The following is a 287,606-nucleotide window of genomic DNA, read 5'->3' as shown; positions in this document are numbered from 1 at the left end:
TGTTCATTGTAGCATTGTTCATAATAGCCCAAAATTGAAAACAACCCAATGCTCATCAACTAAGGACCAGATAAGCGACATGAGATATAGCCATATAAGGGGCTATTATATTATTCAGCAGTGGAAAGGAATAAAGTACTGATACATCCTAGAACATGGATAAACTTTGAAAACATAGTAAATGATAGAAGCTAGTCAAGAAAGACCATATATTGTATGAGTCTATATATGTGAAATGTCCACAATAGGCAATTATAGAGACAGAAAGTAGATTAATGGTTGCCTAAGCTGAGAGGGGGAATGGGAGAATTGAGGAGTGATGGCTACAGGGTATGAGGTTCCTTTCTGGGGTGATGAAAATGTTCTAAAGTGACTGTGGTGATGGTTGCACAACTCTAAATATACTAAAAAGCAGTGAATTTCAGACTTTAAATGAGTAATTTTTATGGCATGTAAATTATCTCAGTAAAGCTATTTAGAAAACGGTTTACCCACCTCTCTAGGAAGATATGTATCATCTGTCCCAGTTTAAGTTCAAGGTGCCCCCTTTACAAAGTTTTCACTAATTTATAACGGTTTACCAATTTGATTATTCCTGTGCTCCTGCTTCTACACTTGTTAATTTATTTTGCTACTTCTTGTTGTTGTGTTTGCCTCCTGCACTCATTAGTCATCGTATGCTTGTCAATAGAGATTGTCTAATATCTATTACCAATGTTAAACTCATCTTAATGTTAGAAAAAAGTAGATATCCTCTGGAAACCCAAATGCTCATTGATTATTTAGTGAGTACTATTTTTAAGGAACCTATTAAGATGGTCAATATTCCTTTTATCCGCTATTATTCAGATGTATGATGGCTGTAAAGTTATGCTTTATATGCTTTAGAAGACAATTTACATGTTTTGGAAAAAGATATACATAAATTTCTTAAAGTTTTACTAAAATATAGTGATGAATTTATTGGTTTAAATATTAACAAAAATATTTGTTAAGTATATACTATTTATAACTATGCTAAGCTCTAGTAAGAGACACTAAAAATATAAAAGTATATACCTATTTTTAATCTTACAGTATAGATGGGAGAGTGATTTCAGAGACGAATGTGAAAAGTTCAGGATTAAACATAATTAAAAGCACTAATTTGAATTCTGGGTCTGTCTGGAAGATTGAAATGGGCCAGAGTTACTCAGAAAATCTTTCTGGAAGAATGAGACTTTCAAGTAGGCTTGTTAAAAACAAATTATTCTTGTTTTTTAGGTACAAAATTCAAAACATGAACAACGATATGTATTACCAATGTTCAAAGCTGATTTGGCTAGAACTGGAATACAGTTGCCTACAGCATATTCTAGAGGAATTAGAAAAGTCAAAGTAATGGATAACAGAAAAGAGCCTCCATTCTTCAATGAAGATAATGTGGGACCATTTTACTACAAACTTCCTTTCTATGATACCATGGAGCTCTTCATTGAAACATTAACTGGAACATGTTTTGAGCTGAGAGTTTCTCCCTTTGAAGCTGTTATTTCTGTGAAAGCAAAAATTCAAAGATTGGAAGGTACTAGTCTTTCTTTATTTTTAGGATATGAGGATTAAATTTGTTGACCAAGATTGTATAATAATTTTTAAAGTTTTTTAATGGAGAAAATTCAAACATACATGGCACTAGAAAGAATAGGATAATGAATCCCCACGTACCCTTCATTCCACTTCAACAATTTATCAGCTGTAAACTGTCTTGTTCCCATTTCTGTGTTCTCCTTGCCTCATTCCCCTTCCACTAGGTTCTTTTGAAGCAAATTCCTGTCATGATGCTAACGTTGTGAAATAATATTTTACAATAGTTTTGAGCAGGTTATGATAATGTGCAAATTCTGCCTTAATTGTCTTACAGTTACTTGTAATGGGAAATAGTAATTGTATTCCCCCCCTTTTTTTTAATTGGGACTTGAGGTTTTAGTATGTGTTCCCTTTTAGTGAGCTTGATTACCTTTTTACATTGCTTTGCAAATCCTTTTTTTTTTTTTTAATGTGGAGATTTTCTGAGAAGAGTTTTTGGTTTACATTTGCATATATTCAAAGTTCCTTTAGTATAGCAGGGATACTGAATAACACATAATGTCTCTTTTATGGTTTGTGTCTCTTAAAATTAGTCTTTCTCTTTGTCCTTTGCAGATTTCTGAAATAAATGGTATTTGCCATTTATAGTTGTTAAAATCCAGTTTTGACTAGAAAATTAAACTGTTCCATGTAACACTAAATGGATCTTTGCTTAGGAAGCCAGCTGGAACTTGCTTGTAATATAAAGGTGATAACTAGGATTGCCCTCCAGCCAGTTTAAGTTCAGAATTATTAGAAGGATGAGAAGGGTTGGAATTTTTTATCCTTGTGAGGCCAAAGATCCTGGTGTCTGAGCCCTCCAGCCAGTTTAAGTTCAGAATTATTAGAAGGATGAGAAGGGTTGGAATTTTTTGTCCTTGTGAGGCCAAAGATCCTGGTGTCTGAGCTCGTGAACATTTGCTATTTCTCTAGCCCTGGGCAGTGTTGAAGTTAGTGGCTGGCTGAGTCCAGTGACCACATCAGCACATCCAGTCGTGGCACATCCAGTAATGATTTTGTCCCCCAAATCATTTGGTGAGATCTGGAGGCAGAATAGTTTATTTTGACTTTGTTCTGTGTTTTTGTCTATATGCTGGTGTGATGATACTTTTTTTGGAGCAGTAAGATGAAAGTCTCTTGTCTGCATATTTTCCCTTTTTCATGCACTTTAAATAATCTATATGCAGCAAAAGCACTTTAGAGAGCATCCTGTTTCAATGTTTTAATGTCAGAAGAGTAAACTTGGGTTTAGAGAAGATTAAGAACTCTTCCAAGGGAGATACATAGTTACTGTCAGAGTCAGAACCAGAGCCAGGTTTTCCTTGTCCTCTATAGGAGGAGATATTGTTGGGATAAAAGCAATGGCTTTGTGGTTATTGGACAGTTGAATCCCATTTTAAACATTTATACAAACACAGTTTTGCAGTTTTATTGGGAAATTAAATAAGGTAATATGTAAAATGCCTACTGTCTTAAGTCTGCTAGACTTTTCTTTTCTTTGTAAATAACCCAAGCTGTGATATTCTGTTAATAGCAACACAAAACGGACCAAGACAAGGGTATTGAAATCTCTAACTATAGTTGTAGATTTGTCTTTTTTTCCTGGCATTTTATTGGTTTCTGTGTCAGGTATTTTGGTGCTGTTATATAGGATGTACATGTATGTATGAGGTAAATGGTATTGTTTAGTTTCAGTTCCCAATTGTTAGTTGCAAGTACATAGAAATAATATTTTTTGTTTATTGACCTTATATCCCATAATCTTGCTAACCTCACTTATTGTAGTAGTTTTATTTTTGTTATATTGATTTTTCTACATAGGCAATCATGTTGTCTATAAATAAAGGCAGTTTAACTTCTTTCTTTCTGATCTGAATGCCTTTTATTTCTGTTTCTTACCTGATTACACTGACTGGGACATCCAGTACAATGTTGAATAGAAATTGTGAGAGGAGACATCTTTGTATTTTAACTAATGTTAGGGGGAAGTATTCAGTCTTTTACCATTAAATATGATGTTAACTGGAGGCTTTATCAGATTGAGGAAGTTCCCTTCTATTCCTAGTTTGCTGATTATTTTTACAAAATAGTTACTGGACTTTGTGAAATGATTTCTCTGCTTCTATTGAAATGTGGGTTTTCTTTTTTTAGTTAATATGGTGAATTAAATTGATTGATTTTTTTTTTTACTGTTAAACATCCGTGGGATTAACCTTACTTGTTTGTGTTGTATTGTCTTTTTAATATATTGTTGAAGTCTGTTTGCTAAAACTTTGTGTAGAAATTTTGTATCTGTGTTCATGAAAGATAATGGCCTCTAGTTTTTTCTTGTAATGTCTTCATCTGGTTTTGGTATCAGGGTAATACTGTCCTTATGGAATAAGTTGAGACTGTTACTTCCTCTGCAATATTTTGAAAGAGAATAGAACCATTATTATATCCTGACTTGTGAAGTCATCTCTTTAGTAGATACAGAGCGATTCAGATTTCTTTTTCATCTTGAGTGAACTTGGGAATTTTGTGTCTTTCTAGGATTTGTTCATCTGTTGTCTAATTTCATTGGCATACGGTTCATGATATTCCCTTATTATCCTTTCAATATCTGTAGAATCTGTAGTGATGTCACTTCCCTCATTCCTGATATCAGTAATTTACATCTTTTAAAAATCATTTTTTATGAATTTTAATAAACTTCTTAAAGAACCAGATTTTGCTCATTGATTTTCTCCCTTGTTTTTCTGTTTTCTATTTAATCAGTTTCTGATTTTTATTAATTATGTTCTGCTTACTTTGAGTTTAATTTGTTCTTTTTCTAATTGCTTAAGGGAAAAGCCAAAGACATTAATATAAAACATTTCTGCTTTTATAATTGATATTTAGTGCTTTAAGTTTCCTCCAGAGTACTCCCTTATCAGCATCCCACACATATTGATATGTTGTGTTTTTACTTTTATTCAGCTCAAATTATTTTCTAATTTTCCTTTTGATTTATTTTTTGATCCGTGGGTTATTTGGAAATGTGTTGCTTAGTTTCTAAGAATTTGGGGAGTATCTGGAGAGATTTCTGTTACTAGTTTATAATTTAATACAATTGCATGGTTTGAATCTTTTTACATTTACAGAAATTTGTTTTATGGCTCAGAATGGTCTCTTTTGGTAAATGTTACCTGTGCATTTGAGAAGAATGTGCATTCTGTTATTGATGGGAGAAGTATTCTGTAAGTGTCAAGCAGGTCAAGTTCTTTGATAGGGTTATTCTGTTCTGTGTCTTTACTGATTATCTAATTGTTCTATCAGTTATTGAGAGAGAAGTTGCTGTGGTTTGAATATGTCCCCCAAAGTTGCTGTATTGGAAACCTAGTCCCCATTGCAATGCGTTGAGAGGCAGGACCTTTAAGAGGTGATTAGCTGTTAGAGCTCTGCTCTCATGAATGGATTGATGCTGTTATTGCAGGAGTGGGTTCCTGGTAAAAGGATGAGTTTGGCCCCTTTTCCTACTCTTGGTCTCATTCTCACCATTCCACCTCCCACCATGAGATGACCTGGTAAGAAGGCCCTCACCAAATGCTACTGAGGTACTCCTGGACTTCCTAGCCACCAGCACTATGAGAAGTAAATTTCTTTTCTTTATAAATTACCCACTCTGTGGTATTCTGTTATAGCAGCACAAACCAGAGTAGCACAAGGGTATTGAAATCTCTAACTATAGTTGTGGATTGATCTTTTCTTTCTTATTTATCAGTTTCTTTGTCATGTATTTTGAAGCACTGTTTTTAGGTACAAGCACTTTTAGGATTTTAAGTTCTCTTGATTTAATTGACCATGTCTTCATTATGAAATGGCTTTCTTTATATTTGCTAATAGTTTTTGCTCTGAAATCTGCTTTGTCTGTTACTAATATAACCACTCCAGATTTTTTGACTAGTAGTTAGCATGAAATATTTTTTTCATCCTTTTCCCTTTAATCATTTTTTTTTTAAATTTAAGGTGCTTTTTTGTTTTGTTTTATAGGCAGCATGTAATTGGGTCTTGCTTTTTAAAATCGAATCCAACATTCTCTGCCTTTTAATTGCAATTTTTAGACCATTTTGTTCAAGGGGGTTTGTTTGGATCATAATCCTGAAAAACACAATCCTGAACACCGTAGCCCTAAATGTTGAAATCCCAAAAGATCAAAATCCCTCAAGTCTGAATCCATAACATCTAAAATCCCTGAAGTCTAAAATCCCTCATGTCTAAAATCCTGAAAATCACAGCCACAGGATAGCTACATCATGTTTGGTGGAACTATTACTTTGTTATTCATTTGGAAATTAAGTGTGGTTTAAGGAGATGTGTATGGGTGCCAGGTTGACAAGGGGTAGACTCATGGACTTAGGTGTCAGCTTGATTGGATTAAGGAATGCCTGGAAACCTGATAAGCATTATTTTGTGTGTGTCTCTGAGGGTATAACCAGAGGAGATACTGTGTGAGTCTGAGTGGACTAGGTGAAGGAGACCTGCCCTCATCGCTGGTGGGCACCACCCAGTCATCCGGGGACCCTGAGAGAACAAATACAGAAGGTGAATTGGTCTCTCTCTGAGATCTGGAACAGACTTTTTTCTGCTGCCTTGGGCATCAGAACTGAAGACTTGCTGGCCTTTGGGACTCCAGTACTTACACCAGCGGACCCTCAGATCCTGCGGCGTTCAGCTGTGGACTGAGAGTTACCCCATCAGCTTCCCTAGTTCTCAACATAAAAACGTTGCAACTTCCTCAGTAAATGAAGACATGTCCTTTTTGTACATCTACATTTATGAAAGATAAGATTTCTCAAGACCGCGGCTTTTTGGGTGACTGCATAGGCAGTGGTGATCCATTGTGGTTTTTGATCGATCTCATCAAAAGATTTAGGTTGTTTGTCATGGTATTTCGGATGACCACAGTTATAAAGCTGGGGGAACACAATTACCAATCATAGTGATATATGTGTATACATTTCCCTTTCGACCTATTTCTTTATGATTATGACTTGTCTGCTTATAATTGTTATACCTGTGCAACAGTCTTGAGTATACTTGCATGGTTATGCTTGCAAAAATACATATGTGTAGACAATGTTTTGTGTACATCACCATTATAGAATTCCAGAACATTTTTATCACCCCAGAAAGTAACCTTATAACTCCCAATTTTCCACTCTTCCCCATTCCCTGGCATCTACTAATTAGCTTTCTGTCTCTATTGATTTGTTTATTCTGGACATTTTATATAAATAGAATCATATAATATGTGACCATTTATATCTGGCTTCTTTCACTTAGCGTTATGTTTTCAAGGTACATCATGTTGTAGCATGTACTTTATTCTTTTTCATGGCTGAATAATACTTTATTGTATGTATAGACCACATTTTATTTAACGATTTATCATTTGGAAATTTGGCTTGTTTCTGCTTTTTGGCTACCATGAATAATGCTGTGATGAACATTTGGGTAAAAGTTTTTGTATGAACGTATGTTTTCATTATGCTTGGATATAAACCTAAGGATGGAGCTGGGTGCTGTGGCTGATGCCTGTAATCCCAGCAACTTGGGAGCTAAGGTGGGAGGATTGCTTGAGGCCGGGAGTTCAAGACTAGCCTGAGTAACATAGCAAGATACCATGTCTACAAAAAATCAAAAGAAAATTAGACTTCTGGGTAAATCTAAATAAATGTTTATTTAATAAAACAATGTCTAATATAGGAAGGTTTAAAAAAATCAAGAGCTGGGCATGGTAGCAGTGTGAGCCTGTAATCCCAGCTAATCTAGAGACTGAGGCAGGAGGATCACTTGAGCCCAGGAGTTTGAGGCTGCAGTGAGGTACTGCACTCTAGCCTCCAGCCTAGATGACAGACCAAGAAGATTCTGTCTCTAAAAAAAACCAAAAACAAACCTAATAATAAAATTGCTGGGTCATGTGGTAACTCTATTTATTTAACAGTTTGAGAGAGACCAAATTTTTTTCACAGTGGCTGCACAATCTTACATTGTCAACAGCAGTGTATGACAGTTCCAGTTTGTCCATGTCTCTACCAAGGCCTTTTTTTTTTTTTTTTTGGTATGGCTAGCCTACTGAGTGTTCAATCGAATCTCACTGTGGTTTGATTTCTGCTTCTCTAATGACTGAAAATGTCGAACATCTTTTTGTATGCTTATTGATCATTGTCTTTGGAAATGTCTATTCCCATCTTTTACCTATTTTTATATTGGGTTATGTGTCCTTTAATTGTAGAATTATAATAGTTCTTTATATATTTGGGATAGTACCTATGAAAAGACAAGCCACAGAATGGGAAAAAATACTTGCTTCTGTGAGTTGTCTTGTCATTTTCTTGATAGTAGTGTTCTTTGATTCTCAAAAATTTTTAATTTTTGTGAAGTCCAGCATGTTTTCTCCTTTTGCTGCTTATGCTTTTGCTGCCATATCTAAGACGCCATTGTGTAAACTGGTTACAAAGATTTACACTTTTGTTTTTTTCTAAGAGTTTTATAGTTTTACCTCCTACATTTAGGTCTTTTATTTTTTTTAGTTGAGGTAAAATTCACATTCCATGAAATTCACCATTTTAAGGCATATGATTCAATAGCATTTAGTAAATTCACAACATTTTGCAACCTTCACTCTATCTAGTTCCAAGATATTTTTGCCACCCCAAAGGGAAACACTTGTCAAAAAATCAGTTGATCACATACGTATGAGTTTGTTTCTGGCCTCTCAATTCTCTTCCATTTTACCTATGTATTAAGACTTGAAATTGAGAAGTGTGTGTCTTCCAACTGTGTTCTTTTTCAATGTTGTTTTAGCTATTTGGGATCCCTTGCATTTCCATGTGAATTGTAGGATCAGCTTGTTCATTTCTGCAAAAGATGCAGTGGGAATTTTGATAGGGATTGTATTTAGTCTGTAGATCAATTTGGAGAGTAATGCAGTCTTGAAATAAGTCTTCCAATCCTTGAACGCAGGATATCTTTCTATTTATTTATGACTTCTTTAATTTCAACAATTTTTTTGTAGTTTTCAGTGTACAGTTGACCCTTGAAACAACATGGGGATTTGGGGAACTGAGCCCCTGTGCAGTCAAAAATCTTTGTGTAACTTTTGAATCTCCCAAAACTTAATAGCCTACTGTTGACTGGAAGCCTTCCTGATAATGTAAATAGTCTATTAACACATATTTTTTGTGTTCTATGTATTGTATACTATATTCTTGCAATAATGCAAGCTAGAGAAAAGAAAACGTTATTAAGAAAATCATAAGGATAATATTTGGTGCAAAAGTAATTGAGGTTTCATACTGTGAATTTTAAATCATTATAACTAGGCTCAAACACGTCTTTATTAATCAAAATAGAAACCATACAGTCAACACATTTTTGCCAATGACAAATAAGTTTGTTTATTCCTGTAGCATAAAAATCCGTGCTTCAGGATTCGAGGAACTCTTGGAAAGCATTTTCTGCATCCTGCTGGTTGTGGAAGCATTTTTCCTGCAAAAAGTTGTCAAGATGCTTGAAGAAGTGGTAGTCGCTTGGCAAGAGGTCAGGTGAATCTTCCAGATCGGGCAAAACTTTGTAGCCCAATTCGTTCAACTTTTGAAGCATTGGTTGTGGGACGTGCAGTTGGGTGCTGTCGTGGAGAAGAATTGGGCCCTTTCTGTTGACCAATGCTGGCTGCAGGTGTTGCAGTTTTTAGTGCATCTCATCGATTTGCTGAGCACACTGCTCAGATATTAATGGTTTTACTGGGATTCAGAAAGCTGTAGTGGAGCAGACCACCAGCAGACCACAAATGGTGACCATGACCTTTTTTTGGTGCAAGTTTGGCTTTGGGAAGTGCTTTGGAGCTGCTTCTTGGTCCAACCACTGAGCTGATCATTGCCAGTTATATACAATCCACTTTTTGTCGAATGTCTGTCGCACAATCTGATCAAGAAATGCTTCCTTGTTGTGGACAAGAAGAGAAGACAACACTTTAAAACAATGAATTTTTTGATTTTCAGTCAGCTCATGAGGCATCCACTGATTGAGCTTTTTCACCTTTCCAGTTTGCTTCAAGTGCCGAAAAACCGTAGAATGGTTGTTGAGTTCTTTAGCAACTTCTCATGTAGTTGTAAGAGGATCAACTTCAATGATGGCTTTCTATTGGTCACTGTCAACTTCTGATGGCCGGCCACTGCACTCCTCCTCATCAAGGCTCTCATCTCCTTTGAAAAACTTCTCGAACCACCACTGCACTGTATGTTAGCAGTTCCTAGCCAAATGCGTTGCTGATGTTGCGATTGTCTCTGCTGCTTTAGGACCCATTTTGAACTCGAATAAGAAAAGCATTTGAATTTGCTTTGTATCTAACATCATTTCCATATTCTAAAATAAATATAAAGTAAACAGCAAGTAATAAATCATTAGCAAAAAAATAAAGTGAGAAATGTGCATTAAAATGATGTATAACATAACCACATTTATTTAAGAATGAATTCCCATATCAAATGGCAAATTTCAACAATGCTGAAACTGCAATTACTTTTGCACCAACGTAATGCATTTACAGTAGTGTACTATATTTATTGATATAAGTTTACATTGTTCACTAGATGAATGGTCTGCAATGGCAGGCAACCACAACTTCAGAACTCAATCTGTGGGACGTATCAAGCAATTCCTCTTTTTCTTTTAATGTCATGACTTTTCTGTGCTTCTTGGGGCAATTCCAGTATCAGTAGTGGCACTTCATGTGGGTTCCATGGTGTTATTCAACGTTTATGTTATTTCACTAAGCACAATGAAAACTACCCAAGAACTATGAGAGATCACTTTTTACTGTGATACGCAGTTTAATGTAGAGAGGAACGGCTTACCTGTCAATGATTAGCATCAAGTGGTGTTTTAAGTGGATATTTGCTATACTTGAGCTCACTGCAATAGCAATAGGAGGTGGCTACAAAACTATTATAGTAGTCCAGTATGTACTACAGTTAATTTGATGCAGTTATGATTTAATACTTCATCTTTACATTTGTTTACATTATTCTTGACTGCAAATTTTGTATAGTCTATATTTTGTGTAGGCTGTAAGTTTTGATAAATTTTAACTTTTTGTAATAGATTTGTGTATATTTTATGGTAGTAAATAAAATAGACTAGTATTTACATATATTTTATGTATTCATGACATGCTTAACTTTTTCTTATTTTTTTTGATATCTCTAGGCTATGGGTTCATATGTAAGATTTTTCAAATTGTCACTAATCTTCAACAAATTTCTCACTATATTTATTGAAAAAAATCTGTGCATAAGTGGACCCATGCAATTCAAACCCATATTGTTCAAGGGTCAACTGTACAAGACTTGCACTTGTTTTGTTAAATTTATTCCCAAGTATTTTATTATTTTTAGTGCTATTGTAAATGAATTTGTTTCCTTAGTTTTATTTTCATATTGTTCATTATTGTGTAGAGGTACAACTAATTTTTATATTGATAATTGTATCCTGCAACTTTATTGAACTTGTTTGTTCTAGTAGATTTTTCCATGTGTATGTTTTCTTTAGTGTTTTCCGTATAATTTAGATCATGTCATCTGTGAATATAGATAATTTTACCTGTTCCTTTTGAGTGTTAACGCTTTTTATTTCTGTTTCATGCCCAATTGTCCTGACTAGAACCTTCAGTAAACTGTTGAATAGAAGTGGTGAAAGTGGGCATCCTTGTCTTGTTTCTGATCTTAGGAGGAAAGCTTTCAGTCCTTTACCATTAAATATGTTGCTGTTTATTGGTTGTTCTTAAATTCTCTGTATTAGGTTGAGGAGAATTCCCTTCTATTCCTCATTTTGTTGGAGTTTGTCAGATGCTATTTCTTAATCTATTGAGATGATCATGTGGATTTTGTTCCTTATTCTATTAATGGTGTATTATGTTGGCTGACTTTTGTATGCTGAGCCAATCTTGCATTCTTGGGATAATTCCCACTGAGTCATAGTGGGAATCTTTTTGATATGCTGTTTAATTGTTTGCTGGTATTTTGTTGAGAATTTTTGCCACCGTATTCATAAGGGATATTGGTCTGTAGTTTTCCTTTAATATCTTTGTCTGCCTTTAGAATTCCAGGAATACTGGCCTGATAGAATGAGATGGGAAGTGTTCCATCCTTTTTTATTTTTTGGAAGAGTTTCTGAAGGGTAATGTTAATTCTTAAAACATTTGATAGAATTTAGCAATGAAGTAATCTGGTCCTAAGCTTTTTTCCTTAGAAGTTTTTGATTACTGTCTCAATCTCTTTACTTTTTATAGGTTTATTCAGATATTCTATTTCTTCTTATATCAATTTTAATAGTTTATGTATTTCTAGGCATTTGTCCATTTCATCTAAGTTGGTATACAATTGTTCATATTCCTTCGTAATCCTTTTTATTTCTATAAGATCAATAATATTATCTCTACTTTCATTCCCGACTTTTAAATTCGAGTCCTCTCTCTTTTTCTTGGTTAGTTAGCTAAAGTTTTGTCAATTTTGTTGCTTTTTTCAAAGAACCAACTTTTGATTTCATTAGTTTTCTCTGTTGTTTTTCTGTTCTCTGTGTTGCTTATCCCAACTTTATTACTTCTTTCCTTCTTTGTGGGGAGTTAGCTACGCTCCCTGCAAAGAGGTTTTTTCTTTCCGGTTGGGTCTCTCAGGCAGGGGTCGTCAAAGGATGAAAAAATAGTAGAAAACAGAAATAAAAGAATAATGATAATATACACAGAGCCAAAGATATAGTTTATAAAGTAAAGGTTTATGAAAATAGACAAAGGAGGAGTCCGGATGGATATATTTCTCCCGTGAAAATATATCAAAGACTGAAACTCCACACAGGTATTTTATAGGGTAGATACAGGCTCCCGTTGCCATTTACATACTCATTTACATACTAACAGGCAGTTTGGTTTAGGGTCAAAGTCTTCTAAAAGGCTACTACAGATCCTTTAACTAACTCTATCTAGGGGAACAATGAGTTACAAAATCTTCTTAGGGCAAACTTCTAAGTTTTATGATAAGGCTATTTAGCAAAAAACAGAGACATCTTGGTTCCCGTGATTGTGTTCTTGGAGACAGAGACGATCTTAGAAGTCAACACGAGCTGTGCCTTGTGTTAATTACTTTAACTGCCTGGTTCCCTCTGGGCCGGGCTTGGGCATTAGCATATCTATCTGATCAGCTCTCATCTCCAGCGGTCTTTGTTGGTCAGCTCTGGCAACCTATGCCCCTATGTGAAGCCTGTCTTGTCTTTCAAAACAGGTGAGAACCTTAGGCCCAGTTTACAGCTGTCTCTTTGAAGTGCAGCTGTTACTGACCAATGAGACGCCCTCCTGAGGTGAGGCAGCTTTTGAACAAACACATTTATTTTTTCTTTAAGGCAAAACCTTATTTGACTTCTGAAATCAACTCTTGTCTCCAGAAGTACAGGGGGCATTTCTATAACTCAGTATTCTTAGGCTCAACACTTCTTGCTTTGGGTTTAGTTTGGTTTTCTTTTTAAGTTTCATAAGATGGGAGATAAATTATTGATTTGAGATCTTTCTTTTTTAATGTAGACATTTACAGCTATAAATGTCCTTCTGAGTACTACCTCAGCACTCTTCCATAGTTTTGGTACGTTGTGTTTTCATGTTAAATCATCTTTAAGTCTTTTCTAATTTTTCTTGTGATTTCTTCTCTGACCCATTGCATTTTTGGGAATCTGTTGTTTAATTTCCATGTTTCTGAATTTTCCAAACTTTTTTGTTACTGATTTTCAATTTCATTCCATTGTGGTTGAAGGACATACTTGGTATCATTTCAGTCATCTTAAATTTAATGAGACTTGTTTTGTGGCCTGATACATGATTTATTCTGGAGAATGGTCCATGTACTTGAGAAGAATATGTATTCTATTTATGTTGGTTGGAGGGCTATGTAGACATTTACTAGATCTAGTTGGTTTTTACTGATGTTCAGGTCTTCTGTTTTCCTGCTGATGTTCCATCGAGTTGTTCTATTTGTTAGATATTGTGAGATACTGGACTCTCTAACTATTCTTGTTGAAATATTTATTTCTTCAGATCTATCTCCTTATTAATTTTGGGGCTCTGTTAGGTGTGTTTATAATTGTCATATCTTGATAAATTGACACTTTTATCATTATATAATGTCCTCTGTCTCTTGTAACATTTATTGTCTTTGAGTCTATTTTTCTGATACTAGTATAGCCACTCTAGCTCTCTTTTGGTTACTGTTTGCATGACATATTTTTTTGTTCTTTTAGTTTCATCTTGTTTTTTTTCTATTCTGGTAATCTCTGAATTTTAATTAGAGAATTTAATCCACTTACATCTAACATAATGAGTGGTAGACTGGACTTCTGTTATTTTGCTATTTGTTTTTCTACATATGGATTTTTTTTTTTTTTTTTTTTTGGAGACAGGGTCTCACTCTGTTGCCCAGACTGGAGTGCAGTGGCTCAGTCATAGCTCAGTGCAACCTTGAACTCCCTGACTCAAGTGATCTTCCCACCTCAGCCTCCCTAGTAGCTGGAACTAAGGCATGTGCTACCGCACTCAGCTAATTTATAAAAGAATTAAAAAAAATTATTTTCTTAGTGTTTTCCCTGGGAGTTACAATTAACATCTTAATTTATAACAATCCAATTCAGATTACTACTAACTTAATTTTAATAGAATAAAAAACTTTGCTGCTAAGTAGATCCATCTTCCTCTTTTTGCTGTTGTTACAGATTAAAGTCATGTGCTGCATAATGATGTTTCAGTCAGTGATGGACCACATATACAATGGTAGTCCATAAGATTATAATGGACTCATGACTATACCCCTAGCAATCTGAGAGGTGGGAGGATCACTTGAGGTCAGGAGTTTGAGACCAGCCTGAGAAAGAGTGAGACCCCCATCTCTACCAAAAATAGAAAAAAATTAGGTAGGCGTGGTGGCATGCACCTGTAGTCCCAACTACTAGGGAGGCTGAAGCAGGAGGATTATTTGAGCCCAGGAGTTTGAGGTTGCAGTGAGCTACGATAATGCCACTGCACTCTACCTAGGGCGACAAAGTGAGACTCTGTCTTCAAAAAAAAAAAAGATTATAATGGAGCTGAAAGTTCCTATCACTTAGTAATGTCATAGCTGTTGTAATGTTGCAGCACTGTTGCTTTATTATATTATTAATTTGGTGTAGCCTAAGTGGTGTTTATAAAGTCTATAGTAGTGTACACACAGTAATGTCCTAGGCTTTCACAAGCAGTACTCACCACTAACTCATCGACTCACTCTGAGCAACTTCCAGTCTTGTGTTTCACGTGTACCTTTTTGCTCTTCCTTAACAAACCCAGCTTATTCATGCATGAGGTTTCTTCTTCTCCAGATATCTTTTCCCTCATTTTATTATCACGTGTAATTTCCTGAAGCCTTCCTTTGACTACTGTTATCAAAAATACACTCCTCATCCCTACCTATCCTAATCACTATTTATCATCACATTGATTAACCTGGCTTTATATTATAGATAAATGTATGGATGAATGGATGGGGTCATTATTATTGGCATTGTTTTTATCTATCTTTAATAACATCTAAGCTTCATTAGGAGGATCTTGTTTCTTCTCCCTCCCCTGCTTTATTGAGGTATGATTGACAAATAAAAATTGTATATATTTAAGGTAAACAGTGTGAAGATTTGGTATATGTATACATTGTGAAGTGATTACCATAATCAAGCTAATTCACATATTCATCATCTCACATGTGGTGAGAACACTTAAGATCTGCTTTCTTAGCAAATTTCAAGTATACAGTACAGTATTAACTATAGTTATGCTATATATTAGATTACCAGAACTTATTCATCTTGAAACTGAAGGTTTGTACTCTTTGACCAACATTTCCACATTTCGCCCATATTCTAGTCCCTGGTAACCACCATTCTACTTTCTGTTTCTATGAGTTTGAATTTTTAAAATTCCACATATAAGTGATATCAGACAGTATTTTCTGTGTCTGCCTTGTTTCACTTAGTATAATGTCCTGCAGGATCATCCATGTTGTCACAAATGGCAGGATTTTCCTTCTTTTTTAAGGCTGAATTAATATTCCATGATTGTGTGTGTGTGTATCATGTTTTCTTTATCCATTCATTTGTCAATGGGCATTTCGGTTGTTTGCAATGAACAGGATCTTTTTTCTTATTTACCAGTATATTTCTAGCTTAGATAATAATGCCTGATATAGAGTGGACTTTCAAATATTTGATCTGGTAGCTTCACTGGTGAATCCTACTAAACATTTAAAGAAGAATTAAAACCAATCCTTCTCGAACCTTTCTAAGAAATTGAAGAGAATTGGACACTTCCTAATTCATTCTATGAAGCCATATTTACCCTGATACCAGAGCCAAAGACACTATAAGAAACCTACAAATATTCCTTACATATATTGAGGCAGAAGTTCTCAACAAACTATTAGCAAACAAAATTCAGCAGCATCTTAAAAGGACTATACACCATGACCAAATGGTGTTTATTTCTGAAATGTGAGAATGTTTCAGAATATGAACATCAATAAATGTAACACAACACATTAACAGAATGAAGGAAAAACCCCACACAATCATCTCAATTGATGCAGAAAGCGCATGTGGCAAAATTCAACATGATAAAAACACCCAACAAATAAGGAATAGAAGGAAACTACCTCAACGTAATAAAAGCCATATATGAAAAACCTACTGCAGACATCATATACAATGATGAAAGACTGAAAACTTTTCCTCTAAGATCAGGAACAAGACAAGGATGCACGTTTTCACCACTTCTATTCAACATAGTACTGAAGGTCTACCCAAAGCAGTTAGGCAAGAAAAAGAAAGAAAAGGCATCCAAATTGGAAAAGGAGAAATAAAATTCTCTCTCTTCCACAGATGATGTGATTTTATATGGAGAAAATCCTAAAGATTGCACAAGAAACCTGTTTAGAACTAATAAAAGAATTTAACAAAGTAAGAAGATACAAAGTCTATGCACAAAAATCTGTTGCATTTCTATCAGTTTCATTCTGAGGAATTTGAAAAGTATAGTTTTATTTACAATAGCACCAAAAAAGAATAGAATACTGAGGAATTAACCAAGGAGGTGAAAAACTTGTACAATGAAAACTATAAAACATTATTGAAAGAAATTAAAGAAGACATTAAAGAAATGGAAACATATCACATGTTCATGGATTGGCAGACTTAATATTGTTAAGATGTCAATACCATCCAAAGCAATCTGGAGATTCAGTGTAGTCCCCATCAAAATCCCAATGACATTTTTTTGCAGAAATAGAAAGACTCGTGCTAAAACTCATGTGAAATCTCAAGGGACCCTGAATAGCCAAATCTGCAAAAAGAACAAAATCACAGGACTCAAACTTCCTGATTTCAAAATTTACTATAACACTACAGTAATTAAAACAGTGTAGTACTGGCATAAAGACAGACATATATAGGCCAATGAAATAGAATAGAAAGCCTAGAAATAGTCGTTACCTATATGGCCAGATAGTTTTCGACAAGGATGCCAAGACCATTCAATGGGAAAGGGGAGTCTTTTCAACAAATGGTGCAGGGAGAACTGGATATACACATGCAAAAGAATGAAATTGGACCCTTACCTGACAATCATATGCAAAAATTAACTCAAAATGGGTCAAAGACCTAAATGTAAGGCCTAAAACTATGAAACTCTTAGAAATATAACATAGGGAGAGATTCTTCATGACATTGGATTTGACAATGTTTAGTTTTCTAAGAAACTGTCTTCCGTAGTGGCTACAACATTTTGCATTCCCACTAGCAGTAAATGAGAGTTCCTATTGTTCTGCATCCTTGCTGGCATTTTATGTTGTCAGTGTTCTGGATTTTAGCCATTCTAGTAGGCATGTAGTGGTATGTCATTGAGGAGTTTTTTGGTTTGTTTTTAGAGTTAGGGTTTTACTCTGTCATCCAAGTTGGAATGCAGTGGCTTGATCATAACTCACTGTAGCCTCGAATTCCTGGGCTCAAGTGATCCTACTGGCTCAGCCTCCTGGGTAGCTGGGACAATGGGCACATACCACTACACCTGGCTAATTTTTTATTTTTTGTAGAGATGGAGTCTTGCTATGTTGCCCAGTCTGGTCTCCAACTCCTGGCCTCAAGTGATCCTTCTGCCTCAGCCTCCCAAAATGCTGGGATTACAGGCATGAGCTACCGTGCCTGGCCAACATGGTATGTCATTGTTTTAATTTTCAATTCTATAATGAGCATCTTTTTATATGGTTATTTGCCATCTGTCTGTCTTCTCTGGTGAGGTATTTATTCAGGTCTTTTTTCCATTTTTTAATCTGATTGATTGTTTTCTTATCGTTCAGTTTTAAGAGTTCTTTGTATATTTTGGATAATAGTCCTTTTTTAGATATGCTTTTTGCAAGTGTTTTCTCCTAGTCTGAGGTTTGTGTTCACATTCTCTTGACAGTGTCTTCAAGAGAGCACAGGTTTTTCATTTTAATCAAGTCCAGCTTATCAATCAAATCTTTGATTCATGGGTCACGCCTTAGGTGTTGTATTTAAAAAGTCATTTCCATACCCAAGGTCATCTTGATTTTCTGCTATATTATCTTCTAGGAATTTTACAGTTTTGCATTTTGCATTTAGGTCTATGATTCATTTTGAGTGAAGGGTATAAGGTCTTTGTCTAGGTTCATTCTTTTGCGTGTGGATGTCCAATGATAGCACCATTTGTTGAAAAGACTTTCCTTCATTATGTTGTTTTTGTTTCTTTCAAAGATTAGTTGACTCTGTTTATGCAGATCTGTTTCTGGGTTCTGTTCTGTTTCCTCGGTCTACTTGTTCTTTCACCAATACCACAATGTCTTGATTACTGTAGCTTTATAGTAAGTCTTGAAATTGGGCAGTTTGAATCCTCCAACTTGTTCTTCTTCAATATTATGTTGGCTGTTCTGGATCTTTTCCCTCCATCTTTGAGATATAATTGACATAAATTGTGTATATTTACAGTATGCAACATGAATTTTGATATATATTGTGAAGTACCACAATCAAGCTAATTAACATATTCATTACCTCACATAGTTACCATTTTTGTGTATGTGTGGTGAGAACATTTAAGATGTACTGTAAGCAAATTTCAAGTAAACAATACAGTATTATTAACTATAGTCACCATACTGTATATTCAATCTCCAGAACTTATTCATCCTGCATAACTGAAACAATTTTACCCGTTGTCCAACACCTCCTCATATCTTAGTCTTGAGTTTCCATGTAAGCTTTAGAATCAGCTTATTGGTATCCACAAAATAACTTGCTGGCAATTTAATTTGGATTGTGTTGAATTTATAGATCAAGTTGGGAAGAACTGACATCTTGACAGTATTGACTCTTCCTAGCCATGAATATGGAATATCACTCCACTTATTTCATTCTTCTTTGATACCTCTAGTTAGAGTTTTATATTAATATTATAGTTTTCCTCATATAGTTCTTGTATAGTACATAGTGTGTTAGATTTATACCTACTTGTTTTATTTTTGGGGGTGCCATTGTGAATGACATTGTATTTTTAATTTTAAATTCTACTTGTTCATTGCTGGTATATAAGAAAGCAATTGGCTTTTGTACATTAATCTTATTTCCTACAACCTTGCTATAATCACTCATAGTTTCAGGAATTTTTTTTTGTCTGTTCTTTCTGATTTTATAGACAATCATGTTATCTGCTAACAAAGACAGTTTTATTTCTTCTTTCCCAATCGATATACTTTTTTATTTTTTGTCTTACTACATTAGCTAGTACTTCCAGTACAATGTTGAGAAGAAGTTGTGAGAGGGAACATCCTTGCTTGTTTCTATCTTCCTGGGAAGATTTCTAGTTTCTCACCATTAAGCGTGATGTTAACTGTCTTGTACTAGTATGCCCATAGTAAAAAAAAAAAAAAAAAAAAAAAGTATGATGTTAACTGTAGGTTTTTAGATGTTCTTTATCAAGTTTAGGGATTTCTGCTCTATTTCTAGTCTAAGCTTCTATCATGAATGGATGCTGGATTTTGTTAAACACTTTTTCTGTATCTATGATGCGATTTTTATTCTTTAGGCTATTGATGTGATGAATTCCATTAATTGATTTTTGAATGTTGAACCAGCCTTGCATACCTGGGATAAATCCCACTTAGTTGTGGTCTATAATTATTTTTATACATTGTTGGATTTGATTTGCCAACTTTTGTCAAGGATTTTTACATTTATGTTCATGAGAGATATGGGTCTGCAGTCTTTTCTTGCAATATCTTTGTCTGGTTTTGGTCTTAGGGTAATGCTGGCCTCATAGAATGAGTTAGTAGTATCCCTCTGCTTCTATCTACAGAAAGAGATTGTAAACAACTGGTACAATTTCTTCCTTAAATATTTGGTAAAATTCACCAGTGAACCTATCTGGGCCTTGTGCTTTCTGTTTTCTAGGCAATTATTGATTCAATTTTTGAATAGATATAGACCTATTTAAATGGTATATTCTTATGTAAGTTTTGGCAGATTGTGTCTTTTAAAGAATTGGTCCATTTCATCTAGCTTGTCAATTTGTGGGTATAGAGGTGTTCATAATATTTATTCCTTTATTATCCTTTTAATATTCATGGGATCTGTAGTAGTATCTCCTCTTTTATTTCTGATATTAATAATTTGTATCTTCTCTCTTTCTTAGCCTGGCCAGAAGCTTATTGATTTTATTGATCTTTTCAAAAAACCAGCTTTTGGTTTTGTTGATTTTTCTCTAGTGACTTCATGTTTTCAATTTCTTTGATTTCTGCTCCAGTTTTTCTTCCTTTTTGCATATGAGGCGTTTTTTCTTTTTTTTTTTTTCTTTGCTTATGAGGCTTAGGTTATGGATTTTAGCTCTTTCCTCTTATCTAATATGTGCATTGAGTGCTCTAAAATTCCCTTCTAGCACTGCTTTTGCTGCATCTCACAAATTTTGGTAAGTTGTACGGTCATATGCAACATACCAACATTTTGCTCAACAACAGACAGCATATACAATGGTGGTCCCATGAGATAATAGAGCAGAAAAATTCCTATCGCCTAGTGACATCGTAGTCATAGTAACATCATAGTGCAATGCATTACGTGTTTGCTGATGTAATGTTTTGTCTTGCTGAACCTGGGGCTGGAGTTGCCCCAAAAGCTGTGCCATGGGAGTTCCAACAAGAGAGTGCCCCAAACCCGCCTGAGATGGGGCATCTTTCCCAAGAAAGAAGCACTAAATGCCAGGGTGATTAGTCCAAAGCATTTATTAGGGGAACTTACTTACAAAGGGCTGTAGCAATCCTTGAGGCAGACAGGGAGAGAAAGGGGGTATTCTACCAGGTGTGTCCACGATGAGAGGGTCAGGGTATGGAGTTTTTATGAGGGCTTAAGGGATTTGACTTGGAGCTGCAGCCAGTTTCTTTCAATGTTTTGGGCAGCAACCTGGATACTTTTATCAGTGTCTGGGAATGTTCAAGGCTCCAGTTTGGGTTCAAGCCTGCTGGGAAAAACCTGCAGCTGACTGGGTCACAGAGTGTTCAGGGCACTCTGTGATTTTTGGTCAGAACACAGAAAGTCAGGGGAACTGGGGGATCCTGCATGTAAACAAACCTATATAATACTTGATAATAAATGACATCGTTACTGGTTTATATATTTACTATAGTATACTTTTTATTGTTAGAGTGTACTCCTTCTACTTATAAAAAACAAATTAACTGTAAAATAGTGCCTCAGCAGGTCCCTCAGGAAGTATCCCAGAAGAAGGCATTATTATCATTGGATATTACAGCTTCATGCATGTTATTGCCCCTGAAGACCTGTCAGTGTGACAAGATATGGAGATGGAAGACACTGATTTTTTTTTCAGTTTTTTTATTGATACCTAATAATTGTACATATTTATGAGGTACACGTGTTATTTTGATACATGCATACGATGTGTAATGATCAAATAAGGGTAACTAGGATAGTCATCACTTCAAACATTTATCACTTGTGCTATTGAACTTATTCCTTCTGTCTAACTGTACTTTTGTGCCCACTAACCAGCTTCTCTTCATGCCCCCTCCCTCTATCGTTGCCAGCCTCTGGTAACTGTCATTCTACTCTCTACCTCCATGAGATCTGGTTGTTTAGCTCCCACATATGCATGAGAATGTGTGATATTTGTCTTTCTGCACCTGCCTTATTTCACTTAACATAATGACTTCCAATTCCATTTGTGTTGCTGCAAATGACAGAGGTTTTCTTTTTTATGGCTAAATAACACTCCATCCTATACCCACATTTTATTTATCCATTCGTCCATTGATGTACACTTAAGTTGATTCCATATAGTGCAGATACCACTTCATTATACTGATTGCCTTTCTTTTATATGTGTACCCAACAGTGGGATTGCTGGATCACATGGCAGTTCTATTTTTAGTTTTCAAGAAACCTCCATACCATTTTCCAAAATGGCTATACTAATTTATATTCCCACCAATAGTGTACTAGCATCCTTGCCAGTGTCTGTTATTTTTTTGTTTTATAATTGCCATTTTAACTTGTATGAGATAATATTTCATTGTGGTTTTGATTTGAATTTCCCTTATGATTAGTGATATTGAGCATTTTTTCATGTATCTGTCAGATCATTTGCCCATTTTAAAATAAGATTATTTAGTTTTTTGTTACAGAGTTGTTTGAGTTCCTTATGTATTCTGGTTAAATACCTTATCAAATCACTAATTTACAGATATTTTCTCCAATTCTATAGGTTGTCTTTTTCCTCTGTTGATTGTTTCCTTTTCTATACAGAAGCTTTTGGTTTAATGTAATTCCATTTGTCAACTTTTCTATTGTTGCCTGTGCTTCTGAGGTCTTATCCAAAAAATCTTTGCCCAGACCGGTGTCATGAAGCATTTCCTCAGTTTTTTTCTAATAGTTTCATAGTTTCAAGTCTTACTTACATTTAAGACTTTAATCCAGGTTTATTTGATTTTTGCATATGGTGAAAGATGAGGGTCTAGTTTCTTTTTTCTGCTTATGGCAATCCGATTTTCCCAGCACCATTTATTGAAGAGACTGTCCTTTCTCCAGTGTATGTTCTTGATGCCTTTGGGAAGATGGTGAAATGATTCTGATCCCCTGTATAGGCCTAGACTAATGTTTGTGTCTTAGTTTTTAACAAAAAAGTTTAAAAAGTAAAATAAATAAATAAATTAATTAAAAATAGACAAAAGCTTATAGAATAAGGATATTAAGAAAGAAAATACTTTCGTACAGTTATACAATGGGTTTGTGGTTTTAAGCTAAGTGTTATTACAAAGTTTAAAAAATTAAAAATTTATAAACTATAAAGTAAAGTTACAGTAAGCTAAGGTTAATTTATTGAAGAAAGAAAAATTTTTTAACAAATTTATTGGAGTGTAAGTATACTGTACCGTGTTTATGTAAAGTCTATAGTAGTATACAGTAATGTCCTAGGCCTTGACATTCACTTGCCACTCATTCAATGACTTACCCAGAGCAACTTCCAGTCCTGCAGACTCTGTTCATACAAGGTGTACCACTTGTTGTCTTATGGCTTACTTTTACTGTACCTTTTCCATGTTTAGGTATGTTTGGATACATACATACTTAACATAATGTTACAGTTACCTACAGTATTCAGTACAGTAACATGCTGTAGCCTGGGAGAAATAGGTTATACCTTGCAGTAGGCTATACCATCTAGGTTTAAGTACACTCCGTGATATTCATACAATGACAAAATCATCTAAAACAATGCATTTCTCAGACTATATCCCCATTGTTAAGTGATGTGTGACTGTATTTTCATTTTCTTCAAAATATTTAAAAAAAGTTTCTTTTGAGATTTCCTCTTTGACTCATGTTTTATTTAGAAGTGTGTTGTTTAATGCCCAAGCATTTTGGGGTTTTCTACCTGTCTTTCTGTTAATGGTTTAAAGTTTAATTCTGTTGTGGTCTGAGAGCAGATATTGTATGCTTTGTATTTTTTTAAATTATTTAAATCTATTAAATTTATTTATGGCCCAGAATATGGTCTATCTTGGTGAATAGTCCATGTAAGCTTGAGGAGAATGTGTATTATGCTGTTGTTGGATGAAGTAGTGTATAGATGTCCATTATATTTAGTTGATTGATGGTGCTTTTGAGTTCAACTGTGTCCTTATTTTCTGCCTGCTAGATCTTTCCATTTCTAATAGAGGGATGTTGAAATCTCCAGCTATAATAGTGGATTCACCTATTTCTCCTTGCAGTATTATCAGTTTCTGCTTCACATATTTTGATGTTCTGCTGTTAGACACATACATATTAAGGATTGTTATGTCTTTTTGAAGAATTGACCCCTTTTAACCCTTTGTTATTATGTAATGCCCTTCTTGATCCCTGATAAGTTTCTTTGCTCTGAAGTCTGCTCTGTCTGCAAGTAATATAGCTATTCCTGCTTTCTTTTGGTTAGTGTTAGCCTGTTTTATCTTTCTCTATCCTTTTACTTTTAAGCTGTATGTGTCTTCATATTTAAAGTGGGTTTCTTATAGATAGCATAAGTTGAAACTTGTTTTTTGATCCACTCTGACAAGCCCTATCCCAGCATTCTATAGTTTTATGATTAGGTCTCAGTCCTTTAAAGGGTCTGTGTGCCTGGGCTGTGAACTTCACTAGTGCCCCTCAACCCCAAACGCTCACCTCTTGGGTGGCACAAGATGGCTAGAGTGGGCTGGAGTTGGGTATTTCCCCTTCCCCGGGTCAGTTAGGGTCTGATAAAACTCTGGCAGCTATGCTCTGGTTAACTAGTTTCTCCTGAAGGCAGACCTTATTAAGAACAGAATGTTCTGGTGTATTTAAAAATGATTACTTTTCCCCTCCCCCTGCCAGAAACACTAGGGTTTTTCTTCTCTGATATTCACTGTGAGAACCTGACTGAGATCCTGGTGGTAAAACTCACAAAAGTGTAGGTGTCCTTCTCTAACTTGGTCCTCCTGAGGTTTTTAATCTCATGCTTGTCCACAGTGAGCCTCCGGCAATTTGTTAATTATAGTTTTTAGGTTTTCTACTCTGTTACTTGTTCCCCAAAGAGGTTTCTGTTCTGGTAAATTGTGATTTTCTGTATTCACCTGTCTGTCTCTCCAGTTTGGGAGGCATGGTTGACCTCTATGACCTGATTTCTCTGACAGATCCAAGAAGAATTGTTGATTTTTCAGTTTTGTTCAGCTTGTTAGTTGTTGTTACAATGGAGCAGTGACTTCCAAGCTTCTTACATGCCTGGCTAGAAACTGGAGGTCTTACATTTTAACAGGGTTTATCTGCCTTCTATGTTGTGAATAGTCTGTGGAGATAAGAGGGGAGGCAGAAGAAGAATATTTTCCAAAAATCTAGTTGAGAAATGTGCTGTCTTGGACTAGGAAATGGTAGTTGGAGAGACAAGTATTTGTATTGTGGATGTTTGAGTGGCATAGAGCCAATGAGATTTGCTGACATATTAAATGCCAGGGTGAGAAAGTGAGGTGTCAGGGGTGACTCCATGGTATTTGACTTGAGCAAGTTGGAAGGATAGAGTTACCATTCATTCATTGAGATGAGTAAGACTGGAGCAGAAGCAGGTTTCAGGGAGCTTGGTTTTGGGCGTGTTGATTTTGAGATGATTGTTAGATTTCCAAGGACATATGTTGAACAATAGGCAGGGTATGCTTGTCTAGGGTTCAGGAAGAGATGCAGGCTAGAGAGGGCAGTTTGGGAGTCTTCAACATTTAGCTGGTATTCAAAGTCATGAGGTAGGATGAGATAGCCAAAGGAGTAAGTATACATTGAAAAAGAGAAGAGAGACAAGGGTACACCAAAATTAAGAGGTCAAGGCATTGAGGCAGACTAACAAAGGAGCCTGAGAGGGAGCAGCAGTGACATTAGAACAAAACCAAGGGAATATGGTATCTTGTAATTGTCTCCAGGAGGAGGGAGTGATCAGCTGTTTTGACAGGCCAAGTAGAAAGAGAGCTGAGAATTGACCATTGGATTTAGCAAAGAGAGTTAATTGCTGACTTTAACCAACCATTTTGATGGAGTGGTAAGGGTGAAAGCCTGATTAACAGTGGGTTCCAGGGAGGCCAAAGGAGAGGAATTGGAGACCATGGGTATATGCACCCCTGGGGAAGTTTCACAGTAAAAAGAAAGATAGAAATGAAGGTAGTGGATGGAAGGAGACCTGAATTCAAGAGTCTTTTGTTTTCTTTAATGGGAGAAGTAACAGTACATTTTGTATGCTGAAAGGAAAAAATATAAACAAGCAAACAAACTTTGTCATACTGGTTCTATTTTTCTTTTTCCTTTCCTTTCCTTTTCTTTTCTTTCTTTCTTTTTTTTTTTGAGACAGGGTCCCTCTCGGTCACCCAGGCTGCAGTGCAGTGACGTGATCATAGCTCACTGCAACCTTGAACTCTTGGGCTCAAGAGAACCTCCCACTTCAGCGTGCTGAGTAGCTAGGACTACAGGCACATGCTAACACACCCAGCTAATTTTTAAAAAAAAAATTTTGTAGGCATGAGGTCTTGCTATCTTGCTAGGCTGGTTTCCAGCTCCTGGCCTCAAAGGATTCTCCTGCCTTAGCCTCCCGAGTAGCTGGGACTACAGGTGTGTGCCACCACATCCGGCTAATTTTTCTATTTTTTTGTAGAGACAGCATCTCACTGTGGTCAGGCTGGTTTCAAACTCATGGCTTCAAGTGATCCTCCCACCTTGGCCTCCCAAAGTGCTGGGATTACAGAAGTGAGCCTCTGCACCCAGTCTACATTTAGATTTTCAATCTAATTGGAGTTTGTTCTTATGTATGGCATTTAGGTATGGATCTAATTTTATCTTTTACCAAATGACTTTTCCAAATGACCCAGTTGTCTAAGCATCATTTACTTTACAAATCCTATTTTGGCTCAGTAATTTGGGATCCCACCCCTATCATCTGTACTTGTGTTTATTTCTGGGCTTTCTGTATGTCAGTCGGTACCACACTTTTAATTATGGGGACTTGATAATATGTTTTCAAGTCTGGTAGGGCCAGTAGTCATCGATTTTCTGTTTTGGTGTTTTTTTGTTTTTTTTAATGGCTATTTTTACATGTTTTTTTTTTCCATTTAACTTCAGTTATCACTATGTCTCTTTTTAAAAAGTTGTTATTTTTAGTATGATTGTTTTAAACTTATAAATTAACTTAGTCTGGACTGACATCCTTATAATGTTGAGTCATTCTATCCAAAAATGCATGTCTACTTTTTTTTTTTTTTTTTTTTTTGAGACAGAATGTCGCTTTGTTGCCCTGGCTAGAATGAGTGCCGTGGTGTCAGCCTAGCTCACAGCAACCTCAAACTCCTGGGCTTAAGCGATCCTACTGCCTCAGCCTCCCGAGTAGCTGGGACTACAGGCATGCGCCACCATGCCCGGCTAATTTTTTCTATATAGATTTTTAGTTGGTCATATAATTTCTTTCTATTTTTAGTAGAGACGGGGTCTCGCTCTTGCTCAGGCTGGTCTTGAACTCCTGACCTCAAGCGATCCACCCGCCTCAGCCTCCCATAGTGCTAGGATTACAGGCGTGAGCCACCGCGCCCGGCCTACTTTTTTAAGTGTACTTTTATGTAGAGGAATGTAAAATTTTTCTTTGTAGAGATTTACACATTTCTTAAGTTTATTTGTAAGTATTAAATCTTCTTTATTGCTATTGTAAAAGGGGTTTTCTCTACCGTGGTGCCCTTTAATTTTATTGCTTATTTGGAGGCTGTTGATATTTTTGTGTTAATTCTATATCCTTCTATTTTATTGAATTTTTTTCTTTCTTTTTTGAAGATGGGGTCTTGCTCTTGCTCTGTCATCCAGACTGGAGTGCAGTGGTGTGATCATAGCTCACTGCAACCTTGAACTCCTGGGCTCAAGTGATCCTCCTGCCTCAGCCTCCTGAATATCTGGGACTATAGGCACGTGCCACTATACTCACCTGAGTTTTTAAAGTTTTTGTAGAGATAGGGTCTCGTGTTGTCCAGGCTGGTCTTAAACTGCTGGCCTCAAGTGATCTTCCCACATCAGCCTCCCAAAGTACTAGAATTATAGACATGATGAGCCACCATGCCCAGCCTGAGTTTTTTTTTTTGTTTTTTAGATAGTTTTATCATAGATTCTCTAGGGTTTTTATGATATATTATCTGTCATATCATCTGCAATAGAAATAGTTTTACTACTTCTTCACTGTCTTTGGCCTCTGATTGATTTCTGTTTTCTAATTGCATTGACTAATACTTCTAGTGTTCAATAGTGACAGAGATAGTGGGCATCCTTGCCTTGTTCCTGATCTTAGTAGAAATGCTTCTAGTGTTTCACGTTTCCGTGTTACCTGCCAACCTTTTATTTTTTAGTCTGCTAAATGATGGCTAAGTCCATTAAAAGCAATTATAGTAGTTGTGTCAAAGCACACGACTCTTTCTTCAATCCAGCTGTAAAGTTTCTATTACAAAAGAATTCTCTACATTGTCAATTGAATATACACATGGTGCTAATTGCCCAAAGTGCTTTAGATAAAGCACTTGATATGTTGATGAAATCCTGTAAGCTTAGTTGAAAAGATAACCTTGATACATTTAAAATTTTTTTAAAATAAGAAAATATATTTAAAGTGAAATAACTTCTAGCTTAAAAATCTTTTCTGGCCGGGTGCGGTGGCTCACGCCTATAATCCTAGCACTCTGGGAGGCCAAGGCGGGAGGATGGCTAGAGGTCAGGAGTTCGAGACCAGCCTGAGCAAGAGCGAGACCCCCGTCTCTACTAAAAAAATAGAAAGAAATTATCTGGATAGCTAAAAATATATATGGAAAAATATATGGTGGCACATGCCTGTAGTCCCAGCTACTTGGGAGGCTGAGGCAGTAGGATCCCTTGAGCCCAGGAGTTTGAGGTTGCTGTGAGCTAGGCAGATGCCATGGCACTCTAGCCTGGGCAACAAAGTGAGACTCTATCTCAAAAAAAAAAAAAAAAACAACAGAATAAAAAAAAAAAAAAAAAACAGAAAAAAAAATCTTTCCTTACTGGCATTCTCTTTCAGCTAAAAGCAAAAGAGGTGAACTGTTCAATTTGGGAGATATGTGTATATCTACCCCTTGAACCCTTGTGGGCTATAGTCCATGATATGTTTTAGAATATTTAGTGAATGTTTAATAGACATTCAGGTCTACTAACAGGCAACACCACTGAAACGTATCACTCAGACAGCTACTTTTGCTTTATGGAGACCGATATCCTAGAGAGTGATTAGGGTAAAGGTTGAGTGCAGTCTGGACTTAGCTGCTGGGGCTTCACATCATGCAGTCTCTCTGTGCTTTGGTTTTATCACCTGTGAAATGCAGATACTGGTGATGTCTACTTTGCAAGATTGTTGTTGCAATTAAATTGTGATAACATAGGTCAAATGAATATAACAGTGCCTGGTTTGTAATAATAAAAGCTAACACATGTAGCACTTACTGTTATTATTCTAATTCACTTACTTTATAGTATCATAAGCAAAAGTATTAATAATTTGAGAGGGCAGTATGTGAAATATTTGAAAAATATTTTCATCAATATCAGTATCCATTAATTGTTCCATTGACTAGATAATGCTCATTCTCTGGCTCATATAGTCCAAATTTTCTTGGGGCATTTAAATGTGCAGTTTGTTTAAAAAAATTAATTATACTAGAGTATGAAATCTGCCTTAATATTCTTTTTTTATTTCAACATGTTTAGGGGGTACAAAATTTTTTTGTTACATGGATCACTTTTGTAATGCTTGAGTCATGGCTATAAGTGTGCCCATCACCTGAACAGTGTTCATTGTACCCATTAGGTAGGTTTTTGCCCCTCTTCTTCCTTCCTCCCCCCACTTGATTTCCAGTGGGTTTTACTTCCCGCTGTCCACATGTGCTCCTGGTTAGTTCTTAATATTCTTTTAACATCACAGAAATGTAAAGAAACTTGTCTTGTAGACTATAATTTTTAGTGTTAAAAATTGTCCATAATATAATTTTTGTTTTGTTTTATTTTTTTGTGTTTATTTTGAGACAGGGTCTCACTGTGTTGCCTGGGCTAGAGTGCAGTGGTGTCATCATAGCTCACTGCAGCCTCAAACTCCTGGGCCCAGGCTGTCCTCCTGCCTCAGCTTCCCTAGTAACTAGAACTACAGGTGCGAGCCACCACATCCAGCTAATTTTTTTATTGTTTGTAGAGACATGGTCTTGCTATGTCTCATACTTCTGGCCTCAAGCAATCCTCCCACCTCAGCCTCCCAAAGTGCTAGGATTATAGGCATGCATGATAGGATTATAGGCCACCACACCTGGCCGATTATACACTTGTAACACTTGTAACACTGAATATAATTGAACACAGACTGTACTTTGTAGCATTTAGAACTGTCTTCTAGGCCTTAAATCTTGAACTCTTCAAGGCTGATATCTTGTCTTATGCTTTGTTTTAGGCCAGTGGTAGCCATGCCTTTATCTATGAGTCTATAAATTTTAACTAAGCACCTAGTATTCGATTTAGAAATGTGCTTAATTTATTTGTACACTTAGTTCTTTAATGAAGTAGCTTTGTATCATACTCTTTTGGAGATGTTGTTGAATTCTTTAACAATTTTTTTTATAACCTTCCCCTAAGGTATTCCCATCTGTCAGCAGCACTTAATTTGGAATAACATGGAACTTGAAGATGATTATTGCTTGAATGATTACAAGTGAGTGTAATTGCATATAAGCTGTTTTATAGGCACTTAGTGTTATGAGTTCATATGCCAATATTTTTCTTCTAAATCGTTGGATCATTTCTCTTGTTCTGACTAGTTCTGATTCTTAGACTTCATTATAAATCCTGAACTTCAGATGTATTAGCTTGGTATCCCATACTGTCTGATCTTTGTCCTCTAATACTTTTGTTTTACCTTTTTATTTTTTATGCCAAGCTGTTTATCCTCTGCCTTTTAAAAATCTTCTTATTATCTTTTTGCCTTTTTTGTCCTTTCTTTGGATATTGACCCATTCCCACCTGGCCATGTTCCTTTTCTTTCTGTTTTCACAAGGGTTTTGCATAAGAGAGAATTGCACTCCACCGAATCTTTCATTTCTCTTTAAGTCCTCCCTTTTGTTACTAAGCCATGCTCTGGGCACCAGTGATGCAAGCATACTTTCTGAGTTTTTGTCTTTTTTCCCATTCTTTCACATAATTCATCACTCTTTTCTTAAGAAAAGAGGAAAAGAGTGAGGGGCAATTTGGAAAACTGGAAGAGCACTGGGAATCAGGAGAGCTTATAGTTTTGCCATTTTTCTCTGTTCTATTTTATTAAATAGACCTGCCATTTTCTAACACTTTTGGTCTTGGGCAAGCCTCTTTTCTTCTCTGGGCCTCCTTTTCCTTATATGTGAAATGAAAAGGCAGCCACATGATCACAGGGGGCTTTTCCGGTACTTTTATTCTGGGATTTCACATCATATTTAAGGCTTACCAGAACGTTTTCACTTTTTTGTTATTTATACAAGTAAATACATTAACATTTTATATTTATTCACCTTGCTGTATCTTTTTGTGTTTAGAGAGTGGGCGTTATGCCTAATGAACCAGGACATAATTATGTGTAGATTTAATACTGAATGTATTTTTATGATTATGGTTTATTTTTGTGTTAACTATCCACAGCATTTCAGAAGGTTGTACCTTGAAGCTGGTATTGGCTATGCGTGGTGGACCTATAAATACTAGACGAGGTAGGCATGTGTCCATTAAAGCAATTTGACAATGACATTCTTTAAGTCAGCATTTTTATAGCCTCAGGTTTTATTCAGGTTCCCCTTCTGCTATTAGGCTTTAGAAGAATCACATTTGATTCTCTAGGCATTGTTCTTCAAAGAAAATACATAGAGGTTAGAACTCTAAAATATATTCCAGAAAATCTGATGATTCCTGATTCAATCTAAGGAAACTTAAAAATAAACCTCACCAGCATAGGGAAGGGAAATGGAATGACATAGTATAAATATTATATTGTTATCATTGTGTTAAGGTTCATACCAGTGTTGTTGCTTTGTTTATTTACAAAAGTTATTTATATAATTTTTATTTTATTTTTTTGTGGTTTTTTTGAGACAGGGTCTCACTGTGTTGCCTGGGCTAGAGTGCAGTGGTGTCATCCATAGCTCACTGCAACTTCAAACTCCTGGGCCCAGGTTGTCCTCCTGCCTCAGCTTCCCGAGTAGCTGGGACTACAGGCGCAAGCCACCACACTCAGCTAATTTTTTTTTTTTTTTTGAGACAGAGTCTTTGCTCTGCCCGGGCTAGAGTACCGTGGCATCAGCCTAGCTCACAGCAACCTCAAAGTCCTGGGCTCACCAATCCTACTGCATCAGCCTCCCGAGTAGCTGGGACTACAGGCATGTGCCACCATGCCCGGCTAATGTTTTCTGTATATATTTTTAGTTGTCCATATAATTTATTTCTATTTTTAGTAGAGATGGGGGTCTCACTCTTGCTCAGGCTGGTCTCGAATGCCCGAGCTCAAACGATCCTCCCGCCTCGGCCTCCCAGAGTGCTAGGATTACAGGCGTGAGCCACCGTGCCTGGCCAATTTTTTTTTATTGTTTGTAGAGACATGGTCTTGCTACATTGCTTAGACTGGTCCCGAACTCGAACTTTACTGAGTTTTCAATACCTGGAATGATAATTATTATGGAAAATTCCAGTGTTACCTGTTTACCTGGTTTGTGATGCATCCGGGTTTCATAATATTACCGTGGCCCTGTTGAATCCTGTCTCAGAATGTGAGTGGTCTCTGAAGTCCATTCCTTCATTCAATAAATACATATTGAACATCTGCCAAATGACTGGTGCAATGTTCCAAGTGTCATAAACATGGGAGAGAAAGCCTGCTTTGTGACACTGCCTACAATAAATTCGTAAAGAATTGATGTAATTTCAATTGGTTGTTAAGTGCTATGCAGGAAATAGGGTAACCGTGATCACATCTATGGAAGTAGAATAGTAGGAAGGGTCCTCAGAGAAGATGACATGAGTGGAGACTTGACTGACAAGAAAAGCTGGGAGTGTTCACACTGGTCCCTGATTCACGTATGTCACATGAATCCCTACCAAGTGGAGGTGGCTACCCAGAATAGTCCTGCACTGTGGACCTCATGGGGGAAGGCCTTCATATTTGTTTGATCCTTCCCGAACCAGAAAACCGAAGGTTAAGTATTGATTCCACTGCCAGCTTACTTCCACGTGTCAAATTATGTCCCTGTGCTTCATAATTTTGGTTAGAAAATAGGGTTATTACCATTTTTTTCCTTAGCTACCTCAAGAGGTGTCAGTGACATATGTTACTCTGGCTGTTGAACTGTTTTACATAGTTAGAGAAAACATAAGTAATGATGTTAGAACTGATTAGCACTTCTGATGTCCAGGACTTTCTATTAATGGGATTTATGAAATTGTCCTCTGTGACATACGATAGTGTTTATAGTAATGACTCTGAGGGTAGTGCAAGAACCCTAAGTGTTTACTGAGCCATTATGTTAAGATAGAACTATGCAGTGTTAATGCCATGTGAATTCTACTGTATTATAGTGTTGAAAGTTGGTTATTTGTGTGTAATATAATGCTATTTTTAAATCACTGTGTTTAATCAGAACACCTACTTTTCTTATTACAACTAAAATTGTTTTATATGTTTATGAGGAGTGTAAGTGCTACAGATTCTGAATTAAGTATTGTATATATGTATTTTTTTTACTTTTCTTTTTTTAAAGGAAAATGAAAGGTATCACTACTCTCTGGTAGTTGAAGCTTTGTAATAAATAAAGCTTTGTAATAATATTATCCTACAGTTTTCTGTGCCTTGTTTGTGAACTGAAAAATCAGCAGCTAGAGCTCGTCTGTTTTTTAATATTTTAAAATAAGTTTTAAATAATTTTGCCTTTATTGAATCAACATTTTTAAAACCGAAAGCTTGATATTTCCCACCTTGTGTCATTGAAATATTTGTGAAAAAGAAAAACTGAACCCAGATTTAGGACTTCTCCATATTGTATTTGAGAAATTGTTTTTTTTTTTTTTTTTTTTTTTTTACCTATTTAGTCTTATTTCAAAATCTTGGTTTAAAAAGCACCTTTACCATGGGAGTTCCAGGAATATTTAGCTTTTAAATTTGCTTTTGAAATAACCATTTTCAAAGCAGCATAGAAAAAAATACTTGATTTTCTTTTTTTTATTATTTTTTTATTTTTTTATATTTTGAGACAGAGTCTCACTCTGTGTTACCCAGGGTAGAGTGCCGTGGCATCAGCCTAGCTCAAAGCAACCTCAAACTCCTGGGCTCAAGCAATCCTACTGCCTTAGACTCCCGAGTAACTGGGACTACAAGCATGTGCCACCGTGCCCGACTATTTTTTTCTATATATTTTTAGTTGTCCAGATAATTTCTTTCTATTTTTTTAGTAGAGACGGGGGTCTCACTCTTGCTCAGGCTGGTCTCGAACTCCTGAGCTCAAATGATCCACCTGCCTCAGCCTCCCAGAGTGCTGGGATTACAGGTTTGAGCCATCGCGCCCAGCCTTCTTGATTTTCTAAAGCTAAATTGTATCCTACACTTTATATGCATCATTTTATAGCTGATAAAATCTAAAGGATTTTTCTGTTATGAAAAAAAGTGTTTGGATACAAAAATATAGTTAGATAGAATGAACAATATTTGATAGCACAAGAAAGTGACTATAATAAAAAATAAGTTAGGGTATAATTTAAAATAACTTACAGAATGCAGTTGGAATGTTTCTGACACAAAAAAATGATAGATGCCTGAGGTGATAGATACCCCAATTACCCCGATTTGATTAATTCACATTGCATGCCTGTATCAAGACATCACATGTACGCTAACCCTATTGTGTACCCATAATAATTAAAAATAGAAAAAATTTTTAAAAAGAAATGTACACACACACACACACACACACACACGTGCACGGGCAATCCCAGTGATTCCTTGAGTAAGGCACCCTGTGCTAGTATAGGATAGGCTTTCATGTGGCTGTAGTAATGGCAGTGGCAACACCTAAAAAACTGGTATCATAATTTTTATTTCTTATTAATGTGGTGTGGAAAGTGGACCATTAACTTAAGAAGGGCAAGAGCTTGTTTGAAAAGTGTCTTTTAAGATTTATATATTTTTTTGCCTATGAAAGTCAATCAAGGCTGGGCACGGTGGCTCACACTTGTAATCCTAGTACTCTGGGAGGCCGAGGCAGGAGGATTGCTTGAGGTCAGGAGTTCGAGACCAGCCTGAGCAAGAATGAGACCTCGTTTCTATTAAAAATAGAAAAATTAGCCAGGCATGGTGGTGTGCACCTGTAGTCCCAGGTACTCGGGAGGCTGAGGCAGGAGGATTGCTTGAGCCCAGGAATTTGAGGTTGCTGTGAGCTAGGCTGATGCCACGGCACTCTAGCCCAGGTGACAGAGTGAGACTCTGTCTCAAAAAAAAAAAAAAAAAAAAAATCAAAATGTCCAAATAATTTTCATTAGATAATCTCAATCTTATTATATTTCTAAGACTTTTATGGTTTAGTAGTAGTGGTATTGAATTTAGTACATTATGTTTGATGTTTTTACTTCATCGCTTTCAGAGTTTAATATTTTCCTTTTGCTGCAACTTCCTTTTAAAAGGTACTACAACACTGTGATTCTGTTAATAAATAAATGATAATTATACAGCTTGGGAAACTGTGGCCTCTTTTAGGAGAGAACAAAAGTTTCTGCAGCATGACATAAGAATGTCTTTGGGAGACATTCTTGGAACTTTTTTTTTTTTCCTGGAACTGTTACTTAGAACCCCAAGTCTGAGGTTCAGGGGCTTCTGGAACATTCTCCCCATGAGCCAGCTGTCTTTTGAGGCCCGTTCCCACCGTAGGGTGGCTGTTGTACATGAAAGCAGATTGTAATGATGGCTGCAGTATCATTCAAACCCGAGGACATCTCTGGGCCACAGTTTAGAGTGGCCCCAGTCAGCCTGTGTACTTCGTTGTGTTCTTACTGGACACATGGATACATACCAGGACAGTTGGGGTACTGGGAGGATGCTTTTAAGAAACAACATACCATTTCACACAGTTTTAGTATACTAAGCAGCCACTTGTGTTCTAGTTATTGTGTACTTTTAGTTACTAAACTTCACATCAAGGAATAGCTCTAAGAAGAATCAGCCTTTATATAAAATCAGAAAGAAAAAGAAAGGTTCACTTCTAATTTCTTACATATGTCTTCCAGCTGTGTATGTGTATATGTGTGTTTATTTTTTAATCTAAAGTAAGGGGAATTTATGTTGCTTCTAATTATTGATTGTTAGAACCAATATTTGAAAATATAGGAAACAAAAGGTATACAATGAAAATAATCATAGATAATAATGTCATAGAATCAGCAAATACACAGACTCTAGTGAGCCAGAAAAAACACCCTCATATTTTGGTTAAACCCTGTCTTTGAACATAGCAGCACAATAATACATTTCATTTCTTTCATATTGATACAACACAGGGAATGCTGTATTAACTATAAAAAGGTCAGAAACGTATTTGAAGGATATCATGTATACCTTATATGCACAGGGTGGTTGTTCAGATTCATCCTGTCACTGTATCAAGGTGCATAAAACTTGATATAAATTGAAAGCTTGTTTATCAATTTTTCTATTTGTAGTTCCTATGGAAGATCCACTTAGGGAGATGGCTGAGTACCTGGATTCCAGTCGAGATGAGGTCTGGGAGAAGACCTCCTGCAACAAACAAATAACATTTTTGGTATATCGAGAAGGAGATCAATTGAATTTCTTTTGTGTAATAGATAGGGGAGATGGCACTTTAACACCATTATCTGAATCTTTAAGGTAAATTGGTTTTCATTTACATGTCTCACTTAGAAAAAGAGAACATCACATGATATGCTCCATAAACTTTCCTGTTTACCTCATGGTGTCAAAATAATCTTAATATGTTAACAGGACTGACTAAATTTCATGCATCTCTTTCCTACCCCACTCTCCCATCTGAAATTGTTCTTCATATGATTTATATGATGGGTAATTTCTAAAACAAGTTTCTTTACAGAATAGGATTTTTCCATTAAAAAAAAGATTTGTTTCCATTACTTCATGAAACTCTAAGATGCCCATGAGATTGTAGAGTCTTGTTATAATAATGTGTTATTAATACAACCTTGGCATAATAGAAAGGGATAAGCCTAAAGTTGCTATCTTTTTTCTAAATTTAACTTACTCCTTAAAAGTTGATAAATTTCTTTATTTCTGGGGTCTTGTTTTCCTACTCTATGAAAGGGAGAGAAATTGTAATATTACTTCTAAAATCAGAAGGAAAAACCCTACAGATGTTTAGCTAGGCAATAGAAAAATTAGAGAATTGGACATGGTGCCCTCTAAGTTTCCGTGCATGCTGACTTACTATGATTCTTTATCTCCTTTCACTGGAAGTCATTACACATTTACTGAACTTTTAGAGCTGGTCACTAAGTAAGGCACTGGTGTGTTACTGGGATATAATGTTGGTAATTGTAAAAAGATGTCAGAATCTCTGGGAAAACAGATGAGAGGGGTTCATTTTGCCCAAAAGGTAGTGAGTTAGCCTCTGAAAAGAAAACCTTAAAAGAGGAGTGGGGTAAGAGTTTGCCAAGCAGACAAAGAAAGGAAAGATATTACAGATAACTGAAGTTAGACTTGCAAAATGAAAAGGTAGTGGTAAAACCGTTCAAAGAAAAAACAACTTGCATTTGGAGAACAGTTTCTGTGGGTCAGGAGTCTAGCCACAGTCTAGCTGGGTGCTGTGCACAGGGTCCCACAAGGCTGCGGTTCAGGGTGTCAGCAAGGATGTGCTCTGATCTGGAGAGGAGGCTAATCCACTTTCCAGGTCATTCATGTTGTTGGCATCATTGATTTCCTTTCGGTTATATAACTGAGGGCCCCATTTTTTTGTCGGCTGTTGGCTGGAGGCTTCCCTCAGCTCCCTTTTGATTAGTTCAGTCAACTGCTTTGAGGCCTAAATTACGTCTGCAAAGTCCCTTTACCTTTGCCATATTCAGTTGGCTAGAAGCAAGGCAGACGTCACGCCCACACCCAAGGGTGGAAGACTACATGGTATATGAATACCAAGGGTCGAGAATCATGGAGATTCCCTTAGGATTCTGCCCACTGCAGAGTGTTCTGTGGAAGAAAGACTAGACTCAATATTTGTGGCCACAGACAGCAGACTGTGACAAATGGGTGCTGACTATTGGCTCCAACATGTCAGGGTCTGGTTAGTACTACAAACGGGGCATGAACATACAGGCTGGAAGTAGAGAAGACATAGCAATGAGGACTACAGCCTTGGACCGTTAATAGGATTTCTTCACACCAGTTTCTCCATGTGCTGGTCACTGTTGTTAGTACATCTCTTTTAGCTGTCTTTTGCTAAAGGAGGACATCTAAGCTTAGGACCTTAGTATGTGAGCTGCTTTACAACTGTGATCATGGGTTTTCCACGCCTTTCATCATGCCATGCTTTCAACCTATCTTTTCCACTTTCTGTGAAATATCATTGCTTCCATTTTCTTCTCAGTCAACTTCTATTGTGTTTGTGACTTAGCCCAAATCTCATCATGGAGTTCAATTAAAATTGTCTTGTTCCTCTCAAGATACTTTTTGGATTATTTTTCTCTTCCTTTCTATTTACCTACCACAGTTGGACAAAGAAAGGGATGGGATGAATGAGAAAAGGGAGTAGAAAACCATCTGGTCATACTGTAAAGGACGTTTATCTTACCTATTCTAGAAGAGGCTTTCTTACTCTACGGCAGGGGGCAGCAAATTTTTTCTGTGCAAATAGTAACTATTTTGGGATTTTCATGCTAAGAGACAGCATCAAGGATATTATGTAGGTACTTATATAACAAGAGAGAAAATATATTTCCATAAAACTTTTACTGACAAAGTTCAAAATACAGCAGTTGGGTACTTTTTTCCTTTTCATAATACAAGTCTACTTATGAGAAGAATGGAATTCTTTTTTTTTGGTGGGAGTCATATTTTACCTAATTGACGTTGAAGTTAGTATTGCCTATCAGATTTGCAGATTCAGTCACAAAAGTTTACCTGTTAATGTTGATCTCTAATGAGATTTGATATTTTTTATCTTTGAAACTTTTTCACACAGGTAAGTGCTGCCAGATCAGTGATATTAGTCTGTGAGCATATGATTTCAGTGACGCATGCTCATCATATTGAAAGGCCTTTATAGAATTCTGTTAGGTATTCTCTTGCTGTTTGTTTGCCTTAGAAGCTCCTCAATTACGTATTTAAATGGATTTTGAAATACAGAGATTTTCTTTGAATTTGCCCTGAGGTATAAAAACTCTGCTAGACCTTGAGCTTCAAAAATATATCTGCTGCAAATTTTTGTGGTAATGGAGATCTTGCTTTGTTTCAGCTTTTGAAAGCACGGGAAGTATTGCAGCCTGCCATTATGTATGATTCAGACACTAGTTGTCAAAATGACATTGCAGTGTAAGTTTCACATATAAGCATTGTTTTGTCTTGTGATACTAGGTTGAATTTGTTATGAATGTTAGGAAACATTAATAAGTCCACAGCAAAAACTAACTTCCATAGGCATTCAGTGTTTGATAATAGTGGTTGAGGACAGCTCTTCTCATTCGAAGTTCTTGAGCTAAAAAATCATAAAACTTTATTACCTCTAAGGCATTAAACTGATGATGGATAAGTCCAGGAGACAATTGAAATTTACCGCTGACACTTCTGGCTCAATAATGCATGACAGGTTCAGATATTGACTGCAGAATACCTGTGGATGAATAATGCAGCGAGTAACCGTGGGCTTTTTAAGCGCCTCACATGTTCACTTGCTTTATCAATTTTTCCAGTTAAGTTTTTTTTCTGTTCCACACATATTATCACCCCACCAATTATAGCAGTTTTCACTTTAGTTTTTACTGAATTAGTGTTTTAGCAACTTCTTTGAAAATATTAATATTCTCACCTGTAATAGTTTCATGCAGACTGTTTGTAGGGGCTAACTCTTCAGTCATTTCAAACTTGATGTTGATGCCCTGAATAAACAGTGACAACTGAGCAGTATCAGTAACATATGTCAACACATACATGTGCTAACGCCTTGACTACAGCCTTTGGGTTCATCAGAAACAAAGGAACCCACTGCTACATTTGACTGGCTTGAAAAAAACCGAAACAGAAACCAAGGAAAACGACTCAGTCACTTGCCTTATTTTCTAATTGACTGTTGATATTGCTTCTGATGTTGTCAACTCTTTGAGAAATTGTTCTTACTGGAAAAGTAGTCTTTAAACAAGTTAATTTTCTGTGGACATACTTGTTCAACTGCTTTGATCAAACATGGTTGAATTAATTTGCTATTGAAAAACAGCTTTTCTTGCTTGGCTAGCAAATAAGCCACTCAGAAACTTCTATGCATGTTGCCTCATTTTCATTTTTTATTTTTGTGAAGAAATTCTGTAACATGAGATATTCCATTGTAAGTCTTCCAGTTTTTCTGATTATTGCATTCCTGCAAGTTGGGAATATTGTGATGAGTGCTTGTGTTGTTTTCCTTTAGCACAGCTATGGTGTCATTGCACAATAAACATAATGCTTTACCATCTAATTGATGACAAATAATCTACTGTACCTTAAAATTGCAACATTTAAAGTCTACTTTTCTTGTTTTGACATGTTGGTTATATGCTGGCCCTTAAAAAAAATGACGGTATAGCAACACATGTGGCACTGAAAATGCTGTTGAATTAACTGTGTCACTATGATTTGTAGTTTGCCACACCGCAGTACAGAGTGGTGAGAGAGCCATGTACAATTTCTGTCATAGCTACTCAACTCTGCCATTGTAGACAAAAGCAGTCACATGTAATGTGTGATCAAGGGAATGTGGCTGTGTTCCAGTAAAACTTTATTTATGGACACAAATTTCATTTTCATATAACTTTCATGTGTTATGAAATACTATTATTTTGATTTTGTTCCAGCTATTTAAGAGTGTGAAAACCATTCTTAGCTCATGGGCCACGCAAAAACAGGTGGCAGGACAGATTTGACCCATGGCCATAGTTTGCTGACTCCATCTTTAAGAAGAAACAGGGAGAACTGGATATTCATGTGATTCATTTAGATACAAAATCAACATCAGTCTTTCTTTAGAATCAAATGTTGTCTTCTTCTTTCTGTTTTTTTACTTTTTATAGGTTCTTTTTCTGAGGAATTTAGTCTCAAATCTTTTTGGTGGATCATACCACCTTACTGTTTTTATTAAATAGAAAGCAGTATTGTAAGACTTAATGGTAAATTGTCTGTGAAAGTCAAATGAGGTCTTGGCTTTGGGGTGAACACATTTAATGTTGAAATAAATATTACATTCACCTAACTCTTACACTTTAAGCATATTATTAAATTAAAAGATTTAAAGTTATATATATATATATATATATATAGCACTCAAGAAAATATTTAGAAATTCAAGAAAATATTAGAATATTTAAATATAAAGAAAGATGTCTTTGGATTAAGTTTATAATTACAATATTATCCTAGTCTAGTTAGATTTTTTTCATCTAAAATAATTTTGTGATTGGCTTCTAACTGATCTCATGAATCTCTGCTTTGAGAGAGAAAACACAATAATGTGGTTCTTTGAAAAATATTAGGTAAATTTAAAAGTGCTTTTATACTCTAAAATGCATCCAATGAAATATTTTCATGATTGTTCTTTTTTTGATACATTATTTTTTTTTATTTCAGCATATTATGGGGGTACAAAAGTGTAGGTTACATATATTGCCGTTATCCCCCCTTCCCCCCCGAATCAGAGCTTCAAGCATGTCCATCTCCTAGACAGTGTACATGGTACTCATTATGTATGTACACACCTATCCCCGCCCCCAACATCTACCCGACACCTGATCAATGTTACTCCTAAATGTGCTCTTAGGTGATGATCAGTGAAACCAATTTGATGGTGAGTACATGTGGTGCTTGTTTTTCCATTCTTGGGATACTTCACTTAGTAAAATGGGTTCCAGCTCTATCCAGGAAAATACAAGAGGTGCTATATCACCATTGTTTCTTATAGCTGAGTAGTACTCCATGGTATACATATACCACATTTTATTAATCCACTCATGTATTGATGGGCACTTGGGTTGTTTCCACATGTTTGCAATTGTGAATTGTACTGCTATAAACATTCAAGTGCAGATGTCATGATTTTTTTTTTACATATATATTCCATGGGAGAATAGATCTTTTCATGACTATAAGGTTGAGCAGAAACTTCTTTCAGTATTCATTAAAGGTATGTAAGTTAAAATGCCACAGGGCAACAGAGAAGTATTTAAAGTTAAAATATTGCAAGGTAACCAAGAATAGAGTATGCTTGAGTCATTCCTTCTAACTCCACAGGGTCAAATTATAAAAATCTTCATGCAACTTTCCTTTTCAGATACTGTCTGTTAATAGTTGACCTGAAGACAAAAGCCTTTGAACACTATAAGTTCTGTCACTCATTTGGGTGCACAAGCATGATGCAGTAAAGCCTGTTATTTGGTGCCTGGGGAAGCAACAGGAAGTAGTAGGAAAAATCAGCTTTGGAACCAGAAAAATGGGGGATTTGAATCTTAGGTCCATCATCTGCTGGCTTTCTGGTCTTGAGCCAAATCACTCAACCTCTCTCAACTGCAGGTTCTTCATTTATAAAATGAGATATAATATCTAACTTATGTAGTTTCATGAGGATTAGGAATAATGGGTGGGAAGTACCTGGCAGAGTTGGCATTCAGTAAATGGGAGACAATGTTGTTACTTTACTGTTGTACTTGTGTCAGATATCATATTTTATAGGCATGGGCAGTAGATAGCAATTACAGTCATGAGTCAGGCACTACAGACTGAACTGGTTGTGGAGACCAGTTCCTGCATTCTTCCTTCTGATACACATGCCATTTAGAACTGGGGCTGTCTATGCTCTGTTCTGCTCTTGTTTGGTGGTAGTATATACTACAGAAGTGTTATGGAATATGCCCTACTAAGGCTGTCCTAAATTGTTTCCATTTCTTACAACCACATAGAATAGGAAATTTATTAACCCTCATACTTGTATAGCATAGATAACATAATTTAGTTTTCCTGAAAGTAAATCAGACACAGTGGCTAATATGTATTCTTATTCTGCTCTAGTTAAAGCTTTAGGCCGGACGTGGTGGCTCACGCCTGTAATCCCAGCACTTTGGGAGGCCGAGGAGGGGGATCGCTTGAGGCCAAGAGTTACAGACAACCCTGGGTAACATGGCGGGACCCCGTCTCTACAAAAAATAAAGTTTTAATAATTTTCCACATATGCTGAGCTTGTGTTGTTTTCAAATCCTTACCATTCTAATTTTCCCATTATTGAAAAGATAAATGGAATTTCAGTATGTTTGTGTTCAGCTTATCAAACAATTGGATATGTGCTAAGCACTTTGCCCTGTGCAAACACTAGGAAGATGAATAAAGTCTAATACCTGCTTTCAGCTTGCTTACCTATGAGGGAGTAAGAGGGACAAACAGACATGTAAGTGTAAATATGAGGATAATGTGATGTGTTGTATTATATGATCAAAGAGAAGGGACTCCAAATATTAATTATTTTAAAATATGAATAAGTGTCATGATGGTTGATCAGTAACTGAAGCGTTTAACATAATTTGTCTCATGACTTGACTGGGTGTATTTTTTCCATGTTAAAATCTATACTATTCTAGGTGGTTACATTTTCAAACACACTTAGAAAAATTTTGTTATCCTGATTTTTTAAAATCTATTTTTGTTCTTTAAGAACAGAAAATGCTCTGATGACACCTGTTTATAAATTACTTTGTTTAGTGAGAATCCCCTCAGGATGAATAAAAAGCTGTACTTCTGTGCCAATTTTTTAAAATTTTGATTCATGAAAATCTGATCAGCCTGTTGTTGAGGTAGCACAATCCATCAGCATTGGCTGATAAAATGAAATCAGAACATTCTTGTGGAAATGGATTTTGCCTCTTTGGGAATTTATAGCAGGTGCCAAAAGATCTTTATTTAAGACATACTAAATTGAGAGAAGTTCAGCTATACTAGATTTTTAGTAATACTAGATCATGCTATTAATTCCCATTTAATTTTTTTCTCCTAAGAAGTGCATTTCTTGAAATATATTTTCCTTGCATTTACATTGACAAAAGAGATTTAGTGTTTTATCATTAACAACATCTATTGGTTGCTGTTGCACAAAGAGTATTTTTAGTTACTGAGCAAGTGTCAAGCAGATTTCAACTAGTTACTGTTTTCTTTGCAGTGGTGGTTCTGTGTATAATTTATGTACGGATGAGGATGAAGAAATTGAGCCTTCTCCTTCTGGACAACAGATAATTGAAAATTCAATAACTATGAATAAGATGAAGCTACTGAAGGCTAAGATGGGGAGCATGAATCTCAGCAAAAAGGTGAAGCTGTCGGCACTCGGCCAGGCTTTTCTCTAGCGTACCCTGCAGGGCTCATGGTCTGTTGATAATTGTGAAAAAAATTATTTATAAATATTACTCATTTCAATATTTTGGCCTCAGTTATTTACTGAAGTATTAAAAGTGATAAATTGGTTTTTATAGGCCAGCAACACATCTGAAGGGATTATACTGCTCTTAAAATAATTCATGATTTTTAAAATTTCATAGCCCTGGAGCTAAGAAGGATCGTAAAAGATAGACTAATCTTAATCTTGCAATAATTACTTTTTAAATGATACATTAATATTTACTTATTATGGGTAAAAATGCCTACCTACTGTTTTTCGCTTTAGGAGATGGTCAGTTTTCCAAAGTAATTGAACCAATCAGCAGTGAGTGGGAGTTGTTGTTTTCCCACATTTTTACCAGTATTTGGCACAGTCCCCTTTTTTTTTTTTTTATTTTTGCCATTCTGGTTGATATGTAGTGGCATCACCCTGTGGTTTTAATTTGCATTTCTATGATGACCAGGGAAGTTTAGCACCTTTCATATGTTTATCGGGCATTTGAATATCCTTTTTGTAAAATACCTGTTCAAATCTTTTGCCTATTTTTCTACTGGGTTGTATGATTTTTGTTATGGATTTTTTTGGGGGATTCTCTATATATTCTGGATGTAAGTCCTTTGTCTCAGGTATCTATATTAGCACTCTGTTGGTTTCCCTTTTACTCCTATTCATGGCTCCCCCTTTTTCATATATAATAAAATTCACAAATCTTTAATGTACCATTTGATGAATTTTTACATTGATGTATACTCATACAGACACAACACAAATTAAAATAGGACCTGTCTTTCACTACAGAAAGCTCCCTCATAATCTTTCCCAGTCAATACTTGCCTTTTCCTGCTCCCATAAATAACTACTATTCTTACATCTATTACCATAAATAAGTTTTACCTCTTCTTGAAATTTACATAAATGGAATCATAAAGAATGTACTCTTACTTTGGTCTGGATTCTTTTACTCAGTATATTTTTTTGATCCATCTATGTTTTAGCAAGTGTCAGTTATTCTTTCTTATTGCTGTATACTATTCCACTGTATGCTTTACTTTAATTTGTTTCTTCTTTTGATAGACCTTCGGGTTGTTTCTAGCTTTTGGCTTTTATCCGTAAAGGTGCTTTGAACATTCTTATACATTCTTTGATGGACATATGAACTCTTTTCTTGAGGGCATATGCCTAGCAATGGACTTGCAGAGTCATAGGGAAGATACATTTTTAACGTTAGTGGTTATGCCAAAAAATTTTGCAAAGCTTTTGAACCAATTTACACTCGCATCAGAAACTAAGAGTTCTAATTTATGCCACAGCCTTGCCAATACTTGATATTGTCAGTCCTTTTCATTTTAACCATTCTGGTGGCTGTGTAGTAGTTTTCCTTTCTGTCGCTCTAGTGAAGAGTAATGTTAACTTTTCAAATGCTTCTTGGCAATTAAGATATTGTCTTTTGTAAAGTGCCTGCTCAAGTTTTTTGCTCATTTATAATTGGATTATCTGCCTTTTGCTTATTGATTTGTAGGTATTTTTATATACTATAGATACAAGTTCTTTGTCAGATGTACAATTTATAGATAATTCTTTTTTTTTTTTTTTTTTTGAGACAGAGTCTCGCTCTGTTGCCGGGGCTAGAGTGAGTGCCATGGCGTCAGCCTAGCTCGCAGCAACCTCAGACTCCTGTGCTCAAGCCATCCTTCTGCCTCAGCCTTCCGAGTAGCTGGGACTGCAGGCATGTGCCACCATTCCCGGCTAATTTCTCTATATATATATTTTTAGCTGTCCAGATAATTTCTTTCTATTTTTAGTAGAGACGGGGGCCTCTCTCTTGCTCAGGCTGGTCTCAAACTCCTGACCTCGAGCGATCCTCCTGCCTCAGCCTCCCAGAGTGTTAGGATTACAGGCATGAGCCACGGAACCCAGCCTGATTTACAGATATTTCTAATGCTCTGTGGCTTGCTCTTTCATTTTTTTATTCTTTTGGTGAATGTTTTTAACATTAATGTATTCTAATTTGTCAGATTTGCTTTGATGATTATTTTTATGACATTTTAATGAAAGGTTTTCTTAGCACAGGTCTAAAAACCTTACATATAGTTATTCCTTTCTCATTTATATCTATAGTCCATCTGAATTTCTTTTTATGTAACGTAAAGTTAAAGAGCTTTTTCTTTTTCATGTGGAGAACAATTGACCTAGCTATATTAAGAAAAAAATCCTTTTCCTGCAATCCTAAATGTTTATGCATATATACCTAATAATAGAACTTCAAAATGCACAAAGCAAAAACTACAAAGAAAAATATACAAATACTTTTATTCGAAGATTTCAACATCGCCACTCTAAAAAATTGATAAAAACAAAATCAGAAGGGATATTAGAAGACTTGAATAACACTATTAACTTACTTAACTCAGTTGACGTTTACAGAATGTTCCACCCAACAACAGCAGAATACACATTTCTTTTTAAGTGCATTCAGAACATTTACCAAGAGAAACCATATCGTGTGCCATAAAACAAGTTCCAAAAAATTTTAAAAGAATCAAATAATACAAAAAATGCTTTCTGATTACAATGGAACAAAATTGGAAATCAGTAACGAAAGTTGTATGGAAAAATCTAATGATATTCAAAAATAACACACTTCTAAGTGACAGGTCAAGAAGAAAGCCAAAGAGAAATTAAAAAGTAATTTACACTGAATAAAAATATACAGATAATGTGATGAATTGATTTTTTTAAAAATATGAAATTATTCTTGCATTCTTGAACCACTCTAGTTTGTGATATGTTTTTCTTTTTCTTTAGATTTATTTTGCTAATACTTTATTTAGTATTTTTGTTCATGGGAAAAGTTGGCCTATAAATTTATTTTCTTTTCCAACATGTAGTAAAGTTGAAAAAAAAATTTACAGTAAACACTCATTTATCCATCACTTAGATTCTACTATTAATTTTTTTTTTTTTTTTTTTTTGAGACAGGGTCTCATTCTGTCACCCGGGCTGGAATGCAGTGGCGCCAATCATAGCTCACTGTAACCTCCAACTCCTGGACTCCAGCGATCTTCCCAGCACACACTACCACGCCCGGCTAGCTTTTTTTTATTTTTCACTGTTACCCTGGTTCATTTTTTTAAATTTTTACTTTTAACTGTGGTAAAATACATATAAAATTTACCATCTTAACTGTCTTTAAGTGTACACACAGTTCAGTAGTGTTAAGTATATTCATATCATTTTGCAGCCAATCTCCAGAACCTTTTTATCTTGCAAAATTGAAGCTATATTCATTAAAATACTCCCCTTATTTACCCCTCTTTGCAGCCTCTGGGAACCACCATCCTACTTTCTGTTTCAATGAATTTGACAACTCTAGATACTTCATATTAGTGGAGTCATACAGCATTTGTTTTTTGTGACTAATTTGTTTCACTTAGCATAATTTCTTCAGAGTTCATCCATATCATAGCACGTGTCAGAATTTTCTTCCTTTTAAGGCTGAATAATGTTCCATTGTGTGTATGTCCATATTTTGTTTATCCCTTCATTCCCCCCGTGGACACTTGGGTCGCTTCTATCTTTTGGCTATTGTGAATAATGATGCTATGAACATGAGTATACGGATATCTCTTTGAGACCCTGCTTTCAGTTATTTTGGATATATTACAGAAGTGAAATTTGTAGATCATATGGTAATTCCATTTTTAATTTTTTGAGAAACCACCATAATGCTTTCTGCAGTGGCTGTACCATGTTACATTTAGTACGGATTTTTCTTAGAAAATGTAAAAAGTACTGTTGAAATTTTGATAGGGATCACATTAAATCTATAGATCTCTTTGGGTAGTATTAGTCATTTTTTTTTTTTTTTTTACTTAGAAGTGGTCTTCTTAGTTTCCAAATGTAGCAGTTTTGTATACCTTTTTGTGATTGATTTGTAGTTTAATTTCGCTGTGGTCAGAGACCTTACTCTAAATGATTTCAGTCCTTTGAAAGTAGTTGAGATTTCGTTTGTGACTGAGCACTTTGGTACATGCCACTTCTGCGCTTGAAAAGACTGTGTTTTCTGTCATTGTATAGAGTGTTCTCTATCGGTTAGATCAAGTTTGTTAATTGTGATGTATCCCAATTTGTTGTTGGTTTTTGTTTGTATGGTTTGGTTTTAGTCTGTTTACTATCAATTATTGAAAGAGGTGTGTTAAAATCTCTCTCTTTGGTTGTGGATTTGTTGTTTCTTCTTTTAATTCTTTACTTTTGCATTATATTACATGTTTTGAAGCTCTGTCATTGGATCAAATACAAATTTAGAATTGTGATACCTTCCTTGTGGTTTAACTCTTTTATTATAAAATATTTTTCTTTATCTATAATAATGTGCTTAAGATCTACTTTGTCTATTATTAGTATAGCTACACTGGCTTTTTTTGGTTTATGTTTGTATTAGACACCCTTTCCATTTTATTACTTTCACTTTCTGTTCTTACATTTAAGCAGGACGTAGTTGGGTTTGTGTTTTATCTAACCGGCCTTTTAGTCCACTTACATTTAATGTAATTACTGATATATTCAGATTTTTATATTACTATTTGTTTTCTATTTTACCAACCATTTTATGTTTCATGTTCTCTCCTTTTTGCCCTTGTTTTAATGGAGGATTAGTCTTTTTTTGTTATTTCATTTTTTGTCCTTCATATTTTTTGTTAGTTATACATTCTTATGCTGATTTCTTTGCATGGCTATTGTACAGATTACAGTGTACGTCCTTGACTATGGTAGTCTAATAAAATTGATTTCTACCACTTTCTTGTTAATGCTAGAATCTTAGAACAATAAGTCTATACCTCCAAACAACTTTTGTCTCATTGTTGTCATGCATTTTAATTCTCCATATATTTTGAACTTCTCAAATTGTTTTATATTGCCAATATTCAGTTATTATTTTATGTTTACCAACATTGACCTTTTCACTTGCTCTCTATTCTTTCTTGCAATTATGTGCTTCCTTCAAGGATTATTTTCCATCTGTCTGAATTATTTCTTTTATTACTTCTTTTCATTTAGGGTTCCTGGCAACAAATTCTCTCAGCATTTATCTGAAACTTATTTATTTATTAATATTTTACCTTTCTAATTTTGAAAAATATTCAACTCTTCAGAAATGTTTTAAGACTAGTGCAGTGCATGCCCGTGTACACTTTATCTACATTCACCAATTAATATTTTTTCACATTTGCTTTCTCTCCATATTTTTTTTTGACCTGATCCATTTGGTAGTTGGTTGCAGATATCATGACACTTCTCCTAAATACTTCATTCAGCATGTATCTCTTAAGAATAAAGGCTGTCGGCCGGGCGCGGTGGCTCACGCCTGTAATCCTAGCACTCTGGGAGGCCGAGGTGGGCGGATCGTTTGAGCTTAGGAGTTCGAGACCAGCCTGAGCAAGAGTGAGACCCCATCTCTACTAAAAATAGAAAGAAATTATATGGACAGCTAAAAATATATATAGAAAAAATTAGCCGGGCATGGTGGCACATGCCTGTAGTCCCAGCTACTCGGGAGGCTGAGACAGGAGGATCGCTTGAGCTCAGGAGTTTGAGGTTGCTGTGAGCTAGGCTGACGCCACGGCACTCACTCTAGCCGGGGCAACAGAGTGAGACTCTGTCTCAAAAAAAAAAAATAAAAAAAAATAAAGGCTGTCTTCAACATGACCACGATGCAGTTACCACACTCACATAATTTATCATCAGTGTACTTTATGTCATCACATTTCCCAGGTCTCAATAATGTGCTTGATAGCATTATGTTCTGTTTCCAATTTGGGGTCCAGTCAAGAATCATGCCTTGCATTTAGTTTTAGTGTTTTCTTAGTCTGCTTTTATATAGACCTGTTTTGTAGCCAGATTTGGGCATTCATTCAAACAGATAGTTTTGAAGAGAATAAACCAGTTATTTTGTAAAATATCCCTCAATTTGGAGATTTTTCTGATAGTTTCATCACGATTATATGCAGGTTAAACATTTTTGGCAGGAATATTACACAGAGGATGTATTCTTCTCTGTGCAAAACATCAACAGGAACATAGTGGCAATTTTTAGTATTTTCATTATTGTTTTTAGAAAATTTGCAATTTTAGTTCGTATTTCTCCTTTAGTCCGAGAGTTGTTTAATAGATTTTGAAAAATTCCTGGTGGTAGAGGTTTTGGGATTTTTAATTATTTTTAAATTTATAGTTTGATTGCATGGAAATCAGAAAATGTTCATATTTCTACTTTATAGACTTTTATCCTTTGAGATCTAATATCACTTTTCATTAATGTTCCATGAGTATTTCAGAAAGTAGTTTATTTTCTATCATCAAGGTAAAAGTTTGATAGACATTTACAAGGTTGACCTTATTGATTGGTAGTTTAGGTCTTTTGTTTCCTTATTTTTTTGCCAACTTGTTCTCTCTTAGTATGAGAACAGTGCTAGATGAAAGTCTATTAGATTTCTGTGTATTTCTCTTTTTATCTCCAATAGCTTTTGCTTTAAGAAGGTGTTTGCTTTGTGATTTGGTACATAACTCTTAATAACTGTTATATTTTTATTGTGCTGTTAATTCTAAAAGTTATGAAGTGTTTCATCTCTGTTACATTCACTGACTTTTCCCTTGACTTTTCCCTTTTTCCTTATCTGTTACCAGGCCCGTACCCCTGATACCTTACTGTTTTCATTTGCTTGGTATACCTTTTCCCATACATTTATTTATTAACTTTTGAGTTATTTTGTTTCAAATATGTCCTATATACAGTGTAGAGTTGGTTTTGCTTTGTGAACCAATTTGAAATTTAAAAAAATAGCTAACTTAATCACATTTACATTTATTGATATGACTTTCATATTTGGTCTCAAATGTCTCCTTATTTTGTAGTATTTGCAGGTTCTTTCTTTATGGTCTATTTTCTTAAGTGTACGTGTGGGTATGTGACTGCATATTTTTTGTTATTTCAGCAGGCTTTTACTTTTTGTTCTATTAATTATATTAATACTGTTTATCATGTCCTTGATCTGCCCTTTCTCTACTTAACTTACTTTTTTTATTTGCCAGCTTTAAATATCTTTTTATTCCTACATTGTTTTTATTTTTTCAAGAGACAGGGTCTCTCTCTGTCACTCAGGCTAGTGTGCAGTTGTGCAGTCATAGCTCACTATAACCTCAAAGTCCTGGGCTCAAGCTATCCTACCACCTCAGCCTCCTGGTTAGCTAGGACTTACAGGTGTGTGCCACAATGCCTGGCTAATTTTTTAAATTTTTTGTAGAGATAAGGGTCTCGCTATGTTGTCCAGGCTGTTCTTGAACTCCTGGCCTCAAGCCATCCTCCCACTTTGGCTTCCCAAAGTTCTGAGATTACAGCCATGAGCCACCATACCTGTCCCGTACTTATTAATTGACAGTCAACAAACTTATTTTACTTTTTCTTTTTTCTCTTCCTTTCTTCTCTCATTTTAAAATTTGCATTATTTGTACCTTTTTTGAAAATATAACATTTACAAATCATTTTTCCATCTTTGTTCTCATTCTTGTTTTAGTTTTAATGAAGTATATCTCATTCTTACTATCATTCTTTTTGCTGAAGTTTCCCCATACTTATTGGATAGATGAAGCTTATCTCTGGTAAACTTCTCAGGAAAGGCTTGTAAGTACAGTAATTCTTGAATTTTTGCATATTCAAAACTTTTTTTAGCCTTAACTCTTAAATGACAGCTTTGGCAGGATATAAAATGCTTGGTTCACACCTTTTCCCTTGAGTTTCTTTAAAATGTTGCTGTGCTGTTGTCTTGCTTTGTATATTGTCACTGAGAAATCTAACTGCCGATCTGACTTTCTTTTTCTTTGCAAGTGACATGATCTTTTTGTCTGGAGAAAATGAGGATTTTTTTTTTTTTTAAGTGTAATGTTTTACTAGGCTATGTCTTGGATTTAACCATTCTGGGTCAATTTTCACTATATACTTGAGCCCTTTTTATCATGAAGATTCAAGTCTTTTATTTCAGTATGATTTCTTATAGTTTATATATTAATTTTTTTTCTCTTTTTTTTATTTCAGCTTATTATGGGGGTACAAAAGTTCAGGTTATATATATTGCCCATGTCCCACCCATCCCCCCGAGTCAGAGCTTCAAGCGTGTCCATTCACCAGACAGTGCGCATCACACTCATCATGTAGTTATACCCCCATCCTCTCCCCGCATCCCCCCCCGCCCCCCGAGTCAGAACATTCAAGTGTGTCCATTCCCCAGACAGTGCGCATCGCACTCATCATGTAGGTATACACCCATCCCCTCCTCCCACCCTGTACCTCAGTCCGATACCCAATTGGTGTTATTCCCAAATGTGCACTTAGGTGATGATCAGGGAAACCAATTTGCTGGTGAGTATATGTGGTGCTTATTTTTCCATTCTTGGGATACTTCACTTAATAGAATGGGTTCCAGGTCTCTCCAGGAGAACAAAAGGGATTCTATATCACCGTTATTTCTTATAGCTGAGTAATACTCCATGGTATACATATACCACATTTTACTAATCCACTCATGTATCGATGGGCATTTGGGTTGTTTCCACATCTTTGCTATTGTGAATTGTGCTGCTATAAACATTTGGGTACAGGTGTCTTTTTTATAGAATGACTTTTGTTCTTTTGGGTATATGCCCAATAATGGGATTGCTGGATTGAATGGTAGGTCTACTTGAATCTGTTTAAGGTATCTCCATAATGCTTTCCACAGGGGTTGCACTAGTTTGCAGTCCCACCAGCAGTATATGAGTGTTCCTGTCTCTCCGCATCCATACCAACATGTATTGTTTTGGGACTTTTTGATAAAGGCCATTCTCACTGGAGTTAAGTGATATCTCATTGTGGTTTTGATTTGCATTTCCCTGATGATTAGAGATGTTGAGCATTTTTTCATATGTTTGTTAGCCATTCTTATATCTTCTTTTGAAAAATTTCTATTCATGTCTTTTGCCCACTTTTTGATAGGGTTGTTTGATTTTTTCTTACTGATTTTCCTGAGTTCTAAATAGATTCTTGTTATCAGTCCTTTATCTGATGTGTAGTATGTGAAAATTTTTTCCCATTCTGTAGGTTGTCTGTTTATTCTCATGACTATTTCTTTGGCTGTGCAGAAGCTTTTTAATTTAATCAGGTCTCATTCATTTATTTTTGTTGTTGCTGTGATTGCCTTAGGGGTCTTCTTCATAAATTCTTTCCCTAGGCCAATGTCTGTAAGGGTCTTTCCTACGTTTTCTTCTAGAATTCTAATAGTTTCACACCTAAGGTTTAAATCTGTTATCCACCGTGATTTGATTTTTGTGAGAGGTGAAAGCTGTGGGTCTTGTTTCAGTCTTCTACATGTGGCTATCCAATTTTCCCAGCACCATTTATTGAATAAGGATTCTTGTCCCCAGAGTATGTTTTTGTCTGCTTTGTCAAAGATTAGATGGCTATATGAGGATGGTTTTATATTTGGATTTTCTGTTCTGTTCCACTGGTCTGTGTCCCTGCACTTGTGCCAATACCAAGCAGTTTTAATAATCACAGCCTTGTAGTATAGTTTGAAGTCTGGCAAATTAATACCTCCCATTTTGTTTTTATTGCTTAAAATTGCTTTTGCTACACGGAGTCTTCTCTGGTTCCATACAAAGTGTAAAATTATTTTTTCTTTATCTGTTGAAAAATGATGTTGGTAATTTAATAGGGATTGCATTGAATCTGTAGATCACTTTGGGTAGTATAGACATTTTAACAATGTTGATTCTTCTGATCCACGAGCATGGTATGGTTTTCCACCTATTTACATGCTCTGCAATTTCTTTTCTCAGTGTTTCGTAGTTCTCCCTATAGAGGTCCTTTACCTCTTTAGTTAAATATATTCCTAGGTATTTTATTTTCTTTGTTGCTATTTTGAAGGGTATTGAGTCCTTAATTTGGTTCTCCATTTGAATGTTATTGGCATATATGAATGCCTCTGATTTGTGTGCATTGATTTTGTATCCTGAGACTTTACTGAATACATTGATCAATTCCAGGAGTCTCTCGGTTGAATCATTGGGGTTTTCTAGATATAACATCATATCATCAGCAGAGAGTGAGAGTTTGATCTCTTCTTTCCCTATTTGGACTCCCTTGATTCTGCTCTCTTGCCTGATAGCTCTCGCAAGGACTTCCAATACTATGTTGAAAAGAAATGGGGACAGTGGGCAGCCTTGTCTGGTTCCAGTTCTAAGTGGGAATGCTTTCAGTTTTTCCCCATTTAGTATGATGTTGGCTGTGGGTTTGTCATCTATGACTATATATTAATTTTTTTAATGTTTAATTTATTTGTTTCTTTGTTTTCTTTTTTAGGGACTTCCTTCATACATATGTTGGAACTTCCATCTTCTATACAACCACTTTGTTTCCTATACTTTTAAATTCTATATTTCATTTTTATTCTCTTGACTGTTTTTATCTTCTTCAGTATTCTTTATTAAATGTTCAGTAGAATCTAGTCTCCTTTGGGCACCTTGTAATTTAGTCTTCATTTCTCAGATGATGTCATTTTCTTCAGAGTATTTCTAGGTTTGGAAGCTCTCATTTCATATCTTCCTTTTTTGTAGTCCATGTCCATTGTGTCTTGAGTTTTTGGATTTATGATTTGATGTGACTTTTTTAAAAATCTACAAATAACAACTTTAGGATATTTAATTTAGGTTGGAGCATTGTGATATAGTTTTCTTTTGCTTTATTATTTTGGGGGAGAATTTCCGCTAGCTGAAAGGTCTTGATTCTAATTTTTTATCTTATTTTTATAGTAGTTTTGTGTGGATTTGGTCTGCCTTTTTCTGTTTATTTTCTGATTTTATTTTTCATCATTTTATTTATTCAGGTAAGCATTAATAGTTATGTGTTAATACATAGAAGTGAGGATTTTGGATAGGGAAGTATGTTTCTTATTTCAGGAGCAGTCTGTTCTTGTGGTGTAGTGAAATACAGTTTTTATAATCAATGGCACTTTTATTGGAGGGCAAAGTCAGTGCGTTTTCTGATTTGTGATTCACTTTTGTTTCTGTAGTAGCCTTACTTTCCCCTTCCGGCTTCTTTCTTTACCTTCATTACCAGGTTCTCAGGGGTACCTTTTCCTTTCAGTTACACCTCCCCTAAAAATGGTGCCTTTTTGAAGGTATCTCCTTGGGTCCTGAACAATTTTTAGTCACTTCCTTTTAATATCCTACTAGGCCATGTTTAATGTCCCAGATCTTAGACCTGTTTTTAGTATTTTCATAATCAAATGGAATTTTCTCTTTTGTAGCTTTATCTTTGTTCCATCCACCCTAGTTTATCCGCACACCTCTCTCTCTTTCTCTTACTCTTTTGTTTTTTTCTCTTCTTTTTTGTGAAGCGCCACACTCTTGCCTTTCTCTCACCATAGGCATAGGCTTGTAGATGAGTCTCCTGGATTTGGGTGTTTTCCTACTTATAGCTAATTTCAAGTCCATATCACATGTCTCCCAGTGATTTGTTTGAGTGAGTGATTTTATTTGTTTATGTTCTTGATTTGTATGTTTTCTTTTGAGGATTCATGGAGAAATTCAGATTTAGGCAACTGCCATTAATCTCTACAACCCAGAAGTTATAACCTTCATTTTTGAAGAATATTTTTGCTGGATATGGAATTGCAGATTGGCAAGACAATGGCCCTAAGATAAAAGCAGACATAAGACTGGGCGCAGTGGCTCACACCTGTAATCCTAGCACTCTGGGGGGCCGGGGTGGGAGGATCACTTGAGGTCAGGAGTTTGAGACCAGCAAGAGTGAGACCCTGTCTCTACAAAATATAGAAAAATTAGCCAAGTGTGGTGGTGTGCGCCTGTACTCCCAGCTAGTTGGGAGGCTGAGGCAATAGGATCGCTTGAGCCCAGAAGTTTGAGGTTGCTGTGAGCTATGATGACGCCACTGCACTCTAGCCCAGGCAACAGAGTGAGACTCTGTCTCAGAAACAAACAAACAGCTATAGGAGCCAGTTGATCTTTCCAAGGTTCTTCCTTTTTAACTCCTCTAGTTATTCTTGCCTCAGCTAGTATCCACTGAATTATCTGGCTTTTCTTGCATTTTAATATGTTTTATATTTCTTTTAGATGAGAATGTTGGTATGTTGTCAGATATTCCATCCTATCCTGATGCCTGTTCACTACCATTTTGTTTGTTTGTTTTTAAGAGCTAAAGTTTTCTTATCTTTAATTCTTGACTTTATCTGTAAGATCATAAATTTTTGTGATACTTTTGTTAAAACCTCCTGTGCCAAGGGACCCCCAAGACCACCAGGTTTGATGATTTGCTAGGAAGATTCACAGGACTATAGTATTAATACTATATATAGTATATTGTTGTCCACATGGGTAAGATTTATTATATGAAAAGATACAAAGCAAAATCAGCAAAGGGAAAAAGTGCACAGAGCCAAGTCCAGAGGAAATCAGGCACAAGCTTCCTAGCGTCCTTGTCCAGTGAAGGACGATGTGCTTAATTCCTCCATCCATGAGTGGTGACAGCACATGTAAAATGTTTTCTACCAGGGAAGCTCATTAGAGACTCTGTGCCCAGGAATTTTATTTGGCCTGCTCATGTGGCACCCTCTGCCTAACATGTACATTACAGAGTACCGGAAGGAAAGCAGGTGTTCAGCATAAACCATATTGTCGCGCTGTTAAGGCACAATGAGCCCCTCTTACCAGTTAGAGTGATGGGAATCCTCCTGAAATACAAGTTCCCAGAAGCCAGTCAAGGCCAACATTGCAAGCAAGTCTTTTCAAGGATAGCAGTTGAGGCCTGTGAACTATTTTTCCTGCATACCTACCTCGTCAAACATTTATTCATCCTACTAGGAAAAATTATTGGGGATCTAATAATAGGGTCAACAATAGCATGTCTAATATAATCAATTTGTTTTCTTCTCAGTAAAACTCTGAGAAATAATCAATAGTGAGGAAATAAACAAAATTCTTTTTCTTTAACATTCTCAGAAAATTATACCCAGGGACGATAGCAAAATTCTTCTCAGTCATAATCTTAAGATTTTAATCTTTTTAAACATTCTAAATTGAGGTAATAAAATTCCAATATGTTATGTATGGTAAGTAACATTTTCTCCCTTCATTAATTTTTGTCCACGGGCAGAGACAATGACTATGTAAAGACATTATGTATTCACTCTTTTCTTTTAGCCTAAGAAAGCTGTCAAAGTAAAACCTCGCCCACCTATTGTTCCTCGACCATCTAGTGGTTCCACGGCAGCAGCTCGTCACAGATTGTTAAGGGTCCTCCCCCACATTGGGCAGTCTTGTTTACCTTCTCCTGGGAATACGTATCTGTCTGACACATCCAGGAGTGCAGTTTCAGCGCTGGCAACTCAGCCCCCTGCCGACAGACCCGCATCATCCATCACTAGTGAGTTTCTTAAAGAAGATGGTAACTGGGAGAGTAACACACTGTCTCATTCCAATGGTAGCATCAAACTACCACCTCACATACCCCATGTGGAATTTGAAAATGACAAAGAGCTTGGTGATTCTGTTCTCCATCTTGGAGCATCCCTGACTAGGCAGACAAAACACTTTTCAGGAAACTTGACATCTAATAATGAGAATGACACTGTCTCATTTCCAACTTTAGAAGAGTGTGCAACTGAAGAATCACTTCTACCTGAAGCGGGTTCATGTACTTCATTTACAGAAAGAAATGCTGAAGAACAGAGCAGTGGCACACGGAAGGTAGATTCAGAGTCCTTACTCACCAACGGTGTTAAAGGGTTGAAAGCTACAGAGCAGCAGCTTAAACATGTTTCAAGAATGCTGAGCAGTGAATCAGTAGAGGCTACTGTTCTTAACCACCGTGAATTAAGTCCTCACAAGAATAGACTCTTGTCACCTCTTCGCCGTTCTGCATCAATGTCACTGCATAATTCTCTAGTGAAACCACAAAGACAGTCCAAATGTTTAGAGTCTGGGAACCTCCAGTCCTCTGCGTCACCAAATGTGCTCCGGTCAACGGATGTTCGAAACATGACTGATTCTTCTTTCTCTAGGACTACTCGCTTTCGAGGTGTTAAAGTTGATTCACCTAGGAAAAGATCTGATATTTCCAAAGTCGAGGCTCGAGATACCACAGAAATAGCTAACAAGGCTTCCAAAGAGCCTGTTGGTTGTGTAAATAACATCAGTTTTCTTGCTTCACTGGCCCGGAATGCAAGCAGAGACAGTTTACACAGCACACGCGGGGCGGGCAGGCTTCGGACTTCTGGAATTGGGCTGTCTGCAAACCTCCAGCATTTGCGGGAAGAAAGCCTTAGGAAAAGTTCTCCCCATTTAGAACCTACAGAATTTTTTCTAGTAAGTATTTTCCTTTCAACATTCTCTACTAGTTACCCTTGTGGTGATTTAACATATTTAAAGTTTGTTTTTTGTTTATATAAATAGGAGGCCTTAGATTGGATTTTTTCCATAAGTTTTTCTGAAAATGTTTATCCAGTTTGTAGAAATTCTTTTTGATGATTGTATTTTAAGTAATGTTTTATTCCTGAATGGAGGACTGTAATTTGAAAATAAGTTCATGTAAACAGTTTATCTTGTATTTTTAAAAGCTAAATATTTTATATGTTCTTTTCAAGTAAGAACTATCAATTTTGAGCCATCAAATTTTACTCTCTTAAAGATAAGTAATACAGTATTGCTAGATGTAAGAAACAGGTTCAAAGTTAATTTCATTAAATAAAAGTTAAATAATTTAAAATGAAAGCCCGACATCATCTTAGTAATAAAATACAGGTATTTCATGTTTGGTAATTTCTTCTATGCTCCATTGACTCACCTTTGTAGATGTTTTGTGTTTTAATTGTAGTCTGCCCGTGGTATTGGAATGAATGGAAATAACGCAGCAGCAGGGAAGAGAGTAGGTGAGTTACAGATAATTTTGAAAACAATAAAAGGCTTATAATGACATTATTATATACATACTGCTGAATTTTCAAACATGAAAAGAACGTTCTCTGGGGTTTGTACAGAGTAAACTCTTAAACTTTTTTTCAATTAAGAAAACGATTATGAGAGTCTGTAGGACACATACGAAGAATTAAACAAAAATTGAAGTAGATCTCTTATTTGGGAAGAGGTATGATCTATGGGAACAAAACAAGATCACTGAATAATTAACATGTAGTTCCCAACGCATTAGTCACTGGCCACTATGGAGCCATATGGGTTTTGAGGAATTACCGTAGAAAAATGTTTTTTTGACATCATGGTCCAGTAGCAAGGGTGGTGGTTAAGAATCTATTTTTGAAGAGCTGGTTATTTCTGGATAAAAAGAGACAGTCTCTAGGACCAGCCCTTTCCAAGGCATAGTAGCGAAAGCGACTATAACATTAGCACTCCTTCTACCAGTAGTAACAACACCGTAAAGATGTGCCAGCCAGTCATTATTTTCAAGGAGGAACGAAGCTATGTTCTTCTATGTTTTAGTACCTGGACCAGGGATAGGAAACTCATTACCAAAGACGTGCCACTTTTGTAGCCCTAAGGTTTTAAAGATACTTTATAGGCCGGGCGCAGTGGCTCACGCCTGTAATTCTAGCACTCTGAGAGGCAGAGGCGGGTGGATCGTTTGAGCTTGGGAGTTCACGACCAGCCTGAGCAAGAGCAAGACCCCGTCTCTACTAAAAATAGAAAGAAATTAGCTGGACAACTACAAATATATAGAAAAACTTAGCCAAGCATGGTGGAGCATGCCTGTAGTCCCAGCTACTCGGGAGGCTGAGGCAGTAGGATTGCTTGAGCCCAAGAGTTTCAGGTTGCTGTGAGCTAGGCTGACACCACGGCACTCTAGCCCGGGGAACAGAGCGAGACTGTCTCAAAATAAATAAATAAATAAATAAAAAATAAAGATACTTTATATATTATGGTTGTTATGTGAGTTTTATGTTTTTAAAGAGACACTTAAGGTTCATTTTTCATTCCAGCATAAGACCTCGGGATATAAAGTCTTAATATATATACTTATTTTTTTCAATTTTTTTATTGTGGTAAAATATAACATGAAATTTACCATTTTAACCACTTTTAAGTGTACAGTTCAGTGGCATTAAGTACATTCACATTGTTGGCAACCATTACAACCATCCTTCTCCAGAACACTTTTCATCTTGCAAAACTGAAACTTTGTACTCATTAAACACTAACTTCTTACTCCCCTCCCCACCCCACTGCCAGTCCCTGGCAACCACCATTTTGTTTCTTCTCTCTGATCTTTTGAAGTACTCAGTATCTCATGTAAGTAGAATCATACAATATTTGTATTTTTGTGAGTGGCTTATTTCACTTATAATAATGTCCTCAAGTTTAATCCATGTTGTAGCATGTGTCATAATTTTCTTCTTTTTTAAGGCTGATATTCCATTATATATATATATATATATATATATATATGTCACGTTTTGTTTATCCATTCATCTGTCGATAAACACTTGTGTTGCTTCCACACTTAGCTGTTGTAAATAATGGTGCTATGAACATGGATGTACAAAAACCTCTTTGAGACACTGCTTTCAATTCTTTTGGGTACATACCCAGAATTGAAATTGCTGGATCATATGCTATTTCTATTCTGAATTTTTTTAGAAACCACCATATTGTTTCAACAGTTGCTATGCCATGTTATTAATACATTCCTGCCAACAGCGCACAAGGATTCCAATTTCTCCACATCTCCATCAACACTTATTTTCTGGTTTTTTGCTAGTAGCCATCCTAGTAGGTGTGAGGTGTTGTCATTGTGGCTTTGATTTGCATTTCTGTAATGATTAGTAATGTTGATTCCCTAATTAGTGAAATAGATTCCCTGATGATTAGTCTCATGTGCTTATTGGCCATTTGTATATCCTTTTTGGAGAAATGTCTAGTCATGTTCTTTGCCCATTTTTTAATCAGATTGGTTGATTTTTTTGTTGTTGAGTTTTAATTGTTTATATATTCTAGATACTAATCCCTTATCATTTAAATGATTTGCAGAATTTTCTTCCACTCTGTGAGTTGCCTCTTTACTCTTTTCATATTATCTTTTAATGCATGAAAGTTCTTGATTTTCATGAAGTCCAACTTGTCTATTTTCTCCTCTGTTACCTGTGCCTTTGGTGTCATATCTAAGAAATCACCAACAAATCCAATGTCATGAAGCTTTTCTCTTATGTTTCCTTCTAGAAGTTTTATGGTTTTTATGTCTTACGTTGGTCTTTGATCCATTTTGAGTTAATTTTTATAAGGCACGGGTCTAATTTCATTCTTTTGCATGTGGACTTCCAGTTTTTGTTGAAAAGAGTGTCCTTCCCCACTGAATGGTCTTGGCATCCTTGTTGGCCATATGTGCAAGGGTTTGTTTCTGGGCTGTCTATTCCACTGGTCTGTGTGTCTGTCTTTATGTCCATACCACACTGTTTTCTGTTTTTGTTTGTTCTTTTTTTTTTTTTAAGAGATAGGGTCTCTCTCTGTCATGCAGGCTGGAATGCAGTGACGCGGTCATAGCTCACTGCAACTTCAAACTCCTGGGCTCAAGTGACCCTCCCGAGTAGCTGGGACTACAGGTGTGCCCCACCACACCCAACTAATTTTTTAATTTTTTTGGTAGAGATGGGGTCTCACTGTGTTGCCCTGGCTGGTCTAACCCTCCTGGCCTCAAGCAATCCTCTCGCCTTGGCCCCTCAAAGTGCTGGGATTACAGGTGTGAGCCACCACACCCAGCCCCACACTTTTGATTACTATAATATATCCACTTTTAATGTTATAGTTGTTTTTCCTTAACATGTACTCAAGTCCATCCCGCCCTAACTCACAGGTAAGCCTCTTGGAAATTTGCGTTGCACTCACCTCTGTTAGCTCAGTTTGGAGGCAGACATCAGTGCTTTCTCACTTCTCTTGTCACTCCTTCTCTGAAATTGCTATTGCTGAGGTCACCGAAGATCTCCATAATTTCAAATGCAGTGCGAGCCTCCGCATCCTTATCTTATTTGATTTTTGAGGCCCTCATTCTTGAAATAGGTTTGGTTTTCTTTCTTTCTTTTTTAAAAAGTTCTGGGATATCGTGTTGTAGATTTTTATTTTGGTTTGTGTTTTGTTGTTTACATCAATTTTGTCTTTACTTTTTTTTTTAACCAGTCCTCTGCTTGTCCCCAGATATATACTTTTTTTAATATAATAATTTCATTTAGGTTCCAGGCATCAGCTGGTACCTACAGTGATAATTCCCCAAACTAGAACTGTGTGACTTTCAGCCATTTCCTCTCACAGTAATAACTGACTGTATCATTCTGAATGACCTAACAGATTCTGTGTAAGTTTTGGTGTAAATTTTATTTAATTGACTTACCAAATTCCTCCATTGGTCCTCTTTTCTTTATAGGGTCTCCCTTGGGAACTTTATCCATTCTCATAGTTTTAGCCATCATTTTCAGGCAGATAATTACCAAACTTGCATCTAGAACACTAATTTATTACTTTTTTGGCTGCCTTTCTGTTGGATGTTTTTATAGATCATCATGTTAGATCAAATATTGGACTAAGAAATGCCAAACAAGTGAATTATTCTAAATATTTTTCATCTTGTTCTGAAAAGCAACTCTTCACCTTGACATTATTTTATAGAATTTTTCTTTATTCATATGTTCATTACACATTGAGAGAAGGCTTCAAAGAGAAGCTGATGATTGATGATGTCTTACAGTATAAGAAAAATTTCACTAGGTTGACAAGTTGGAATAGAGCATTTTAGAAGACATTGTGGATGTGTGAGTGGACCTGGCATCATTCAGGGTGGGTATGATGTGGTAAATAACAGGAAATGACTGTGAAAAGTTAGAAGCTATGATATTGAACACATAAGACCCTGAATGCCAGTCCAAGGAATTTGGATTTTTCCTATTGGGGACAATATATAGGGAACAGATATAATATTAGTGATGGTTTCTGGCATGGAGCAGTTGACCAATAGTTTTCACTGGGCACAAGGATGTATGGAAACTGTTTTCATAGGAGATGCTGTTACGTTTTTGTGCCACGTCATTTCTGTGTCACTAATGTGTTCTCTGTCTCTGTACATTCACAAGAGTTCTTGAATAAAAAAACATTTGGAAAATATTGAGTTAAGCATCCCCAAAGGAAAGGAAAAAACGAAAATGTAACTATCAAACTTAGTTATCATCAACAGATTCTTCCCCCATTGTTTAAGGGAGAAAGAATATCCTAAGACTGAATTTAAAAATGGTTTTGAGTGGACGACCTTTCACTGGATGCCCTGTAATATATGCCTTCTCTCTGTGTCCTGTGCAAGTGCCTTTTTTTTTTTTTTTTAAGAAGTGGGAAGCACCCCATCACCTTTGTGAAATGTTCTTGGTCCCTTAAGTATACTTGCGACAGAAAGCTCTTACTAACTGAGTTGGTAGCAAGGCACCGTTAGGAGTCATTCAGTTAGTTGTTTCAAATTTTGTTTTCAGTTTTGTGGAAGATCTGGGAGAGTATCTCAGACTGGTAATAAAGCAGACTTAATTTTGTGGGGTTTGCATACCAAGTACCCAATCTGGGTTCTGGCAAAAAGCATCGCACTAATTCATTGTAAATCCAATTTTTTGAACTCTTGAAGGATTTTCAGAGACTTCTAGGTGCTAAATAAACATTAAACTCAGGCCTCTGAAACTCTTTTCCGTAGTGGAAACCAGGTGCCAGCACCACTGACACTGCCATTGTTCTTCCCGTTCCTTCCACTTGTTCGTGCTTGCTTGCTTTGCCTTTCATTTCTTGCCCTTTGCGTGCCACCAAGCATTTGTGTACTTGTACTGGTTTTCTATCAACTGCAGATGGTGACTTTGAACCTGTCTGCTTATGACGGGGCTCTTGGCATTTTGATCAATTCTAAAAGACATTTCCCTTAGTGATGAAAGAAACGGATTTAATTCTTTCTCACATAATAACAGATGTGCTTTTATTTTTAGAGTAAAAAACCAAGTTGGTACAATAGTACGGAATTTAGTAAAATTTTTGGAAAACTAGTAGTACTGTGAAATTGAGCCATGCACTATGTTAGTCATATTGATAATGTGATATTTTATATAATTATAACATACTTAAAATTTTCAGATTGTTTTTTACATATACAAAAGTGTTTCACCTTAAAGCAGCGATCTCCATCCTTTTTGGCACCAGGGACTGGCTTATGAAAGACAATTTTTCCACGGACTGGGGTGGCAGGGGGCGGGGATGGTTTCAGGATGATTCAAGCGCATTGCATTTATTGTGCAGTCAAGCCTGTCTGCTAATGATAATCTGTATTTGCAGCCGCTCCCCAGTGCTAATATCACCGCCTCAGCTCCGCCTCAGGTCATCAGGCGTCAGGTTCTCACAAGGAGCGCACAACCTAGATCCCTCGTGTGGGCAGTTCACAGTAGGGTTCCCGCTCCTATAAGAATCTAAGGGCCACACTGCTCTGATGGGGGCGGAGCTCAGGTGGTGATGCGAGTGATGGGGAGCAGCTGTAAATACAGATGGAGCGTCACTGGCTAGCCTGGTGCTCACCTCCTGCTGTGCGGCCCAGTTCCCACAGGCCACAGACCGCAGCCTTAAAGCACTTAGTTACCTCGGGAGAAAAGTATGTGTTCTATTATCTGAAAAATGGACAAATTGAAGTTTTGAAAGAATAAATGACTTGCTCATGAATTTATTTTCTTGGTGTAATCAGGACTAAAAGACCAGTTTCATGATACTCTGGTGTTCCTTCTGGTTGTGAATGAATAAAATGATTGTACTGCAATTCCTTTTTTCTCAGAGGTCTCATCAAATAAGATTTAGAAATAGGCCGGGCGCGGTGGCTCACACCTGTAATCCTAGCACTCTGGGAGGCCGAGGTGGGTGGATCGCTCGAGGTCAGGAATTCGAGACCAGCCTGAGCAAGAGCGAGACCCCGTCTCTACTAAATATAGAAAGAAATTATCTGGACAACTAAAAATATATATAGAAAAAATTAGCCGGGCATGGTGGCACATGCCTGTAGTCCCAGCTAGTTGGGAGGCTGAGCAGGAGGATCACTTAAGCCCAGGAGTTTGAGGTTGCTGTGAGCTAGGCTGACGCCACGGCACTCACTCTAGCCCGGGCAATAAAGTGAGACTCTGTCTCAAAAAAAAAAAAAAAAAATTTAGAAATAGACATTTTCTTGATTCTCTGTGAAAGTTTGGTATATTTTATATGAACTGTTTGCCCTTAATAATCAGAAAGGTGATATGTACAAAAACGCTTAAACGTGTAAGTCTTAATCAGTAGAAACCTACCATGTCTTTAAAAAAAAGTTCTACTACACCTTTACTTATAGATTCTATAAATAATTTTAGATATAAAAATATCACAAATTAATTTTTATGGCTTAAATGTTTACTTTGATAGGAATGTGTTTTGTGTTTGCTTAATAGTATTTCACATTTAGAATTTTATGCCTGTATTAATCAAGGTGTCCTTTCTCTAAACAGGAGAATGTATTCATCACCTCCCACCTGTGAAAGCCCCTATTCAAACAAAGAAGAAAACAAAAAAGCATTGTTTTCTTTGTGGAAAGAAAACAGGACTGGCTACGAGCTACGAATGCAGGCAGGTTGGCCAGCTAGAGAAGCTGAGATGCTTTCTCTGTGGTGACCCAGCTTGGGGATTATACAAAATAAAACATTATTTAAATTGGCCATTCATAATAACATCATTAAGATAATGTTGGCTGGGTGAGGTGGCTCACGCCAGTAATCCTAGCAGTTTGAGGAGGCTGAGGCAGGAGGATCACTTGAGGCCAGGAGTTTGAGACCAGCCTGGGCAATGGAGCAAGACCCCATCTCCAAAAACTACAGGAAAATTAGCTAGGCATGGTGGTACATGCTTGTAGTCCCAGCTACTCGGGAGGCTGAGGCAGGAGGATTGCTTGAGCCCAGGAGTTTGAAGTTGCAGTGAGCTATGATAACACCACTGCACTCTAGCCCGGGCAACAGAGCAAGACCCTGTATCAAAAAAAAAAAAAAACAAAAACAATTAAATAGCAACCCTTAGTTGAACTCCTAACTGACTGAAGCAAAGAGCAAGTACATAGCTTACGGGTTTTCAAAAGGCAAACTCAGATTGTCCCCTGCCCTTTAAATTAGGAGTTTTAAACCAGTGGGAGAATATACCTTGTCTTATAATAAACTTACTTGGTTTTTGTTTGATCATTGCCTGGAAGAACCGCTCCCTCAAGATTCTATTTTTAATTGAACCAAAAAAAGGAACTATAATTTTTAACAGTTATATGGTACACTTTGATTTCAAAATAGATGAATAATGTTTTTTCAAAATAGATGAATAATGTTTTTTCAAAAAATAATGAATTTTTCTTCCCATAATTACTTATTTCATTAGCATTGATTAATATCCTCCAAGGACGGTGTCTGCCCCGAGGTTGAGGCCAGGCATTGAAAATAACTGGTGCTTTTTCGAGTGTATTCTAGTCAAATAAAGACAGCTTATCTTGCTGCTAGAAATATTTTTAAAAATCATTTCATGCCATAGTTTGATTTTACAAAATTTAATTTTCTCTTGAGACTGAATTTCTCAGAAATTCAGAGTTCTTTCACATTTACTAGGTATAAGAGAAGTAGTGGGCATATTTGTGAGCTTCTGTAGTTTTACTACTCATAAAGATCTATACCCTGTGTCATTCTATAATGGATTCTTTATTATAAACTGTCGTAGTCATAGACAATTAATGTGTTCTTTGGGGGATGTTTGTGCTTGTTCATGAGTGGAAGGGCAATGTCAGCACTAACGAACCAAAGGGCTCCTGTTGGACTAACTGAAGTCAAGCTCCTCTCTCCCCAAGAGACGAGCCTTTCATAGAAATGTGACTATTCACGTAAACTTTTTTTGTACTTTAGATGTGGAAAGAACTTCTGTGCATCTCATCGCTATGCAGAAACTCACGGCTGCACCTATGATTACAAGAGTGCAGGGAGGAGATACTTGCAGGAGGCAAATCCTGTGGTTAATGCACCAAAACTTCCAAAAATCTAACTCTTCCTCTGCATCTTACTGTTCTGCCTGAGGAATCGTATTATAACGAAAGAAGAAATATTTGTTTAGACTGCATTATTTTTGTCCGACTCCAAAAGATTTGCCAAATAACAAAAGCATATAATGCATACTGTTGGAGAATGAGAATGCTACTGTATTTGCCATCTTTATTCTTTGGTGAATCAAACATGTTAAAAGTAGTTTTAAAAACTTCACTATATGATTTAGTTTTGTTATCGCATGTCTTGTGTTAAGTGTTTTGTATTTGATATTGCAGTTTCACTAGACAAGTCTTCAAAGGATGCACTTTAGGGAGTTAATATTGACTGTGTAACCAGGCTTCCACGTTGTATGGAAATTAGTGGTCATCTGATGGCTCTACTCAAATTGACCATGTTTTTTCCCCCTTCCTTTCTTTCTCTCTCTCTCTCTCTTTCTCTCAGGCTCTCTCTCTCTCTCTCTCTTTCTTTCTATTTTTTGCAGAGGTGAAATGGGTGGGGATTTTTAAAAAATATCCCACATGCCCATGTGTGAAAGTTTACTGGGTTTACTAGCAAGTTCTTTTTTATTTCAAGCTACTTTTTATAAAAACATTTGGTTTTCCCATGTGGTTTTTAACACATCTATATTTCTTCCACATTCACATTGGCATTCATATATGTATCCATTCTGTAAAACACATCATGTTAATAGTATATTTCTTAAAAACACTTTTTGAATGGTAGTTTTAAAATGGATGTCCCACGTATTGCTATTAAATACAGAAAGCAACGTTTCCCTTTTTGAAAATTGTCTATATTTAAAACAAAATCTCACAGCTTGATTTGTTTTTCTTACATGTTGAGTGCTATTACCAGCAGAAATTCAAATAAATATTCAGTTTCATTATGAGTTTGATTACTTGGTTATTTACAAGAATTTTTCCTTCATAAACACGCCTTTTATAAAACCATTTAATTAAATAAAATCATAATTTATTCTCTTCGGACAAAATGACTGTCAGTAGAATAGTGTTCTTTTAGGGTGTAAGGATGCTGCTCCCCAGGGGTAACCAATATGCCATTCAGACTTTGGGGAGGCCACTTGCTTTACTGAGGCTCCGTTGCGGCTGATGCTGAACCGTGGTAAACAGCTGGCAGGCATCTCGAGTTAACCGCAGCTCTGGGCTCTGCAGGGGTACCAGCAGACTAATTTAGGGGCCGTGTAGGGCCGCCTCCTCCACTCAAGGTTGAGTGAACTGGAGAGCTCACTTCCCTTGCTCTCTATAAAAGATTAAATGTCAGTGAAGACAGATGCCGTCAGAGAAAGAGGGAAGTACATTTGCAAAAGGTGATAGTGAAAATTTAGCAGAGGAGCCAGGCAATGAGAAGTTGAAGGCATACTTTTTAAGAGGAGTGGATATAGGTTGATGAAAAATAATTTCATCTGTGTTAGTGAGTAATTCAGTTTGTCCTCTCTTACCAAGAAAACATGTGCTTTAGATATTTGAAATATAAGAATTCTGTTATATAGATAGACTGCTAAAAAATGGACCAAAGCATATTTATTCTATAAATAAATATGAATGCTTAGGGCATACTTGATACATGCTTAGTGTACTATGCTTTTTATTTATTATTTTTTTTGTTTTCTTATATTTCAGTTTATTTTAATATGCAAAGTCAACCAATTCCCCTTACATCATAAAGACTTGTACAAAATCATGAGTAGTTACAGCAAATGTTTTATAATTGTCATATAAAGTCTTTCCCAATAACTTTACAAAAAGTTCATGGCCTAAAAGAATTGAATAAGGAAGCCAAGTATAATTTTTATAAGAAAGAGAGATTTAAATAGTCATTTGAAACATAGTTGTCCCTCGGTATCTGTGGGGGATTGGTTCCAGGACCCCCTGCAGATACCAAAATCCACAGATTGTACTGCGCTTTTAAACCAAGACTATAAGAAGAAATAAGTCTTGTTTTAAGTTTTGCCAAAGATTTTGATCAAAGTTGAGACTTTCTGCTAGTTTCTAAGTCACTGAGAGATGAAGCACTTCAAATTCAACAAGGTATACCATTATCGAGGGGCATTTCTTTATTATTCAAATTCTTTTTTTTTTTTTTTTTTTTTGAGACAGAGTCTCGCTCTGTTGCCCAGGGTAGAGTGCCGTAGCATCAGCCTAGCTCACAGCAACCTGAAACTCCTGGGCTCAAGCCATCCTCCTACCTCAGCCTCTTAAGCAGCTGGGACTACAGTCACATGCCACCATGCCTGGCTAATTTTTCTATTTTTTGTGTAGAGATGAGGTCTGGCTGTTGCCCAGGCTTTTCTCAAACTCCTGGCTTCGGCCTCCCAAAGTGCTGGGATTACAGGTGTGAGCCACTGCACCTGGCCTATGCCTTAAATTCTTACAGTAAATTTTAACAAGTCTTTGCATTCCCAGCAATTAGCAGAGTGACTTGCATATAGGCACTGGTTAAACATTAATTAATTGTTGTATTGGACAACTTAACCATGATAGAAAGGCATTTACATTGTTTATTTAGCTAAACTCGTATGACAAACTTTATTTTCTGCATTTTTTTAAAAAACAGCAAGCATTTGGGGTTTTGTTTTTTTTTTTTTTTTTTTTTTTTTTTTGAGACAGTCTCGCTCTGTTGCCCGGGCTAGAGTGCCGTGGTGTCAGCCTAGCTCACAGCAACCTGAAACTCCTGGGCTCAAGCAATCCTCCTGCCTCAGCCTCCCGAATTGCTGGAATTACAGGCATGCGCCACCATGCTCGGCTAATTTTTTCTATATGTATTTTTAGTTGTCTAGATAATTTCTTTCTATGTTTAGTAAAGACGGGTTCTCAGTCTTGCTCAGGCTGGTCTCGAACTCCTCAACTCAAGCAATCCTCCTGCCTCGACCTCCAAGAGTGCTAGGATTACAGGTGTGAGCCACTGCGCCTGGCAAGCATTTGGTTTTAACAACCCTAAAAAGTTTTTAAGCTTTAACTTTTAGCTTTGTGAATTATTCTTAAGTTATAGTTGGTGTAATCTAGTCATTCTAATACGGGAAATTCAAATACTCAGATTTTTAAAATTTTATCAGTGATGTCACTTGTGGAGGGATTTGATTAGAAAAAATGAGAGGAATCCATTCTCTCATATATTTACTATGGTTTTAAGCCACCATGATAAATAATGACAAATGTATCAAGTAGTGTTTTTCAAAGTGTGACCTCGACCTCTACATTATTCTTGGAACATGAGGTGATATTAGTTGTTACATGTTGAACATTTTAAATAATTACATATTTTAATGTATATCAGAAAAATATAACTATAAACAGTTTCAGTTGAAAATAAAGTAAAATCAGTTGATACAGGCTAAAAAATGTTGATTGAAAATTGACAAGCAAGGATACATATGGTAAAAATCATAAAAGTAGACCTGAATGATACTATATTTTAACTTTTCTTTGCAAATTATGTTAAATTTTTAAATGGTTGATGAAAGTAATATACATGGTTTTAGAAAAACTATATAAGCATAAAAAATGAAAAGTAAAAATTTCACTATGGACCCCCCCCATCTTTTCTAATCATGGATTTTAGGTTTTCTGGTAGTTATCGTAACAGTAGCCAGTATACTTTAGACGTCATTTTGTTATGCTCTATTATTACAAGTGAGGAATTTAGCTTTAAATAACACATTACCTCAGTGCTTCCCAGTTTTTGTCAGAGTATTGGTCTGCTCAGGCTCCCATAACAAAATACCGCAGACTAGGCAGCTTAAACAACAGAAATTTATTTTCTCACAGTTCTGGAGGCTGGAAGTCCCAGATCAAGGTCCAACAGGGTTGGTTTCTGATAAGGGCTCTCTGCCTGGCTTGCAGACGGCTCCTCCTCACTGTGTCCTCACATGGCCTTTCCTTGCTGTGTGCGTACAGAGTGGGAAAGAGTGCTAGTGCTCTCTGGTGTCGCTGTTTATAATAAGGACACTAGTCCTGTCAGATTAGGGCCCCACCCTTATGACCCAATTTAATCTTAATTACTGTCTGACTCCATATACGGCCACACTGGGGCTTAGAGCGTCAACATACGGATTTTGGGAGGGGACATGCATTCAGTCTGTAACATTCTGCCCCTGGCCCCCCAAAATGTATGTTCTTCTCGCATGCAAATACATTCCATTCAATCCCAACAGCCCTAAAAGTCTTAACTTCTTTCAGTATGGACTCTAAAGCCTAAATTTAAAGGCTTATTTAAATATAATCTAAATCACATATGGCTGAGTCTTGAGGTACTATTCGTCACGAGGCAGAATTCCTCTCCAGCTGTGAACCTGTGAAACCAGTGGTGGGACAGGCATAGGCTACACATTCCCATTTTAAAAGGGAGAAATCAGAAAGAAGGGATGACAGGCCCTAAGCAAGTCCCAAAACATAGCAAGGCAAATCCCATTAGGTCTTAAGGCTTGAGAATTATCCTTGTTGGTTCAATGCTGGCCCTTCAGGCCCTCTGAGATGGCATTGTCACCCCCAAGGCACTGGGCCTCAGTCTTATCCCTGAGGCACAGTCAGTGGCATTCTGGCCTCTCCTGAGTGAAGAGGCCCCCCCTTTGAGATGGAGAAGGATCCAGCTTGCCCTCTGGGTCTGTGGTCAGAGTGGCATCCTGTGCTCACAGGCAATCTCTGAACCCTTTTTAAAAGATAGCTCTATTGTCTAGTACTGTAGAATCCCAGAAGTCCTGCAGCTTTCTTTCATTCTGTTCTATTTTTTCTGTCCCAGCTGGCAGTATTTCTGCTGGCATAATCCCCTTTTTGGCTTTTGCTGAGGTGGCTGATTAAATTTGACGGATCTTAAATGGTTATTCAGCCACACCTTTAGTGTTTTCTTCAAAACATGATTTTTTTTTTTTTTTCAATATGGATAGGCTGAGAATTTTCCAAATCTTAAGTTCTGGTTCCCTTTTGCTTAAAATTCCTTCAATTTATCTCTCTCCTTGCATTTTAAGTGGTAAGGAGAAACCAAGATGTTCCTTCAATACTTTGCTCTGGAGTCTCCTCAGCTAAATATCCAATTTTGTTGTTCATAATTTCTACCTTCCACAGAACGCTAGAACACAATTCACCTAAGTTCTTTCTACTTTTTCTTATTTAAATTTTATTTAATTAATCAAAACTAATGGTGCCATGACTCAGATATGAAAGGTCTTTCTACTTTATGTAATAACAAACATCACCTTTGTTCCCAATAAACTGTTCCTCATTTCTATCTGAGACCATCACCAGAATGGCCTTTAATGTCATCGTGGACGATGGTATATGTGTTCTCTAAGAAGATGGAGGCTTTCTCTCTGGCTCTCCTCTTTTCTCTCTGAACCCTTACCAGCATCACCTTTAATTCAGTCACCTGTTGGTCCATATTTCTATCAACAGTCCCTTCAGGACAATCTAGGCTTTTTCTAGCATGCACTCTAAAACTCCTCCAGCCTCTAACCATTACCCAGTTCCAAACCCACTTCCATATTTTTAGTTATTTGTTGTAGCAGTACTGCACTTCTTGGTACCAAAATTTGTATTATTCTGCTCAGGTTGCCACAACAAAATATAGCCAGCCCTCTGTATCCAACGCTTGTATCTAAGGCTGTATCTGTGGATTCTACCAACCAAGGATCTAAAATATTTCAGAAAAAACAGTGGATGGTTGTGATTATGTTGAACATGTACAGACTTTTTTCCTTGTCACTCTGTAAACAATACCTACAGTATAATAACTTTTTACATAGCATTTACATAGTTATTGTAAGTGGTTATATGCAAATGCTACGCCATTTTGTGTAAGGGACTTGAGCACTACAGATTTAGGTATCTGCAGGGGGTCCTGGAGCCAATTCCCCATGGATACCAAGAGACCACTGTACCACAGACTGAATGGCATGAACAACAGAAATTTATTTTCTCAAAGTTCTAGTTGCTAGAAATCCCGGCTCTCGGTCCAGCAGGGCTGGTTTCCGGTGCGGGCTGCCTTCCTGACTTGCAGATGGCTGCCTTCTTACCGGGTCCTCACACTGACTTTCCCCAACGTGTGTGCAGAGACAGGCGGGCATTAGGAAGAGAGCAGGCTCTCCAGAGTCTCTCTTTATAAGGACACCAGTCCTATCAGATCAAAGCCCCACCCTCGTGACCTCATTTAACTGTAATTCCTTATTCCAAATACAGCCACACTGGCGGTTTGCGGGGAGTTAGCTACGCTCCCCGCAAAGAGGTTTTTTCTATTTCTTCCGATCAGGTCTCTCAGGCAGGGGTCATCGAAAAGGATGAAAAAATAGTAGGAAACAGAAATAAAAAATAAAATAATGATAATAATAATACACAGAGCCAAAGATATAGTTTATAAAGTAAAGGTTTATGAAAATAGATATAAGGAGGGTATCCAGATGGATATATTTCTTCCCGCATAAAATATATCCAAGACTGAAACTCCACACAGGTATTTTATAGGGTACATACAGGCTCCCGTTGCCCATTTACATACTAACAGGCAGTTTGCTTTAGGGTCAAAGTCTTCTAAAAGGCTACTACAGATCCTTTAACTAACTCTAACTAGGGGAACAATGAGTTATAAAATCATCTTGGGGCAAACTTCTAAGTTTTATAAGGCTATTACTTTAGCAAAAAACAGAGACATCTTGGCTCCGGTGATTGTGTTCTTGGAGACAGAGATGATCTCAGAAGTCAACACGAGCTGTGCCTTGTGTTAATTACTTTAACCGCATGGTTCAGTCTGGGCCCGGCTTGGGCGTTAGCATATCTGTTTGATCAGCTCTCATCTCTGGGGGTCTTCGCCTGTCAGCTCTGGCAACCTTTTGGTTTTAAGAGAGGACTGCCTTGTCTTTCAAAACAGGTGAGAACCTTAGGCCCAGTTTACAGCTGTTTCTTTGAAGTGCAGCTGTTACTGACCAATGAGACGCCCTCCTGAGACGAGTCAGCTTTTTAACTAACACAGGACAGGAAATAGGAAGATGCCTCGTAGTGCCAGAAAGTAGGGAAGTGCTACAAAACAAAACATAAAAACTTACAGTAATGATGGGGTATGTCAGAGGGACACAGAAGCCAAATGAAAGCACTCCCAGTGGCCCAACCTAAAACAATTTGAGCAGCAAAACAGAATAGCATTGGGTTGTAATTCAAAGTGTAAAACATCCATGATTCTACACTGATATAAATAAATAAATAAATAAACAAATGTTAATAAATAAATAAGGGAGAAGAGACACATATTCCCATGCAGGAGAATTCTGCAGCTACTCTGCCCTTAAGGAAGGGGAGCAGACGTAAGCGTCAGTTATGCGTGGTGACTGCCTTCCAAGGAGTGCAGTATGGGAAGGGGGAAGGAGTGACTTTACATTGGAAAAACCTGACAGACACCTCAGCCAGGTAGTCAAGGTCAACATCAACAGTTATAAATCATGTTGGTAGTATGGACACTTGACACCACATGGTGAGAATGGCACTTTCCCACTGTACTTGTCCTCTCAAAACTCACAACCCCAATCTAACCATGAGGAAAAACTGAGGAACATTCTATGAGGTTTCTGACCAGTACTCCTCAACACTAGCTCAAGGTCATCAAAAGCAAGGAAAGTCTGAGGAACTGTCACAGCCAAGAAGAGCTTAAGGATGCATGCTGACAAATGTGGTACCCTGGGTGGGGTCTCAGAACAGAGAAGGGAAAACGGAGGAAATCTGAATAAAGTACGGACTTTAGTTAAATAATGTATCATCATTGGTTCATTACTTGTCACAAATATGCCACACTAATTAGTGGGTGTGAGATATATGGGAACTCTGAACTATCTTTGCAAATTTTCTCTAAATCCAAAATTGTTTATTAAAAAACTTAAAAAGATACATACAAAAAGAAGTGGAATAGACTAGGTAGTAAGTGCTTTAATATCCATTTTAGATAGAACAAAATAAGTCAACAGAGAAAAACAGGGTAGATTTAACGGATTTTGTAGAGAATAAAATGGGACAAACGATAGAAAATATATGTTTTCTCAAGTATTTGATTGCTTTATATAAAGTTCACTTGGGGGCAGGAAAATTCATGTAAAATATTATAAGTAGAAATTTTACACTCCACATTCTTAGAAATACTGTGTTGCAAAAATGTCATTAAAATGTATAACAATAATTGAAAACTAAAAGAATCTTCACACTTAGATAAAAGAATACTAGAATATATTATTTTGTTTATTTTTATTATTATTATTATTATTTTTATAGAGACAGGGTCTTTCACTCTGTTGCCCATGCTGAATGAAGTGCAGTGGCCCAGTCATAGCTCAGCGTAGCCTTGAACTCCTGGGCTTAAGAGATCCCCCTGCCTCAGCCTCCAGAGTAGCTGGGACTACAGGTACCATGCCACTATGCCTGGCTAAAATTGCATTTTGTAGAGACAGAGTCTCAATATATTGCCAGTGTTTGTCTAGACCTGGCCTCAAGTGATCCTCCTGCCTCAGCCTCCTCAGTCACTGGAATTACAGGCATGAGCCACTGCACCCAGCCGAAAATATTTGATACAACATTCATAAGTAGTATTTATTAAGTTTTGCAGAACACAGTCAATGTTATAATTACCAGAAAATTCATAGTGCTATATTTATTCTAGAAAGGATTTAAGGCAGAAATGGCCATGTTACCAAGAAAGAGAAAAACACAAACTATAATCTAAAACTTGGGAAAAGAACTCAGAAAACCAAAGGAGGGGAGAAAAATCGAAATTAGGGAGAAAAAAACTGAATACTAGAAATTGAATAAAATTGCCTTATACAAATTCACATCAACATTACCTCAAGAAAGAAAAGCAAACTAGCAAAATTAGAAATAAAAAATGAAGTTTAATTCAGAGGAGTCTAAAAAAGTATTAGGGAAAGTTAGCAAAATGAGTAGAGCCCAGAAAGATTTTCTTTGGAAAAATGAATTAAAATATAGTATGCAGATATTCAGCAAATATTAATTGAGCATCTATTAGGCGTCAGGCCCAATTCTTAGTGCTCTGGATACAGTGTTGAACCAAACAACATCCCTGCTTTCATAATACACTTACATTGTAGAGGAAAGAAACAATAAAAACAAATATGCCTGACGGGTTATTAGGATCCTGCATTCATTTGCTCTGGCTGCCATAACATAGTACCACAGATTGGTTGGCTTCAACAACAGAAATTTATTTTCTCACAATTCTGGAGGCTGGAACTCTAAGATCAAGGTGTTGGCAGGTTTCGTTTCTTCTGAGGCCTTTCTCTTTGGTTTGCAAACAGCTGTCTTCTCGTGTCTTCACATGGTCTTCGTCTGTGTGTGTCTGTGTCCTAATCATCTCTCCTTATAGGAACACCAGTCATTGGATTAGGGCCCACCCTAATGACCTCATTTTAACTTGGTCACCTCCTTAAAGACCCTGTCTCCAAATATAGTCACATTCTGAAGCTCTGGGAGTTAGGACTTCAATACATGAATTGGGAGTGGGAGGTGGGGGCGGAGACACGATTTAGTCCATAAAACATACTGTATTAGGCTGTGGTAACAGATTAACCCCCAAAGCTCAGCGGTTTAATACAACAAAATGTATTTCTCACCCTGGGAAAATCCAGGGAGCCAGGCAACTTCCCAATGAGGTGACAGTGATTCAAGCTGTTTCCTTTTCATGGCTTCACCCCTGCACCATGTGGTCTAGACGGCTGCAGCAGGGAAGAGAGAGTTGGAGGGCTGCATTCGGCTCTTAAATGCCTCTGCCTAGAAGTATATATGCACCCTTTTGCTCCCAGCCCCAGGGCTGGTCATGTGGCCCAACCTAATTGCAAGGGTATGAAGGGGAGGGTGGCAAATGGATATTTAATGAGCTGTAAATGTCTCTGCCACAAATAGTAATAAGTGCCAAGAACAAAAACCAAGTCGGGGAAGGTGACATTGATAAGAATGCTGTTTCACAAAGGGTGGTCAAAAACAGCCTCTCTAAGAAAGTCACCTGTAAGTGAAGCCACAGAGGAAGTGAGGAAATGGAGGGAAATGTTCTACTCTTAAGGAAACCGAGAAACCGCAAGGAAGCCAGGTGGCTGGAGCAAAGCAAGTGAGAGGGTCATTGGAAATAAGGGGCTACATCATGGAGGACTTTATAGGCAAGAACTTTGGATTTTCCTCTGAATTGGGGAAATATTGGGGTTGACACTGTCTAAGTTTTGAAAAATAACTTTGGTGATTGTGTAGAAAAAAAGACTGTAGGAGGCAAGGGTGGAAGTCAGCAGCAGAAAGATACAGCAGTCATCCATGCGAAGTCATGGGGCGGGGCTGGGGTGTGGCACCCTCTCCTCTCCTCTCAAAGCACTAGCACCTCTCTCCCTCCCCCCATTCTCAGCTTCTTATTTTATTAAGCTGTCAACAATCAGAAGAGAAATTCCACGTGTATTTAACAACAAATCTACCAACCAATCTGTACCTGTGCCCACCTACTCCTCTTGTCCACCTCGTCTAAGTTGACGCCTCCAACCTACGTAAGGATCTCCTTCCTACAGTTGTCACTCTCTGCTGCATCCAGTTACTAGACCATCTGTACCCCCACATCTCCTACCTGTTGTGGTCCCATTTCCCTGCTCTCCTTTACAGCAAGAAGCGATGTATCTACTTGCTGTAACCATCTATTATCTTTAGAATCAGGCTTTTATCCCCACTCTTTTATCTTAATTGCTCTGTTCTCAAGGTTTCAGTGATCTAGGTATTGCCAATTCAAAGGTCGATACTCATCTGACTCAACCTCTCAGTAGCAAATGACACATTCTGACACTTCCTTCTTTCCTGAAACATTTTCTTCACTTAGTGTTCAGGGCTCCTCTGTTCCAGTTCTCTCAGCTCTGGCTGCTGCTTCTAAGTTTCCTTTGTTAACTGTCTTCTTATCTTTACAGTGCCAATGACTAGTCTTTTGAGCTCTTCTTTTGCTGCGATTATGCAATTAATGTCCTAAGTCAGTAACTGTCAGTGATTTTCAAACCGTAGGCCGCAACTGTTACTGGGTTAAAAAATCAATTGAGTTGGAAGGGAAAAATTTAAGAGACAATTAAGTAGAAGAGAAAGAGTATAGTGGTACAGCCTTACCAGGTTCATTACCGGCTGCTCAAGAGGAAGCCAATACACTGAAACAGCAAGGGTTACAGCAGCGGAAGAGTTTAATGTCGCAGGTGCCATACAAGGAGACAGGAGGAATTTCTCAAATCCATCTCCCCGAGAATTTGGGAGGAAGGGTTTTTAAAGATAGTTTGGCAAGCAAAGCGCTAAGCAATTGGATCTGCTGATTGGCTGGATTCAGGGCGGAACCATATGGGCATAGAAATTGTCTTCTTTGCTGAGTTGGTTCTTGGGTGGAGGCCACTGGTCTGAGTGGGTCAGCTGTTCCACCAGAATTCAGGGCTTGGAAGATCTCTCAAAAACTAGGCTGAGGTTTCACAAGGGTGAAATTATCTATGGGAGCAATGAAGAAAGCTGAGAATCTTTATGACCATCAGCTCTATGACTCCTGAGTAGGCAATTATATTATAGGAGAGCAAGCTAGGGAACAATGGCTGGTTATATATATATATTTCCCCTACCACCGTTCCCAAGTTGTGGCCCTTTATTAATTGTATAAAGGGCAGTTGCAATAATGTATGACACACAGGAAGGTAAATTTGCTTCTGTAAACTTTTAAGTTATATACATGTATTTGGTCAATATGTAAAATACATTTTGTATCCTGAGTTGAGGTCAAAGATATTAAAGTTATTGCTCTGTGTGATCTCATTCAATCTTGTGGCTTTAAATACCATTTACAAATCTTCAATTTATGTCTCTATAGTTCTCCTCCAAATTCCAGTGTCTTCCTTCCAGCTGCTAACTATACATCTCCATTTGGTTATCCAATAAGCATGTCAAATTTAGCATGCCCAACATCAAATTTTTGATCCTCCCACTGCTCAAACTGCACATAACCCTTCTTTTCCATCTCAGTAAATGGCATTTTTGTCCTTTCGGTTGTGCAGGCCAAAAACCTTGGAGTCAGTATTCACTCTGTTCTTTCACGTTCCAATTCATATCTAATCAGTCTGCAAGTCCTATTGGCTCTACTTTTGAAATGTGCCAACCATTATGTGAAGCAAAATTGTCAGTAGCATAACATAGGAAGGCCAAGAAAGAATAAATAAAAAAGATAGTGAAACCATATCCTTACGGTTATTAATAAAAAGGAAGAGATGTTTAAATTGGAATCAGGAAACTTGAATTCAAGGCTGGTTCTACTACATCACAGCTTTGCAACACCTTCATTGGTTATTGTTCATTTCTTTGTTTGCAAGCTTCCCAATTCCTTACATTTGTCAATCTAGTAGGAACACTAATGCCTACTAGAAGTAGATGTGTTAGATGAAATGCCATTACAGAGTCATATACTGTACATTTGCAGTGTTTTTTGTCATACATAACAACACAGTTTGTTATTTGCAATGAAATCCTAACTAAAAAACTAGAACCTGAATGTTTAACCATTTGGTATGACTGGCTCTCAGGGTAACACTGGTCACCTGGCTCAGCCTGACTTCTTGTATGAGTATCGGCTTATATCTCACAGACTCTACTCTAGGAGAGAGTATAGAATTTCCCTACCTGGGCTGAGGCTAAGGAGAGGCAGCGTATTAGCACATTTGCGCAGCAGGGAGGATTTGAGGCCAGTACTAATCCTGGAGTGAGAACCTGGTGCCCTGTGAGCAATTCCCTTACTGGAGGTCTTACATTCTAAATGCAAAGGCTTCTTCCCAGTTGTGTGTTGTTTCCTTGCTGGCAATCCCATCCACAGCTGCAGCCAAGAATCTGGACCCAGGACCTGGACTCATTCAAGTTGTGAGCTCCTTTTCCCTCAGGACTCTGACCTCCTATACTACCCCTCTCCTGCCAAAGGCTGTGTATGATTAACATTTATCCAGCACTGTATGTGTTGCATACTTTAAAGTGTTAGCAGGAGGTACCTCATTTCATCTCATAAGCACTCTATTCAGTAGATACTATCTTTCTTTTAGACAGCTGAAGAGAAGCTCAGAAAGGTTAAATAAATTGCCTAGATAGTAATGGCTGAGCCACGACTCACCCTAGCTTTGTCTCCTTTAGTACCATTTATCAGCCCTCTGCATAACTCACAGCTACCTCTGGAACTATGAAGGTTCTGCTGCTTCCTACAGAGGGATGGCAGGATTCCACAGCCATAGATCAACCAACCAACTTTTTTGCTCACCATGCATGGATTAACCATAAATTATACCAGTGGAAGATACTGGTCCTGCCTTCATGGAACACCTGCTGCCGGAAGCAGTAGAAAGAATCAACCAAGTTTTGGCAACTGGCTTTGATAACCTATTTTCCATAGTAAAAGACAAGTATGAAGAAAACGCATCATTTTCTGCTCTTTGTAATGTAGCATCCTAGGTGTGTGTAGAAATGAAGATGTTTTGACCTTGCTGTATTGATCTGGAGGATATTTTGAGCCTACTGTTTTCACCCTGGCAATTTGCTCTTTGCTTAGACAACCAGATATGCAAAGTGCTCAGACTTGTAGGGAACTTCATTAGCTATGCAATAGATCACTCCTGGACAACAGAACAATTCCAGAATATCAGAGGGAATTTGCTTACAATTCACTCATGAATTTACTAAGAAATAATACAAACTTTTATGAAATTTATAATGAATATTATGGGAACAATAAAATTGGCAGTGGCCGATACTTTACTTTTGCAAAGTTTGATTCAGGAAAACTGTCCTTGGTAGAAATAGTCACTAAAAACAAAGCGACAGAGGTATAATTAGGAAAGTTAGATATAGACAAAAGCTGAATGTTGAATCAAATATTTATTTAGACATGTCTGTATTTACACAAAGACTAATCCCCACGAAAATTATAATTAAAAAATATTGGAAGTCCCATAAGCCTTCCTCAGATCCTTTGTGTTGCTGGGAGGGGCAGGCATCAGCCTTTCACTCCACACTAGGGAGCAAAAGCAAACAAAAACCTTTTGGTTAAGGCAAACAAAACAATTATTACTTAATCCCTGGCACACCCCTCCCCCCCACCTTTGATAGTCTCAGGTAAGAAAGTATTTTCCATTTTTTTCCCCAGGTACAACATTGTAATGCTGGACCAAATTCCCTTTCTTTCCAAAACACTAATAATATATGCAGCCAGGCCCAGGAGTCACTAAAGAACAAAGCCAGAGCTGAGGAGTCTTTCCGCTCCTTCGCCCCGTGGGTTCTCACCCAGGAACAGCCAAGGGCTGGGAGCACAAAGGGACTGCACCGCCGCTGCCGCCCCAGCGCGCCGTCGTCGCCCGGGCAACGCCTTTGCCCAACCTCCGAGCGGACACGTGACGTACGCGTCACGTGACGGGTCTGTCTGCGTCCTCCCGCGGAGGGGTGTAAACAGGCTTCGCGCTGGCGGAGTAGAGGCCCTGCTGCGTCCGCATCTCCGGCATGCTTGAGGCGGGCCGGGGCGGTCGCGCCGCGCGCTCAGCGCCCACCTGAGGTAACTCCTGTCGCCTGCGGACCGGCGTTCCCCGACACCGCGCGCAGCCGCCGCAAGGCCGGCCGAGCCCCCGGCCCGGGCAGGGGGTGTGGCTGCCGGCCGCGCGGTCCGCGACAGGTGGGCCGGGCGGGGGCGGCTGCCGAGGCCCGGGCCCTGCGTTGCGCCTGGGTTGGGGGCACGGCCGGGAGTTCGCGGAGAGGCAGCGCGACCCCAGGCCGTGGGCCCTTCCGCCTGGGGCCGGGCCGAGCCAGGAGCTGCAGGATCTGTCGGACGCTGAGGGCCCTGGGCTGGCCGTCCGGGTTCCAGGTGAAGTCGCGTCCCTGACGGGCTGTGAAACTGGGGGCCAGTCCGCCCTAGACCTCGGCCCGAGTTTACACATCTGTGAAATGGAAGCCTGGACTAGTGGTCTGTGAGGACCTTCCACGTCTGACGTGTGATCTCGAGAGGGACCTGCATACATTGAAGCTGCCAGAGGGAAAGCATAGGTATTTTGTCTTTTAATCGCTTTTTGTTTGGCTTTACATCATTTTTCATCGGAAACGGTTTGGATTCTTGTTCACCTGGGTGAAATTTTTATTAAAAACTTATTAGGGAGGGTCGTAATGGTTTTTGATATCATTTTCATGCTTCTTTAAATGCAGCAGAACCTTTTTTTCTTAAAACCTCATTTGGAAGCCCAATTTGTAAAAAGATTAAAATGAAACTTTTTCTTGCCTCACTTTCTGTCTCCCCGCCTCCCTCTCTCAGACTACCCTTCAGGTCTCCCAGAAGTCATAGGTTAAGCTCCGTTAAGGAGTTGAGGAAATACATGTTGTGTATTTGTTAATTTGATGGGATCCGGAAGATGAATTCTTTTGCGAGTGTGGAATTTTCTTTTTTCTTTTGATTTTGTTCAATTGTATGTCATGCAATTAGGGAGATAATTAGTATGCTCTTCAGTATACTGAAAAAAGTCTCCAAAATTTCTGAGGAAGACCTTTCTCTTTCCATCTTTTCTTGCATCCCAGTCCCTCGGGAAGTAGTTGTGTGTCTCGAATAGTGAAACCTCATGTCTCATTGCTGGTTTAGTTGGTTGGACACAGAATCGAAGTGGAAGACTTTTGAGGCCAACCCAATGGATTAGGACATATCCTCTGAAAAACATGAAAACTGAAAGAGTATATGAACTGAAATCATTAAGAGTCATGGAATAACATGAGCATTCTCTTGAGACCCTGGAGCAAGAGAATTTTGGATTTTGAGCAAACTGGGTTTAGGAGAAAACAACATCCTGTTTCATACAGTGAGTAAATATGTAAACAGAATATGAGGTGGTAATGTATAGGAAAAAAAATTATGAAAATTTATTTTTTTATTTTTTATTTTTTGGGTAGAGACAAGGTCTTGCTATGTTGCCTAGGCTGGTCTCGAACTCCTGGCCTCAAGCAGTCCTCTCAAAGTGCTGGGATTCCGGGTGGGAGCCACTGTGTCAGGCCAGAATTTTTTTTCTTCTAAATTAAGAGCAACGCATAGTTTCCTAATTTGTTTTTGAAGATTGGAGTTGATAAGAGATTTACTGAAACTTGAAGTTTGATGTTATAAGAGGGAAACTGTACCACGTTTATAGCTTGTCCACTTGGCGCTTGAGGTGAGCAAGAATTGGAGGTGGAATGGACCATGAGTGGAACCCAGGTGACCTAGTGGAGTATGTTTTCTCATTTTAAAGTGAGCTTACTTCCTTGATCTTTGGTTTTAGTTTAAGCAAGTCACTTCCTTTCTTTGGTTCTCAGTTTCTGCTACAAAGTGAGGAAATTGGATTGATTACTGCTCCATCTTTTGCCTCCAACTAGGGTTCCCAGATAAAATATAGGATGCCTAGTTAAATATGAATTTCAGATGAACAATTAATACATTTTTAGTATAAATATTACATGGGGCATACTTTTACTAAAAAATGATTTGTCGTTTATCTGAAATTTCTTTTTTTTTGAGATAGGGTCTCATTCTGTTGCTGTGCTAGAGTACATCGGCATCGTCATAGTTCATGGCAACCTCAAATTCCTGGGCTGAAGCAATCCTCCTGCCTCAGCCTCCAGAGTAACTGGGACTACAGGCACGTGCCACCATGCCTAGCTAATTTTTCTATTTTTGGGGGAGACAGAGGCTCACTTGTTGTCCAGCCTTGTCTGAAACTCCTGGCTTCAAGCAATTCTCTTGCCTGAGCTTCCCAAAGTGCTGGTATTACAGGCATGAGCCACCACACCTGGCCTGCCTTTTTTGTTTGTTTGTTTTTGAGACGGGATCTCACTCTGTCACCCCAGGTAGAGTGCAGTAGCGTCATCGTAGCTCACTGCAACCTCAAACTCCTGGGCTCAAGCAATCCTCCTGCCTCAGCCTCCATAGTAGCTGGGACTACAGGCGTGCACTACCACGCCTGCCTGATATTTTCTATTTTTAGTAGTCACGGAGTCTTGCTTTTGCTCAGGTTGTTCTCCAACTCCTGAGCCTTGGCCTCCCAGAGTGCTAGGATTATGGGCATGAGCCACCATACCCGGCCTCATAGCCTGTTTATCTGAAATTTAAGTTTAACTGGGCTTATTGTATTTTTATTTGCTAAGTCTGGCAGCCTAGCTCCAGTGTTTTCATCTCCTTTAAATTAGCACTGGGAAGAAATCAGCCCAAAGCATAGATGGGAATGAATTGGTTTAAGCAGCCAAACCCCCCTATTTGTTATAGTGTTGTCCAGTTCTTGAGGGATATTGCTGTTTCACTTGTGGTCTGTTCCTCTTTTTTCCCCCTGTGTAGCAGTTCCATTTCTGTCATAATCACATAATATTTAGGTTTATACTTTTGATGGTAAAGTTTAAAATATCTGAAAGCAAATTAAATATATTGCTAACATTTCTAAAAGTAACCTAAATTTGAGTCTTGAAATGGCATATACTATTTTTTTGCTCTGTAAAAGATACATCTCTGCCTGTTCCCTAGTTATGTGATTGATTTCAAGCATTTTCTACAGTCATGGACTGTTCTGATGATAATCTTTCAAGAAGTTCTAATGCCTTCTGATTTTGTCCCCATATGGAAAGTCATTAGTATATGCACTATAAACATATTCTATCTGTTGTTGACCTTGTCTTTCTATAGTGAAGAATTTCAACTTTGAAATTATTTTTCAAGGAGTGTACTTTTTTTAAAGAGACAGGATCTGGCTCTGTCACCCAGCTGAAGTGCAGTGGTGCCATCATAGTTCACTGCAGCCTTGAACTTCTGGGCTTCAGTGATCCTCTTGCCTCAGCCTCTGGGGTAGCTGGGACTACAGGTGTGTGCCACCATGCCCAGCTAATTTTTCTTATACTTTTTAGAGATGGGGTCCTCACTCTCTTGCTCAGGCTGGTCTCAAACAGGCCTCAGGTGATCCTCCTGCCTCGTGCTCCCAAAGTGCTGGGATTACAGGCATGAACTGTCACACCCAGCCCCTACTTATTAACTAAGTGACAGTCAACGAACTTATTTTACTTTCTCTTTTCTCTTCCTTTCTTCTGTCATTTTAAAATTTGCATTATTTCTACCTCTTATGAAAATATAACATTTATAAATCATTTTTCTTTGTCTCCTTAAGGAGTGTAATTTTTAATTTCTTTTGAAGTTTTTTTTTTAAACTAGGCCAAATTCAGTTCCTTAACTCACTCTGAAATGCCTGAATTTTCTAATTCATTTATTCATTCAGTGTCAACAAAAAACTCAGTGCCTTCTATGAGCAAGGCTGATGTTGTGACTGATGTTCTAGTTCCCCAGGTGCTTATCTCTGATAGAGGAGTTAAATTATATGTAATCTAAGGATAATGTGATGAAGGCCTTGAAATGATACAATGTGATACTAATGTTGATACCATATTGTTTTTATTACTGTAGCTTTATGTAAGGCTTGAAGTGGATTAGTATAAATCCTCCAACTTTGTTCTTTATTTTCCAAATTGTTCTGGGTGTTCTGAGTTCTTTGTATTTTCATAAATGTTTTAAAATCAGCTTGTCAGTTTCAAAACAAAACAAAACATATTGGGATTTCAGTTGGAATTGCCTTGAGTCTATAGGTCAATTTGGGGAGAATTGCTATCTTAACATTATTAAACCTTTCAATCCATGAACATGTGTATCTCTCCATTTAGTTTTTTAATTTCTTGCAACATCTTTTTTAGTTTTGCAGTGTACAGGTCCTATGCATATTTTGTTAAATTTATGCTTTAATATTTGATGTTTTTGATGATATTATAAATGGAGTATTAAAAAAATCTTTTCTAAGTAGTCATTGCTAATATGTAAAAACACAGTTGATTTTTGCATATTGCCCTTGTATCTTTTTTTTTTCATTCTTCAGCCTCTATAATCACATGATACCCTTGTATCTTGTATCCTTTCTAAATTAAATTAGTTCTGGTAGTCTTTTGATTAATTTTGTAGGCTTTTCTGCACATATAGTCATTGAATAAAGATAGTTTTACTTCTTCCTTTCTGATCAGTGTGCCTTTTCTTTCTTTCTTTCCTTTTTTTTTTTTTTTCCTTGAGACAGAGTCTCTCTGTTGCCTGGGCTAGAGTGCCATGGCATCAGCCTAGCTCACAGCAAGTTCAAACTCCTGGGCTCAAGCCATCCTCCTGCCCCAGCCTCCCAAGTAGCTGGGACTACAGGCGTGCACCACCATGCCTGCCCGACTAATTTTTTTCTTGCCTTATTACATTGGTGAGGACCTCAATTCCAATATTTTGATAGAAATGATGAGAGCAGATGTCCATGTTTTGTACCCAATATGAAAGGGAAAGCTTTTAGTCTTATATATGATACAAAAAGCATAATTTTTTAAATGTTAAATTGGACTTAATAAAAATTAAAATGTCTTCACTTTAAGAGACATTGTTAAGGAAAAGAAACAGTATACTACAGACTGGGAGCAAATACTTGCAATTCACATATCTGACAAAGGACATTTATCTAGTATATATTATATAAAGAACTTAAATAAATCAATAATAGGACAACCCCAGCCTGAGCAAGAGTGAGACCCCATCTCTACAAAACATAGAAAAATTAGCTGATACAGAGCTTTGAAAGGATGGGAAAAAAAAAAAAAAAGAAAGAAAGAAAAATTAGCTGAGTGTGTGGTGTGCGCCTGTAGTCCCAGCTACTTGGGAAGTTTTGGGGGGAGGATTGCTTGAGCCCAGGAGTTGCAGTGAGCTATGATGAGGTCACTGCACTCCAGCCTGAGTGACAGAGCAATAGCCTTACTCCAAATAATAATAAGACAACCCAGTTGCAAAGTTGGTAAAAAAATTTGGACAGCAACTTCACAAAAGAAGATATTTGAATTACCAGCAGGCACATTAAAAAGCCTCAACATATTTAGTCATTAGAGAAATTCAAATCGAGATTATAACCATTTGCCTACAAGAATGGTTAAAATGAGAAAGACTGACAATATCAAGTGTTGGTAAGGATGTAGAGCAACCAGAATTTACATGAATTGCTGATAGAAATATACAGGCACTTTGGAAAACAATTTGGCAGTTTCCTATTAACTTAAACATTCACTTACTGTATGACTCAGTAATTCCACTCCAGTATAAAATAAAAATTTAAGTTCACAAATGATGTGTACACCAACACTCAGAGCTCAAAACTGAAAGCCTTGTCTGTCAACAAGTCTACGATGGAACACTACTCAGCAGTCAAAAGGAGTGAACTACTTGATACATCACAGCATAAAATTAGAAAATATATGCTGAGCAAAAGAAGCCAGACGAGTATATTCTGTATGATTTGATTCACATGTGATTCTAGAACCAGCAAAATGTTACTAAAGAAAGCAAATTAGTGGTTGTCTGAGGTTATAGGTGGGGTGTTGGGGGGAATTGACTGCAGAGGAGCAAGAGGGAACTTTCTGCAGTGATGGAAATTTGGGTGATGGTTATACTACATGTACTTTTGTGGAAACTTACTGAATGTTTTACTTAAAATGGGTACATTTTATTTTATGTAAATTATATCAATGAAGCCTATTTTGAAAAAGCAGGGGTCTAAAAAGTATTTATAGAATGAATATATACATATGTGTATATAGGGATTTTATGTAAAATATTTAAATGTATATATATGCACATGTAAGAAATGTCTAGGAGGATGTTCAGCAAATTGTTACTGATTATGTCTAGATGATGGGGTTTTAGGTGATTAAAAAAATGGTTGGGGCTGGGCACAGTGGCTCATGCCTGTAATCCTAGCACTTTGGTAGGCCAAGGTGGGAGAATCACTTGAGCCCAGAAGTTTGAATCCAGCCTGAACAACATGGTGAGACCCTGTCTCTATAGAAAAATCTGAAAATTAGCCAGGTGTGGTGGTTCATACCTGTAGTGCCAGCTACTTGGGAGCCTGAGGTAGGAGGATCACATGAGCCTGGTAGTTTGAGGTTATAGTGAGCCGTGATTGCGTCATTGCATCCCAGCCTGGGTGACAGAGCCAGACCCTGTCTCTAAAAAAACCAAAAAAAGAAGCAAATGAGAAAATGATTGGACTTTTACTGTTTATATTATTTGAATCATTCTTTTTTTTTTTTTTTTTTGGAGACAGAGTCTCTCTCTGTTGCCCAGGCTAGAGTGCTGTGGTGTCAGCCTAGCTCATAGCAACCTCAAACTCCTGACCTCAAGTGATCCTCCCGCCTTGGCCTCCCAGAGTGCTAGGATTGTAGGTATGAGCCAGCATGCCTGGCCTTGAAATATTCTTTTCAATGGACGTGTCTTGGCAAGAGAAAAGAAAAAGTTTCTTTTTTTGGTTACATAGACGTTTGGTTATTTAGATATTTTCATTTTTTAAATATCGAGTAAAGAATTGAAATACATTTATCCTGTAATCACCAGTTAGGAAGAACCTTACATTACCTTTGGTGCCCTTGATGCTCCTCTCTGACGCCCTCCCTTTAGGTTCCCACAGATATAACTGCTACCCTAAATTTGATTATTTCCTTGCCTTTCTCTATAGGTTTACCATATTTGCATCTCTAAGCTATGTTATTTTGCTCTGTGCACTATTAAATTTTATAACTAGAATCATACTGTGTGTACACTTCTTTCATTTGCTGCTTTATTCTACATGAGACTTGAGAATCTTACATGTTTTAGTGTGTGGCTCTAGTTCATTGGTGTTTCAGAGCTTTATTATATCACATTATATGTGTACTTTGTACTCTTTTTTTTTTTTTTTTTTTTGAGTCAGAGTCTCACTCTGTTGCCCAGGCTAGAGTGCTGTGGTGTCAGCCTAGCTCACAGCAACCTCAAACTCCTGGGCTCAAGCGATCCTCCTGCCTCAGCCTCCCGAGTAGCTGGGACTACAGGCATGCGCCACCATGCCCGACTAATTTTTCTATATATATTTTTAGCTGTCCATATAATTTCTTTCTATTTTTAGTAGAGGCGGGGTCTTGCTCTTGCTCAGGCTGGAACTTTGTACTCTTGATGAATGACTGGGTTGTCATTTTTTTTCCTGTTAGCAGTGGTGATGTGAGCATTCTCGTGCACAGGGCAAAAGTTTCTCTGTGTATAGCTGCTGGGTTGTAGAAGGATACGTTTCTTCAACTTTTCTAGAAGTATTAGTTTTTTTTATTGCTATGTAACAAATTACCACAAACTTGCAGGCTTAAAATAACACAAATTTATTATCTTGTGGTTCTATGGGTCAGAAATGCAGTAGGCTTGGCTGGGTTATCTGCTCTGGGTCTTGCAAGGCTGAAATAAAGTTGTTGGTAGACTGCATTCTTTTCTGGAAGCTTTGGGGATAAATTCACTCCTATGTTCATTTTGGTTGTTGGCAGAATTCAGTTCATGTGGTTGTAGGATTGAGGTCCATGTGTCCTTGCTGGATGTCAGCTGGTGGTCGGTCATACTCAGCTTCTAGAGGCCACTCACATTCCTTACCTGTGACCCCTTCTTCCTTCGTCTTCAAAGCTAGCAATGGGTGGTTGAATCTCTCTCATGCTTTAGATCTCTCTGACCTCCCCTCTGTCCCGTCTCTCCTTCTCTAGCTGGAGGCAGTTCTCTGCTTTTAAGGGCTCATGCGATTAGATTGGGCCCACCTAGATAATCTAGGAGGTTCTTCCTAATTTATCTGCACAGTCCCTTCACACATGTACCAGATTAGTGTTTGAATAACTTGGGGAATATCTGTAGATTTCTGTCTACCGCACCATATAATATAAATTTTTTTCTATAGTGGTTGTGCCAGTATGCATTTACACTAGTAGTATGTTAAACTTCTTTTCCACATCATTAATATTGTCACTTAATATTGTCAGATATTTAAGCTTTAGAACATCTGTAAAGAAAGCATCACTGTGAGTGATATCTCATGATATTTTTAATCTATTTATGGGTCCATATTTATATACAAATAGTAGATAGTTTTATTTGATTGCTTTTTAAAAACTGTTACATAAATAATTTCATACTGGATGTATTTTCTAACGTGAGGTTTTCCTTCATAATTGTGCTTTTGTGGTTTATCTTTGAGTTTTTGTAACTACTGTATGGTATTTTATTGTATGAGTAGATCACAATTGGTTCATTTTTTCATTGATGGACATTAAGATTCTTTCTTTTTCTTTTCTTTTTTTTTTATTTTAGAGACAGAATCTTGCTCTGTCACCCAGGCTAAAGTGTAGTGGTGCAGTTATAGCTCACTGTAACTGCTCACTGTAACCTTGAATTCCTGGGCTCAAGTGACCCTCCTGCCTTAGTTCTTTGAGTAGCTGGGACTATAGGTGTGCGCCACTGCACCCTGCTAATTTTTTTTTTTTGTAGAGTAAAGGTCTTGCTTTGTTGCCCAGGCTGGTCTTGAGTGATCTTCCCATCTTGACCTCCCAAAGTGTGGGATTACAGGTGTGAGCCACCACACCTGGCCAATTATTTCTTACTAGGGTCTTCTTGTGAATGTGTAAGAGAATTTCTTGAAGATATATATACCTAGAAATGAAATTGCATGTATATGGGTAAAATCTAGAATGAAAATCATGTGCATCTTCCCTGTTTTACTTTATAGAAAGACTTCTTTTACAAAAAGTAGATTCTTTCCTTCTCTTCATTCTTCTTTGCTTTCCTTTGTTACTGCTTTCATCCAATCTAACAAGCAAATGTCTTTAAAGAACTATACAGGTAATGTTAATTGTTAAAAAAACATTGAAACACTGTAAGTGCATAAAGAAAAAGTCTTGTATGTAGTTTTATTGTGTTTTTTAATAAAAGTGAAATCATACCACATATATTATTTTGAAATAATCTTTTTCACCCAGATCAATACATATAGACATACATTCTCCTTTTTAATAATTATGTAGTATTCCTTTACAGGCTGAGTTTTGTTTGCTACTCTGTACCCAGTGCCTAGCAATCAATAAATATCTGTGATGTGAATGAAGAATATATGGATATATATTCATAACTCATTCAGCTCTCCCCCATTAGTGGATATTTAGTGTGCTCTGATTTTTGTCTTTTATAATGGTGTTGCAGGGACCATTCTTGTGTGTATGTCTTTGAACGTTCATGGAAGTGTTATTACAGTATAGAGCCCTAGAAGTGGAATGGCCTGGTCAAAGGGGATTTAAATTGAGTAATGGCATTGGTCATGCCATTTTTATTTCAAAATTCTATACTCCAGCTAATAATGTTTTGATGCCCTTTCCTTCATTCCCTTGCTCACATTGTTATTACCAATCTCTTTTACTTTTCTGCATCTTATGTTTACATTTTTATCAAAATTATACTTGGACATTGTTTAAAAATAGCGAGCATACAAGCTTGTAATGAAAAACAGGCATCTTGTTTTTTATGGTAGCTACTTTCATATTTCTAAACAATGTTTATACCATTTTTATTGATTTATGCATTGCTTTCCTATTTTGATAGTTGAGGATTTGGGCATCTTAAACTCCTCATTTATCCTTTCTTTACTCTCCAACAATGATTATATCCCTATTTTTAGTGAAATCAATAATCAGTATTTAATCAGTGACTACTTATGTGTTCAACTATAGAGCCAAGTGCCTACATTTCCTTTCTTATGTTTTTTAAATTCAATTACCTAATTTTTTTCACTTGCATAATTTTTCATATACAAATTCTTAATTTTTACCAGATGGCCTATCTTATCATTCAGGGGTAGGGAACCTGTGGCCTTCTATTTAATATTTTAATAAAATCTTTTTATTTTTGTTAATACATTTTTGTTCATCTTTTATATTTTTATTTTTAAAACAAATCTAGGATTTATTCTGTAAAATTTGGATTTAGTCAAATGGCTGCTTGTTCCCCACCCCTGCGCAGGAAGTCTTTCCTCCTAAAGCTTCCATCATCCTGCTTTATCTGAACTGCAGTCTGCTACTTAAATGGAAGTGGTGTGTATGTTCAGAATTTGAATCCTGGCAAATTTTATTGTGGAGAAATTAAGAGGAAGAGAATCTTTTTGTTGGGAGATAACAATCCCTGCCCTGATGTTAGTGTGTGGGAGGCCTTTTCTTTGAGCTGTTCAGTTTCTCCAGAGAATTTGGAGTGTTCTTCCATTGTGCATTAGTCATAGTATTATAATTTAGGCTCTTGCTCCACAAAGTGTATTCCATAGACCAGCCACATTTGAATCACCTCCATGCTTGTGAGAAATGTAGACTCTGAGGCCTCATCCCAGACCTACTGAATCTGAATAAGATGATTTGTATGCACCCCAAATTTTGAAAAGCACTGGGTTGTGCTGTGCTGCGGTAACAACAACAACAACAACAACAAAATATTTATTTCTGTTATGCAAAATCCAACACAGTTGGATGTAATTCCTCAATCTGTAGCTGTGCCATCTGGCCTCCAAGTTAGCAGTGGAAGAGAGACCTAGAGGATCTCAACGAATGTTTTTAATGCCCAGGCCTGGAAGTGGTTGCTGTCACTATCCCCATATTATATTGGCCAGGATTTAGTCATATGACCCCTAACATAACTGCAAAGAAGGCTGGAAAATGTCATCTGGGTTGCCCAGGAACAGGAAACTGTAGTGAATGAATAGCATTGACTCTGCTTCATTTGGCCATTCTGGTCCCCAAACTGTTTCATTTTTCTTCCCACACACAGAGCCCACTAACCTCCATCCAAGGAAGGCAGCCCAGAATTGAATCCAGTCATTGCCTTCAGCTCAAAGTACAGAGTCTCTGACTTATGTGGAAGAGCCGCTGGGAAGTGATTGAGAACCTGAAGCTCTACTTAGCTAAGGGTTCTCAAAAAGCTGCATACCGTAGATGAGTTCCTTCTGCGTTACTCCCAGAAGGGTTAGTTTGCTTTTAGGTGAATTTCTTCAGGGTAGTTGATATGTTAATAGAAGTTGATACTTTAATATTACAACTTGCTTTTCAAGTTAAAACAACCTTTCATTTTGTGCCAGAGGCTACATACTATAAACCTTTAAATTTATCTTGATTTATTAAAAAATAATTTAGTAATCCTAGCACTCTGGGAGACTGATGTGGGAGGATTGCTTGAGCTCAGGAGTTTGAGACCAGCCTGAGCAAGAGCAAGACTCGGTCTCTACTGAAAATAGAAAAAGTAACTGGGCATCATGGCCCATGCCTGTAGTCCCAGCTGCTCGGGAGGCTGAGGCAGGAGGATCGCTTGAGCCCAGGAGTTTGAGGTTGCTGTGAGCTATGATGACACCACTACACTCTACCTGGGGTGACAGAGCAAGACTCTGTTTAAAAAAAAAAAAATTAGGTATATTTTCAGGGAAGTCAATTTTTATATGAGGTTTTATCCAAGCATCAACATTTTATAAGAATTACTGGATGTCTTAAGTTTGTTAATTCAGTTGTGATTATGTTAGGAATGTTCTAACACAGGTTACATAGTGGTCAGTAGGACATGGACTCTGGAACCAGCTTCACCGTTTGCTTTGTGACCTTGGACATGGGTTTTTTCATCTATGTAGTGGGGGATGATAAAAATGACACTATTTCATAGTGTGATTGTGAAGGTTAAATGAGTTATCGTGTGTCAGACACTTAGAGAGGTGCCCCGAGCACATAGCTGTGGTTGATATAATATTTGGCTTTGATTTTTATTATAAGCAAGAGTACTTAAAAACATGCAGTTATTCACAAAGTGAGATTTTTTTTAACTTGTCAAAACTGAAAACGTTTTTTGTTTTATCCTAAAACAAAAAATGTTAATCCTGTTACACAGAATCTTATTATACAACTTGGTATAGTTCTGAGGGCAAAAGAGTTAGAAAACTTGAGTTCTACTCCCGACTTTCTGGAGTAGCTATCTGATTGGCCTCCGGCAAGCAGCCTTGCTTCACCTTTCTCTGCCTCATTTACTCATTTATAAAAATAAGATTGGGTTTGAACTGGTTATTCTCTAAGATTCCTTTTAGTTCTGCCATTCAGGTTTTTTGGTCTTCCATTGAATCTTTTTTTTTGGAGTGGGGGAGCTCCCCAAACCTAAGGGTTGGTATGTAGAGAATAATTGGACTTGTTTCCTGTGATTCAGAACTATTAGGTTATTAAGTATGAAATGTCCGATTTCCTTAGGTACTAAGTTTGTCAGTTGATACCTCTGACATTTCGCATTGACACTTCTTGTTTTCTTTTTATTGTGAAGGTACATCCTCAGTCTTGCACATTTTGGCTTGTGATTATCTTTCAAATTTTTTTTTAGAGCAATTTTTGTGAAACCATGGATAAGTCAAAGATTGGTGTTATTTTCGAACATGAGTTCCATCATGGAACCAGTGCAGTACAGACAGCTCGAAATATCAGTAAAGGGTTTGAGAAGGACATGGCTAATGAACGCACAGTACATGGATGGTTTGAGAAGTTCTGTTCTGGTGATTTTAGTCTTGAAAATGAGCCACGTGGGTAACCTGAGATCAAGGTGGATAATGATGAGCTGCAAGGTTGTAGTGCAAGTGAATACGTCTCAACCTATGTGTGAGTTAGCAGCAAGGTTTGACATTACTATTCTAACAATATTGGTACATTTGAAACAAATTGGCAAGTTAAAGAAGTTGGATGGATGGGGACTACATGAATTAAATGAGCGTCAGAAGAGAAATTGTCTTGAAGCCTGCTTTTGTTTGCTGTGACGACATAAAGGCGTACCATTTCTACACCGTATCGTTATGTGTGATGAAAAATGGATTCTTTTTGACAATCGCAAGCATTCAACACAATGGCTGAGTAAAGATAAAGTGCATAAACACAGTCCAAAATTGAATATTCATTCAAAAAAAGCTAATGGTGTCTGTTTGGTGGTCTACCACTAGTATTATCCAATACAGCTTCAAGAAACACGGTCAATCAGTTATAGCAGATGTCTACTGCAACCAATTGGATGAAATGATGAGGATGCTTGTGACGAAGGAGTTGAAATTGGTCTGTAAGGCTGGTGGCGGGCACCCCTCCCCTCCCTAATGAAAAAAAGAAAAAGCCCACGAGACCTGCCGAGAACAATGCCTGCTAGGCCCAGCTGAGTTAAAAGAATAACCACACCTGGTTACCATGACAAGGGTCTTGGCTCCTGGAGTCCTTCACGGTTCCTGGAGTCCGCCCATACCACCAGCCCCTCCTATTTCTCCACACCTGCCCTAAAACTGCAGTGGAAAATTCCTTGCTCTCCCCGACATAAATCTTTCCGCCAAGGAAACTCTCACCCCCAGCCCTAAAAAACATATATAAATCCACTCAAAACTTCTGAGGGTTGTGACTTCTAAGGTCGGTCTCTCTCTCTCTCTCTCTCTCTCTCCCTCTCCCTCTCCCAGGACCTGGGAACCTCGCCCGGGCCCCTCTCTCTTAGGACTCGTTACCCTCACCCAGGAATGCTCCAATAAAACCTCTTTACTTATCCCTTTCAACTCTGCTCGTCTTTCTTTCTCTGGCACCGGCCAATCCAAAAAACCTTACATGGTCAACAGAGACAGGCCAATCCCCTTGCAAGACAACAAGACTCGACCACATGTCACACAAACAACACTGCTCAAACTACAGAAGCTGGACTTGGAAACTCTGTGTCATCCACCATATTGACCAGACCTTGTGCTAACTGACTACCACTTCTTCCTGACTTTGGACCACTTCTTGCAAGGAAAAAAATTCAATTCTCATCAAGCTGTGGAAAATGCCTTTCTTGATTTCGTTGCCACTCGCTCTCCAGGTGGCTTCACTTGCTGGCATAAACCAGCTACCCTTTAGATGGCAAAACTATGTCAATAGTTTAGGTGCATGGCCGGGCATGGTGGCTCACGCCTGTAATCCGAGCACTCTGGGAGGCTGAGGTGGGCGAATTGTTTGAGCTCAGGAGTTTGCGAGAGCGCGACCCCACCTCTACTAAAAATAGAAAGAAATTATATGGACAGCTAAAAATATATAGAGAAAAATTAGCCGGGCATGGTGGCACATACCTGTAGTCCCAGCTACTTGGGAGGCTGAGGCAGGAGGATTGCTTGAGCCCAGGAGTTTGAGGTTGCTGTGAGCTAGGCTGATGCCATGTCACTCTAGCCTGGGCAACAGAGTGAGACTCTGACTCAAAAGAAAAAATAATTTAGGTGCATGCTTTGATTAATTGTACTGCTTCTTGTTTGAAATATAATAAACTACACTTTTGATGTGAAATTGGACATTTCATGTTTAGTAACACCTGGGTTGGAAGGGAGGTGCTCTTGATTCAGCTTAATGGACACAGTTACTCCTGTCTAACATTGAAATGGGTCACCTTAAAGTGGTAGATACTCCTTAACACTGGAAGGACAAAAGTCAAGGTCATGGCTGGGCATGGTGGCTCACGCCTGTGACTCTAGCACTTTGGGAAGGTAAGGCCTGAGGCTGGGAATTCAAGACCAGTCTGAGCAACAGGGAAACTCCGTGTCTGCAAACAAACCAGCCAACCAACAGGACATGGTGGCACACCCATGTAGTCCCAGCTACTAAGGAGGCTGAGGTGGGAGGGTTTCTTGAGCCCATGAGTTCAAGGCTGTAGTGAGCTGTGATCACACCAGTGCACTCCAGCCTGGGTTACAGAGTGAAACCCTGTCTCAAAAAACAAAACAAAAAAAAGTCAAGATCAGATAGGCAAATGATGCTTCAGAGACAGGTCTAAGTTATTTAAGCCTCAGCGAGAGATGGTCCCAGATGACTTTTTTAACCTTCTGGCCTTCCATGAGTGGAAATGATGGTATGATAAAGGTGTTAAAATAATCACGAAAAGCCTATTGTGGTATGACTTAGTGGTCATAACTGTAACCGAATTTTATATATTTTATATATATATTTTTTATATATTAAGTTTTTCTATGTACATTTTTTTTTTGGTTGAAGTGGCTCAGTACTGTGTGTTCTCAGTTTTGAAAATGTTGCTTCTTTAAGTCTTTTGTAGTCTTTGATGATTCATCTGGGAAAGCAGCACTTTTCTTTTTGAGTGATCTTTGAATGCTTGCCACTTCTCTTTTAAGCTAAGCTGGAAATTTTGCATTTGGGTTTGTAGGTCCTGTTGAGATATACAGCTAAATTTGTCATTGGCTATGTGGATGCATTGCCAACTTCTCTGGAGATGTTTACTACTCTGGGTAATTTTGATAGTATTATCTTCTTACAGTTGCTACTGTGAAGCACTCTTTGAAGACATAAGATATGTAGGGGAGCAAGCCCTTGGGGAAAAGGCATTCTTATTCTTTTTATTAAATTACAGTGCTCTCGTTCCTAATTCCCCAGGTAGAATTTTGGTCACCAAAGGAGCAATTCTCTCACCCTGCCTTAGCATCTGATTGAGATCGTGTGTGTGTGTGTGTGTGTGTGTGTGTGTGTGTTTACATTTCCTGACCTACCTCAGGTCTCCTTTACCCATTGGATGTCTTGCTCCTGCTGAATTGAGATTAGGCTCTACTGGGCTCTGCTGTACTGGTGAATACATCAGTTTGTGGCAGGGTTTCTCAACCTTAGGTCTATTGACATTTGTGTTTGCATAATTCGTTGTTATGGGGAACTGTCATGTTTATTGTAGGGTGTTTAGCAGCATCCTTAGCCTTTTCCTACTAGATGGCAGTAGCACCTCCACAGTTGTGGCAACTACAGATATCTCCAAGACACTGCCAAAAGTCCCCTGGGGTGTGAAATTGCCCCTGTTGAGAACCACTGACTTTTGGATGCCTCTCAGCTGGCTCTCTGCCATAGTTAAGGTTGTCCTCCTGTCTGGTTCCATGTTTCCCAGCCTTGCCCACAACCTCCTCTCCCGTGGCTGTGCTCTCTGCTCAGCTAATTAGGCAGAAAGTTGCCAAGTGGATGGTGGAATCAGTGGGGAATAGGGCAGAGCTAGAGTCAGGTGTGGCCCTGGATAGTGGCTGGGCTCTGCAGCACATAGATGGGTGTGTGTTTTAGTGGTAGCTAATGATTAGAGTTTTAAAACAAATGTTCTTTGACATGAAAATAAGCTGACAACTACGCTAGTGGTCCTAGCACACAACACTAATCAGGTATGTGGTGTCTTCATATTTTCTTTAAGCCTGCTTTGGGAGTCTAGGGTTATGAAAGAAAGCTCCAGAGATGTTTTCTTCTTGATGTTTTTATTTGAAAGAAGAAAAGAAAAGTGAAACTGTTTCTTGATGAACTTCCATAGCCAATATAGGTTTCAATTTTTGGGAGACTTCAATAGCTAGGTAGTCCTTTTTTTTTGGTATGAAATGAGGTGGGAGAGTTTGTAAATATGAAGCAGCAGATGTTTACTGAATGCAGCTGGGGATGGTGCCTTGCCCTCAAGAAACGCTCAGAGAAATGCTGGGAGTGCTGGGGAAGCCAGACAGGCAGATGGGGAATGACGCCTCCATGTAAGGAATGGGAGCTCACAGGTGGTGAGGGGTGGTCAGGTGAGGTCCCATAAATAAACTGCGGACTGGGGCAGGTGTTCACACTCCCTGCTTATATTCATTTTCAAACAGTCACTGTTTTTAGTATTTCTGTTCTAGGCTTTATGAGTTTTTACTTAGTCGAGATCACACTGGGTACTCATTTTTGTAAACTTTATTCTTTTAACATTTATTATATCATATTCCCCATTTTTAATAACATTTAATGATTGCATATTGTGTTTCATGGTTATATCTTAAATGGTTTACTTAACCATTTCCCTATTGCTTAACATGGAGATTATTTTAAATAATTCTGCTACTGTACATGTCCTTGGATGAATATCTTTGGGCATACATTTTAATTTACAGTTCAGATTACTTCTTTTGGGTAGTGTCATGACTAGAATAGTGCAGATATTTTTAAGGCTCTTGATTCATATTCCTGAACTGCTTTCCTGAAAGGTTCTAATTAATGCTTCCACTAACAAGGTGTTGAGTAGCCATTTTAGGGCATCCTTGCCAATGCTGGTGTTTATTAAAAAAAGAAAATTACTGGTTTAACAGGTGGAAAACATCTCATTGTTGTCTTTCTTTGTTTAAGTTATTGGTGAAGTTGACTTTTTGTTGTTTTTCTTTTTCCTTTAAAAGTTCATTAGTGTCTTTTGTGAATTGGCTGTCCTTTTCCTATTAATCTTCTGGGGGTGTTCCTGCTTTTTAAAAAATTTGCTTTATACAGCTGCTTTATATAATAGTAGTGGCTTTTTGTCTGTCATATTTATTAAAAATACTTTCTATTTCAGTTATGTAACTTTTGATGTGATTTCAAACTTCACAGAAAAAGTATGAAGAGTACAAGGAATTCCCACATACCCTTTTTGCTTTTCTAAGATTCACCGATTGTATTTTACCCCCTTAGCTTTATCACTCTTTCCATCTTTCTCTATATTCACATGTATATGCATTTTTTTCTGATTCATTTGAGTTTAAGTTGTGTATGTCTTAAGAACACTTGAGTGTGTATTTCTTTTTTTTTTTTTTATTTTTATTTTTTTTTTTTTATTTTTTTTTTTATTTTATTTTTTTTTTTTGAGACAGAGTCTCACTTTGTTGCCCAGGCTAGAGTGAGTGCCGTGGCGTCAGCCTAGCTCACAGCAACCTCAAACTCCTGGGCTTAAGCGATCCTCCTGTCTCAGCCTCCCGAGTAGCTGGGACTACAGGCATGCACCACCATGCCCGGCTAATTTTTTCTATATATATTTTTAGCTGTCCATATAATTTCTTTCTATTTTTAGTAGAGATGGGGTCTCGCTCTTGCTCAGGCTGGTCTCGAACTCCTGAGCTCAAACGATCCGCCCACCTCGGCCTCCCAGAGTGCTAGGATTACAGGCGTGAGCCACCGCGCCCGGCCTTGAGTGTGTATTTCTTAAGAGTCACAACCATAGTAAAATTATGAGTCAAGAAATTTAATAATTGGTACAGTGTTGTTATCTAATTCATAGTTCATATTGCAGTTTCAACAGTTGTTCCTATAATGTTCTTTATTGCCCTTTTGTTTTTCCTGTCCAGTATCCAATCCAGAATCACCCTAAATTTAGTTGTCATATTTCTTTAGTCTCTTTTAATCTGGAATAGTTTGTTAACTTCTCTTTGTCGTTGTGACAAAGAGACATTTTTGAAAAGTATAGACCAGTTATTTTCTAGAATGTCCCTTACTTTGTGCTTGTCTGAAGTTTCTTCATGGTTGGATTCAGATTATACATTTTAGGCAGGGATAACAAAAAGATGATTTTTATTCTTCTCAGTGCAGTATGTTAGGAGCCATTTGAGGTTACTTTGTTTTACAATTGGTGATAACATTGGACAGTTGATTAAGGTGGTATCTGCCAGATTTCTTTACTGCCATAATACTGTTTTTCTCTTTGATGCTAATATGTATTGGCACTGTGTAAATATCCTGTTCCTCACCAAACTTTCACCCACAATTTTTAGCATCCAGATGATTTTCTAATTGCATACTTCCTTCTATAGTTATTAATTGGCTTTCTACTGTAAGGAAAAGATTTCCCTCCACCTCCTATTTATTTATTTATTCATTCAATTTTTGGAATGATTCATATACATGTTCTTATTTAGTGGCCTATATTTCATTGTTCTGATTATTTTGATACTCAAATTGCCTCAGATTTGGTCTGTATAAACCCTTTCAAGCTGGCTCCTTGTCCATTTAATATGTTTCCATTATTCTTTGAGCGTTTGTTTACTTTCTGGTGCTACAAGATGCTTTGGGCTCATTTTGTATGCCCCAGTGCTCGAATCAAGGAACAAGGAGGAGCCTTGTTCTTATTAGTGGGGAATGGTATTTGGAAATCAGGATCTGGGTACGTGATGTGTTTATTGCAACCGGTGTGTCATTATTTCTAGGCTCTGTCAGTGGACAAAGCTAGGATATCTGTGTGTATGTATATATAAATATATACACATATATATACATATTTTTACTTTATACATTTCAGTCCAGTAATCCTGCTGAAACAAAATACCTGAGACTGGGTGATTTATAAACAATAGAAATTTATTTCTTAACAGTTCTGGAGGCTGGAAAGTTCAAGGTCAAGAAGCCAGCATTCAGTGTCTGGTGAGGGCCTTCTTGCTGTGTCCTCACATGGCAGAAGAGTGAAAGGGCAAAAGGGCCGAGCTAGTTTCCTCTAGCTCTTTTTATAAGGTCCCTAATCTCATTTATGAGGCTGCTGGCCTAGTGATTTTTATTTTTTATTATTTTTTAGACAGAGTCTCTGTCGCCTGGACTAGAGTGCAGTGACATCATCGTAGCTCACTACAACCTCAGATTCCTGGGCTCAAGCCATCCTCCTGCCTCAGCCTCTCAAGTAGCTAGGACTATAGGAGTGCGCCTTGATACCTGACTAATTTTTCCATTTTTTGAAGAGATGGGATCTCACTCTTGCCCAGGCTAGTTTCAAACTGCCAAGCTCAAGCAGTCCTCCTGCCTCAGCCTCCCAAAGTGCCAGGATTACTGATGTTAGTGACTGTGCCCGGCCTGCCCTCAAGATTTAATCACCCCCTCTTAATATTATCACATTGTCCATTAAGTTTCAACATATGAATTTTGGGTAACACATTCAGACCATAACAACATCTATGTGTGTGCACATGTATGTATACTAAAAACTGTGATTTCATATTGATACTACCAATGTTAATCTAATGCCATAGGGGTGGGTACTTCTAGTGTCCCTTTCATGTTGAATTCATCAGATGCTTTTCTTGCATCTTGCCCAAACTCAGTGTGCAAAGATATTCTATGTTTGTTTTGAAAGTTTTATATTTTGGTGTTTAGGTGTAGATCTATGATCAATCTCAAATTATTTTTTATTTATTAATATGTGTGAGATAGGGATTGAAGTTCATCTTTTTTCTATATGGATATCCAGTTGCTCCAACGCCATTTGTTGAAAAGGCTTTTCGGTTGCCTGTTGAATCGCTTTGGTACCTCTTTTGAAAATCAAGGGACTATCTAAGTGTGAGTCTATTTCTGAACTCTCTCTGTTCCCTTGATCTGTTTGTCTATCCTTACACTAATGCAATATTCTTAGTTGTAAGAAGTCTCGAAGTCATATAGTGTAAGCCCTTTAATTTTATTCTTTTTCAAGATTATTTTGGCTGTTCTAGGTCCTTTGTATTTCCGTATAAATTTTAGAATTAAATAGCCAATTTCTATAAAAATGCCTGGTGAGAATATGGTTGGAATTATGATTTGAGCAGAATCACATCTTTACAGTACTGAATCTTCTGAATTATAAACAGAGTATATGTATCCGTTTATTTAGGTATTTAATTTCTCTCAGTGTGGGCACAGAAGCACACATAAAATAAGGTTATATATTGATCAGTTAACTAAAGTATTGTGACCAGTGGATTGCTGTCATTGGGGCAGATGCAGATACCTGTCTGTGTTGTGGGAAGGAAGGATCCTGTGAGCAAACCTAATTGCTGAGGCCCCTCCCTGGGACGGGTGCCATGATGGCATGTCCATCGTGTATGCTTCTAAGCTCTTTAAAATTCTTTCTGGAGTCATGAAGGATATAAAAATAAAATCCTCTAACCTAGAAAACAAATGATCCTGATTCAGAAATAAGTTTGATGAATTAGAAATTTTTTATGCTGTTTCTTCTTTTGTGAAAACTGTTGACTCTAAAATGCACACCAGGAATTTCTTTGTTTCTGGGATTCTCTCCAAGAAGGAAATGCAGGTTTCCAGTCATATTTATGAAAGTTTTTAATTGCAAAGATTTAATGTTTCCCTTTATTGAAATAGAGACAGAGTCTCACTCTGTTGCTCAGGCTAGAGTGCCATGGCATCAGCCTAGCTCACAGCAACCTCAAACTCCTGGGCTCAAGTGATCCTCCTGCCTCAGCCTCCCGAGTAGCTGGGACTACAGGTGTTTGCCACTATGCCCGGCTAATTTTTTATATTTTTGGTTGCCTGGCCAAATTTCTTTCTTTTTTTAGTAGAGACGAGGTCTCACTCTTGCTCAGACTGGTCTTTTATTTTTTTATTTTTTATTTTTTTGAGACAGAGTTTTGCTCTGTTGCCCAGGCTAGAGTGCCATGGCATCAGCCCAGCTCACAGCAACCTCAAACTCCTGGGCTCAAGCGATCCTACTGCCTCAGCCTCCCGAGTAGCTGGGACTACAGGCATGCGCCACCATGCCCGGCTAATTTTTTCTATATAGTTTTAGTTGTCTGGTTAATTTCTTTCTATTTTTTTTTTAATAGAGATCAGGTCTCGCTCTTGCTCAGGCTGGTCTGGAACTCCTGACCTCGAGGGGTCCTCCCGCCTGTGGCCTCCCAGAGTGCTAGGATTACAGGCGTGAGCCACCGCGCCTGGCCCGGACTGGTCTTGAACTCCTGAGCTCAAACGATCCTCCTGCATCAGCCTCCCAGAGTGCTAGGATTATAGTCGTGAACCACCATGCCCGGCCAGATTATTTTCAATTAAATGAAAACAAATTCTTATGTGTATGAATCAGGAATATAAGAAACAGCTTTAGGGACCATTATATTTTTAAAAAATTCATTATATTGTGTTCTATAATATAAAGTCAAATAAAAAAAACCATAGCATGTTTGTGAATGGTAAACATTTAACTGTCATATGTATACCACTGTATAGTTTGCAAAGCAATTTTTACATTTGTTATGGCATTCGTTCTTTCTAAGAGCACTAAATTGGAATTCAGGCAGAGGGACATGAGGAGCCCTGCTAAATAAGGACAGTAAGAAAGACCCAGACCAGTCTTCACAGCCTGCCGATTTGGGCAAATCTTCCTGCTGACCATCTGGTCCGGCCCTCGCCAGCTGAGGGACCCTGAGCATGCCAGTCCACTTCTCTGTGTATCAGTTCCCCCATGGGTAAATGGAGATGATAGTGGGATCTACCTCATAGGGTTGTGAGGAGTGATTTAGTTAGTGTATGTGAAGTGTGTAGAACTAGCCTGCCGTGCAGTAAGCTCTCTGTGTGAGAATGTGTGTTGCACAAGCTCACTAGCAGTGTTGGCAAACCGAGGTCTCAGACCAGGTCCCCTGACCTGAATCTTGCGTCTTTATGTTGTCCTACCTGGGGTGGCCTGTTAAGGTTATGGTATGTTCATTAACTTCTATTTCCAGATGATTAGGACAGGGCTAAAGTTATACGCATTCTTTTCCTAAAATTTATATTCTTCATGAATAATTGAAATTGCCACAATTATTACATTTTAAACCATATCTTTTCTTTTTTAAAGATACATTTACTTGGAACATTTATTTGATTTTAGAAAAGCAAGAATTGTCAGTACACAAATAGGACTTTATTATAATTCTGTATTAAATTTTACTGATTTTACTACATTATTTCTCCCTTTAGGCCTCAATATGTTCTACTTACGTTTATTTTTATTTCCTTAAAATGGAATTTTTATTCGTGGTACTACATAGTTGTAAAAAGATCAGTTAATGTAGAAAAAGTGAAAGTTCCCTTGTGATTCTACCTGCATTTTCTCCGAGTGCTTTCCAGCTGTGCTGTCAATAGTTGGGTGTTACACACACATACATTTTTTTCCATTTATATAACATTTTTTTTAATTTTAACATGTTATGTCACACACACATATATGTATTTTTACACAGACATAATACATACGAACGCAGTCTGCTGGTGCTGGAGACAGAACTGTGAGCCACCACCTCTGTCCCAGCACTAGAAGTGCAGCCGCTATTGTCAATGTAAACATCGTTATGTTGACAGGCAGCAACTATTGTGGCTGTGGCCACCAGAATGGTCACTATCACCCATGCTGCTCTCAGACCTGTGGCTAACAGCTGCTACTTCCTGTGCTGCTGATTCCTTGAAATTTTATTGTTCTACAGAGCTTTTTTGAGAGGTGTCTTTAACTCAGTGTTTAGCTCCCTTGCTTTATGTGGGGTAGTGTGAGTGATGGATACCATGTTGTCCTCCACACCACTACTCTGTTCTCATGCTCTGTGGCTTTTTAAAATTAAACCTGGACTCTTGCTTTAGCATGACTGTCCCCTCCCAATCTCTCCTTCCACCTGGAGATTTCTAGGTCCCTTTTGTAATCAGGCCCTTAGCTGGCCTGACCCTGCCAATATCCCCAGTCATGTGCAAAATCTCTGTATGTTTCCTGGAGTGGCCCCAGTGCAGACTCAGGCTAGGAACTGTGTTTCTGAAGAATAATGCATGAAAGTGATTTTGAAAAAGGAGGGATTGAGGAAGTGTTCATCTACTACCAAGGTTAGTTAGAACTGTAGTAACAGAAGATTATCAGGATCATTTGCCATACATATTATATTATGCTAGGTTGTTGTACCAAATTTATAGCTAAGTCATTATTTTTTTTTGTAGGCCTGCATAGGCATATTTAACTAAAAGTCTGTTGACTGAGGCACAGTGCTTCTCTAGGTACCTGATCTAAGGTATATGTTAATTTGACCCCTTACCAGGGATCTTGCTATCATTGCTATGGGGCAGGCTGGGAGTGGTAAGCTTTTGTTGAATGTAGTCATGAAATGACTGCTTCTGTAGCCAGTGCTGCCTTCTCTTAGCTGCCTCTTGCTCCATCACCCCAGTTTAGAGTGACATTGAAGCCACATCCAGCCCTGTCTTCCTTTCTTCTGCACAGGGATCATATGGGTCTTCTGTTCACAGTTACTCTTCAGACCTTTCCTGTTTCCTTTAAGGATGAATTCTTTTCTATCTGAAGTTACTGTACTATGATCCACTAAGTGTATTTTCAGAAGGATAATAGTTTAAAAGTTGTCGTGGTAGCTAGAGGTGTGTGTAGAGTAGAGTAGCCAATGGGTTGGAAGTATTAAGAATAGGCATCTTTTATTGTTTAATGGATATAATTTGAGTTTTGTAAGATGAAAAAGTTCTAAAGATCTCTTTCACAACAATGTGAATATACTTAATGCTATTGAACTCTACACTTAAAAATAGTTAATTTGGTAATTTAGTAAATTTTATGTTACATATTTTTTACTACAGGAAAAAATAAGCATCTTTTATGGAATATAGAGTTAAAAGATTAAGTGCAGGGTTTTGTATTTTTGTTTATCTCTTTTATACTTGGTTCTACTTACTCATCCTTTACTACAAATTGGATCAATAGATTAGAGCTTTGAAAGGTTCAGCAGAGGAGGGGAGAAGTATAGCAAACAGTTCATTCAAGATTTATCAGGCACTTCCTGTGTGGCAGGCTCTATGCTTTTAGCTTATAATTTAGAGAAATAGAGACACGAGCCCCAGAACACAGACAGATGAAGGTATACACTTATTGCCACTTTTTTTCTTTTTACCTTTTTTTTTTTTTTTTTTTGAGACAGGGTCTTGCTCTATCGCCCAGGCTGGAGTACAGGAGTGCAGTGGCATCATCGTAGCTCACTGCAGCTTCGAAGTTCAAGAGATCCTCCTGCCTCAGCCTTCTGAGTAGCTGGGACTATAAGCACGTGCCACCATGGCCTGGCTAATTTTAAAATTTTTTGTAGAGACAGCATCTCACTATGTTGCCTAGTCTAGTATTGCCACTCTTGCCATAAGAACTATAGAATCCCTTTTACCGTAAAGCAGGAAATTCTGAAAGATTTTGTATACCATGAACATCTTATTATTAACTTAAAGCATACAGATGTACAGTCATTCATCAGATTTTCAAAACTTTATTATGGAGAATTTCAAACATACATAAGAGTAAAGGAGGAGTACAGTGAACCATTGTGTGCCTGGCACCAGCCGACATCCATTCATAGCCTCTTTTGTTTCCTTGTATTCCTCTCCCACTGCATTTTTGGAGCACATTCTTGTTATCATTTCATTTTTATCTGTAAATATTTCAGTACTTTCACTGAAAGACAAGGGCTGTTTTCTTAGAACTAATCACAGTACCACCATCATCCCAAAGTTACTTTATGCTTTTTTTTTCCAGTTTATTTGTTTGAATTGGGATCTAAAACAAGGTCCACATGTTACATTCAGTTGATGTTTTCTTTAATATCTTTTAACCTATAAATTCCCCTTACTTATTTGTTCTTGAAATGTATTTACTCAAAGAAGTCATATCAGTTTTCCTGTGGAGTTGCTCATACTATGAATTTTGCTAAATGTATCCTAGTGATTTCATTTAATATGTTTCCCATCTTCCCTGTGTTTCCTGTAAACTGGATGTTAGTTTTAGAGGTTTGATCTGATTTAGGTTTATTTTTGTGCAGGAATATTTCATAGGCCATGGTATGTGTTTTCAATAGCACATAATGTCTGATTTTTTTTTCCTTGTAATAAAATGGCCACTTATAATTTGCATAGATTCATTATTTCATTGTGGGTTTGAAAAATGTTGCTATTCTGATTTCATCATTCTTTTTTCTTCTTCATTTATTAGCTAGAATACTTCTATAAAGAAGTTTTTTCTTACAATTTGGTTACCCAGAGATACAGTTTATACAGAGAAGTTAGAAGAGTGATTATCTCCCTTTATTCATAACTCTTAGAAGGTCCTTAACATTTTTAAAAATGGCCAATGATGGTTTTTCCTTTATTTAAAAAATATTATGAACACATGAATTTTTAATATATTTGATTTTTTAAGTTCATTGTGGTTATTCTTATTGATGGTCAAATTGTCCCTTCATTGGCCAGTGGGAGTGCTTCAGGTTAACTGCTGGGTCTTTTTGACATGAATACCTCTGATGGCTCCTTGTTTTCTGGTGTGATAAGATATCTAGACTCTTTGTGTACATTTCCAGCCATAGATTTGGAATCAGCCCTTTCTTCTACCAGCCCTGATTCCTTTCAGAGGTAAATTGTATTTAGAGAACACAATGTGGATACTATGGATTAGTTGTGCATCTAGGCTTTCTCACTGGACAGAGCTAGGAAATGTTTTGTTGTTGTTTTTAAGAGAAAATACTTTATGACATTCATACTTATTTCTTTTCAGTATAAATTTAGGAGTAGAGGGTTTTACTGAACAACTTTGATTTTATATTTTAATCTCATGCTGAAAATCTTAGTTCATAATTATATTGATAACCATTACTTTTATTTATCAGTATTACTACTAATAATATGATTACTGAAAATAGTTTAAGAAAAGTGTCGGCCGGGTGCGGTGGCTCACGCCTGTAATCCTAGCACTATGGGAGGCCGAGGTGGGCGGATCGTTTGAGCTCAGGAGTTCGAGACCAGCCTGAGCAAGAGCGAGACCCCCATCTCTACTAAAAATAGAAAGAAATTATATGGACAGCTAAAAATATATATAGAAAAAATTAGCCGGGCATGATGGTGCATGCCTGTAGTCCCAACTACTCAGGAGGCTGAGATAGGAGGATCCCTTGAGCTCAGGAGTTTGAGGTTGCTGTGAGCTAGGCTGACGCCACGGCACTCACTCTAGCCTGGGCAACAAAGTAAGACTCTGTCTCAAAAAAAAAAAGTGTCATTTTTTTTCTGTGTAGTTCCTCATGTTACAGATTTTGCCAAATGTATCCCAGTATTTTTCTATAATTTTTTTTATTCTTACGATAGATTTCTCTAGGAATATACAGCAATACTATATTTACAGTGATTTGAAATAATTCCTTTTTTGTATGGTTACACCACCAATCTAATAAGTATTTAAGTTTGTTTCATTTTGCTTTTGAATTTTAGCAATTCAGGCATTTTGATTGTTTTTTTAAAAAATAATTATGGAAAACATGTATATGGTTCCAGAGCCAAGTGTGTAGAACAAAGCAGAATCAGAATAGTCTGTCTTTGATCCCTGTCCCCTCTACCCTGTTTCTCTCCCCCTCATTTTATTTAAAACATATAAGTGTATATATGTGTGTGTGTGCATAACTATGTATGTTATAGTTGGTTTGTGCCTCCCAGTCCCGCCTTAGGTGAATAGTAGCACACTCCATATAATTTTTTTCTTGCTTTTTTGTCTTCCAATTATTTCCTGCTGATCACTCCTTAGAAGTGTATAGAAGCATTCTTTGTACCTTTTTTGCAGTTATATTCTATTGTGTTGAATGTTCCATAGTTTATTCAACCAATCTCATATTAATGGACATTTGGGTTGTCTTTAGTCTCTTGCTGTTACAAAATGCTTCAGCGAATACCTTAACGTATATATTTAAAAAAAATTTTGCCACCGTGTTACAGAGGGATTTTTTTTTTTTTTTTTTTGAGAGGAGGTCTCACTCTGTCACCCAGGCTGAAGTATAGTGGTACGATCATAGCTTACTACAGCATCAAACTCCTGGATTCAAAAGATCTCTGCCTTAGCCTCTTTGGTAGCTAGGACTACAGTCACGTGCAAACATGCCTGGCTAATTTTTAAATTTTTTGTAGAGATGTGGTCTTGCCCAGGCTGGTCTTGAACTCCAGGCCTCAAGTGGTTCTTCTACCTCGGCCTTCCAAAGTGCTGGGATTACAGGCATGAGCCACCACGCCCAGCTGGATTTCAGTTTTAAATAGAAGAATTTTAGGAAGCATTCAGGTGTAAGATGACTGCTACTGATGGATTGTTCTGGGAGTAGTGGGGAATACAGGAGGCCAATTGTTTGACCCAAGGGAGGAATCAGTAATGGGTGCACTGATTGAAATTCTGTATCATTGTTCTGGTATAAACCACATTCATAAAGTAACTTCTGTGTTTTCTACTTTCATGTTCTTTAAGGTAGATTGAGAATTTAGAAACATTTGAAGCAATCTGAGCACAGAATTCTAGTATTTTAGAATTTTTTTTTATAGTCTTTTATAGTTGTCTTACTTATAATCAATTTGTCAAAAACTTTTAAGGAAAGTAATGTGCCTGTATGGATACTTTCCAAAGTATTCAACTTAGTTTTTATAGAAATAGTAACTTATTTTTATAGCCACAGTTTTCCTCATTTGTGATCAGTTTACATAGTATTAAATTATACAGTTGCAGTAATGAGTACAACTGACATAAACAGGTTTGAAGATAAATAGTGGATTTTTGATAATCCACACAACTCAACTGGTGGAAACAGAAATGTGCACATTGTTCTGCAGAGTAGTTCAATAAATGTGAACATTTATGTTTTGGACCTTTGCTAATATATTTTAGGGAAGTAATGAATAGCATTAGTTCCCTCCTAAAGTTTTCCAGTTCTTAGTAAGAGCCTGGTGCTTAGAGGATGCTCAGAAAATCATGGCTGAGCCAATTCAGTGTTTGGGTCAGACTATGAAAATACACGCTTGTCCATTTATTTCATTAGGAAAATTGATGTAAATATCTTACGTCTTCCCTAAGAGAAGGTATTTAAAATGAAGTAAAAATCTCTGAGAATTGATAGCTGACTTTAAAAACAAGTAACTATTTCCTGATTTACATTGCTATTACTTTAGATCTTAGGTTATTATTTTAATGATTGACAGAAGCATTTTTTTTTTGTCTAACTATAGTTTTTCACTAGAAGGTGTTTTCTAGATGTAAAAAAATTAAAAAGAATGGATTCCAGGATTATAGAGCAAATGATAAACCTAAGTTTTTTACATTTCACCACAAGTTAATAATAAAATTACCAATTCTTAATAGACCACCTTTGGGATTTAACCATTGGGAGATGAGGGTGGTATTTTTTTTTCTTTCAACTTTTTTGCTTTCTTACATATGCATATCACAGTCAGTGGTATGGAATGGTCAGGAAACTGAAAGGGTATCAGGTTTAGTCATAAGGAGACACAAATTAAAGTTCCAGGAATATTTTATTCCTACTCTATGTAGAACACTGTAAGGAATACCAGAGAAATGTGATGGTGTGGAACACTGTAGGGAATTCTAAAGAAATATGTAACAGTCCAAGGAGCACTCAGCCTTTTTAGTTGACTGGCTCAGAGCACTCTGTGCTACTGCCCTTATATGCTACGTTATACGGTGACATGCCAAGAATTCTTTTTGCAGGAAGCACTTCACATGAAATATAACTGCCTTAGATTTTTCTATTATAAAATGTGGCCAAAGTTACTTCCTCTGTCAGCCTACTAAAGATGCTTCAAAAGATCTATGTTTATGAAGAAACATGAGATCTTCAAGTGGTATTAATTGCTGCCAGAAGTAATTCTAGTCTCGAAAGTTTAAAGCTTGTAATATTTTTGCATCCATTATTCTGAAGTAGAAACAGAACCCAGCAACTTTTTTTCCCATATTGCAAATTAAAGATCATAATGAGTTTTGAAGATGTAATAGGTGTGAAAGTCTATAATTAAAGACTACTAATAAAAATATCAGAGAGAAAAACAGCAAGAACGGTGTGGTCAATTATTACAAAATGGCCCCTAATGAATCACCTCCCTATGGCTCTGCTCCTTTGCGCATGAGTTTACTTGTCTTCATCATTCTGTGCTGCTATAACAAAATACCTGAGACTGGGTAATTTCAAAAGAACACAGATTTATTTCTTACAGTTCTGGAGGTTGGGAAGTCCAAGATTGAGGGGCCCACATCTGGCAAGGGCCTTCTTGCTGCATCATCCCATGGCAGAAAGTGGAAGGGCAAGAGAGCATGCCTGGGAGACAGAGAGAAGGGAAGGGGGCCAAACTCATCCTTTTATTAGGTACCTACTCCCTCAATAACAGCATTAGTCCATTCACAAGAGCAAAGCCCTCATGACCTAATCACCTCTTAAAAGTCCCACTTTCAACACTGTTACATTGGGGATTAAGTTTCAAAAACCCATGAACTTTGGGAAACACATTCAAACCATACCCATCAAGTGGTAGAGTCTACTTCCCCCTTCCTTGACTTTGGGCTCAGCAAAATGACTTGAATTAGCCAATGGGTGACGACATGATGTAAGCAGAGGCACCATGTGTAGTGGGTGAACACTCTTGGGATGCTGTTGCCACTTTGTGAAGAAGCCTGGGAGAAAAGGCCACATGGAGAGGTAGATCCTGCCTTCTCTGCTGAGCCCAATGCAGCAGCATGAGTAAGTCAGGTAAGAGCAACAGTGAGCTGCCCAGCCAACCCATGGAATTATGAGAAATGGAAATTGTGGCTGTTTTAAGCACTAAGGTTTTTGGGTAGTTACACAGCAATAGAAAATGGAACATGTTGTGATAAGTGTCTGGAATCTATGCCTGTAATTCTAATTGTGGCTTCATTGCTGAGCCCTCAAAGAGGGAGGGAGGAAAGTAAACAGGTTTCTTCCTTAGAGTGGTAAATGCCCAGGAAGGGCCCTGGGCTGCTGGAGCCTTGATCTTTCCTTCACCTCCCTTTTCTCGTCAGGGATCCTATACTGTTCTCTGCAGGGCGATCGTTGAAAGAGCTAGACTATTTATGTACTTCACTGAAGGTGTTTTCCATCTCCAAAGGCAGTTAGACTCAAACTTCTCTGTTTCAGAAGTGAAATGCTAAAAGAACCCCAACAAATCTTCTCTTTCCCTTTTGTTAACTCTTGAGTGTGTCATTTATTCTTGTATTATGTAAGCAAGGAAATACCATGGCTAGTCCTTAATTTCTTTTAGGTATAAAATCTTCCAGAAAACCCAGACATTAGTCCAGGCCCTTTTCCCAGTAATCACACCTTGTTCACCTAATTTACACACCTGCTGGAGTGGTTCTGCAGAGGTCTTCCCAAGTCATTGAGGGAGTCACGATGGCATGCACTGTCTGGAGCTGAGTCCTGCCTGCCCCGACATCATCATCTCTCTCACGCTGTTACTGTGTTTCTGGGGATTCTAAGTTGTGCACACTGGCCTTCAATCTGCAGTCTGACCGCTCTCTCCTGGCCAAGCATTTGCTTTTGGACAGGACTTCTAGCATTAGGCTTCATCCGTTTTCCTTAGGTGCCCAGTGTTTATGCAATCTCTTCCCACTGGGCAGCATTGTTGGCATACCTAAAATTACTCTGCCCCTCCACTTGAGAGGTTGAGTATGCATGTTGGAAAATTACCTTCCATAGTCTACTGGGATAGTTTAAAGATGAAAGAACATAAGGATGTGGGCTACAGTTTTAAATGGAATATTTCCTCTCTGTGGGTTATGATATAAATTTATAAGTGAACTCAAATGATAAAGTTAAATGTCTATTATTTAATAAGTTGGACCCAGCTATTTGAGGAACATCTTAGTGCCTTAAAATATCCACTTTTGAAATATCTAAATTATCATATTTCTCAAATTTTTATCAGATATAACTATTGTTTGATTAAATGTCCCCCATATAGACAAAAATGCAGCAAAAAGCATGTCACTATTTAATTCTTCAAATGTGAATTCCATGTTATCTTCTATATCCATAGTGATTATAATAGCTCTTCTTTACTGCAACAAAGCCAGCAACATATCAAGTTTTATCTTTGTCCTCCCATAGCAGTGCCACAGTGAAATAAACAAAACCCAAAAAACAAAACCCTACATATTTTAGGTTCACCTTGTAAATTGCTGCATGCTGCTATATTTAGTAAAGTATAAGTTGTGCATTCGTTCACATTTTCACATCTCTGAAATTGACACCTGGGAATCCCAGGTTAGGCAGGGGCAATTATGTTGTATGAAAACTTTTTGTTGGCATCTTCTGTACAATCAGAAAAATGCAAGCAGCTGAGATTCCTTGAAATGTGGCTGTGAAACCTTGGGCAGGCTGATTAACGTCTCTAAGCCACACCTGGGCACAGTGGCCGAGGCCTGTAATCCCAGCACTGTGGGAGGCTGAGGCAGGAGGATTGCTTGAGCCAAGGAGTTTGAGACTAGCCTGAGCAACATAGTGAGAACCCAACCCTAAAAATAAAAAACAATTAGCCAAGTGTGCTGGCATGTGCCTGTTGTCCTAGCTACTGGGGAGGCTAAGACAGGAGGATTGCTTGAGCCCTGAAGTTGGAGGTTACAGTGAGCTAGAATCCTGCCACCACCACTGCACTCCAGCCTCCAACAGGGCAACACACTATATCTATCAATCAATCAATCAGTAAATAAAGAGATAAAACTTTGTCTCTTGACATTGCTGTGAGATTTAAATCAGAAGTGCATGTAAAGTGCTTATGATTTGCAAGTGCTTTCATCTCTTGTTTTTCCCTCCAGCATCAGTATTCACAGGTGGCAATTCTATACTTTTCAGTATGTTCAGATACTTTATCATCTGTTTAAACCATTCATGCTTTGGATTTCATTTTCCACTTCAGCATTGCTTATTCATTATTTAATATTGATTTTATTCTTTATTATCTTCAGTAATGTTTTGAATTGTTCTGGATTTAAAAACTAACAAGTTTCCATCATTTGTTTTTGAGTAAACTTTAATCTGGGATATGTTTGTGTGTTTTATGAGTTCTTCGCTCTTGGTAGTTGCATATATACTTTTTCAGATAGTTCCTGCTTTATTCTTATTGCATTTAAAAATTTTAATTCATTTTGATATTTTTAAATGACCTCATTGATCTTTAAGTTAATAGTGTTAACAGACCAAGCCCAAATAGCAAAACTTTGTTTCAGACTGTTTTTTAGTGGGTGGCATATGGATGTTCCTGTCATGTTCCCTGAAATTTCTCAGAACTTTGAAGTTTGATTTAGGTCTTCATTTCAGTAAAGGGGAGGAGCAGGGTAATCTTTATACCTTAAAGTTTGTACCTTGCTATCCAGTAGTCTAGTGAGGGTGAGACAGTGGCCCAGATGTGATGGGGAAGGGGGAAACCTTCCCTGAGAGAAGGGAATAATGCCTTGGGGTGATAGTGTTAGTGCAGTAGTGTCGCAGCCTTACTAGGTTCATTGCCCCCTGCTCAAGAGGAAGCCAAATACACTGACACAGCAGGGGTTACAGCAGAGAAGGAGTTTAATATCTCAGGTGCCATGTAAAGAGATGGGAGGAGATTCTCAAATCATTTCTCTGAGAATTTGGGAGGAATAGTTTTTAAAGATAGTTTGGTGGGCAAAGGTCTAGAGAGTTGGATCTGCTGATTGGCTGGGGAAGAACTCATAGGATTGGGAAGCAAAGTTGTCCTCTTGTGCTAAGTCAGCTCCCACTTTATAAGACCAGTTGAGTTGGTTCCTTGGTATGGGCCACTGGTCTGGTTGGGTCACTTGGTCCACAGGAATGCAGGATCTGGAAGCTATCTCAAAGACTAGCCTTAGGTTTCACCAGGGTGATGTTATCTATGGGAGCAATGAAGAAAGCTAAGAATCTTTAAGACCATCACCTATGTGACTCCTGAGTGGTAAACAATTAGAGGAAAGCAAGTTAGGGAACAGTGGCTGGTTATGTATATATTTTAACTATGCCTATACCTTTGTAGAGTTCAGCCCCCTACCACTGTTTCTACCTTACAGCATTTTATTAACTTTATAAAGGGCGGTTTCAGTAGGATGTTTGGAGCCTCTGTTTGTGTGTAAATGTGGTTTCCATAACTTGCTACCTATCCAGCATTAGGTTTTTGACCCAAAGATTGGCATTTCTCATCTGTAACTTAAATTTTCCTTTGTCTTAAAAGTGCTTCTTTTTCAGTAATTCTTAACAACTTGTATTTGTTACCTTTTGGAATTGTTCTTAAAGATATTATGCTTTTTTTTTTTTTTTTTTTTGGAGACAGAGTCTCACTCTGTTGCCCAGGCTAGAGTGCCATGGCGTCAGCCTAGCTCACAGCAACCTCAAACTCCTGGGCTCAAGTGATCCTACTGCCTCAGCCTCCTGAATAGCTGGGACTCCTCAGCCACCATAGCCAGCTAATTTTTTCTATATATATTTTTAGTTGTCCAGCTAAATTTCTTTCTATTTTTAGTAGAGACGGGGTCTCGCTCTTGCTTAGGCTGGTCTTGAACTCCTGAGCTCAAACAATCCACCCGCCTCGGCCTCCCAGAGTGCTAGGATTACAGGCATGAGCCACTGCGCCCAGCCCCTTTTTATTTTTGAGTTTTATTACATTAGCAGAAAAATCTAGCCATACATTTAAAAATAGCAATGATAATATGCTTATTTTGTTTTTTAATTTGATTAGAATGTCCCTAAGAATTTTGCCGTGTGAGTATGTTAAATTTTGGTTTGAGATGGATTTTTTTTTTGTAATAGATATTTTTTAATGTTAGGGATTCTCCCTTGCTGCTTTCTAAAAGGTTTTAAAATTCTTTATTGATGTTAGATTTTATCATTTACTTGTAGTGTATAATGACATAAATAACTGATTCTACCGGTTTTTCTTGGAAAATGAATTCTCTTCCTCTATGTTCAGGTGTCGTGATAATGCTGGTGACTCCCAGTCTGCATTATGAACATGTCTGGGATTTCTCAAAGGCATGTGAGGCTCAATTGTCCACACTGAGCTCGCCCCTCGCTCCTGCTCCTCTGTGTATGCCTGTCTTGTGAATACATAGCCAGAAACCAGGGCATGGTGTAGACTTCTCATTAGGTTATGTTAGTCCTCCTTATCAGTTGGTCTCTCCTTCTCTATCCACTGCTTCAGGTCTGGCCTTGATGACTCAGTGCTGGTATCTACAAGTGATTTCCTCACCCCTCTTACTGCTTTTTCTCTTTCTGTTTCTGCCAGCTGTTGTGCACAGGCTTCTCATTTTTTTATAGGAAATGTACTTCTGATAAAGGCATACTTAACCTAAAGTTGTTTATTCTAACAATGCCAGTTAGGAAGTTAAGATACAACAATTCACAGTGGGGAGGAGCAAGGTGCTGCTGGAGCCTGGCACCCTGCGAACGAGGGTGCAGGGAGGCATGCGGACTGCTCCTGGGGTGCCCTTTGCTCAGGGATGCTGTGACTGGCATCTTTGTCTTCTCCTGGCTCCCCACTTTGTCATCTGTATTTGTCCGCATCATTGTTGTTAAAATGAGCAGAATCCTTCATTTATCTTGACCATCTGGAAGCACATAGAATAGTTTGATTGTGACTGGTTGTCTTCAGGATCGGGCCTTCCTACCCACCCTCCTTATGGGGATAGCATCATCGGCCTTGCTCCCCCTCAGAATCAAGCTGCTTAGAGGTTGTAAATAAATGTGAGAAAGAATTTGAGGTCCCAGTTGTATAAATCTTGTGTTAGGCTGAGGCATAGGGGGATATAAAATAGTACTGGAAAGACAAAGCAAACAAACAGACTTTTGTGATGTGAGAGGAACCACTGCAGATGCCTGGAAAGGCCTGCTGGCAGATGTGCTGAGATTAAGAGCCCCTACGTTTGTGCACATGGACACAGTCTAATTTGATCCTCACAGTAACCCTTTGAACTTAGTATGGCTTATTACCCTTCTCTTTTTACAGACTAGGAAACAAAAGAGTTTAGAAATTCATGAGTTTGCCCAGCATCACACAGTTAGGACCAGGACTTGAACTTGTGTTTCTGATTGCTGATTTTGTACTTTTTCCATTGCCTTCTCAAAACTGGAAGAGTGAGATAGGATAATGGTGGCCCTAACATGTCATCTGGATAAATTGCATTAGCAATAGCACAAAGAAAAAAATAAAATTTTCTTAGTACACTTTAGTGAATTCCATATATATTTTTAAATAGGTTTTTTTGAGCTATTTTAAATAGGTTTTTTTGAGTTTATATCCATTACAGCTAACTGATTTAAAGTATATAATTCTATGGCTTTTTGTATTCTAAAAAATTCTGCAACCATCACCATAGTCAGTTTTAGAACATTTTCGTTACCCTAAAAAGAAGCCCTTTAAGCCACCACTCTCTCCCATTTACCCATTCCCACCCCAGCCCTTTGCAACCACTATTCTACTTTCTGTCTCTATAGATTTATCTATAACTTACCATTTGGACATTTCATACAAATGTTATATTGTCCCGTGTAATATAATATATGGTCCTTTGTAACTGGCTTCTTTCACTTAGCATAATTTCTTTTAAGGTTCATCCATATTGTGGCATGTATCAGCACTTCATATCTTTGTATTGCTGAATTTGAATCTATTGAATGGATATACCACATTTTATTTATCTATTTATCAGTTGATGGACATTTGGATTATTTCCACTTTTTGGCTGTTATGAATAATGTGGTATGAACATTCATGGACAAGTTTTTTTGTGAGGAAATGTTTTCATTTCTCTTGGGTGTATACCGTAGGAGTGAAATTGCTGCGTCCTACGGTAACATATTTAACATTTTTTTTTCTTTTTTTTTTAATAACAATTTAATTTTACAGAATCAAAGAGTCTAACAGTATATCTTGTTAGATACAGTATGTCCTCATAATATATACATTATTTCTTGTACAATGATATGAAATAATATGGGAAATATTCATGATAAATTATTAAGTGAACAATGCAAGTTAAAAACAACAGTTTCATATTTTTTTTCCCCACCCCCCCTTTCCCGAGTCAGCACCTTCAAGTGTTACCACTCCCCAAACGGTGCGCAATGCACTCATTGTGTAGGCATACACCCATCCCCTCCCCCACCCCCCACCTCAGTCTGATGTCCAATTGGTGTCGTTCCCAGATTTGTATTTAGGTGATGATCAGGGAAACCAATTTTCTGGTGAGTACATGTGATGCTTGTTTTTCCATTCTTGGGATACTTCACTTAATATAATGGGTTCCAACTCTCTCCAGGAGAACCATAGAGATGTCGTATCTTCATCATTCCTTATAGCTGAGTAATATTCCATGGTATACATATACCACAGCTTGCTAATCCATTCATGTATTGATGGGCATTTGGGTTGTTTCCACATCTTTGCTATTGTGAATTGTGCTGCTATAAACATTCGGGTACATGTGTCTTTGTTACAGAATGACCTTTTTTCCTTTGGGTATATGCCCAGTAATGGGATTGCTGGGTCAAATGGCAGGTCTACTTGAATCTGTTTAAGATACCTCCATAATGCTTTCCACAGGGGTTGCACTAGTTTGCAGTCCCACCAGCAGTGTATTAGTGTTCCTGTCTCTCCACACCCACGCCAACATGTGTTGTTTTGGGTTTTTTTGATAAAGGCCATTCTCACTGGGGTTAAGTGATATCTCATTGTGGTTTTGATTTGCATTTCCCTGATGATTAGAGATGTTGAACACTTTTTCATATGTTTGTTAGCCATTTTTATATCTTCTTTTGAAAAATTTCTATTCATGTCCTTTGCCCACTATTTGATAGGGTTGCTTGATTTTTTCTTGCTGATTTTCCTGAGTTCTAAATAGATTCTTGTTATCAGTCCTTTATCTGATGTGTAGTATGCAAAAATTTTTTCCCATTCTGTAGGTGGTCTGTTTATTCTCTGGACTGTTTCTTTGGCTGTGCAGAAGCTTTTTTTTTTTTTTTTTTTTTTTTTTTGAGACAGAGTCTCACTCTGTTGCCCAGGCTAGAGTGAGTGCCGTGGCGTCAGCCTAGCTCACAGCAACCTCAAACTCCTGAGCTCAAGCGATCCTCCTGTCTCAGCCTCCCGAGTAGCTGGGACTACAGGCATGCACCACCATGCCCGGCTAACTTTTTCTATATATATTTTTAGCTGTCCATATAATTTCTTTCTATTTTTAGTAGAGATGGGGTCTCGCTCTTGCTCAGGCTGATCTCGAACTCCTGAGCTCAAACGATCCGCCCACCTCGGCCTCCCAGAGTGCTAGGATTACAGGCGTGAGCCACCACACCCGGCCCAGAAGCTTTTTAATTTAATCATGTCCCATTCATTTATTTTTGTTGCTGCTGTGATTGCCTTGGGGGTCTTCTTCATAAATTCTTTGCCTAGGCCAATGTCTGTAAGAGTCTTTCCTACATTTTCTTCTAGAATTCTGATTGTATCACGCCGAAGGTTTAGGTCTGTTATCCACCGTGATTTGATTTTTGTGAGAGGTGAAAGCTGTGGGTCCTGTTTCAGTCTTCTACAAGTGGTTAACCAATTCTCCCAGCACCATTTATTGAATAGGGATTCTTGTCCCCAGAGTATATTCTTTCCCGCTTTGTCAAAAATTAGGTGACTATATGAGGATGGTTCTATATTTGGATTTTCTGTTGTGTTCCACTGGTCTGTGTCCCTGGACTTGTGCCAATACCAGGCTGTTTTAAGAACCACGGCCTTGTAGTATTGTTTGAGGTCTGGCAAATTAATACCTCCCATTTTGTTTTTGTTGCTTAAAATTGCTTTTGCTATACGGGGTCTTCTTTGATTCCATACAAAGTGTATAATTATTTTCTCTATGTCTGTAAAGAATGATGTTGGTAATTTAATAGGGATTGCATTGAATCTGTAGATCACTTTGGGTAGTATAGACATTTTAACAATGTTGATTCTCCCGATCCACGAGCATGGTATATTTTTCCATCTATTTGCAAGTTCTGCTATTTCTTTTCTCAGTGTTTCATAGTTTTCCTTATAGAGGTCCTTTACCTCTTTAGTTAGATATATACCTAGATATTTTATTTTCTTTGTTGCTATTTTGAAGGGTATTGAATCTTTAATTTGGTTTTCCGATTGACTGTTATTGGCATATATAAATGCCTCTGATTTGTGTATATTAATTTTGTAGCCTGAGACTTTGCTGTATTCGTTAATCAATTCCAGGAGTCTCATGGTTGAATCCTGGGGGTTTTCCAGATATAACATCATATCATCAGCAAAAAGTGAGAGTTTGATCTCTTCCTTCCCTATTTGGACTCCCTTGATTCTGCTCTCTTGCCTGATAGCTCTCGCAAGGACTTCCAATACTATGTTGAAAAGTAATGGAGACAATGGGCAGCCCTGTCTGGTTCCAGTTCTAAGTGGGAGTGCTTTCAGTTTTTCCCCATTCAGTATGATGTTGGCTGTGGATTTGTCATATATGGCTTGTATCATTTTTAGGTAGGTTCCATCAGTGCCTATTTTGTTAAGCGTTTTTATCATAAAAGGGTGTTGAATTTTGTCAAATGCTTTTTCTGCATCTAATGAGAGTATCATATGGTTTTTGTTTTTGCTTCTATTTATGTGGTGAATTACATTTATAGATTTACGTATGTTGAACCACCCCTGCATCTCGGGGATGAAGCCCACTTGGTCGTGGTGGATTACTTTTTTGATAAGTACTTGGATTCGATTTGCTAGTATTTTATTGAAAATTTTTGCATCTATATTCATGAGGGAAATTGGTCTGTAGTTCTCTATTTTTGTTGTGTCCTTTCCAGGTTTTGGTACCAATGTTATATTGGCTTGGTAGAACGTGTTGGGGAGAATTCCATCCTTCTCAATATTGGAGAATAGTTTATGTAGGATGGGCACCAGTTCTTCTTTGTATGTATGGTAAAATTCAGGTGTGAACCCATCTGGACCAGGGCTTTTCTTTTTGGGAAGGTTTTTTATTGCTGTTTCGATTTCAGTTCTTGATATTGGTCTGTTCAGGTACTCTATTTCTTCCTGGTTGAGCCTGGGAAGGCTATGTGTTTCTAAAAATTTGTCCATTTCCTCCACGTTCTCCAGTTTGTGTGCATAAAGATTTTTGTAGAATTCATAGATGATATCTTGTATCTCTGTAGCGTCGGTTGTGATTTCTCCTTTCATGTTCCTAATGGAGGTTATTAGAGATTTTAGTTTTTTGCTCTTGGTTAGTCTAGCCAGGGGTGTGTCTATTTTGTTTATCTTTTCAAAGAACCAACTTTTTTGTTTTATTAATTTCCCTTATAGTTTCTTTGTTGTCCTTTTCATTTAGTTCTGATTTGATCTTAGTAATTTCTCGCCTTCTGCTGGGTTTGGGATCGTTCTGTTCTTCTTTCTCCAGCTCTTTGAGTCTATTCGTTAGGTTGTCTATTTGCATGTTTTCTGTCTTTTTGATATAGGCATTTATGGATATGAATTTTCCTCTCAGAACTGCTTTAGCTGCATCCCATAGATTTTGATAAGTTGTATCTCCATTGTCATTTAATTCAAAGAAATTTTTGATTTCCATCTTGATTTCTTCTTTTATAGAATAATTATTCAGGAGAAGGTTATTTAGCTTCCATGACTTTGAGTAAGAGTGAGGGTTTCTGTTTGTGATCATTGTTACTTTTATTCCGCTGTGATCTGAGAAGATGCATGGTATAATTTCTATTTTTGTGAATTTTTTAAGACATGATTTATGTCCTAGGACATGGTCAATCTTAGAGAATGTCCCGTGAGTTGATGAGAAGAATGTATATTCTGTGGACTTTGGGTAGAATGTCCTATAGATGTCAGCCATGCCCATTTAATCTAGCATTCTATTTAGGTCCATTATGTCTTTGTTTATTTTCTGTTTAGAGGATCTGTCCTGTACTGTCAGTGGGGTGTTAAAGTCTCCAGCTATTACAGTATTGTTATCTATCATTTGGTTGAGATCTAGTAGGGTTTGCTTTATGAATCTAGGTGCACCTAGGTTGGGTGCATATATGTTGAGTATAGTCATGGCTTCTTGATGAATTGTGCCTTTAATCAGTATGTAGTAGCCATCTTTGTCTTTTATTATTTTTGTTGGTTTGAAAGCTAAGTTATTGGAAATTAAGATTGCCACACCAGCTTTCTTTTGGTTACCATTTGCTTGAAATATCAGTTTCCATCTTTTTATTTTCAGTCTAAATGCATCTTTGCAGGTTAGGTGAGTTTCTTGAAGACAGCAGATACTTGGATTGTGTTTTTTTATCCATTGGGCCAGTCTATGTCTCTTGAGCGGGGAGTTCAAGCCATTCACATTTATTGAGAAAACTGATAAGTGAGACAGTTTTTTGTTCAGCTTGTTGGGTAGAACTTCATTGTGATGTTTTCTCTCCTGGGCCATTGTGGTATCTGGAATGTGATCTTTAGCTCTTGAGTAGTTTTACATTCGTGGATCTTTCTTGTGCTGATCCATGTGTAATTCTCTTTTGAGTACTTCTTGGAGGGCTGGTCTTGTCTTGGTGAATTCCCTCAACCTTTGTTTATCTGAGAATGTCTTGATTTCTCCTTCGTATAGAAAACTTAGCTTAGCTGGGTACAAGATTCTAGGCTGGGCATTATTCTGTTTCAGAAGCGTGAAAATGGGGCCCCAACCTCTTCTTGCTTGTAAGGTTTCAGCTGAGAAATCTGGCGTAATTCTGATGGGTTTTCCTTTGTAAGTTACTTGTTTCTTTCTCCTTACAGCTCGGAGAAGTGACTCTTTAGTGGATATTTTGGTCAGCCTGATGACTACGTGGTGTGGTGTTTTCCTATTTGCTATGAATCTCCCAGGGGTCCTTTGAGCTTCTTGAATCTGTATGTCTAGAGTATTGGCAAGGCCTGGAAAATTTTCCTCGATTATGTCTTCAAATAGCTTGTCCAACCCTTGCTTATTATCTTCTTCACCCTCAGGAATGCCAATAACTCTCAAGTTAGGTTTCTTCACATAATCCCACATTTCTTGAAGACTCAGATCATTTCTCTTACTTTTTCGATCTATCTCTGTGACTGACTTATTTAGTTGGAAGGAGTTATCTTCAATTTCTGAGATTCTTTCCTCTGTTTGCTCTACCCTGCTCTTGAGACTTTCCACAGTGTTTTGTAGCTCTCTGAGTGAATTCTTCACTTCTAGGAGTTCAGTTTGGTTTTTCTTCAATATTTCAATTTCTTTAGTGAATTTTTCCTCCAAATCCTGTATTTTTTTTGTGTTTTCCTTGTGTTGTTTATCCATTGATTCTTGTATATTATTCAGCTTGTTTATAATCCATAATTGGAATTCTTCCTGTCACATGTTGGTGTTTTGAGTCTGGTTTGTGTCAAATGGTTGGGAGCTGGTATTTCTCTTTGGGGATGAGCTTTCCATTTGATTCTTTGTGCTCTCTGTGTTTTTTCGCTGGGCCCTTCCCATCTAGATTTATCGTTGGATCTTTACTTATAGATTTAGTCTGGTTAACAGGACTCTTTGTGCTCTATTCTTAGGCTGTGAAACAGTCTAGGTATGTTGCTTCTTTTGGCAAGAGGGGGAGACTGTTGTGTATTGTTTAGAGATTTTTCTGTTTCCGTTGGGGGACTGCTTCCGATGGGTCCAATCCTAGAGGATTGGAGTGATCCAAGACCGCTTTGGTGAGTTAGGACACTGTGTTGTGGTCTTTCAGAAGGCAGGCAGGGTCCACACTAATAGTAGACCGAAATTCTCTTTGTTTGTTTGTTTGTTTGTTTCCTTTTGGTTCTTCCTCTATAGGGGAGGTTTCTGACTCTATCTGCAGGCAAGATACTAGCTATGGGGAGAGGACGGTGACCTTGCTTGCTCAGCGCCCCAGTTGATATAGCTCCCACGGGCAAAAGTCTGTCTTGGCCCAGTGCCCCAGGGATCAGGTTCCACACTCTCGCTTCTGGAGAAGTATTCAGTGTTTACACTTGGGCGGGGACCCTATATAAGGTCCGTGGACCAGGGGAGAGGGCTGTCCAGGGAGCCTCTTGGTACCCTATTGCTCCACAGTGACTTGGCTGTGGGCCCTAGAATGGCGATTGCGTGCCCGCAGATCGCCGGCCCTGGGGGTGACTGCTCAGGATCCGGTATGTACCAGAGCCAGGGACCTGGCCCGTTCCGAAGCTCACCGTGGGTCCCCAGTTAGAAGGTGAAAAGAGAGGAGAAAGAAAAAAAGAAAAAAAAAAAAAAAAAGGAAAGAAAGAAAAGAAAGAGGAGAAAACGAAAGAGAAAAGAAAAAAAAGAAGAAAAAGAAAGAAAAGAAGAAAAAAAAAAAAAGAAAAAACAAGAAAAGAAACGCAAAAAGCCAAACCAAAAAACACCAAAAACGCCAACAAAAATGAACAAAAACAAACTACATAGCACCTTACCACACCGCAAGGCAGAAAGATACACGAATCTGAAGTATATAATTCAGCGACTCAATGTTTTTTTGTTTGTTTGTTTGTTTTACGCCTTAGCACAGCTCTGCCCCTTCACTTCCGCTCGGCTGGGTCTGGAGCGGCCATCAGATGTTTTTGTTTTTACGCCTTAGCACAGCTCCGCCCCTTCACGCCCGCCCGGCTGGGTCCCGGGCTGTTTCGCGGTGGATTTCAAGATGGCGTCTGCGCGCCCGCACAGCTCCGAGGGGTGGTGGGGATCCAACCTCCGCGTTCAAAAAGGCGCGGCAGCCAGAGGCCCAGAGGGCAAAGGTGCCCGCCGAAGCTGTCCGGCTCATGAGCCGCCGGAAAAAAAAAGAAAAAGAAAAGAAAAGAAAAAAATAGAAAAGAAAAGAAAAAAAAAAACAAAAATAAAAACACAAACACAAACAAACAAAACCCAGAAGAAATTTACCAAGAATAAAATATACAGTTCGGCGAGCCTATTCTTCTTGTTTTTTTTTTTTTTTTTTTTTTTTTTTTATGCCTTAGCACAGCTCTGCCTCTTCACCCCGAGCGCGGCCCCGGCATATCCCACACTCCTGGCGTTGGTTCAGAGACCAGCGGAGGGCGCTGGGCAGAGAGAGCCGCTCGGCACTTTATGGCTCCCGAGCGGTTTCGCCCTCGCTTTCAAGATGGTGCCTGCAGAGCTCCGGGGCTGGAGGGGACCGGCTCCTCGGCATGCAGAGACCGCCACTGCCCGGGGGCTGGCGAGCAAGGACGCACACTGGGGGTCACCGGCTGGAGAACCGCCGAAAAAGGCAGCACGGGCAGAAAGAGCCGCTGGGCACTTTTTGGCTCCCGAGCGGTTTTGCCTTCGCTTTCAAGATGGCGCCTGCCGAGCTCCGGGGCTGGAGGGGACCGGCTCCCCGGCAGGCAGAGACCGCCACTGCCCGGGGGCTGGCCAGCAAGGACACGCACCGGGGGTGACCGGCTGGAGAACTGCCGAAAAAAGCAGCACGGGGTACGACGCTATTTGCTGTCCGGGAGTCTTTTGTGTTTTTCCGCCCTGGTGCAGATCCGTCCCTCCTCGCCAAGCGCTGTCTCAGCTGAGATCCCCCAGGTTCTAAGGTAATTTCGCAAAAAAGCCTCCTGTCTGCAATACGCCACGTACCCCTCAGTGATTCTGCGCTGGCCTGGGTCAGGGCTCTATTCAATTGGGAGCGGAGGGCAAGCCGCTTTCCCAAGAGGCTGCACCCACCCCGGCTGGGGCGGGTGTATCCGACCCGTGCTCCGCTGGCTAGTGTCTGTCCCGCGTTCCTAATTTTCGTTCACCTCAGACCTCACTCGCTCTGTTTGCCCCACGCTGATTCTCCGTGGATTCACACTGCTGTTCCTGTGTGGGAGCGGTCCTCTAGCGTTGTGGCAGGTCCGGATCGATGCTTTCCTCCCCGGGAGCGCAGATTCAGGCCTTCACCACCACTCCGCCATCTTTGATTCTCACATATTTAACATTTTGAGGAAAAACCAGAATGTTTTCCAAAACAGCTTGCATACATTCCCACCAGTAGTGTATAAGGATTTCAGTTTCACCATGTCCTTGCCAGCACTTATTATTTGTCTTTAACTGGGAACATAATTAATAGTTTCAATTTGTATTTCCATGATGGCTAATGATGTTGAGTAATCTACTTTTCTTTGGGCTTTATATTAGTGAGTTATGAGAGTTCTTTATATGTTCTAACTACAAGTCCCTTATTAGGTACATGATTAGCAAAAATTTTCTTCTGTAGGTTGCCTTTTCACTTTCTTGATGGTGTCTTTTGAAGCACAGAAGTTTTAATTTTATGATGTCTAATTTATCTGTTTTTTCTTTGTGTGAGAAAGGGGTCCAAATTGATTCTTTTGCATGTTTTTATCCAGTTGTCCCAGCATTATTTGTTGAAAAGACTGCTCTTTCCCCAAGGAATCATGTTGGCACCCTTGTTGAAGATCAGTTGACCATGGATACATGGTCTCTAAATTTGTTCCTTTGATCTTTTTATCTGTTTTTATTTCAGTGTCTTGATGACTGTCACATTGTCTTGATGACTGTTCCTTTGTAGTAAGTAAGTTTTGCAATCTGGAATGTTCCTTAGCAGTAAGTATGTTTTGTAGTTTATTGTTCTTTTTCAATGTTGTTTTTAGCAATTTTCAGTTCCTTGAATTTCTATATGAATTTTAGGATCACCTTGTCAGGTTTCTGCAAAGAAGAGAGCTCAGTTTCTTGATAGGGGTTACTTTGACTCTTCAGATCAATTTGGGGAGAATTGACATCAGAGGACAATATGAAGTCGTCTTTTGATCCATGTGTGGCAGATCCATTTCCAGTCTCTTAAACCAGCTTTGGCAGTCCAGTTCTTCTAGATATAAATGTTCACATTAGGTATGCTGTAGTTTCCAAGTTAGCATTAGTGGCATCGAAGTCCTCATTCCTGGATTGTTAGGTGGAGTACAGAGATTTAACTGCCGCTCTTAATCAAAGATGAATTGAATTGATATAAAACGGCTATCTGGGAATTATGTAAAGAAAGTATTATAAGTAATAGCTGCTTTGTTCTTTTCATATAACCCTTCACATAAAAAATGGCACAGTCTTTTTTGTGGTTTGTTTGTAAACTTATTTTTATCCTAACTAGGAGAAGGATTGCCTCATGCAGACTTAAAGTCTATTGCCTGGAGGTGGGGTTGCATCTCAGAAGAGGAGCTTAAGTGGCTATGAGGAGGGATGTCTCTCTAGACTTAGCAAATAATTTAAAACTGTCTTCCATTTGTGTTTCTCTGGCATAAATAGCCCTTCCCAGGTTTGTCATGAGCTTGTACCAATGATGTAATAATGATGATTGTATCAAAAGCACCACAGGTAGCTATTGACATGATAGGTAGTGGGGCTCTGGGCATGGTCAGTTTGACTAAGTATTCCAAGAGGCCAAATGGAGTTTGTCATTTGTGACAGAGGACTTTAATGCAATGAGTGATGAAAAAACTGCTCACCACTGACTATAATGATCTCCCAGAAAATGTAAAGCAACTCAGCAGTGTCTCTTGTCTTGGTGGATACGCTTGAATACAAACATTCAGACCATTTCTTGGCCATGGTAGAGCTCCATCTTGTGCCAGCCTCATTACAGGCTTGAAGTAGAGTAGGTATTGTATAATATCTAGACATTAGCGTCATCTACTCTGTTTCCCTGGGGATCTTTTTTTTTTTTTTTTGGAGGTTATCAATAATCACTCACTTGAAAAATTAGATTTTTAAAAACAATATTATTTTAGCTAATCTTCTTGTATATGTTGTTCCCTTCTGTTTTTTTGTTCTTTCCTGTTGCTTGTTGATTCTAGAATTGTGTGAAGGAATCCATTTTGTGAGCCTTGGTGCTCTTCTGCTTGGTTAGTGATACTATCAGAGGTGGACCAGCCTCACAAGCAGCGGCCTTTGGTCTAGAGTAGAGTTTTGGGAAAGGTGGAAGAAATGGCTGCTTGTCAAATGCGGCCATAGGATCGTCAGACCCTGTTGTTTACCCTCCCTGCCTACTGCCTCCCCCACAATATCAACCCCAGTTGATAAGTGAAAACCCTCAAATTAGAGATTCATTCTTTTGGTTTAAGGCTTCCATACTCAGTTAAAATATGAAAAAATGAAACATTACTCCATTAAACCTTATGGATAATTTATATTTAATTGGTTTTGAATACAGAGTTTGATAGATCTCAGTGGGGGCAGTGGGGAGAGAGAAAGAACACACAATTCAGTTACTATGCACTTTGGGGGAATGTAGGAGAAAACCAGGAAGAGGGCAGGGGTGTGTTTTGTGAAGCAGCTGTATATACAAAGTAACCACCAAATGCAAAAGGAACTGAGAAACCAAAGAATGAGGCAGACAAATCCAGTTTGTCAGTATTTTTACTGTCAAGGTGTTTTATTGAGGAACTTATGGACAGAAGCTTGGTGTTGGGCAGCAGCAAGACAGGTAGATATCCATCCGCATTATTACTTCCCTTAGGGCTTATATACCACAGGGAGAGGGTATACTTGTGTCAGAGAGAGTATGCAGGAATTTGCTTAAGGGCATGAATTAGGGTAACATCGTGGTTTTTTTTGACCTAAGGGTAGGATTTATGGTAAGTATGTGCTTTTAATAGTAGATAAAGTAGAAATCTTAAAGTCATTCTGGGAACTAGGGTTAACCATAAGTCAACATAGTGGATTAGCATATAAAATGGAGTTACACAGGTGTCTGGAATTGTTGAAAGACTGCTTAAAGAGGCACTATTATTTGACCTAAGGGCAGTCTTTTCATGGTTCTCAGGAATGTCTACAAAGATCCCTATCTTCCCCAGGAAATCCATTAGAACAGTGTTCGGCAAACTATAGACCTGTAGGCTAAATCTAGCCTGCCACATGTTTTTTTGTAGGTAAAGTTTTATTGGAACATAACTACTCTCATTCGTTTATCTGCTTTTTATGGCTATTTTTATGCGACAATGGCAGAGTTGAATAGCTGGAACAGATTTGGCCAACAATACCTATCTATCTTACCCTTTATAGGAAGTTTGTCAGCAACTGGTGGAGAGAGTATAGACTTTTGGAAGGTTAAACATGGATCATCTCGAAGTTAATTTAGACTGGTTAACCTCTGATCTTACCATTATGGAGACTCAAGGGTAGCAGTTTTAAGGGAAAATCACTGCTTATATCAGGGTGAATGTTTCAACATGGAAAAAAAGTTTAACTTCAAAAATATTCTTTTTTTCTTTTGGAGACAGGGTCTTACTCTGTCACCCAGGCTAGAGTACAGTGGTCCAGTTATAGCTCACTCCAGTCTTGAACTCCTGGGCTTAAGCGATCTTCCTGGTTCAGCTTCCTGAGTAGCTCGGACTACAGGTGTGCGCCACCACATTTCTGGCTAAATTTCAAAATTTTTTATCTAGAAGGGCTCTTGCTATGTTGCTCAGGCTGGTCTTGAACGCCTGGTCTTAAGCAGTCCTCCTGTCTCGGCCTCCCAGAGTGCTAGGAATACAGGTGTGAGCCACCATACCCACATGAAAAATATTCTTACAACAAATGGTAATGCTGCTGTTTTAAACCTAAGTAGCCAATGGAAAATTAATCTCTGATTATATGTGTACCTGATCCATCAGCCTCTTTGAGGTGCTCCCATCTTATTGCAAGAGAGAAATTACAGTTTTTCTCCTAGACATTCATTGTAACTCATTTAAATGTAAATATGAATATAAATATAAAATGCTAATCTCACACTTGGAAATTTGAAGTGTTTTAGCACAGTTATGTTTTTCTCTCTTCACTTTCTCTCAGCTTGAAACCCATGGCCCAAAATGACTCTGCCAGTGGAGACTTTCTTCTGTGAAGAAGACGACCAGATAGGAGGCTGGGATGAGCATGCCACTGCATCAGATCTCTGCCATTCCATCCCAGGATGCTACCTCTGCTAGAGTCTACAGAAGTAAGACCAAAGAAAAGGAGAGGGAAGAACAGGTAATGGGAGAATACTTTTTAAACTTCATTTATTTTTATTACATTTTTATTAAATATGATCTAGAACAATACTTAAGGTCTAAAGATAAGGGTTTTCCCAGATAATATACTAATAAGCACACAAATAGTTGTACTCACGCCTGTAATCCTAGCACTCTGGGAGGCTGAGGCGGGTGGATTGTTGGAGCTCAGGAGTTCCAGACCAGCCTAAGCAAGAGCGAGACCCCGTCTCTACCAAAAATAGAAAGAAATTTAGCTGGACAACTAAAAATATATAGAAAAAATTAGCCGGGCATGATGGCGCATGCCTGTAGTCCCAGCTAATCTGGAGGCTGAGGCAGAATGATTGCTTGAGCCCAGGAGTTTGAGGTTGCTGTGAGCTAGGCTGACGCCACGGCACTCTAGCCCGGGCAACAGAGTGAGACTCTGTCTCAAAAAAAAAGAAAAAAAAAAGTAAAAAAGTTGTACTCAGAAGAAATTGTCTTTTGATAGATTTCTAGGTTTTCAGATTTTAGTGTAAACTATTCTGCTTATAAATGACTTATCTTAATTGGTTAAGTCTGCCTGATTATATCTGATAAATCAGTGAGACAAAATTCTTTGGAGTCTCAGAACATGATGCAAAGAATAAATTTATTTGAACAGAAATTTGTGAGTGCTCTGCCTGGTGGAGAGGGTATCATAGTTAACACTGCAGAGCCTATCTCTGCACTGCTATGGCTTGCGACCTGGCTTGACAATTAAGTGTGCATTACAGTATAATAAAGTCAGTGATGGAAGAAGTTCAGGGACACCTAATCCTTGCCCAAGGGTTCAAGAAAGTCTTCCTGGAGAAAATGCCATTTACATAGAGAACCAGATGGTGACCTACAGTTAGTTAGGAGAAAGGAAGAAGGTAGGTCCCAAGTGGGGGAAATACTACATGCAGAAGGCCCAAAGGTTAGAGCAAGGTGAGTTCAAAGAACATAAGGTAGAATAACTTGAACGTGAAGGTTTAATTGGATAGTGGCAAGATAGGAGGTTGGAAGAATTAGCAGACTCTTAAGGAGTTTGGATTTATCTTTGCACAAGAATGAATGAATAATCAGATTTTTGTTCTTAAAACTTTTACTCAGGCTAGCAATTTGGGGAGTGAATTGCATGAGTGGAAGGGAGACTAGTTGACTATTTAATACCTTCCTTACTTCAGGTTTGGCAAACTTTCTGTAAAGGGCCAGATAATATTTTAGACTTTGTGGGCCAGGCAATCACAGCTATTCAGCTCCACCGTTGTTGTGTGAAAACATCCAAAGACAGTATATAAATGTATGGACATAATTGTGTTCCAGTAAAGTTTTGTTTAAAAAAACAGGTGGCAGGCTGGATTTGGCCCATGAGTCAGTCCCTGCAGATCCTTGGCTTACAGAAAAGGTGATGGTGACTTCGTCTAGGATAGGGGTAATGGAGATGGAGAGATATTTAGTTTATTATTCACTGGGCTCGATCATTGCATGTGGGGAGGGACAGGGAGGAGTCAGGAGTGACTCTCTGCTTTCTTCCTTGCATTTACAATGTGCTTTACAAACATTTACTCATTAGTTCTTGTAGCATTCCTATTTTATAGTTAAACTTAATCTTTGCCCAAGTCTATACAAATCCTTAATCAAGAATTAATAAGTCTCATTTGAATTGGAATCATCATAGTTGATGGCACACCGTTCCTTCCATTATTCCACAAAGAATTTTTTTTAAACATAGTTCTAAAGTACATGGACCGCAGAAAATGAAAAGTTCCATATAAAGTAAGAGGTTTCCATGTTCTTAGTTTGTGGTTTCCTTTTTGTTTTTTAAGTTATTAATATTTCTGTTGTCAGCCTATACCTGTTTAGTTTTACTGAGATTTAGGAGAAGTGTGGCCAGCATTGATTGAAATGCCAGCTGTTGGGAGTGGTGGGGTAGATGATTTGTGGAGGCAGTATTGTTTTCAGTATTTTAGTTTTTCCTCAACTTGCTGGGGATGGGAGAATACTGCAAAATATCTTTTGCATATTCTTTCTATCAATGAAAGATTCATTTAAATTAATAGTCTTTTGTTATAACCCTTCTTAGCCCAAATGGAATTTTAAATATAACTACATAGAACCTTAGCCTAAGGTGCTTGTCTATACTAAGTTGAGGCTACCAGTTACCTATTTGTTGTAGTGTTGGATTTGTATACAAATGGCGAGAATTTCTTGATGTACGTCTTAGTCTGCTCCAGTTGCTGTAACAAAACACCATAGACTGTGTGGTTTAAACAACCAATGTTTATTTTTTGCTGTTCTGGAGGCTGGAAGTCTGAGATTAGGGCCAGTATGATTGGATTCTGGTGAGGGCCCACTTCCTGACTTGTAAACAGCTGCTGTCTTGCTGTGTCCTCACATGGTGAGGGAGAGAAAGGAAGCAAACTCTCTGGTGACTCTTAGTATAGAAGTGCTAATCCCATCACGAGGGCTCCACTCTTAGGTCCTAATTACCTCCGAATACCATCACATTGTGGATTAGGGTTCTAATAGATGAATTTTGAGGGGAACACAAACATTTAGTCCATAGCAGTATATGAGGAAGCTACCCAGACTTGTTTGGAATAGAGAAAGGAAGATATCCAACATTTTAGGCCAGAAAGGAAGATTCTTGTTGATACACACCCTACTGTAGATTCATTATTGGTAGATAGGTAGGTAGGTACTCAGTAAATACTTATTGAATTGATCTATTTGATGGGATTTTTAAGGTTTAAATGAATAGCATTAACCAGCGGTATTTATAGGACTGGGAATTTGATGGATACTGGGAAGAAAGAGAAACTATTCTGTCCCACCTTAGTATGGGGAGTAGTTTGAACACCCAGTGGCAGCTTGACAGTTCAGGACATCGTGGCGCCAAGGTGAGCTGGCAGTAGTGGAAGAGCAGTTAAGAAGGGAGCTTACAGGCCCCATGAGAGCTTCGGCAGTAGCTGGCAGTGCCGAAAATGGTGGTCGTATTAATAAGTTTAGAGGGCCTGATATATGGTATCAAGATTGGTTTGAAAGGTAAGTTTTTGTCCAGAGAAGCCCGTTTTTCTTTATCGAGTTTCCATGGCACAGGTTCAACTCCGAATCTTTTGGTATGATGTCTGATCCTCTTGTGCTTGGGGGATCAAGACAGGACAGAAAGAGAAGCTACGCAGAGGCTCCCTCCTTTCATATCATGCACAGTTCTCATAACTGCAGAGGTGACATTTATCCCACTACCTCTGGGATAGCGTAAGACAGTCTGTCACATTAGTTACATTAGTAACAGTGTTATTCCTTCTGGATCCTGTGAGAAGAGAGAGCCCTTGCATTTTACCCAGAATCAAATAATCCATCTATTAACTTTGACACAGTTTCACCTATGCTTGTCAAATGCATTATCCTCTCTATAGCACCCATCCTAGGAGCCCATATCTATAGTTCTACAGAGAGTTAATGATTTTACACGGTAGTTAATGTAGTTGATGAATGAATGAATGAGTGCAGTTTCAGTAGTGTGGGGACATCCCACTGTGGAAATAAAGGGGAATGTTTTGTAATCCATAGAAAGGTTTCTGTTGCTGTCACTTAGGAATTAGGTAAATGTTTCTTGAAGAGTTTTTTCTTTTCTTGAAGATTTTTTTTTTTTCTGTTGTGTTTTATAGATATTTATCCATTGCTCCCTAGACTCTAGTCTGCACTTAGAAACCTGATTTGGTGGTTATTTGTATTCTTTCAAAAGAAATGCATTCTTTAATTCTAGTTTTCTTAGAGAATATTTTCATTTTTCCTATAGTTTTAAAGAGTTATTAATGTCTTTGTATTGTTAGTGGCTTTCTTTGGTTCTTGTGGGTGATTTTCAAGCCTTTTCGTTTTCTTTAAATTATGAAACCTTTTCTTCTTCCTTTAGTGTTGAACTCTGTACTCAGGTTCTCTTGGAGATTGCTGTTAGAGGTTAAATCTCTGTATTCTCTTGGCTAATGAATCCCTTAGTTCTGTATTTGGGTCCTTTGGGACTGGCCATTTCCAAATTGTCCTATTTTGCTCATTTAGCACTGCAAATTTTTGCTTCTCCTATGTCTAAGGAGGTTCTTAATTGATCTGTTGCCATCCTGATTGCTTTTTGATTAATTTCTCTTTGACTTGCTCTTTGTTTTGTGGTTCAATAGCTCCTTTTACATTTTTTGAGATTTTTTTTTTCCTTTTGCTTTTAAACAGCTCTACTGGGGTATTAATTAATGTATAATAAATAGTGTGTATATAAAGTATGCAATTTGAAAAGTTCTGACAAATGTATACATGTATGAAGCCATCAAGATTATGACCATATCTGATGAGGCATGGTGGCTCATCCCTGTAATGCTGGCACTTTAGGAGGCTGAGGGGGAGGACTGCTTGAGGCTAGGAGTTCTAGACCACTAGACCAGCTTGAACAACATAGTGGGACCTGTCTCTATAAAAAAATTAAAAAATTAGCTGGGCATGATGGTGGGTGCCTGTAGTGCCAACTGCTAGGGAGACTGAGGCTTGAACCCAGAAATTAGAGGCTGTAGTGAGCTATGATCATACCACTACACTCCAGCCTGAGTGACAGAGAAAGACCTTGTCTCTTTACTTGTCTTAATTTTGGTGACATCAAATTTATCCACTTTTTTATTTTATGCATTGTACTTTTGGTGTCTATTAAGAAATCTTTGCCTAATCTAAAGTTACAGATGATACCCCTTTGTTTTTTCCTAAAAGTTTTATATCTTTGGTTTTACATGTATGTCTGTGATCTATTTTAAGTTAATTTTTGTGTACTGTGTTTTTTGTTTATGAATAGTCAGTTGTCCCAGACACTGAATAGACTCTTTTCTCCATTGCCTCACCTTATGTCAGTTGTGCAGTATGTGTGTGTTTATTATTTGCCTATCTTTACACCAGTACCACACTGTCCTGAATACTCTAGCTTTATAATAGTCTTGAAAATCGGATTCTTTATTTTCAAACTTGTTTTGCCTATTTTAGCTTTTTTTTGCATTTCCATATGAATTTAAGAATCAGATTGTCAATTTCTTAAAGCCCACTGGGATTTTTATTGGGTATTGAATCGATAGTTCCATTTGGGGAAGAATTGACGTTTTCACAGTATTATCAGGATTGAGTCTTCATGGATGAATAAGGTATATCTCCTCTTTAAGTCTTATTTAATTTCAGCATTCTTTGTAGATTTCAGTGTAAAGATTTCTTATACATCTTTTGTCAGATTTATCCCTAAGTATTTTACATTTTTGATGCTGTAGTAAATGGTATCTTTTTTAAATTTTAATTTCCTGTTTCTTGCCACTAAATAGAAATAAAATTGATTTTTGTATATTGATTTTGTGCCCTGCAGTTTTGCCAAACTCACTTATTCTGGTAGCTTTTTGTTGATTCCATTGAATTTTCTGCTTAGGTTATCATGTCGTCTGTGAATAAAGATGGTTTTACACTGTCCTTTCTATCTAAGTGTCCACTTGCCTTTGCCTCCAACTCTGCCTCCTCCACCTTCCCCTCTTCTTGCCCTGGTGAAAAACCTCCATTACTGTATTGAGTAAAAGTGATGACAACAGACATTCTTATATTATTCCTGACCTCAGGAGAAAATCATTCATTCTTTCAACATTAAATGTGATGTTAGCTATATGTTTTTTGTCGATACCCTTTATCAGGTTGAGGACATTCCCTTCTGTTCCTAGTTTGTTGAGAGTTTTGATCAGGCATGAATGGTGGGGTTTGTTAAATGCTTTTTCCGTGTCTTGTCAAAGATTAAGCTGTATAGTAGTTAAAGCAGTAGATTTTATTCAGTAATAACTGTTGCAGTAGGGAAGAGAGTCCAGTGTGAACTGAATTCACCTTCAATTTGTGCAGAAGTGAGTGGGCATTTTAAAGGGAAAAGGAGGGAGTAGGGAGCTGGGGATAAGGGAAGTGGAAACTTACAAAAAGTGGGAAGGGGTCTGGTCAATGTGATCAGGCCATTTGGATTTGCTAAATTGGAGCTTATCAAAGTTGGGCCCTCTCCCACAGAGACTGGGAAACGGGCTCTCTATCTTCAAGTATTGGCTTTAACAAACAGTAAAGGTTTTGGCAGCCTTGGGTTTTCCCAGGCAGGATTTTAAGGGCATTGGAGTCATTATCCTAGGGATACAGGCTTGAGGTATTAGAAACTGTGCTGGTGTTGTTCAGGTATCTTGGTGCAGGGGTTTGGATGCAGTCGTTACATGCAGAGAGTTCTTACAGTTCTCTGGCTTTGGGATTATCATATAGTTTTTATTTTTTAGTTTGTTTCTATAGTGAGGTACATGGATTTATTTTTTAAATAATAAACCAATCCTACATTCCTGGAATGAACCACACTTAGTTATGATGCATTATCTTTTTTATATATTTTTAGTTTTGAATTGCTAAATTTTGTTTAGGATTTTTACATCTATGTTCAGAAAGGATATTGATTTGTAGTTTTCTTTGGTTATAATGCCTTTGTCTGATTTGTTATTAGAGAATGCTGTCATCATTCAATAAGTAGAGAATTATTTCCTCCTCTTCAATATTTTAGAAGAGTTTATATAGAATTGGTATTATTATTTCTTTACATTTCGATAGAAGTAACCAATGAAGCCATCTGGGCCTGGAATTTTTTTGTGAGAAAGTTTTAAGTTATAATTTCAATGTCTTTAATTAATATAAGGCTATTTAGGTTATCTGTTTCTTTTTAAATGAACTTTAGTAGTTTGTATCTTTCATGAAATTTGTCTGTTTCATTGTTTAATTTATTGACATTATTATTATAATTTTTTTTATAATGTTCTTTGTTATCCTTTTAATATCATTAGCATCTGTAGTGATGTCATCACTTTCAGACCTGATACTGGCAATTTGTGTTTTCTCTTTTTTCCTGATCATCTGGCCAGAGGTTTATTAATTTTATTGATCTTCACAAAGAACCATCTTTTTGTTTCATTGCTTTTCTCTATTGTAATTGTTTTTTACTTCTTTGGTTTCTGCTTTGATATTTATTATTTCCCCTCCTTTGCTTCTTTTGAGTTTAATTTGCTTTATTCTTTTTCTAGATTCTTAAGGTAGAAGCCAAGGTTATTTATTTGAACCCTTTCTTATTTTCTAACATAGATGCTTAGTGATTATAAATTTCCCAAGTTCTGCTTTCGTGGCATCCCACAAATTCTGCTATGTTATGTTTCATTTTTATTCAATTAAAAATGTTTTCTAATTTCCTTTTTTATTTTTTCTTTGATATACGAGTTATTTTTTTAAGTTTGTTATTTAATTTCCAAAATTTTGGGACTTCCCAGAGATCTTGCTGTTATTGACATCTAATGTGTTTCATCTTGCTCTGAAAACACATATATTTTTTTTTTAGGAGATGAGGTCTTGCTATGTTGCTCAGGCTAACCTACCGAGCTCAAGCAATCCTTCTGCTTCAGCGTTCTGAATAGCTGGGAGGACAGTTGTACACCACTGTGCCCTACTCAGAAAACATTTTGAATTACTTAAGTCCTTTTAAATATATCAAGGTTTGTTGTGTGGTGCAGAATATGCTCTCTTTTGGTAAATGTTCTGTGTGTACTTTAGAAGATGTATATTCTTTTGTTGGGTGGAGTGTTCTATAAATGTCAGTCCAGTCAAGTTGATTGATAGTGTTTTTCAATTCTGTATCCTTGCTAATTGGGATCCCACTTGTGTTGCCAATTATTGAAATAGTAGTAAAATTGCTGACGATAATTGTGGATTTATCTGTTTTTCTTTGTAATTTTACAAGTTTTACTACGTGTATTTCATGCTCTATTATCAGGTACATAAACATTTAGGATTGTTTTATCTTTTCAATACATTAACCCCTTTATCATTATGAAATGATCATTTTTATCCCTGGTGATGATATTCTTTGCTCTGAAATCTACTTTGTTGGGTGATAGATAATACAGGCATTCTAGCTTTCTTTTGATTAATGTTGGTATGGTATCATCTTTTCCATCCTTTTACCTTTTTTTTTTTTTTTTTTGAGACAGGGCCTCATTTTTGTCACCCAGGCTGGACCGCAGTGGCGCAGTCATAGCTGACTACAGCCTAAAACCCCTGGGCTCAAGCAGTCCTCCTGCTTCAGCCTCCCAAGTACTGTCCATCTACTTTTAACCTATTTGTGCATTTATATTTAAAATACACTTCATGTAAGCAGCATATGTTTCAGTCTTGCTTTTTTATCCGGTCTGACAGTCTCTGTTATTTAGATGTTTATTTAGATATTGAGAAATATAAATATCTCATTTATATCTAATGATATATTGATATATGATCTAATGATATATGATTATTGATATGGTTAGACTAAGTCTTCCTATATGTTTTCTATTTATTCCATCTGTTCTTTGTTCCCTTTTTCATCTCTTTTCTGCCTTGTTTTTGGGATTATTTTTTTTTAAGATTTTATTTTTTCTTTGTTGGTTTATAATGTATAATTATTTCAGTATTCTTTTATTTCAGTGTTTATAGTGTACATCTTTAACTTGTCACAGTCTACCTTCAAGTGATATTATATTACTTCAAGTATAGATTAAGAATCTTATAATAGTATACTCTCATATCTCCCCTCCTGGACTTTATATTATTATTGTCATATATTTATGTTATAAATTATAAACCCCAGAATACAATGTTATTATTTTTAAATACTTTTTTTAAAAAACAGGTTTAAATAAGAAAAAACATCTATTTACTCAGGTTATTACCATTTTGAGTGTTCTTCATTTCTTTGTGTAGATCCATTTTCCCATCTATCATTTTTCCTCTCTCTGAAAGGCTTCCTTTAACATTTCTTGTAGTGTGGCATGGCATAGTGGTTCACGCCTATAATCCTAGCACTCTGGGAGGCTGAGGTGGGAGGATCACTTGAGCTCAGGAGTCTGAGACCAGCCTGAGCAAAAGCCAGACTCCATCTCTACTAAAAGTAGAAAAATTAGCCGGGGCTGATGGTGTGCACCTGTACTACTTGGGAGGCTGAGGCAGGATTGCTTGAGCCCAGGAGTTGGAGATTGCAGTGAGCTATGATGATGTCACTGTACACTCTACCCGGGGAGCGGGACTCTGTCTCAAAAAAAAAAAAAAAAACAAAATACCAACACATTTCTTGTAACAAAACTTGTAGTGTGATTTGGCTGGCAATGACTTATTTGAATTTTATTAAAAACATTTTTTTTTCTTTCTTGTATCTGGGGTTTGTTGAGCTTTGTGGGTTTATAGTTTTCATAGAATTTGGAGGTTTTTGGCTATCCTTCAAATACATTTTCTATCCCCTTTCTTTTCTTTGGGGACTTCATTACACACATTAACTCACTTGAAGTTGTCCCAATGTTGTAGTTTAGTTTTTTAAAGTTATTTTTTTATTTTTATTATTTTTTTTCTTAGAGGTAGAGAAAAATTTATTTTCTTGGCAAACATGGGCTCTACCTTTTTAACAACTGTGGATAATTTCACATAAGCAGTAATACAAGGATACATTTTGTATAGTAGCAAACACAAACCCATTCAAAATGCAAATTTTTTTCCTCTAGCTCCTGTCAGACAATCTGATGGCATATATCTGTTTAGACATTAGTTTCTTAGAGCAGGAAGTACTATCACTTCAAACTGCTGCAGACAAAATGTTTACAGGGTATATGAATCCTAGATAAAACCTGAGTCCTGAGCTACAAGGATCCTGGTGGCCTTCTCAGCCCAGTTAGTTTGACACTGTGAAATCTATGATCATACCAGAAATGCTCGTTCATTCTAAAGTATGTGTGTTTACTTAGGGATATTTTGCTTATAGCCAAGGGGTCAGCCTCAAAATATGGAGCTGCTATGGGAAGGATAAAAGGAGAAAAATCAAAGATTAATCTCCAGTTCTCATGGGAAAAATCCTAAGAGCAGTTCTCCTTGTTAAAAGAAAAAGTTAATATAAAATGTTTTCATGAAAAGATAAGATCCAGACATGTTAAGACAATTTAATCATTTTAACCTGATACAGTAGTTTTCTCTAACATAGATACGGTGATTACTACCCAGGGACACAGTGGCTTGGGACAGAGGCTCTTTCTGGAAGAGCCTTTAGTTAGTAGCTGCCTAGTATAGAATTAACCTCAGGATATATTTTTCGTTCTGTGTTTTATTTTGGATAATTGCACTTGCTGTGTTTGTAAATTCATTAATCTTTTCTTTAGTGTCTAATCTGCTATTAATTCCATCTAGTGTAGTTTTCATTTCAGGTAGTTTTTATCTCGGAAATTCAGTTTGGGTATTTTTTGAATCGAGACACAACCTTTTGAATGTATGGTATACAGTTACAATAACTGTTTTAATGTCCTTTTCTGCTAATCCTAGCATGTGTGACTATTCTGAGTTTGCTTTTTTCCCCTCACTTGATACCTTGAGTTTTATTTTTAAATAAGTTTTTATTTTAGTATAGTTTTAGATTTACAGAAAAATTGTGAAACTTGTACAGTTTCATATACCTAACACCCAGTTTCTCATATTATTAGCATCTTAGAATACGTTGGTGCATTCGTCACAATTAATGAACTAATATGAATATATTATAATTAACTAAAGTCCATCGTTTATTCAGATTCTCTTAGTTTTTAATTAATGTCCTTTTTGTGTTCCAGGATTTCATCTAGGATGTACCATATTACATTTAGTGATGTCTCCATAGCCTCTTGGCTATGACAGCTTCTCACTTTCCTTGTTTTAGGTTACCTTGACAGTTTTGAAGAGTACTGATCAAGTATTTCATAGAATGACCTTCTACTGGGAATTGTTTTATTTTCTTTTCATGATTAGAGTAGGGTTATAGGTTTTGGGAAGGAAGTCCACAGATGATAAGTACCATTTCATCACATCAAATCAAAGGTACACACTATGAACATGATTTATGACTGATGTTGACCTTAATTACCTGATTGAGGTGGTGATTGCCAGGTTTCTCCACTATAAAGTTACTCTTTTTCTCCCCTTTCATATTGTATTCTTTGGAAGGAAGTCACTAGAAGGCATAGCCCACACTTAAAAGCACGGGGAGTTATGCTCCTCCTCCTTGAGGGTGGAGTCTCTGCATAAATTATCTGGAATTCTTCTCCATGGGGGATTTGTCTCTTCTCCTTTATTTGTTTAGTAATTATGTCAATATGGACTCATGGCTATTTTATATTTTTGGTTATGATCTAAGACTACTTTACCTTATTGCTCAGATTTTTTCAGCTTCGGCTATTGGGAGCTCTTTCAGTTGGCTCCTGTGCCACTTTGACATAACCTCCATCATTGTAGCTTTGAGCACTTTCTTCCTTTCTGGCACTACAGGATACTCCAGGCTCCTCTCATATACATCCTGCCTCAGTCTTAGAATCAGCCATTTCTCCAAGGAGCCCTGATTCCTTTTATTGAAGAATGGTGTTAGAAACTAAGATCTAGGCCGGGCGAGGTGGCTCACGCCTGTAATCCTAGCACTCTGGGAGGCCGAGGCGGGTGGATCGCTCAAGGTCAGGAGTTCGAGACCAGCCTGAGCAAGAGCGAGACCCCGTCTCTACTAAAAATAGAAAAAAAATTATATGGACAACTAAAAATATATATATAGAAAAATTAGCCGGGCATAGTGGCGCATGCCTGTAGTCCCAGCTACTCGGGAGGCTGAGGCAGGAGGATCGCTTGAGCCCAGGAGTTTGAGGTTGCTGTGAGCTAGGCTGACGCCACGGCACTCACTCTAGCCTGGGCAACAAAGTGAGACTCTGTCTCAAAAAAAAAAAAAAAAAAAAGAAACTAAGATCTAGGGAGTCTGCTAAGTGAATGCTTTGCCCTGTGCTGTTTTCCCTCATGTCTCATTTCCAAATCAAAGTTTTGAGCATGAGTGCATTGGAACCTAATCATGTCTGGAACCCAAATTGCAAGGTTTTCTGAAAAATCCATTTTTAAACTTTCTGCCCTCTGCTCCTTTAAAATAAGATTCTGAAAGAACTAGTCTATATCGCAGTATTACTGAAAGGAGATAAACAAAAAGGTAATTCAATGATTAGCTTATATTTAAACAGTAACTATATAGAAAATGAAAGTTCTTTTATGTATTTGTATGTAGCCCTATTTCTGGCCCTATTGGCCTCACCATCTTGCATCTGAGGTCAACAGGAAGATTTTACCATGAAACATCAGGATCATGGTCATCTAAATACATTTACATTTGCTCTAAAAATATGTAAGTGTTGACATATAATACCGTATTCATCTGTACTTGACATCTTCCGAAAAGATGGTCACACAATTGTTTAAATGGTAACAGTATTTTGAAGCACAGTCACCACACTTCTTAAAATTTATTCTCTTTCCTTTACTAGATAAATTACTCCCTTTTAAATCATAACTACCTAATATTTAATATAAGGAACCTGGAGAAAACCTCCTGACTTTTAAACATCCCAGAATCTCCAGAGGCATGTAGCCCAACTGCTAGTTAAATACTTGAACCTACTCTATCATCATGGCCCACTTGTTTTTAGGGCCCTGTTAGGGCATCTCCTATGATGCTTACCCACTACTTCCAAAGGCAGTTCTTTTGTGTGTTTTGGCTTCCAGAGATTTGAGATCTGGTGTAAGAACAAACTGTCTGTAGCTTTCTCATACTGACAGTCCTACATTTTGTTTCTAGCAACTGTAAGTCTTACTCTGCAGGATAAAAATGCCTCATTTCACGTGGTTGTAGTTGAGGTTTTCAACATTCTGGTTGCTCTCTTTCAGGCCATTTCTATCTGCTTTATCAGTTTATGTTTAAATGAAGAGATAAATATGTATCTTTAAAATATACCTGTTCCAAATTATTGTCTAGTTAGGCATCACCATCTGTAAAGTCATTTGCATGGCTTCTTGAATCATCCATATACCTTACTGGTGAGGGTCTCAAAATATTAATACTCTCATACCTAGTAACCAGGATTTCTTTTGTTATCTGTTTACCTTGGTCCCTGGAGTGATTTTTTTCACATCTGCATCCAAACATGTTTTTTTCTGTCTGGTAATCACAGCTGTCACTGAAAACCCCTGGGAGCTTCTCCTAGTTTGCTAGGTCACACATGAAAAGTGTGTGACTTTTTAAAGGGTAAGGGTAGCACAGTTACCCTTTAAGAACCAAAGATGACTCCTTCTTTACTAAATGGTCATTTTCTGCCTTGCAGGCTTATGTTCTTTGAAAATGAAGAGATAAGTTTTGATGTTTTTATAGAAATAAGAGAGCATGCTATTATCAAACATTAAATTCAAGTTGATGAATTTGAACTGCTACATTTTCTTTTGCATACATAGGTTTTGAAGCTTAAATGTAGGTAAAATTGTGTGCAACTTTGAGGTCCTACAATTTTAAATTTTGTTAGTAAAAAACCAACAGTACAGGTTCTGGCTATTTTATACATTAGCAGCTTACCTATCCTTATATAAAACCTGGACTGGTGACTCTTTGCTGTTTACTTCCTTAGGGTATAGAGGTGGAAGAATGCACGGGATGACTGTGGCTGACCTCTGTGGATGTTTGTCTAGTGAGAGTTTGCTAGGTTAGGAGTCTACATAATCTAGGTAAAACCAAGAGTCTAGTCTGGTTATATGGCAAGCGAAGCATTTACAGTTGGTTTTAGTGTGTTACATATAAATTGAGTGAAGGTGGTGTATGAATACATTTGTCTAGATATCACTGCAGGACTCGATGATTATGGCTGTCATTACTCTTTTGTACCTGTCCTATGTGAATTAAATAACTAAGTTGCAGATCATTTTTTCCAATTTTCTGTTAGTAACTCTGTTGAAAATAAGAAAACCACTCCAATTTATTTTTTAATGCAGAGATTTCAATTAATAATACTAGTCCTAGTATATTATAATAGTTGTTAATGGTTTTTGATATCTGATGTCATCAAGAAGACTCTTATTTTACACATGAAAAACAGATCCAAATGTGCTATATGAGGTCACCTGACTTTGTGTATTTTCCCCATATTGCTTTTTTCCCTCTAAAAAATGCTTTCACATGAATATAGATGTACTGCACACGTTTATTCTTTCATTCATTTGTGCATCAAGCAGATAATAACTGTGTATTATATGCTAGAAAGAATCCTGCCCTCAAGGATCCTGTAGGCCAGCAAGGAGATAGCAAATCCCGTGTGGCTGAGTGCAACAAATGCTCAACTAAGCAGCCTCCCCCGTGTGGCGTAACCAAAACTTTCTTGATCTGTGATATATCTTTCTTCATTCCTGGAAAATTCTCAGCCATTATTTCTTCAAATATTGCTTCTCCCTCATTCTCTTCATCATCCGTTTCTGTGTGCTGCACTCTGGTGATTTCATCATCATTTCCTTTCAGTCTACTCCTGCCATTGAGATTTTTTATTTTAATTTCTACATGTTTTATTTTTTGGGGTGACAGAGTCTGGCTCTGTTGCCCGGGCTAGAGTGCAGTGGTGCCATCATAGCTTACTGCAGCTCAAACTCCTAGGCTGAAGTGATCCTCCTGCCTCAGCCTCCTGAGTAGCTGGGACTACAGGCACTCACCACCACGCCTGGGTAATTTTTTTTTATTTTTTGTAGAGATGGGGGTCTCGCTCTTGCTCAGGCTGATCTTGAACTCTTGGCCTCAAGCAAGCCTCCCGCCTTGGCCTCCCAGTGTGCTAGATATGTTTTTTATTTCTTAAATTTTGGGGCTTTTTTCACCATAAATTCTTGTCCTTGCATTATGTTTTTTACTTTTTCCTTTATCTCTGTGAACATATAATTAAAATTTCTCTTACCATTTAGCTGTAGCCTCTTGTTTAGCTCTCTGTCTTTAAATTTTTTGTGTTATTTATTTTTTTATTTTGGCACCTGGAAATTTTCTTGTTTGCTTTTGAGCTTGGCTATATATTAAACATTATTTTGTTATATTTCATCCAGGATTTCTGTGTGTTTAGAGATGGGAACGAGGTGTTATATTTTTTGGAGCAGCTCTTCAATTCCAGTTTGTCCAGTGTACTACTATGAATTGTGTGTGTGTGTGTGTATGCACACAGGATTCTGTTGTAAAAATTCTCTAGATTTCTAGACATGAAAATTCTTTATATTTTGCAGTAAATATGCCTGACACATCTCTGTGTAGTAAGTGGAGGTAGACAGTCATTTTGTTAATTCTTTATACATGGCTATTTTTATAGCATCTAATAGGTGAAGCCACTACTAAGGATTTATTTAACGTAGCCAATAATTATATAATGTTTACTTTGTGCAAGGAACTGTTCTTCTAAGGGCTTCACAAATACTAATTCATTTAATTCATTTAATCCTCACATGAGTGCTGTAAAACATATACTATCATTCTTATCCTCATTTTGTAGGAGAGGCACAGAAAGAATTGCCTAGTTGCCCTAGGTTCTCTGGTTGGGAGATGATGGAATCGGTATTCAGACCCAACTTCCAGACCCTGCTCTTCACTGACCTGCTCTTTGCAGGCTACTCAGGCCAGCCACTTGGCTATATCTTTTTAAACCACATGTCGCCCCAGTGACCTCACCCATCTCCACTCCCTCTGCCTGTGTCTGTGTTCCAGCATTACGTGATAAGTCTATATTGATTTCGATTCAGATGTTGTTCTTTTTGCTTTCTTATGCCTTTATTAATTTAGTCATTCTTTGAACAAATATTTAAGCACCTATTACCTAGTAGGTGCTGTGTCAGGCATCAAGCATAAATGTGGCATAACACATTGACTCTCTGTGCTGCCTAATTCCCTCCCAGGCCGTGTGCTGTCAGTCCCCATGCTTCCTCTGTAGCATAGGCCCTCAACACCTGTATAGCTACAGCTGTCTTTGTATTGGTCTCCTTATCACCTGCTTCTTGCTGTAGCAGGCAGGAGAAATAGACAATTAAACAGTTCAGTGTGGCAAGTGTCATTGTCCAGAGAAGAGCCCCTGACTCAGTCTTGTGATGATAGGGAATGTTTTCTGGAGGAAGGGGTGTCAGACCTGAGTCCTTAAATACAAGTAGGAGTTAAGTGAAGATAGAGGAGGATAGTGTTCAGGACAGAGAGAACAGTACAATGCAAAAACTCTTAGAGAGGAGGACGAGCACATGGTATGTTTGAAATACTGAGAAGAACTCATTGTGACTGGGACTTGAAGTGTGTGGGGAGTAGGGAGATGAGGCTGGAGCGGCCACGTTCATGCTGAGGGCAGTGAGACATCCATGAGGGTATGGAGCAGGTTGTTATGCAGTCGGAACTCTATTTTAGTGAAGCCACTGTGCAGTTTAGACAATCAGTTTGGTGAGGGGGTTTGAGGAAGAAAGCACTTAAAGGCTTTGGTACCAGTCTGGATGATGATATCCTGAACTAAGGAAGTGGTGCTGGAGACAAGGGAAGTGACCAGATGGCAAGGAGATGGACAGGAGGCAGTTTGGGCAGTGTGTGTGGCCAATGGGTGGTGGTAGTCAGAAGTAGGTGGGCTCTGACCTAGACAGCAGAGTAACATCCACTGTGATAGAGGAGGCGAGGCAGGAAGGATTGTGAGTGTGCTGGTGGACACACAAGTCTGAGGTCCTTGTGGGTGGGCTAGCTGGAGATGTCCAGAATTCAGTTGTGTCTGAATCTTTAGAGAGGAATCTATCTAAGCTAGAGAGAGAAAGATGGAAATTTTGGAATAAAGGAAGCCCTAGGAGTAGATGAAATTGTCAAAGAAAGTAGTGTGAGAGGGTATGGGTGTGTGGCAGGACGCCGAGGATGAGAGTCCCCATCTGGCGTCACTGTCTCACAGGCACCCCTTATCACGACAGCAGGCACCCCTTATCATGACAGCAGGCACCTCTGCCGACAGATAGGCTTAGTGCTTGCTGCATTTTGGAATATTTGATATCTTTCTTCCATACCACATTTCCACAGGGAATGAACTATCACCCTGCTCATCCAGTTACCCTAATGCTGGCTGAGTTTGTGTGTTTTTCATGTTTGCTTATGAAGAACTCTTCACTTCAGAAGCCTGTCCTTTTTGAAAGCAGAGCAGGGGGCCTGCTGTTGGATTCACATTATTCGGTAATATGTGAATAACTGGAATAACTAGTAGTGGTGCAGCTATAAGGACATCTTAATAACATCTTCTGCCTCAGGGCTTTGGTTTTGAATTAGGCTTAGGCTAATAAAGGCATAACGTTCATATATTACTAGCTGTATACATAACTAGCTCTTCTAAGCAGAGTCATATACCCAAATTGTGAAAGATATGCTCAAAGTGATTTGTACTGCGCCCCAAGATTTTTAACCAAGGTATGCCAACGTCTGTTCCCTGAGAGCAAAAGTCTTCTCTTCTAACTACCAGATTGACCTAGGTAGGGTCCTTACTGAACTTGAATGAGCCTCTGCTTATTACTTGGAAACTGGTGGAGATGAAATGGCTAATTTGTGGGAGGTGGTCACTCCGTGAGTGTCACTGTCTTGCATCTGGCATCAGTGACCTTTCATCACCAATTCACGGATAGTAGTTGTCATTTCAAATGTAACTCAGTCATATAGGCTAGAATCTTTTACAAAGTGAACTTTTAAAAAAATTATTTTATTAAATTCAAGGTACTGTTAAGAGTTTTTTGAGGAAAATTTGAATTTTAAACCCTTCGCTTTAAGAAGCTGCTTATCATGAAAAACAGAAACATGTGGGGGGACTGTTTTAGATTTTTTATTTATTTATTTTATTTCAGGATATTTTGGGGGTACAAACATTTTGGTTACAAGTAATGACTTTGCCTCACCCAGGCCACGGCCAGAGGCGTGCCCTTCCCCCATACAGTGCGCACCACATCCATCTGTGCGTTTACTGCCCCCCACCTGACCGACACCCAATGAGTATTACTACCATGTGAGCACCTTGTGCTGATCAGTTAGTACCAGTTTGATGGTGAGTACATGTGATGCTTGTTTTTCCGTTCTTGTGATACCTCACTTCGAAGGATGGGCTCAAGCTCTATCCAGGATAATATAAGAGGTGCTAGATCATCGTTTCTTGTAGTTGAGTAGTATTCCATGGTAAACATATACCACATTTTATTAATCCTTTTATGGATTGAAGGGAACGTGGGTTGTTTCCACATCACTGCAGTAGTGAATTGTGCTGCCATAAAGATTCGAGTGTAGATGTCTTTATTACAGAATGTCTTTTTTTCCTTTGGGTAGATGCCTAGTAGTGGGATTGCTGGATCAAATGGTATTTCTATTTTTAGCTGTTTGAGGTATCTCCAAATTATTTTCCATAGGGGTTGTACTAATTTGCAGTCTCACCAGCAATATAAGAGTGTTCCTCTTTCTCCACATCCACGCCAGCATTTGTTGTTTTGGGACTTTTTTATTTTAGAGACAGAGTTTCACTCTGTTGCCCAGGCTAGAGTGCTGTGGCGTCAGCCTAGCTCACAGCAACCTCAAACTCCTGGGCTTAAGCAATCCTTCTGCCTCAGACTCCCAAGTAGCTGGGACTACAGGCATGTGCCACCATGTCAGGCTAAGTTTTTCTATATATTTTTAGTTGTCCAGATAATTTCTTTCTATTTTTAGTAGAGATGGGGTCTCACTCTTGTTCAGGCTGGTCTCGAACTCCTGACCTAGAGTGATCCTCCCGCCTCAGCCTCCCAGAGTGCTAGGATTACAGGTGTGAGCCACCATGCCCAGCCTGTTTTGGGACTTTTTGATAAAGGCCATTCTCACTGAAGTTAGGTGATATCTCATTGTGGTTTTGATTTGCATTTCCCTAATGATTAGAGATGGATTACACATCTGATAAAGGGCTGATAGCAAGAATCTATATAGAACTGAAGAAAATCAACAAGAAAAAATCGAACAACCCCATCAATAAATGGGCAAAGGACGTGAGCAGAAACTTTTCAAAAGAAAACAGAATAGTGGCCAGCAAACATATTTTAGATTTAAAGAGACTAAAAAGACATAACAAATGTACTATGTGAACCTTGAAGGAACCTGTTAGAAAAAATAAACAACTATAAATTGTGTTTTTTTGACAACTGGGAAATTTGCATATTGTCTATATATTAAATGATAATTATAGAATTACAGCTAATTTTATACATCACAGTGTATATATCAGAGAAAGAAAGGAAATGTTGCAAATTTTATAACAGTTGATGTATCTAAGTGAAGGCCAAACAGGTATTCGTTGTACTATTCTTTCAGCTTTTTCATAGATTTTAAGTTTTCAAAGTGAAAAGTTTGGGGGAACAAAAGAATAGGCTTGTTAAATGTGAGATAAAGCCAGGGTTGCAGAAAACAATCATAAACAGTAAATAATAAATAATTTAAAAGCTAGTGTTACCTAACACTTTGTAGGTATTCATATACTTTTAAATCTGATTCCAAATTTTTTTCTTATCTTATGCAAACATTGGCTAATGTTTATGCTCAGTTGTTGAAATAGAGTTCTGTTTTTAAAATATGATTATTTCTAATCATTGATGATATTCTTGACTCATCACATTTCATCACAGTATCAGAATGTCCAAAATGGAAGATGTAACTAGATTAGGTTTTCTTTGTGTTACATTTTAGGAGACTGTTTTCCTTGTTTAAGTTTTTTTAAGTTGTGCTATCAAGTGTCTGTACTTAAGGTGTTCACAAATTTGTGGGTCACTCAATCTCTCATTGACTTTTCTTCTTTGACATATTAAAGAATAATCTTCACACTGGCATACCCATGTGTCTCAGTCCATTCAGGCTGCTGTAACTGAATACCTTAGACTGGGTAATTTATAAACAATAGAAATTTATTGCTCACAGTTCTGGACCCTGGGAAGTCTAAGATCAAGGTGCCGGCAGATTCGGTATCCGGTGATGGCCTGTTCCTCGTAGACCGCGCCTTCAAGTTGTGAGAAGCCCTCATGGCTTAATCACTTTGTTCAACCAAGGCTCCTATCTCTCAATATTGTCACATTGGGAATTAAGGTTCAACATATGAATTTGGGGGACAGGGCACAGACATTCAGACCATAGGGAGGCATGAGCAAATTTCCAAAGGGCACAAAAGCATGGGCAGTTTTAAGGAATCCATTTTCAGATCCTCACCTTCCATGTACACTTGAGCCTAAAACTGCTTATGCAAGTTGGCTAACCAAATTTCCTCTCATAGCAGCTAGACTTCCACTCTGATGAAGAAAGGCCTACCCGTTAATTTCATTATGCTGCGTTGCCCTAGGGAATAAAAAATGTCAGGTCATCAAACAAAGGGACACTTGGAGTTACTACTTTTGGGGGATCCTCTTTTTACTGATTAATCAAATCATGGTGTACCTGCCTAGGCAGTTTATTTTTTCTGTCTTATTTAGAAGACTTCAAAACTAGGGTATTTTGGCACATTCTAAATTCAGCTGGATTGACAAAAGTGATTTACCTCTTTCATCCCCCATTAACTTTTCTTTAATGAAGAGCGTTTCAGGCAAAGAGCCTTGAAGGAAAGTAAGTTTCAGGTAATGAAAATAGTTTTCTAAAAAGTTTAACATATTTAAAGGTAAGCTAATTTTTTAGCTGTTCATAGTTTTAGTTGCTAGTATGGGTCATTAGATAAAAAAGGTATATGCCTTTGAACAGAAGTTCTTTAAGATATTCCACATAAAATACACAGAAAAAAATATTTTGTGATTTCTTTCAGATGAAATGTGTATTATTGAACAAAGTAGTTAATGCCTCTTTATCAAATCATATCATGAAACATTTATCAAGTTATATTTAATCCTCATAAAATATTTTATATTTTTATCTCATAATAAAAAATGAAGTTATATTCTTGCTATCAGACTGTTTTTAGCTATACAGGAATTGCAGCAAGTTTTAATCTGACCTTGGTATTTGCTGCACATCCTCTCATGTGTGGTGGAATGGGATTTGTATACCAGGTAGGTACTTAGAACATGACAAAAGCACACCGTTGAATCCCCCAGAAATCTGGTGACTAGCTCAGGCCAGAATTCTACTTGACACCTATTTTAGACCTTTGTCCCATTCTAAGTCTTAAGTTGGACTTTGGTTTGCCCCAAACCACACATACCTTTGTTTACACTTTTTATCCTGGCCAACACTACTTTCAGCATTGATTTTTTTTTCCCAACATGAAATAAATTAAACAAACTTAACCTGGTATTATTTAGTTTAAGTAATACTGTATACCTGTGATCCCCACGCCTGGGCTGCAGACCAGTACTAGTCCGTGGCCTGTTAGGAACGGGGCTGCACAGCAGGACGTGAGCGGTGGGCAAGCAGGGGAAGCTTCATCTCTGTTTACACCCACTCCCCATTGCTTGCATCACCGCACAAGCTCTGTCTCCTGTCAGATCAGCAGTGGCATTGCATTCTCATAGGAGCATGAACACTACTGTAAACCGCACATGCGAGGGATCTAGGTTGTGAGCTCCTTATGAGAATCTAATGCCTGATGATCTGAGGTGGAGCCAAGGTGGTGATACTAGTGCTGGGGAGAGGCTGCAAATACAGATTATTATTAGGAGAAAGATTTGACTGCACAATAAATGTAATGCGCTCGAATCATCCCCAAACCATCCCCCCCACCCGAGGTCCATGGAAAAATTGTCTTCCATGAAATCGGTCCCTGGTGCCAAAAAGTTTGGTAACCGCTGCTGTATACTATGTCAGGTATTCACAGATTGCTTAAATGTTTTAGAGTGCTTATTACTGTGAATACTGTGGATTTTACTGTGTTTAAGGGTGCCCCCATAAGGTATTTATAAATTACCTCTATAGCTTATATTTATGGATTAAAAATATCTTTTTATTCCTGATAATGGCTACCACGTATATCATTTACTATGTGCCAGGCACCATCCCAAGGATTTTCCATATGTTAACTCATTGAATCGAGTCCTCACAGCACTGCTTTGGTGTTGTTATGACTATTTTATGGATTGATTAGGAAGCTGAGGATCAGAAAGGTTAGGTATTTGGTAACTGATGGAGATGGGATTTGAACCCTGGCTGACTGCTTCTGTGTCCATGCACTAAGGCCACTGTGCTGAGCTGTAGTGTCTCATCACTTGGGCAGCGATGCAGTCCAGGTACAGTCATTCTCCACAGGTAAAGGAGAGGTGCTGCTCATGTTTGTTCCTGACACCACCTATGAGTCATCTCAAATCCAGCCATTGCTGTTTTTTTGTGTGTGTGTAGTGTATGTGTGTATGAGCTGTTTTGTGAGCTAAGACTGGTGTTTACTGCCCTTCCTCTTTATTTTTATTTTTTTAATTAAGAGGTGGTATCTCTCTCTGTCACTCAGGCTAGAGTACAGTGCAGTCATAGCCCACTGTAGCCTAGAACTACTGGGTACAAGTAATCTTCCTGCCTCAGCCTCTCGAATAGCTGGGACTAAAGGCTTGAGTCACCACGGTTGGCAGTTTTTACATTTTTAAATGGTTGAAAAAAGTCAAAGGTAATGTTTCATGTTACATAAAAATGAATGAAATTTGGATTTCAGTGTTCATAAATATAGTTTTATTGGAATAGAGCCATGCTCATTTATTTGTTTGTGACTACTTTTGTGTGACAGTAGCAGAACTGAGTGTTTGTAACAGAGAAATAGGACTTGCAAAGCCGGAAATATTTACTCTCTGGCCCTTTACAGAAAAAGTTTGCTGACTTTTAATCTAGATTATTGCAGTAGTCTACTTACTGGCTTCCCAAACCTTACTCTATGTCTCTTTCTGTTCTGTTCTCCATTGTAGGCGGGTGAGTGGGTGGTAGGGGGGGAGATATGTGAAAGAGAAGCTAGCATCTGTATCTCTGATGTGGCATTTAATTTTGCCATATAGTTGTTACTTGTTAGTTTACCTATTTATATCCTGTAATAGAGCAGAAACTCCTTATGGTAGGGATGATATCTTATTCATCAACAAAAGGTACCCACGTGCTATCCATGTTATTTATGTTTGAATGAAGATATACTCGATCTTTTACAAATGGTAGTTTAAATTGTAACTCACATATTTATATTTTCATTTTAAGAGCAAGTAAAAAAAGACAGCAGTTGGTAAAACCTGGCAAAGGTTTTTTGGGTTTTTTTTTGTACAAACTCTTCCAACATATCTGTTAGAGCTTTCATAGTAGTGGGATCCTTGATACTTTCGTAGCACTGACAAGACCCCTCTCCTTTGACAAGTACAATGGTTTAAAAGCTAAGTCATTTTAATTAGTGTATGATGCATGCTTTATTAGAACCATTCTGGCCTAGAGCAGTGATAGGATACTGGTAGCTTTGGGAATGCCCTTGAATGTGGCATATAAGTTAGAAGAGGGCTCTAGGTGGAAAACCATGCTAGTGACCGAGACTGTACTTTGTTGCTGAGCTGGGATCAGTAGGCCCGGCCAGGACTGGCATTATGAAATAATGTGGAAAAGGTAGATGGATTTCCTTAGTGTGCTCCCTTGGGAAATCTGTTAGGAGCTGAGGAAGTTCTGATCTCTTGAAAGAACCAAACAGACATACAGTAAAGGTCAGAGCAAACCTGGTGTCTCACCTAGAGTATTGGGCAACGTTTGAGGCAGCAGGTTTCAAAGATCATGGGAAGTAGGACTTTCTCACATCAGAGTCTTCAGAGCAGTGGCACAGGCAGGGAAAATCCTTGAATGGGTGAAATGCAGGCAGGTAGGGTGTTGGTACTTTTCCTGTTCCTCCTGCTGCCATTGCTGTTGTCTTAAGACTTCTAAGTCTTGGTGGGAATGTCAGCAGTGGGAGAATACACATGTAATGAAGCTGCAAACTGCATTCTTTCTCATTTGGAGCTCTCTTTCCTATAATACATTTCATGCGGCATTGTGATCATAGAATCAGAAGTACTCTGGAGCAGTCCAGCTTCAGCTTTAATGCAGAGTTCTTCTGAAGGTTGGAAGGACTTGCTTGACAACTAAGCATCTTGTCCTAGTGCAGAATTTTTATGAAAGCCTGCCCTTCAGTGGTCAGGCCTCTCACCTGAGACACCCAAGAGGAACAAGAATTCTTATGAGACACCCGGGTATTGGTGTAAGGTCATCACCTGTTGTATCAGCTACCAGGAAGGCTACTCTTTGGAAGAGATAACTTTACCGTATTTATGTAGGTTATAAGATCTTCCAGACTGATTCTGTCAGTGGGAATTTTAAACCCAGAGCATAGAGGTACTTAAAAAGAGGATGTAAGTCAAGGAATAGATACAATAGTTGAGAGATAATAGAGAAAATAAAGTGATAACTCAAAAAACTCCTAACTTAAAATGTACAAGAAACATAGATTGACTAAGATTATGATTGTCTTAAAATTAGAGGGTTAGTTTATCACTTAGAATTAATATTGCCCAGCAGTCTCCTATGCTTGTCTGATGTTTTTCATGGAAAAATGTTGAAAATCCTTGGCTGTGTTATATATTTAAGATTTGTTCACTCAAACCTGTCTGCTAAGGACAACATGGAGAATACAGAGTAATTTCATGATGGTATAGAGGAAAATGTGGGGGCACTATGTTCCAAAGTCTTTCCATGTAAAGTTTAAGTTACTTAGAGCAGTAATAAGCCCTTCTTATAGAAGAGGTTCTCCTTTTACATTATATTCATATTATCATTCTTGAGATGGGGAGAAGGAGGCCCTGGAACATGGGGTAGAATTGTTCATGTGTGTACTCTGTAAGAAAGAATTTTAGTAACTTGGTTAAGTGCCAGTGGATTCACAACTCTGCTGTCAACTAACTAATACTTCAGGGAAATTTGATGTCCATGTTGTGGCTTGTTCGTGCCATGCTCCTCACTACTGCTGCCACCATTGTGCCAAACTATCTGTCTTCCTTTTAATTTGATTTTACAATCCAGTGTTCCCATAGATACCTCAGGCCAAAGAATGATCCTGACAGTAATAAGGATATGTTTTTTAGCAGAGTGAATAGAATTGGCTACCTGGGAAGTGGCTTGAGAGCTCTCTGGGCATGTTGAGGAGGAGCAGCTGGGGCTGCCATATTACAGGATTCAGACTCTGAATTAAGTTGGACTAGATGATCTTTATGTTTCTGTTAATTCTGAAGATCTTTGAATCTGAGCTATACTTAATAGTCAGTTTGAAGCTTTATGTTAATTTAAAAAATGCACATGTTAACATAAGAGGGTGTAATATTATAAATACATAGTCCAAATGCTGTTAGGATGCTTTCAGGTGCAAATAACAGAACAAGCCAATCCAACCTGGCTTTAATAATGAAAAACTTTTCTAGCTTATGGAAGAGGATGCCCATATAGTAAGACAGGGCAGGCTTCGGGGTAGTTGATCCAGTATATCAGATGCATACTTAAGGACCCAGGTTCCGTCTGTCTGTCCTACCATTCACGGGGTCTGCTTCATTTCAAGGCATGTTTCCTTTTATTGTCATGTCAGTAGCTTTGTGCATGGGAAGAAGAGAGGAAGGGAAGCTTCCTGTTGCTCCCTCTAAGGGTGGGGAAGATATTTCCCAGATATCTCCAGCAGATATCACCTCAAGAACCTCATGAATTAGGCTCTTGCCAGGCAGCCTACTCCAGAGATGAAGGGTGAGGTCAGCATGCCTGAGACACGTGGTATCTGGGGAGAGGGATTACAGAAGAGAATCAGGGTTCTGTTGAGAAGGAGGAGGAAAGGGAGGGTCATTGTGTAAGCAACCAACAAAATTCACTGTAGTCTTTTTGTTACTGTGCTGCTGTTTTGACATCTATTACCCCGTAAGTCTTTTGAGTTAGAACTATTTTTGATGAGGCCATATCAGGGCTTTTTGCTGTTGTTATGCTTTTCTTAGATAATGTGATTTGTATTTAAAGATTGTAGAGTAAAGCTGTAAAAAAAGGTAGAGTAAAGCTACATTTCAAAATATCCATTCCTAATTAGACTTAACGGTATGTACGACAAATAGGTAAAAAGGCAGAAATATACCAGCTGCAAATTCAGTAAAGAAAATAGTTGATGGTCAGTGAGAGAAATGAAAGTTCCCAAGAATTCAGAGGGCATGGTTCAGAATCATTCTTTTTTTAAAAATTGTATTTTTAATTATTATGGGTACATAATAGTTGTATAGCATTATAAGGTACATGTGATGTTTTGATATAGGCATATAATGTGAATTAATCAAATCCAGGGTATCAGAGTCATCTTAATCGCATACTGTCTGGATGCTCTGTGAGAGAGAAGGTGAGTGAGCAAAATACTGAAAAATCCCTAATGGCTGTGGCAGAAGAGTGGGTGGGTCTAGGCAGGCCTGGCAGGAGCACTGGGAATTCCAAGGGACTGGAAGCCCTTCCCTGAATTCTTCTCTCCTATGACAAGGAAGACATACTGGAGATCACTATTTTAGCGTGTCTAGGCTGAGATGGAAGTAAAGAGAGGTAGAATAGTGATCAACCCGAGAGCTGATTATCTTCATCAGGAACTGGGAGCTAGCAGAATGCACAGCAGAAGAGAGCATCAAGGAAGCAAGTCTTTTTAGAGAACAGGAAGTGGAAGAAGGGGCACATTGTGACCTGCAGGTGACAGGGCTCCCTTCTTTCACTCTTGGGGTGGGGTGGAGGAGTCGGGTGGAGGAATGGGTAGTCAGAAAATGCAGGAGAAGGAATGTGACTGCAAAAGAGAAAAAGAACAGCCTGGGCTGACTCTTTCTAATGGACGTGAAATCTCATAAGGCTTTGAGGGAATTCAAGAAAGTTGAGGAGGAGCAGAACATCCCTGGGAGGAGAGAGCAGAGTTAGGGTTCCAATAGAGCCTGGTTCTCTTGTCCCTTTCCCGTACTTGGTGAACCTCCACCCCCCACCCCAGCACACCTGCACAAAGCTGATAGAACGCTGCACCAGCTCATAATATAGCTGGAAGGGGAACGCTCCCCTAGAACCAGCAGTCCCCAACCTTTTTGGCACCAGGGACCAGTTTCATGGAAGACAATTTTTCCACAGACGGGGTGCAGGTTGGGGTTGGGGACAGAGGGAGGCAGAGCTCAGGTGGTGATGCCAGCAATGAGAAGCGGCTGTAAACACAGATGAAGCTTTGCTTGCTCCCTGTGGCTCACCTCCTGCTGTGCCCCCTCTGCCTAAGTTTCATGGAAGACAATTTTTCCAGGGATGGGGTTGGGGAGGAGCTCTGCGGCCCAGTCTCTAACAGGGACTAGTAGGCCATGGGTCAGTATCGGTCTGTCCCTGGGGATTGAGGACTGCAGCCCTAGATGACACACTATCACACACACACAGGCTAAACAGAACGTCCAGTGAGGCATGAGCCAGTGAGAAGACATGGCCAGGCCTCTGCACACACAGCAGGACAGACAGAGAAAGGTCCAGTGCGTGTAGAAAAAGAATGCAGAGTCTTCTGGAAGAAATCATGATTTACCTTCAAAAAAGGAAGAGAATTTCTGAGTACTGTGGAATAGCTTAATAAGAACTTGAATTTTATAAAATATAAACTCAGAAGTGATAAAATAACAGCATGAAGTGAAAAGGTAAAATACAGAGCCAAGCAGACACTTAGAAAATCAGTTTGCAGAACCAACAAATAAACTAAAAGCAGCTAGGAACGGAATACTCATTGCTGAAAAGTTAACTTACAGCAAAAGCTTGAGATATTTATAGAGTGCACAAGAAAAAGAAAGAATGAAGCAGTTAGGAAAAAAATGATGGGTGTGTGAAACAGGTGGAGAACATTATAGGTGATGGGATTTCCTAGAGGTGGAGCTGAGATGGTAAGGAGTATGGGCTTTCTGTTCTTTGTTTCGAGTTCCTCTTGGAATTATGTTTTTAAGTTGCAGAGAATTGACAACTCCAGACATCACTCACTTGAAAGCGTGTAATCATTGACAAATGGGTGAAAATAAATGTTCATGTGCTTCCTAGAAGAATACCAATGAGATGAAAGATTTATTTGTAGCCTGAGACCCAAAAATTCCCCTTTGAAGCAGTTTGTTTCCTGGCATTGCTGCTCAGAGCTGCCCTCCCCCACCTTGTGATGATTTTCTTTGGTTTGCAGGAACAGATCTCTTGCTAAATGTAAATACTGACCTGGTGAGCACAGGGCAACATTTTGCTACTTTTCCTACAATAGGACCCACTATGTACGGTGGGTTTTTATGGAGAAACAAAAAGTTGTTGTTCTGTCAGACATCTGTGGTTAATCATTTACCTTTTCTACATTTTTTTAAATCTCTTAAGTAAGTCAGGGTGATAGGTTAGCATGCAAGAAGAGCAAACAGATCCAGTAACATTTACTGTCATTGACTGGAAAACTGAACTTCCATTTATTGCAGGCCACCAAGTATGGCTTAGAATCTTTACCTTGCAAATTGCTGTGGGGAGGCCATAGAGCAGAAGTGAAATTGGTTTCTGGAATGGACTTGTCATGAATTATTCATTCACTGCCTCATTCCTTGGAAATCAGCTGGAGGAAGTAATTAGTCCAGTTTGATCACAGGAGTGTTATGCTGAGGGCTTTAGCAAGCCCTCACAAGTCCAGCTGCAACAACCACCCATGTGCTTCTGCTGGCTGCTGTAGGGCGGCAGCTGCTGTGCAGGCAGAGCCTGCCCCAGTGTGGAGCACGGGGACCATGCTGCAGGGGAGAGCTGTGCTGAGGACACACCAATGCATTCTTGTTGGAAAATGAAGCTGCAGGTAGGAGAAGTGCCCTGGCAGTAGTGCCTGGTTTCTCACTGATTTAGGGATGTCATGAGGCCTTGTGGAACAAATATGTATGGAATCTGGAGGTGCTCAACATTGCCTCACTATTGACGTTCCTAGCCAGAGAAGCTGAGCAGGTCAATTCTATTTTGAAGGATGTGCTTTGTTTCTAACAAAACTGTTCCTTGGCCGGGCGTGGTGGCTCACGCCTGTAATCCTAGCACTCTGGGAGGCCGAGGCGGGTGGATCGCTCAAGGTCAGGAGTTCGAGACCAGCCTGAGCGAGACCCCGTCTCTACTAAAAATAGAAAGACATTATATGGACAACTAAAAATCTATATAGAAAAAATTAGCCGGGCATAGTGGCGTATGCCTGTAGTCCCAGCTACTCGGGAGGCTGAGGCAGTAGGGTCGCTTAAGCCGAGGAGTCTGAGGTTGCTGTGAGCTAAGCTGACGCCACGGCACTCACTCTAGCCTGGGCAACAAAGTGAGACTCTGTCTCAACAAAAAAAAAAAAAAAAAAAAAACTGTTCCTTGAAATTGTGAAAAGTATTCTTAAGCCAATAAGCATTTAAATATATAAATTATAACTTTTTAAAATGATACCCTCTTACTCTTGATGTAAAAGATATTTTTACTGATGTGATATTGCCCATTTAATTTTAAATTATGGAGTTATGGCTTTGGAAAATGCAAAGAAAGACAGCTTATTTCATAATTTGGATGAGCACAGCTGCAGGCTCTACTGTTATTTTCTAGAGGAAGTGTTGTTTGCAGAAGCCACCTCAATTCTTTCTGCTGGAGCATTCATTCTGGGAAGATCTTTTAGCTTCTCATAGGATGGAAAAATGCACAGAAGACAGAACAAAGGGTCTTTGTTCTGTTTGTTGGTATTATTTATTGAGTGTACATAAGCTAGACATGTAATTTCATTTGGCAGGGCCGTTCCAGTGTTGTCACTTGTTTCATCTGTCTGATTTTATATGGATGCTGTCTCTGTTAACTTCCTCAGGCTCTTGAGCTGTGGGAACACAAAAATAGTAAAGATGAAAAGAACCTCAAAGTGTTAAGGAAACTGGGCCAAATTGGATATACTATTTCATCAGTAAATAGCATTTGTAGTTTTGAAACTCTAACAAACATCCTCTTAACACATATGCTCTGACCTCTGAGGCAACCAGAGGAAATTGACAGTTTCCTATACTGTTCTCTTAAGCTCCACAAGAGCAGGGATTTTTGTTTGCTTCACTCATCATTCCCATGGGGCTAGAACCATACCTGGCCCATGGCAGGCAGGCAGTAAACGTGTTCCTGAATGAGCGCATTCTGTGCCAAGGACCCATCTACAAAGGTTCCTTGCTCATATAGCACTGTAAGAAGTAGTTACAGTGCTAGTATTTCTATAATAACTTTTATGGCAAATGAATTCTGATTTGTATTGATAAAGAATATTTCATCTTCAGGGTTTTGCGTATTTATGGATACATTATTTTAGTTTTTTTCTTTTTTAAAATTTATTGGGCAACACTTCATTCCATAAAATAGAATAAGTATTCCCCTGGATACATTATTTTAAAATGGCAGAAATTTATTTGTTCATTTTACTATTTGAATAAAGATTTTTAAAAAATCAACAATGACTACAAAGACCCTTAATTTGTTTTCAGCAAAACCTTATTTCATATTTAAAAAATGAAAAATACTTAATGGAAAATGCATTTGAAAAAGATTGTATTCTTCAGTGAATTACTAGGAGATTATGATTCTCATCATACCATGTTATATGTAACATTTTATTTTATTTTATTTTTTATTTTTTTTGAGACAGAGTGTCGCTTTGTTGCCTGGGCTAGAGTGAGTGCCGTGGCATCAGCCTACCTCACAGAAACCTCACATTCCTGGGCTTACGCAATCCTACTGCCTCAGCCTCCCGAGTAGCTGGGACTACAGGCATGCGCCACCATGCCCGGCTTGTAACATTTTAAAAAGCATTTATCAGTTTATGTTATAAGGGTTTTGAGAACTATAAATCCATTTATTCATAACCTTGGGGGTAAGTTTTAAACTGCAGTATGTGTGGTGCTGAATGGCACTAAGCAGGGCAACATATTCCCTCTAGACAACACCACAATTGAGAGCTCAGAGGAACCAAAGTAGTCGTCTCTGTTAACTCCTCTCCTCTTACCCCTTCCACACAAGTTCACTTCATAAAGGAGAAAGCTGAAATCCAGAGACTCTAGATGAATGGCTCCACAACAAGTGAGTAGCTACTATGTCTTGTGCATGGTTGTCTCATACATTTTCTGCTTGCTTGTTCTTTCATTTTTGCCATGTTAAAGCTAAAAAAAACCCAAAGCACATAATCACATTACTATAAATTTGGACTATATTATTTTACTTAGGACAATTATTGATGCATTTTTGCATTTCTTAAAATAAATTACCTTAGTCTATTTGTTTAATACAGTTTTATAAATTGTAAGTGTTCCCCCCTTAACTTCTGTAAGAAATCCTAGTGACTAAACATGCACTGAACTTTATTTCAAATTTGAGCCTCTTATAAACTGATATTTTGTGCCATTTTTGTTATTCCTTAAAACCACTTGGCTTTTCCTTTTATTTTTGAAATAGATGTATGTTATGTCATAATTTTCCTGAATCTGTTTTGCTGACTGTATTAGTCTGCTTGGACTGCCATAACAAAGTACTACAGACTGCAAGGCATAAAGGACAAGAAATTTACTTTCTCAAAGTTCTTGAGGTTGGAAAGTCTAAGATCAAGGTCTGGCAGGGTTCAGTTTCTGGTGAAGACTCTCTCCCTGGCTTGCAGATGGCTGCCTTCTCTCTGTGTCTTCACATGGCCTTTTCTTTTGAGCACATCTTTGGTGTTAATTTCTCTTCTTATAAGGAAACCAGTGCTATTGGATTAAGGCCCCACCTTATGACCTCATTTAACTGTAACTGTCTCCTAAAAGCCCTATCTCTAATACATCATATGGGGGTTAGGGCTTCAACATAAAAATTTTGGGGGGTGGGGAGGAGACTAGTTCAGTCTACAGCACCAACTAAGGCAATATTTTTTAAAGTAAGATTTCTAATAAGTTTTTTTGTTTCTTTTTAACATATTAAATAATAAAGTTTTAAATAACTTGAAAATAAAGCTCCAAGGTATGTAAAGCATTTGTAAGCTGAATAATCCCAGTTTCCAACCTCCCATGTTAGAATTTATTTAAACATTTGAGGGATTGTACTGCTCCTTCCCATTCCATCTTCTCCCTACCCCACTCTTTAAGTTAGGAGTATAGACAGTATTCAGTCTGCTCTCCCCAGAATCAGTGTTTACAGGTGAGGTTCAGTTAGGCTCAGCAAGAGATTCATTCCTTCATGGCCTTCTTGAGTTGCTTTGGTGGAAGTTTTCCTCCCCTGCCCTGCCCTGCCCTGCCCTCCCCTCCCCTCCCCTCCTTTCCCTTTCCCTTTCCCTCTCTTCTCTCCTCCCCTCCCCTCCCCTCCCCTCCCCTCCTCTCCCCTCCTCTCCTCTACCTTCCCCTCCCCTCCCCTCCCCTCTCTTTTTCTGACAGGGTGGCACTCTGTCACCCAGGCTAGAGTGCAGTGGTGTGATCATATCTCACTGTAAACTCAAATTCCTGGCTCAAGTGATCCTCCTGCCTCAGCCTCTGGAGTAGGTGAGACTACAGGCTTCTGTACCACCATGCCCAGCTGATTTTTGAAATTTTTTTGCAGAGAAGGGGTTTCCCTGTGTTGCCCAGTCTGGCAAGCAATCCTCTTGCCTCAGCCTCCCAAAGTGCTGGTATTATAGACATGAGCCATGGTGCCAAGCCTGCAAGTTTTCTATAAGAATCTGATTGCATTTTTTAAAAGCCTCTTGTTATTTGTAGTCCTAAGTCTAGAAAGATAGGCCAAGAACTTGCCATCAGATTTCACCTGTAGTACCTGTAAGAATTCCTCATTTCTTGAGGTCCCCAAAATATCTTAAGGTTCCTGGGCCTCCTAGGAAATGACTTTCCTTACTCACTTGTAAGGCTGGAAACTCTGCAAGCCAGTTTTTCCAAAGAAGGCTTTGCAAGCATAACCTTAGTTAGCTTTAAAAGTGTCTGGTCATATCTGATTGAATGAACATCATTTTTAAATGTGAGCTTGGTTGCAAAACCAACATTTCCAAGTATGTCCTACTAAAAAGGAGGACAGATTCTTGTTGAACCCACGCAGGTAACTTTATTGTCATGAAAATAAGAATATTCATTAAGTCTCTGAACTCTGGAGGGCAAAAGCAAGGAAAATAAGATACCATTTACAAGTATTACATTTTAGTTTATAAAAGCAGAGTCTTCTAAATTGTTATGAATTACAGATAGCTTTAAGAGGAAAGAAAAGGAGCTTCCTTATTTGTCTAAAAAATAGAACATTTAAACAACATCAACAAAACAAAATGACTGTCATCCCTCATCAGTTCATTCAGCCTTATCTAATTAATTCTTATTCCACTGGATCTGTGGTTAGCAGTCTTATGAACTCATTGGCTTCTTGATAAGAGTCCTGGAAATTCTGACATAAGCCACTGGTATGGTCTCAAAATTGTTTAAGCAATGTCATCAGAAACCTATACCCAAAAGCACCTGGCATAATCTTCTTTTCCATGGGGCTCTGACACAGTCTTCTGTAGCTGATTACAAAGCCTGTGAGGGAAGCATCAGACTAAAACACAGAAAATATCTGTAGATGACAAAAGGTTTAGCTGTAGTTAATTTATTACTGGTAATTTTCAGAAATGAAAGACCTGATGAGAGTTTATTTCAGGAAAAATATAACTGACATGGAATTTGATTGTTTCTGTGATGTGCAAAACAATAAAGTCAAAAAATTTTGGCAGAATAATTAAAAACATCAACTCTATAGTCAAAGAATATAACAAACATTATATCTGATTTATAAAAGCAGATGAGCATAAATTTTACACAGAAAAAAATCTTGAAATATAACAATTCTGGATATTATGTACCACATATATACCAGGAATATATAAAAAATATCAAATAAGGAGATTTAATAACGCTGGAGTAGATTCTAAACTTCTGTGTTTTAATAAAACTCCACAGTAAGTGATGTGAATCCCCAGTTGACAGCCATTGGCCCAGACGATGCTGGATTCTAATTTAAAAAGTAAGGTTGTAGGCGGGGAACAGTGGCTCACGCCTGTAATCCTAGCACTCTGGAAGGCCGAGGTGGGAGGATTGTTTGAGCCCAGGAGTTCGAGACCGGTCTTTAGTAGAGATGCTGTCTCTACTAAAAATGGAAAAATTAGCTGGGCATTGTGGCACGTGCCTGTAGTCCCAGCTACTCAGGAGGTTGAGGCACGGGGATTGCTTGAGTCTAGGAGTTCAAATTTGTAGTGAGGTACGATGGTGCCACTGTATTCTACCCAGAGTGACAGAGCGAGATTCTGTCTCAAATAAAAAAATAAAATAAAATAAAAAATAAAGTTGTGTCCAAGTTAACATTTTAAAAAAACAAAAATTAAGACTGATAACAGCCCAGGTACAATGGTTCATGACTGTAATCCCACCACTTTGGGAGGCTGAGGCAGGAGGATTGCTTGAGCCCAGGAGTTCTAGACTAGCCTGGGCAATAAGCAAGACCCTGTCTCTACAAAAAATTTAAAAATTAGCCAGGTGTGGTGGGCACAGGGCTGTAGTCTCAACTATTTGGGAGGATCACTTGAACCCAGGACTTTGAGACTGCAGTGAGCTATGATCACATGATTGCACTATGGCACTCCAGCCTGGGCAACAGAGTGAGATCCTGCCTATGAAAAAAAAGAGACTGATAACAACATAGTGCAGAGCAGCATCAGGATGATAATATATAGAAACCTATCATGATAATGAAGGCACTGACAAATCTCTTCTGATTTGCTGACTCTTCCCATGCATTTCATTAGTAGTAACGAATCCAATTATTTCTAGTAACTTTTCTTTTTATAAGATGAAAGAATAAATTTTTGTCACTCAGGCTGGAATGCAGGTGGTATGATCATAACTCACTGAAGCCTTGAACTTTGGGGCTCAAATGATCCTTCTCATTAGCTAAGACTACGGATGTGTAACACCTTGCCTGGCTAATTTTTAAATTTTTTTGTAGAGATAGGGTCTTACTAGGCTGGTCTCAAGGTCCTGGCTTCAAGTGATTCTCCCTTCTTGGCCTCCCAGCCTCCTAAAGTGCTGGGATTACAGGTATGAGCCACTGTGCCTGGCCCAAATTCTAGTTTTGTGTCCGTGTAATATTTGATACTACAGGATCTACAAGCTCTTTTATAAAATCTTATGAATTAACCCATCAAAACTGTACTAGCTTTGGCCAAGGCAAATAAAATTCCTTTTCCTCAAACCTTCTACAACTTCCTGTATCAATTCACGTTTTGTCCCTCACAACTGATATAGTTTGGATATTTGTCCCCTCCAAATCTCATGTTGAAATTTGATGTTGGAGATGGGGCCTACTGGCAGATGTTTGGGTCATGGTGGCAGGTCCCTTGGGAATGACTTGGTGTTGTCCTCTTGGTAATGAGTGAGTTCTCACTCTCAGTTCCCAAGAGATCTGATTGTTAAAAAGAGCCTGGCACCTCCTTTCTCTCACCATCCAGGCTTCTACCATGAGTAGAAGCTTCCTGAGTCCCTCCCCAGAAGCAGATGCTGGTGCCATCCTTCTTATACAGCCTGCAAAACTGTGAGCCAAATAAACCTCTTTTGTTTATATATTATCCACCCTCAGTTATTCCTTTATAGCAATGCAAATAGACTAAGACAACTACCCTCTTTCTTACTCTGGAACAATCAGTGCTTTTATTTTAGGACAAAACTGGTTTTTTACCTGAATAAACAAAACCCATTATACTACCTTACACATAATATTGTACCTGTCACCATTACTATAGTAGTCTCATGCACATGTTATTTATAACTTTTAACCAAAGTAACTTCTATTATGCAGAGAAAACTAGGGAGTGGATAATTGTGAGCTATCACATGCCACCATTTCAGCAAACTAGCAGAGCTAACATCCAGCGCTAATAGGACTATCTCTAACTGCAAATACAAGTTTCAAAGTGGCAAAAATGAACATGTTTAATTAACAGATCCAAAGACACAACCTCTTTGTGGCATATGAAAATAAGGAAAAAGGGTATATTAACTTAAAATTATGCTGAATAATAAATATTTCAGTATTTAGTCTTAGCAATGATCTTGGCACCCAGTGCATATCCATTAATTAATATTAGTTCAAGTTTTCATATTATGTAAAGATCTTGGAAATTTATCTTCAAGCTGCCATATTGCAAGACATAATTACTGATGCAATACAAGTTCATCAAGACAATGATTCAACTTGGTTGAACTGAATTTACATTTTTCATAATCTTAAACATTAAGTAGAAGTAATGTTAGCATATTCAATTAGCAATAAGCTATATAAATTTAGGAAAGACATATCCAAACAGAGTAAAAATCTGTGCTTATACTTAACATGGATAAATATAGCCAATTCTATTAAAATCATAAATGTTAAACTAGTCTCATTTGCCAAAGATTTACCTTAATTATGTGAATTTGATTTCTTAACACAGCTCCATATTGGTTTCTGAAAGGATACTTTTGAAATCTACCATACTTGAAGGTGTTAGATGTTCAACTTCCTTATTTTCTGAGAATTTTAGGAATATTCTGTTTATATATAGGTACTTATTTATAAGTATAAGTCAATCAGAATGTACTCGTTTAAGAAATTTTATAATCTATTTTATTAATACCATCCTGAGGTAGAAAAATATTGTATCATCACACAGTGAAAAGTAAGGGCATTTCTGAATAACACATAGATGTGCAGATGCAGATAGAGTTTATAACTTCAGTACACCGTCGGGGGGATGGGCACGCTTGAAGCTCTGACTTGGGTGGGGCAAAGGCAATATATATAACTTAAACATTTGTACCCCTGTATATGCTGAAATAAAAAAAATATGACTTTAATTCTGAAATTTCAACTATGGGTCCAGCACAAACACAGAATTGCAGAACTCATCAGTCCATATCAGTGAGCTGTTCTGTTCCCAGTGGACATGAATTCTTAATTTATTTGCAGTCTGGACAGACAAATAGGCAAAGAGAAAAAACTAACAAACCGTAATATCTGTTGTCTCTCACACATTAGCCCATTCACAGAGATTATAAAATGGCCAGACCATAAAACCAAATCCCTAGTGGAAAATAATTTATTGGAGGTAAACAAAACAAAAGCAAATTTAGTAGAGAGAAAATCTTCTCCCTTCCATACAGGTCCCAGATTTCACAGCCATGTATTTTGAATTGAATAGAATCACCCAAAGCTCTAGGAGACGGCTCCTATTGGCCTAAAGCAATTAATATCATTCAGTTCCTCAACCAGTCACTGTGGCAAAGAGTACATAGGGGTGGGTAGAATGTTGCTGAGAAACAAAAGTTTCCTGGGTCAAACAGGATAGACTATGTCTGGCATTAGTTACCAGCCTGTGGCATTGATTAGACAGAAATAAGTGGATAGCAACTCAACTGCAGCAGAATTTGGCAACAGCAACTGGGAAGTTGCAAGTTAACAGACCCAAATATGTGAAATTGACAGTCTCTTGTCACAGGGATTGTTTTAGGCCATTTAGCAACCATGCTAGAACTGGGAGTGGGGACCCAATCCTATTGAAAGGCAGGGCTGGGGAGTTCAGGCTTTTTATGGAAAGGTAAAGGAGAGAGAACAGTGTTGGAGGGTCTGGTTGTGAAATGGAGAAACTGAGCTTTGGAGAGAGCCATTGATGCAGGTCTTGATCCTGAGCTGTGAAGTCAGTAGTCCTTGTTTCTTATTCAGTAGTATATTGATTATCAATATGTTTTATTTTTTAAACAGTGAGATCTTGACTAAGAACAAGAAAGAAGTATTTAATTGTATGTATAATTAACAATTTGAAGTGAGCAATAAAACCAAAATATAGATCTGTAAAGAGTGATATTTTGATAGGGATTACTTTAATTCTGTAGATCACTTTAGGTAGAGTGGACATTTTAACAATATTGATTCTGCCAATCCATGAGCATGGTAGAGTTTTCCATCTGTTCCCATCTTGTACAATTTCTTTTCTCAGTGTTTTGTGGTTCTCCCTATATATGTCTTTCACCTCCTTCATTAAATATATTCCTAAATATTTAATTTTCTTTGATGCTATCATGAAAGGTGTTGCGTCTTTGATTTGATTTTCAGCTTGACTGTTACTGGTGTATGTGAATGCCACTGATTTGTGTGCATTAATTTTGTATCCTGAGACTTTACTGAATTCATTTATCAATTCCAGGAGTCTCTTCGTTGAATCCTTGGGATTTTCTAGGTATGATATCATATCGTCAGCAAAGAGTGAGAGTTTTACCTTTTCTGCCCCAATTTGGACACCCTTAATTGCCCTCTCTTGTCTGATTGCTCTGGCAAGGACTTCCAACACTATGTTGAATAGAAGTGGAGATAGTGGGCAACCTTGTCTGGTTCCAGTTCTAAATGGGAATGCTTTCAATTTTTCAGTATGATACTGGCTGTGGGTTTATTGTATATGGCCTTAATAATTTTAAGGTATGTCTCATCTATGCCTATTTTGTTAAGAGTTTTTATCATAAAAGTGTGATGGATTTTGTCAAATGCTTTTTCTGCATCTATTGGGAGAATCATATGGTCTTTGTTCTTGCTTTTATTTATGTGGTGAATTGCACTTATAGATTTGCATATGTTGAACCAACCTTGCATCTCTGGGATAAAGCCAACCTGGTCATGATGAATTATTTTTTTGATGTGCTATTGGATTCAGTTTGCTAAGATCTGGAACAAGAGGAGACCTTGTATAATCAAAGCAATCTTAAGCAAAAAGAACAAATTGGGAGGCATCAGTCTACCAGACTTCAAGCTTTACTGCAAGGCTGTAATAACCATAACAGCATGGTACTGGCACAAGAACAGAGATACAGACCTTTGGAACAGGACTGAGAACCCAGATATAAAACCATCCTCATACTGTCATGTAATGTTTGACAAAGCAGACAGAAATATACATTGAGGGAAAGAATCTCTATTCAGTAAATGGTGCTGGGAAAACTGGATAGCCCCCTCTCACCTCTCACAAAAGTCACCTCACAACGGATAAGAAACTTAAACCTAAGGCATGAAACCTTAAGAATTCTAGAAGAAAATGTTGGGAAAACTCTTAGAGACATCAGCCTCGGCAAAGAATTTATGAAGACGACCCCCAAAGCAATCACAGCAGCAGCAAAAATAAATAAACGGGACCTGATCAAATTAAAAAGCTTCTGCACAGCCAAGGCAACTATCATTAGAATGAATGGGAGGAAATATTTACATTCTACACATCTGATAAAGGGCTGATAATAAGAATCTATATAGAACTAAAGAAAATTAACAAGAAGAAAATCAAACAACCCCATCAATAAATGGGCAAAGGACATGAACAGAAACTTTTCAAAAGAAGACAGACTAATGGCCAGAAAACATATAAAAAGTGCTCAACATCTCTAATCATTGGAGAAATGCAAATCAAAATCACAATGAGATTATCACCTAACTCCAGTGAGAATGGCTTTTGTCAAAAAGTCCCAAAACAACAACTGCTGGCGTGGATATGGAGAGATAAGAACACTTTTACACTGCTGATGGGACTGCAAATTAATACAATCCATGTGGAAAGTACTTTGGAGATATCTCAAAGAGCTAAAAATAGAAATACCATTTGATCCAGCAATCTCGTTACTGGGCATTTACCCAAAGGAAAAAAAGACATTCTATAATAAAGACATCTGCACTCAAATGTTTATGGCAGCACAATTCACAATTGCAAAGATGTGAAAACAACCCAAGTGCCCATCAATACATGAGTGGATTAATAAAACGTGGTATATGTTTACCATGGAATACTACTCAACTACAAGAAACAATGATGATCTAGCACCTCTTATATTATCCTGGATAGAGATTGAGCCCATCCTCCGATGTGAGTTATCACAAGAATGGAAAAACAAGCACCACTTGTACTCACCATCAAATTGGTACTAACTGATCAGCACTAAGGTACTGATACTGTAGTAATATTCATTGTTTACTGGTCAGGTGGGGGGGTGGGGGTAAACTCATAACTAATGGATGCAGAGCACACTGTATGGGGGAAGGGCATGCTTGTAGCCCTGGCTTGGGTATATTTAATGTAACCAAAATGTTTGTACTCCCATAATATTGTGAAATTAAAGAAAATATATAAAGTTCCAGTGTTCGATAGTCAAAAAAAAAAAAAAAAAACCAAAATGTAAGTTTTCTTTTAAAAAGTAGAAATGCAGAATGTAGTGCTATCTTTGTAGAATGTCAGAATTGTAAGTGACCTCTGAGCCACTCAGTAAAAGCGCCTACTCACTCAGATGAAGAAGGAAGAGGGACACAGGGAAATACCAGTGCAAAAAAGTAATTTTGCAAAAATGGCAGATTTCTCTCTTTATTTTTTAGAGACAGGGTCTCTCTCTGTTGCCCAGGCTGGAGTACAATGGCCAGATCATAGCTCACTGCAGCCTCAAACTCCTGGGCTCAAGTGATCCTCCTACCTCAGCCTCCCAAGTAGCTGGGACTACGGGTACATGCCACCACGCTGAGCTAATTTTTAAAATTTTTTTGTAGAGATGGGATCTCACTGTTGTGCCTAGGCTGGTCTAGAACTCCTGGGCTCAAGCAATCCTCCTGCCTTAGCCTCCTAAAGTGCTGGAATTAACAGGCGTGAGCCACCATGCTCAGCCAGATTTCTCTGTTTAAACTTGCCAGATACACGAACATGAATTTTGATATCCTTAGGTAATATAATAATCATTGCTATGCTATGCTTTAAATTTAGGAAACAATATCTAGAAAGAAAATTGGCTATATTCAGCATGTTTACAACGTAAGAATGAAATTCATACTGTATGGTGTTTTAGTGTTAGATTCTGAGTGAGGCTCATTCACTTAAACTTCTAATTCCCAGTGCTAGCTATGTGCTAGTATCTTGTAATCAGGTAGTTGGTGTCCTGTATTGATTAGCTCATGCAGAAAACCCGTTGGAGTTACTTGTTTATACCATAGCACAGTATTTTATACATCATACAGTCTTTATTTTTTGTACCTTAGTAGTTTTTAAACTTTGAGATATAATTCTCATACCACAAAATCACTCTTTTAAAGTGTACAATTCAGAGGTTTTAAGTATATTCATAAGGTTGTACAACTGTCACCAGTATCCCAGTCCAGACCATTTTCATCACCCCAAAATGAAACACTGTGCCCAATAGCAGTCACTCTTCATTCCCCCTTCCCCCTTCCCCAGAGCTCCTGCAACCGCTAACCTACTTTTTGTCTTTATGGATTTGCCTATTTTAAACCTTTTATATAGATGGAATCCTACATATAGTACATGGTCTGTTGTGACTGACTTCTTTCACTTAGCGTAATGTTTTCAAGGTCCATTTATGTTATAGCACGTATCTCTATCTTTTTAATGACTGCATAGTATTCATTGTATGCATATACCACATTTTGTTTCTCCATTCATCTGTGATGGACATTTGAGTTGTTTCCACCTTTTGGATATTTTCATTTGTGTTTGCATGGTACATATTTTTCCATTCCTTTATTTTTAACTCCATTCCTTTATTTTTAACCTACCTATATCATTGAAATGAGTTTCCTGTATATAACATAAAATTGGTTATTTTTTTAAAAATCAGTTATGTGCATTTGTGTTTTTTGTCAAGTTTACATGTGCACATAATGTAACTATTGCTATGTTTATCTATTTTTTTTTTATTTTTTAGAGATGGGGTCTCACTCTGTTGCTCAGGCTGGAGTGCAGTGACATGATGATAGCTCTATTAAACCTGAAACTCCTAGTCTCAAGTGATCCTCCCACCTCCGCCTCATGAGTAGTTGGGACTACAGGCACACACCACCACACCCAGCTGATTTTTGTTGTTTGTTTTTTTGTAGAGGCAGGGTTGCCCAGGCTAATTTTGATCTCCTGCCCTCAAGAGATCCTCCCACCTCAGCCTTCCAAAGTGCTGGGTCTACAGGTGTGAACCACCGTGCCTGTCCTCTATTTGAGTTTGATTATATCTCTTTGCTTTTTAAAAGGAATTACAAAATATATACATTTCAGAGCCTATTAAGAATTAATGTTTTTCTACTTCAATTGCAATGTAGGAACTTTACTACAATATAGAAAATAGACCATAACTTTCATCTTCCGCCCCTTTCTGTTGTAGTTATATGTTACATCTGTATACTTTGAAAACCCCTCATAGGGTGGGTTTTGTTTGTTTGGGTTTTTTTTTTTTTTTTTGCTTTAATTATCAAACATGTTTTAAATAAAACAAGAGAAAAAGAATACTCAGTTGTTCTTATCCAAATACTTTTGTCCAAGAGCCTTTCTGTGGCTCTTTCTTTATTGCTGATGGTCCAGAGTGTTCTGGTATCATTTTCCTTCTATATGAAGAATTTCTTTTAAGCAATTCTTTTAGAGCAGATCTGTTGCTTGTTAATCTTGTTAGTTATTCTTTATCTGTCAGTGTCTTCATTTCCTCTTCATTTTTGAAGGATATTTTCACAACATGTTGAGTTCTGGGTAAACAGCTCTCTTTTGTCAATACTTGAAAAATATGTTACTTGCTAGTACTGGCCTCCACAGTCCTGGCAAGCCAGCTACAGTCTTTTGAATGATTGCTCGCCTATAGATAATACATCATTTTTTCCTGACTGCTTTCAAGATTTCTTCTTTGTCTTTAAATTTCATTAATTTGATTGTGATATGCCAGGCACTGGTTTCTTTTAGTTTATCCTATTTGAAATGCACTCACCATCTTGAATTCATAGGCTTATGTCTCTCTCCAAATGTGGGAAAATTTTAACAAGTAGTTCTTCCAATATTTTTCAGCACTGTACTCTTTCTCCTTTACTGTTTGAACTCTAATGGCATAACTGTTAAACTGTTTATTTTTACTTCACAGGTTCTTGAGGTTCTGTCTGCGTTTTTTTTTAATTTTTTTTGTCTTTCCTGTTTCAATTAAATACTTTCTCTTGTTCTATCAAGTTCTTGACTCTTTTCTTCTCTCATTTCCTCTCTGCTATTGAGTCCATTTTGTTTCAAGAGTGTTTGTGATTGCTCATTTGAGTCTTTTAAAAATAACTGCTTGAAGTCTTTGCCAGATAATTCCACCATCTGTATCGTCTTGTTATTAGTGTCATCTTGTTAATGGTGTCTCATCCTTAATTCTTAATATGTTTATGTCTTTATATTTAAACTGTTTTTCTTGTAGACAGCATGTAGTTATATGTTGCTTTAATATTTAATCTGAAAACCTCTGCCTTTTAATTAGTGTGTTGAAACCATACACACACCATCCACCCACTCACCCATAATACATATAAATATGTACACATGTATGTGTATATATAAACTTTTATATGTTGAGATAATTATACATTTATAGACAGTTGTAGGAAATGATACAAAAAGATTCTGGGTACCTTTTACCTACTGTTGCCCAGTGGTAACATCTTGGAAAGTTACAGTCCAGTATGACAACCAGGGCTGGTCCGGAGGTAGTGAGTTACCTCGATTGTTCACAATATCACAACAGTATAGTCCAGATACAGCACATTTCCATCACCACAAGGATCTCTCGGTTTCTCTTGTAGAATCACATCCAATTCCCTCCTGCCCTTACTCCCTTCTTAACCACTGGCAGCCACTAATCTGTTCTTATTTTCTATAATTTTGTTACTTAAATAATGTTATATATGTGGAATCATATAATTTGTAGCCTTTGAGATTGGCTTTAAAAAAAATTTTTTTTTAGAGACAGAGACTTGCTTTATTGCCCGGGCTGAAGGATAGTGGCAGTATCATAGCTCACTGCAGCCTTGAACTCTTGGGCTCAAGCAATCCTCTTGCCCAGCTTCCTAAAGTTCTGGGATTGTAGGCATGAGCCACTGTGCCTGGCTGTCTTTTTTTTTCCTTCCCTAAGTATAATTCTCTGGAGATTTCTTCTAGGTTTTTATTTGTGTCAATAGTTTGTTCCTTTTTACTGCTGGGTAAAATTCCTTGGTATGGATGCTCCACAGTTAGAAGACCATTCTTCACCTGTTGAAGGACATTTGTTTGCGCAAAGCTGCTGGACACACTAGTATGCAAGTTTTTATATGGACATATGTCTTCATTTCTCTGAGATAAATCTTCAGGAGAACAGTAGCTGTTTCATGTTTAATTTTTAAAGAAAATTCCAAAGTGTTTTCCAGGGTAACTATAGTATTTTGTTTTCCTGCAAGTAATCTATGAGTGATCCAGTTTCTCTATTTCCTCACCAGCCTTTAGTGTATCACTATTTTTTAAAAAATTTTAGCCATTCTGATAGGTATATAGCAATATCTCATTGTGATTTTTTTTTTTTTTTTTTTTTTTTTGAGACAGAGTCTCACTTTGTTGCCCAGGCTAGAGTGAGTGCTGTGGCGTCAGCCTAGCTCACAGCAACCTCAAACTCCTGAGCTCAAGGGATCCTCCTGTCTCAGCCTCCCGAGTAGTTGGGACTACAGGCATGCACCACCATGCCCGGCTAATTTTTTCTATACATATTTTTAGCTGTCCATATAATTTCTTTCTATTTTTAGTAGAGATGGCGTCTCGCTCTTGCTCAGGCTGGTCTCGAACTCCTGAGCTCAAACGATCCGCCCACCTGGCCTCCCAGAGTGCTAGGATTACAGGCGTGAGCCACCGTGCCAGGCCTTCATTGTGATTTTAATTTGCATTTCCCTAGTGGCTAATGATATGGAATGTCTTTTCATGCACTTATTCACCATCTGAATATCCTTTTCATTAAAATGTCCCATCATACCTTTTGCCCATTTTCTAATTGGATTTTTCATTTTTTACTGCTGCATTTTAAGAATTCTTTATATGGTTTGGATACTTTTCCTTTGTTGGATACTTGGTTTGCAAATACTTTGTCCTAATCTGAAGCTTTTATTCCCTGCCCCCCTTAACAGGGTCTTTCATGGAGCAAAAGTTTTAATTTTGATGATGTTTAATTCATTAATCTTTTAAATGGATCATGTTTTAGGTGTCTGGTGTAAGAATGCTTTGCCTAGCCCTACATCCTAAAGATCTTTTTCTTATTTTTTGTAAGTTTTCTTGTTTTAGGTTATACATTGAAGTCCATGAGTTATTTTGAATTAATTTTTGTATGAGGTTTGAGACTCAAGTTAAGGTTCATTTTTTTGCTTATTGTCCAATTGCCCCAGCATCATTTGTTGAAAATTCTTCTCTTTCCTTTATTTAATTGCTTTCTTAAAAATCAGTTGGGCATATCATGTGTTTTGATTTCTGGATTCTCTGTCCTGTTCCGTTGATGTTTGTGTCTGTTTCTCCACTAATGCCACACAGTCTTGATTACTGTGGCTATATAATAATTCTTGAAATTGCACAGACAGATTCTTCCCAGTTTATTACTATTTTACAAGATTGTTTTAGGTATTCTAGTTCCTTTGCATATCCATATAAATGTAGAATAAGCTTGTATCTAAAAAAGAAAAGACAACTTGCTGGAATTTTGTTTTTGATAGGAATTGTGTTAAACCTGTTTGTCAATTTAGGGAAGCATTGTCAGCTTTCCTATGTTGAATTTTTCATTCCATGAGCAGTATGTCTTTCCATTTGTTTAGATCATCTTCTATCGGTATTTTGCAGTTTCAGCATTCAGGTCCTCTTTCACTAGATGTGCACCTAAATACTTCAGTTTTTTTGGTGGTATAGCCACTCCAATAGCAATTTTGAGTTCTTTTTTATATATCTTGTGACTTTACTGAACTCACTTATTCTAGTAGTTTGTTGTTGCTGATTCCTTGGGGTTTTTTTTTACATAGGCAGTCGTGTCATTTGCAAAAAGAGAGTTTTATGTCTTTCATTCTGATACACATGCCTTTTATTTCCTTTATTTTTCTTATTTTGATGGCTAGAACTTTCAGCACTATCATGAATAAGAATTAGTGGAAAACATTTAACAAACTATGGGTCTCGCTATGTTGCCCAGGCTGGTCTTTAAATCCTGGCCTTAAGCAGTCCTCCTGCCTTAGCCTGCTGAGTAGCTGGGATTATAGGCATGAGCCATTGCTCCTGGCCTGTCTTCATTTTTGAAGGTAGTTTTGCTGAATATGATTATCTTGGTTGACATTTTTTTTTCTGTTTAGTTCTTTGTGTCCTCCCATTGTCTCTGGCCTCTATGGTTTCTGGGGAGAAACCAGCTGATAATCTTTTTGGGGTTCCCTTACACATGATGAGTCATTTCTCTCCTGATTTTTCAGTATTTTCAATGTTTTAATTTGATGTGTCTGGATGTGGATCCCTTTGCCTTTACTACAATTTTATCCAGCTTCTTGGATGTGTAATGTTTCAAATTTTAAAAGTTTTTAGCCATTTTTATTTTGGTTATTTTTCTCTCTCTTTTCCTCCTAGTACTCCCATTATATATTATTATATGTTGGAGCACTTAATCAAAAACCACATTTCTCTAAATGCCTGTTTCTTTTTTTTTTTCCTTTTACCCTTTGTTCTTCAGATTTGTGTAATTTCCAAAGGTGCATCTTCAGGTTTACATATTCCTTCTGCTGCCAGCTCAAATCTGCTATAAGTGTCCATAGTGAATTTTTCATTTCAATTATTGTACTTCTCATTCCTACATTTTCCATGTTCATTTTTTACATTTTCTATCATTTTATTGCTGTTGTCTAATTAATAAGACGTTGTCATCATATTTTCATTTGCTTTTTAAGTATAGCTTCACTTTCAGTACTATGAACATATTTATAGTGGCTACTTTGAAGCCTTTGTGTGCTAAGTCTAATGTCTGGGCCTTACTTTCTGTTACCTGCCACTTTTTCCTACGTATGGATCAAATAGTCCTATTTCTCTGCATGTGTTGCAATTATTTTGTTCTGAATTTTCATTGTTTCATCCCTGCATCTCCTGGGGGTTGTTTTTGTTTATTTGTTTAATGACTTGGCTTTACTACGGTAGTGAAGTCTGTTCACAACGTGTAGCCTCTGTGTTGCTTCTCAGGGAGTACATCCCTGGACATGCATACTCTCAAGCTGGGGTGACCATTTTTAGCAGTGCTCTTTTTGACTGTCTCTTTCCCTGACCTCTCTGTTAAGTTTTCTGTCTCTGTTGGTATCACATCCAACTTTTGGTGTCTGCTAATTGCTGGCTGACCTGATTGCTCTGTTCTTTTTGACACTTCCCTGGGGCGTAACATGCTGATCCAAATAAATTTGGATCCCTTTGCAGCGGTGGTCTTGAAGGCTAGGGTTTGAAGTTTCTTCTACCCCCAGGAGTTCTCTTTTTAGCTGTCTTTTTCCCTGGTGTCGTACACTTCGGCTTGGTTTGCAGTTCAGCTTGTTGCCCTCATGGAGCTACTACCCTCTTCTTCATTGCTTACTGTTAAAATGCCATTGTTTTTGACAACACCTTTGGGCTTGAACTTCTACATGCAGACAGTCCCTGATTTATAGTAGTTCGGCTTATGGTTTTACAATGTTACAGTGGTGCAAAAGCAATATGCATTCAGTAGAAACTGTACTTCAAGTACCCATATGGCCATTCTGATTTTCTCTTCCAGTACAATATTTAATAAATTACATAAAATACTAAATACTTTATTATAAAATAGGCTTTGTGTTAGATGATTTTGCCCAACGGTAGGCAAATGTAAATGTTCTGAGCATATTTAAGGTAAGCTAGGCTCAGCTGTGATGTTTGGTATGTTAGGTGTATTAAGTGCATTTTCAACTTAAAATATTTTAAACTTATGATGGGTTTATAGGGATGTAACCCCACCATAAACTAAGGAAGATCTATACAATTTTTACTTGAAAGAATGACAAACTCTAGTTATTCTGATATGGGCAGAATTTGTCTCAAAAATGAATTTTTCACTTTGAGGAAAGCAAATAATCTTTGTTACCAATGATAAAATTTGAGATTTCTAAGCAAAAATTAGAATTTTAGAAATTTATATCAGTCACTTTGAGCTTGGCTACTTTTCATTAATTAAAGACCTTTCTGATGAGATTGATAGCTATATTGAGCATGATTTTTTTTGATAGTGTGTAAGGAAATGTGTTGACATTTGGAAGATTCATGTAAATGAGTGAGCCAGTAATTTCTACATTGCCAAGGTGTGATGTTATCAAATCATGAATAGTTAAGAGATCAATTAAAAGTATAAGATGGGCCGGTTGATTTTGAATGTAACAGTACTAAAAGCACATTGATACCATTTCAGAGTCCACATTGCAGCTAATCACTTGCTGAGTTTTTGTGTAGTACAAAGAGTAACATCCACAATTCTTTGAAATAGTTATTAAAATATACTTCCTTTTTAAACTACGTAACTGTATAAAGCCAGATTTTTTTCATTTATTTCAATCATAGTGTTGGGGAGGAAAAAGCTTTGCTCTGCTCTCCTAGGTTCATGGCCGGTGGCCTGTTAATCAAACTGGCAAAAGACAGACAAATAGGAGAAAAAACGCTTATTCATATGCATACAGGAGGTCACAAAGAAGTTGCTTGCTACGTGGTTAGAGACCTATATACATAGGGAAAAGGAGGAAAGAGAAAAGGCTTTTATGGTAAGAACATGGGCTTCTTTAGGAAAGACAAATGGGTTTCTAGGAGAACAAATTGGAAATAAGAAAGCTTGTGGTGTGTCAGTGAGGAGACTGGCCAAAATTGTTGGCCCTGGTCCAGCTTCCCCAGTGGTTTGCACCTGGTGGTGGTGAACTCTGGACAGGCCAGTGGAGTGGGCTGCCACGGCCACGTGTCACCTCCCTAGTGTCCTTGGAGTCCTTCTGAGGCAGTCATGTGTCCCGGCCTGCCTTTCTTGTGCCACTTTGGGAATACCGTTCCTGGACTGAGATTCTCAACAGGTTTCCCTCTCTTGGGAAGCTTTGCCACCGGTTGTAGTGGCAAAGAATTGGACTTTGCTAGTCACCCCTGATCACTCCCACATTCTTTTTTTTTTTTTTTTTAATCAGGTTTGCAGTCTATTTCATAACATATCAATGCTAATTTCTTAGTGTATCCTATTTTTATTGCTGCCATAACAAATTACCATAAACTCAGGGCATAAAACACAAATGCATCATCTCACAGTTCTGTAGGTCAGACATCAGGTACAGTGTGGCTCAACTGGTCCTCTGCGTAGAGTCTCAAAGGCTGACATAAAGGTGTGGGCAGGGCTCCTTTCTGGAGGTTCTGCGGTTGAATCTGCTTCTGCAAGAATTCGGGTTGCTGGCATGATTCAGTTCCATGTTGGCTGTTTGGGTGGTGGTGATGGTTGTTCTCAGCTTCCAGAGGCTGCCAGCATTCCTGGGCTAGTGGCCCCTTTGTCTTCTAAGTCAGCAATGGCAGGTCAAGTCCCTACCATAGCCCAGCTCTCCTGCCTTCTTTTCTCCCTCCCACATTTTTAGAGCCTTGGATGGGAAAATGCCTTCCCGTCCCCTCCAGGCTCTTGGAATGGGAGGGAGCTAGTGTTTCTGAGGCTGGTGATGGCAGGAGGCTGGAGGAGGGGGCTTAGCTTCCAAAGTTCTGTGTCTGGGATCTTAGTTATTCAGGTTTGATTCCTCTTTCCTTACACACACTTAAGATGAGGGTAGCTTAGGTCCTCGGTGGGTTGGTAACCACCTGAAGCAGCAGCAAGTCAGCTGGCCCTGGGGAATAAGAGATATGATCTCTAGGCCTTGCTCCCCCACTAACCCACTGTGTGGCTCTTGGCCAGTCCCCTCCTCTCTCTGGGTTCCAGTTTTCCCTCTGTCCAGTGAGAGGAGGGGACTTCATGGTCTCAAAGGATCCTGCCAACACTGATCTTTCAGAACTCTGTGACTTTGCTGACACTCCCCATGGACACCTCTGCTTCTTATGTTTCTTCTCTCTGACCCCTGGGGGAGACTGCTTGTGCCTTATGGAATTCTCTTTTTAAAATGCTGACTTCTTCCAACTTGTGGGCAGAAGGACAACAGTATATAGAGGTTTTCCAGAGGCATTGATGGCTTTAGCAGCTAGGTTCCTGTAGGCTCTTGGTGAAGATATTTGTCTCCTCCCTGATCTCCCCTGTGTGTGTGCTTGTGTGTGTATTGGGGTGGGAGTGGGGCGCAGTGAATGGTTGGTAGCTGGGCAGTGCCTTGCCTTAAGACTGGTTTTTGTGGGTGTGAGAACCCTTAGAGAGAAGCCCCAGATCTTGGGTCCTCCTGGGAAAACATTCAGCTACCATTGGTACTTGATCTAATAGAAACATGCCAAAGAGCAAAGCTTCAGTAGGCTTAAGATGTGATATATGGGAGCCCGACCCCTTCTTTCTGTGTACCTATCAAAGGACAATGGAAGAGCAAGAGGCATGTGCATATCCCATCCTGCCTCATGCTGAGCTCCTTTGATTGATAACTCTACAGGGAACCTGGGCACAACCTTTGTGACCCCCTGAAGGTAGGTGCCTGCATCCGAAAAGTAAGGTTGGGGAAGTCTCTGTCTAGAGAGTTCTCTGGGTCATTGGCCAAAGCCCGAAGGAGCATCTGGTATAGGGACCAGGTTCAGCCGTGGTGGTGATGTTGCCATCCCTGGGGAGGGTGCACAGTCTTTCAGCCAGGCCCAGTGGGCCTCCTCCAGAGGCCGGCTCACCCACCGTCAAAGTTGAAGCCTGGTAGGAATTACACTGGGAGCAGCAGGAGTCAGCCCCACTTTCCCCCAGGGACCCCAGCCTTGAACTCTGACTTGGAGGGACTGTGCGATGAAGGGGCAGGCCTGCTTTATTTAGCACAGTAGGAATCCTTGCTAGAGACTGTGAACAGCTCACCTACCTCCTCTTGCTTAATCTTTCCAACAATTACTTAAAGTAGGCACCTTTGTTCCGAGGATTTCAGGTGAAGACACAAAGCCATGTCAAGAGTAGTGAATGGCTGATTTGGACTGAGGTCTCCCTAGTCTCCATTTCTTTCTTCATTTTCTGATGTGCTTGTTCACTCAGCAAATGTTCCTCGTGTCCCAGCTCTGGTCCAGGCACTGTGCTGCATCCCTGGGGCTACAGTGGGAGACCAAACAGAGATGGCCCCTGCTCTCAGGGGCTTAGGGGTTGGACAATGATAACCTGGAGAGATATACCTAATGGTGGGGGAAGGGAGTAGGGAGGGCCTTGTGAGCTCAGCTTAGCAGCCTTAGGGCATCAGGGAAGGCGCCTGGAGGGCTATCTTAGCCACCTTTTAGGCACTAATATTGAGAAGCCACAAATAAGATGAATCCAGACCTTGACAAGTGCTAGAAAGGAGACAGAAAAGTCCCAAGCGTGCCTGTGGCTGCAGATGCAGGTGCCACAGATCAGCTGAAGGGCCCTCGGGGCTTTGGTCCTAGTGGTCGCTACCTCCTAGCCTCTGGCTTGGGCTGGTGAGTGGCACTCCTGTACTGCCAGTGATTGGTCTAGTGGGCCCCTTGTGAATGCCAGCCAGGTGGACCCAGACAGGGAATGGTCAGACTCCACCTGAGCCTTCTGGACTTCTAGTGAGGAGGCCATGGAGCTTCTGCTGTTGCCTAGAACACTCCACTGCTGCCTGGTGGGCAAGTGACAGCGCATCTCCAAGTGACAGGGAGGAGCTTGGCTCTGCCACTACCTTGAACAGGGAGGGAAGAAAAGCCCTCCTGCGGTGGGACCTAGGACATGGACTTCTTTTCTCCCTCCAGGACAGTGGGTCACTTCTTAGCACCTGGCCCATTTGGCTTAGGCAGCTTTTGTTCTGAAGCTGTCAGAGGCTTGGGGACATTTGTCATCCAGGTAGGCCACAAAGCAGTTTTGCAGTCCTTTCTGAAAACCTTCGTAGAAATTGAGTCTATTATCAGTCTTCCAGAAATGGCTGGATTTCCCTTTAAGTTTGCTTTCAGTTGCTACTCTGAAGGGTCATTCCCCAAGGGGCCAACAGTGCTAGTCTTAGGGAAGCTTGTTATCTCCCTGTTCTGCTTTTTCTACAGTGACTGTGTGCTGCTTTTGTAACAAGGAAAAATGATAGATAAAAGAAGTGATAACGGTTGTCACAGACCTGTGGTTTGTTATAATGATTTCCCTATTGTGCCATGTTTAATTTGCGAATTTTTCCATATTACAAACATCACTGAGCAGGAATAATTGGCCAAAATAGAATCAGAAATGAAAAAAAGTTGGGGGAGAGACACATATTTTTAAATAAGTTGACCAAAGAGCTGAAGGAAGCAGGAAGGGGTGAAATCACTTTCCATGGTGCTTCAGTGGGCCAGTTCTTGCAAAACAGAGGCTTTGGAGCCATTTGTCAGGGGACACGTTGTTTGCTATGCTCAAAGGATGGTGGTACACAAGTGGGGGTGTATCTGGGCACAGTGCCAGCCCTGGCCGTCTGGACTTTCTGGGCTGGACAACAAACACTGGTATTTGGGTTCTCTTTATTAGAAAGAAAAAAGGAAAAAAAAAAAAAAAAAAAAAAGCTTGTGATGTTTGTTTTTGCAGATAGGAGTGGTCTTTCCTTCCTCTTGGCCATAAAACTCCCCTGGAGAGGGGAATTGTGATAGGCTTACTCTAGGTCTCCTTCCTGGGAGTAAACCCTTGAAGAGGGAATTTATGGCAGCCTAAATTTGCCAGAAGTTTCTGCCTTTAGTCAGATAAGGGAAGAATGGGAAGGGCTTCTTTCTGCATATGTTGAATCTCAAATGTCTTGAGCTTAAAATAATCTTTATATCAACTCCAGGGTGGGTCCCTACAAAAGCAGCATATCAAAAGAGATTGACTATGTAGGCAGATATAAGAATCCAGCTGTCTTCTATTAATTAGATGTTAATGAGCTTTACAAAAATGTAAAACAATATCACTCTGTTCACTTATTTTTATGTTTGGGAAAATAGTTATCTTTCATAGAAATATTGATATTAACTGAGTTTATTATTAGTGCTAAATGAATTGATACTTATATCTATTTTATAATAGACATATTAGGGGTGCTTAATAATTTTTTTATAGTGTAAAGGGGTCATGCGACCACAAGTTTCAGATTTCTGGTATATATTTTTCTTTTTCGTGGTCTTGGGGTGAACTGCTGTACTTCCTGGTATTACATCTATTTTCCAGGCTAGATGGAGGAGGAGAAATGGGCAGTGGCTATATCAGGAAAGCAAAATGTTTTCCCAGAAAACCTCTAGTTAGTTTCTTTACAAAGAACTTTTCTACATATTTTTCCTTAATTGCAAAGTGATCTGGGAAAGTGAGAACTTTTAAAGCTGGGCCCTTGCTGTTCAGAACAAAGTCAGGGTTCTGTAGGTGGAGATAAAGGGGCATGGATGTTGAGTAGGAAGTTAGCAATGTTTCTTGCCCATAGATTTGTTTTGTTTTGTTTTGTTTTTTTAATGACTGGTCCTGGTCAGAGTTTCAGGGAAACACCCACATGAAGTTCTGTTGTTTGATTCTTTTATACAGAATCCCAAAAACTTGCTTAGGCATTTCACCTCATTGTCTGCTTGATAATTCTTGGCTGCTTCTTTCCAGGGTGTGTTTGTTCTATGTGGGTTCTGCCTCTTTGTTCTACCCCCAGGGTACGTTCTATTGGGGCCACACATGGACTTGCAAAACATCATTGATAGGACTGATTAAATTGTGAAATGCCCCTTATTCTTCATGCGAGATTCTTTTTGTCTTTGTGATTTTATAACTTCTTACAATTAACAAAACTTTGCTGCCTCACACCCTCAGACTCATTGTTTCCCAATCTATATATCAGTATGTTTCCGGATTGATTTATTTGTATTAACTCAATTGTGTGTTCACTGCCATCTTTTACACAGGAATGTACTTTTAAAATAGTCATGATTTGCTTTTTATAAAATGAGTCATAAGCCAGGCATGCCTATAGTCCTAGCTACTCAGGAATCTGAGGCAGGAGGATTGCTTGAGCCCAAGGCTGAGGTGATGGTGGCTTGTGAATAGCCATTGTACTCTAGCCAGGGCAACATATTGAGACCCCGTCTCTTAAAAAAAGTCGTGAGTCATAGCCTTTATGGATTATTCTGGTTCCAGATTTAGAATGAAATTTGCACTTCAAACTGTGGTCTGGGGACCAGCCAGGGTTATGGGAGTCACCTGGAAGCTTATTTATCCATAATATATTCTTCACTAGTGATTGAAACTTAAATCGTTTGTAGATTGCTTGTTCTATGGACAGAGGGTCTCCATTCCTAGGGAGCGAATACGTGAATGACATGACTGAATGAAATTCCTAATTAAAATTGGTCTATTAGAAACATTCTTTTGGTGACGTACCCCTGACACTTTGAGCATACTTTATAATTTGGTTCGTTTCCTGTATAACTAACTCATTGACTGGCTTAAGACCAAGAAACAGTCCATTGAGGCTGAACACTTAGTAGTGGTGTCTGTATTGTATTACTCTTAAGAAACCTGAACTACTATTTCCATTTAGACATATTAAAAAAAGGGATGAATATAATAAAAATAATCAAAAAATTGCACAAGCACATTGCTGTGAAGACAAAGAAGACAACTTTGCCAGCATAGAAGTGCTGGCTGGCAGGCCACTGCTGAGAGATCTGGAAATGTTTCTTCATCAGCATTTTAGGGATACTGAGTGTTCACAAACCGAGTGTACAAAAGTGAAGGCAGTCTGTAATTTGGTGAGTTGAAGGGAAGCAAAAGTTCAGACTGTCTTGATAGCTAGCTTCCTTTAAGGAGAGGCTTGATGGAATGGAATTAGCTCTTCTGCAAAGGAGTTTTTAAGCAATCTGCTAGCTCTTTTGTACTTCTGATTGACCAAGGGATTTTACCTGCTAATTACATCTCAGCCTTCCCCATGGTTAGGGCACGACATGCGAACTGAAGACAGATCATTTTAAAGATACGAATAAGATCTTCTCTTCCTTTGGTAATGTGTTTTGTTTTTTTATTTGTTTGTTTGTTTTTGCAGGTTTTTTTTTTTTTTTTTACTTACTTGGGTTTAGAGAAAGAATGAGTGGATTCAGGAAAAGTTACTTTCTTATTTTTAAAAATCAGATTTATGTTTGCACTGTTCACTTTAAAAAAAAAAAAAGTGAAAGCATGGCAGATTATTGTTTTTGTTTGCTAAGATTGCCATAACAAAGTACCACACACCAGATGACTTAAAGAACAGAAATTTATTTTCTCACAGTCTGGAGGCTGGCAGCCTGAGATCAAGGTGCCAGCAGGGCTGGTTTCTCTTTGGCTTGTAGGTGGCTGTCTTTTACCTCTGTGTTCATGTTGTCTTCCATCTGTGTTTGTCTGTGTCCTATTCTCTTCTTATGAGGACACCAATCATTGGGATTATGGGATTAGGGTCTAGCCCGAAGACCTCATTTAAACTTAATTACCTCTTTAAAGCCCCTATCTCCAAATACAGTCACATTGTGAGGTACGGGGGGGTTAGGACTTCAACACATGAATTTTTGTGGGGCTGAGGGGGACACACAGTTTAGTCCATAACAATTTTGTATCAGGAAGGTCAACTTAAAGGCAGAAACACCAGCTAGGAAGGTATTCAAAAATTCTAGATGAGAAGTGAGGAGAAGCTAAACTACAGCATTGACGATAAAAATGGAAATGAGATTTGAGATTGAGAAACATGAAGGAGGAAGAATTTGATACAAGACTTTGTGAATGAATGTGGAGGTGCGTGAGAGGGAGGAGGCTAGCTTCACTCCCAGATTTCTTTGCTCCAGGAGGAGAAACTAGCTTGAGGGAGAAGGTGTGAGCTGTGCGATGTCCTGTTGAAAACTGAGCACTGTGATAGCCAGACAACCCAGGGGGGTCAGCTGTGCCGCCTTCTTCTTCCCTATCCCACAGCGGCTCCTCATAACATGGGCTCCGTCACATGCAACTGAACATACAGTTTCTCGTCTCTGAACCTCTACCTGAGATGTGTCTTAAGACATTTATCACCATCTTATTTTGACAGTTAAAACTCTTGTTTTTTTTTTTTTTTTTTTCCTGATAACTTGTTAAGTTCTTTTAGGGCAGGGACTATTGTTTTATTCATTTTTCCCAGTTCTCCAGTGTCTAGTACCTAGCTGCACACATGTAGTATATGGTAGTTTGTGCTTAGCAAATTCTAGTTCAGGGAATGATTTTTCAGTAGGATTGCTATGATCATTTACTTGTTTTTTGCATATTTTAATCAAAGCTTGATACTTAACACTTGTTTGGCTTTCTTGCAGCATGAGAAGACTTTGGGACATTCCATGAGTCATTCAAGCAACATTTCTAAGGTAGAGTTATTTATTACCTTGGGGTTTTTGTATCTTATACCTTACTTGTGTTTATACTCTTTTCTTTTAAAGACATAAAGTTCTTGTTAAATTTTTGTAATCTGCTCTGGGACTATACAAGATGTGTAGCAGTTATTTTTTCTAGTAAGGCAGTTTTGAGTGTGTGTAGGGGGAAGTGACTTACAGGAGAAAGCTTCATTCCCCCCCCCCCCCAAGTAAATCATATACTTTATGGGAGAAGAAATCTCAGTCATCAGAGTCTGTCATTTCAGTTAGGATCGTATTTGACTACAAGCACCAAAAAGCCAATTATAGTGACTTAAATAATTATTGATTTACATGGTTCAGATGACAAGGTGTCTGGAGGTAGTTGCTCCAGGGAGTTGCTCACAGATGTTGCCAGGGATCCAAGCTCTCTTTATTTTTTGAGCCACCTTCCTTATGTCTTCCTCATACTTGGCATGCTGTCTTATAGAGACAGCTGGACCTGCAGGCATGTTGGCCATGGCTGCCCAGCTGCCTGACTTCTGCTTACATCTCACTATCCAGAGCTGGATCACAGGCTGCCTTTAGCTAGAAGGCAGCTGGGAAAAGGAGGGTTGGAGGAGTGACCCAACCATCTAACAGCATCTGCCACACCGGTGGTGTGGTCCCAGGAGCACATTGGCTGTGACCCGGAAGCCAGCAGAGTATCTCCCATGCAGTAAGCTTGCTCTCAGGCAGTGCTCCTCTTTCAGCCCAGACGTGGACTCTGGCCAATGCCTTGGCCATACAAGTATGGGCATGCAGTTTCCTTGCAGGTGTGGGCTTTCTCTCCATGTCTTCGGCATGTGGCCAGACATGACACAGATCCTGACAGGAAGATTTGAACAAGGCCTGTTATCTCAGGCCTCCTGGATACTCTGAAGTAAAGTTACATTATATGCCATTTTAGATTACTAACTACACAGATGGTTTCATTCAGGTTACCTTACTTTTTTTTTTTTTTTTTTTTTATTTGAAAGAAGTTTATTCTGAGTCAAATTTGAGGACCATGACCCGGAGCCACACCCAAGAGGCCTTGAGCAAGTGGACTCGCTGTGGCTGGGTTACAGTTTGGTTTTATACATTTCAGGGAGACAGGGGTTACAGATAAGGTCATAAATCAATACGTGGGAATTACACATTGGTTGGGCACGAAAAGGTGGGACCTCTCGAAGCAGGGGCTTACAGCTCATAGGTGGGTTTCAAGATTCTTTTGCTGACAATTGGCTCAGAGAGTTAGCCTTTCTCTAAAAGACCAGAAAGGAAATGCTAAGTAAAATCTAGCAAATCCTCTAAGACATTAGTTGATCTGTTCTTAGGCATATTTGTAATTGAATCATCTCGTTCTTCCACTTAACACATTGCCACACTAGAAAAAAATTGTTTTCCTTGGGGCCCTAGTGTTTTATTATGAATATAGAATAAAAACTTAGAAAACAAAATGATCCTTTCTAATTTAATGAAAAATTTGTTATTTTTTATTTTCTGTGCATGAGTTATATGCAATTAAATTGTCAATTGTAACAGTAAGAACATCAACAAGTAAGATTTTCAAGAACCAATTGCAGGGTTTTCCCCAGGGGGCCACACATCACATAACATTATGCTACAGCATGGCAGCGTGAGTTGCCTGCACACCATACAGCTCCCAAGGTAAAGAGACGTGTGAGTTACATGTGCTTGAGGAGGCCCTGGGCTCAAAACTAGTGTGAGTTAAATACAACTCATGTGGCAGTTAATGTGTTAATTTTGTGTAAAAAGAAAAATATGAATGCCTTTCATTGTATGCTTTTTTGTGTCCAGCCTCCATTTCTTTTCTTTTGCTGTCTGTTTAGCCAGGAATGCTGGAGCTCTTGAATTTTGCAGTGGTATATCATTACTGTTTGGATAAAGTATGCAGTTTTGCCCTACCACCTTTCAAAGGAGCTGGTCTTCCTATAGTTAAAAAATGTTTGTAAAACATTAGCTTAAAATGTCTAGAGGAAAAGTTATGGGTTTCTCTTTAGAGTGTGGGAATTCTGAGTTGCTTTGTAAGGGTTTTGCAGTTACATGGGCCATTGTTTACTAGCTATGTGACTTTGAGGAAGGACACTTCTCTGAGCTTCAGTTTCCTGATGAGTAAAATCAGGGTAATAATACAACCTTCAGGGTTATTGTAAGTCTTAGGGTTAATGTTTGCCAGAACCATATGGGGCAGCTTCCTTATTACAATGAGCCAACAAACCTGACTGGTGTCAAACTTTGTCAAATCCCGTTGATCTTAGGTTGATTGGGCTACAGGGGACAGTCCTTACTGGTAGCTATATTATTTATTGCTGATTAGGGGAAGAACTGTATACTTTTTTCTTTCTTCTTGCACACATTTTTATTGTATGCTCTTTGTGTGTGGCCACTTACTGTGTCCAGTGAGTTCCTAGACACTTACTGGCCTCATAGAATCTCGGAAGTGGAGTGTGCTGTTAGAACCTCTGATTGCTCAGAAGAACTTCCCCAAGAACCCATCAGCATGAAATTTTGTTGCAAAGTGCTAGGAAAGTTAGCAAGCTATATAAAGTTGTTAGAGTGAACCAGTTCATTGAGACTAACCAGTTCAGACTGGGGAGAGTGGGAAGAGATCCCTGGGGAAGATAACTGTTGTTGAGAGTGCAGTTTCCTATTGCAGTATTTATGAACCTGCTGTTTGAGGACACCGTTAGGCAATGACATGTAAAACCGTATCTTCAGTGTAGCTGACATATTTAAGTAGATGCTTCATACCCTTGAGATAAAAGGTACAAGGAAAGGAGGTTAGAACATGGACGTGTTTTATGCTCCCTAAAGACCCATTGTTTCTGTCAGGAGACATTTCTGTGTACTTTTAGCTCCAGCTGGGTTCAGCACATGAGTCAGTCATCTGCAGTCTGCTTTATGCTTTATCTTTTGCTGGCATGAAGTTAGAGATTGACAAGAGGTAAAAGTAAGCCTTTAATCTGCCTCGTAGTATCCCATCTAGATTTTATTACAAAGTAATTGAGTTTCAGTGTTTATTGGAACCTCTTATATTTCATACTGATTTCAGAAACCAGGCTCCACTTTCAAAGAAGGAAGCAGGTAGGTTAGGCAAGATATACAATAGGCTGCTAGGTCTGCAGTGGCTTGCCTGTCTTTAAAATGGGCAGCTGCAGTTGATACACTTAGAAAGTTAATAAAAGAAGTATATTGGGGCTGGGCATAGTGGCTCATACCTGTAATCCTAGAGCTCTGGGAGGCCAAGGCGGGAGGATTGCTTGAGGTCAGGAATTTGAGACAAGCCTGAGCAAGAGCAAGACCCCATCTCTACTAAAAATAGAAAAAATTAGGCGGGCTCAGTGGCCTGTGCCTGTACTCCCAGGTTCCCACGAAGCTGAGGCAGGAGGATCACTTGAGCCCAGAAATTTGAGGTTGCAGTGAGCTATGATGACGCCACTGTGCTCTACCCAGGGTGGCAGAGCAAGACTATGCCTCATAAGAAACCAACAAAAAGAAGTATACTGAGGTATTTAAGCAATTCTGCTGGCAAAGTCTTCACCCAGTACTTATTTTGCATTAATACAATGATGTTAATGGATATCATTTGTTGAGCCTCTCTTACAGGGGCAAGATTTCATGAAATCTCTCACCCCTTTTTAGTGGTGCATCCTAACCACCTAAGTGGTCCCCAGTCACCTTTTCCTGCTTTATTTTCAACATAACACTTATCACTGCCGGGTTTTTTATTGAATTTTTTTCTGTTGCCTCTTTACCCGACATGAAGCCCCATGAGCTTAGAGCCATGTCTTGTGTACCCCTAAAACCCTGCAGAGCCAAGGATACAATGTACTCCTGGTGGTTTTCGGTACCTAAGGATTGAGTGTTTGAGTGGTGGTGTGCTGGATGCTTGATACCCAGCCCATTGTCCCGTCTTCTTCATCGCAGCCACCTCCCTGGCCCAGTCCTCCTCAACTCCTGCAGTGGCTTCCCAAGAATGTGCCTACTTTCTGGCAACCTGGCATATCATCCTCCGCACAGCAGCCAGTAAATGGAGTCCTAATGCTTCTCCTTTCAAGTCTTTAGTGCATCTCATTGCACTACCTTGACCTGTCAGATTTAAAGTGATCTGGCCCTGCTCACTTGGATCCTCATCTAGTGCAGTGTCCCCGTGGTCATCATGATGTAGGTCCAGTGACCACCTTGATGACTCTAAAGCTAACTTCCTGCCTGCCTGTGCACCTTTGCATATCCTGTTCTCTTTAACTGGGAGGTCTCCCCGCTCCGACCCCTTGTTTGCATGAATGCTAACTCCTAACTCTTGTTTCTTCTCCAGGTCTTAGCTTCATTAGAGGGGCTTTCCCTTGACACCCTTTCCTTAATAAGCTAAATTACATCACTCATTTTGGTTTTGTGTTCTTTTTATTTATAGAACCTATCACAGTTTATAATGATATTGTAGCGTAGAGAATCTTATATTTTTAGAAGTAGCAGAATTGCCCCCCTGGGAAAAGATCTGTTTTGTTGACTGAGTGCCTGGAAAAGCTGTTGAGTAGTTTGAATCCTACAGCAGACATGCTCATGGAAAGATGGGCACTGGAATGCAGCCCCTGTGCAACTTTGCCCTGATCTTCACCTTGGTGAGGGGTCCTTGATCTTGTGGGCCAGCAGTGCTGTCCTGGAGCCATGTTACCAAGGCCCCCAACCCACACCTGACCCTCACCCCATGTGCTTCTAGTGCTGCTGTTTGCTTCATCATTTTCTAGAACCAATTCAAAATTTTGTATCATTGAATAATATGTGAAATCGCATGTTTGGTTAATTTTCTTTTATCCTTTAAAAAAAATTGATACATATTTGTACATATTGATGAGGTACATGTGATACTTTGTTACATGCATAGACTATAATGATCATCAAGTCAGGGTACTTGGGGTGTCCATTACCTCAACTATTTATCATTTCTATGTGTTGGGAATATTTCAAGGCCTCTCTTCTAATTATTTTGAAATATATAATACATTGTTAATTGTAGTCACCTTACTCTGTTATCGAACATTAGAACTATTCCTTCTATCTAACTGTATGTTTGTACCCATTCACCGACCTTTCTTTACTCCCCCTTCCACCTTCCCACACCCTTCTCAGCCTCTTTCTCCATGAGATCAACATTTTTAGCTCCCACATATGGATGGGGAGCATGTAATATTTGTCTTTCTGTGCCTGGCTTATTTCACTTAACATGATGACCTCCAGTTCCATTGTGTTGTTGCAAATGACATGATTTCATTATTTTTTATGGATTAATAGTGTTCTATTGTGTATATATACATCACATTTTCTTTATCTATTAGTCCATTGGTGGACACTTAGGTTGATTCCATACCTTGGCTACTTTAAATAATGCTGCAATAAACATGGAAGTGCAGGTATCCCTTTTATGTACTGATTTCTTTTCCTTGGGATAAGTACTCAGTAGTGAGATTGCTGGATCATATGGGAGTTCTGTTTTTAGTTTTTTGAGGAATTTCCATACTGTTTTGCATAGTGGCTGTACTAATTTACATTCTCACCAACAGTGTATAAGAGTTGCCTTTTCTCTGCAACCTCTCTGGCATCTGTTATTTTTTTGTGTTTTTTATAGTAGCCATTCTAACTGGGGTAAGATGATATTTCATAGTGATTTTGATTTGCGTTTCCCTGATGATTAGTAACATTGAGCATTTTTTCTTATAGTCATTGGCCATTTGTATATCTTTTTTTGAGAAATGTTTATTCATATCCTTTTATCCTTTGCCCACTTTTTAATGGGATTATTGTTTGTTTTTTTACTGTTGAGTTGTTTGAGTTCCTTGTGTATTCTGGATATTAGTCCTTTGTTGGATAAGTAGTTTGCAGATATTTTCTCCCATTGAACAGGTTATCTCTTCACTCTGTTGATTGTTTCCTATGCTGTGCAGAAGCTTTTTAGTGTAATGTAGTCCTATTTGTCTATTTTTGTTTTGTTGCCTGTGCTTTTGGGGTCTTAGCCATAAAATTTTGCTTAATGTCCCAAAGTTTATTCCCTATGTTTCCTTCCAGTATTTTTATAATTTTGGGTATTACATATAAGTCTTTAATCCACCTTGAGTTGACTTTTGTATAATGGTGAGAAATAGGGGTCCAATTTCATTCTTCTTCATATGGAGATCCAATTTTCCCAGCACCATTTATTGAAGAGGGTATCCAATGTATGTTATTGGTGCCTTTGTCAAAAATCAGTTGGTTGTAAATATGTGGATTTATTTCTCAGTTCTCTATTCTGGCCTGTGGTGTATGTGTCTGTTTTTATACCAACACCAATACCATACTGTTTTGGTTATGATAACCTTGTAATATATTTTGAAGTCAGGTAATGTGATGCCTTCAGCTTTCTTCTTTTTGCTCCAGATTGCTTTGGCTATTTTATTTTGGGCTCTTTTTTGGTTCCATATGAATTTTAGGATTGTTTTTTCTATTTGTGAAAAATGACTTTGGTACTTTGATAGAGATTGCATTGGCTCTGTAGATTGCTTTAGGCAGTATGGTCATTTTAATGATATTAATTCTTCTGATACATGAGCATGGAATGTCTTTCCATTTGTGTCCTCTTCAATCACTTTTTTTTTTTTTTTTGAGACAGAGTCTCACTCTGTTGCCCCTGCTAGAGTGTCGTGGCGTCAGCCTAGCTCACAGCAACCTCAAACTCCTTCTTCCTCCGCCTCCCAAATAGCTGGAACTACAGGCATGCACCACCATGCCTGGCTAATTTTTTCTATATATTTTTAGTTGTCCAGCTAATTTCTTTCTATTTTAGTAGAGATGGGGTCTCACTCTTGCTCAGGCTGGTCTCAAACTCCTGAGCTCAAGCAATCCTCCTGCCTCAGCCTCCCAGAGTGCTAGGATTACAGGCGTGAGCCACCGGGCCTGGCCTTCAATTTCTTTTATCAGTGTCTTAGAGTTTTCCTTGTAGAGGTCTTTCACCTCCTTGATTAAATTTATTCCTAGGTTTTTTGGTTTTTTTTTTTTTTTGGTAGCTATCATAAATGGGATTGCCTCCTTGATTTCTTTCTCAGCTAGTTCATCATTGGAATATTGAAATGCTACTGATTTTTTTTTGTTGATTTTTATATGCTGCAACCTTACTGAATTTATTTATCAGATCTAAGAGGTTTTTGGTGGTGAGAGATGGTATCATTTGCAAAGGGGAACAGTTTAACTTCTCATTTTCCAATTTGGATTCCTTTTATTTCTTTTTCTTGTCTGATCGCTCTGGGTAGGACTTCTAGTACTATGTTGAATAGGAGTATTGAAAGTGGGCGTATTTGTTTTATTCTAGTTCTTAGAGGAAAGGGTTTCAGCTTTTCCCCATTCAATATGATGTTAGCTGTGGATTTGTCTTATATGGCCTTTATTATGTTGAGGTATGTTTGTTGTATGGCTAGTGGAGAGTTTTTATCATGAAAGAATGTTGAATTTTATCAAATGCTTTTTCTTTTTCTATTGAGATTATCATTTGGTTTTTGTCCTTCATTCTATTGATGTGATGTATCAGATTTATTGATTTGCATATGTTGAACCATCCTTGCATCCCTGGGATAAATACCACTTGATCATGGTGTATTATATTTTTGATGTGCTGTTGGATTTCATTTGTTAGTATTTTGTTGAGGATTTTTGTATCTGTGTTCATTAGGGATATTGGTCTGTAGTCATCTTTTTTGTTGCATTCTTACCTGGTTTTGCTATTAGGGTAATTCCGTCCTCATAGAATGCATTAGGGAGAATTCCGTCCTCTTCAATTTTCTGAAATGATTTAAGGAGAATTGGTGTTAGTTGTTTGAAAGTTTGGTACAATTTGGCAGTAAAGCTATCTGGTCTTGGGCTTTTCTTTATTGATGACTTTTTTTTTTTTTTTTTAACTGATTCAGTTCCTTTACTCATCATCAGTCTGGTCAGGTGTTCTATTTCTTCATTATTCAGTCTTGGTAGGTTGTTTGTGTCCAGGAATTTATCTATTTCCTCTAAGTTTTTCAGTTTGTTAGTGTATAGTTGTTCATAATAGTTTCTGATGATCTTTTGTATTTCTGTGATTATCAGTTGTAATGTATCCTTTTACATTTCTGCTTTTGTTTATTTGGGCCTTTTGGGGAGTTAGTCTAGATAGAGGTTTATTGTTTTTTTGGTTTTCAAACCAGCTTTTCATTTTGTTGATTGTTTATGTTTTATTAGTCTCTATTTCATTTAGTTCTGCTTCGATCTTTGTTATTTCTTTCCTCTAATTTTGGGTTTGGTTTATTCCTGCTTTTCTAGATCCTTGAAGTACATCATTAGATTGTTTATTTGAAATCTTTCTACTTTTTTTATGTAGGCATTTAGTGCCATAAACTTCCCTCTTAGCACTGCTTTTACTATATCCCATAGGTTTTGGTATGTTGTGTTTCCATTTTCATTTGTTTCAAGACACTTTTTGATTTTGTCCTTAATTTCTTCCTTGACTCAATAGTCATTCAAGAACATGCTGATTAATTTCCATGTATTTGTAGTTTCCAAAGTTCCTCTTTTTATTGATTTCTACTTTTATATCATTGTGCTCTGAGAAGATACTTGATATGATTAGACTTTTTAAAATACGTTGAGACTTGTTTTGTGTTCTAACATATATGTAGTCTATCGTGGAGAATGTGTGCTGATGACAAGAATATGTATTCTCTAGCTGTTGGATGAAATGTTCCGTAAATATCTGTTAGGTCCATCTGGCCAAATGTGCAGTTTAAATCTAATGTTTCTTTATTAATTTCCTGTCTAGGTGATCTGTCTAATGCTGGGAGTGGCATATAGAATCCCTAACTATTATTGTATTGGAGTCTATCTCTCCCTTTAGATCTGATAATATATCTGGTTGCACCAGTGTTGGATACATACGTGTTTAGAATTGTTATACCCATTTGCTAAATTGATCCCTTTATTATAATGACCTTCTTTGTCTCTTTTTGTTATTTTTGACTTAAAGTCTGTTTTATCTGATATAAGTATGCTATTCCTGCTTGCTTTTGATTTTTGATTGCATGGAATATCTTTTTACATTCCTTTACTTTTAGTCTATATGAAAAAAAGACTTAGTCTTTACGGGTGAGATGAATTTCATTTAGTCAGCATATAATTAATTGGGTCATTTTTTTTTTTTACCCATTCAGCCAGTCTGTATCTTTTAAGTGGAAAGTTTAATTTGTTTACATTCAAGGTTATTATTGGTATATGAGGGCTTATTCCTGTCATTTTATTAAATGATTTCTGGTTGTTTTGTATATCGTTTGTTCCTTTCTTTTTCTCTCGTTGTGGTTTGGTGGTTTTCTATAATGGTAACATTATAGAAATGTTTCCTTATTTGTGTGTTTGCTTTACCTGTGAGTTTTATGCTTTCACGTGTTTTTATGACGGTAGATATGGTCCTTTCACTTCCGGGTGTAGGATTCCCTTAAGCATTTCTTATAGGGCTGGTCTAGTGGTAGTGAACTCCCTCAGCTTTTGCTTATCTGAGAAAGACTTTATTTCTCCTTCTGAGTAATAACTTTGCTGGGTAGAGTATACTTGTCTGACATTTTTTTCTTTCAGCACTCTGAATATATCATTCCATTGTTCTCCTGGCCTGTAAGATTTCTGGTGAGAAATCCACTATTAGCCTGATGCAGGTTCTCTTATAAGTGACTAGATGCTTTTCTCTTCTGTTTTTAGAATTCTCACTGCCTTTGGCTTTTGACAGTTTAACCATAATGTGCCATGGAGAAGACCTTTTTGAATTGTATCTGTTTGGGGATCTCTGAGGTTTTTGTATCTAAATGTTTAAATCTCTCACCAGATTTGGTAAGTTTGCAGCTATTATTTTGTTAAATAGGTTTTCTGTCCCTTTTGTTTTCTCTTCACCCTCTGGGACACAAAAATTTGAATATTAGGTTTCTTTATGGTGTCCCATATGTCACATAAGCTTTGCTTATTCTTTTTTATTCTTTTTTCTTTATTTTTATCTGAGTGGATTATTTCAAAAGACCTATCTCCAAGTTCTGAAGACAGAATCTAGTCTATTGAAGCTTTCAAATGTATTTTATGTTTCATTTAATGAATTATTCAGTTCCAGAATTTGTTTGATTCTTTTTTTATGGCATTTACTTCTTTGGTAAATTTCTTATTTATATCCTTAATCATTTTTCTGATTTCTTTGTATTGTTTTTCTATATTCTCTTGTATCCCACCGAGCTTCTTTAATATTATTATTTTGAATTCTTTTTCTGGGATATCATAAATTTCTTTTTGACTGGAATCTGTTGCTGGAGAATTATTGTGTTTGTTCCTCTGGAGGTTTCTTATTTCCTTGCTTTTTAATGTTTCTTTTTCCTTGCTTTTTCATGTTTCTTTTTCCTTACATTGATATCTGCGCATCTCATATAACAGTCTCTTTTTCTGATTTTTTAAATTTGCTTTTGTAGGGGGATTTTTCCTGAAGATGCATCTATGGTGTTGGTTGCGTAGGGCACTTTGGATTTGATTCTGGGTGCATGCAGCAATGTAGTCTCCATATGATTTCTTTGGTTGTAAACAACATCACTTATGGCTGGGATTTCCTTGGTGGCTTAGGGTTTGATTGTTAGTGGAGGCTGTGGTTAAGTTTTGCTGGGGACAAGGACACCAGGTTGGCCTGTCATGCCCCAGTGGTGTCAGTGGCAGGCTGAGTATGCCTGTATAGACAGGGCCACAGGGCAGAGGTACATTGGCACTGGTGTTAGTGGGTCCAGGCAGGCTGATTCTTCCGTCTCTAGGCAGCTTGCTTGGGTGCTGATAGTGGCAGTGGTAGGCCAGGTGCCTGAGTGAATTCTTGGGCCCCCGGGCAGTGGATGTGGTGTGGGCAATAGCAGAAGCAGTGGCAGGACAACCCTCTGGCTCCCAAGCAGTCCATGCTGGTGTTGGCAGTGATGGGCTGAGCAGGCCAGTCCCCATGGCCACATGTGCCATGAGCAAGTGAGTGCCAACTGTGGTGGTAATGGCAGGTTGGATGGGCCTGTCTTCAGGCCCCTGGGTAGGGTGTTCAGATGCCAGTAATACTGGACAGGCTGTGTGGTCCCCAGGCCCCTGGACAGTGTGTTTGGGCATGGGGGATGGTGGACTAGGCTAGGTGGACCTGTCTTCAGGCCCCGCAGTGCAAGCTGCGGTAGCCAGGGGTGGGGTGATCCCCAGGCCCACGTCAGAATGATCAGGTGGGTCAGCAGTGGCTGCACTGCAGCCCTGTTACTAGGGAGGGCAGGGTTGCTGGCAGAGCTGTGTGCAAGTGGCTGGGGAATGCACACTTTGCTTGTGCTTTGGCCCTGGCACAGCAGCCTAGTGTGGCAGCAGCCATGGTTGGGGGAGTTTGTCCTTGGGGTGTGTGAAAATGTGCAGCGGCTTTGTTGTTGGGCTCGATGGGATCATTGCCAATGATTTGCACTTCATCCCTGGCAGCAGCAGCCAGTGGCTGCAGGTGGGGAATGTCACAGTGGGACCTCCAGGAATGTGGAGATTCAGAGGCCGTTTGGGCCTCCAGCAGGATACAGTCTGGTGAGAACTGGGCTCTCAATATGGCACCTTGCTGTAGCTGCTTAGGCCTTGAGGAGTGTGGGGCCCCACGTGGGCTCCCTCTCTGGAGCAGCGCCTGCCATGGTTTCCAGGCAGCTCCCTATGTTAGTCTCAGGGCCTGTGAGAGTCTAGTGCTCTCCTATGGCTACAACTGCAGGAGTCTGGGATGGACCACTGGAATCACTCACTTACCCTTTCCCTGCATTGCAGAGCCTCTTCAGCTCCCAGCTGATCCCAGCCAAGCAGGCAGCCTTGCTTCACTCCTCTTTGCTTTAGATGTTTTCTGTCACTTCTCTGTTGAATTCCAGTGTTCTCTTTTAGATGATCTATTCAAAGTGTGATTATTTGCTCGCTGTTTCAGTTCTTCTTTATAGAGGAGGCAAGTACCAGGTGCCTCTAGTCAGAATCAAGCTCCTCCTCTATATTTTGATCGGTTAGTTTTCTAATGTGAAAATGTAACTACTAAGAAATATGTTCTTTGGTATATCACCTAAACTCATTGTCACCCCCTCACTGGTTCGGATGGCCCTTTGTTAGATAGAGCTCTGATGAAGAGGGGGACTTGGGAGGCTGTGTGGTAGAGAAAAGGGAGGGATAGGGACCAGGCAAGCCCCTTCCCCTCTCTGCTATGGAACCTCTGCCTGTCAGGGGGCCTTCAGTTTGGGGTGCCAGGAAGCCCTCGAATGTGGGTTGGTGAGGAGGATGCATGTAGCAAGGTACTGTGCATGGCTTCAGTGTAGACTCAGGTGAGGTGAGGTGACTGCCTGTCCAGGGGTGTTGTGTCCTGTGCCACCACTGCCCGCTTCCTGTGGGCTGTCTTAGCTCTTGGCAAGATGTGTGCTCGGCCTGTAATTTGGGGAGATATGGGGGCCCAGTGCAGCATTTATGAGGATTGCACGAGTTCACATTTGTTCAGCACTCGGCTGTGTGCCAGACATTGTGCTTTAAATGCTGTACCAAACAGCAGAGAGAAGTAAACAGACCTTCACACAATACCTCAGATGGAGAGAATTCCTGCGAAGGGACGGACAAGGAGCTGAGGTAGAGAATTACAAGGAATCCAAGTTAGAAGGGCTGCTCAGGGAAGGCGTGGCTCAGAAGAGGCCACTTACAGCAGGATGTGAAAGGAGGAAAGGAGCCAGTAGGATGGGGCTAAACTGTAGCAGATAGTTTGTCACCTCCTTGGGAAGTCCAGTACTTGAGATAGACAATGAAAGGCAGCCTTAGTTGCTGACAGTGATGGCTCTCAAGGCGCCCAGTTGCAGGCGCCTGTCAGCAGTGAGGCTGTGTTTGCTCCGGCCATTCTAGTGAGTACTTTGGCCTAAAATCATTCAGAAGCAGGTTGGGATTCCTTGAGGAGGCTTGAACCCACTCAGTCCAACTAGAATTTCTTTAGCTACCAGGAATTGACCTAGGCTAGGCTAATCGTAGGGGTTGGGCTTTCTGGAGCCTCTGCTGATGCCTCTCAGGGGAGGATTGTGGTGCAAAAAGGGCAGTACCCAGACATGATGTTATTTTGCCCTGAGGGAAGCCTTCTCATTTAACCCTAGGAATTGGACTTGGTCCAGGGGACACAGTTTTTTGAGCAAACCCATGATGGGCAGCACTTACCCCAGTGAGAAGACAGTGGAAGCTTGGAGCATGGGTACCTCCTCCCTGTAGCCAGCCAGGTTCTCTGGGCTCCTGCAGTTGCTGAAGGCTGGTGTCCTGTAGACTCAGAGCTCTGTGTAATTTTATTCAGATACCATGAACATTATGTACCTCTGGTTAATCAAATATTCCTGGGTAGAAGTCAGACTGTACATGTTTAGTGAGCACTTAAGATTATTGCTGTTCTAATGTTTGGCAAGCAGATGTTAGTGAATTTGAGCATTGACCCTCCTAGATCTCTTGAATGTTTTCCAGTTATTGTTGCCATTAGCAAGGAGTGAGATACAGCAGGATGTCATGTGTCAGATGTAGATACAGCCTTACGAGGGAGGCTTGCTGACCCACTTTTGCTCCAAGGGGACAGATCTGGATGTGGTTGTCAAGACCAGGGTTTGCTTCTCTTTTGTTTCTGAATCCAGAGTTAACCAGTGACAGACTCAGGTTACTTAGCCTTATGCAGTATGTATAAGGCAAAATGTGAATGTCTTAATTTATACTGAAGAAAACAACTATCCCAAAACAAGGTGCTTATTTTCATGTGACAAAAAAATAGGACTGGAAGATTTGTGTGGAAGCAAAGGAATTGGAGGAGCTGTGTGGCATCTGGTGGCGACAGCCTTCTCTGCCTCAGAACACCACGTAGCCTCCCTTGAGTCCTGACGGATCCGTGGGCATTGTTTGCTACATGGCTCCCTTTTGGCAAAGTTGGACCATATTTTTATAAGTTTTTTTCTTTTGGCTGATTACAGTTTAGTTTCTGGCTAAAGTTTTAGGCCACCAATTTTTAAAGTTTGATTCAGGGCCTTCTGAAAGTAGAAGGGGGCAAGTTTGAAACAGTTTCCTAATAATACTAAGACATTATTTGCCTTTCTCATTCTCATTCTCTTACAAGCTCACACTGGAGTTTTCAGAGCTAAGCAACATGCAAGATAGCATCTTCTTTCAGACCCTAATGGAATGTGTTCTTGTGTTTTAAAATGTTCTATTATAATAAAGATTGAGAGACATAACTCATATAAAGAAAAGCTCTTTGGGAGCCTCAGTAATTTTGAAGAGTATAAGGGGTCCTGAGACCAACAAGTTTGATAATCTCTGTTTTAGAGGCTCAGTCTCCCCAGGGCATAGTTGTTGAGTTCATTCAGCAAGTGTTCACTGAACACCCACTGTGTGCCAGGCCAAACTGTAGTAGCTTCATAAGTTAACATATTCCAGAAACATCTCATACACTGTTGGAACCAGGCATTCCATAGCAGAGATGAAACCTGCAGGTTTACTCTGTAGGTTGTCAAGAGTGGTAGTCTACAAAATGGAGGCGTTCCTGGAATGGTATGTGTCACATTCCTGCATCTCTCTGATTTATTTGGTTCCTGCAGCAGCCCCGTGGATTGTTGACCTAATTTTTAAATGATTAAACTCCTTGGTGGTGTGCTCAGTGGAATGGACCCAGAACACAGAATTAGGACTTTGGAGTCAAGAGCCAGTGCTTTGGCTACCACCCCAGAATTCTCTCAATTCTTGGCAATGAAAACATATTTTGATTATATTTGAAAAGTTAAATATTTATTTATTTATTTATTTGAGACAGAGTCTCACTCTGTTGCCCGGGCTAGAGTGCCGTGGCGTCAGCCGAGGTCACAGCAACCTCAAACTCCTGGGCTCAAGGGATCCTCCTGTCTTAGCCTCCCCAATAGCTGGGACTACAGGCGTGCGCCGCCACACCCGGCTAATATTTTCTATTTTTAGTAGAGATGGCATCTCGCTCTTGCTCAGGCTGGTCTCGAACTCCTGAGCTGAAGCCATCCCTCTCGCCTCAGCCTCCCTGAGTTGCTAGGATTACAGCGTGAGCTACTGCTCACACTGTAGGCAATAATGTCTTAGTATTACTAGGAAACTGTTTCAAACTTGCCCCCTTCTACCTTCAGGAGACCGTGAACCAAACTTTAAAGTTAAATATTTAAAGGAGGTCTACAATAGTAAATGGTCCTTTTGAGTGGTAGAGAACTCATAAACACAGCACTTTCACCATGTTATTTCTGGTGATTTCGGACCTTTATATGGTGACCTCTGTAGTTTCTGGGACTGTGAAGCCATCTTTGCTCAGAAATTGTTGCTTTCAGTGTAATTTATTGAAAACAAATTTTATTTGCAAGATCCCCAACTGTAGCATGGAGACCTGCTTTGGAAGACAAGCTCTGAGAAAGCCTCTTCAGCTGCCACCTTCCCTCTAGCAGCTGTGATATACCCCCCTCATTATGCTGGGGATATGCCATTCATAGAATTCTAACTCCCTCTAAAAGGCCACCAAAGAAAAGAATTCAGTGTTAGTGCTATTTGCTAAGCAATGCTAATTAGTAATTTATAATGGAAATCATTTTAGCTTTCAATAGTCTTTATTGTACATTCTCTTCCATGAATCCTATATTGTATATATTTACTTTTGTAATGGTCAGTTTTAATTAATTGCCTTTGTTAAAGCTCGTTCTTGGCACAGCCCTTCATCAGAGGCAGCCATAGAATGGCCTCTTCTCCTTTAATTGTAGCTCATTTTTGAAGTTGAATACAACTGTGTGTTTATAGAAATCAGAGGCTGTCATAATGAAGCATTGGTTTGACAGGGTAACTTCTGTGCTAAGCAGAAAGTTTGCTGAGATGGAATCTCAGTCTGCACATTTCAGTGTCTAAACACCAGGTGAGAATTTATTTGGCTCTATTATCCGAAGTCAGTCCTGCTTATTTGGCAGTTAGTGGATCACTATTTCTTAGTTTGGAAGTGGGAGGGCAGTAACCTTTAGCAACCTCCTGAGCAGGAGGCACAAAAAAAAAGTGATCTGGTGAGCATGATTTCTAATATGGCTCCCCAAAGATGTCCCACCTAATTGTCCAGAACCTGTGAATGCCATGAGATACTCTCCCATGATCATGTATTGTATGGCACAGTTGACCTTAAAATATGGGAGATTATTTTGGATTATACATGTAGTTCCAGTGGAATCCCATGAGTACTTAAAAGCAGAGGACTTTCTCAGGCTGGTGGCAGAAGGGGATGTCAGAGAGATGATAGCACAAACGGGCTTGAAGACGGGAGGGTCTTGTGAGACAGGGAATGCTCGCAGCCCCTAGGGGGCAGCCAGCCAGTGAACAGAGCCTCAGTCCTGAAGCCGCAAGGAACTGCATTCTGCCAACAACCCAAATGAACGTGGCAACGCATTCTTCCCCAGGGCCCCCAGGAAGGAGGGAGACCTGAGCAGAGAATCCTGTCGCGCTGTACCTGGACTCCTAGGAGTCATTAAAAAGAAGGAAAAAGCTCTTGTTATGTCCAGTGACGGATACACCAAGTGAAATGAGCAGAGAGAAGCACGCTGCCTTCTGTCACAGACGACTGAGGAGACAGACCAAGGAACCTGGGTGGGAAGAACACCGATTTGTCATGGAGACCCTTAGAACCAATATGCCACTTTACCCTGAGCATTATTTTCTAAACAGAAATTCATTTAAAAAATAACATGTGACTGATAGTTTAAGAAGTAAGAAGTAAAAGCACAACTAATTGCCAACAACTTTCTATCTCTGGGACAATAGATAAAGAAATTGATTTACTGGGTCATAACCTACATTTTTAAAAATGAAAAAGAATAGAATAAGATTGAAAATGCCACGGTCTATCTGTCATAATAAGGATGAAGTCCTTTGGGGTAATTTTGTCTTTCAGTTATGTGTGTGAGTGAACTACGTTTCAAAATAAAACCTACTGCTCACTATGGATCATGTCAAAATAACTTGAAAGTCACTGCATAATTATTTCTACAAAGAAAATACAAAATATCTAAATAAGTAAAAGAAGAAGAAAATGGCTAAATCAAGAGATCACGTTACATTATACTCTCAGCACAGAGACTTCAGAAGTGAATGGCCCTGACAGCTCCCAAGGTAGAGTTTTTCCACTTCAGTGGATAGCATTTGCCACCTGTGTGAGATTTGTACTGCTGGGTAACAAATCACCGCGAAGCTATACAAAGTTGTCATCTCACAGGTACCTCTGGGGGCAGCGAGCATTCCCATCGTCACATGACCCCTCCATCCTTTCTGTAAATGGGACAATATGGCCTTAGTCAGCTCCAAGCTGATGGCTGTTTAGTTTGATTCTAGCCCTTCACTGTCACAAACAGTGCTGCGTGTGATGATGAATTCCTATTAATACAAGAAGAATTGCTGGAACAAAGTATATGTGCCTTTGTCGTTCTGAAGACAGTTGTCATCCTGTGGAAGTTTAATCATTTGCTTTCCCACCAGCAGTGTACAGCATGCCTGTTTCCTCACACTTTTGCCAACACAGAATTATTTGATTATTTTTTTGCTGATGACGGTACCTCATTGTAGTTTCAATTTGTATTTCTTACTATAAAAGAGGTTAAGCATCTTTTCATGTTTTAAGAGCCATCTCCATGTTCTTTGCCGTTTTTTTCTATTCAGTCACTGATTTGATACACCATAATTTGAGGTCAGTTGTAAACACGGGGTCGGCTTACCTTTTACCCTGGGTATCCAGCCCCTCCTCAAGTTCCTCCTGGCTGGGAAACAAGCTCACCCAGACAGACCATTCCTGTGGCCCTACACTGTTGATGTAAATCAGATGTAAAGCAGATGGGCAAATTCACTTTTGTTAGGGACCTGAGACGCCAAATGTTTAAAAGTAGCTTTGCTAGGCCGGGCGCGGTGGCTCACACCTGTAATCCTAGCACTCTGGGAGGCCGAGGTGGGTGGATCGCTCAAGGTCAGGAGTTTGAGACCAGCCTGAGCAAGAGTGAGACCCCATCTCTACTGAAAATAGAAGGAAATTATATGGACAGCAAAAAATATATACAGAAAAACTTAGCTGGGCATGGTGGCGCATGCCTGTAGTCCCAGCTACTCAGGAGGCTAAGGCAGGAGGATTGCTTGAGCCCAGGAGTTTGAGGTTGCTGTGAGCTAGGCTGACACCCTGGCACTCTAGCCCGGGCAACAGAGCGAGACTCTGTCTCAACAAAAAAATAAAATAAAAAAAAAAAAGTAGCTTTGCTGGTAAATGAAAAGAAAGCCCAGAGGGAGGCTGGACAGAGAAGAAGTGGGGAGAGGCTGGTGGGGAAGGTGTGCTGGTGCCCTGCAGTGAGCAGGTGGTGTGGGAAGTCTGCGGGATGAGTGTGCTGTGGTAGCCGCTCCAACGGCAGCAGGTCCTCTGAGAAGAGGAATACCAGTTTCTGCCAAGGATATATGGAAAGTTTTCTTTTCCCCATAAGTTCTTGGCAGCCTTGTTAAAATCCTTTAAAACAGTGAATCTGATAGGAAATCCAGCCACTAAGAGACTGCAGTATAGCAAAACACATTGTCTAAAAGTATTTATCATTCCTAAGAAATAAAATAAACTGGGATTTAGGCTTGGACAGAATCCAGAGGTTTGTTTCGGCATAATTACAACATCTTAGGAAGAGGGGATTTTTACAGGAATTTTTTTCAATTTTACATTCTTTTTCGTGACTGGAAAATCTCTCATTTGACAACCAACAAAGAACTTCAGGAACAGAGAGCTTAAGTTTTCTCGACACATTTGACTTTTCTCATTATGAACATTTATACCTTTTTTCAGTAACTGTCAAGTCTTGTGTGATCTGATCCTATGGAGAGGAGATGTAGGTGTTCCCAGAGTTTTGTGTGGCATAGACCTCTGGGGCGAGTACTGCCCTCAGCCCCCGCATGCCACCCTGCCTGCTGCCCTCAGGACGAGCAGGAGAGCTCGTCCTGTCCTAGCTAGTGAGGTCCGTTGCTGCAGAGCTTCTAAGAGGAGATTGCTGGCCTTTGACTATGTTGACTTCTGCAGTCTGACGGTGGAACCATACTTTGAAGCTATAGGCTGTGTTTTGTTGTTGACCAGGCCAATCTTTTAGATCCTTGTTGGTTGATTGATAGATTCTATTCAACTTGATAACAGTAACAAATAAAGCTCTTTAACATTGGTTTGGTGATCCTTCTACATATGGATTGATCCTGAACTTTGGTACATGTGCTCATCTTTAGCTGGTGACAGCAGGAGCCTCTTATGAGAGCTGTGATGGCCCACAAACCTCGCTGGGTTTTTTGCTTTTATTGAAGGAGTCAGCATTTGTTGAAGCTGAAGTTTATGTAAAATAACAGTAAGTAGGTTTTTTTAAATTTCCTGGAAATTTTATGATCTGATAAGAGAGACTCTTACTCTTTTGTCGGGAGGCTTGTTAAGGCTTGGACATTACCTGCTGAGTGTCTTATAGTGTTTCCATGAGATTGTAGAGAGTGAAATGAGGGCAGGAACATACGTGGAGGATGCTGAGGTTGTTCGTGTTTCCTGAGTAAAAATTGAACAGCTGCAGAATCTCCCCAGCCCTGCCATGATGCCTTTTCTCGTTGGGATGCTGCCACTGTCTTGCCAGCCTTGACATCTGCCACAAGTGCAGACACACCTGTGTGAGTGCCTTATGACACTCGGAGGTGGGGAAATGCATGGGGAAGTGAACACAGGTCCCGTGGTGTGTGTGGACAGTGTGGCTGCTTCCTCAATGCGGGCTCTGTTCTGCTGCCAGGCTCTCCCCGCTACCACCGCGCCCCGCCCCCGTCACAGGTGTGCACGGCTGCGACCATTACCCCAGAGTACCGTTTTGATGTGAATCACTTGAAGTTCAGAACTAGAGTGAGAGGCCATTTTCTCTTGACTTCACTTTCCTGTCAGACCTGCCTTCTCCCAGGACACTGACCCTGGTTGGGTGCCATTCACCAGATGAGACCCCATCGTCCTCCCGCAGGGTTTGCCTTCCCTTCAGAACACAGGAAAGTGCAGTGGTTCCAAGAGGATCATGCTGTTACTGAGATAACGGGGAGGAAGATAACTAGAGACTTCCCTCTGTTTGCCGTCCCTCCTGAGGAGGAGGCTTCCGTTATGACCCGGCAACACAGAGGAAGAAGTGACCTCATAGCACGGAGGGGACAGGGATGTGAATACAGCTAGACTTTCCTTCCTCCAAGTCCGCGGGTGGTGGTGACACCTCTCACTTCTCTGAAGTACACAAGGCCAGCTTGTGGCCTTCATGATACATTTCCTGCCTTGCCTGTAGATGCTGAACAGAGCTGGTCACCCTCAGAAGGAAAAGAAGGGAGCAAGAAGTTAATGAAGGCTTCCAGTCCAGAACGGTGTTAGGACTAAAAGTCAGAGGACGGGCTGGTTGTAGGAGTTTGGAGACCTTAGTATAAGTGTCCTCACCTGCTTCCCTGTAGTAGTAACGGTAAAGCCCCTGATACCAGAAGGCCTTGTGTGCTCGTCTCGGGGGCAGAGGAGCCTCCAAGGGGCTGAGTCTGTGATGGCTGCCTCGAGAGGAGGATGCTGCAGAAAGGCAAGGATGGCTCGTGCACTCGGGTCTGGAGGATGCAAGGGATGTAACAGCAGTGTCCACGTGGCTCTCAAGATGCACCTCATTTTGTTTTAGGAAGAATCTTGACAAAGTAGCGATGGAGATTATTTTGGGGATGTCATTTTTGTATCTCCAAGTAAACTTTAGATTCTTAAGAATTTTGACCGTGAATGCTTTTAAAGAAAATATACCCAATGTCCATATGTACATTCAGTTAGAAACTATATGTGGATTACTTGTTGACTCACGTGATGTGCTAATTGAGTAATACTGTGCAGTCTCAGCATACACATGCAGCATGCTTACAAGTAACTTCTTGGATCATGTTTCTTTAGGTTGAGTTGGATTTAAGCGATGTTTAATCTCTGCTCTGGGGAGTAGGATTAGCAGTCCAGTGAACACCTTAATCAGAGTGCCTACACTGGCTCTCTGCAGGCTGCCAAATTTGCTGCGTGGGGGGCAGGAGTTTCTTGGCCATGCCCATACCTGTTCTTGTGGCTGACCGGTGTCAAGGATCCCCTAGGTGACATGCCAGGGTGACTGCACTCCAGCTGGTAGCACTTAAGAGTGGGGTCTAGGCCTGAACTGGGGAATTGTGGGCTAGGGCGGAGCTCCCTCACTTGGAGGAGTTAGGACCCAGGGCCACTCAAGTGGGCCTGGCAAAAGGAGGTGGTGGTTTGGGCTTACTCGTGATACAGACTCGTGGCACTGTTTCCCTGGAGCTGTGGGTTGCGTGAAGCAGATGCTCACTCAGGCTCACTGTCCCAGAGAGGGAAGAGTGTGTGTATGTGCATACGCATGGGTCTGCGAGGGCCATGGAAACGCGGGCGTGGGAGCCCTCTAGCGGTGCTTGTGCATCCTCAGCTCAGCGTCTATCCCCGTCCCTACTCCCCTGTGTCTGCTTTCTCCCCACTGTGGTGCCTCCTCTCCCTCCCAGATCTCTTCTCCACTTTTGATTGTTCACCACCTGAGAGGTCCTATTCTATCCCATGGACCTCCTATTGCACGTTCTTTCAAATTTAAATTTTCTTTTCTTTCTTTCTTTATTTTTTGAGACTGTCACCCTGGGTAGAGTACGGTGGCATCATCATAGCTCACTGCAACCTCAAGATCGTGGGTTCAAGAGATCCTCTTGCCTCAGCCTCCTGAGTAGCTGGGACTACAGGCACTCAGCACCACACCTGGCTAATTTTTCTATTTTTCTTAGAGATGTGGTCTCACTCTTGCTCAGGCTGGTCTCAAACTCCTGAGCAATCCTACCTTGGCCTCCCACAGTGCTAGGATTACAGGTGTGAGCCACCGCACTCAGCCAAATTTAAATTTTCTTGATGACTTTTCTTAATTCTCAATTTCAAGTTTAGACCAGTTGGGAACATTTTTGTGCTCATTCTCCTCCTAAGCCCTGATTGAGTTATGACTGGTGGCCCTGTGCTCAGGTGGGCTCCCTTTTGTATAGGGAGCCGTGGCGGGCAGTGAGGTTTCACAGACCAGAGCACGGGTACCGTGCGTGAGGTTGTGGAGTGGGAGAGAGCTCTCAAATCTGCCAGCCTGGATTAGGGTCCTTTCATAAACCAGGTGAGTGTGCCGGGGCTGGGAGGTGAGTGTGGCAGCACGGTGCTTCACACTTCTTTTCCATTTGGGTAACACCTTTTAGTACTTGATTTCTTGACTTATGTATGAGCTAATTCAATTTAGATGCTCAGGAAACGAAGGACCACAGAACCTGCGAGAGATCAGTACTGGTGTTCCATAGTCTGAGATATTTCTTGGCTACACTTTTATCCACAGATAAGAAAAAAGAATGCTGTTTAATTTGTTTTGCCTAGGCTTGTTGGGACCTAGTATATGTTACTCACTGAGCAGTGTCGCCATTCAGAAGGAGACAGTGCACGTGGTCCCCTTAGCTCATTCCTGAACACTGACCAGAGATGTGTCATTACAGGCTGGGAGTCTTCCATCAACGTCAGCTCCGGCTCCGGTGTCTGCCTTCTCTCGCACTTCTGTCACACCGTCCACCCAGGACATCTGCAGGTAACACTCTGCTTCAGTGCTGTGGGGATCAGTGTGCACCCCAGAAATTAGCAGTAGTGTCTGTAGGTTCTCGGATTTCCAATTGCTTGATCAGGCTACCTTTGGTCTAGACAGCTGGCCCAGTTTTATGTGCTGTTTGCTTACAAGTTACCCATAGACATTTCATTTCTTCACTTTGATGTCTGTTCTCTTTTAAAATTGTTTTTACTTTCTGTGCTTTTATTCCACTGTTCTGCATGCAGTTCCAGTGCAGTGTTTTCTGAGTGTTGTCACCACAGTCCCGTGCAGTCTGCTGTTGTCTTGAAAACTCCTCAATGCCAGAGTCCTCTGACACAAGGGCTCACTGTGACAGTTATTTGTAAAGACACAGTACAGGCGTCAAAGAGAAATTCCTTTGGTTCAGAATGGGTCCAGGCCTTGAACCCTGGTAAGAATACTAAAGGCAGAAGAACACTGAAGTTCTCAAAGTCCCTAAATGACGTGGGTGAGAAGTCCCAAGATACTTTGGAAAGTTTTGACTATGTGGAAAGAACTTGTTCTGAAGGAAAATTAATACTCCCTCAAGATCCACGTCTCAGAATTAACAGGTTCCATCATAAAGAGAAAAGGACGCTGATCCGCAGACCTCTTGGCAGTTCCAAACATTCTTGTGTTTCATCCCTTTCTGCCAATTGTTCGACTGCCTCAGAGGTGGGAGCTGGCAAGGGAGGTGTGCACATCCCGCTGTCGGAGGAGAAAGGAGATGGCGAGGCCGCGTCCAGAAGCCGGCGGCTGCTCCGGTACCTGCTCTCTCTCTCTTGCGGCTCAAGCACCAGCAGCCTGCACAGGTTCCACGAGCTGGAGAGCTGTGCCGCTCACCTGCATGCCGCCCAGTCCTCCAGCGGGCTGGCTGGGAGCGCCGGCGTCTGCTCCGATGAAATGGGAGACGACGACGTCTTTGAGGACAGCACATCCACAAAACTGAAAAGCAGGGTCCTGCGGGCGCCCCTCTGCTCCACAGAAAAGGACAGCGACCTGGATTGTCCTTCTCCCCTCTCTGAGAAGTGTCCCCCCATGTCCCCCGTGTCCACATCAGGGGATGCCTGCAGGTTGGTTTGCCAGGAAGCCCAGCTCTGGCCGTCTCTGCTCGCACCCATAGCCGCCTCTTGCTTTAATATGTGAAGTTTCAGGAAAATGAAGTAATAGGCAGTGTAGCCAATTGTGGGTTAATAGTTTTCTCCAGAAGAATGGAGTATTGGTATCATTTGGAAAACTAATTTTTATGATGTGGGTCCCAAGATATTTTCACAGATGATACAAGAGGAAGAAGCTCCACATATTAAAGGCCAAGCTGACTCTTCTCAACTAAAAATAAGTAGATTTTACATAAAGAAATTTGAAGAAGAAATAGTATCTCCAGCTTTCCAGCTTGATGGTCCAGATTTTAAGTGTTTGCTGCCCCTCCCAGCCTCTTTTTAAGCCCTTGCTCCCCGCATGTGGGGGGGGAGCGGCTGTTCTGCAGTAGCTCCTCCCTCCCGCCAGCTATGCCCAGGTCCTAACTCCACTCCCCATCTTTATCTGCCCTGCGCAGCGTCCTCGTCCGGCCTCTGTGATTCACTTTTGTCACACTCGTCTGTCTTCCCCATTCTGACCTTTCCCTAGTCTCCCCTCCTCATGCCAGCTGTCATCACTGGATCAGAAACCCCGCACTAAGACAGACAGCCCGAGAGCCTGGCTCCTTTCAGGCAAGGTCCCTCCCTGCTCTCCAGCTGCTGGGAAAGACCCTCTTTCTCAAAAGCTTGTTAAAGTTCCTTGAGGTTAGTGGCTACATCCTGCTGCATGCCTCCTTGGAAATAAGGAATGCTTTTAAATTAACTCTCACGTACTGCTATGAGTAGTCCTGAAAAAGGAAGTGAAATGGTAGCATCTGATAACGGTGAGTGTTTTAGGTCCAGGAGAGGTACTGTGATCTTTGTTTACTCCCAGAAAGAGGACAGAAATGTACGGTTGTGGTGTGTAAAGGTGAGGTCAGTGTTCATAGCTAAAGAGCAATGTCATCACCTTTTAAGTCACCGTAGCATTTTTGGAAGGTGGAATGCCGGGTTTGTTTTATGTAGAAATTTTTCGTCTAATTACTTTAGCATCTTACGTTGTAGAAAATGATTTCAGGTTGCTGTAAATTCGTCTTTCAGTTGAAGTTCTTAAGTCCTACCGAAAAATGACTGCTTTGTCATTTCTTGTGTCATTTTTTCCTCTTTGTTGCCAAATGCCATCCAGATTTTCCATGTCGGTGCGGTAAGCTAGAAACTTTTAGTTCGTAGTCACTGTTTTCATTTGTGTTTGTATGTTTTGTGCTCATCGTCACTTCTGTGGTGTCTGTTTCCGAAAGTTTTCCAGGGTGGGTGGGGATTGACTTTCCACTGCAGTGTCACCTTCCTCGTTGTGGGACCCCCTCACAGTGACTGCTTTCCTTCGATGTAGGATCTGTCACTGTGAGGGAGATGACGAGAGCCCCCTGATCACGCCTTGCCGCTGCACGGGAAGCCTCCACTTTGTGCACCAGGCCTGCCTGCAGCAGTGGATCAAGAGCTCTGACACGCGCTGCTGCGAGCTCTGCAAATACGAGTTCATCATGGAGACCAAGCTGAAGCCTTTGAGGAAAGTACGTGTGAGGAAGAGGTGTTCCTGGAATTGCTTCACCCTCTGTAAAACAAGTGACCCTGCAGGAGTTAGCACCTCAGACTGTGCAGCCATAGCTTGCCTCCTGTGTTCATTTATCTGAAAAGCTGGGGCTGGTGCTTACGTTCATGTTGTAGAGACTGTTGTTTCTGGTACTGATTTCCAAGTCTCTCCTTTCAGGAAGAAGCTCTTTCTGACCATTCCTAATGTTTCTTTTTCCTTCAAACTAAGCCTGCTTGTTTGTCTGTGTCAGTCATCTGGCCCTTGACCACAGAGTGTTTTGAGACATATCTTAGTTAGCATTTAACTTTATATGTATTAACTGTTCATGTCTTGCCTCTCTGCAGAATTAGGACTATATGTTAGAGATTAATATCTTTCCCCAGCACTCAGCACAGCATAGCACACCATAAATTTACTTGTATACACCTGTGATGAGCGTTTGCTGGCTAGAAGAGTGGGTGGGTGGATGGGGAAAGGAAAGGAACCACAGACGTTATGTGACATGCAGTTGTCTTCAGGCCCATGTCATTGCTCCCTCTGAGAGGAGCTTTGTCCATGGCACTGGCCTCCTGTTTAAATGTTCATTGTTTTCATATATCTCTCTAGATGCCCGGCACAGAAGGTTGTTTGGAAGAGTAAGAGACTGTTCCTGTCTCAAAACATTAATATGTAAATTGCAGGGAAATAACAGTACATGGCAGTGCCAGTTATATGCAAAATTATGTGGTGCTGGAGCATGTCAGGCATTCAGAGAAGAAAGTGCCCCTTATCGCTAGAGTGCTGGGGAAGTGGCATGCTGGTAGCGTCGTAGAATGTTTGGGTTTTAGAGCAGTTCTTGGAAGATGACTAGCATTTTGGAGGCGAAGTGAAAGGAGTTTAGAGAGGTCAAATGGTAGAGAAAAGCATACACCAGAAAGATGAGGGTGAGTGTTCAAGGGTTGTGCAAGGGCTGAGCTACATGTATCCCATGTGGGGATCAGGGATCAGGGATCAGGAACACCGAGGCATTGACCTTGGGTTTAGATAGGAAGTCCAGGGCACTTGCTAGTGTATAAAACCCCAGCAGAAAGCAGTCGCATGCTAGAGAAAGGAGGCACAAGCTGTATAAAAACTGTTCTGCCCCAGTAAATGCCTTACAATTTATTGGGTATCTGTTCTATACTAATCTCTCCAGTGAGCCTTAAGATAATACAGATAGTCCACAAGGCTCTAGTTTCAACTTACCCTGCATAGATCCATCTGGAAAGAGGCTATGACTAGGGTTGGCAAAGGATATGCAGAGTGTTTACACTTTGTTCTTTCTCTCTACCTTTATGTGTTTTCTTCTGATTCGGAAACCAGTAAATGAAAATGAAAATCTGGCTATTTGGAGTAAATTAATGAGCTCCTAACGGAGATGGGACTGGCAGAGTCTGCTTGTACCAGGAACCCTTAGCATCGATTTCGAGCTGTTGCTGCCAAAGTAGCAGAGGACCAAAGAGTGAGCGCCTTCTGCCATTCACCTTCACAACATAGTGTGACCCATCTGCTAGTGTGTTGTGGCATCATCAACCCTCTCTTCCCCCTGCTTGTCCATGCCAGTCAGCAAGTCAGGGAGACTTAAAACGTAGCACCTGGGTTTTGGGCCAACATGTTGTCTTCAACAGGACGAAAATCATAGAGTCCTCTGTCAGGCCATTTGCTTGCCAGAACGAGCAGACAAGGGCATTGCCGCTGGTAGTTCAGCACTCATCTTGATCCTAGCTTCTTTTCATTGCATAGAAAGTTGGCTGTGCCTGGTACTGGTTTGAAGCCAAGTGGTTTAAAGAGAACTACTTTGTGTATTTGGGGAAATTCATCTAGCTTGGGAAACGGGGAGGGGATCGGAAAGCCAGTCTTGCCCATCTACAGTGTTCTCACCCCACCGTAGCCCTTCACCTTGAGCCCGAGCCTCATGCCCTGCATGTCGTCTTTCCAGTGGGAGAAGCTGCAGATGACAGCCAACGAGCGCAGGAAGATCATGTGCTCAGTGACGTTCCACGTCATCGCCATTACCTGTGTGGTCTGGTCCTTGTACGTGCTCATCGACCGCACCGCTGAGGAGATCAAGCAGGGGCAGGCAACAGGTGAGTGCTCAGGCCGACAGGTGAGCTCAGCACGGAGGTCCTGGATGGCACACTAGGTCTCAGGATTGGAACATTGTTCCAGTCGGACCACAAACGTCTGGGTTTCTGGATGAGAAACATAAATTAGTGGGCACCAAGCATCCTTTTTGGATGTTTCTGTTGATGTGGGGGTTGGTAGTTTTTGAAACCCAGTCAGAAGAGATCAATTCGTGGACCGTGAGAATCTCCACAAACTACCTCCTGGAAAAGCAGGATAAAAGGTGGTGGCCATTCTTTTCTGTCTCTCCTTTGACAAAGCAGGGTTTGGCCAGTTGAGAATCCAGTGGTTGGGGCGTGTGCCTCTAGATCCTCCTGAGGCAGGAGAATCACTTGAGCCCAGGAGTTCAAGGCTGCAGTGAGCTGTGATGGTGTCTGTGAACAGCCACTGCACTTTGGCCTGGGCAACATAGCAAGACCTCATCTCTAAAACAAAGCTAAGAATCTGTTGGTTATGGGAAGTTCAAAAGTAGTGTTTTATGTACTTCATATCTTAAATAAGATCTAATAGGCTGAGTTTTTTTCCTTTCAGGAATCCTAGAGTGGCCCTTTTGGACTAAATTGGTGGTTGTGGCCATTGGCTTCACCGGAGGACTTCTTTTTATGTATGTTCAGTGCAAAGTATATGTGCAATTATGGAAGAGACTCAAGGCTTATAATAGAGTGATCTATGTTCAGAATTGTCCAGAAACAAGCAAAAAGAATATTTTTGAAAAATCTGCACTAACAGAGCCCAACTTTGAAAATAAAGATGGACGTGGAGTCTGTCACTCCGACACAAACTCTTGTTGCACAGAGCCTGAAGACACTGGAGCAGAAATCATTCATGTTTGATTGTCTGGAGGGTGTGGTTTTTCTGGACATCTGTGAAGAGCTGAAGGAAATTGTTTACTGCCAATCGTGTACCTTTCTTATGTCCTTTAATAGCATAGACGGGGCAGGTGACTACTTTTAGTGGCTTCTCTTTTTCTGAACCCTCCTTAATGAATCTCCTCGAAAGCCCTTCCAGGAGCCAGGCATGGCTGGGTCCCCCCTCTGCCAGGCTGCTCTGTGGGAAGAGAAGGCGGAAGACCCCATGATGCCATGATGGGGAGACGGCCGAGTTTGCACCCATGATCTGGAGTAGAACGAGAGAAGAAAATGCCAAACCCGAGGGAAGAGCAGGAGCAAGGGGCACCAGGCCTTGATGTGCAGCTTCCTCCAGCTTGCAGCGTCCAGGCCCTGGAGTGGAGCGCTGGGAAGTGTCTGGCCCTGAGGAGAGGATCCCTCTGCACTGAGAGCCCCTCCAGGCACGAAGTCCTGCCCGCCCCTGCTGATGCTGCCGCCTGGGCGCTCTCGAGCAGGCAGTGCCGGTGCTCCGTGTGTGGTGGCGTGTGGTTCACCGAGCAAACAGCACTTTACAGAAGAGAATCTTTATTTTGTGATACGTGTGTCCAGTGGGATTGACACTTAAAGAACATCTCATTTAGAAATCTTCCCTTTGTTCCCCTTGTTATCTCTTCTACATCGTAATAGATCTAAAACCCTTTTTGCCTTATATATGCTAAGAAGCGTGACATTCACTCTGTGTCCGTAAGACAGACTTGTGTGACTCTAAAACAGGACAGACAGATCCGAGGCTTTTTCATGGGAATTCATGGATATTAAATGGCAATTAGAGCATAATTCCTATGCTTTTGAGCTTGTTTTATGACAAGTCCTTATTTCAGAAGCCTGCCCTGTACATTTCTTTTTTGTCAACACTGAAAAAGAAGGGTTTTTGAGATCTAAACACAAGGAAAGGAAGTGAATAATTACAACAAAAATGAATATTTAAAAAATATTCCTTTATAGACAAATCTCTCCAGTTGGTGCTGACTTCACACTGAAGGAGCAGCCAGCCACGTGCCGCCTTGGTCGGGGCTTGTGCTGCGGGTGCTCCTAGGCGCTGGCCCACCATGCAGCTCTGCTCGGGGGAAGGTTCTGTGGAGTCACCACTGAGGGCCAAGGGGCAAGTGGGCTGGCCCTCGGATGAGGACCAGGTGTGAGCAGCAAATTGCCAGGGTCCCCAGCCACGTACCTGTCCATCTGTCGCCTTAACTGGACTGAACAGACAGGATCCTTCAGGGGCCCTCGGCCCCACTGTCGGTCCATTCTGTCATCAGGGATTATCTCCTGTACCAGTTTCATAAGACAAATAAAACCAAAATCACTACCATCAAATTGCCTTTATCCCTTTTAAAAGTCTGCTTAAAATTCTGTTTTTAAAACCTAGTTCCATAGTACCAGGCAAATAAAGAGTCAACTCCAGGAAAGTAGGCCAGAGGGCCTACACCACAGTGTGAGCAGGCCACATGCTGTCTGTCCAGGTGACTTTCGTCCCTGGCAGAGGGGTGGTGGGGTGCCTGGGGGTCCTGCCCTCACTCTCTCTGAGCCTTGTCCGTCGTCCTGTTAAAAGGCGTAAGCAAACACAAGGTGATTTCTTTGCCTTTCGGAGTGGAAGCCTGTGGTTTGTTTTGAAGTCCAGGAGGAGGTTGAAGGGTCTCTAAGCTCTGGGTGCGGCGCATCGGGATCACCAGTCCTGGTCTGTGGAGCTGCCCTGCCATGGCCCTTCTCTGGGCGGACAGTCACTGCCCCGGCCACAGCCGGCTCCTGAAAATGGGTCAACCTGTCTCCTCTCTCCCAGGCCACTTCCAGCCTGTGCCTGTGTTCACTGTGCCCCAAAGTGCAATTACCCACACCCCTTCTCATTCTGGGGACACCAGGCAGCCACAGACTGTCCACTCAGGGGAGCTGAATCCCAGGTCAGCCCTGCCACTGCCTCTTAGGAACTCTGCCCAGGCAAGGCCCCTGGTTTTGTACACTTGTCCCTGCCACCCTCCAACAGCGGATGAGTGGTTGAAGTGATGACTGGGATAGATTTTTAAGCGTGAATTCCCTCCCACCCATGGAACCCCTTCTGCTGAATTTGAAAAACCCTGAGACTTCCTGCAGAGAGGAAAGTGTGCTGAGGTAGGGGTAGCCCCTGGGCAGCCCACCCAGCGTGGCTGGCACCCCGTCCGGCTGCCCAACCAGATTCTCATATGAAGCCGTCTCCCGTTTCCGGAAGGCCTAACACCATCTCATCGTCTCTGGCCACTCTGTGGACAGTCGCCCACATCCTTCTTTCACTTCCTGGCAGGGCACACAGCCACCCCCTTGACTTTTCTTTTCTTGCAGGTTCTAGTTCAGGTCACCTCTGATGCATCGGCCCTTCAGTGACTGACTAGTAGTGAAGCGTGAAGCCTGGCGGGGGTGCTCTGCTGCCACCTAGTGGGGACACAGCATCTGCCAGTGTGCCTTTCGTCTGGGTGAACTTGCCAAGTTCTTTTGGGGGGCTATTTATTCCCTAGTTCTCTCCCCCCCCCCCTTTATTTTGCATTTGGCTTTAGTGGTGAGATGGCATTTGGCTGAACCATACAGAAACCCAGGATTAGGTTTCAGGGCCAGGAGGGCTGATGTTTGTGGGCCAGGGAAGGGGAAGAGGCAGGCAGTGTCCGGTGTGTCACCAGCCAGCGCTCTCTCTGATTTGGCCTTTTCTCCCATAAGTACCACTTTCAGGTTTCTGATTTCAGCTGTAATTGGATTTTTGTGTCTGAGTCTATTGGGAGACTTTCTTGGAAACCCTGTAAGATCTCTTTCTACTCTAGACCTCTAATATCTCTCCCTTTTTTGCTTTAATCCCTCTTTTCAATCATATAGGCCTAGTTTCTGCCCGTTCGTGTGGCCTACCTGGTGTGCAGGCCCCAGCAGCTGGGCCAGTTGGGAGCCTCTGGTGATGCCTGCAGGGCCTGCAGGGCTAGAGGAGGGCTGGGGCCAGCGGGTGAGCCTCACAGTGCTGCGGGCATGGCTGCACGCAAATACATTTGAAATACTTTCCCTTTTGAATCTGGTTTGAAATGTGCAGCTTCCATCTCCAGCCCAAGGAAAGACCAAAATGTAGGGAGACAAAAGCATTTATCTTTGTTTTGGAAGTAATTGTTCAAGTTGTACACCTGATCAGTCACATTTAGATGCAATGTTTATAGAAAGTTGATTGTTAATAAAAACCAAATTTACACTGGCATGTGTGGTGTAGTTTCTAAAGGCACTTCACATTTGAAATTTTTTCTTACCTTAGAAAGTTTCTAGTTATCTGAATGTCTAGTTTTGTATTCTTTTGTGTATGTTCACTGTTTCTCAGTATTACCACTTGAATAATTCTCTGTACAGGGGGGTTTGTGCTATACACTGGGGCGTCTAATTGCAGCAATAAAGCCTTTCTTTAAAAAGGAGTTTTGCCATGAGACTGTTTCCTGCTAGGAGGCTGGGGATATTGGCAGGCGCTCCAGTGGCCTTGATCACCTCTCCAGATGTGTCTGGCTTGTCTGGAAAGAATATCAGGTGGCCTCTGGAGATGTCTTTTCCTCAGCCTGTCCCTCGGACACTGGCATGTGTTTGGGGGCCAGAGTGTCTGGGGGTGCGTGATGGGAATGGAAACTGAGGCATTTCGTGCAGCTGTGCTTGCCTCAGACTCCCAGGCTCACCTGCCTGGGCTCGCCACCCTGGAGAAGCCGGCCTTGGTGTGTGGCAAATGTCCATGGGAGCAGTGGATTGTGAACCAGCCTTGCCTGTGGAAACCTGTTTCCTGATCCAGAGCCCAGCTGAGTAAGAGAACCAGGGACCAGCAGGGTTGCTGGTGCCATCCCTGCCAGGCTGCGTCTCCCAGCTTCTGGTGGGGCTTCCCTGAGGGATGGCAGGGCCGCTGATCCTCAGGCTGCACACAGCCCACAGGGCTGGGAGTGCTGGCATCCCCACCAAGGGTAGGGGTGCAGGAGGGAGGCCAGGCTTACCCAGACATGCTGCACCCTCACAAGGTGGGCCTGGGGAATTCTTCCACACTGTGCTGCGGCAGACATGGGCGCTAAGCACAAGGATGCTTCGTGGAGCCATGGCCACAGCAGAATGTCAGAACAGGAGGCTCCGGCTCCAAGTAGAGGATGGGCCCACAGAGCCACTGAACCTGCTTGGGGGCAACCCCAGGGCTCAGTGCTGAGGGGGTGGAGCTGGAGGAAGAACCTGCTCCTGTATGAAGGTGACGGCTGGGGCTCCTAGAGGAGCCACTGTGTTTTTCAGGAATGTTAGGAGTTTGGCTGAAGAGACACTAGGTAGGGTCTTGGTACAGGCAGGCCAAGCCTTCTTGTCCTTTGATCCCAGCCACAGTGATGGGTATAGGGCTGCCCCACCCCCAGGGGATGTCTGGGTAGCAAACTACTGTTCAAAAGCAGCCTCCGGTTTTTGTAAATAAACTTTGATGTGCAGCCATGCCCACTCACTTACACACTGTCTACAGCTGACTTCCTGCTGCAGGGGCCAAGGGGGATAGTTGGGACAGATTGTATGGCCTGCAAAGCCTAAAATATTTACAGTGTGGCCCTTTCTAGAAAAGTTTGTCAACTCTTGGTAATGTGAATGGTGCCCCTGGAGTTGTTGGTGCACAGCCCGTGTGTCGTCTTGGTGACAGAGATGTTGCTGAGCCCTCTCCAGGATCTCGGAAGTGTCAGCCTCCATGTTGCTGGGGCTGGGAGGGCCGAGAGGGCGGCTCCTCACTGCTTGGGGTTTCAGGCTGGGGGGGCGAGGGATAATCCCCAGGGCTCCCATGGAGCTCTCCAGATGACCAGGGAATGCCCCTGGCCTCTCTCTGGAAAAGAGGGAATGTCTGGCTAACACATTAACTGCCATGTGAGTTGTATTTAACTCCCACTAGGTTTGAGCCTGGGGTCTCGTGAAGCATATGTAACTCATGTGTCTCTTCACCTTGGGAGCCATGAGAACTATTTTTCAAGTTGCATATAACTCATGCACAGAAAACAATAAAAAATAACAAATTTTTCATTATATTAGGATCGTTTTGTTTTTGAAGTTTTTATTCTATTTTTCATAATGAAACACCATGGCCCCAAGGAAAAAATATTTTTTTCTAGTGTGGCAGTCAACGTGGTAAGCGTTAAAAAGAGATTGAATGAGGTAAAATCAGTACAGTGGAGGGAAGTATACAACAGTCAAAGCTGTTAGCATGATAATAACAGAAGAGGATGAAAACCAAACCTGGCCCCTTGGCAGGAGCAGGGCTGGAACCTTGGGTGGGTGGAGGGACGACAGGGAAGGGAAGGCCAGGGCTGGGGCTCTGTTACAAGATCCTGCTCACAGAGCCATAATCATGCAGTTGGAGGCATTACACTTATGTATGTAAAAATATACAAAGTGTTGCATATATATGAAAATACATAAAATGCATTTGCTTACAGCAATCACTTATCACTTTGCAGCTTGTTTTTTTCATCTAACAACCAGTTTAATATTTTCTGTGTTAGAACATAGGCATATACCTTTCTAACTAATGCATGATTTATTTAAATCCTTATTGATATAGATTTTTAGGTTCATTACTAAGTTTTGATATTATTAGAAATGAGGCTGCAATTCACATCCGTGACATTTATCTTTGTATACTTGGGTATGTGTGTGAAAAGGAGGCCAGTTCTGAAGATAAACTTCTAGAAGTAGAAAAAAAGGGGTAGATGCATTTCACTTCTAAGTTGCAAAACTGACCTTCAAAGTGATTCACTTACCTTCCTACTGTGAGAATATGCATCTCTTTCTTTACATCCATATCACGTGTTACCATTTAAAAACTTTTTCCTCAAATGACTGTTATTTCTTTGTATCTCCTTGAGGTTTCACTTTGTATTTCTCAGGTAAGTGAGATTGAACATCTTTTGCCCATTTCTGCTCCTGTGAATGTTCATGTCTTGGCCATTTCTCTTGGATTTTTCTTTGTAGTTTTACATGAAATTATAATGTAAGGATATTAACTCTCTGTTCTTATATAAGTGACATATATGTGCAATTTGTAAGTTTATTTTTTTAAAAGATTTATTTTTTTAAAGCAGTTTTAGGTTTGCACCAAAATTGGGAGGAAGGTACAGAGATTTTTCATATGCCTCTGCCCACCCCCCCACGCCCACAGCCTCCCCATTGTCAGCATCCCCACCAGAGTGGTAATACTCGTTACAATCCATGAACCTACATTGACACATGATCATCATTCAAAGTCCATGATTTAGGATTCACTCTTGGCGGTGTGCATTCTATCGGTTTGGGCAAATGTATTGTGACCTCATCCACCATTACAGTATCACACAGAGTAGTTTCACTGCCCTAAAAATCCTGTGTGCTCCACCTATTCATCCCTCCCCCTGCCCCAACCCCTGACAACTTTTTTACTGTCTCCATAGTTTTGCCTTTTCCAGAACATCATCAGTCTTTGGAATCATATAGTATGCAGCCTTTTCAGATTGGCTTCTTTTACTTACTAATATACAGTTAAGATTCTTCCATGGCTTTTCATGGCTTGGTAGCTCATTTATTTTTAGCACTGCATATTTCATTGTCAGGATGTACCACAGTTTATCACTTGCCTACTGAAGTGAGAATACATATGCCCTAGATTCTACAATTAACATTTGCTCTATGTGCTTTACTGCAGATCTCTTCACCCTGTCTATTCATCACTTTGTTCATCCATCAGCTTTTGTTTTTATGCATTTCAGAGTAAATTGTAGCCATAAATATACTTCACCCCAACTATTTCAGTCTGCATGTCATTAACTAGAACTCAATATTTGTTTATGATTTTTTGTCATTTTTAGACAATATTTACATACAGTAAAGTGCATAAATATTAAGGGTACCATTTGATGAATTTTGACAAATGTACCTATGCAACCCAACACCCTATAAAAATGCAGAACATTATCTCAATCCTGAAGATGTCTTGATTCCCCTTCTCCAGTCACCCCGTCCCTATCCCATCAAAAGCAAACACCTGTTCTGATCTTTTTTCTATCGTAGATTGGTTTTAGCCTGTCCCAGAACTTAATTTTATACTTTTGGTGTAAGGGTTCTTTCAGTTGGCATAATGTTTTTGAGATTCACCCATGCCATTCTGTCAGTTAGCTTGTTCCTTTTTATTTTTGAATAATATTCCGTTGGATGACTCTGCTTCTCTTCATCCATGTTCTTACCACGGGATATTTGAACTGTTTCCAGTTGTGGGCCATTATGAGTAAAACTGCTAAGAATATTTTTGTACAACTATTTTTGTGGACATACATTTTCCTTTCTCTTGGGTAAATAAATACGTAGGAATGGAATGCTGGTTCAGAGGAGGTAGGGATATGTTTAATTCTATAAGAAACTGCCAGATGTTTTTCCAAAGCAGGAGTACCATTTTACATTCCCAACATGATGTATGAGGTGCCAGGTACTTCATATCCTTGCCAACATTTGGTGTTGTCAGTCATTCCGATTTTAGGTGTTCTTGCAGATGTGCAGTTGTATGCCATTGTGGTTTTAATTTGCATTTTCCTAATGACTAATGATGTTGAGCATCTTTCCATGTGCTTATTTGCCATTCACAAATCTTATCTGTCTCTCTATATCAGGGGCCAGAAAACTCCAGACTACTGACCACATATAGCTCATATCCTGTTTTTTGTAAGCCTCTTGAGTGAGGAATGTGTTTTATATTTTTAAAGGGTTGTTTTAGAAAAAATGAAACATTGTTTGTGGCCTGCAAAACCTAAAATATCTTACAGAAAAAAATTCTGATTCTATGAATTTATAATGTTTATCCTGTATATAGCATGTTGTTGGGTATTGATTTTTTTAGATCCATTCTGATAATCTCTTTCTTTTAGTTAGAGCTTTTAGTCCATTAACATTTGATATAACTATCATTAAAGGTTGAATCTATGTCTACCATTATATTATTTGCTGTTTTTACCTCTGTTTTTCTGTTTCTCTTTTCCTGCCTTTTCATTATTTAGGTATTTTTAGAATTCATTTTAAGTCATCTATTGCTTTTTAGCCATATTTCTTTACAATAATTTTAGTGGTTCCTCTAGTGATTATAATCTACCTTCTTAAATTTTCACAAGCTACCTAAAATTAATATTGTACCACTTGATATAAAATGTAGAAACTGTGTAACTAAATAAGTCAATTTAGTAGCCATTTATTGTTTTTTATGCTGTCTTCATATGTAGTACCTTTACATGAATTATAAATGCCACATGAAAATGTCATAATATTGGCTTTAAATAGTCATATATATTTTAAAGAAATTAAGAGGGAGAAAAATCTTCTATATTTACCAAATATTTACCATTTCTAATATTCTTCATTCCTTTCTGAGGATCTGAATTTCCATCTAATATCACTTCCCTTCAGCCTGAAGATGTTCCTTTAGCTTTTTTTTTTGTTTGTTTGTAGTGCAGATATACTGGTGATAGATTATCTTAGTTTTGTTTTACTGGAAATCTATTTTGTTTTCGTTCTTTTTTTTTTTTTTTTTTGGTTGAGACAGAGTCTCACTTTGTTGCCCAGGCTAGAGTGAGTGCCGTGGCGTCAGCTTAGCTCACAGCAACCTCAGACTCCTCGGCTTAAGCGATCCTACTGCCTCAGCCTCCCGAGTAGCTGGGACTATAGGCATGCGCCACTATGCCCGGCTAATTTTTTCTATATAGATTTTTAGTTGTCCATATAATGTCTTTCTATTTTTTAGTAGAGACGGGGTCTCGCTCAGGCTGGTCTCGAACTCCTGACCTTGAGCAATCCACCCGCCTCGGCCTCCCAGAGTGCTAGGATTACAGGCGTGAGCCACCGCGCCCGGCCTGTTTTCGTTCTTGAAGGATATCGTTGCTGGTTACAGAATCCTGCGTTGGTGGTTTTCTTTTCTTTCAATGCTTTAAAAATACTGCTCCGTTGTATTTTGCCCTTCCCCCACACTTTCTGATGAAAAGTCAGCTGTAATTCACATTTTTGTTCTATTGTATTCTGAGTGTCACTGCTTTTAAGATTTTTCTCTTTAACTCTGGTTTCTATTACAACAGTTTGACTCTGAAGTATGTAGGTATGGTTTTCTTTGTATTTATTCTGCTTGGGTTTGGCTGAGTTTCTTGAAGCTTTAAATTTATGTCTTTCACCAAATTTAGGGAAATTTTGGCCTTGATTTTTTTCAAATATTCTGCCTCATTCTCTTTCACATCCCCTCTTCTTCCAACACTCCAATTATATGTATCTTAAATTTTTTTATATTGTCCCATACCTCTCTCTGGCTCTGTTCATTAAAAAGAAATTATCTGCTTCTCAAAATGAGGCAGTTGAAAATAAAAAAAAGAAAAGAAGAAATGATCTCTGTACTTTAGGTTGGGTCATCTCTGTTTTTTTTTTTTTCCAGCTCATTATGGGGGTACAAAAGTTCAGGTTATATATATTGCCCATGCCCCCCATCCCCCCCGAGTCTGAGCTTCAAGTGTGTCCATTCCCTAGACAGTGCACATCGCACTCATCAAGTAGGTGTGCACCCATCCCCTCCCCCCACCCCCATCCCCCCCAGTCAGAACTTCAAGAGTATCCATTCCCCAGGCAGTGTGCATCGCACTCATCAAGTAGGTATACACCCATCCCTTCCCCCAGCCCCCACCTCTGTCCGATACCCAATTGGTGTTATTCCCAAATGTGCACTCAGGGAAACCAGTTTGCTGGTGAGTACATGTGATGCTTGTTTTTCCATTCTTGGGATACTTCACTTAATAGAATGGGTTCCAACTCTCTCCAGGAGAACCAAAGAGATGCCATATCGCCATTATTTCTAATAGCTGAGTAATATTCCATGGTATACATATACCACATTTTGCTAATCCATTCATGAATTGATGGGTATTTGGGTTGTTTCCACATCTTTGCAATTGTGAATTGTGCTGCTATAAACATTCGGGTGCAGGTGTCTTTTTTATAGAATGACTTTTGTTCTTCTGGGTAGATGCCCAATAATGGGATTGACTTCAAGTTTTCTCTTTGCTCTGACATCTCTGTTCTGCTATTAAGCCCATTTAACTATTTTTTTCCTAGATATTTTTTAGTTCTAGAATTTCCATTTGGTTCTTCTCCTCTTCCTTCTCCTCCTCCTCCTCCTTTTTTTTTTTTTTTTTTTTTTACATTGCATAGGGGTTTTTTCTTTTGTTTTTTTCTTTTTTTGCTGAGATTTCCTATCCTTTCATAAATTGGAGCATATTTCCTTTAACTCACTGAGCACAGATATAAAAGCTGCATTAAAATGATTGCTAATTCCAACAGCTGGGTCATCTTGTGATTGGTCTTTGTTAATTATCATTTGAGAGTAGGTCACATTTTCCTGATTCTTGGTATGTTGGATAATTTTAGATTATGTGCTGACTATGATGAATGTTATTTTGTAGAGATTCTGAATTCTGTTATATTCCTCCAAAGAGGGATTTTTTTTCTTTTCAGGCAAACAATTAACTTACACTGGAAACTCTGAAAGCTCAAATCTCAGTTTGGTTGTGCTATAATATGTTTTGAATATATGTGTCCCTCCTAAAATCATATGTTGGAAGTTAAACCTCAAGGTGATGTTCTTAGGAAGTGGGGTCTTTGGGGAAGTGATTAAGTCTTGAGCCCTCATGAATGGATTAATGCCCCTATAAAAGAGGCTTCAGAGAGTATTCATCCTTTTTTTCCCTTCTGCTCTGTGAGGAAAAGGTGTCTTCTTGGAAGCAGAGACTGAGCCCTCACTAGACACTAAACCTACTGATTTGATCTTCGATTTCTAACCTCCAGAACTGTGAGAAATAAATTTCTCTTCTTTAGGAATTATCTAGTCTCAGGTATTTTGTTATAGCAGCACAAACAGACTAACATAGGTTGTTTTATCCTAAATCAGGCTGTTTGCGGTTTGCTCCATGTATGTGTGTCTTAGGAGTCAGCCAGAGGTTTGGACAGTCTATGCACAGAATTTGGGACTCTCCCTCTCCTGTGGGAGCAATGGAGCTGTGCTACTTAGATACCCAGGTGCAGGGAACCAGGATGACCAGCTGCAGAGAACATAACTGACAGACAGCCTTAGCTGCCTCACCTTTGGATCCACTGTGACATTCATGCCAAGACCGCTATTGCCATTCCGTCCAGATGCAGTATTTCTGTAATGGTGACTTTTGTTTGAGGACTTCCCATTGGTTGGAGTGAGACTACTTCTGACGAGCTCTGTAGTCCGAAGCCCTTTATACCAATCCTTACTTCTCTTTCTCTTTTTGCTGGTGCCACACCTGCAGCAGCACCTGCCTACTCCTATTCCTTCCTGCCCCCTCCTCCTTGACCACATGGCCTTGTGGGTTCTAAAAATTGGTGTGTAGGTTCTCAGAGTTGGGAATCTGGTCTGGGGACAAACAGTAGTGTGGAGCGGAATGCCTCTACCATGGCCATATATTTATGGCATCTGTCCTGAAGGTCATTCACAAACATGGTGGGCAATTCTCAGAGGGATGGTAGGAAGTCTGGAGCAGTAAGGGGCTGTACTCATTCCAACAGTCAAGTTTTCTCCAAGGGCTTTGTGGGCTCAGAAACACATGCACACCTCCTTCTATGCCATGTTAGCCCTGGTAGAAATAAGCCTTTTACCTAGACATTGAGCTGCAGGCCTACCACATCAGGAGCACCTTCCAGAAACACTGGAGACCCTGTTGCCGTGATTCTGAAGCCAGGGCTAGGGGGGCTGTGAGTTGGGCATGTGAGTAGGAAGGGTGAGGGGTCACCGTGCCCAAGCTTAGCGCTGGCTCTGCTTCTCGGCCCGGGGGGAAAGAGAATGCATTTTTGTAAGTCATGTTAAAAACACTTTTTCAGGAGAAAACAAGCCCCCAGCTCCCAAGACAATGCCTGATATTTGCCAGTGAGGTGCCCAGCCAGGAGGGAGATGAGGGAGCAGCTGAGTGCTTGTGCCTGATGCCAGCCCTCGACCAGCCTGAGGCACAGAAATAAATAGGGTGGGTCCCCTGGCCTTCCAGGGCTCCCCTCCCAAGGGAGAAACTACAAGGGAGGGCAACTGTTGGAAGATAAGGGACATAAAAGGTTTCAGAAGTTTCTCAGGGCTTTGTCTGAAAGGAATCTGTGAACGTGTTAGTTTACAGACCAAAAGCTGCCTAAACACAGGAGGGCATCTCACCAGTCAGAGGCATAGGCAAGGTGACACCCATCTCGAGACCTGGAGGCCAGCGCCTGATGCTTACGTAAGACAGAGCTTGGCATGTGGTCACAGGTTAAGGACTGATTAAAGAATGCCAGCCCAGTGGACACCTGCAGCTAAAGCCAGTTAGCCTCAAGGACAGTTCCTGCTTCACTCCTGACCACTTGTCTCGTTAATAAGAAACTAGATAAAGAAATATATAGCCTCTATGTTTCTGTTTAGCTTTTCTGCTAATTGACAGTTTTATCTTAGGGCTTAGAAGTTTATCTTAAAAAATTGTAACCGTTTGTCCATGTAGATAGAGTTAATTAAGGGATCTCTAGAAACTTTTGGGGAGACTTAAAACCTAAACAAATTACCTATACACATAAATCTATAACCACTACAACTAATTACTGCACCAATCAACTGATGCGGGACTTCACTCAGGGCCTCACAGCCCACGGGAATTCTGGAGGACCCCTGGCTCCCCCATCACTTATACTTTGTCTATGTCTTGGTTATTTCTCTGTCTCTATTATTTCTCTATTTCTATTATTTCCAAATCTCTTGCGACGATCCTGCCTGGGACCTGTTTTGCTGAGAGTGTAGCTAACTCCCGGCAGGCAACAACAGAGGTTCAGACAAAGCTCTGGGGAGAGACAAACTCTATCTGGGCATCCAAGGGTGCCCTCCAGGAGGCAGTGGCAACTGGGATGTGTTCTGAAGAAAGAGTAGGAGCTGCATGGTAAAAGAAGAGGGAAAAAGCACCTTCTATCCAGACTTGGGTGGGGAGGCTTTTGCTCAGATGAAATCACAGTGATGATGGTTTTTTTTTTCCAGTACATGTGTGTGTTGGGGGGGGGGGTCAGTGAGCTATTTAGGGTGATTAGGACATAGCATATGGAATGAGACCTGTTTTAAATGAACCTTTTTATTTTTATGACAACTAATTCGTAAATTCACTCAATAAGAATCTATTTGGGTACCTACTGCACATAAGAAATTGGACTAGGCATAAATAGGACAGAAAATAATCATCCCAGGTCTCCAACAAGAACAACCATCTACCAGTGGTCCTGATTTGCTGCTGCTGCCTGTTGTGGAAGGGCTGAGCTGCGTGTGGGGAGGAGGCTGCACAGTTTTGCTCTGTACAGGAGGGGTCCCTGCAGTGCTTACACACCTTGATCAAACTATGGGATTCCCTAAAGATTGGGGGGTAAACAGGGAAATGCACTAGCCTCACAGGGAAAGTGAGCTGCCAGGAGGCCTGACCAGAGAGCCTGCCAGGCAGGCTGGAGTCCACAGGGCTGGAGCAGCTGCCCTCCCACAGTGGGACCAGTGCAGGTGTGCTCAGATGGCCACGCTGTTGGGAATCCGGTCTGGAGACAAATAGTAATATGGCAGCTTCTTGTTCTTGTTGCGCTCAGCGATCATGCTGACAATGACCTCAAGGTTCTTGCGGAATCGGGCCATGGCCTCCTTCACAGGCTTCTCGATGAAATGCTCTTCTGGGTACATGCCCAGGAACAGCTGAGGGCCCAGGCACAGACAGACAGGTTAATCTGTCACCAGTCTGAACTGACAAGCCTCTCCCACCCCCAGGGGCCACCAGTTGGGAGGTCAGGGAGGGAGCATCTGTTCACCTCCCCGTTTCCGCCCTCTGCTGCCCCGAGAAGGCAAATGCCGCCTCCAACCTGCTTTCCCCGAGGAAAGCCTGGGCTTCATGGACTAGTGGGAAAAATAACTGCCTGGCTGCCGAGTGACTATGAGATGATGCAGGTGAATGTGGACGCTGCTGGTGGTCCTAGCTGTGGTGGGCATGTGGCCCTGGTGGCCTGGGTGGGCCACCCTATACAGCACTCCCACTTGCCATCTGGGCTCCAGGCACACAGGGGCAGAGGGAGGGCAGAGGCAGGCCTGTGGGGGAGTCGGAAGGCGTGGGTTCCCTGTCAGGGTGGTGTGCTCATTTGCATGCTCACAGACGTCTGCAAATGAAAGCCAGACATCTTGTTTAAAAGCTACTCTATTGGATTGTTAAGACACAGTTTCAGGGCTGGAAAGATGTGAGATTTTGGATTTAGCGTGTGGAGGTCAATTGTCTCAATATTCTTTGACCAAGAAATTCCTCTACTAGGAGTGACACATATGCATGTCCAGTGAGGGACCAACACATCAGCAAAGGCCCCGAAACACTTAGATGCCCAACCCATCTGAAGATGGTGAAACTGGTACCATAATTGTAAGAACCACTGAGGTACTGCCAAGGGGTTCGGTCCACCAAGATAACCAGATTTGGTGTTAGGATAAATAAGGAGTATGAGTCTAGAAACAACCCAAGAAACTCTTAGTTGTTCCCTCTGGGGTGCTAGGGAGAAACCACACGAAAAGCTTAGTCAATAGCTGGGGAAGGGGGTCACACACCACCCTCCGGCGACAATTAGTGGAGCAGAGCCTGTGTGTGCTTTCCTGTCCTGCCAGCCTGAGCTGTGTCCAGGCTCAGGCCTGAGGATCTGGTGCCACATCCAGCCCATTTGGGGCCCCCCAGCCTTGGAAGTCAGGATTCTTGGCCCATGTATCCAGCCTGAGCCCTGAGTCACAAAACCCTAAAGTTGAAAATGGGTTAAACTTGGGGTGACCTGGGATGTCCCCCATGCTGCCCAGCCTCACCTCATTTTCCTGGAATTGGCTCAGCGCCCACACTGCACCCAGATGCCAGCAGGAGCGGCCGCGGTCGGGCAGCGTGTCCACGATCTGCTCGATGGTCACGACGCCCTTGGCCGTGGGCGGTGGGGCTCGCATGGTCGGGGGAGCGTTGGGGATCCAGGAGCACCAGTCGTACTGCGGGACGGCCACCAACGAGCGTGGGCGCCCCCGAAGCCCAGCTACCAGCCCACCTGCGGCCCGCCACGCCCACACCTGCCTGACCGGGAGGCCGCCTGCTTGGGCGCCCCAGCCACCCGGGATCCTCCACCCCCACCTCGGGCTGGGCAATCGCCCCATCTCCCCTGCCCACAGCCAGCGCCCTGGGCCGAGCCGGCGGAACCCGTCCTGGCAGACCGGATCCCAGGCCCACCCGGCGGCTGCCCTAGGATCCTGCAGGAGCAAAGACGGCGGCGGCGGAGGGCGGGCGGAAGGGCCCGGACCAGGCCCGGCTCCGAGGGCCCCCCGGCCCACCTGGCCGAAGTTCACCGCGGCGTGCTGGGCCGAGGCCGTGAAGATCACCACCGTCAGGTACTCGGACAGCTTCTCCCTGCTCTTGAGCGACTTGGGGAAGCCTAGGGCGGAGCCACGAGCGCGCTGAGGCCCCGCCCCTGGGACCCCTGAGCCCCGCCCCGTCCCGGGCTCCGTGGGGGAGGGGCCGGGCGCAGCTCAGCCTGCGTCCTGCTGTAGCTCAGGGAAGCCTCGACCTCTGAGACGCCAGCAGGAGGCAACTGGTGGGCAGCTGGAGCCTGGGGGCCCGAGCAGGGGCGGGAGAGGGGACGGGAGAGGGGGCGGGAGGCGTGGCCCTACCTGAGGCCTTTCTGCCCCGCATGCCGTACACGTAAACGTCCTTCACGAAGTCCTGCAGCTCGTGGTCCTCCTCCACCACCTGGTCACTCTCGTAGTAGATGCCCACCACCTCGGCCGTGAACCTGGCTCGGGGGTGGGGGGCAGCCGGCAGTGGGTGACCCAGCCAGGTGTGTGACGCTGACGCTGCGCCCCATCGGCGACCCTGCCACTTACTCCTAATGTCCGGGCTCAGGACCTCCCCTACCCCGCGCCTCCCCTCCCGCATCAGCGCCTGACCGCGCGGCTCCCGCTCACGTCTTGATGGCTTCCCACACCAGGAGCCCGTCGTCCCGGTAGAAGTAGTAGGGGATGTCCTCTTTGCTGTCCATGCCCCGGGCCTTGATGGCCTCAGGGAAGCACAGAGAGGCGTAGGTCAGGTCCTGCATGGCTCTCTGCACCATCTGCACGTGCCCGCCGCCCCCTGTGGCGTTGGCCTGGGGTGGGAGGGGAGTGGCCTGAGCCGAGACTCCCCCGCCCCTCCTGTCCAGCCCCTGAGCTCACCCCGCATCCATGAGAACCTGTGCAAGGGCAGTGGGGTGGCCAGGCACGTGGAGGGGCAAACCCATGTCCTGTAGGGGGGCATGTTTAATGCAGAGAATGCCCAGGGCAGCCCGAGGAGCGCCTTAAGGGGAGGAGCCTTTGCCAGATCCAGCGGAAGGGCTTGCACAGTGGGGACACCGAGCTGCAGCGCGGAGGGTGAACTCCCACCCTCAGGAGGGCAGCCAGGCAGCTGGTGGGTGTGTGGGGAGCCGCAGTACTAGTGGGCCTGGGTTTCTTCAGTGCTCTGCCAGAGGGGGTCTACACCCATGTCCCAGAGGCCAGGAGAGAGGAGGGGTGGGAGTTGCTGCCAGGGAGACAGGCTGGTGTACTGGGGAGGAGTGCTCCCCTGGCTGGGTGGGAGGGGCCAGAGACTGGCCGGAGAACCTAGGAGCGGCGCTCTGGGCACAACCTCCAGCCTCCACCCTTCCCAGGCCTCTACCTCAGTCGAGACCTCAGGTGGGGGCGGAGGCTGCCAGGCAGGGCTCTTTCCCAAGGACAAGGAGGGTACTCACCTTGTCAAAGAGGCCGTACTCGCAGATGAGCTGCTCTCGGGCCTTGGTGTTGATGGCAATGGTGAATCGCACGTGTGCCACCAGCAGCTGGGTGGGGGAGGAGGAGGAAGATACAGAGAGGGCCTGGCCAGGGCCTCCAGACCAGGTGCCTCTGGGACCCCAGCAGCCTCTCCCCAGCCCACCATGCCGAGGGATGGGGAAGTGAAGGGTGGGGTGCTGATCTTCCTGCTGAGTGACTGCGGGGGGCCTGGCACAGCTCTGATGCTTAACAGTAGAGATGATACTGCTGAAAACAGTAAGTCAACGCTGGTATAGTGTGTAATTACAGCCCCAGGCACTGTTTTAAGCTGAGTTTATTAACTGTGCTAATCCAGACCATCATCCCATGAGGCAGGTGTACTAGTTTGATCTGTTTCACTGATGAGGAAAACAGGGCACATGGAGGTATTTTAGCCTGCAGTTACCCCAGCAGTCAGTGCTGGTAGGATTCAGAAAGAGGAAGGAGAGTGACAGCAGGGGTGGCCACCAGGATCAGCCAAGGATCACAGGGAACTCATTTGCTTTTCAAATTCCACTCCCTAGCCGCCAGGCGCCCATGCCAGGTCCAGCCCAGCAGCCCAGCAGGGCATACTGAGGAACAGCGGGCTCCCAGCTGCTTTCTTCCTTGGGGGGCATCATGGACTCCCAGAACATCTCTCCCAGGGGCCCCCTCTGCTGCCCACTCCTAGCCACAGTCCCCCTGTGGGAATGTCAGCCCCCTTCCGCTCTCATATCCTGGATGCCCTCCCCACCCAGGGGAAGCAGGAGCTGCTGTACCTTGAAAATGGGGTGCACAGCAGGCAGCTGGCGGTACAAGGCGATGCCAAAAACTTCAGACACCAGATGTGTGCACAGAAGGTGTGTGATGGTCTGGTGGACATGAAAGTCACTGGAACGCACCCAGATTTTGGCCAAAAGCCAGTCGTATTTTGCATCCGAAGGGAGAAAAATGGGGTTCTCCTCTCCTGGGATTTGGTTGAGCTGATATGTTGGAGAAAGAAAACACATTGCTATACTTTGCTCCAGACTGTAGGTGTTGGAGAACCTGGCCTCTCAGGAAATTCTAGAAGAATCCAAATTTCTTAAACAGTGACTTTTGACTCATGAGAAGAGCCTGGAGGGAGGCAGAGGGCCCAGGGGTGTATTTCCTGTCCCAGTGACATCACTTTAATCTGCAGGACCCTGGACCGCACACCCAGCCTTTCTAGAGCTCCAGCTTCACCATCTGTGGGGACAAGAATTTCTCAGCTCGCAGAGTTATTGGGTGCTCTCATCTTCTCCCTGTGCCCTCAGTTAGCTCCTCCTGCTCGCCGGCTCGGGGGCCCTCAGGCTGCTGAGCCCCCCAGGTCGGGGGCCGGGGCTCGAGCTCTGCCCTGAGCCCAGACAGGCAGCCCCTCTCTTCCCCTTTCCAGTTCATCTCCACTCTGAGGCAAAGGTGATTTTTTTTTTCTAAAATGCAAATAAATCATGTGAATCGCCTTTTTAAAAGCCACTCAGTCACCTCTAAATGCCAGAAAATAAAGCCCCCAAACTCCGCCGCCGCCCCTACAGACGCAGCGCCACGTTCCCGCCTCTGCGCGCACCCGCCCCGGCCCGCGCCCTCCTGCGGGCCTGCAGCCAGGCGCGCGCGGCCCGTCTGTCACGCGAGGTCGTGGGGCCTGGAGGGGTCGACAGCAAGGATGCGCCAGAGGAGTACAGCGGCCGGCGGCAGGTCGGCCGCAGAGCTCGGCCTGGAAGGGCGAGGCCGCCCGGAGCGCGCGGCTGAGTCGCTTATCGTGTTGAGTAAGCGCCGGGGAAGGTGAGGTCCTTGTCTCCCTGGAAAGCAGCGCTGTCCGACAGAAACACAATGCTAGCCACACAGGGAATTTTACATTTTCAGGAAGCTACATTAATAAAAGGAAAAGGAAACAGGTGAAATTTAGGTTAATCGTTGACTTTTATTTTACCCAATGTATTCAAAATATTTTCTCTTCAACATGAAACCGTTCTAAAACTATTAAGTGAGATATTTAGCATTTCCTTCCCTCATTCTGCGTCCTGGAAGTCAGGGGTGTACTTTGCACTGCGGCCCGTTTTGGTCTGGAGGAAGGAGCTCAGTCTCCAGTGCTCCAGAGCCGGGAGGCAGCGCTGGGCACTGCACAGGACGGGCGCGGCCCCGGCGCTCCCGGAAGACCCAGACCGGGAGGCGGCAGAGAGACCTGCATGCTCTTCCTGCTTGCTTGTTTACACACGGGAATGGCTGGATACGGTGTGCTGTACCCTTTCATTTTCCATAAGTGAAGTTATACTGTCTCCTGTGTCTGTCTTGCTTTTCTGTTTTAACTCACCGTGGACACCCCTCCAGGTCAGCTGGGATGGATCGAACGCATTTGTTTTAACAATTTCATGGCCTGGACGTGGAAGGTTTTAATCAACCCTCTCCTGCCTTCAGATCGTTCTGTTTCCCCACAAGCAATGCCAGGGTAACCATCTCCGCCACACACCACAGGTTAGCGCTTTTGTTTCTGCTGCCTGGCGGCTGCGGAAGACACTACTGAGCCACCGGGCCTGGGCATGACAGTGCCCTCTCTATTGCTCCAGAAAGGTTCACTTTGCTGGTACACACCTGGTCAGCAGTACTAGTCAGAACACTTAGCCCATAAGCAGTCTGGGCCCGCAGTACCCACGCCCAGTGCCCTTCCAATTGCCCTGGCCATGCCAGCCCTGACCCCAGGATCCTCTGACCTGCCCGCTCTGAAATCCGGAACCTCAAGAGGCACACCGGGCACACAGGGGCCAGCCCAGGCCCTGACCTCGTTGTGCTGCCCAGTTCTGACCCCGTGAACACTACTCAGCTGTAACAATTCCTAAGCTGTGCAGGGGGCAGCGGTTGGCTGTTACTATTATTTTTTTGCTAACACGATGGGTCACATATCTCATTAACTTTAATTTGCATTCCCTAACTATGGTGAAGTTGAGAATCTTTCCATAAACTAATTGTCCATTTACATTTCCGAATCTGTGACTTGCCTATCATATTCTCTGCCCATTTTTCTACTGGGGTTTTTGTCTTTTCCTTATCAATCTAAAGGAGCTATTTGCATATCATAGATATACATCCTATAGCTGTCGCCTGTGTTGCAGTTATTTCCTCCAATCTATTTTTGCCTTTTGGCTTTGTTTATGGTGTATTTTACCATTCAATTTTAAAAACATTATGTAATCAGGTATGCCCATCTTTTCTCTTATAATTTCTTGGTTTCCTGTTTTTACTTTTAAAAGTCTGCATATTATCCATTGTCATCCTAAATTCTTTTACTTTTTCCATTTTAATCTTCACTTCATCCAAAATTTATTTTTATAAACGTTGTGACTGGGGGGTCCAATAGTTTTTTTCTTATGCAAAGACAGTGTGATAGCACCATTGATATACCACCCCATTTTCATTAAGTTGAAAAATCTCCATTGTCATACATTAGCTTCCTCTGTAGGGGTTCTGTTTCTAGATGTCTACTTTATACTCTCGCCCCAGTCTGTCTGTTCTCATGCGGAGCATCTGCTTTGATCATTGACCTTACGGAATCCTGTAATACCCAGCAAGGAAAGTTTTCCCTCTGAGTTTTCTTTTATTTTTTTCAAAAAATTTTTGACTGTCCTTGAAGATTTCTTTTTCCACATGAATCTTTAAATTCTTTTATTCAGTTTTCTCACCTTTTTAGTTTCGTACTCACACCCACTCCCAAAAAAGGGAGAAAAAATTCTGATCGAAATTTTAATTGGAAGTGCACTAAATTTGTATAATAAAATTTGGTAGAACTGACTTTTTATTATATAAAGTTTTTATTCAATATCAAATCATTGTTAAGATTTCATTGTATATCTTTTAAAATGATCTTATAGTTTTTCTTTATATGGGCATTATTTTACTTTTGTTAGCATGGAGAAAGGCTATTGGGTTTTTTTGGGTTTTTTTTTTCACTTTTTTTTTTTGAGACAGAGTCTCACTCTGTTGCCCAGGCTAGAGTGAGTGCCGTGGCGTCAGCCTAGCTCACAGCAACCTCCAGCTCCTGGGCTCAAGTGAGACTCCCGCCTCAGCCCACCAAGTAGCTGGGACTACAGGCATATGTCACTGCACCCAGCTACAATTATTCTCTTTTTATGTGTCCTTTCTTATTCTGAATCTTGTTTATGTTTGCCCTGTATTTTTTTTCCCATCGGCCTCATGAGGTGGTTATTTATTTTTTTGAGTCTTTCAAAGAACCAGATTTTGGATTTATTATCCTCTGTCTTTCATTTGCATGGGTCTTTATAGTTTGCAAAGTTGCCACTTTCAGGAGAGGAAAAAGACTCAGGAACATTCTGTGGCTTACCCGAGGCCCAGCTGCCTGCTAGCAAGTGGCAGAACTAGGATTTAGGCAGATTTAGCTGCCTGACTCCAGGCCACTCCAAGAGATCTCTGGGACAGGCTGCTTCCAAGCCCCTCCCCTGGGATCACCCAGCAATGTCTTCTTCTCTTAGGTCACCTGTCCCTTGACCTGCTGCATCAGTCCTAGGCATAGGGCTTCTATCGGATGACAGGCGGGGAACTCCTCTGTGGGACTTGCCCCTGGGAGCCTGGGGGAGCGTGGAATCTGGAGCCAGATGGCCTGGCTTGAATCTCAGCTCTGTGGCTGACTGCATGCACCTGTGCCTCAGTTTCCTTATCTGGGTAAAATGATCAACAGTAGTGTCCACCACCTCAAAGGGCTGTGGTGATGATTACATGAATAAAGATATGTCTTCGTCAGAAACGCCAGTGGCCAAATGTCCTTCAGAATCCAGAATTTTAAGATTTTAGCAGTATGTATACTTCATTATGTGACATTACCCACCCCCCAGCCTGGGTCTGAGGCAACATAATAATTTACAAACAGTACCACGTCTGCAGTGATCCACATGCACATCACACTGAACAGGACACAGCCTGTAAATAGCCTCTCCTATTGGTTCAAAGGTTTGTTTGCAGCCAATGAATTTGCTGCATTTTTTTTTAAATACTAGCAGTTTTCAGCATTTTTTAGATTTCAGAATTGAGGATTAGGGATTGTGGACTTTACAGGCTAACCCTTAGGATAGTTTTGGCATGTGGTTAGGGCCTGACATATTCAGCTGCTATGATGTCCACAGCACCCAGTGTCTGGTTCACAGACATCATTCGCTGAAGCTCGTGTGCCCATCACCCATGGGGGCCCCTGAGCAGTCCTCCTCACCCTCATGGACCTACCCAGTCCTGGGTAGGCAGTGTGGCAGCAGGCTGGTGCCAGGAACAGGGGGAGATGGAACCCAGTGCCTGGCTGCCTCCCTGCCAGTTGCTCCCCTCCTCCTCCTCCCCAGTCCCTGGAGGACACTCGAGCCCGCAAGCATGGATGGTGGCGTCCCAGGACTGGCCCAGTCCCTGACACCAGTGCCCATGGTGCCCCTCGGTGTCCTGTCTCTAGCTCAGCTCACAGCTTCACCTGCCTGGGCCCTGTCAGCATCTTGATTTGGGGCCCGCAGTCAGGGTGCTGGGGTTGGGAGTGCAGAGTGTCATCCCAGGGCAGGTTCTTGTGGCGGCAGGGAGCCCTACCTGGTGGCTCACTGTTCTTGTCCACTGAGGGCAAAGCCCTCAGCTTCAGCACCCTCCTTAGGATCTCGAGGCAGAGCTGCCTCCTCCTCCTGCAGGTGCGGATGGAGCCACCCAGGAAGGTCCTCCCTGAGCCCTGGACCGCTGAGGACTGAGCCACTTAGAAAGGTGGAGAGCCGGGCAGCCTACCTGGATGGCAATGGGGACGATCTTGTTGGCCAAGTTCTTGTAGAGCAGGCAGATAGGTGCAGCCAGGAACTGGAGCGTGCAGGGGTCTGTTTTGTTGGCATCGATGCCATCCAACAGCTCAAAGTCGACGATGAAAATGTTCCCTTGCTGCAGGAGGCAGAGAGACGTGTCCAGATCAGTTTCAGCAGAGATGGACCCACGAGTCAGGCCTGGCGGGAGGGCATGATGGCCTTTGGGGTCCCCCTTCCCCACAACTCAGTGGAGCTCAGAGTTTCTAGTTCTTTTGTCCCCTGGCTCCAAGGCAGATTCACACCGAGAGTTCTCCCCAGCTGTGACAGGTGTGGGCAAGGTGAAGGAATGGCAGCAGCTAATTCCACATTTTTTGTACCTGAAACCTGCTTGACCCTCATGAAAGAAATTGAAAGACCCTCAGAGTGGCAGTCTAGTAAGAAGTAGAGGTTAGGAGAAATAGGGGACTCTTGCGTGATACCACTACACCAGTGGCGCTGACGAGGTTAGGAGAAACAGATGAGAAAAGTCAGATATCAAAAAGGGACGGTGCGAGTTGGAAACCGGACAAAGGCCCGCCGCCGCCAGAGCCCGGACCAGGGCCTCGCTCAGGAGGTAACGACGGGGAGGGGCGGGGCTGTCTGCAGGGAGGGGTTTCCCGCAGGGGTGGGGCAAGGTCTGCAGGGAGGGGTCTGGGGGGCAGGGCGGGGTGGGGTCTGCAGGGTTGGCGTGCTGTGTGCCTGCTCCAGAGGTTGGCGACATGGCGGGTCACTTGGTGGCGGTTCCTCAGGTTTGCTGACACTCCGGATCCGTGCCCTTTACTGTAGTTGTTACGCTCCAGCACAAAACCAACAAGCTGTGATCTGGGGAGGTGACAGCCGCCCTGTAAGACGTCACCGTGTGTCCTCCGGAGGGAGCCCCGCCGAGCGCCGGTGTCGCAGCGCTGGGAACCGGAGTTGAGGCTGCGGGCAAGACCGTCCTTCTAAAGCCTTTTGTTTCCCTGTGTTTAGAGAGCGCTGGAGGGCCCCAGCTGGGGAGGCGTCACAAAGCAGCCACCTGCAGCGCTCCCCCCACCCCCCGCGGAGCCCACTGCGCTCGCTTCCGCCAGAGCCCTGGACTGCGGGACTGGCTGGGGACAGAGCCGCCCAACGGGACACGGGGGAGCTCGGTCCGGCCAGCGCCTCCTGCTTTCGCCGCTGACAGTAGCGATGAGCTCGGAGCGTTTCCGCGGCGATGCACGGCCAGGGTGGGGACGGGGACACCCGGTCAAGGAGTTGGAGCCCCGCGGGCTGGTCGGACACGGGGCTGGCGGGGCTCGCGGACGGGCTGGACCACTGGACTTTGAGTGCGGACATGACCATCAGGGGCTTCTGCCGAGAAGGAGCGACTGACTGCTAATCAAATCTTGGGGCCACTGGACTGGTTAACGATGAACGACCCCCGGCAGGGGGCCCGGGAGCCCAGGCAGGCCTGGCATGGGGCCGCCGAGGGGCGTTTCTCTAATCCGGAGCCGCCTCGTGTTCTTCTGCAAGAGGAGGGCTGGCGTCGCTCTCACTTCCGACGGTCCGGGATGGTGCGGTGGACAGCGGTGCTCTTGCCTGCGTAGGGTCCCTGTCCTCTTTCGGTCAGTGCATTCCATTCCCCGTTGGTGGCGGGGGTTAGGGGGATCGTCTCAGGACTCGATGGGGCCAGGAGGATGAGCCCGCAGACACTGCTGGGAGTGCTGGGATGCAGGCCTTGCCTTCTGGGAGTGGGTGGTGGTCACTATTACCTCCGCGTGGGGAGACCCTGCCGAGGAAAACATCCACCAGGGGCAGTGGAGTAGGAACCCGGGAGCGCGCCAGGATCCTCAGGGCCTGGCCCGCCCAGCACTTCGCTGCTTCCTGTGGCCTGAGCCTATGCTTAATCTTGGATTAAGCCAGATTGAGTTCATTTTTGTGATTTGAAACCAAAGAATCCTAATATGAAGTCTAAGAACAGAAACAACCTTGAGGTGAAACAATGAATCAAAACTAACAACAGGGATAGAATTTTTCTATTCGAATTCCAAAAAATGATTGCACAGGTAAAGATTAAGAACAATTTAGGAGTTTTAGTAAGCCACAGATTTACCACAGATTGCTAAAGTGCTGCCAAAGACAGGCGGCGTGACTGACTGTGGCAGTGACGAATTACTGTGCGGGCGTGGCGAGATGGGCGTGTGTAGGAGTGTAGGCAGTGAGGGGCCGGCCGGCTCAAAGGAGATGAGCCATAACTCACCTGCCCTGGAGGTGGCAGGGACTGCCCAGCGGGAGGCCATCACCCTGTCCGAGTGCTGAGAAGGGTCCCCTCCCTGGGCAGCTGGGTGCACTGATGACTGCTCAGTCCCTTCCAATTCTAGGATTTTATGGCCTTTAAGGTTCTATGATTCTCCGATTTGATGTTTGAAACCTATAGCCACCGAATCAATGTTACTGCACCTAGCAATAAAGTCCACAGAAGAGCACTGCTGTGTGTGTGTGTGTGTGTGTGTGTGTTGTTGTTGTTGTTGTTAATGTCAGTTGTCCACATGCCCAGGTACTGATATGGGGCTGGTTGGGTCCAGGAGGAGGGGGACAGGACTGCCTGCACTGGCGCAGGGGACCTGTCTGGGGAACTCAGCTGGGTGGTGGCCTCCCGAGTGTGGTGGACAGCATACTGGGGCTGGGAGGTTTATCCCCAGATGGCACCAATCACCCCTGTCTGGCTGGGGCCTCCAGGCAAGCTGGCATGCAAGACAGGGTGACCAGAAGCAACAGAGGCCACCTGGACACCTGGGGGCAGGTGGCAGGGGGCGGGTGGCTAGAGACCCAGCTGTGCTGGCTCCAGTGGGAAGAGGCAGACTGAGGGGAAACTGTGCCTGTCTCTGAGTCCCACCAGATCCAGGTAGAGTTGGTTTGAACTCCTTTCTCAACACTAGGTCACCCTTGCAACTGTGGGTCAGGGTGCTGAGCCTACAGGTGAGGGTGGGGAGAAGGGGTGGGGAGAGGGGGAGACAGGAGCAGTGCCACCCACATTTCTAATTAGTCAAAAATTCTGTGAGGTTTCTCCCCACGCCTCCCTTTTCTGCTCTCACATAAGGCCTGCTTCTTTCTCTAGTTTTCTCACCTTTGCAAGGTGGGTGGCAGTTTGATGACTGTGTGTGAAGTGTCTGTCACAATGCCTGGCCGATCACAGACCCCTAGTCAGGGGTAGCTCTATGTTATTGATACTGATGTTGAAAATATTGATATTATGTTCCCAGACACAAGCATCGTGGAGAAACATCCCCCTCAATTCCTCCACTGACGTTGCACAAGACAGTTTGCATAATGCCCAGGATGCTGCCAGGAAAAGGAAGAGGCTACTCCAGTGAGGACGGCCAATCTCGTCCTGTCAGCTGGCCAGATGGACCTGGAGTTGTCCTGGGGTCCTGTGAGCACTGGCCAGCAGGAAGTGCCTTCCACCTGACAGAATGTGGCCTTGGCCACTTCCCCAGCCAGCCAATCCCTACCTGGACCTCCTGCTCCAAGCTGAGCTCCCGCTCCAGGCTGCATTCCACCATCTCTGTGGTCACCGGGAGCTTCTCAGGCAGCTGCGTGCAGCGCCGGATCAACACGGGGTTGCAGCCGTTCAGGAACTGGTAGCCGAACATGTCGTCTTCCTGCCAGCGCTTCATGACCCGCTCTATAGGGAGAGGAGCAGGGCCCAGACTGAGCTCCGAGTAGAGGACAGCCGGGGCCATGGTCCCCCTGACCCTGCCTGATAGCGGAGTCCCTGCCTGGTCTCCTCTCCTGGGTGCTCACTGGCCGGCTGGCCAGCCACAGGCTCCACTCGCTGTGCCCAACTGATGCCCCCTTGCCCGTCACTGTGTCAGACTGTGGCACCACCTTGTCTTCTCTGGGCTGGCCCTTAGTGGCTCAGGAAGCTGCCAGGTCACCCCTCTCTCAAGAACTTGGGTCCTTCAGCCCAGCTTGGAGGGGGCCAGGATAGAGGGAGGAGAGCGGAGGGGAGTCCTGGGGGGAGTTTGCCAAGGCCGGTGCCCCCATTCCTGCCTCCTTAACATCCTTCCCGTGCCACAACTGGCCTCTATGATGCCAGTGCTCTAACCAAACACGTCCTAGTGCAGAGAGACCCAAGGTAGCTTTTATGTAAATGCTTTCAAAACAAGCATTTGCCTTTCCTCTGTTCAGAAGCACTGCAAATGATTGATTTATGTCGAGAAAAAGTTCTGATATTTTTGAGACTTTTGAAGAGGAAATGAGGTCGAGGGTGCTCGAGCTTGAAGGTCCAAGGAGGGGAAACCTCTGGGCATGAGGGTGACCACAGTGAGGCAAACATAGGGTGCAGGGGTGCCAGACAGGGTGACATGGTGGGGAGGCCTGGGCATGGTGGTCCTGTGCTGCAATGGGGTGGGGCAGCCCTTGCCAATTTTCCGGCAAGTCTCAGACAGGAGAGTGGCATCCCCTCTCCCCAGTACCTCAAGAGCCCCCAAAGGTACACTCACCGGAAATAGTGTTGCTGATCTTGACGAAGATTTTCTCGAAGTCAGCAAAGTCACTCCAGGAAGACTGGAACATGTGCATGAAACGGTTGATGAACAGGTTCTCCATCCTGCAGGCCAGAACGCAGGTCACCTCCACGCAGGCCGCCTCGCCTCCCTCTGCATGGCCCTCACAGCCAGGTCTCGGGGGCCTTGCCACACCCCCAGGCAGCTCCGAGAGGGCAGGTGATTGGCCTTGTGTGTGCCTATTCCCAATGCCCCTCCTGCCACCCCGCCCCCCCATGGAAGAGACCAGGTCATTGCCCTCCAAAACAGGTGACAGGGCCTCGAATTCCATCCAGGCCTGTGTTTATTCATTCGCTCATTTATTCATCAGGCATCTGCCATCCCACTCAGTGGGCCGGGTCCTGAGCACACTTCCAGGGCCAGGGCACTTGCCTCCCATGCAGCTGCTCTACTGCTTGCCTGGATTTTGGGGGGGATGAATAGTTCAGTTGCGATAAATGCTCTTTACTTTCTGCTAACCCTGGCCCTGTGTCTGGTCTGAGGACACAAGCTTCCAAATGCCCATTACACAGGACAGCAAGATGGAAACCCACGGCAGGAGCTTGCTAAATTCAAAATGCAGGCTGCGGGGACCAAGGGAGTGGATGTTAGTAGCCTGACCAATAATCCCAGGGGCTTCCTGGAGGAGGCACCCAGGAAAGGAGAAGAGGGGAGAGGCTCCCCACGCTTCCTGCATGGCCCAAGCAGACTGCAGGACAGAGGCTTAGGACTTCTGGCTGATGCTCACTGGGACACACTCTGCCTCAGTTTCTCCCTCTGGCACACACAGCTGAGAAAAATGAAAGTGACAGGCTGTCCTGTCCCTCCCCACGGTCAGTGCTCGCTGCCCACTCCTCCAGCCTGACCCTGGCTGCCCCAGCCTGTGCTCTGTGCCCCGTCTGTGCTATGGGCTGAATTGTGTCCCCCACCCCGATTCATGTGCTGAAGCCCTAAGCCCCAGTGTGATGGCAGTAGGAGGTTATACGAGGTCCTGAGGGCAGGGTCCTCATGATGGCACTAGTGTCCTTATAAGAAGAGACCAGAGAGACCTTGTTCATTCTCATTCTCTCTCTGTCTCTGCCACGTGAAGATGCAGCAAGAACACGGTGGGTCGTCTGCCAGCCAGCACAGGGGCCCTCGCCAGGAGCTGAACTGGCTGGCGCCCAGATCGTGGACTGCCAGCTTCAGAACTGTCCGTTGTTTAAGCCCGGCCTGTGGTGTTTCGGCTTGGCAGCCCCAGCAGACCGAGACGTTCTCCTGCTGAGCCCAGGGGCCTCCGCACACCCTCCCGACCCAGTCGAGTCAGAGGACTGAGGGCGGGGCTTCTGTCCAGAGTGAACCTGGCTGACAAGACAGAGGGCTCAGTGACATTCCAGCTCTGTTATCCCAGGGACACCAGCCGTGGCTGTGCATGCAGGCAGCAAGGTGGAGGGACTGAAGGCAAGGAACTCCTCGGACAAGCAGGAGACAAGGTCTCTCACGGCCCAGGCAGGACACCGATGCCTGCTCACACAGGGCCACTTGGGTCCCTCCTCAGGGCAGCAAATGCTTCTCTCCTTGTTACTGGCCACCCTGGGTCCCCTGGGAGGCCATGACGCTCAGGAGAGGGTCCTGGGGCCCGAGATCCCCGTGAGACAGGACGAGCAAGCCCCTGCAGATGGCCCACAGGACGTGTTGCCAGCAGTTGCTGGGGCACAGCCTGGGTAGTGTGGTCTCCTGGCAGCTGCACACAGTAGGCGCTCAGCACTACTGCTACAGCGGGGGGCCGGGCCCTGGGATGGCCCCAGCGAAGTTTCTCTCAGCCTTGCTGCCTCCTTCTCCCCCTGCCCCCCTCCTTAGCGGACACCCTGGGACAGAAACCCTTGCCAGGCAAGAGGGGTAAACCTGTGGCATCAGCGTCAGTCTGGGTGTGCAAAAGGACTTATTTCTGGGACAGGAGAGGCCTTCCCAGGCCCCGATCCCCTCAGGGTCCAAGGACGGTCGGGCCCAGGTGGTGCCCAGGGAAGAGGTCCCGTCCTGGCTGCCAGAGGTCCCAGCTGGCTGCTCACCCCGGTTCTTGTGGGGAACTGGGAGTGAGTTACCATCCCCCCAGCTGGGTCTCTCTGACTTCAAAACAGAAGGCTGGCACTGAAAACAGGCTGGGTGTGGCAGTTCTGAGGAAGCCACAGATCCAGGAAGAAGTGAGTTAGGAGGAACATATTTGCATGTCATCTAGAGGCAAAATATTCCTGCATGCTTATAGACAATTAGAATATTCAGGGCTTCAAAGGTCTGTTCTTGCACAAAGGAGGAACCTGCAGCCCAGGGAGGACACCTGGCTTGTCCAAGGCCACAAAGGCTCATAATGACATGGCCAGGCAGGACCCCGATGGCCTAACTCCGTGGCTTCCTCCTGAGCTGAGCTGTGGCCTGGGCTGGGCACAGCTGTTGGTTGCGGGGCGGGAGCGCTGCTTCCTCTGCCCCCCTGCCCTCTCCTGACAGCTCCTCCATGTCCCATTTCACAGATTAGCTGTGCAGTGTGGGGGCAAAGCCTACTTGAGGATGGCTGGCCTCCCTCCAGGCAGAGCAGGTGGCTAAGAAAAAACAAGTGGCCAGTTACCCAGAAATGGCATGGAGACCAAGCTGTCTGGAGCTGGAGGTTCAATGGAAGGCCTCTTTGGTGACCTCAGCCATGAGTTTCGGTTTTCTGCCAGTGGGCACCGCGTTTAACCTGGGGCAAAGCAGCACTGCCACAGCGTGAGCCATGCGGGCCGCAGCCTGGCCATGGTCTGAGGGGTTGTCCTTCTCCTGGGCCCGTGTGCGCAGAGTGGGCTGACGGGCACGGGTGGGCCATGCCTCCCCATCGGTCCAGGAGAGGGCTGGACCAGAGGCTCCCAGAGCCCTCCACGCCCTCTGGCACGTACTGGGGCTTGGACACAAGAATCCTGGATGGGGCAGGGAGTCCGCCCAGGCCTAGCGAGAGAGGGCAGCGGTCGGTGCAGGTCAGCACAGAGCATCGAGGGCCTGGCCTAAAATCCTGGCCCCGTCACCTCCCAGCCATGTAGCGCTGGGCAAGTCCCTTAACCTCACTGTTTCTCAGTGACCTCATCTGTGAAATGGGCATATGAAGGCCCCTGCCTCATAGGGCTGACACAATGTACGAGTATACAAAGCACTGGCATGTAAAAATAGTAAAATGTGTTAGCAACTACTACAGTGATTATCACTTCCTGTTAATACTGAAGTGTGCAGCCTGGGCCACGGTGTTATGCGGGGCCAGAGGCCCGTTCGCATCCGGTCTGCAGCACAGCACTTTGCTCCCTCAGTGTAGTTCACTCGGCCCCCTTTCTTCGCTTCACACCCATTCATGAAAGTGCCTCTGCCTTTTCTTCCTCTCCTGTCTGCCCCCTGGAAAGTGCTCTCACCCTGGGCTCCAGGGACTTCTGAGGGGCTGCATCTGAAAGGCCCTGGTCAGCCTGACCACCCCCGGCCCTGATCTCTCTGAAGCATCTGACAGTTGACCTGTCCTTTCTGGACATTCTCTCAACTCAGAGCTCCCCAGGCCTTGCCCCTGCTTCAAGCCCCCATGGCCCTGGCTGCCCAGGTACAGGCCAGGCTCCTTGTGCACCTCCCCACCTCGGCAGCTGCAGCCCCACTTCTCTACACAGGTCCCCACATGGGTCCTCCTGGATCACTGGGGTTCTCACTGCCATGTTGCCCAGAATGCTCTCCTCTCCACTCCTCCATTCAGCATGGTGAACTCCTATACATTCTTCAAGACCCCACTTGGTCATCTTCTCTCCTGGAAGGCTTTTTCCTGATGCTCTTCCCCTAGAGTCACTCCCTTCCTGCCTGAAGTTTCCCCAGGACTCCTTTCCTAAGGAGTATCTGCCACTTGCTATCATGATGAGCTGTCCTTGGCTTGGTCCCCATGAGATTGTGAACTTCTTGGAGCTGGGACAAAGGGGCCACTTTCGATTCATCTCTGTCCCTTATGCCTCAAGAACTCAATAAGCCTTTGTCAAAGGAAGGACGCCTCCTCCCGTGGGAGTGTGGGAAGCCCAGAGTAGACAGCAAACAGGCTGACCGTGCCGTGAAGGCAGCTCCCCTGCCGGAAGGCTTCATTATGTGAGCTCAGGAAAGAAGGTCCTACCAGGCACCCAGAGTCCAGACACTAGTGGGAACTCGCCCACTGCGCGCCAGGCATCGCCACAGGGCATTGCCTGCCCGCATTCCTTTAAATCTCACAACAATTCTACGAGGTACGCATCATCATCCTCATTTTATAGAAAGAAAACTGCAAGTTGGAAAAGTTAAATAACTCTCCCAAGATGGCGCAACTTGAGTCTTAATTCAAACCCCAGCTGGCCAGGCTCTAAGGAAGGCAACCTTTTGTTTTTAAAGGGTAATTAGAGATGAGGGTGTGACGAAGGAGAAGTGGTCCTGGAGGGCCTGACCCCGTTACCAGTGGGAGAAGACCAATGCTGTCTTTAAGGAGAACTTTCTCTGTGTCACCGGGGCTGACAGATGGGGTCCCATTTTAATCTCACAACATCTTGAGTGGGAGCTGTAGTCTCATATTTCAGATAAGGACACCAAGGCTCAGGGAAGTTAGACAGTTTGCCTGGGGTCACCCCCACTGGCCCAGGGCTGCTCCCATGTGCCTCTCATCCCCGGGCAGGTCCGTGTGAGCCGCCTCCCTGCTTTCACTCCTCCACCCATCTCTCCATCCATCCACCGTCCATCATCCGCCCATCCACCTATCCCGTATCCCTCAACCATTCATCTGTCCCTCCCTTTCTTCCTCCCTCCCTTCATCCATCCACTCACCATCTGTCCATCCCTCAACCCACCCATCCCTCCATCCCTCTCTCCCTCCCTCCACTGTTACTGAGCCCAGGGAGCACTTTTCCCTGGAGTAGTAGCGCCTCTCTGATGTCGCTGCCTCTCCATCCTTATCATTCTCTCTCCAAACTGCTCCTTTCACAGGGGCCTCCATCCTGCTTGTCCCATCCTAGTCTGGGGTCCGCCCTACGAAAGCCACATGGCTTTGCTCAGCATCACTAATCCCGGCGTGGGGGTGGGGGGGATGCAAAGTCAGACATAAGTCGCTGTGATTAATTGTGTCCAGGGAGCAAGATGTCCAGCAGCAACGTGCTGCTATGTTACTAATCCAGATGTTTGATTTTAATTTTTTTCCTAGTTGATCCAAATTATAGCAGGGGAAAAATGCCCCAGCTTTGGACCCAAACAGACCTGGAGTCATATCCTGGTTTTGTCAATTTCTGCCTAAATGATTTCAGGCAGATTCCTTGACTTTGACCCACTGGAGCCTCAGTTTCCTCACCTAGAAATGGTCAAGAATATTATTCAACTCCCAGGACTGTTGTGAAGCTTAAAATAGATGACTGTACCTAGAAAGCACCCACGCCAAACAGGCTGCCTGGGTTAGTGGTTCTCAGCGCCGTCCGCCTGCGGGATTGCAGACCCTCGGCCTGCGTCCTGCCCTCAGAGACGCTCACGGGTGTGGCGCTGATGGGCACAGCGAGGTGCCGATGCTCCTCAGGCCCTCTGAGGTTCAGGCAGGACTCAGAACCGTGGATTCAGGGTTTTCCACACTTGCATGATTAAAAGCATCCCCTAAAGTGACAGCGTGCAGATCGGAAGGCCCTCTGCTAGCCCTGGGGAAAGGCTGGGGGACCCACGTTTTTAACAATCAGCCGGGGGGTCTCCTATTGGCAAACTTGTAAAAGACTCTGTAATAATTCCATTGCGGACAAAGGAGCACAGTGGAAATTTCTGCTATTTATTAGCAGGGGCCCCTGTGCGAGGTCTTTGGCCTCCTTTCCTCAGGCTCCTCAACTGAAAAGTGGGGACAGTAGCTGGGCCTGCCCCCGGGGTTGCTGTGACAGAGGAACAGGGGACGCATGTTCTGGGATCATTGCCGGCATCTGGCCATTGTTCCCGCGGAGCCTGCCCTGTAGGTGGCGGCCTGGACACAATCTGCCCTCGAGGTGCCCATAGAGGGGCTGAGATGTGGTGGGAGCAAGGCCTTCCAACCACAGACCCCTGCTCTGGGCTGGGAACACAGCCGTGCCTGACGCTGGAGTCCTCCCTGTAGTGACCTTGTTCAGACACAGGCTCCCCTGTGGTCGTGCACCAAGGATCCACTCTGCAGCCAAGACACACTCAAGCGTGTTTGGGAAACTGGGCTGCTCCTCTGCCCAAGGCCCCGCTAGGAAAGGAGGGAGGGTCCCACTCCCAGCCCGGCACTGGGAGTGCCCAGTGTCCTTAAGCTCTTGTAAACTCACGCTTTGGAGTAGTTCAGGACAAAGTCCACTCCTTTCTCACTGTCAAACTGGATATCACGGGGTAAATCCTTGTGGCATTTGGCGTCAATACTCAGTGGGAAGCCAGGGTTCCACTCCATCCACCTGAGTGGGAGGAAGGAGAAGAAAACTGCATTAAATGCACAGGCTGGCCGCTCAGGTGAAGGCTGTCCACACTGTCTGACGACGGTGCATGGCAAGGACCCCTGGGCAAAGACCCTTGGGCTGATGAGTAGAAGGTCAACATATCACAGGCTGACCCTGTGTCCAGTGAGGTACTGGGACCCCTTCTCAGGTCTGGTGGCAGCCAGCTTTGCTGTGCCTGGAGCGTTACAGTGGGAGACCTGAGCCCGGGCTTGCTGCCAAGGGTTAGCAGATGATGGAGGTGTGCACCCGTGCATAAGAAGTTCAGAGGGAGCCTCAGGAGAGCGCACTTACAACGCTGTAATTAAGATGAAGGAATAAAAGCCAATGGTAGCAAAAATGAAGAACAAGTGACTTCCTACTGCAGCCCGGGTAAGACGGAGGTCACTGGTGACGTTTCCCACGGCACAAGACCTCCCTCAGCGGAAACCATCCCCTGTTGCCAGCAAGCTGACTGGCTGATTAAAAGAGCTAAACCACATGAATCTTCTAATTCCCATTATTCCCATTATTTTTCCTTAATATGTTACTTATCCTCTTTTTATTTACTTTCATTCACTAAGTCATTTGAGACTGACAGCGTTGCAGGTAGCTGTAGTGCGTGCTGCTACCGTAAGGGAAAGAAATGTGTAGAGTTTTTGATTAGTTTAACAGTGCACTGATGAAAAGGACATGCTGGAAAACATAAGTAATCTACTTGAAAATAATTGTGTGTATTACCTAAGTGTAGGGCTGGTTCCAACAAGTAACAAGCAACTTTTACAATTATAATGTTTTGGCTTTCATTACTTCCTCTTAATTATAGCTTTGTATGTTGCTCATATTTAATATAATTTCTATTGTATTAATCTCATCTGTACTTTCCTTTTGGGTTTTGTAAAACAATGAGATATCACTTAACTCCAGTGAGAATGACCTTTATCAAAAAGTACCAAAACAATACATGTTGGCATGGATGCGGAGAGACAGGAACACTCATACACTGCTGGTGGGACTGCAAACTAGTGCAACCTCTGTGGAAAGCATTATGGAGATACCTTAAACAGATTCAAGAAGACCTACCATTCGATCCAGCAATCCCATTATTGGGCATCTACCCAGAAGAACAAAAGTCATTCTATAAAAAAGACACCTGTACCCCAATGTTTATAGCAGCACAATTCACAATTGCAAAGATGTGGAAACAACCCAAATGCCCATCAATTCATGAATGGATTAACAAAATGTGGTATATGTATACCATGGAATATTATTCAGCTATAAGAAATAACGGCGATATGGCATCTCTTTGGTTCTCCTGGAGAGAGCTGGAACCCATTCTATTAAGTGATGTATCCCGAGAATGGAAAATAAGCACCACATGTACTTACCAGCAAACTGGTTTCCCTGAGTGCTCATTTGGGAATAACACCAATTGGGTATCGGACAGAGGTCGGGGCTGGGTGGAGGGGATGGGTGTATACCTACTTGATGAGTGCGATGCGCACTGCCTGGGGAATGGACACTCTTGAAGTTCTGACTGGGGGGAATGGGGTGGGGGGAGGGGATGGGTGCACACCTACATGATGAGTGCGATGTGCACTGTCTAGGGAATGGACACACTTGAAGCTCAGATTCAGGGGGATGGGGGGGCATGGGAAATATATATAACCTGAACTTTTGTATCCCCATAATGAGCTGAAATAAAAAAAAAAAAAAAAGAAGTTTAAGACCACAAGTTGGAAGAAGGTCATATATTTCAAATACAAATAGATGGGACTCTGAAAGATTTGTAGGTCTGTGCTCAAGTCTTGAATGGCCTTAAACCTGTTTCCGCTTTAACAGCAGAATTTTGCTAGGCAGTATTTGCCCATTCTGGTGTCACTTATGTGACTCTAGTGCTGGACAGCTCCAGGAGAAGCTAGCATCCTCGTTCAGTCCCGTAGTTTCAGAACACCTTTTGTTGTTGAAGATGTGAACGAAGTGTGTATGTGCATTGACTGTTGAATTCACTTTTGTGCCATTTTTGTAAATACAATAGCTTTGTACAACCTCTCAAAAAAAGAGAAAAATCTTATGAAGATGCAATTAATGCAATTAGAATGTAAGAAAACTTCCTGCAACCACAGAACATGATTTCTGATTTAAGAATTCAATAGAGAAATGGAGAAAGAAAATAGTTACTATTAGATCTGATTGATCTCCTTAGTTAAAAGAAAAACTTTAGACAAATTAAATTTAACAGAGCTTAACTGAGCAAAGAACAATTTGAGAATCGGGCAGCCCCTCAACCAGAAGAGGTTCAGAGCGACCCAGGCGCTGCCACGTGGTTGGAAAGCATTTCTGGGCAGAAAAGGAGAGTGGGGGACAGAAGTGGACGCGAGGTACAGACACGGCCAGCGGGACCAGCTCGGCGTCTGCCTTACATGGACACGGTTTGGACAGCTGGCTGCCCCTGCCTGGCTGAAACTCCGTGATTGGCGTTGCCATGAGAGTAGGCACAGCCTGTTTACATAGCCTGTTAGGTTACAGTTCGTTGTGTGTGGAGAGACCTGTAGGCCAAACTTAAAATCTGTAAGGAGGCAGCTTTAGGCTAAACTTGATTTAACACCTGAGAGACAAAATTTGATCATTCAATAACTAATTTTGGAGCACCTACTATGTGCCAGGAAGTGCTCTGCGAGAAATAGAAGAAAACGTTACACAAATACAGGGCAAAAGCACAGAGACACTGAAGCCATGAATGAACCTGTGAGAGACACGAAAGCCAGAGATGGAAGATCTGATACGAAAGAGTCAGAGTTCTAAAGGGAGAGAGATGAATATAAGGAGAAGTGAAAAGAAATGAACAAAAGAAAAACGTCCTTAAGCTACAAAAGATTTCAAATTCCTGAGTAAGTCCTAGGTAGGGAAGAAATGGGAAAAAAGACACACCTAGATATGTATTAATTAAATTTTAAAATGTCCAAGAGAGAGGAGAGTAACAGAGAAGAAAGAGAAAGAAGAAAGAGAGAGGGAGGAAGGGAAGGAGAGAGAGACTCAGAAAAGAAAATTGATCAAACTATCACTAAATTTTTCATTTGTCCTACAAATGACAAAATGACAAAAATATAAGGGAAGTATTTGTGTAACATTGCGGTGGGGAGGACTTTCTTAAGCAAAGCAGGAAATGCAAAGGTTACAAAGGAAAAACAATACCTACAGTTAAGAAACCAAAGAACTAGAATCTCTGGTGGCAAAAGCAACAGAAGATGAATGATAAATGCTGCACATGTAACAAAAGGACACGATCCTGATATAGAAAGTACTCCTGTAGACTGATGATTAGAGGAGCCTGCAGAAAAATAAAGCATATAAATAGGCGATTCACAAAGGCAATGCAGTGCTGCTTAACTAACTCACCAGCAGCCAGGGCAATGCAGATTCAAACCATCATGGGGTCTTGGGGGCTTTAGATTGCCAAACATTTGTAAGATCAAGCTTATCAGATATTGGCAAAAGTATAGGTAAAAGTATCTTTTCATATACAATCGGTGGGACTGAAAATTATCATACAATTTTGTAAAAGGATTTTCCTCAGTATTTCTTAAAAGGAAAAATGCTGATTTGGTCCAGCAATCCGAGTTCTGGGAATGGATCTGCCAGTAGTTAGAGCAGCACAGTGTCACGATGTTTGTGCGAGGTTGCTTGGGGCAGCACCGCTGGGACAGCAGTGCCCCAGACAAACAAGCAAACACACACGGCAGACAGGGCACTGGCTGAGGAAGCGACGGTACGTCCACAGAAAGCAAGACACGCAGCAATTTAAGAGGAAAACATGAGATACTGTTTTATACACTTGAGATTAACAGGAATGAAAATGTCTCAAGATGGGAAGAGTGTTGACGGTGGGGGAAACAGCGACTCTCAGAAACAGCTTCTGGGGTGTAAACTGGCAGAACCCCTTTGGGAAACAATCAGCAATGTACAGAAAACTTACAGATGAATGTGGTCTGCAACCCCTGCAAGTCTATTCTAGGAATATTCCCTAGAGAAACTCTCCTATGAGAGCACGGAGGGACGTGTGAGGAAGCTCACTGCGGCTTGGTTCGTCACAGCTAGAAATTCAAGCCAGCCCGCACGCCCTCTGCAGGAGAGTGCACGAGCATGGTGGGTTATTCAGACAACAGTGTGCTATGCAGAAGTTAAATGCACAAATCACATCTATCTGTGTCAACTGGATGCTCTTTAGAACATAATGATGAGTGAAAAATGCAAGTCACAGAAGGATCAGATTCAACGATGTCTATTAAAAGACACAAACTCTACCACATATTGCTGTGTGTGTGTGTGCCTGCGACACACACAGACAGATGCAATCACGGTAAGAGAGCGGGGCCAGAGGGCTTAGGACCTGGGTCGGCTTCTCCATCTACCTGCGTGGCTGGATGCACTGGCTTTCTGACATGGGACTGTTCTTAGTTGTTGCTTTACTTCCAACCTCTGATCTGGAAGCCTGAGGAGTCATGTGAAAGAGGAACTCTAAGATTGTGCAGACAGTGCAAAGTTCAGTGCGTTCTAAACGGAAATAGAGGAGCAGGTCTGAAAAAGACAGAGGAGCAGAAAGAGGAAGAAAAAATGATGATTAGATCTAAGAAAGGGACAAAATATCTTAGCAGGAAGCCCTCTGCTCCTCTCCACAAGTCCTAGATTGTGATGACATTAAATAGCTCCCACAGAATTGGGCTAGTTTGTGTCCTGTTAGGTGAATGGACAGCAAGTCCAATCAGGTCCCCACTAATTCATACTAAGGTGTTAATGGCTGATAACAAATTAAGTTAATTTTACAGGCACTTTATCTTAACCCAGTTCCACAGGCCAGAAGTACTAAGAGAACTGGCTGTAGAAGCTTTGCCACATGTAGCTGAAGTGGGGAGAAAAGCTGAGAAAGAAGCATAAAAACCACAACCCTTTGGGATGGGAGGCAGAGATCCAGGACAATGTTACCTACACAGTACCAAGCATGAAGTCTCAAAACACCTCATTTGGTGCCTGAGCTGAGAGGCTTGCACACAAATACTCTAAAACAAATTGCAAATTCATAATCCTTAGCATCACCTACAGTATAATCAGATTACTCTCCCACACCTGACACTAAAGACAAAAAAGTTTTATTTTTAACTTTTTTATTGTGAAATGGAATATATATGTATGTGCATATGCACACATACGCTTATGCATGCAGAAAAATGCATAAAACACCTGTATAATCTCCACCCAGGTTAAAAATCAGAATGTTGCCAGTACCCTCAACCCTCACCTTTCTCGATCAACCCCCCAGTCCCCAGATCCCAGTAATCACCATCCTTCCTTTCATGATAATTATTTCCTGGTTATTGTTTGTAGTTCCACTACTATATGGCTCTCCAAACGATGTAATTCCAAACTTTATGCATTAGCCAGATACGTTGTTTCTGGCTCCTTTCCTTCAACACTGTATCTGTGAGGTTTGTCCATGTTATTCTGTCATTGGTTTTCCTTGCTGTGTAGAATCACGACAATTTATTTATGTATTCTACTGTTGTTGGACATTGAGTTGTTTCCATTTTTTGGTGATCATGAATAATGCTGTTGTGGACATCAAGGTGCACATGCCCAGGAATAGAATTTTCGGGTCATAGATATAATGTAGTTTGAAATTTACTAGATATTGCAAAATTGTTTTCCACACAGGTTGTATCAATTTATGTTCCTGCCAGCAGTATGTGAGTGTGCCCACCCCTCTACATCTCCAATGCTCGAGTATTGTCACATTAAGTTTTGCCCATCTGGGGGGGGCGTGTGTGTGTGTGTGTGTGTGTGTGTGTGTAGGTAGTAAGAGTAGCTCATTGTTATCTTACTTCTGATTTCCTGATTCCTACTAAATATGAGCACCTTTTGTATACTTGCTGCTCATATTTTGCACAACTGCTTGAACCTCCTGCCCATTTTCTACTGAATTGACAGTCCCCGCCTTGCAGATCTGCAGGGCTCCTTTACACCCTAGGAGTGACGATCCTTGTCAATCACGCCATGACCTTACTCTCTCCTGGTGCCTCTGAGTGAACAGAGGCTCTTCATTTCGAGGTAGGTGAACTTCCCACTCCTTTATGGTTAATGTGTTTTGAGTCCAGTCTCTTCTTCTCCTTCTCCCTCGTCCTCCCCTCACCCACCCACTTCTGGACGATCCAGCAGCCGGAGCACTGCCTCTGAGCAGGGCCCTCTGTAACGCATCAAGTGTCCACGTGTGTGTGGCTGTTTCTCGTTTCTTTATTCTGTTTCATGGAAATGTTTTTGTTGGAAAGGGGGACGGACCTCCAGATGGTTTGAGGCTGGGGTGGTCGTGTTCCCCACAGGAGATTTCTCACCCCTTGATAGCAGTGGGGCCCTGAGCAGCGGATGAAGGAGAAGACGCCAGGAGATGAGAGATGCTTTCACAAATTATTAACAGAAAAGTTAAAAAAGAAAATATACTGCTCAGCTATGACAAGTATTTCATGAAATGAAGACCCATACATGGCTTGTGAAAACTGGTTAAAGATTTTTGAGGAGAAATTTGTCAATGTATACTAATACTTTTACCAGTAATTTCATATCTGGGCATTTATCCTAGGGGAAAAATAATGCACAAAAAGATTCATATACAAGGTTTTTCACATTGTTTATAAGAATAAAAAAAGTTAGAAACCTTTTAAATGTCCAGTCGGGCTGAGTGTTTAAGTAAATTATGGTACATCTGTGCAATGGAATCGTATATAAAAACTAAAATAATGTTTATGATGAGATTTTAAAAATATGGAGAAATAATTCTGCTATAAGGCCAAGGGTAAAAAGGAGGACACAAGATCACATGTACAGAACAATCCCTAATAAAAAAGTAAGAAAAAGTGAAAACACCTAAAAGTGAAGTATAGGTATTTTTCTGCTTTTACATTATTCCCTTTCTTTTGCTTTACTGGTTATAAAAAAAAAAAAAAAAAACCTTAGATGTACTACACATTCCTCGTGCCAGGTTAAACTATTGAGGGACAATTGTGGCTTCCAAAGGCCCCGCCGCAGCCCAGGTAACTACACTGCCTGGGTAGAATGATTCCTTCTGCCCCTTCCCTTGGGAGGAGTCACAGACTCAAATGCTTCCAGGGGCCAAGGTAGGAAATGACATGCAAGGCACGTGTGACCTGGAAGCCTGGGGAATAACCCTCCTCACTCAAAGCTCCCAGTGACCCATCGAGCACATTTGGAGGCTGGAGACAGCCCACAGCCACCTGGTTCCAGAGTAGCACTCTATGCAACATGTGCTATTATTATTTTTCAAACTGCTTTATTGAGATATAACTTACATACCATAAAATTCACCCCTTAAAAGTATGCTACTGAAAGTTTTTTAATTTACAGAGTTGAGCAATCATCACTATACTCTAATTTTGGAATATTCTCACCTCAGAAACAAACCTGTACCCATTGACACTCCCCTTGCCCATCTCCAACTCCTAGTGCTAAGGCAACCACTAATCTACCAATCTGTCTCTCTAGGATTGCTTATATAGACAGGATAATACAATATATGGTCTTTTGTAAATTACTTTTTCATTTAGCATAATGTTTTTGAGGTTCACTCATGGCTTGGCATGTATCTGTAGTTCATTACTTTTTAATGAATAATACAAATAATATTCCATTGTATGGATACATCACATTTTGTTTATCTGTTCATCAGTTAATGGAATTTAGGTTGTTTCCACTTTTATGCTATGATGAATAATGTTGCTGTAAATATTTGTGTACAAGCTTTTTGTGTGGACATGTGGTTTCACTACTCTTGGGCAGATATCTGTCAGTAGAACTGCTGAGGCATATGGTAATTCTGTTTAAGATTTTGAGGAATTGCTGAACTGTTTTCCAAAACAGCTGCATCATTTTACATTCCACTAGCAATGTATGAGGATGCCAATTTGTCCACATTCCTGGCAGCTCTTGTTATTATCTGTCTTTTTGGTTTTAGCCATTCTATTGAGTGCAAAGTGGTTATTTTGTGGTTCTGATTTGCATTTTCCTGATGACTGATAATGCTGAACATCTTTTCCTGTGCTTACTGGCCACTCATAAATTTTCTCTGGAGAACTAGCCTTTGCTAATTTTTAAATTGAGATATTTGTACAGTATCTTTTAATTAAGTTGTCAGAGTTCTTTATATATTCTGGATACAAGTCCCTTATCAGATATATGAGGTCTACCTGGAAAGTATCCAGCCATGTAATAGGAAGAATACGGACATTATTAAAGATGATACAAGATACAAGAAACATTGTACATAGGACAATGATGCCTCAGTCCACTTCAAAGTAGGCACCTTGGGACCTCACACAGTCCTCCCACCATCTCTTAACCTAACCTGTTCACGTTCAACATTCTCAGGTGTTCTGCTTGTTGCAGGCCTTCCAGAACGTGGGTCGCTTTCAACAGATTCTCCACCATCTTTGAAGCATTTGTGCCACACCTTTATTCGTACTGCACTCATGGCATCGTCCCCAAAGGCCTTCTGAATCACCCAAATAGTTTCCACTGTGGAATGTTCAAGCTTAAGACAAAATTTCACGCAGACTCATTGCCCTACTTGCTCAGTCATTTTGAATGCGACATCCACACAGTGCACACGCTCACTCCACAGCGTCTACGCCCCACTGACCAGTACAGCGAAAGCATCACTGTTCACGCACGGGCATCCCAGTCCGCTCTCCTTGGCTGCCAGGTTGCACTGATGTTGCACAAGCCGTTCTCATCATAATAACAACGGCTGGAGACTTTCCAGACAGACCTCACATGATTTACAGATATTTTCTCCATTCTGTAGGTTGCCTTTTCACTTGCTTGATGGTGTCCTTGGAAGCACAGAAGTTTTTAACTTCGATGAAGTTCAATTTCACTGCTTTTCTTTTGCTGCTTGTACTTCTGGTGTCATAGCTAAGAGGCTTTGCCGAGCCCAAGATTATGAAGACTTATTCATACGTTTTCTTCTAAGAATTTTAGAGTGTTAGCTCTTATATTTAGGTCTATGATCCATTTTGAATTTTTAAATTTCTATGATGGCTTTATTGAAATATAATTCACATCCAATAAAACTCACCCATTTAAAGTGTGCAATTCAAAGCTTTTTAGTACTTTCACAGATACTTGCAACCATCACCACAACTTTAGAACATTTTCATTACCCCAAAAAAGAACCCCATGTCTTGTAGCTATCACTCCAATTACAGCTTCCCCACCCCCACCTTTGCTCCTAGGCAACTAATAATCTACTTTCTGTTTTTACAGATTTTCCTATTCTGGAAATTTTATATAAAAGGAATCGTACAATATTTGACCTTTTGTGACTGGTTTCTTTCACTTAGTATAATGCTTTCAAGGTTCACCCATGTTGTAGCATGTATCAATAGTTCATTTCTTTTTTATGGCCAAATTACATAGATACACATTTTATCCACTTATTCATTAATGGATATCTGGGTATACACCTTTGGATAATTATGGATAATGCTGCTATAATCATGCATGTACAAGTTTTTGTGTGGATGTATGTTTTCATTTCTCCTGGGTATATGCCTAGGAGTGGGATTGCTGGCTCATATTGTAACTCTGTGTTTAATAGTTAAACTACCAGGCTGTTTTATGAAGCAGCTGCACCATTTTTACATTTCCACCAGTAGCGTATGAGGGTTTTGATTTTTTCACATCCTTGTCAACACTTGTTATCACCCGACTTTTTGATTCTAGCCATCCTAGTGGGTATGCAGTGGTATCTTATTGTGTTGATTTGCATTTCCCAAGTGACTAATGTATCAAGCATCTTTTCATGTGCTTGTTGGCCATTTGTATATCCTCCTTGGAGAAAGGTCTATTCAGATTCTTGCCCATTTTTTTTTTTTTTGAGACAGAGTCTCACTCTGTTGCCCAGGCTAGAGTGAGTGCCGTGGCATCAGCCTAGCTCACAGCAACCTCAAACTCCTGGGCTCAAGCAATCCTCCTGTCTCAGCCTCCCGAGTAGCTGGGACTACAGGCATGCGCCACCATGCCCGCCTAATTTTTTCAATATATTTTTAATTGTCCATATAATTTCTTTCTATTTTTGGCTGAGACAGGGTGTCGCTCTTGCTCAGGCTGGTCTCAAACTCCTGAGCTCAAACACTCTGCCCGCCTCAGCCTCCCAGAGTGCTAGGATTATAGGCGTGAGCCACCGCACCCAGCCCCTTGCCCATTTTTTTAATTGGGCAGTTTGCCTTTTATTATTGAGTTGTTAGAGTTCTTTATTAATTCTGGATGGAAGTCCTTTATCAAATATATGACTTGCTAGTATTTTCTCTCATTCTGTGGGCTGTTTTTTTACTTTCTTGATGGCATCCTTTGAAACATAAAAGTTTGAAAATTTGATAACATCAATTCATCTATTTTTCTTTTGTTGCTTATGCTTTTGTTATCACATTTAAGAATCCTTTGCCATGAAGGTTTATTCTGATGTTTTCTTCAAAGAGTCTTGCATTTTAGCACTCACATTTGGGTACTTGATCCATTTTGAGTTAATTTATGTGTATGGTGTGAGGTAACGGTTCAACTTCATTGTTTTTCATGTGGCTATCCAGTTTTCCCAGCACCATTTATTGAAAAAGCTATTTTTTCTTCTTTGAATTGTCTTGCTGCTTCTGTCAAAAATTAAATGACTATAAATCAGAGCTTATTTCTGAACTCTCAATTCTATTTCATTGATCTACATATCTGTCCTTATACCCATATCACATTGTCCTGAATATCACGGCTGTGTAGTAATGTTGATATTGGGAAGTGTGAGTCCTACAATTTTGTTTTCTTTTTCCCAGGATTGTTTTGGCTATTCTGGGTCCCTTGCATTTCCTTATGAATTTTAGGAACAGCTTATCAATGTCTACAAAAAAGCCAGCTGAAATTTTGAGAGGGATTGTGTTGAATCTGTACATCACTTTGGGGAGTATTGCCAAGTTAACAAAATGAAGTTTTCTTTTTTTTTTTTTTTTTTTTTTGATATGGGGTCTCAACTATGTTGCTCAGGCTAGTCTCAGACTCCCAAGCTCCAGTGATCTTCACACCTCAGCTGTAAAAGTAGCTGGGACTATAGGTGTGCACCACTGCACCTGGCTAAAATTAAGTTTTCTGATTCATGAACATGAGATGTCTTTCAATGTATTTAGATCTTCTTTAATTACTTTCAACAATGTTTTGCAGTTTCATTGTACAAGTCTTGGACTACTTTTGTTAAATTTATTTATAAACATTTTATTCCTTTTGATGCTGTTGTAAATGGAATTTTTTTCTTATTTTTATTTTTAGATTGTTGGTTGCTAGTGTATTAAAAAAATTGATTTTTGTATATTGATCTTGTGTTCTGCAACCTTCCTGGTTTATTAGTTCTAATAGTTTGTTTTGGTGAATTCCTTAGGATTTTACATATACATGATCATGTCATCTGTGAATGGTGATAGTTTTACTTATTGTACTTCAATGTGGGTACCTTTTTCTTTTGCTTCCCTAACTGACCCTCCAGTACAACGCTGAATAGAAATGGCAAAAGTGGACATCCTTATCCTATTCCTGGACCTTAGGGAAAAGGCGTTCAGTCTTTCACCTTTAAGCAAGATGTTGATTATGAGTTCTTTGTAGATGTCCTTTATCAGGCTGAGGAAGTTCCCTTTAATTCCTATTTTTGAGTGTTTTTATCATGAAAGGGCATTGGATTTTGCCAAATGCTTTTTTATATGTCTATTGAGATGATTATGTGTTTTTTTGTTCTTTAGTCTCTTGATATGGGGTATTAAATTAATTGATTTTTGATGTTAAACCAATCTTTCATTACTGAGATAAATCCCACCTGTTCATAATGTATAATGTCTTTTATATACTGCTGGATTTGGTTTGCTGGTATTTTGCTGAAAATGTTTGTGCACCTATATTCATAAGGGATATTGGTATGTAGTTTTCTTTTTTAGTGATGTCTTTGTCTGGTTTTACTTAATAGTATGCTACTGGTATCATGCAATGAGTTGGGAAGTGTTCCTTCCTCTTCTCTTTCTTTAAAGAGTTTATGCAAGATGGTTATTAATTCTTTAAATGTTCGATAGAATTCACCAGTGAAGCCATTTGGGCTTTAATTTGTGGGAAATTTAAAAATTACTAATTCATTCTCTATGCCTGTGATTGGTTTGTTCAGATTATGTATTTATTTCTTCTTGAGTCAGTTTTTGTAGTTTGTGTCTTTCTAGGAGTTTTCTCATTTCATCTAAGTTAACTAATTTGTTGGCATGCAGTTGTTCATAGTATTCTCTTTTTATTCATTTTAATTTCTATGAGGTTGGTATTGTTTTTTTCTCTTTTATTTCTAATTTTAATAACTCGAGTCCTTTCTTTTTTCTTGGTCAGTTCTGCTTATAAATCACGCAGGCACCAGCTCCCTGTGGTGGCTCCACATTACATTACTAATTTAAAAATTAGCAATTTTTTAAATTTCCCACAAATAAAAGCCCAGGCCCAGATGGCTTCACTGGTGAATTCTATCAAACATTTGAAGAATTAATACCAATCTTGCATAAACTCTTTAAAGAAAGAGAAGAGGAAGGTCAGTTTTGTTGTTGATCGTGTATCACGTTTGTAATCAAACTATTACAAGCAGCACAGCAAGTGCAGGGCAGTCCCTCCAGTGGGAGGTGGGAGACACCGAGGCACGCTCAAGCCTGGGCTGCGCTTTCCTCCTGTGTGCCAATACGGCTGATCCCAGGTTTTCTCATGACTCTGCTCACCATCTCTTGGAGTGGTACACAAAGGTGAAGCTTGGAAGCTGTGGAGCCACCACAAGGAGCTGGTGCCTGAGTGATTTATAAGCAGTGACGGGACATATGCTGTGGTCAGGGTTTATTTCATACCATGTACCTGAGATAGAAGCAGCCACGGCCCCATGGCCATTTGGTCTGATGTCATAACTCACCGGTACTGTTTTTGCCGTGTTTCCAGTTCTTTACGTCTGTGCTGCTTGAGAATGTGAATTTGGTCATCTCTGGCCAACCTTGCTGTGAAGAAAGAACAAGTATGAGAGGAGCCTATGAAAGGATAACAGCAATGTCCAGTGCTCATGTTTCCCTCTGACGCTCTGCCTGCACGGAGGGTTTTATGTGCATCATCTCACTGAGGCCTCAGAACACTCCCCCATTTTATGGTGAGGAAACTGGGGCTTGGGGAGGTTAAATAGCTTTGCTCTTGAACTTTGCCCAAGGTCATGCACTAATTAGTGGGTTTTCAACACAAGACTCAAATCCGATGCTCTTAGCTGCTCTCTTTACAAAAGGCAAATGCAGTTCCTTATCCTCCTGCCTGCTCCCTCAGCAAGCCTTGGGGCCCCTGCCCCTTAGTGCTCAGAGAATCATGTCCAGATGCATCAGCCGGGCTTGGTTCTCCTCGAGCTCAGCAGGTGCAGTGTGTACCCATCTCTGGCCTGCCCGTGCACTTCCACCTGGCGGCCCTACCCTTCTGCTCAGCCCCTCAGGACCTTGGTTCTGCGAAATCCTGGGGCCCCTGGTGCAGAGCTGCCTTTTCATTCCAGAAATGCATTGCATGGTTGTTGATAGGTATTTTTAAACCATTACAGAATAGTTTACTCCTCTTTCCTGCAATTCTTATGCTGAGCAGAAATAGCAGCTGATGGTGAGCTTTAGTGTGGCCTGAGCGCGGCAGGACTCCCGGCTCTCATGCTTCTATGTCCATTTGGTTGCTTCACGGAGAAATGTGTGACTTAAGATCTAACATACAGATACCCACACTGTCTAGTTCCCTGTGGCTATACAGAGGATTGAGAACAAAGCTCAGAAAACAGGGTGTAGTGTCCTAGCCTGTGGGCTTTGGAAGTACGTGCTCGGACTTGGGCTCTGACACTTAAATCTGTGACCTAGAGCGAGTTGCCTTGACTTCCTCACCTGTAAAATGGAGATAATAACGCCTATTTCTCAGGGTCACGGTGTGGATTTAGCAAGAGAATACAGTAAAGCTCTCTGCGCAGTGCCTGGCATCTGGTAAATGCCCAATAAATGGGAACAGTAATTATTACCATCATGCCTGTAGCCATCAAGGCCTGAGGTTTCCCTTCCTCCCTCCAAGCCTGGCTCAGAGGTCATCCTGTCTCTCAGCCTGTCCCGCTGCCATCTTTTATTTTAGGAGCTGGGGCAGGTGCCTAAGGGCAGGGTCGCTTCTCAGGGCCTTTAGAGCAGATGAGGTCGTACCAGGATCACTCTCCATGCCATTATTTAAGATAAGGCCAGTGAACACAGTCAACAGAGCTCTGAGTAGGAAGAGCCCAGATCTCCTAAAAAGGGGCCTATAATAGTGTTTCTCCAGCTCTCTGTGGTGAAGCACAAGGTTTTTAAAACTTCCATTCTGACACAGATTGATATTTTTGTAAAACACAACAAAAATTAATTATCAGAACAATAGAATAAAAAAACAAATCAAAGACATTCAAAATGCAAGCCTTTTTTTTTTATTAGGTGCAACAGTCATAAAATTATTCTGTCAATTTGCTATAGAAGTTTCTAAAATACCTGCTCCCAATATCTGTGCTGAACTCCTTGCAGATTTGGACACAACAGTTCTCACGCCACACTCTGAGTTCTCTGGCCCACAGCACCTCTAGGCTGAGGCTGCTCCAGTCCCAAGCTTGCAGCTGGGGCCCAAACAAGAGACCCTCCGCATTGTTCCCTGGGTACGTAAAGCCAGCCAGTAGCGGAGGCGAGATGAGTATTAATGGTGTCTATAAGCATTACTATTGGCTTTAGGAAGCATGGCCGTAGGCACTCAGTGTCCAACATCTCTAATCCACCTCAAAGAACCAGCCTATCTCTTGGGCACCTTGGCTTTGAGGATTTGAATCTCTTCAGCTTCACTGGTATGCACAAGTCAAAACATGCAGAATTGCAACATGCCAAGTTTCGGAAAGAGAATGGCTCTGTTTCTTCTTGCCCCAAGGATGTTGGAAGACTCTACCCAGTGACTGACAGAAGTTCCAGGAACATGGCAGGATGAGAAAGCCTGGACTGACTGAAGAAGGGTTCAGGGGGAAGGTTTCCAAGGACTGATACAAGTGCCTTAATGAAGCTGCCCCTTCACATAGATGTTTTGAATCCCTGGGGCCACAGTGACAGCCCTCTGACATTTACATTCACCTGAAGTACAATAGTGAAGTATTTAAGAGGTTATCATGTGGTGAGTCACTGACTGGCTTGTGGGCTAGGCCTGCTCATTTCCAGGTTGCCCATGTGGTGGATTAATAATGGCCACATATACCACATTTTATTAATCCACTCTTGTATTCATGGGCACTTGGGTTGTTTCCACATCTTTGCAATTGTGAATTGTGCTGCTATAAACATTCGGGTGCAGATGTCTTTTTTATAGAATGTCTTCTGTTCTTTTGGGTAGATGCCCAATAATGGGATTGCTGGATCAAATAGTAGGTCTACTTGCATCTGTTTAAAATATCTCCATATTGCTTTCCACAGGGGTTGCACTAGTTTGCAGTCCCACCAGCAGTGAATGAGTGTTCCTGTCTCTCCATATCCACGCCAACATTTATTGTTTTGGGACTTTTTGATAAAGGCCGTTGTCACTGGAGATAAGTGATATCTCATTGTAGTTTTGATTTCCATTTCCCTGATAATTAGAGATATTGAGCATTTTTTCATATGTTTGTTGGCCATTCTTCTATCTTCTTTTGAAAATTTCTGTTCATGTCCTTTGCCCACTTTTTGATAGGGTTGTTTGATTTTTTTCTTGCTGATTTTCCTGAGTTCTGAATAGATTCTAGTCATCAGCCCTTTATCAGATGTGTAGCATGAGAAAATTTTTTCCCATTCTGTAGGTTGTCTGTTTGCTCTTGTGACAGTTTCTTTGGCTGTGCAGAAGCTTTTTAATTTAATCAGGTCCCATTTATTAATTTTTGTTGTTGCTGTGATTGCCTTTGGGGTCTTTTTCATAAATTCTTTCTCTAGGCCAATGTCTATAAGAGTTTTTCCCACATTTTCTTCTAGAATTCTAATAGTTTCACACCTTAGGTTTAAGTCTGTTATCCATCGTGATTTGATTTTTATGAGAGGTGAAAGGTGTGGGTCCTGTTTCAGTCTTCTGCATGTGGCTATCCAGTTTTCCCAGCACCATTTATCGAATAAGGAATCTTTTCCCCAGTGTATGTTTTTGTCTGCTTTGTCAAAGATTACATGGAGTACTACTCATCTGTAAGAAACAATGGCAATATAGCACTTCTTGTATTTTCCTGGATAGAGCTGGAACCCATTCTACTAAGTATCCCAAGAATGGAAAAATAAGCACCACATGTACACACCATCAAATTGGTTTCACTGATCATCACCTAAGAGCACATTTAGGAATAACATTAATCAGGTGTTGGGCAGATGTGACCGGGGGGTGGGGGGGGTGGGGGGGGAGGGGATGGGTGTGTACATACATAATGAGTGTGATGCGCACCGTCTAGGGGATAGACACGCTTGAAGCTCTGATTTGGGGGGGGAAGGGCAATATACATAACCTAAACTTTTGTATCCCCATAATATGCTGAAATAAAAAAAATAAAGTCATATAATGAGTAAGAAAAAAAAAATAATGGCCACAAATTGTTTGATATTCCTTCCATTGAGAAGTGGGTTTACATCCCCTCCCCTGGAGTCTGGGTGAGTTCTGTGACTGCTTAGACCAGTAGAATATGGTGGAAGTTACACTATGGCGGTTTCCAGGCCCAGGTCTAAAGAGACTAGCAGCTTCCGCTTTATGTCTCTTGGAATACTCACTCCTGGAAGCCAGCCATCATGTAAGAAGTGCAGTGCCCCAAGGCCACCATGCTGTGAGAAGCCTTAAAGTATGAGATGCCAGGTGGAGAGAGAGGCCAAGGAGCCCTGAGGTGCCAGGCACATGAGAGAAGAACATCCTTAGCCCCAGTCCCCTCAGCTGATGCCACGTGAGCCACAGATGAACCGCCCAGTGGAGCCTTTCCCAAGTTCCTGACCTGTAAGATCATGAGCAAAATTAAATGGCTGTTTAAAGTACCAAGATGGTTGGTTACACCACAATAGATAATGGAGCTTGCTAGACAGCTTCTCTGCCCACTGTCCACCCTGTCCAGTCCCTGAAGGTGATGGGAAGAGACTTCATCAATGGGCTCCCCCGGGTGCAGCCACTGGGAACCCTGACCAGAGAGGAGGGCATGGGGAGAGCAGGAGGGGCCACAGCTCTTCCAAGGGAGTGGTCTCCAGGACACCCCTCTTCTGGGTTATTCTGGCACTCTTTCTCTCCTCTCTCCATCAGGCTGGCAGTGCACAGGGGCCCTCAGCTCTAAGAAGTCCCTTCCTTAAACCCTCCTGAGTTATCCTAACCTGAGTGTGCCATCCTCAGTCTTTTTCTGGGAAGAGCTGAGAGGTCTGAGGGAAGAAGGACTTCACAACTGAGATCTGAGGTGGGTAGGAGGGAGATTTGGAGCCAGTGTTTTCCAAATACTGGAAAACTGCCTCCCCCAAACCTTCCAAGTTCTGACAACCACAAGAGAAAAGCAATTTTGTGATGTTTTTCCTGCACTCAGGTAGGAGACAAAAGTCCTCTTTGCCCCAATCATTCGGCAGAGATATTCTTGGAATATGGTTTTTTTTAAGTCAAGTTCCATTTCAGAAGCAACGGGATGTGGCTTTTTCTCCTTTGTTTCAGTTTTCTTAGCTATGAAATAGTGCTAACAGTCATTCTCATCTCACCTACCCCACCAAACCTTTGTGAAGAGCAAACCAGCTAGTGCCGGGGATTGCTCCGTCAGGGTGGCAGCAGCTGTCCTGCTCTCATTGTTAGTGGCTGCTTGGTGTTTGAGGGTTTATCATTCCAGGTTGAGTAGACTGGGAGCAAGCCAAAGAGCCTTGAACTAAGGTAGGGTTTTGCCCAGGCATGAATTTGACTCAGGCACACTGAGAAGCTGGTGTGCAAGGGGGTCATTCAGGGCGAGAGTGGCCTGGCTGGCCTCTGACATCTGTTTCTCTCTCTGATTCTCTGTACCAGGCCAGCTGTGTGTCCCTTACAAAGAATGGCCTCCCAAGGAAGTGCCAGACTGGGGTCTGCACCTTTGGGGTTTGTACTGAGGGGGTCAGATTTTAGGGTCTTTTCTCTTTCAGCAAAAAGTGAGACTTCAGGTTTAAGAAGTGGCGACTGTGAACTCCAAGCCGGCCCATGGTCCCTTGGAGCTGGCACATGGGGTGCTCCTGGTCCACCCCTTCCCTCTCCAGGCCTGTGTGGGGCCCCCTGACCCCACCTGAGCCCTACTGTGGTCTCATGGAGGGAAGGCTGTGAACCTGGAAAGTGGAGAACTGCCACGTAGGGGTATGTCCCTGCTACTGGTTACCTGTAGCGCAACCGTCCCCTGCAGAACTATAGTGCAGAGGGAGGACACGGCTGGCCACGTGGCCTGGGGACACTCACTCCCCCGAGTTCACTAGCAGCCGAGGAAGCTCACACCTGCTGCAGGTACATGGAGGCCCAGAGCAGGTGCTCCCCCGGGGCTGGCAGTGTCGTCACCACCATGGATACAGCCCCTTGGGGAGGGGAAGAATGTTCGCTTCCCGGGAAGCCTGGGGATGGAAGGGTCCTGAGCTGCTCACCGCGTCCATCCCTCAGGACGATCTCGCCCTCGCCCGTGATCCAGCGGTAGCAGGGGAACTCGATGTAATCGCCGAAGGGCGTCTTCAGCGTGAGGTACTTCAGGTACCAGTCGTCGTGGAGCCAGTACTTGCGCTTCTCGATCCTGACCAGCTGGATCTCGCCCAGCTCCTCATCCACAGTCACGTCGTACGAATCGACCTGAGGAGAAGGGCAGGCAGATCAGACCCGGGGTCTCCGGAGCCTTTGTTCTGAAGCGGCTAAGACCACGCCACCCCGAAACGTGCTGCTCTGGCACAGGGACTGTTTGGAATGAAAACCACTGAAAAACAGCAGGCGCAAGACCACTCCGACCTTTGTGCCGTTTCCTAAGAGCAGAAGATGGAACTCCCATGTGAAAGATGTCCTCCCTGCACCAAAAGGAAAGTGACCTTCTTTTCATCAAGGTGGGGAAGTTGAGGCCAAAGGAAATCCATACAAACAGACCTTGTTACACAAACCGTTGTCTTCCCGGTCACTTCTCCACCCAATCACCTGCTGAGCCCAAGCCCCTGGGCCTGGTCACGTGTCACCACTACCTACTCTTTGTCCAATTCAGTGTGTAAAGGACTGACCCTAATTGCTTCTTGGGGCCTTCATTTCCTTACAAGCGTTTCTGTGCCATGCAAAACTTGTGTTTTAAAACAAATTTGCTTGCTTTCTTTCCATTAATCTGTCTTATGCCAATTTAATTCTCAGGTCCAGCTGAAATGGGAGGAGGCAGAGTTTTGCCTCCCCTACAGTTCATGTAGCCAAGGTTCTTAGTGAGCCCCTTAAAGGAACACCTTAGTTCATTCAGCCAAGACGCTTACCAAAGCCCTGCCCTTGACGAGGGTCAGTGCTGTGCCCTGGGTGACAGAGATGGACAAGCCCTGGCCTCTCAGAGATGGACTCTAGGGAGCCAGGACAGCGCTGCGTGGAGGGGCCTGTCTGCTGCCTGCACGCTGCTCTGGCGGAGCGGGGCAGACCCCAGGCTTGTGCAGGGCCTGCGAGCCGTGCTCAGCGAGGGCCCTCCTCAGCACCCCTGCTCCCCCGCGGGCAAGGCGTCAAGCCCGCCCTCACACAGGCGGCCTTTCCAACTGGCAAAGTGCCTGGTGACATGACCTCGGGTCCCCACCACAACTTGGGGAGGCGGGGCAGTGAGGACCTGTTGCACGGACGAGGACAGTGAGGCTGAGCCCCAGGCCAGCTAGTAAGTGGCGGAGCTGGAGTTCCATTCCAGGCCCCTTCATCTCACTCTACTTCTCGCGGGTGGAAATGGGGAGGCTCAAACACAAGGGGAGTCACATGGATTTAAGAACTTCTGGGACACCTGCAGTTCACAGCCACGTGGCAATGGCGAGAACATTCAGCCCAAGCACTCCCTGCTGCACCTGTGGCCCCCATGGAGGCAGGCTGAGGCTGGTCTTGTGGCTAGAAGGTGCCACTCAAGGCTGTGTGCTATGCTGCCACCTGGGCCACTGGAATGGAGCTGCTTGAGTCAGGCAGTGCCAGGCCCCCGTCTCTAGGACATGGGTGGGCCCAGCAGCAGCAGCCATGGCTTCTAGGTGGTCTGCGTCTCTGCAGCAATCAGTGGCAGAAGGAAGGAGGCATGAGGGGCTCAGGACTGCCCTGGGCGTTCTCAAAACCAGAAGATTTGGAAAGCCCTGGACTCGATGTGCTCTAAGGCACTTTCTAAGTCAGATTTCACCAATCCTTGAACTTTCCTTTGGCAGAAGAACCTAGAATTATCAGTGTGACTGGGAAGCCGATGGAGGGCGCGGGGTGTCCATCCTGCATGTGACCCCATGTATCCCTGTTTCCAGTCCCCTCCTTCCATGCTGCCAGGAGAGCCCCTGGAGGACTTCCTAAGAGGAATGAGAAGTTGGGTGTTTTCAGCTCTGAACACCATGAGCAGTTTGTATGTGGTAGCTGCTGCCAAGGCCAGATGCTTGTGGTCAGAAAGCGGAAGCTTCCTCCCCTGCCGCATGGTCTGGGCCTGAGTTTGCAGTTAGGAACAGTTTCTGAGGATGGAACAGCCAGGCCTGTATGCTGGGATGACACGTCTTGGGTCTTTCCACGTGTGTATGAGCCTCTGCCCTGCCAGAAAGCTCCTCCTGCAGGGACGGTGCCAGCCTTTCCTGGCCGCCTCCGAGAAAGAGTCCCCTGCCCCAAGGCTTGTCCTGTGGGAAAGCAGGGCCACAGGCGAGGCCACACAGATGGAGCACTGACCCCGGGGCCTGTAGGACCTCAAGCAGGGGCTCTGTCCTTACTGCAGGGTGGTGACCCCTGGGGAGAAGCCAGCAGGTCCCGGGGTGCAAAGTTAGGGAGAGGAGCCCAGTGAGGCACTGGGAGAAATGATCTGGGAGGAGGGAAGGGAAAAGGAAGGATGCAGCTCTTGTTGGGTGGCTTCTAGGGACGGGGAGAGAAGGAGAGGTCTGTGTGGGGGCATCACTGGGCCAGGGAAGGCAGGTTCTGATGGGACAAGAGGCCCAATATCTAAGGGGCACGGGCTCGTCTAGAGGAGCAGAGTGGGCCTGAGTGGCCCAGGACTGGATGCCTACATGGTCTGCCCCATGCCAGGCCCTGCACACCATGGGTATCTGCAGAGGCCTCAGCCTCAGGGGTCTCAGGGCGCCAGGCCTTGCACTGTCCCGAGCAGCCGTGAGCTAGCGTGGGCCCCTTGCACTGTGGCCTGTTTGTAACCACACATTCCAAACTGAGTGGCTGGAGTAACAGGGGAAGAAGAAACTGAACCTGTGACCTCAAACCCCTCAGCTCGAAACTCAAAGAGAATTCCTGTAAGGGTGGGGATGGGGCTGTGAGGACGGGGGAGAATGGGGGGGCGGGCACTGGGGTGCTGATGGAGCAGGCAGAGCAGGGGGAAGTTGGCATGTGGTGAGGACCTGGGGGCGGCTGCTGGAGGCCCAGGCTGGCCTGAGCAGGGCTGCTGCAGGGGAAGTGGCTCGCCTGTGGCTCTGAGGGGCTGGAGATGCCAGGAAGGCTGGGGTGAGTACAGAGAGAGGATGTTCATTCCAAAGTAACAGGTACCACCAGGACCTGAGGGGGACACTCTCACAGGAGGGAGGAGCCAGCATCTTGGAATAAAGGAACGAGAGATGGGGCCAAGGAGGTGCACCCGGACAGGTGAATCCTAGCCAGATGTCCAGCTGGGGGTGGTGACCCATAAGGAAGTGACTGAATAGCTTCTCTGAGGGAGGGGACAATGGGGTGACTCTTTGGCACACCTGAGGCACAGTCACAGGAGAATGGGACACCCCAGGACCCCTTCCCACCCATGCCTGTAGGCATCCTGGTGGAGAGCCCTGGAGTTTCACCTGCAGTGAAATCACTAGATAGATTTCCAGGGACTCTGCCTATGGCCATACCACCCTGAACGTGCCCGATCGTCTGATCTCAGAAGCTAAGCAGGGTCGGGCCTGGTTAGTACTTGGATGGGAGATTTCCAGGGACCCAACATGCCACCTGAGGAGGTCTTCCGCGAGGGCAGCAGGACAGGCCTGCAGTCTGGCTTGTCTCTGGCCGGCCCAGGGCCTTTGCTAGCCCTGACTTCAGGCCTGAATGTGACCGGTGGTGAACAAAGTGCCGAGGGGTTTAGCCTGGACCCAGTTCAGGAAGTCTTAGGGACGAAGCCTGGTGGCTGTGGCTCTGGCATCCCAGGGAGCAACTACTAGAAGAATCACAGAGGATGGATAAAGGCCTCCCCCTAGGAAGATCAGGGCCATGTGTGTCAAACATCAAAATAAGGTCTTAGGAAGGTATGTGGAACTTTAAGATGCTGACCTTCCTCCCTCCTCTCTGTGGGCCAGCTACACTGCGCTGATGCTGTATTCGTTATCTATTTGCTGTGACACACTAAATTCTCATGTGACACACTGAATTCTGCATGGTGGGCAGAATGGTTATAAAAACAGTGGATGGCCCACAGCTGGCCTTCAGTGAGCACTGTACATGTGAATGGCTGAGTGATTATCCCATTTTACAGATGGAAACTGAGGGCCAGGGAGGTCAGGCAGCTTCTGTGCTAGTGAACAATGTGTGGCCCCATGATTAGAAGTCATGCCTGGGTGATGGCCAAGCCTCGGTTCCCCCCACTGTTCTCCATGGCCATGTCTTGGGAAAAGCCCTGAACTAGGAGCTGTAAGACCCAGCTTTGAGCCCTGGTTCATGCCCTTGATGGAGCGCAGGGGGTAATGTGGAGTGGCAGGGAAGGACATGGAGAAGCTTCTTAGCAGAGATGGTATTTGAGGCAGCTTTTGGGAGCGGGTCAGATTTCTGAGGTGAGTGGGGAGAAGGGCATTTCAGGCGAGGGGAACTGTGAGAGCAAGGTCCCTGATGCGGGGAACACACGGGGGAGGAGGAAGGCTGGGCACAGTGTCCTGGGGACAAAGGTGGCTCATGAGGCCGTTGAGATGCTGGAGAGAGACGGGGAAGCATGCATCCACCTGCCTCATTTCACCAAGGGCCAGCTGGCTCGTTTCACTTGCTGCTTTCAACTCTTTATTGGATATATAGTTTTAAAGCTTTTGAATACTCCAGCAAAGTGTTGGTTGGGCAGTTTCCATTTGAGGGAGAAAGGGGGAAGTGGTTAGAGCGACCAAGGGGCAGAAAGATGGAAAACGTGGGGCAGAGGGATGGGGATTGAGGGAGAAGGGAAGGGGACCCTGGGGGCGGCTGGAAGACAGAGCAGGAAGGAGAAATTGGAACAGAAATGAAGGGAGGGGGCGAGCTTCTGGCAGAGAGTAGAAATGGGGGGACTTGGGGGCAGAGGGAGCAGAATGTCGGGAAGAGATGGGACACAGAGAACACTAGGAGACAGAGAGATTGAGAGTCATAAGGAAGAAAGGTTTATTCTCCACTAATATATTCTCATTCCCAAGAACGAGATATTCTAGAATTTATTCTTCATAAATATACAAAGAATATCCATTGACTATATTTTAAAAGCTATATTGTACCGGACTTGTTTCCATTTAGAACATATTCAAGAACCATCACTCTATTCCCTTAGCTTTCTTTAAAGTACCATTAAGCAATGAAATGGGCCAACTAGGTTTTCCCAGAAATCTTCAGATTGTTAAAGTCATCCCATCCAACCTGAATTACTTTAAATTTACAGAGTCAAAGAAACAAAAGAATTTGTCAAATTCTCCTGGAGTCGGGTCAGCCTCTGGAAATGAGGCTATTTGGTGTATGATCTGGGCTTTCCCAGTGAAGGTGTGACCATTTACAGGAGAATCCCGACTGAACTAAGATAAAATCTTAAGGCTCATCCCCCACTGGCTGACTGAATGGACCCCCTCTTGGACAAGGGGATATCCTAAAACTAAATTGCCTGCCAGGAGGAGGGAGGTCAGACTTGCCTCATCATGCCCCCCTCCCTCCTTGGGGACATCCTTTGTAACCCATTAACAGGCCTAAGGGTATGCAAGACACAACTGCAGGTCCTCAATTTACACAACAAATATGTCTGGCAGCTTGGCTCTGATAAACAGCTCCTTATGTTAAAACCTTCCAAGCCTTTAGAGGTAGCTTCTTGTCTTTAACCAATTACAAGTCAAAGAATCTTTAAACCCACCTATAACCTGTAAGCCCCCACTTCAAGAATTTTCCGGCCAAACCAATGTATGCCTTCCACATATTGATTTATGATTTCATCTGTAACCCCTGTCTCCCTGAAATGTATAAAACCAAACTGTGACCCAGCCACAGCCAGTCCCACTTGCTCAAGGCCTCTTGGGCATGGCTCCGGGTCGTGGTCCTCAAATTTGGCTCAGAATAAATCTCTTTAAAATTATTTTACAGAGTTTGGATTCTTTTCCATTGACAATTCCCAGTCTTGACCTTAATCGCTATGCAGAATTCTGATGAGAATAATCACGGATTTGTAACTCGGTTTACTCAGGGAAAAAAATCAGTCCTGTCGGTTATTTGAGTGAATTGTGCATGGGGGAAAGAGGGTTGTTGACCTGTCAGTGACCTGGAAATGACTGAATTGGTTGCATGGAAATTGCCTTTTTTGTTATTATTGTTACTATTGTTAAGGACAAGGATTGTAACATTTCCCCCAGCAAAATGGGATTGCCTCCTCTTCTGAGCAAGTACTTCCTCTGAGGTTTCTCTTTTACCTTTACCCAAGAGGGATGGATTGTCTTTAAAGACGTCCTGGCTAGAGAATAAGGAAGTAGCTCTGGGCTGTGCAAGACAAAGTGTGGAGTAACTTTGCATCAACAGGAACTTTCTCAAAAACCGATTTTATCCAAGAGGTTTTGGACCCAGCTGGTTCCCAACAGCGCAGCAGCCCCTCCTGCATGGCTGCTCTCTCAACCCAGTGGAAATGGGACATGCAAATCTCTCCTGAAATTTGCTTCTGGGATTCTGGCTGAGGTGTTTAATCCAGTGTCGTTTGAATGACTTTTCAGGGTGGGGCAACAATGAACAGAGCAGAGCTTTCACTCTTGCTACAAGACCCCATTATCACCGCGCCTACTCTTGGGAGAAACCACACATGAGGTGGCCTGTGCTGCACAGCTTGAGCACACCAAAAGCCTGTGCTTTAATACAAAACCTTGGGGGGTGTAGAGGAGATGGGAGGGGGCCCTTATAAAGGCCACGTAGTCTGTACCTTCCCCCTAGGTGTTGGCGGAATCCATAAAATAATGGAAATAAATGAAGGTGCTTCTGAAATGGCAGAGGGTCTCATCATCCCACGTGGATGACACATTAGCTCCACTGCACCACCCTCCTCCCCTCCCTCAGGGCAGTTCCCTGGTGGGGGAAACCAAGCAATAGCAGGTCACTCTTACACTCAATACCTAACACTTCTTGCCGGGGAGCTCAAGTCAGGTTAATAGTGTGCTGGACTTGGCTAAGTGCCAAGTCAGATTACAGCAAGGTTCTCAGGCTCCTGGGGAGAAAGCAAGCCCACTCGGAGTTTGCAATCCAGAGGAGCAGGCTATCATTTACTTACTTTAGGCTTTGTAGACCTAAAACACACTTCACGAATTTTATTTAAAACATATTCAATTGAAATATGAAATTTCCAGTTGTGTTCATCAAAAATAGTCAATTATGAGCAATTTCATATGGTTTGATCTAATAATAAACTAAATGGCGAGAAGGTAGCTTGGTAAAGTCTTCCGGTCCAGTGCAGGAGCTGGAAGTGGTAGAAGGAAACTGATATTCCCTGGGCACCGGCAGTGTGTCTGGGACTACCCTCAGAGTCATTTACTGAGCGTTTCGTATGCAGTATGCAGCAGGTGCTCAGCGAGAACTCGGACCTGCCCATCCTCAGGAGAGTCAGGGAGCTGGAATTCAGGCCCAGGCCAGCTTCAGAAGCTGCCTTCCAAATGAGGCCACCTGTGCATGGCCACACACAGTGCCTGGCACTACAGGTGAGAGGTACAATAAACCTGGTTTGCCTCCAGGGTCTCTAGTGAGGAGAAGGACTTTCCTTGTCCCTCCTCTTCCTCCACAGGGTCCTCATCCCTAGAGGGGGAGTGTTCCCTGGTGAACATTCTGCTGGGAGGGAGCGGGGCCCCCCTAGGATTCCGAAAGGCCTGGGTTCTCTTGTTCCTTCCCTTTAAGTTTCTCTGGGGCCTGTCCTGAGAATGAAGCTGCCCAGGTGTGAAGAAATCTGCTAAGAGCCACTCTGAGCCAACAGGTGGGCCTGGGCTCCCTCATGACTCATGGACCAGAATGAAACCAACATTCCATTTTACAGGTGGGGAAACTAAGGCCCAGAGAGGAACAGAGTGAGCTAGTCAAGCCCAGATGAACTCAAGCCTCTGAGCTCCCTTACCTGCACTTTCCCCCCCACCCCCCGCAGCTAGGTGCTCTCAGTGCTTCAGGGTTCTGTGAGCGGAGCCCCACCCCGCGGGACCTGCGGAAGGAGCCCTATGAGCAGTGGCCCGAGAAATGTAGCCTCCAGCACTCGCCCCGTGAAGCGGCCTCTCAGAGCCTGGGAGTCCCAACCGGTGAAAGGGGGAGGAAGCCTCGCGCCTTCTCCTCCTCCCAGGGTAGAAGCGCCCTGCAGACTGCACGCTGGAAGAGCCCCCTTCCTCACCTGGGTCCTGGCCACCGCAGCGGGGGAGCCCAGGGCGCGCCCCCACCCAGTTCCACCCGCCCCGACTGGGTCCTGGGCACCCCCAGCTCGCTCTCGGCCGCCCCGACGGACCCTCGGTTGACCCCCGCCCCGGCCCCTGCCGCCCCGACCCGTCCCGGACGCGCCCCCAGCCCTCACCGCGCCGCGCTCGAAGTCGTTGTAGAAGGGCTTGTCTAGCAGGTGCTTCTCGCTGCAGCCCGCCGAGCCCACGAGGCTGAGGTAGATGTAGTCGTCGGTGCCGGCGAACCACTGGCTGCCGGTGGCTACGGTGACCGTGTAGGAGGGCATGGCGCGGCGTGGCGAGCGCGGGGAACCTCGGCGCAGTAGCCCGCGCGTCCGCAACTGGCTGGGACCCGCGCCGTAGGCGGCCTCCCTCGGCGGGCTGCGGCCGCCCGGGTCCGCCCCCCAGCCCGGGTCCCCCGCCCGCCCGGGTCCGCCCCCACGGCCCGGGTCCGTCCCGCCCCGCCCCCCCGGGTCCGCCCACCCCCCCCCCGAGTCCCCCGCCCGCCCGGGTCCGCCCCCACGGCCCGGGTCCGCTCCGCCCCGCCCCACCCCCCGCCCGGGTCCGCCCACCCCCCCCGGGTCCGCCCCCCCGGCCCGGGTCCGCCCCCCCCCCCCCGCCCCGGTCCCAGCCCCGCCCCCCCGCCGCGCGGGCAGTGCCCCCGGCCTTGCCTCCGACAGGGCAGGGTCGCCTATTCCTGCGTCTCACCTCCTCCGCGTGGAGTCTGTTCTAGCAGCCGGGGGACTGGGGCAACCTTGGCTGCCACCCCCTCGTTCCTTCCCTCCTTCCTCAGTCTCATTGTTTCCACCCTTCACCCTTCCTGTCTGCCTCAGCGTCCCTCCGGGCCAGGCTCCTGTAAGGCGCTGGGGCTCCAGGGACCCCTGCAAAACTGGACAGAGTCCCTGTCCTTACCGAGTGTGAGTGGGAGGCAGCGCGACCGGGACTATTGCCCACGCTGTGGTAACTTAGAGAAGGGGCACTCTGGGGGCCTGCAGGGGGAGAAGGAGCCCACCTGGGGAGCCAGGAGGGCTTCCTGGGGGAGGCCACAGCTGAGCTGACACTGAGGTTGGCACCTGCAACACGGAGGGCTTCCCTCGGTACTGGTGTCTCCACAGGCTGGGCTGGGGCTACCTGCGCCGCGTGCTGGCGGGCGCTGGGGGTTGTCAGCGGATGGCGGAGGCAGGACAGCCAGAGAGGGGCAGCAGGACAGGAAAACCCAGATCTGGACGTGTGGGGCTGTCCGGAGGAGGTCGGCGCGCTTGGGGCGGCGCTGGGAGGCTGCGCGTGTGGAGATGGCTCAGGGAGCGGACCGACGGCTGCGAGTCCTAGGGAAGGAGTTGTGCACGCCACCGCAAGAACGTTCCAGGAGCTAGAGCCTGTGCCCGGGAACGGGCTGCGCTGCGGGGTGATGGGTTGGCTTTCTGCATCGTGCTGGGCGAAGGTCTGGAAGGGATGCGGTAGGTGTGGTAGAAGGCTTTGTGCACCCGCGCCTGTGGCCTGCCCTCAAAAGTCTTCCCCAAGCTCCCACTGTCACGCCCCAGTCCCCGCTCCCCTTCAGCACCGGGTCTGACCTGGTACACACTTAGTAATTAATGTCTAATGATCTGAGATAAATGAGAACATGAATGCTTTCCGCGTGAGGCGGTGGCTATATAAAGTCATCAAAGGCAGGCTCCCCATGTTGCCAACACTTCATATCCTCTGTGAAGTAGCATCACACTGTGGTTTTAATTTGCATCTTCCTGATAGCTAATGGTGTTGAGCATTTTTTCACATGCTCATTGGCCATTTGTATATCTTCTTTGGAGAGATGTATATTTAGATGTTTGGCTCACTAAAAAAAAAAATTGGGCTATTTATCATTGAGTTGTGTTATTTGTATGTCCTGGATAGAAGCCTCTTGTCAGGTGTATGATTTACAGATATTTGATTTCTTCTGTGGGTTTCTTTTCACTTTCCTGATGGTGGTGGTTGAAGCGCAAACGTTTTTAATTTTGATTAAGTGCAATATATTAAATACATATATTTTCTTTTGTGACTTGTGATTTTGGTGTCATATCTAAGAACTATTGCCTGTGATAAGACCACAAAGTTTTACTTCCATGTTTTCTTCTTAATAGTTTTAGCTCTTCATTTACATCTATTAATGTGATCTATTTTGATTTAATTTTTAGATGGGCCATGATATAGGAATTCAAATTCATTCTGTTTTATGTCAGTATCCATTGTCAATGCATCATCTGTTGAAATGGCTATTCTTTTCCCATTGAGTTGTCTTGATACCTTATTAAAAATTAATTCATCATGAAAGTAAGGGTTTATTTCTTGATTTTCAATTTCAGCCCATTGATCTATATGTACATGCTATGCAGTGCCATATTGTCTTGATTACTACAGCTTTATAGTAAAGTTTGAAATTGGGAAGTGTTAATCCACCAAAGTTGTTCTGTATATTTCAAGATTGTTTTGGCTATTCTGGATCCTTTAAAATTCCATGTAAATTATAGGATCAGTTTGTCAATTTCAGCAAAAGAGAAAGCTGGGATTTTGGTAGGGATTGAGTTGATGCTGCAGATCAATTTGGGGAGTATTGCCATCTTAACAATATTAAATCTTCTGATCCACAAACATGGACTGTATTTCAATTTATTTAAATCTTTTCTAATTTATTTTGACAATGTTTTGTAGGTTAGTGCACTGTACCCTTTTGTTAAATTTATCCCTAAATATTTTATTCTTTTTGATGCTATTGTAAATGGAATTGTTTTCTTAATTCATTTTGAGATTGTCCATTGCTAGTGTATAGAAAAACATTTAATTTTTTGTATATTCATTTTATACTCTGCGAACTTGCTGAATTTGTTTATTAGTTCTAATGGTTTGTGTATGTATGTTTATTCCCTATATACAAGATCATGTTATGTGCAAATAGAGATAGTTTCACCTCTTCACCTATCTGGAAGCCTTTTATTTCTTCTTCTTGCATAATTTCCCTGTTTAGAACTTCAGTACCAGGTCAAATAGAAATGGCAAAAGCAGCCATCTTTGTGTCTTGTTCCTGAGTTAAGAGGTGAGCACCCAGTCTTTCGTTATTAAGTGTGATGCTAGCCACGGGTTTTTCACAGATGCCTTTTATCATCATATATTTGTTTTTTTTAGCACTTTTATCATGAAAGGATATTGAATCTTATCAAAATTTTTTTCTGTATTAATTGAGATATTATGCAATTTTCTCCCATATGAATATGCAGCATTACTTTGATTTTCTTTTTTATAAGTTATGAATTTTTATTTTAAAATATTTAATTGACAATAATTCAAGGTATAAAACATGATGATTTGAGAGATATATAGTGAACTGATTGCCATAGTCAGATTAATTAACATATCCATCACCACCTACAGTTATCATTTGTATGTATGTGTGAGGGGGAGTGGGGGCACCTAAAATCTGCTCTCTTATCAAATTTCAGTAATGATACAGTATTATAAAATATGGTCACCATGCTGTACATTAGATCCCCAAAACTTATGCATCTTACAACTGAAAGTTTGAACCCTTTGGCCAACATTTTCCCCATTTCCCCACCACTTAGTCCCTGGTAACTACTGTTCTACTCTATGTTTCTGTGAGTTTGACTTTTTAGATTCCACATATGAGATCATGCAGTATTTGTTTTTCTGTATCTGGCTTATTTCACTTAGCATAATGTCCTCCAGGTTCATTTAGATTTTGCAAAATGGCAGGATTTTCTTCTTTGTTATGGCTGAAAAATATCCCATTGTGTAAATATACATACCTCATTTTCATTATTCATGCATTGATGGACATTTAGGTTGTTTCCATGCCTCAGCTATTGTGAATAACATAATGAGCATGAGAGTGCAGATATCTCTTTGACCTACTGATTTCATTCCTTCAGATATATACTTAGAAGTGGAATTATTGTATGATAGTTCTATTTTTAAGTTTTTAGGAACTCCATACTGTTTTCTATAATGGCTGTTGTGATTTACATTCCCACCAAAAGTGTACAAGTGTTCTCTTTGTTCCATGCCCTCACCAGCACTTGTCCCTTGTCCTTTTGATAACAGCCATCCTAACAGGTGTGGGGTGATATCTCATTGTGGTTTTGATTTGTATTTTCCTGATGATTAGTTATGTTGAGCACCTTTTAATATACCTGTTGGCCATCTGTATATCTTCTTTAGAAAAATGCCTATTCATGTCCTTTGCCCATTTTTTAAATCAAGTTATTATTTTTTGCTGTTGATTTATATGAGTTCCCTAAGTATTTTGGATATTAACTCCTTATCAAATATATGGTTTGAAAATATTTTCTTCCATTCTATAGTTGCCTTTTCATTTTGTTGACTGTTTCCTTTGCTGGGTAGGAACTTTTTAGTTTGACATAGTCCTACTTATTTATTTTTGCAAAAGTCTGTGCTTTGGTATAACATCCAAAAAATCATTGCCAAGATCAATGTCAAGGGGCTTTTCCTGACACTTTCCCCTAGGAGTTTTATGGGTTAAGATCTTACATTTAAGTCTTTAATCCATTTCAAGTTAATTTTTGGACATGTATATGACAAGGGTCCAATTTCATTCTTTTGTATGTAGATATACAGTTTTCCCAAAACCACGTATTGAAGAGACTTGTCTTTTTTCCATTGTGTATTCTTGGCACCCTTGTCTAATATTAGTTGACCATATATGCATGGGTTTATTTCTGGGCTGTATATTGTGTTCTATTGGTCTATGTGTCTGTTTTTATGCTAGTACCATGCTGTTTGATTTCTATGGCTTTGTAATGTAGTTTGAAATCAGGGAGTATGATGCTTCTAGCTTTGTTCTTCTTTCTCCAGATTACTTTGGTATTTTGGGTCTTTTGTGGTTCCATACAAATTTTAGGATTTTGTTTTCTATTTTATGAAAAATACCATTGGAATTTTGATAGAGATTGCACTGATTCTATAGATCACTTTGGTTAGTATGGACATTTTAACAATATTAATTCTTCGAATCCATGGACATAGAATGTCTTTCCATTAACTTGTGTCTTTTTCAAGTTCTTTTATCCATGCCCTATTTTAATGGATTATCAGATGCTAAACCAATTTTGCAATTGTAGGATAAATCTCACATGGTCCTAGTGTATAATATATTTTTTTTTTTTTTGAGACAGAGTCTCGCTCTGTTGCCCAGGCTAGAGTGAGTGCCGTGGCGTCAGCCTAGCTCACAGCAACCTCAAACTCCTGAGCTCAAGCGATCCTCCTGTCTCAGCCTCCCGAGTAGCTGGGACTACAGGCATGCGCCACCATGCCCGGCTAATTTTTTCTATATATATTTTTAGCTGTCCATATAATTTCTTTCTATTTTTAGTAGAGATGGGGTCTCGCTCTTGCGCAGGCTGGTCTCGAACTCCTGAGCTCAAACGATCCGCCCACCTCGGCCTCCCAGAGTGCTAGGATTACAGGCGTGAGCCACCACGCCCGGACAATATTTTTTATGTTGCTATATTCAATGTGTAAGGCTGGTGGCGGACACCCCTCCCCGCCCTAATGGAAAAAGAAGAAGCCCCTCCTACTCCTCCATACCTGCCCTAAAGCTGAAACAAAGAAATTCCTCACTCTTCCCACCGAAACCTTCCCTCCAGAGAAACTCCTGTCCCCCACCCCTAAAAACGTATATAAACCCACCCAGACTTCTGGGTGGGGTGGCTTCTCTGGTTCCACTCATGGGACCATGAGGCTCGCCCAGGCCTCTCTCTTAGGACCCATTAACCCCACCCGGAGTGCCCCAATAAAGCCTCTTTACTTATCCCTTTCAACTCTGCTCGTCTTTCTTTCTCTGGCGCCGGTCAATCCAAAAAACCTTACACAGTGTTAGTATTTTGTTAAGATTTTTGTGTCTATATCATAAGAGACATTGATATTTACTTTTCTTATTATTTTGTTTTTCTAGTTTGGTATCTGGGTAATACTGAATTCATACAATGAGTTGGAAAGTGTTCCCTCACTTCTATTTTTTTTGGAAGAGTTTGTGAAACACTGGTACTAACACTTTGAATGTTTGGTAGAATTCAGCAGTAAAGTCCTCTGGGCCTGGGGTTTTCTTTGCGGGTAGTTTTTTGATTACTGATTCAATCTCTTAGTTTGTTATAGGTCTATTCAGATTGTCCATTTTTTCTTGAGTCAGTTCTGTGGTTTGTGTCTTTCTAGTAATTTGTCCATTTCATCTAAGTTATCTGATTTGTTGGCATACAGTTGTACATACTATTACATATAATCTTTTTTATTTTCATAAGATTAGAAGTGATGTCCTCTTTTTTATTCCTTACTTTAGTATTTTGAGTTTTCTCTCTCTTTCTCATTCTCTCTCCTCTCAGTCTAACTAAAGGTTTTTCAATTTTGATCTTTTCAAAGACTAACTTTTGGTTTCATTGACTTTATTGATTTTCATCCTCTGTTTCGTTAAATTTCATTTTGATCTTTATTTCCTTCCCTCTATTGTTTTAGGTTCAGTTTTCTCTTTCTTAGGTGAAGATTAGGTTCTTTATTTGAGATCTTTCTTCTTTTTTAATATAGAGATTTTACAGCTATAAATTTCTCTCAAAGTATTGCTTTAGCTGCATCTCTTAAGTTTCAGTGTGTTGTGTCATCATTTTCATTTAGCTGGAAGAATTTTCTAATTTCCCTTGTGATTTCTTCCTTGAACTATTAGTAATTTAGAAATGTGTTGTTTAAATTCAATATATTTTGTTATTAATATCTAATTTTATTCCGTTGTGGTTGGAGAACACACTTTAATCCATTTAAATTTATTGAAACTTGCTTTATGGCCTAACGTATGGTCTATCTCTGAGAATGTTTCATGTACTCTTTTTTTTTTTTTTTTAATTTTTTGAGAAACAGAGACTTGCTCTGTCACCCAGGCTGGAGGACAGTGGCATGATCATAGCTCCCTGCAACCTCGAACTCCTGGGCTCAAGGGATCTTCCTGCCACAGCCTCCCAAATAGCTGGGACTATAGGTGTGCACCACCACACCTGGATAATTAAAAAAAAATTTTTTTTTTTTTCGTAGAGACGGAGTCTAGCTACATTGCCCACCAGGCTGGTCTCCAGCTCCTGGCTTCAAGTGGTCCTCCTGCCTCGGCCTCCCAAAATGCTCAGATTATAGGCGTGAGCCACTGTGCCCATACTCTTGAGAATAATGTGTATTCTGTTGGTGTTGAGTGGATTGTTCTATAAGGATGTACTAGGTCTAGTTGTTTTGTACTATTTTCCAAGACTTTTGTATCCTTGTTGATCTGTTGCCTAGGTGTTCTATCCATTATTGAAAGTGGGGTATTTAAGTTTCCAAATGTTACTGTTAATTATAAATTTCTCTCTTCAATTCTTTCAGTTCTTGCTTCATATATTTTGGGATTCTCTTGTTAGGTGATTATATGTTTATATTCTGCTATTAGGTGATTATAATATTTTATCACTCTAATGGATTGACCTTATCATTATAGAATGTCCATGTTTATCTCTGTAATAACATTTTTTCTGTTCTAAAGTCTATTTTGTCTGATATTAGCTAGCCCCTTCAGCTCTCTTACAGTTGCTGTTTGCATATTATTATCTCTTTCCAACCTTTTACTTTCAAGCCATTTGTACTTTTGAATCTAAATCGTGTCTCTTGTAGAAAACATATTTCTACAAGTTTGATGTTTTTTTATCCAGTCTGAAAATTTCTTCATTTTGATTGGATTGATTAATCCATTCATCTTTAATGCCATCACCGATATGGTTGGATTTATTTCTGCCACTTTACTATTCGTTTTCTCTAAGTCTCATGTCTTTTTTGTTCCTTTGTGCCTCCTTTACTGCTCACTTTGGCATTAAGTCCATTTTTTTTAAGTATAACATTTAAATTCCTTTTATGATTTTTTTGCTGTATTTTTTGAGTTATTTTCTCAGTCTGTGCCCTAGGACTTATAATATTTATTTTTAATTTATCAGAATCTACCTCAGATTTATACTAATTTAATTCCAGTGAAACACAGAAATTTTACCCGTATAAAGGTCTATTTCTTGTCTCTTTTTTTGGTCCTATTACTATTTTATATATACATATACATGACACATATATACCATATATGTTATATAAAATATGTATATTGTATACATATAAACCATATTACAATACATTGTAATAATTACTGCTCTATTTAATGCTATGTCTTTTAAAGAAGTTGAGAGAAGAAAGGAGAACATACATGTATTTATAGAGTTTGTTATAGTAACTTTCTCATTTATTATTTCTTATTCTTTTAATTTCTTTTGTAGATTTGTATTTGCCATCTGGTATCATTTCCTTATTCCATATACTTTTGCTCCTACTTGACTCCTCTGTGCTGTTAATGTAAAATATGTTACATTTCTGTATTTTATAGGTCCAACAATACAATTATGTACATATTGTATATAATTACTTTTTAAATTAGTTCAGAGAAGAAAATAAAAATACACAATTGCAGTGACTATTATAATTACCTACACAATTACCTTTACTATCTCTCATTGTTTTTTTGGGTGGATTAAGATGATTATCTGATGTTAATTGCTTTAATCCTAAAGAACTTCCTCTAATATTTCTTTTAAGATGAGTCTACTGGCAATAAATTCTTTCAGTTTTTGTTATCTGGGAATCTCTTTATTTCATCTTCATCTTTGAAAGATAGTTTTGATGAATATAAGATTCTGTTTTTTTTATCATGATGAAATATACATAACCATAAATTTACCTTTATTTTCAATATCTTTTCATTTTTTTAGTAATTGTACTTTACAAAAGTTTTAAAAATTGTGGTAAAATATACATAACATGAAATTTACCATTGAATTACCATTTTTAGGGATACAGTTCAGTGGCATTAGGTATATTGATATTGCTGTGCTACCATTATCCATCTCTAGAACCTTTTCATGTTCCCACACTGAAATTCTGTATCCATTAGAAATAACTCCCCATTTTGTTCTCTCCCAGGCCCTGGCAACCAGAATTTTACTTTCTGTCTCTATTAATTTGACCACTCTAGGTATCTCATATAAGTGGAATCATACAATGTTTGTTCTTTTGTGTCTGGTGGCTTCTACTTAACACAATGTTCTCAAGGTTCATTTTGTTTATCTATCTCTAGATGAACACTTGGGTTGCTTCAATCTCTTGGCTATTATGAATAATGCTGCTATGAAAATGGGTGCACAGATATCTCTTTGAGACCCTGCTTTTGTGTATAAATCCAGAATTGGAATTGCAGGATCATATGGTAATTCTGTTTTTGGCAAACCACCATAATGTCTCCATAGCGGCTGCATCATTTTACACTCCCACCCGTTGTGCACAGTGGTTGAATTTCTCCACATCCTCATCCACACTTGTTGTTTCTGTTTTCTTAAAAAAAAATTTAATTAGTAGCTGTCCTAATAAGTGCAAGTTGCTGTCTCATGTGGTTTTGATTTGCATTTCTCTAATGATTAATAATGCTGACCATCTTTTCAAATCCTTGTTGCATTTGTATAATGTCTTTGGAGAAATATCTATTCAAGTCCTCTGTCCATTTCTTTCTTTCCTTTTTTATTTTAATATATCTTAGGATACAAATTAAATTCTTTCTTTATTCATGTATTTATTTATTTGAGCATATTATAGGGGTACAAATGTTTAGGTTACATATATTGCCTTTGCTGCACCTGAATCAGAGCTTCAAGCATGTCTATCCCCCAGACAGTGTGGACCACACCCATTAGGTGTGTATATGTCCATCCCCTCCTCCCCCTCCCACCTGCCTGACACCTGATGAATGTTACTACCATATGTGCACATAAGTGTTGATCAGTTAATACCAATTTGATGGTGAGTACATGTGGTGCTTGTTTTTCTTCTTGTGATACTTCACTTAGTAGAATGGGCTCCAGCTCTATCCAGGATAATATAAGAGGTGCTATATCACCATTTTTTTTTGTGGCTGAGAACCCCACGGTATACATATACCACATTTTATTAATCCACTTGTGTATTGATGGACACTTGGGTTGTTTCCACATCTTTGGAATTGTAAATTGTGCTGCTAAAAACATTCAAGTGCAGATGTCTTTTTTATAGAATGTCTTTTTTTCCTTTGTGTAGATGCCTGGTAATCGTACTGCTGGATCAAATGGTAGTTCTACTTGTAGCTCTTTGAGGTATCTGCATATTACTTTCCACAGAGGTTATACTAGTTTGCAGTCCCACCAGCAGTGTATGAGTGTTCCTATCTCTCCACATCCATGCCAACATTTGTTGTTTTTGTACTTTTTGATAAGGCCATTCTCACTGGAGTTAAGTGATATCTCATTGTGGTTTTGATTTGCATTTCCCTGATGATTAGAGATGTTGAGCATTTTTTCCATATGTTTGTTGGTCATTAGTGTATCTTCTTTTGAAAAGTTTCTGTTCATGTCCTTTCCCACTGTTTGATAGGGTTGTTTGTTTTTTTCTTGCTCAATTTCCTGAGTTCTATATAGATTCTAGTTAGCCCTTTTTCAGATGTGCAGCATGTGAATATTTTCTCCCATTCTTTAGGTTGTCTGTTTGCTGTCATGATAGTTTCCTTGGCTGTGCAGAAACTTCTTAATTTGATCAGCTCCCATTTATTTATTTTTGTTGATTCTGTGATTGCCTTTGGGGTCTTCATCATAAATTCTTTGTGTAGGCCATTGTCTGTAAGAGTTTTTCTGACATTTTCTTCTAGAATTCTTATAGTTTCATGCCCTAGGTTTAAGTCTGTTATCCACCTTGAGTTGATTTTTTTGAGAGGTGAAAGGTGTGAATTCTGTTTCAATCTTCTAAATGTGGATATCCAGTTTTTCCAATACCATTTATTGAATAAGGATTCTCTTCCCCGGTGTATGTTTTTGTCTGCTTTGTCAAGGATTAGATGGCTATATGAAGATGGTTTTATATCTGGGTTCTTAGTTCTGTTCAACTGGTCTATGTCTCTGTTCTTGTGCCAGTACCATGGTGTTGTAGTTTCTATAGACTTGTAGTATAGCTTGAAGTCTGGTAAATTGATGTCTTGCAATTTGTTCTTTTTGCTTAAGATTGCTTTTACTATATGGAGTCTTCTCTGGTTCTGTACTAAGCATGGAATTGTTCTGTCTGGATCTGCAAAAAAATGATGTTGGTATCTCAACAGGGATTTCATTGAATCTGTAGATCACTTCGGGTAGTATAGACATTTTGACAATGTTGATTCGATGGACCCATGAGCATGGTATGGTTTTCCACCTGTTTACATCCTCTGCTATTTCCTTCCTCAGTGTTTCATAGTTCTTCCTGTAGAAGTCTTTCATCTCCTTAGTTAAATATATCCCTAGGTATTTTATTTTGTTTGTTGCTATTTGAAGGGTTTTGAGTCTTTGATTTTTTCTCAGTTTGACTGTTGTTGGTGTATAAGGAGTGCTTCTGATTTCTGTACATTGATTTTGTAACCTGAGACTTTGCTGAATCTGTTTATCAATTCCAGTAGTCTCATGGCAGAATCTTTGGGCTTTTCTAGATATAAGATCCTATGGTCAGCAAAGAATGATACTTTGACCTCTTCTGCCCCCATTTGGATGCCCTTGATTTCCTTCTCTTGTCTCATTGATCTGGCTAGGACTTCTAGCACTGTGTTGAACAGAAGTCGTGATAGAGGGCAAACTTGTCTGGTTCCAGTTCTAAGCAGAAATGCTTTCAGTTTTTCCCCATTCAGTATGATGTTGGGTGTGGGTTTGTCATATATGGGTTGTATCATTTTCAGGTAAGTCTCATCTATGCCT

The 287,606-nt window shown here is 41.0% G+C and overlaps 3 protein-coding genes across 7 annotated transcripts; 2 read left to right on the top strand and 1 right to left on the bottom strand.

Annotated features, from left to right (window-relative positions):
- Nucleotides 1-1,380: 1,380 nt before the first annotated feature.
- ZFAND4 (zinc finger AN1-type containing 4) lies at nucleotides 1,381-68,172 on the top strand. The gene is given in 9 exon segments (XM_069460400.1): nucleotides 1,381-1,564; nucleotides 30,394-30,469; nucleotides 31,426-31,493; nucleotides 36,475-36,713; nucleotides 44,179-44,328; nucleotides 57,642-58,805; nucleotides 59,314-59,368; nucleotides 65,972-66,089; nucleotides 67,394-68,172. Coding segments are annotated over 9 exon segments (2,190 nt in total). The 3' UTR covers nucleotides 67,530-68,172.
- Nucleotides 68,173-82,154: 13,982 nt separating this feature from the next.
- On the top strand, nucleotides 82,155-218,668 carry MARCHF8 (membrane associated ring-CH-type finger 8). 2 transcript variants are annotated; one of them, XM_069459818.1, is made up of 8 exons: nucleotides 82,155-82,581; nucleotides 130,550-130,729; nucleotides 186,834-186,884; nucleotides 209,517-209,605; nucleotides 209,848-210,693; nucleotides 212,066-212,246; nucleotides 214,224-214,371; nucleotides 214,940-218,668. In XM_069459818.1, the coding sequence occupies exons 2-8, from the start codon at nucleotides 130,628-130,630 to the stop codon at nucleotides 215,239-215,241; spliced, it is 1,719 nt and encodes a 572-aa protein (XP_069315919.1). In that variant the 5' UTR covers nucleotides 82,155-82,581; nucleotides 130,550-130,627; the 3' UTR covers nucleotides 215,242-218,668. The 2 variants fall into 2 exon arrangements, with proteins under 2 accessions (XP_069315919.1, XP_069315920.1); XM_069459819.1 differs by lacking the exon at nucleotides 209,848-210,693.
- Nucleotides 218,669-228,406: 9,738 nt separating this feature from the next.
- ALOX5 (arachidonate 5-lipoxygenase) lies at nucleotides 228,407-276,105 on the bottom strand. 4 transcript variants are annotated; one of them, XM_069460376.1, is made up of 14 exons: nucleotides 275,892-276,105; nucleotides 267,613-267,811; nucleotides 261,909-261,990; nucleotides 248,747-248,869; nucleotides 242,415-242,521; nucleotides 241,422-241,594; nucleotides 237,902-238,048; nucleotides 232,909-233,112; nucleotides 232,093-232,179; nucleotides 231,296-231,474; nucleotides 231,002-231,123; nucleotides 230,666-230,766; nucleotides 230,159-230,329; nucleotides 228,407-229,021 (listed from the first exon to the last, which is right to left on the bottom strand). In XM_069460376.1, exons 1-14 carry the CDS (start codon nucleotides 276,039-276,041, stop codon nucleotides 228,842-228,844), a joined length of 2,025 nt encoding a protein of 674 aa, XP_069316477.1. In that variant the 5' UTR covers nucleotides 276,042-276,105; the 3' UTR covers nucleotides 228,407-228,841. The 4 variants fall into 4 exon arrangements, with proteins under 4 accessions (XP_069316477.1, XP_069316478.1, XP_069316479.1 ...); XM_069460377.1 differs by having other exon boundaries at nucleotides 231,296-231,387; XM_069460378.1 differs by having other exon boundaries at nucleotides 231,296-231,378.
- Between the last annotated feature and the right edge of the window lie 11,501 nt (nucleotides 276,106-287,606).

Source organism: Eulemur rufifrons, chromosome 28 (genome assembly GCF_041146395.1).
Source record: "Eulemur rufifrons isolate Redbay chromosome 28, OSU_ERuf_1, whole genome shotgun sequence".
Taxonomy (NCBI): domain Eukaryota; kingdom Metazoa; phylum Chordata; class Mammalia; order Primates; family Lemuridae; genus Eulemur; species Eulemur rufifrons.
This window is presented reverse-complemented; position numbering and strand designations above follow the sequence as displayed.

Excerpts from the sequence above, each read along its gene's own strand:
- MARCHF8 (XM_069459818.1), top strand. The coding sequence starts at position 130,628 with ATGAGCATGCCACTGCATCAGATCTCTGCCATTCCATCCCAGGATGCT. Across the intron at positions 130,730-186,833 it reads AAAAGGAGAGGGAAGAACAG|CATGAGAAGACTTTGGGACA; the intron begins GTAATGGGAGAA and ends GCTTTCTTGCAG. Across the intron at positions 212,247-214,223 it reads AGCTGAAGCCTTTGAGGAAA|TGGGAGAAGCTGCAGATGAC; the intron begins GTACGTGTGAGG and ends TCGTCTTTCCAG.
- ALOX5 (XM_069460376.1), bottom strand. The coding sequence starts at position 276,041 with ATGCCCTCCTACACGGTCACCGTAGCCACCGGCAGCCAGTGGTTCGCC. Across the intron at positions 267,812-275,891 it reads ACGACTTCGAGCGCGGCGCG|GTCGATTCGTACGACGTGAC; the intron begins GTGAGGGCTGGG and ends CCTTCTCCTCAG. Across the intron at positions 261,991-267,612 it reads CGTCCTGAGGGATGGACGCG|CAAGGTTGGCCAGAGATGAC; the intron begins GTGAGCAGCTCA and ends CTTTCTTCACAG.